At 51.5% G+C, this 270413-nt stretch overlaps 1 protein-coding gene across 1 annotated transcript; it reads left to right on the top strand.

The window, feature by feature from the left end:
• The first annotated feature begins 51778 nt into the window (after positions 1-51778).
• On the top strand, positions 51779-260820 carry LOC119956633 (protein shisa-9-like). The gene is made up of 3 exons (XM_038783973.1): positions 51779-52674; positions 158365-158495; positions 260638-260820. The coding sequence occupies exons 1-3, from the start codon at positions 52139-52141 to the stop codon at positions 260793-260795; spliced, it is 825 nt and encodes a 274-aa protein (XP_038639901.1). The 5' UTR covers positions 51779-52138; the 3' UTR covers positions 260796-260820.
• Positions 260821-270413: the final 9593 nt, after the last annotated feature.

Below are 270413 nucleotides of genomic sequence, written 5' to 3'. Positions count from 1 at the left end.
TGTGTTAACTATGGGGATAATGGGGTAACTATGGGGACAATGGGTTAACTATAGGACTAACGGGGCAGCACGGTAGCATGGTGGTTAGCATAAATGCTTCACAGCTCCAGCGTCCCAGGTTCGATTCCGCCTTGGGTCACTGTCTGTGCGCAGCCTGCACGTCCTCCCCGTGTGTGTGTGGGTTTCCTCCGGGTGCTCCGGTTTCCTCCCACAGTCCAAAGATGTGCGGGTTAGGTGGATTGGCCATGCTAAATTGTCCGTAGTGTCCTAAAAAGTAAGGTTAAGGGGGGGTTGTTTGGGTTACGGGTTTAGGGTGGATACGTGGGTTTGAGTAGGGTGATCATTGCTCGGCACAACATAGAGGGCCGAAGGGCCTGTTCTGTGCTGTACTTTTCTGTTCTATGTTCTAATGGGTTAACCCATAGAACATAGTTAACCCATTATCCCGATAGTTATTCAATTACCCCGATAGTTAACCCATTACCCCCATAGTTAACCCATTATCCCCATATTTAACCCATTACCCCCATAGTTAACCCATTATCCTCATAGTTAACCCATGTTCCCCATAGTTAACCCATTATCCACATAGTTAACCCATTATCCCCATAGTTAACCCAATATCCACATAGTTAACCCATTTTTCCCATGGTTACCCAATTATCCCCATAGTTAACCCATTATCCCCATAGTTAACTCATTATCCACATAGTTAACCCAATATCCCCATAGTTAACCCATTATCCCCATAGTTAACCTTTTATCCACATAGTTAACCGGTTATCCCCATAGTTAACCCATTAGTCCCATAGTTAACCCATTACCACATAGTTAACCCATTATCCCCATAGTTAACCCATTATCACCACAGTTACCCCATTATCCACATAGTAAACCCATTATCCCCATAGTTAACCCATTATCCCCATGGTTACCCCATTATCCTCATGGTTAACCCCTTACCCCCATAGTTAACCCATTACCCCAATAGTTAACCCATTACCGCATAGTTAACCCATTAATCCATAGGTAACCCATTACCCCATAGTTAACCCATTACCCCAATAGTTAACCCATTATCCCCATGTTAACATTATCCCCATGGTTAACCATTATCCCCATAGTTAACCCATTACCCCATAGTTAACCCATTACCCCATAGTTAACCCATTACCCCATAGTTAACCCATTACCCATAGTTAACCATTATCCCATAGTTAACCCATTACCCCATAGTTAACCCATTATCCGCATAGTTAACTTATTATTCCCAAGTTAACACATTATCACCATAGTTAACCCATTATCTCTGTAGTTAACCCATTACCCCGCATAGTTAACGCGTTACCCCCGTAGTTAACCCGTTACCCCCATAGTTAACCCATTACCCCCATAGTTAACCCATTTCCCCATAGTAAAACCATTATCCCCACAGTTAACCCAATATCCACATAGTTAACTCATTATCTCCATAGTTAACCCATAATCCACATAGTTAACCATTAGTCACATAGATAACCCATTACCCCCATACTTAAGAACATAAGAACATAAGAACTAGGAGCAGGAGTAGGCCATCTGGCCCGTCGAGCCTGCTCCGCCATTCAATTAGATCATGGCTGATCTTTTGTGGACTTAGCTCCACTTTCCGGCCCGAACACCATAACCCTTAATCCCTTTATTCTTCAAAAAACTATCTATCTTTACCTTAAAAACATGTAATGAAGGAGCCTCAACTGCTTCACTGGGCAAGGAATTCCATAGATTCACAACCCTTTGGGTGAAGAAGTTCCTCCTAAACTCAGTCCTAAATCTACTTCCCCTTATTTTGAGGCTATGCCCCCTAGTTCTGCTGTCACCCGCCAGTGGAAACAACCTGCCCGCATCTATCCTATCTATTCCCTTCATAATTTTAAATGTTTCTATAAGATCCCCCCTCATCCTTCTAAATTCCAACGAGTACAGTCCCAGTCTACTCAACCTCTCCTCATAATCCAACCCCTTCAACTCTGGGATTAACCTAGTGAATCTCCTCTGCACACCCTCCAGTGCCAGTACGTCCTTTCTCAAGTAAGGAGACCAAAACTGAACACAATACTCCAGGTGTGGCCGCACTAACACCTTATACAATTGCAACATAACCTCCCTAGTCTTAAACTCCATCCCTCTAGCAATGAAGGACAAAATTCAATTTGCCTTCTTAATCACCTGTTGCACTTGTAAACCAACCTTCTCTGACTCATGCACTAGCACACCCAAGTCTCTCTGAACAGCGGCATGCTTTAATATTTTATCGTTTAAATAATAATCCCGTTTGCTGTTATTCCTACCAAAATGGATAACCTCACATTTGTCAACATTGTATTCCATCTGCCAGACCCGAGCCCATTCACTTAACCTATCCAAATCCCTCTGCAGACTTCCAGTATCCTCTGCACTTTTCACTTTACCACTCATCTTAGTGTCATCTGCAAACTTGGACACATTGCCCTTGGTCCCCAACTCCAAATCATCAATGTAAATTGTGAACAATTCAATGTAAATTGAATTGAATTAATACTTAACCCATTAACCAATAGTTAACCAATTGGGGACTCAATAGTCAGGGGCACAGATAGGAGATTTTGTGGGAGCGAGAGAGACTCACGTTTGGTATGTTGCCTCCCAGGTGCAAGGGTACGTGATGTCTCGGATCGTGTTTTCCGGATCCTTAAGGGGGAGGGGGAGCAGCCCCAAGTCGTAGTCCACATTGGCACTAACGACATAGGTAGGAAAGGGGACAAGGATGTCAGGCAGGCCTTTAGGGAGCTAGGATGGAAGCTCAGAGCGAGAACAAACAGAGTTGTTATCTCTGGGTTGTTGCCCGTGCCACGTGATAGTGAGATGAGGAATAGGGAGAGAGAGCAATTAAACACGTGGCTACAGGGATGGTGCAGGCGGAGGGATTCAGATTTCTGGATAACTGGGGCTCTTTCTGGGGAAGGTGGGACCTCTATAGACAGGATGGTCTACATCTGAACCTGAGGGGCACCAATATCCTGGGGGGGAGATTTGTTAGTACTCTTTGGGGGGGTTTAAAACTAATTCAGCAGGGGCATGGGAACCTGGATTGTAGTTTTGGGGTGCGAGAGATTGAGAGTAGAGAGGTCAGGAGCACAGTTTTGACTTCGCAGGAGGGCGGCAGTGTTCAGGTCTGTGGTTTGAAGTGTGTCTATTTCAATGCCAGGAGTATACGAAATAAGGTAGGGGAACTGGCAGCATGGGTTGGTACCTGGGACTTCGATGTTGTGGCCATTTCAGAGACATGGATAGAGCAGGGACAGGAATGGGTTTTGCAGGTTCCGGGGTTTAGGTGCTTTAGTAAGGTCAGAGAAGGGGGCAAAAGAGGGGGAGGTGTGGCGCTGCTAGTCAAGGACAGTATTACGGTGGTAGAAAGGATGCAAGATGGGGACTCTTCTTCCGAGGTAGTATGGGCTGAGGTTAGAAACAGGAAAGGAGAGGTCACCCTGTTGGGAGTTTTCTATAGGCCACCTAATAGTTCTAGAGATGTAGAGGAAAGGATGGCGAAGATGATTCTGGAAAAGAGCGAAAGTAACAGGGTAGTTGTTATGGGAGACTTTAACTTTCCTAATATTGACTGGAAAAGATATAGTTTCGAGTACATTGGATGGGTCGTTCTTTGTACAATGTGTGCAGGAGGGTTTTCTGACACAATATGTTGACAGGCCAACAAGAGGTGAGGCCACTTTGGATTTGGTTTTGGGTAATGAACCAGGCCAGGTGTTAGATCTGGAGGTAGGTGAACACTTTGGAGACAGTGACCACAATTCGGTGACCTTTACGTTAGTGATGGAAAGGGATAAGTATACCCCGCAGAGCAAGAGTTATAGCTGGGGGAAGGGCAATTATGATGCCATTAGACATGACTTAGGATGTGTTGGTTGGAGAAGTAGGCTGCAAGGGTTGGGCACACTGGATATGTGGAGCTTGTTCAAGGAACAGCTATTGCATGTTCTTGAAAAGTACGTACCAGTCAGGCAGGGAGGAAGGGGTCGAGCGAGGGAACCGTGGTTTACCAAAGAAGTGGAATCTCTTGTTAAGAGGAAGAAGGAGGCCTATGTGAAGATGAGGCGTGAAGTTTCAGTTGGGGCGCTTGATAGTTACAAGGAAGCGAGGAAGGATCTAAAGAGAGAGCTGAGACGAGCAAGGAGGGGACATGAGAAGTCTTTGGCAGGTAGGATCAAGGAAAACCCAAAAGCTTTCTATAGGTATGTCAGGAATAAAAGAATGACTAGGGTAAGAGTAGGGCCAGTCAAGGACAGTGGTGGGAAGTTGTGTGTGGAGGCTGAGGAGATAAGCGAGATACTAAATGAATACTTTTCGTCAGTATTCACTCAAGAAAAGATAATATTGAGGAGGAGAATGCTGAGACCCAGGCTATTAGAATAGATGGCATTGAGGTGCGTAGGGAAGAAGTGTTGGCAATTCTGGACAAGGTGAAAATAGATAAGTCCCTGGGGCCGGATGGGATTTATCCTAGGATTCTCTGGGAAGCCAGGGAAGAGATTGCTGAGCCTTTGGCTTTGATTTTTAGGTCATCATTGGCTACAGGAATAGTGCCAGAGGACTGGAGGATAGCAAATGTGGTCCCTTTGTTCAAGAAGGGGAGTAGAGATAACCCCGGTAACTATAGGCCGGTGAGCCTCACGTCTGTGGTGGGTAAAGTCTTGGAGAGGATTATAAAAGATACGATTTATAATCATCTAGATAGGAATAATATGATTAGGGATAGTCAGCATGGTTTTGTGAAGGGTAGGTCATGCCTCACAAACCTTATCGAGTTCTTTGAGAAGGTGACTGAACAGGTAGACGAGGGTAGAGCAGTTGACGTGGTGTATATGGATTTCAGTAAAGCGTTTGATAAGGTTCCCCACGGTCGGCTATTGCAGAAAATACGGAGGCTGGGGATTGAGGGTGATTTAGAGATGTGGATCAGAAATTGGCTAGTTGAAAGAAGACAGAGAGTGGTAGTTGATGGGAAATGTTCAGAATGGAGTTCAGTTACGAGTGGTGTACCACAAGGATCTGTTCTGGGGCCGTTGCTGTTTGTCATTTTTATAAATGACCTAGAGGAGGGCGCAGAAGGATGGGTGAGTAAATTTGCAGACGACACTAAAGTCGGTGGAGTTGTAGACAGTGCGGAAGGATGTTGCAGGTTACAGAGGGACATAGATAAGCTGCAGAGCTGGGCTGAGAGGTGGCAAATGGAGTTTAATGTGGAGAAGTGTGAGGTGATTCACTTTGGAAAGAATAACAGGAATGCGGAATATTTGGCTAATGGTAAAATTCTTGGTAGTGTGGATGAGCAGAGGGATCTCGGTGTCCATGTACATAGATCCCTGAAAGTTGCCACCCAGGTTGATAGGGTTGTGAAGAAGGCCTATGGTGTGTTGGCCTTTATTGGTAGAGGGATTGAGTTCCGGAGCCATGAGGTCATGATGCAGCTGTACCAAACTCTGGTACGGCCGCATTTGGAGTATTGCGTACAGTTCTGGTCGCCTCATTATAGGAAGGACGTGGAAGCTTTGGAACGGGTGCAGAGGAGATTTACCAGGATGTCGCCTGGTATGGAGGGAAAATCTTATGAGGAAAGGCTGATGGACTTGAGGTTGTTTTCGTTAGAGAGAAGAAGGTTAAGAGGTGACTTAATAGAGGCATACAAAATGATCAGAGGGTTAGATAGGGTGGACAGCGAGAGCCTTCTCCCGCGGATGGAGGTGGCTAGCACGAGGGGACATAGCCTTAAATTGAGGGGTAATAGATATAGGACAGAGGTCAGAGGTGGGTTTTTTACGCAAAGAGTGGTGAGGCCGTGGAATGCCCTACCTGCAACAGTAGTGAACTCGCCAACATTGAGGGCATTTAAAAATTTATTGGATAAGCATATGGATGATAAGGGCATAGTGTAGGTTAGATGGCCTTTAGTTTTTTTTTCTCCATGTCGGTGCAACATCGAGGGCCGAAGGGCCTGTACTGCGCTGTATCGTTCTATGTTCTATGTTAACCCATTATACCCATGGTTACTCCATTATTCCCATGGTTAACCCATTACACCCATAGTTAACACATTATCCCCATAGTTAATCCATTCGTCCAAAAGTTAATATTACCCCCATGGTGAACCCATTATCCCAATGGATAACCCATTATCCCATAGTTGACCCATTATCCCCTTTGTTAACCTTTTATCCCCAAAGTTACCCCATTATCCCCATAGTTAACCCATTACTCCCATAGTTAACCCATTATCCCCATAGTAAACCCATCATCCCCATAGTTAACCCATTATCCCCATAGTTAACCCATTAACAGCAAACGGGATTATTATTTAAACGATAAAATACTAAAGCATGCCCCTGTGCAGAGAGACTTGGGTGTGCTAGTGCATGAGTCACAGAAGGTTGGTTTACAGGTGCAACAGGTGATTAAGAAGGCAAATGGAATTTTGTCCTTCATTGCTAGAGGGATGGAGTTTAAGACTAGGGAGGTTATGTTGCAATTGTATAAGGTGTTAGTGAGGCCACACCTGGAGTATTGTGTTCAGTTTTGGTCTCCTTACTTGAGAAAGGACGTACTGGCACTGGAGGGTGTGCAGAGGAGATTCACTAGGTTAATCCCAGAGCTGAAGGGGTTGGATTATGAGGAGAGGTTGAGTAGACTGGGACTGTACTCGTTGGAATTTAGAAGAATGAGGGGGGATCTTATAGAAACATTTAAAATTATGAAGGGAATAGATAGGATAGATGCGGGCAGGTTGTTTCCACTGGCGGGTGAAAGCAGAACTAGGGGGCATAGCCTCAAAATAAGGGGAAGTAGATTTAGGACTGAGTTTAGGAGGAACTTCTTCACCCAAAGGGTTGTGAATCTATGGAATTCCTTGCCCAGTGAAGCAGTTGAGGTTCCTTCATTACATGTTTTTAAGATAAAGATAGATAGTTTTTTGAAGAATAAAGGGATTAAGGGTTATGGTGTTCGAGCCGGAAAGTGGAGCTGAGTCTACAAAAGATCAGCCATGATCTCATTGAATGGCGGAGCAGGCTCGAGGGGCCAGATGGCCTACTCCTGCTCCTAGTTCTTATGTTCATATGTTCTTACCCCATAGTTAACCCATTACCCCCATAGTTAACCCATTTCCCTATAGTTAACCCATTATCCCCATAGTTAACCCATTATCCCCATAGTTAACCCATTACCCCCATAGTTAACCCATTATCCCCATAGTTAACCCATTAGTCCCATAGTTAACACATTATCCGCATAGTTAATTAAGTATCCCATAGTTAACCCATTACACCCATAATTAACCCATTACCCCCATAGTTAACCCATTATCCCCATAGTTAACCCATTATTCCCATAGTTAACCCATTATCCCCATGGTTAACCCATTACCCCCATGGTTAACCCATTACCCCCATAGTTGACCCATTGCCCCATAGTTAACCCATTACCCCATAGTTAACCATTTAACCCCATAGTTAACCCATTACCCACATAGTTAACCCATCACCCCCATAGTTCACCCATTATCCGCATAGTTAATCGAGTATCCCATAGTTAACCCATTACACCCATAGTTAACCCATTACCCCCATAGTTAACCCATTACCCCATAGTTAACGCATTACCCCCATAGTGAACCCATTATTCCCATTGTTAACCCATTATCCACGTAGTTAACCCATTACCCCCATGGTTAACTCATTATCCCATAGTTAACCCAATATACCCATAGTTAACCCATTATCCCAATAGTTATTATTATTATTTAAACGATAAAATATTAAAGCATGCCGCTGTTCAGAGAGACTTGGGTGTGCTAGTGCATGAGTCACAGAAGGTTGGTTTACAAGTGCAACAGGTGATTAAGAAGGCAAATGGAATTTTGTCCTTCATTGCTAGTGGGATGGAGTTTAAGACTAGGGAGGTTATGTTGCAATTGTATAAGGTGTTAGTGTGGCCACACCTGGAGTATTGTGTTCAGTTTTGGTCTCCTTACTTGAGAAAGTACTGGCACTGGAGGGTGTGCAGAGGAGATTCACTAGGTTAATCCCAGAGCTGAAGGGGTTGGATTATGAGGAGAGGTTGAGTAGACTGGGACTGTACTCATTGGAATTTAGAAGGATGAGGGGGGATCTTATAGAAACATTTAAAATTATGAAGGGAATAGATAGGATAGATGCGGGCAGGTTGTTTCCACTGGCGGGTGACAGCAGAACTAGGGGGCATAGCCTCAAAATAAGGGGAAGTAGATTTAGGACTGAGTTTAGGAGGAACTTCTTCACCCAAAGGGTTGTGAATCTATGGAATTCCTTGCCCAGTGAAGCAGATGAGGCTCCTTCATTACATGTTTTTAAGGTAAAGATAGATAGTTTTTTGAAGAATAAAGGGATTAAGGGTTATGGTGTTCGGGCCGGAACGTGGAGCTGAGTCCACAAAAGATCAGCCATGATCTAATTGAATGGCGGAGCAGGCTCGAGGGGCCAGATGGCCTACTCCTGCTCCTAGTTCTTATGTTCTTATGTTAACCCATTATTCCCATGTTAACTCATTATCCACATAGTTAACGCATTACCCACATAGGTAACCCATTATCCACATAGCTGACCCATTATTCCCATAGTTAACCCATTATCCCCATAGTTAACCCATTACCCCCATAGTTAACCCATTATTCCCATAGTTAACCCATTATTCCCATAGTTAACCCATTATCCCCATAGTTAACCTTTTATCCCCATAGTTAACCCATTATCCCCACAGTTAACCCATTATCCCCATAGTTAATCCATTACCCCATAGTTAACCCATTACCCCCATAGTTAACCCATTATCCCCATAGTTAACCCATTACCCCATAGTTAACCCATTATCCCCATAGTTAACCCATTATCCCCATAGTTAACCCATTACCCCCACAGTTAACCCATTATCCCCATAGTTAACCCATTACCCCATAGGTAACCTATTACCCCCATAGTTAACCCCTTACCCCCATAGTTAACCCATTATTCCCTTAGTTAACCCATTATCTCCATAGTTAATCCATTATCCGCATAGTTAACCCATTATCCCCATAGTTACCTCACTATCCCCATAGTTAACCCTTTACCCCATAGTTAACCCATTATTCCCATAGTTAACCCATTGTCCACATAATTAACCCATTAACCCCATAGTTAACCCTTTACCCCATAGTTAACCCCTTACCCCATAGTTAACCTATTATTCCCATAGTTAACCCATTGTCCCCATTTTTATCCCATTATCCCCATAGTTAACCCATTACATCCCATAGTTAACCCATTACTCCCATAGTTAACCCATTATCCCCATAGTTAACCTATTATTCCCATAGTTAACCCATTATCCCCATAGTTAACCTATTATTCCCATAGTTATCTTTTGTGAGGGCCGTGAAGGGTCCGGCACGAGTTTTCAGGATACGAAGAAATAACATTTATTTACAAATGAACATAGAACATAGAACAGTACAGCACAGAACAGGCCCTTCGGCCCTCAATGTTGTGCCGAGCAATGATCACCCTACTCAAACCCACGTTTCCACCCTATACCCGTAACGCAACTCCCCCCTTAACCTTACTTTTTAGGACACTACGGGCAATTTAGCATGGCCAATCCACCTAACCCGCACATCTTTGTACTGTGGGAGGAAACCGGAGCACCCGGAGGAAACCCACGCACACACGGGGAAGACATGCAGACTCCGCACAGACAGTGACCCAGCCGGGAATCGAACCTGGGACCCTGGAGCTGTGAAGCATTTATGCTAACCACCATGCTACCGTGCTGCCCAAACGGCATATGTATATACAACAGCAGCAACAACTTCTCTTGCTGCCAAACTCCTCTCTTTCTGGTTCCAACCTGGCCAGCTCTATTTATGCAGGGAGTCTGCTAATGATTTCTCCGATCCCCTCATTGGGGAAGCTCATACTCCCACAGGATTGTGGGATTGTCATTAGTCTCCAGCCAATGGTAAGCAGGCAGGTTATAACATTAACCCATTGTTAACCCATTATCCTTTAATTATCATAGATTATTATAGAATTTACAGTGCAGACGGAGGCCATTCGGCCCAGCGAGTCTGCACCGGCTCTTGGAAAGAGCACCCTACCCAAGGTCAACACCTCCACCCTATCCCCATAACCCAGTAACCCCACCCAACACTAAGGGCAATTTTGGACACTAAGGGCAATTTAGCATGGCCAATCCACCTAACCTGCACATCTTCGGACTGTGGAAGGAAACCAGAGCACCCGGAGGAAACCCACGCACACATGGGGAGGATGTGCAGACTCCGCACAGATAGTGGCCCAAGCCAGAATCGAACCTGGGACCCTGGACCTGTGAAGCAATTGTGCTATCCACAATGCCACCGTGCTGCCGTGTTAAATTAACACATTGTCCCCAAAATTAATGCATTATCCCTCAAAGCTGTTTAGCGAAGTTGCTAACATCGCACTTTTTTCAAAGGGAAACCCATACCATCAGGAGATAGAAGTCCAGATGGTTATGTCCCACATCCCTACTCTCTCCAGTACCTTTCCAACAAAGGAAATGCTGAGACAACTATCTTTAGGCAGTGAGGAAAACAGTTGGGTTGCCAAGCCTGGAGGTGACTCCAAAAACAAAGGATTAATTTCCTGGACAATTAACACTAACTGAGAAAATCGTTAGCTAAAATAAACAAAATATTGTGTGTGCGTGCTCGTGTGTGAGTGTGTGTGTATACCTGAGTGTGTGTGCATATAAGTGTGTGTGTGTATGTGTGCATGTGTGTGAGTGTGTGTGTGTGTCTGTGCATGTGTGTGTGTATGTGTATTCATGAGTGTGTGCGTATAAGTGTGTGTGTGTGTATGTATGAGTGAGTGTGTATGTGTATGCATGAGTGTGTGTGCGAATAAGTGTGTGTGTGCGCATGTGTCTGTGCATGTGTGTGAGTGCGTGTGTATGTGTATAAGTGTGTGTGTATGTTCATATGTGTGTGAGTGAGTGTGTGTGTATGCATCAGTGTGTGTGCATATATGTGTGTGTGTATGTGCATGTGAGTGAGTGTGTGTGTGCATATAGGTTTGTGAATGTGTATGTGAGTGTGTGTGCGTGCATCTGTGTGTGATGTTTGTATGTGTGAGTGTGGTGGTGACCTTGTGTGTGTCTGTGTGTCTGTGCGTGTGCACACATGTGCGTTTTACATGTGTGAGTGTGCGATGTTTGTATTTGTGAGTGTGTGATATTTGGATGTGTGCACGTGCAGCACACGTGTGTGTGCATGCATGTGCATTTGTGCATGCGTGAGTGTGTCTAGTGTCTGTATGTGTGTGTGTCTTTATGTGTGTCTTTATACATGTGTGTGTTTATGCATGAATGAGCGTGCATGTGTGTGTGTCTTTTTAAAAATTCTGTTGTACAGGATGTGGCCGTCGCTGGCCGGGCCCAGCATTTATTGCCCATCCCTAGCTGCCCTTGAGAAGATGGTGGTGAGCTGCCTTCTTGAACCACTGCATTCCCTGAGGTGTATGTACACCCACTGTGCTGTTAGCGAGGGAGTTCCAGGATGTTGCCCCAGCGACAGTGAAGGAACGGCCGATATATTTCCAAGTCAGGATGGTGAGTGACTTGGAGGGGAACCTCCAGGTGGTGGGGTTCCCAGGTATCTGCTGCTCTTGTCCTTCTAGATGGTAGTGGTTGTGGGTTTGGAAGGTGCTGCCTGAGGTACCTTGGTGAGTTACTGCAGTGCATCTTGTAGATGGTACACACGGCTGCCACTGTTCGTCGGTGGTGGGGGGAGTGAATGTTTGTGGAAGGGGTGCCAATCAAGCGGGGCTGCTTTGTCCTGGATGGTGTTGAGTTTCTTGAGTGTTGTTGAAGCTGCACTCATCCAGGCAAGTGGAGAATATTCCATCACACTCCTGACTTGTGCCTTGTAGATGGTGGACAGGTTTTGGGGGGTCAGAAGGTGAGTTACTTGCCGTAGGATTCCTAGCCTTGCCTTTCATCTGCCCTGGTAGCCACAGTATTAATGTGCCTGGGTCCATTTCAGTTTCTGATCAATGGTAACCCCCAGGATGTTGATAGTGGAAGATTCAGCGATGGTGTGTGTGTGTGTGTTTGTATTTGGGTGTGGTGTTTGTGTGTATGAGTGAGTGTGTAAACAAGTGTGTATGAGTGTGTGTGTGTTACTGTGTAAGTGCATGTGAGTGCATATGTTTGTCCGCATGTGTGTGAGTGTGCCTGTGGGTGTGTTTGTGTGTGTGACTGTGTGTCCGTATATTTGTGAGAGTGTGCACATGTGGATGTGCAATTGTGCATGTGTGCTTGTGTGCAAGTGTGCGTGTGCAGATGCACGTTTTTGTGAGTGGGTGCATGTGCATAGATGTGTCTGTATGCATGTGTGTGTCTGTGCGTGTGGATGTTTATGTGTGCATGTGTGAATATGTGTGAATATGTGTGTGCACATGTGTATGTGCACTTGACTGTGCGCACATGTGTGTGTATATGAGTGAGTGTGCATGAGTGTGTCTGTGAGCGTGCATGTGTGCGGGTGTATGTGTGTGTGTGCATGTGTGTGTGCATGTGTGTGCGTGCACGTGGGTATGTGCTGTTGTTTGTGGACGTGTGTGTGAGTGGCGTGACTGTGTGTGTTGTGTGTGCGTATGCTTGGTGTGGTAATCTAACCAATGTGTGCTTGCAGTAGGGGGATGTATGGCCGTACCTGTATTACAGGTTTCTCCGGTAAGCTGCTGCCGGCTAGCTCCGCCCACAGGAAGCTGTATAAATATTCGTAAGTTTCACTGAGATGCCATTCTACAGCTGCCGCCAGAGGAATAGCATCTCACTGTAATAAAGCCTCTCTTGTACTTCACTCGAGTCTTTGTGTACAATTGTTAGCGCCACAATTTATTACAGTGAGATTTTCCTTACACCATGGACATAGAACATAGAACAGTACAGCACAGAACAGGCCCTTCGGCCCTCGATGTTGTGCCGAGCCATGATCACCCTACTCAAACCCACGTATCCACATCAGGATTAAACCTGACTGCCTGCAGCTGGATCCGCAGTCGCCCCACGCCAGGAAAGACTTTGTTCACTGGCTGGCAGTTTTCGAGGCCTACATCTCTTCAGCGGACCCTCCACCTTCAGACGCTCAAAAACGACAGCTTCTTCACTCAAGACTCAGCTCCAGCGTCTTTCCGCTAATTCGAGACGCGCTTGACTACGCCCGGGCCATGGAACTGCTCAAAGAGAATAACGCACGGTCGACGAACACCCTGTTTGGGAGACATCTACTCTCTACTCACGTCCAACAGCCGGGTGAGGCGATTGAGGACTTTTGGAGGGCCCTTATACCTCTAGTACGAAACTGCGACTGCCAGGCCCTCACGGCCACAGAACATTCCGACTTACTCATGCGGGATGCCTTTGTTACAGGCATTGCATCGGACCCCACCCGGCAACGACTGCTGGAAGGGGCCGCCCTCGATCTCGCGGCTACAAAGACTCTGGTGCTTTCAATGACGGCCGCCTCCCGTAGTGCGCGATCCTACCCCGCGAGCCACTCGGCCCACCCGTCCTACCCCTCATGGACCCCGCGAACGGCCCCCTTGGCCCACCCGTCCTACCCCTCATGGACCCCGCAACCGGCCCCCCCCAGGAGCCGCCCCCGCGCACTACGCCAGGGCTGCCCCACCTGCACCGCGACCTGCAAAGCTTGTGGCAAGAAAGGCCACTTTGCAGCGGTGTGTCAGTCCCGGACGGTTGCCGCTATCGCACCCAAATCCCCCCCCTCGCCTCAGCCGATCGCACAATGGGCCCTGCCGTCCGCTGCCCCCGATCCCACGTGCGATCAGTGGGCGCCGCCATCTTTCGCCGCCCCCGCCATGTGCGCACCATGGGCACCGCCATCTTCACCCTCCGCCTCCATGTGCGTTCCATGGGCGCCGCCATCTTGTCCACCGCCATCTTCTTCCTCACAGGTACTCCAGACGCCGCCATTTTGTCCTCCCCTCGGGACGGGACCTCGGGACCCGGGTCGCTGCCGCTACTCATCGGACTCGTCAGACTCGGCGGCCGATCGCCCGCTACTCGCCTCCGTGACGCTGGACCAGTCCTGTCCTCGCAATCTGGCATCCTCTTCCACGACGGTGCTCGTCAACGGCCACATGACCTCCTGCCTCATCGACTCCGGGAGCACCGAGAGCTTCATTCACCCGGATACAGTAAGGCGCTATTCCCTTGCGATCCATCCCGTCAACCGGCAGATCTCCCTAGCCTCCAGTTCCCACTCTGTCCCGATCCGGGGTTTCTGCCTGGTTAAACTTACTGTACATGGCGTGGAATTCGACCGTTTCCATCTGTACATTCTCCCCAACCTCTGCGTGTCACTCTTACTAAACCTGGATTTCCAGTGCAATCTCCAGAGCCTCACCCTCAAATTCGGCGGACCCCGACCTCCCCTCACCGTTTGCGGCCTCGCGACCCCCAAGGTTGAGCCTCCCTCACTCTTTGCCAATCTGACCACAGATTGCAAGCCCGTCGCCACCAGGAGCAGACGGTACAGCACCCAGGACAAGGCCTTCATCAGGTCCGAAGTCCAGCGGCTGCTTCGGGAGGGTATCATCGAGGCCAGCAACAGCCCTTGGAGAGCCCAGGTGGTAGTGGTTAAGACCGGGGAGAAACACAGGATGGTCGTGGACTACAGCCAGACCATCAACCGGTACACGCAGCTCGACGCGTACCCCTCCCCCGCATTTCTGATATGGTCAATCAGATTGCACAGTACCGGGTCTTCTCTACTATTGACCTGAAATCCGCCTACCACCAGCTCCCCATCCGTAAATCGGACCGTCTCTACACTGCCTTCGAGGCGGACGGTCGCCTGTATCAATTCCTAGGGTTCCCTTCGGCGTCACTAACGGGATATCGGTATTTCAACGAGAAACGGACCGAATGGTTGACCGGTACGAACTGCAGGCCACGTTTCCGTACTTAGACAATGTCACCATCTGTGGCCATGACCAGCAGGACCATGACGCCAACCTTGCTAAATTTCTCCACACCGCATCTCTCCTTAATCTTACGTAAACAAGGAGAAGTGTGTGCTCCGCACAGACCGCTTAGCCATCCTCGGCTACGTAGTCCAAAACGGACTACTGGGGCCCGATCCTGACCGCATGCACCCCCTCATGGAGCTCCCAATTCCCCACTGCCCCAAGGCTCTCAAACGCTGCCTGGGGTTCTTTTCTTACTACGCCCAGTGGGTCCCACAATACGCGGACAAGGCCCGCCCACTTATCCAGTCTACACAATTTCCCATCACGGCCGAGGCACAACAGGCCTTCGCCCGTATCCGCTCAGACATAGCCAAGGCCGGGATGCACGCAGTAGATGAGACACTGCCCTTCCAAGTAGAGAGCGATGTCGCACTTGCCGCCACGCTGAATCAGGCCGGCAGACCCGTGGCATTCTTTTCCTGCACCCTCCATGCCTCCGAAATTCGGCATTCCTCTGTTGAAAAGGAGGCCCAGGCAATCGTTGAAGCGGTGCGGCACTGGAGGCATTACCTGGCCGGTAATGGAGATTCACTCTCCTCACTGACCAACGGTCGGTAGCCTTCATGTTCAACAACACGCAGCGGAGCAAGATCAAGAATGACAAAATCTTGCGGTGGAGAATCGAGCTCTCCACCTATAATTACGAGACCTTGTATCGCCCCGGCAACCTCAACGAGCCCCCAGACGCCCTCTCCCGAGGTACATGTGCCAGCGCACAAGTGAACCAGCTCCGTGCCTTGCACGAGAGCCTTTGCCATCCGGGGGTCACTCGCTTGTACCATCTAATCAAAGGCCGCAATCTGCCCTACTCCGTCGAGGAAGTATGGACAGTCACCAGAGACTGCCAGGTCTGTGCGGAGTGCAAGCCGCACTTCTACCGGCCAGATCGCGCGTGCCTGGTGAAAGCGTCCCGCCCCTTTGAACGCCTCAGCGTGGATTTCAAAGGGCCCCTTCCCTCCACCGACCGCAACACCTACATCCTTAGTGTGGTCGATGAATTTTCTAGGTTCCCCTTCGCCATCCCATGCCCGGATATGACGTCTGCCACCGTCATCAAGGCCCTGGATTCCATTTTCGCCCTGTTCGGTTTCCCCGACTACATCCACAGTGACAGTGGATCCTCGTTCATGAGCGATGAGCTGCGTCATTTCCTGCTGAGCAGGGGTATCGCCTCCAGCAGGACGACCAGCTACAACCCCCGGGGAAACGGGTAGGTAGAGAGGGAGAACGGGACGGTATGGAGGGCCGTCCAGCTGGCCCTACGGTCCAGGAACCTCCCAGCCGCTCGCTGGCAGCAGGTCCTCCCTGACGCGCTCCATTCCATTCGGTCGCTACTGTGCACCGCAACTAACCACACACCCCATGAACGTGTTTTTGCCTTCCCTCGGAAGTCTACATCCGGAGTGTCTCTCTCGACGTGGCTCAAGACTCTGGGCCCAGTTCTTCTCCGTAGGCATGTCCGGCACCACAAGGCAGAACCCCTGGTGGACAAAGTACGCCTTCTCCACGCCAACCCTCAGTATGCCGACGTGGAGTTCCCTGACGGCCGCCAGGACACAGTCTCGCTCCAGGGCCTGGCTCCCTCAGGTGCCGATCCCATGCCCATGCCCCCTTTTCCCCCCGTGCCACCCTCCTTTTCCCCGGTGCCCCAGTATTCGTCCCCACCAGGTCCATCCCTGTCTCCCTGCCCACACTGAAGGACAGGGAAGATTGCGGCTCGCTCGCGGAGTCATCCCGCCAGCAGCCAGCACCAACACCGCCAGCACCTGTACCATCGTTGCCATCACCGCCTGTGCCGACGTCGCCACCACAGCTACGTCGCTCGCAGCGGAACGTTCGACCGCCGATTCGGCTCATCCTGTGACCGGATTGCCTGATGGACTTTGTAAATAGGTCACCTGATGTATCATAGTTCCACGTCACCCCCGGGGGTGAATGTGGTGATCTAACCACTGTAGTTATGTGTGCTTGCAGTAGGGGGATGTATGGCTGTACCTGTAATACAGGTTTCTCCGGTAAGCCCCTGCCGGCTAGCTCCGCCCACAGGGAGCTGTATAAATATTTGTAAGTTTCACTGAGATGCCATTCTACAGCTGCCGCCAGAGGAATAGCATCTCACTGTAATAAAGCCTCTCTTGTACTTCACTCGAGTCTTTGTGTACAATTGTTAGCGCCATACTTGGCTGTATGTTTGTGTATGTGTGCGTGTGTGTGTTTGTGTGTGTGAGTGCATGTATATGTGCGTGAATGTATGCAATGTGGGGATTAGATTGTGTGGGTGATGGGAATTCGCAATGTGGGGACTGTGGGGTTATGGAGTTTGCAATGTGTGTGTGCGCTTATGCATGGCTGTGTGTTTGTGTGTGTGAGTGCAAGTGTGTGCACATGTGCATGTGTGAGAGCATACGTGTGTGCATATTGAAATGACAATTGAAAATCGCTTATTGTCACGAGTAGGCTTCAATGAAGTTACTGTGAAAAGCCCCTAGTCGCCACATTCCGGCGCCTGTCCGGGGAGGCTGGTACGGGAATCGAACCGTGCTGCTGGCCTGCTTGGTCTGCTTTCAAAGCCAGCGATTTAGCCTGGTGAGCTAAACCAGCCCCTCTTGCATGTGTGTATGTGTGTGTTTGTACGAGCATGCATGTGTGTATGTGTGATAGCACGTGTGTGTTTATGCTTGTGTGGGTGTGTGTGGTAGGATGCGGGAGTGTGTGAGTGCATGTGGGAGGGAGTAGGAGTGTGTGGGAGTGTGGGAGGGAGTGTGTGGGAGTGTGTGAGTGCGTGTGTGAATGTGTGGGAGGGAGTGGGAATGTGTGAGTGCGTGTGTGAATGCGTGTGGAAGTGTGTGAGTGCGTGTGTGGGAGGGAGTGGGTGTTTCGGAGGGAGTGAGAGTGTGTGGGAGTGTGTGAGTGCGTGAGGTAGTGTGTGGGAGTGTGTGAGTGCGTGTGGGAGGGAGTGAGAGTGTGTGGGAGTGTGTGAGTACGTGTGGGAGTGTGTGGGAGTGTATGAATGCGTGTGGGCGTGTGTGAGTGCGTGTGTGGGAGGGAGTGGGTGTCTCAGAGGGAGTGAGAGTGTGTGGGAGTGTGTGAGTGCGTGAGGGAGTGTGTGGGAGTGTGTGAGTGCGTGTGGGAGGGAGTGAGAGTGTGTGGGAGTGATTGAGTGCGTGTGGGAGTGTGTGGGAGTGTATGAATGCGTGTGGGAGTGTGTGAGTGCGTGTGTGAGAGGGAGTGGGTGTCTCGGAGGGAGTGAGAGTGTGTGGGAGTGTGTGAGTGCGTGTGGGAGGGAGTGAGAGTGTGTGGGAGTGTGTGAGTGCATGTGGGAGTGTGTGAGTGCGTGTGGGAGTGTGTAGGAGCGTGTGAATGCGTGTGGGAGTGTGTGAGTGCGTGTGTGGGAGGGAGTGGGTGTGTCGGAGGGAGTGAGAGTGTGTGGGAGTGTGTGAGTGCGTGAGGAAGTGTGTGGGAGTGTGTGAGTGCGTGTGGGAGGGAGTGAGAGTGTGTGGGAGTGTGTGAGTGCATGTGGGAGTGTGTGGGTGCGTGTGGGAGTGTGTGAGTGCGTGTGGGAGTGTGTGCGAGTGTGGGAGTGCGTGTGGGAGGGAGTGAGAGTGTGAGGGAGTGTGTGAGTGCATGTAGGAGTGTGTGGGAGTGTGTGAGTGCGTGTGGGAGTGTGTGGGAGTGTGGGAGGGAGTATGAGGGTGTGTGTGGGAGGGAGTGTGTGGGAGTGTGTGGGAGTGTGTGTGGGAGTGTGGGAGGGAGTGTGAGGGTGTGTGTGGGAGGGAGTGTGTGGGAGTGTGTGGGAGTGTGGGAGGGAGTGTGTGGGAGTGTGTGGGAATGTGGGAGGGAGTGTGTGGGAGTGTGGGAGTGCGTGTGGGAGTGTGGGAGTGCGTGTGGGAGTGTGGGAGTGTGTGGGAGTGTGGGAGTGTGTGGGAGTGTGAGAGTGCGTGTGGGAGTGTGTGGGAGTGTGTGGGAGTGTGGGAGGGAGTGTGGGAGGGAGTGTGTGGGAGTGTGGGAGGGAGTGTGTGGGAGTGTGGGAGGGAGTGTGAGGGTGTGTGTGGGAGTGTGGGAGGGAGTGTGTGGGAGGGAGTGTGTGGGAGTGTGGGAGGGAGTGTGAGGGTGTGTGTAGGAGGGAGTGTGTCGGAGTTTTTGGGAGTGTGGGAGGGAGTGTGTGGAAGAACATAGAACAGTACAGCACAGAACAGGCCCTTCGGCCCTCGATGTTGTGCCGAGCAATGATCACCCCACTTAAACCCACATCCCAACAATCCCCCCATTAACCTTACACTACGGGCAATTTAGCATAGCCAATCCACCTAACCCGCACATCTTTGGACTGTGGGAGGAAACCGGAGCACCCGGAGGAAACCCACGCACACACAGGGAGGACGTGCAGACTCCACACAGACAGTGACCCAGCCGGGAATCGAACCTGGGACCCTGGAGCTGTGAAGCATTGATGCTAACCACCATGCTACCGTGAGGCCCCTAAGAGAGTGTGTGGAAGTGTGGGAGCGAGTGTGAGGGTGTGTGTGGGAGTGTGGGAGCGAGTGCGAGGGAGTGTGGGAGGGAGTGTGAGGGAGTGTGGGAGGGAGTGTGGGAGGGAGTGTGTGGGAGTGTGGGAGGGAGTGTGGGAGGGAGTGTGTGGGAGTGTGGGAGGGAGTGAGGGTGTGTGTGGGAGTGTGGGAGGGAGTGTGTGGGAGGGAGTGTGAGGGAGTGTGGGAGGGAGTGTGAGGGTGTGTGTAGGAGGGAGTGTGTCGGTGTTTTTGGGAGTGTGGGAGGGAGTGTGTGGAAGAGAGTGTGTGGGAGTGTGGGAACGAGTGTGAGGGTGTGTGTGGGAGTGTGGGAGCGAGTGTGAGGGAGTGTGGGAGGGAGTGTGTGGGAGTGAGGGAGCGAGTGTGAGGGTGTGTGTGGGAGTGTGGGAGCGAGTGTGAGGGAGTGTGTGGGAGTGTGGAGGGAGTGTGTGGGAGTGTGGGAGGGAGTGTGTGGGAGTGTGGGAGGGAGTGTGTGGGAGTGTGGGAGGGAGTGTGAGGGTGTGTGTGGGAGTGTGGGAGGGAGTGTGTGGGTGTGGGAGGGAGTGTGTGGGAGTGTGGGAGGGAGTGTGTGGGAGTGTGGGAGGGAGTGTGAGGATGTGTGTGGGAGTGTGGGAGCGAGTGTGAGGGAGTGTGGGAGGGAGTGTGTGGGAGTGTGGGAGGGAGTGTGAGGGAGTGTGTGGGAGTGTGGGAGGGAGTGTGTGGGAGTGTGGGAGCGAGTGTGAGGGTGTGTGTGGGACTGAGTGTGAGGGAGTGTGTGGGAGTGAGTGTGGGAGGGAGTGTGGGAGTGTGGGAGGGAGTGTGGGAGTGTGGGAGGGAGTGTGTGGGAGTGTGTGGGAGGGAGTGTGGGAGGAAGTGTGTGGGAGTGTGGGAGGGAGTGTGAGGGTATGTGTGGGAGTGTGGGAGGGAGTGTGTGGGAGTGTGGAAGGGTGTGTGGGAGTGTGGGAGGGAGTGTGTGGAAGTGTGGGAGCGAGTGTGAGGGTGTGTGTGGGAGTGTGGGAGCGAGTGCGAGGGAGTGTGGGAGGGAGTGTGAGGGTGTGTGTGGGAGTGTGGGAGGGAGTGTGGGAGGGAGTGTGTGGGAGTGTGGGAGGGAGTGTGGGAGGAGTGTGTGGGAGTGTGGGAGGGAGTGAGGGTGTGTGTGGGAGTGTGGGAGGGAGTGTGTGGGAGGGAGTGTGAGGGAGTGTGGGAGGGAGTGTGAGGGTGTGTGTAGGAGGGAGTGTGTCGGAGTTTTGGGAGTGTGGGAGGGAGTGTGTGGAAGAGAGTGTGTGGGAGTGTGGGAGCGAGTGTGAGGGTGTGTGTGGGAGTGTGGGAGCGAGTGTGAGGGAGTGTGTGGGAGTGTGGGAGGGAGTGTGTGGGAGTGTGGGAGGGAGTGTGTGGGAGTGTGGGAGGGAGTGTGTGGGAGTGAGGGAGCGAGTGTGAGGGTGTGTGTGGGAGTGTGGGAGCGAGTGTGAGGGAGTGTGTGGGAGTGTGGGAGGGAGTGTGTGGGAGTGTGGGAGGGAGTGTGTGGGAGTGTGGGAGGGAGTGTGTGGGAGTGTGGGAGGGAGTGTGAGGGTGTGTGTGGGAGTGTGGGAGGGAGTGTGTGGGTGTGGGAGGGAGTGTGTGGGAGTGTGGGAGGGAGTGTGTGGGAGTGTGGGAGGGAGTGTGAGGATGTGTGTGGGAGTGTGGGAGCGAGTGTGAGGGAGTGTGGGAGGGAGTGTGTGGGAGTGTGGGAGGGAGTGTGTGGGAGTGTGGGAGCGAGTGTGAGGGGTGTGTGTGGGAGTGAGTGTGAGGGAGTGTGTGGGAGTGAGTGTGGGAGGGAGTGTGGGAGTGTGGGAGGGAGTGTGGGAGTGTGGGAGGGAGTGTGTGGGAGTGTGTGGGAGGGAGTGTGGGAGGAAGTGTGTGGGAGTGTGGGAGGGAGTGTGAGGGTATGTGTGGGAGTGTGGAGGGAGTGTGTGGGAGTGTGGAAGGGTGTGTGGGAGTGTGGGAGGGAGTGTGGGAGTGTGGGAGGGAGTGTGGGAGTGTGGGAGGGAGTGTGTGGGAGTGTGTGGGAGGGAGTGTGGGAGGGAGTGTGTGGGAGTGTGGGAGGGAGTGTGTGGGAGTGTGTGGGAGGGAGTGTGGGAGGGAGTGTGTGGGAGTGTGGGAGGGAGTGTGGGAGGGAGTGTGTGGGAGGGAGTGTGAGGGTATGTGTGGGAGTGTGGGAGGGAGTGTGTGGGAGTGTGTGGGAGGGAGCGGGAGTGTGTGGGAAGGTTTGGGAGTGTGGGAGGGAGTGTGAGGTTGTGTGTGGGTGTGTGGGAGGGAGTGTGTGGGTGTGTGTGGGTGTGTGGGAGGGAGTGTGTGGGTGTGTGGGAGGGAGTGTGTGGGTGTGTGGGAGGTGATGCGACCATCAATTCACTCGGAGACTCGAGTCGAAGTAAACAGTGGTTTTAATCAGCTTACAACTTTGCCTGCCTGCGACTGGTGCCTTACTGAAGGCAGTCCCGCAGGTCACCTACTCTTATACTTCCTATAAGGGGCAGAGCCATGAGCGGAGCCCATATATGCTCCACATGTCCCCCTGTGGGTGAAGCCACACAGTGGCCCATAGATGGAGCCCACAGGGTTAATGGCATGGCAGAATGCAACACAGTATACTGGTGAATTACTAGTGTTTATACATTCACCACATTCACCCCCTGTAAAAAATTAAGTCCGGCCCTGTCCTGCAGACTCTACCTCCTGCTTCGAGTGGCTACTGGCTTGCAGTCTGCGGACAGGTTAGCAAAGAGGGGAGGGGGTTCGATTCTTAGTGTTGCGAAGCTGCATATAGTGAGCGGGGGCAGGGGTCCGCCAAAAAGTTAGGCTCCTGAGAATCAAGTCCTGAGAGGAGAGGGGCGCAGAGGTCTGGGAGCACATACAATTGAAAATGAAGAACATAGAACATTACAGCGCAGTACATGCCCTTCGGCCCTCGATGTTGCACCGATCTGTGAAACCACTCTAAAGTCCCTCTACACTATTCGCTTATTGTCCATATGCCTGATACTCGGCGCCCTGTATCGTTAAGGTTGCAGTAGTACGCCCTTGGAGTGCGACCCAGAGGCGAGGGAGATTGTTTACTGCGTTGAGAATATTGGGAGTGAACAGCGTCTTACCAGATCCGGGTGGACAAAGCTCCCGGAGTCGAACAGGCAAGGTGTCTCGTATCCGTTCACCCGGACGGCCATCATGGAGCTCTTGCGGTGCTTGGGTCTTGACTGGTCCAAGGTGACTGCACTGAGTTGGGGATAGTCAGCGGCGTGGTCGGAGGTGCTGGGGCGGCCCCGCGATTACTGTCCGTGCAGATCGTATGCACCGAGCAGCGTAGCGGGAGATGACCAAGATGGCCGTCCCCATGGGTCGCACGTGGCTGGCCACGTGGGGGAGGATTGCCAAGATGGCGGCCTCCGTGAGTCGCATGTTTGTGCAGAGTCGGGGTCGGCAGACACGCTGCCACATTACGGGGTCTGCGGGCCTGTGAGTCGGTGGATCGAGTCTGCGAGTTTGGCCAGGCAGACCTTTGCGAAATGTCCTTTTCACCCGCAGCTGCTGCAGTTCGCGTTGCGGGCCGGGCATTGATGCCTGGGGTAGTCTCTGGTCGGGGGCCCACGAGGGGGTCGCGTGATTGGCTGGGAACGCAGCGAGACTCTGAAAAGCGACCTCCAGTGAGGTTGGCAGTTTGACCGTGTCCCCGCAGGTCCTGGGTTCCTTTTTCGAGCAGGCGCTGCCTCACATAGTTCGATCGGACCCCCGCAACGTAAACGTCTCGGACGGCGAGTTCCATGTGCTGAGTGGCTGTATCGGCCTGATAGTTACAGTCACGCGCGAGGGCTTTGAGGTCGCGCAGATAGTCATCTAGCGACTCCCGGGGCGCTGGCAGCGAGTGGTGAAGATATGTCGCCCGTAGACTTCATTCACAGGTCGCACGTAGATGCGTTCGAGTGTCGCGAGGGCCTCAGTATAGGAGGTGGCTTCGTCGAGTTGGGCAGAAATGCGATGGCTCACCCGCACGTGGAGAAGTCTCAATTTTTGTTCGTCCGTGACGGATGATGTCGAGGACGTGGCCAGGTAGGCCTTGAAACACCGAAGCCAATGTGAAAAAATTTATTTCGCCTCCGCGCCCTGTGGATCGAGTTCCAGTCTGTCAGGTTTGAGGGCTGACTCCATAGTAGTTCTCTAAGCTGATTAAATTGATGCGACCATCAATTCACTCGGAGACTCGAGTCGAAGTAAACAGTGGTTTTAATCAGCTTACAACTTTGCCTGCCTGTGACTGATACATTGCTGAAGGCGGTCCCGCAGGTCAGCTGTTCTTATACTTCCTATAAGGGGCGGAGCCATGGGCGGAGCCTGTACATGCTCCACATCTCCCCCTGTGGGTGAAGCCACATAGTGGGCCATAGATGGAGTCCACAGGGTTAATGGCATGGCAGAATGCAACACAGTATAGTGGTGAATTACTAGTGTTTATACATTCACCACAGGAGGGAGCGGTCCCACCACAGGAGGGAGCGGTCCCACCACAGGAGGGAGCGGTCCCACCACAGGAGGGAGCGGTCCCACCACAGGAGGGAGCGGTCCCACCACAGGAGGGAGTGGTCCCACCACAGGAGGGAGTGGTCCCACCACAGCGGGAGGGCGGCGGGAGGTGGTCCCACCTGAGCTACCTTGGTAAATGGAACCTTGGGCAGCTGCTGCCCCCTCCCAGGCTCTGGGGAAACACCGTCTGTGTTCAATTGAATAACTGTTGGCTTGAGTTGGCCCAACAGAGGAAATAAAGGATTTGTGTAAACTGTCAGGAACAGCACAGGGGCTGAAGCTGGATTTATATTTCTTTAATTGTTCAGTTTTATTTGCCCTTTTCAGCAGCTGGGTCACCCTCGATGGCGAACGGTTAATCAGCTGGAATGAGTGCTTTAGAACATAGAACATAGAACAGTACAGCACAGAACAGGCCCTTCGGCCCTCAATGTTGTGCCGAGCCATGATCACCCTACTCAAACCCACGTATCCACCCTATACCCGTAACCCAACAACCCCCCCCCCCTTAACCTTACTTTTATTAGGACACTACGGGCAATTTAGCATGACCAATCCACCTAACCCGCACATCTTTGGACTGTGGGAGGAAACCGGAGCACCCGGAGGAAACCCACGCACACAGGGGGAGGACGTGCAGACTCCACACAGACAGTGACCCAGCCGGGAATCGAACCTGGGACCCTGGAGCTGTGAAGCATTTATGCTAACCACCATGCTACCCTGCTGCCCCATCACCATGCTTTAATTCACCTTAAACTTTCCCCTCTTTTCATAGTCTTTCCCCGGGGCCCTGGCCCATCACCTTGGTTTGGTGACTATCTCAGATACCCCTGCCCAGCCCTCAGCCTCCTGTCAATCTGTTTAAACCCCAACAGCAAAGCAAATATCCATCACTTCACATTCCATCTTTCAGGCTCACATTCTGTGAAAAAGAATGATTCACTTCTTTAAATATAGCTGGAGTTAACCCTTTGCAAAACCTACACGTCTCTCTCTCTCTCTCTCTCCAAATTCCAACTTCCCTCACCTGCCAAAATCCTGCATTGAGGTTTGCGTGTCCCCAGCAGCCTTTCAGGTACCGACCGCATCTGCTTTGTAGTTGACAGCTATTCAACTGCAAAGGGCATCACAGGCTGACCAAATCACTGTTCCTGTCCCTCGTGCAGCCACCTTCCAGCAGCAACATTGATGGAGGCTGGGAGCCCGAGGCTGAGGAGGCTCAACCCCCGACAGCACAGTTCAGAGTGATGCTGGGATCCAGGGTCTGAAAGAGCACAGTGGATAGGGTGATGGGGCCCTGCATGTCAGGGAAGCTGATACAGCTCAATCACAGTCTTTCCCTGTCAGGATGTGGGCAATGAGTGAGCAAGTAGCTGGCTGGGTGATGGGGATTTGTAATGTGAGGATTTGGAGGTGATGGGGATTTGCAATGTGAGGATTTGGGGGCGATGGGGATTTGTAAGGTGGAGATCGTGAGGGTGATGGGGATTTGTAATGTGAGGATTGTGGGGGTGATGGGGATTTGCAATGTGAGGATTGTGGGGGTGATGGGGATTTGCAATGTGAGGATTGTGGGGGTGATGGGGATTTGCAATGTGAGGATTGTGGGGGTGATGGGGATTTGCAATGTGAGGATTTGGGGGCGATGGGGATTTGCAATGTGAGGATTGTGGGGGTGATGGGGATTTGCAATGTGAGGATTGTGGGGGTGATGGGGATTTGCAATGTGAGGATTGTGGGGGTGATGGGGATTTTCAATGTGAGGATTTGGGGGTGATGGGGATTTGCAATGTGAGGATTTGGGGGTGATGGGGATTTGCAATGTGAGGTTTCGATTGTCGAAAGCGTTGTGTTCCTGTCTGTCATCAAGAATTGGCTTTGTCATTTAGACAAGTTACCTTCAATGAATCTTTCATTGACTGAATAAACCTTTCAGCCCAATTGTGACCTGGTGATGAGGGATCGGATGTGTTGGAATCCGTTCTCCCGTAGATAATTTATGAATTCTAGCGAAATGGACTGTGGCCCATTGTCGCTAACAAGTTGTTCAGGGTTACTGAATCTTGCAAAAATCTCACCCAGTCTCTCTGTTGTTCTCTCCTTCACAATGGCTTCTCCAGGCTATTTCCAGTGCGCGACTACCTCAATAACAATCAATCGTTCTTTCAATAACCCGGCATAATGGACATGAACACTCTGCCAGGGCCCCCTGGCCCATGGGTTCAATAGCACGGTGGTGACGGCTTCCAAACTTCTGCACAAGCCAAACACATCCCCACCTTCTCCTCAATTTCACTCCTCCTGGCCACCAAACATACATTCTGTCCATCTCCATCGTCCTTTACTCTGCCACAATCACCTTCAGCAAATTGTTTTCAGCCACTTTACCTTAACAATGAGAGAATGACGACCCTCATTCCTCGAGGTGACTACCAGTCTGTAGGGAGCCTGGATTTTCGGGTAGCGAGGGATTTGTTCCTGTGGCCATGTCACTGCCCATCTCCCTCACTGCCTCCCTCATGTCCCTCGCTGCCTCCCTCATCTCCCTCGCTGCCTCCACCATGTCCCTCGCTGCCTCCATCATCTCACTCGCTGCCTCAGTCAAGTCCCTCGCTGCCTCCATCATCTCCCTCGCTGCCTCCCTCATGTCCCTCGCTGTCTCAGTCATGTCCCTCACTGCCTCCACCATGTCCCTCGCTGCCTCCACCATGTCCCTCGCTGCCTCCATCATCTCCCTCGCTGCCTCCCTCATGTCCCTCGCTGCCTCCATCATATGAACATAAGAACATAAGAACTAGGAGCAGGAGTAGGCCATCTGGCCCCTCGAGCCTGCTCCGCCATTCAATTAGATCATGACTGATCTTTTGTGGACTCAGCTCCACTTTCCGGCCCGAACACCATGACCCTTAATCCCTTTATTCTTCAAAAAACTATCTATCTCTACCTTAAAAACATGTAATGAAGGAGCCTCAACTGCTTCACTGGGCAAGGAATTCCATCGATTCACAACCCTTTGGGTGAAGAAGTTCCTCCTAAACTCAGTCCTAAATCTACTTCCCCTTATTTTGAGGCTATGTCCCCTAGTTCTGCTGTCACCCGCCAGTGGAAACAACCTGCCCGCATCTATCCTATCTATTCCCTTCATAATTTTAAATGTTTCTATAAGATCCCCCCTCATCCTTCTAAATTCCAGCGAGTACAGTCCCAGTCAACTCACCCTCTCCTCATAATCCAACCCCTTCAGCTCTGGGATTAACCTAGTGAATCTCCTCTGCACACCCTCCAGCGCCAGTACGTCCTTTCTCAAGTAAGGAGACCAAAACTGAACACAATACTCCAGGTGTGGCCGCACTAACACCTTATACAATTGCAACATAACCTCCCTAGTCTTAAACTCCATCCCTCTAGCAATGAAGGACAAAATTCCATTTGCCTTCTTAATCACCTGTTGCACTTGTAAACCAACCTTCTGTGACTCATGCACTAGTACAGCCAAGTCTCTCTGAACAGCGGCATGCTTTAATATTTTATCGTTTAAATAATTATCCCGTTTGCTGTTATTCCTACCAAAATGGATAACCTCACATTTGTCAACATTGTATTCCATCTGCCAGACCCTAGCCCATTCACTTAACCTATCCACATCCCTCTGCAGACTTCCAGTATCCTCTGCACTTTTTGCTTTACCACTCATCTTAGTGTCATCTGCAAACTTGGACACATTGCCCTTGGTCCCCCACTCCAAATCATCTATGTAAATTGTGAACAATTGTGGGCCCAACACGGATCCCTGAGGGACACCACTAGCTACTGATTGCCAACCAGAGAAACACCCATTTATCCCAACTCTTTGCTTTCTATTAATTAACCAATCCTCTATCCATGCTACTACTTTACCCTTAATGCCATGCATCTTTATCTTATGCAGCAACCTTTTGTGTGGCACCTTGTCAAAGGCTTTCTGGAAATCCAGATATACCACATCCATCGGCTCCCCGTTATCTACTACACTGGTAATGTCCTCAAAAAATTCCACTAAATTAGTTAGGCATGACCTGCCCTTTACGAACCCATGCTGCGTCTGCCCAATGGGACAATTTCTATCCAGATGCCTGGCAATTTCTTCCTTGATGATAGATTCCAGCATCTTCCCTACTACCGAAGTTAAGCTCACTGGCCTATAATTTCCTGCTTTCTGTCTACCTCCTTTTTTAAACAGTGGAATCACGTTTGCTAATTTCCAATCCATCCGGACCACCCCAGATTCTAGTGAATTTCGGTAAATTATCACTAGTGCATCTGCAATTTCCCTAGCCATCTCTTTTAGCACTCTGTGATGCATTCCATCAGGGCCAGGAGACTTGTCTACCTTTAGCCCCATTAGCTTGCCCATCACTCCCTCCTTAGTGATAACAATCCTCTCAAGGTCCTCACCTGTCATAGCCTCATTTCTATCAGTCGCTGGCATGTTATTTGTGTCTTCCACTGTGAAGACCGACCCAAAAAACCTGTTCAGTTCCTCAGCCATTTCCTCATTTCCCATTATTAAAACTCCCTTCTCATCCTCTAAAGGACCAATATTTACCTTAGCCACTCTTTTTTGCCTTATATATTTGTAAAAACCTTTACTGTCTGTTTTTATATTCTGAGCAAGTTTACTCTCATACTCTATCTTACTCTTCTTTATAGCTTTTTAAGTAGCTTTCTGTTGCCCCCTAAAGATTTCCCAGTCCTCTAATCTCCCAGCAATCTTTGCCACTTTATATGCTTTTTCCTTCAATTTGATACTCTCCCTTATTTCCTTAGATATCCACGGTCGATTTTCCCTCTTTCTTCCGTCCTTCCTTTTTGTTGGTATAAACCTTTGCTGAGCACTGTGAAAAATCGCTTGGAAGGTTCTCCACTGTTCCTCAACTGTTCCACCATAAAGTCTTAGCTCCCAGTCTACCTTAGCTAGTTCTTCTCTCATCCCATTGTAATCTCCTTTGTTTAACACAAAACACTAGTATTTGATTTTTCTTTCTCACCCTCCATCTGTATTTTAAATTCCACCATATTGTGATCGTGTCCCTCACTGCCTCAGTCATGTCCCTCGCTGCCTCCATCATCTCCCTCACTGCCTCCCTCATGTCCCTCGCTGCCTCGCTCATGTCCCTCGCTGCCTCCATCATCTCCCTCGCTGCTTCAGTCATGTCCCTCGCTGCCTCCATTATGTCCCTCGCTGCCTCCCTCATGTCCCTCGCTGCCTCAGTCATGTCCCTCACTGCCTCCCTCATGTCCCTCGCTGCCTCAGTCATGTCCCTCACTGCCACCCTCATGTCCCTCACTGCCTCAGGCATGTCCCTTTGCGCCTCCCTCATGTCCCTCGCTGCCTCCCTCATGTCCCTCGCTGCCTCCCTCATGTCCCTCGCTGCCTCCCTCATGTCCCTCGCTGCCTCCCTCATGTCCCTCGCTGCCTCAGGCATGTCCCTCGCTGCCTCCCTCATCTCCCTCGCTGCCTCAGTCATGTCCCTCGCTGCCTCCCTCATGTCCCTCGCTGCCTCAGTCATGTCCCTCGCTGCCTCAGTCATGTCCCTCGCTGCCTCCCTCATGTCCCTCTCTGCCTCAGTCATGTCCCTCGCTGCCTCCCTCATGTCCCTCGCTGCCTCAGTCATGTCCCTCGCTGCCTCCCTCATGTCCCTCGCTGCCTCCCTCATGTCCCTCGCTGCCTCCCTCATGTCCCTCGCTGCCTCAGTCATGTCCCTCGCTGCCTCCCTCATCTCCCTCGCTGCCTCAGTCATGTCCCTCGCTGCCTCCCCCATGTCCCTCGCTGCCTCCATCATGTCCCTCGCTGCCTCAGTCATCTCCCTCGCTGCCTCCCTCATGTCCCTCTCTGCCTCAGTCATGTCCCTCGCTGCCTCCCTCATGTCCCTCGCTGCCTCAGTCATGTCCCTCGCTGCCTCAGTCATGTCCCTCGCTGCCTCAGTCATGTCCCTCGCTGCCTCCCTCATGTCCCTCGCTGCCTCCCTCATGTCCCTCGCTGCCTCCCTCATGTCCCTCGCTGCCTCCCTCATGTCCCTCGCTGCCTCAGTCATGTCCCTCGCTGCCTCCCTCATGTCCCTCGCTGCCTCAGTCATGTCCCTCGCTGCCTCCATCATGTCCCTCGCTGCCTCAGTCATCTCCCTCCCTGCCTCCCTCATGTCCCTCGCTGCTCCCTCATGTCCCTCGCTGCCTCAGTCATCTCCCTCGCTGCCTCCCTCATGTCCCTCACTCCCTCCCTCATGTCCCTCGCTGCCTCCCTCATGTCCCTCGCTGCCTCAGTCATGTCCCTCGCTGCCTCAGTCATGTCCCTCGCTGCCTCCGTCATGTCCCTCGCTGCCTCCCTCATGTCTCTCGCTGCCTCAGTCATGTCCCTCGCTGCCTCCCTCATGTCCCTCGCTGCCTCAGTCATGTCCCTCACAGCCTCCCTCATGTCCCTTGCTGCCTCAGTCATGTCCCTCGCTGCCTCAGTCATGTCCCTCGCTGCCTCCCTCATGTCCCTCGCTGCCTCCCTCATGTCCCTCGCTGCCTCCCCCATGTCCCTCGCTGCCTCCATCATGTCCCTCGCTGCCTCAGTCATGTCCCTCGCTGCCTCCCTCATGTCCCTCGCTGCCTCCGTCATGTCCCTCGCTGCCTCCCTCATGTCCCTCGCTGCCTCCCTCATGTCCCTCTCTGCCTCAGTCATGTCCCTCGCTGCCTCCGTCATGTCCCTCGCTGCCTCCCTCATGTCTCTCGCTGCCTCCCTCATCTCCCTCGCTGCCTCCCCCATGTCCCTCGCTGCCTCCATCATGTCCCTCGCTGCCTCAGTCATGTCCCTCGCTGCCTCCCTCATGTCCCTCGCTGCCTCCGTCATGTCCCTCGCTGCCTCCCTCATGTCCCTCGCTGCCTCCCTCATGTCCCTCTCTGCCTCAGTCATGTCCCTCGCTGCCTCCGTCATGTCCCTCGCTGCCTCCCTCATGTCCCTCGCTGCCTCCCTCATGTCCCTCTCTGCCTCAGTCATGTCCCTCGCTGCCTCACTCATCTCCCTCGCTGCCTCCCTCATGTCCCTCGCTGCCTCCCTCATGTCCCTCGCTGCCTCAGTCATGTCCCTCGCTGCCTCAGTCATGTCCCTCACTGCCTCCATTATGTCCCTCGCTGCCTCCCTCATGCTCTCGCTGCCTCAGTCATGTCCCTCTGTGATTGGCTAAGGTCAGTCAGCGCCTGACCAATACTCTCAATGTCATCAGCTATGACCCTTTGTGACTGGGTCACGCTGTGGAGCGCTGCAGCAATGTCTATGTGGGCCCGCGATGTGTCTGTCTGTGACTGGGTTGCCCTGTCCTGAACCTCAGCCATTGAATCCGCACAGTGTGACCTGAACCTTGACCCTTTGGATGTATTGAGCCACGGCTCTGATGCCGTTTCCCAGGCCTTCCACTGCAGACAGCACCGAGTCAGTGCAGGCCGGAGTGCCAAATACTGTCGGCACATCCCCTGTGATGGGACTGCTCCGGCTGCACCTGCAGACGATGGAATATTGCTGACAGCCCCTCCTGTAAATCCAAACTCTGTGTCTGCATCTCGACCTTTCCTGGGAGTCCCTCGGGAGTCCCGGCCTCCGCCTGATGTGCTACAGCAGAGGGTGACCTCTCCCAGCGAGGTGATAGTCTCCGCGATGGGGGTGGAGGTCGGTTTCTACCCCAGGCTGGTGCTCCACGTTGTGTTGGGGATGTGGCTGGGGGTCAGCGACGCCGAACGGCCCGGCCTGGTCTGATCGTTATCCTGCCTCGGGAAGGTGGCCTGTGGGAGGGGGGTGACTCACTAACGATAGAGACATCGCCGTTTGCCGCATGCCGACCTCCATGGTCGCCATTGCCCTCTGGTTAGCCTCACTGACCAGCAGCATAGCCCTCTCCCCAGCTGCGGTCAGGAACGTCCCCTCCAGGTTGCTGCCTGTCACGCCTGTTATTGGGCATCTTATTGAAGGGGAAACAGAAAGGACAGAGTGAGATGCAGGGCGGTGGGTTCTATGGGGTTTGGAGCTGCTGGTGTGTGAGTGAAAGCTTCCTGGCCAAAGAGGACATTCCAGGTGTTGGGGTTTGGTGGAGGGCGGGCTGCAAGGGAGATGCAGGCAGGTGGGTTTTGGTGGACCTCGAGGGGAGGGGGAGTAAAGTGAGGAGTGAGGGAAGGGAGTGAGGGACGGGGTGAGGGATGGGAGTGAGGGACGGGAATGAGGGATGGTAGTGAGGAATGGGAGTGAGGGATGGGAGTGAGGGATGGGAGTGGGGGATGGGAGTGAAGGATGGGAGTGAGGGACGGGGTGAGGGATGGGAGTAAAGGATGGGAGTGAGGGACGGGAGTGAGGGACGGGAGTGAGGGATGGGAGTGGGGGATGGGAGTGAGGGATGGGAGTGAGGGATGTGAGTGAAGGATGGGAGTGAGGGACGGGAGTGAGGGACGGGAGTGAGGGATGGGGCTGAGGGATGGGAGAGGGACGGGAGTGAGGGATGGGAGTGGGGGACGGGGGTGAGGGACGGGAGTGATGGACGGGAGTGAGGGATGGGAGTGAGGGATGGGAGTGAGGGATGGGAGTGAGGGATGGGAGTGAGGGACGGGAGTGAGGGATGGGGCTGAAGGGATGGGAATGAGGGACGGGAGTGAGGGACGGGAGTGAGGGACGGGAGTGAGGGATGGGAGTTAAGGACGGGAGTGAGGGACAAGTGTGAGGGACGGGAGTGAGGGACGGGAGTGAGGGACAGGAGTGAGGGATGGGAGTGATGGATGGGAGTGAGGGACGGGAGTGAGGGACGGGAGTGAGGGACGGGAGTGAGGGACGGAGTGAGGGATGGAAGAGGGACGGGAGTGAGGGATGGGTGTGAGGGACAGGAGTGAGGGATGGGAGTGAAGGACGGGAGTGAGGGACGAGTGTGAGGGACGGGAGTGAGGGACGGGAGTGAGGGACGGGAGTGAGGGATGGGAGTGAGGGATGGGAGTGAGGGATGGGAGTGGGGGACGGGAGTGAGGGATGGGAGTGAGGGATGGGAATGAGGGATGGGGTGAGGGATGGGTGAGGGATGGGAATGAGGGATGGGAGTGAGGGGATGGGAGTGAGGGATGGGAGTGAGGGATGGGAGTGAGGGATGGGTGTGAGGGATGGGAGTGAGGGGTGGGAGTGAGGGATGGGAGTGAGGGACGGGTGTGAGGGATGGGAGTGAGGGATGGGAGTGAGGGATGGGAAAGAGGGATGGGAGTGAGGGATGGGAGTGAGGAACGGGTGTGAGGGATGGGTGTGAGGGATGGGAATGAGGGATGGGAGTGAGGGATGGGAGTGAGGGACGGGAGTGAGGGATGGGGCTGAGGGATGGGAATGAGGGATGGGAGTGAGGGACGGGAGTGAGGGACGGGAGTGAGGGATGGGAGTGAAGGACGGGAGTGAGGTACGAGTGTGAGGGACGGGAGTGAGGGACGGGAGTGAGGGGACAGGAGTGAGGGATGGGAGTGATGGATGGGAGTGAGGGACGGGAGTGAGGGACGGGAGTGAGGGACGGGAGTGAGGGACGGGAGTGAGGGATGGAAGAGGGACGGGAGTGAGGGATGGGTGTGAGGGACAGGAGTGAGGGATGGGAGTGAAGGACGGGAGTGAGGGACGAGTGTGAGGGACGGGAGTGAGGGCCGGGAGTGAGGGACGGGAGTGAGGGATGGGAGTGAGGGATGGGAGTGAGGGATGGGAGTGGGGGACGGGATTGAGGGATGGGAGTGAGGGATGGGGATGAGGGATGGGGTGAGGGATGGGTGAGGGATGGGAATGAGGGATGGGATTGAGGGATGGGAGTGAGGGATGGGAGTGAGGGATGGGAGTGAGGGACGGGTGTGAGGGATGGGAGTGAGGGATGGGAGTGAGGGATGGGAGTGAGGGACGGGTGTGAGGGATGGGAGTGAGGGATGGGAGTGAGGGATGGGAGTGAGGGATGGGAGTGAGGGATGGGAGTGAGGGACGGGTGTGAGGGATGGGAGTGAGGGATGGGAATGAGGGATGGGAGTGAGGGATGGGAGTGAGGGATGGGAGTGAGGGATGGGAGTGAGGGATGGGAGTGAGGGATGGGAGTGGGGGACGGGTGTGAGGGATGGGAGTGAGGGACGGGTGTGAGGGATGGGAGTGAGGGACGGGAGTGAGGGATGGGTGTGAGGGATGGGAGTGAGGGATGGGAATGAGGGATGGGAGTGAGGGATGGGAGTGAGGGATGGGAGTGAGGGATGGGAGTGAGGGATGGGAATGAGGGATGGGAGTGAGGGATGGGAGTGAGGGATGGGTGAGGGATGGGTGTGAGGGATGGGAGTGAGGGATGGAGTGAGGGAGGGGTGAGGGATGGGAGTGGAGGGGATGGGAGTGAGGGAGGGGATGAGGGATGGGGAGTGAGGGATGGGAGTGAGGGACTGGTGTGAGGTGATGGGATTGAGGGATGGGACTGAGGGATGGGAGTGAGGGATGGGAGTGGATTGAGGGATGGGTGAGGGATGGAGCTGAGGATGGGGGTGGGGGACGGGTGTGAGGGATGGGAGTGGGGGACGGGTGTGAGGGATGGAAGTGAGGGATGGGAGTGAGGGACGGGTGTGAGGGATGGGAGTGAGGGACGGGAGTGAGGGATGGGTGTGAGGGAGGGAGTGAGGGATGGGAATGAGGGATGGGAGTGAGGGATGGGAGTGAGGGATGGGAGTGAGGGATGGGGGTGAGGGATGGGGGTGAGGGATGGGGTGAGGGATGAGTGTGAGGGACGGGAATGAGGGACGGGTGTGAGGGATGGGAGTGAGGGACGGGAGTGAGGAACGGGTGTGAGGGATGGGAGTGAGGGACGGGAGTGAGGGACGGGGGTGCGATGGGGGAGGGATGGGGTTGAGGGACGGGAGTGAGGGACGGGGGTGAGGGATGGGGGGAGGGATGGGAGGGACGGAAGTGAGGGATGGGAGTGAGGGATGGAAATGAGGGATGGGATTGAGGGGTGGGAGTGAGGGATGGGAGTGAGGAATGGGGGAGGGACGGGAGTGAGGGACGGGTGTGAAGGATGGGGGAGGGATGGGAGTAAGGGATAGGATTGAAGGACGGGAGTGAGGGACAAGAGTGAGGGACAGGAGTGAGGGACGGGAGTGCGGTACGGGAGTGACATTTCCAAAGGAAGGGGGATGTGGTGATATGCCTGTGTCAGTTCTGGATATAGTTAGCGATGTGACCTCCAACCAGCTGGTGGTGTCAGACATCCTTTACATGACTTGAGATACCTGTCAGTTGGCCGTAAGATGTACGAGAGGATAGTTGCATTTCGAGTGCTTCCAGGAGAATTCACTGAATTAATTTCAGTAAGAAGTCTTACAACACCAGGTTAAAGTCCAACAGGTTTGTTTCAAACACGAGCTTTCGGAGCACGGCTCCTTCTTCAGGTGAATGGAAAGGCTTGTTCCAGAAATGTTTATATAGACACAGTCAGAGATGCCCCGGAATGCGAGCACCTGCAGGCAATCAAATCATCAAAGATGCAGAGAGAGAGGTAACTCCAGGTTAAAGAGGTGTGAATTGTCCCAAGCCAGTTCAGTCGGTAGGCCTCTGCAAGTCCAGGCTTGTTGGTGGGGGCCGAATGTAATGCGACATGAATCCCAGATCCCGGTTGAGTCCGCATTCATGCGTGCGGAACTTAGCTATAAGTTTTTGCTCAGCAATTTTGCGTTGTCGCGTCTCCTGAAGGCCTCCTTGTAGAATGCTGACCCGGAGATCAGAGGCTGAATGTCCTTGACTGCTGAAGTGTTCCCCAACTGGAAGGGAACAGTCCTGCCTGTTGATAGTCGCACGATGCCCGTTTATTCGTTGTCGCAGTGTCTGCATGGTCTCGCCAATGTACCACGCTTCGGGACATCCTTTCCTGCAGCGTATGAGGTAGACTACATTGGTCGAGTCGCACGAGTATGCGCCGCGTACCTGGTGGGTGGTGTTTCCACGTGTAATGGTGGTGTCCATGTCGATGATCTGGCATGTCTTGCAGAGATTACCCTGGCAGGGTTTTGTGGTGTTGTGGTTGCTGTTCTGAAGGCTGGGTAATTTGCTGCAAACAATGGTTTGTTTGAGGTTGCGCGGTTGTTTGAAGGCCAGTAGTGGGGGTGTGGGGATGACCTTGGCAAGATGTCCATCCTCGCTGATGATGTGTTGGAGGCTGCGAAGAAGATGTCGTAGTTTCTCCGCCCCAGGAAAGTACTGGACGACGAAGGGTACTCTGTCAGTGGTGTCCCGTGTTTGTCTTCTGAGGAGGTCGGTGCGGTTTTTTGCTGTGGCGCGGTGGAACTGTCGATCAATGAGTCGAGCGCCATATCCCGTTCGTACGAGGGCATCTTTCAGCATCTGTAGGTGTCTGTTGCGCTCCTCCTTGTCTGAGCAGATCCTGTGTATACGGAGGGCTTGTCCATAGGGGATGGCTTCTTTAATGTGTTTCGGGTGAAAGCTGGAGAAGTGGAGCATCGTGAGATTATCTGTGGGCTTGCGGTAAAGCGAGGTGCTGAGGTGACCGTCCTTGATGGAGACGAGTGTGTCCAAGAATGGAACTGAATTTGGAGAATAGTCCATGGTGAGTTTGATGGTGGGATGGAACTTATTGATGTCATCGTGTAGTCGTTTCAGTGATGTCTCGCCGTGGGTCCAAAGGAAAAAAATGTCATCGATGTATCTGGTGTATAGCATCGGTTGAAAGTCCTGTGTGGTGAGGAAGTCCTGTTCAAACTTGTGCATGAAGATGTTGGCATATTGAGGTGCAAATTTGGTCCCCATGGCTGTTCCGTGCGTCTGGATGAAGAATTTGTTGTCGAAGGTGAAGACGTTGTGGTCTAGAATGAAACGGATGAGTTGCAGAATTGCGTCTGGAGATTGGCAGTTGTCGGTGTTGAGGACTGAGGCTGTTGCAGCAATGCCGTCGTCATGGGGGATGCTGGTGTAGAGTGCCGAGACATCCATTGTGACGAGGAATGTTCCTGGTTCAACTGGTCCATGGGTGCTGAGTTTCTGTAGGAAGTCCGTCGTGTCGCGACAGAAGCTGGGTGTACCTTGTACGATGGGTTTCAAGATGCCCTCGATGTGGCCAGAGAGGTTCTCACACAGGGTCCCATTGCCTGAAACGATAGGACGGCCTGGTGTGTTGGCCTTGTGTATTTTCGGGAGGCAGTAGAGATCTCCAATGCGGGGATTACGTGGTATGAGAGCACGTAGGGTGTTCTGAAGGTCTGGATCTAAGGTCTTGATCAGTCTGCTGAGTTGGCGGATGTGTTCCTTGGTTGGATCTGCGGGTAACTGCCTGTAGTGTTCCTGGTTGTCGAGTTGTCGGTATACTTCTTTGCAGTAGTCTGTTCTGTTCAGTATGACGGTGGCCCCTCCTTTGTCTGCTGGTTTGATGACGATGTTGCGGTTGGTCTTGAGAGTGCGGATGGCGTTGCGTTGTGCTTGGGTGACGTTTGAGGCTGCCTTGTGATTGCGAGTGATGAATCTGGCATTGACACGACTTCTGACGGCTTGAGCATACATGTCGAGTCTAGGGCAGCGGCCTTCCGGAGGGGTCCAATTTGACTCTTTCCTTTTCGGTTGCTGCACTGCAGATCTCGCGGTCTGCTGTTCCGGTTCATTGGTCGTGTCCCTGGGTTCGCTGTCGGCCTCTTGGGGTCTGTGGAAGAATTCCCGGAGCCTCATTCGCCTGATGAATTCCTCCGTATCTGCCGCGAGACTGATGGGGTCCATTTTGGTGGTGGTGCAGAAATTGAGCCCTCTGCTGAGGACTTCGATTTCGTCTGGTTGAAGGGTGTAGTCTGACAACACCCTTCAACCAGACGAAGTCCTCAGCAGAGGGCTCAATTTCTGCACCACCACCAAAATGGACCCCATCAGTCTCGCGGCAGATACGGAGGAATTCATCAGGCGAATGAGGCTCCGGGAATTCTTCCACAGACCCCAAGAGGCCGACAGCGAACCCAGGGACACGACCAATGAACCGGAACAGCAGACCGCGAGATCTGCAGTGCAGCAACCGAAAAGGAAAGAGTCAAATTGGACCCCTCCGGAAGGCCGCTGCCCTAGACTCGACATGTATGCTCAAGCCGTCAGAAGTCGTGTCAATGCCAGATTCATCACTCGCAATCACAAGGCAGCCTCAAACGTCACCCAAGCACAACGCAACGCCATCCGCACCCTCAAGACCAACCGCAACATCGTCATCAAACCAGCAGACAAAGGAGGGGCCACCGTCATACTGAACAGAACAGACTACTGCAAAGAAGTATACCGACAACTCGACAACCAGGAACACTACAGGCAGTTACCCGCAGATCCAACCAAGGAACACATCCGCCAACTCAGCAGACTGATCAAGACCTTAGATCCAGACCTTCAGAACACCCTACGTGCTCTCATACCACGTAATCCCCGCATTGGAGATCTCTACTGCCTCCCGAAAATACACAAGGCCAACACACCAGGCCGTCCTATCGTTTCAGGCAATGGGACCCTGTGTGAGAACCTCTCTGGCCACATCGAGGGCATCTTGAAACCCATCGTACAAGGTACACCCAGCTTCTGTCGCGACACGACGGACTTCCTACAGAAACTCAGCACCCATGGACCAGTTGAACCAGGAACATTCCTCGTCACAATGGATGTCTCGGCACTCTACACCAGCATCCCCCATGACGACGGCATTGCTGCAACAGCCTCAGTCCTCAACACCGACAACTGCCAATCTCCAGACGCAATTCTGCAACTCATCCGTTTCATTCTAGACCACAACGTCTTCACCTTCGACAACAAATTCTTCATCCAGACGCACGGAACAGCCATGGGGACCAAATTTGCACCTCAATATGCCAACATCTTCATGCACAAGTTTGAACAGGACTTCCTCACCACACAGGACTTTCAACCGATGCTATACACCAGATACATCGATGACATTTTTTTCCTTTGGACCCACGGCGAGACATCACTGAAACGACTACACGATGACATCAATAAGTTCCATCCCACCATCAAACTCACCATGGACTATTCTCCAAATTCAGTTCCATTCTTGGACACACTCGTCTCCATCAAGGACGGTCACCTCAGCACCTCGCTTTACCGCAAGCCCACAGATAATCTCACGATGCTCCACTTCTCCAGCTTTCACCCGAAACACATTAAAGAAGCCATCCCCTATGGACAAGCCCTCCGTATACACAGGATCTGCTCAGACAAGGAGGAGCGCAACAGACACCTACAGATGCTGAAAGATGCCCTCGTACGAACGGGATATGGCGCTCGACTCATTGATCGACAGTTCCACCGCGCCACAGCAAAAAACCGCACCGACCTCCTCAGAAGACAAACACGGGACACCACTGACAGAGTACCCTTCGTCGTCCAGTACTTTCCTGGGGCGGAGAAACTACGACATCTTCTTCGCAGCCTCCAACACATCATCAGCGAGGATGGACATCTTGCCAAGGTCATCCCCACACCCCCACTACTGGCCTTCAAACAACCGCGCAACCTCAAACAAACCATTGTTTGCAGCAAATTACCCAGCCTTCAGAACAGCAACCACAACACCACAAAACCCTGCCAGGGTAATCTCTGCAAGACATGCCAGATCATCGACATGGACACCACCATTACACGTGGAAACACCACCCACCAGGTACGCGGCGCATACTCGTGCGACTCGACCAATGTAGTCTACCTCATACGCTGCAGGAAAGGATGTCCCGAAGCGTGGTACATTGGCGAGACCATGCAGACACTGCGACAACGAATAAACGGGCATCGTGCGACTATCAACAGGCAGGACTGTTCCCTTCCAGTTGGGGAACACTTCAGCAGTCAAGGACATTCAGCCTCTGATCTCCGGGTCAGCATTCTACAAGGAGGCCTTCAGGAGACGCGACAACGCAAAATTGCTGAGCAAAAACTTATAGCTAAGTTCCGCACGCATGAATGCGGACTCAACCGGGATCTGGGATTCATGTCGCATTACATTCGGCCCCCACCAACAAGCCTGGACTTGCAGAGGCCTACCGACTGAACTGGCTTGGGACAATTCACACCTCTTTAACCTGGAGTTACCTCTCTCTCTGCATCTTTGATGATTTGATTGCCTGCAGGTGCTCGCATTCCGGGGCATCTCTGACTGTGTCTATATAAACATTTCTGGAACAAGCCTTTCCATTCACCTGAAGAAGGAGCCGTGCTCCGAAAGCTCGTGTTTGAAACAAACCTGTTGGACTTTAACCTGGTGTTGTAAGACTTCTTACTGTGCTCACCCCAGTCCAACGCCGGCATCTCCACATTCTGAATTAATTTAGTCACCTTTGCCCTGTGTTATTTTTCCACGTCTGTTAATAAATCATCTTTCTCGTTAAACATCATTATACTGGCCTTATCACAGAACACAGCACAGAGAAAGAGCAAAAATTACCCAAACTCATTGCTCAGATAACAAAGCCTGTTCCTGTACTGTAATTTTCTTTGTTCTTTGTTCTCTTTGTTCCTCAGACACAGGGTCCAAAACTGCTCACAATACTCCAAATGGGGTCTGACCAGAGCCTTATACAGCCTCAGAAGTACATCCCTGGTCTTCTATTCTAGCCCTCTTGACATGAATGCTAACATTGCATTTGTCTTCTTAACTGCCAACTGAACCTGCACGTTAACCTTAAGAGAATCATGAACAAGGACTCCCAAGTCCCTTTGTGCTTCTGCTTTCCGAAGCATTTCCCCATTTAGAAAATAGTCTATGCCTAGATTCCTCCTTCTAAACTTTTCCACATTGTCTTCCATTTGCCACTTCATTGCCCACTCTCCTACCTTGTCCAAGTCCTTCTGCAGCCCCCTTGCTTCCTCAATACTACCTGTCCCTCTACAGATCTTTGTATCATCTGCAAACTTAGCAACAGTGCCTTCAGTTCCTTCTTCCAGATCATTAATGTATATTGTAAAAAGTTGTGGTCCCAGCACAGACCCCTGAGGCACACCACTAGTCACCGGCTGCCATCCTGAAAAAGTCCCCTTTATCCCCACTCTCTGCCTTCTGCCAGTCAGCCAATCCTCTATCCATGCCAGGATCTTACCCTGAACACCATGGGCTCTTAACATATTTAACAGTCTCCTATGCGGCACCTTGTCAAAGGCCTTCTGGAAATCTAAATAAATCACGTCCTGGTTCTCCTTTGTCTAACTTCCTTGTTACCTCCTCAAAGAAATCTAACAGATTTGTCAGACACAACCTCCCTTTGACAAAGCCGTGCTGACTCAGTCCTATTTTTCCATGCACTTCCAAGTGCTTCGTGATCTCATATTTAATAATAGACTCTAAAATCTTACCAATGACTGAAGTCAGGCTAATCGGCCTATAAACATACAGTGCAGAAGGAGGCCATTCAGCCCATCGAGTTTGCACCGACCCACTTGAGCCCTATCCCTGAAACTCAATAACCCCTCCTAACCTTTTTGATCACTAAGGGCAATTTAGCATGGCCAATCCACCTAACCTGCCCAACTTTGGGCTGTGGGAGGAAACCGGAGCACCTGGAGGAAACCCACGCAGACACGGGGAGAACGTGCAAACGCCACACAGACAGTGACCCAGCGGGGAATCGAACCTGGGACCCTGGAGCTGTGAAGCCACAGTGTGAATCACTTGTGCTACCGTGCTGCCCCAAAATTAATAAGAAAATTAACAAGAAATATAAAAACAGGCAATACAACATCTATTAGAATATATAAAGGGGAAGAGCATCTCCAGTGAGCATTAGGCCCTCAGAGGGTGAGAATTGGGAATTAATAAAGGAAAATAACGAAATGACAGACTTTGAACTGTTATTTTGCATCTGTCTTCACAGTAGGAGGCACAAGAAGCATCTCAAGAACACGAGAAAACCAAGAGGGAAAAGTTTGAGGTGTTGCAATATGGGAGGACCAACAAGACAAGGGGATACGTGGGATGTATGGAAGCTCAGGTGTCCAGAGGGACCTTGAGAATGTGTTCATAGATCTCTGAAGACAGCAGGACAGATAGAGTAGGTGGTTAAGAAGGCAAATGGATACCTGTGTTTATTAGCCGAGGTACAGAATATTAGAGCAAGGAGGTGGTGATGGAGCTGGATAAAATGCTCATTCAGTCCCAGCTGGAGTACTGTGTGCAGTTCTGGTCACCACACTATGGAAAGGATGTGATTGCACTGGAGGGGGTGCAGGGGAGATTCACCAGGGATGGTATGGAGGTAAAATCTTATGAGGAAAGGCTGATGGACTTGAGGTTGTTCTCGTTAGAGAGAAGGAGGTTAAGAGGTGACTTAATAGAGGCATACAAAATGATCAGAGGGTTAGATAGGGTGGACAGTGAGAGCCTTCTCCCGCGGATGGAGGTGGCTAGCACGAGGGGACATAGCCTTAAATTGAGGGGTAATAGATATAGGACAGAGGTCAGAGGTGGGTTTTTTACGCAAAGAGTGGTGAGGCCGTGGAATGCCCTACCTGCAACAGTAGTGAACTCGCCAACATTGAGGGCATTTAAAAGTTTATTGGATAAGCATATGGATGATAATGGCATAGTGTAGGTTAGATGGCCTTTAGTTTTGACTTCCCATGTCGGTATAACATCGTGGGCCGAAGGGCCTGTACTGCGCTGTATCGTTCTATGTTCTATGTTCTATGGCTGGGATGGAGCGTTACAGCTGTGGAGAGAGGCTGGTTAGGCCGTGGTGGTTTTCCCTGGGGCAGAGAGGACTGAGGGGGGGGTCCTGATTGAGGTATATAAAATTATGAGGGACATTGATAGGGTGGAAGGTACTTTTCCCCTGAGTAGAGGAGGCAATAACCAGGGGGCATGGATTTAAGGTGAGGGGAAGGAGGTTTAGAGGGGATGTGAGGGAAAACCTATTCACCCAGAGGGTGGTGGGAGTCTGGAACTCGCTGCCTGAAAGATGGAGGCAGGAATCCTCACAACATTTAAGCAGCATTTCGATGAGTACTTGACAAAGTTACAGATCAAGCGCTGGGAAATGGGGTTAGAATAGTTTGGTGCTTGATGATCCCACAGGCACGACAGGCTGAATGGACTCTTGCTGTGCAGGAGAAGTCTTTGAGTCAAGAGGGAGGAACCTCAAACAATCGCCATCACCAGAGAAAAAAACACAAGGAAATGAATGAGAGCAATGTCTACCTGAGGATCTGCCGTGCTTAGATACTGACAGGGAAGACTGCAGAGATCGTGCATACACTGGATCTCAACGTCCAACATTCCTGAGATTTTGGAAAGGTGGCAGCAAATTGGAAAACCACAAATGTAGCACCTCTGTTCCAGAAAGTAGGGAGACAGAAAGCAGGAAGCTATAACCCGGTTAGTCTTACAGTTATCATTGGGGAAATGCTGGCATCCATTACTAATGAGGTCAGTGCAGGACATTGAGGCAACCACAATGCAGCCCAGCAGAGCCAGTGTGGTTTTGAGAAAGGAAATTCCTGTTTGACAATCTTGCCAGAGTTTCCTTTGAGGATACAGAGCTGGACTACAGGTTTAAAGACAGGATTCTTGGAAGTGTGGAGGAACAGAGGGATCTTGGGGTCCATGTACATAGATCCCTCAAAGTTGCCACCCAGGTTAATAGGGTTGTTAAGAAGGCGTATGGTGTGTTGGCTTTCATTAACAGGGGGATTGAGTTTAAGAGCCGCGAGGTTTTGCTGCAGCTTTATAAAACTCTAGTTAGACCACACTTGGAATATTGTGTCCAGTTCTGGTTGCCTCATTATAGGAAGGATGTGGATGCTTTGGAGAGGGTACAGAGGAGATTTACCAGGATGCTGCCTGCACTGGAGGGCATGTCTTATGAAGAAAGGTTGAGGGAGCTAGGGCTTTTCTCACTGGAGCGAAGAAGGCAGAGAGGTGACTTGATAGAGGTGTACAAGGTGATGACAGGCTGGATAGAGTGGATAGAGTGGATAGCCAGAGACATTCCCCCAGGGTGGAAATGGCTGTCATGAGGGGACATAATTTTAAGGTGATTAGAGGAAGGTATTGGGGAGATGTCAGGGGTAGGTTCTGTCATGATCTGCAGACATGCACATAATGAGATACAAACAGGCAGCTAATGAACACAGAGAACAGGACATAACCAATCAGCAGGCAGAACACGGGGTGGTTTCCCCACTATAAAAGGCACGAGGAACTCACTCTGCCTCTTTCCACTGGTGACATCTACAGAGTGAGTCAGGGTGTGCGTGTCATATAACCCCTACAGCACGTGGCTAAGAGCTAGTCTGGTTCAGTCAGACAGATTAATCACACTAGGTTAGCAGAGAGTCGAACTCACAGAGGATTGAGCTAACCGTGTGACAGGTTCAATAAATCAAACTGAACTAACTTCAAGGTGCGAAGTATGTTTCAGATAAAGCTGCATCCAGTTGCAGCCCGTGTTGTTTTACTGTGCTTCACACGACAGGTTCTTTACACAGAGAGTGGTGGGTGTGTGGAATGCACTGCCAGCAGAGTTGGTGGAGTCAGAGTCATTAGGGACATTTAAGCGACTCTTGGACAGGCACATGGACAGCAGTAAATTGAAGGTTAGGTTGATCTTAGATTAGGATAAATGGTCGGCAGAACATCGTGGGCTGAAGGGCCTGTACTGTGCTGCACTGTTCTATGTTCTATGATGTAATGAGCAGAGTGAATAGAAGTAGATGTAACGTACTTGGGCGACACGACTGGCACAGTGGTTATCACTGTTGCTTCACATAGCAAGGGACCTGGGTTTGATTCCCGACTTGGGTCACTGTCTGTGTGGAGTCTGCACGTTCTCCCCGTGTCTGCGTGAGTTTCCTCCGGGTGCTCCGGTTTCCTCCCACAAGTCCCGAAAGACGTGCTGTTAGGTGAATTGGACATTCTGAATTCTCCCTCTGTGTAACCGAACAGGCGCCGGAGTGTGGCGACTAGGGGATTTTCACAGTAACTCCATTGCAATGTTAATGTAAGCCTACTTGTGAAAGTAATAAAGAATATCTCACACCACCCCTCACAAAGCTCTTTGGCCTCCCTCTGGGGGATCTCGGGGGTCCCTGCGTTGCTTCAATTACCATCCCATGCCCATCTCTGATTTTCACTGCACACTGGCATTCACCCCGTCAGCTTCCCAGGGCATGAATTTGTATTATCATTTCCGGGTCATAGGTCACCGCAATATCCAGACAGTTCATACGTAGGTGAATACATTCACTACAATAACCTCATTCCTTGACTAAGTCTTTGATCAACCGCCCCAGTGTAAATGAAAGTACAATGACACTGTCATGATGGTGTTTCATTCAAGGTGATTTCCAGAAAGTAGAAAAGACTAAGAGGGGATTGGATGGAAGTTGTTAAAATTATGAAGCGTTTAGACAGATCTAGCACGGACTCAATGGGCTGAATGGCTTATCGTACTGCACTAGACTACAAATCTATTAAATAAACGCAAGCTGCTCTTGTGGCTAAACAGATTCAGTCAGCTCTCCCGTCAGCTCTAGTGATATCACATTGGACGGAACCAGTTTGAAAGCTTGTCACAGCTGAGCTGAGCAACAGCTGAACTATTGAACAGGCAGGGAGTCCCTGGTCAGAGGAGATCAGAGTCAAATCTAATTCTTCCTCAGGATCGCTCCATCCGCTTTCCTGCATTATTCAGAGGAGCCTGTGATCCGTTCTTCAAATAGTCAAAGGTTCGGGAGAAGATCCAGGCAAAGATTGACAAGGATAATGTCAGAACTGAGAGCGTCTTGTTACCAGGAAAGACTGAACAAACTGGCAAACATTCTTTCATGAAAAGCGAAGCCTGGGGGGTGGGCCTAATGGATGTTTTTTGTTATAATTGTAAAACAGGGAGAATATTAAAAAAACTCCAAGTTTATAGATGAATTAAAAATTGATCATGGAAATATGAATGGTTACAGTACCATTGGCCCCTAAAGACTGTACTGGGGTTTCTGGAAACTGCTGCTTCATTAGTCCCATTTGCCTTCCCCCCCCCCCAAATGGTTTCTGTTGAGACAATGATCCAATTCTCTTTGAGAGCCACAACTGACCCTTCCTCCTCCTCCACATAAGAACATAAGAACATAAGAACTAGGAGCAGGAGTAGGCCATCTGGCCCCTCGAGCCTGCTCCGCCATTCAATGAGATCATGGCTGATCTTTTGTGGACTCAGCTCCACTTTCCGGCCCGAACACCATAACCCTTAATCCCTTTATTCTTCAAAAAACTATCTATCTTTACCTTAAAAACATGTAATGAAGGAGCCTCAACTGCTTCACTGGGCAAGGAATTCCATAGATTCACAACCCTTTGGGTGAAGAAGTTCCTCCTAAACTCAGTCCTAAATCTATTTCCCCTTATTTTGAGGCTATGCCCCCTAGTTCTGCTGTCACCCGCCAGTGGAAACAACCTGCCCGTATCTATCCTATCTATTCCCTTCATAATTTTAAATGTTTCTATAAGATCCCCCCTCATCCTTCTAAATTCCGAGTACAGTCCCAGTCTACTCAACCTCTCCTCATAATCCAACCCCTTCAGCTCTGGGATTAACCTAGTGAATCTCCTCTGCACACCCTCCAGCGCCAGTACGTCCTTTCTCAAGTAAGGAGACCAAAACTGAACACAATACTCCAGGTGTGGCCGCACTAACACCTTATACAATTGCCCTAGTCTTAAACTCCATCCCTCTAGCAATGAAGGACAAAATTCCATTTGCCTTCTTAATCACCTGTTGCACTTGTAAACCAACCTTCTGTGACTCATGCACTAGCACACCCAAGTCTCTCTGAACAGCGGCATGCCTTAATATTTTATCGTTTAAATAATGATCCCGTTTGCTGTTATTCCTACCAAAATGGATAACCTCACATTTGTCAACATTGTATTCCATCTGCCAGACCCGAGCCCATTCACTTAACCTATCCAAATCCCTCTGCAGACTTCCAGTATCCTCTGCACTTTTCGCTTTACCACTCATCTTAGTGTCATCTGCAAACATCTCCAGATCCCAACCACTCTCTGTGTACAAACAATTTTGTTTGTGCCACCTCTGACCTTTTTGCCTCCGCTCTGTGCTTCTGTTTCTGGGTCATTCCACCAATGGGACGAGTCTCTCTCCCGCTCCACTCTGTCCAGGCCGCCCGTGATTTTCGACGGCGATATCGAATCCCCCTCTCTACCTTCACCTGCTTTATGGAGAACAGACCCAACTTCTCCAATCTTATCCACAAAAATGAAGCTCCTGCCATTCTCATGAATCTTTTCTGAAATATCTCTGATGCTGTTCCATCCTCCCTAAAGTGCGGTGCACAGAATTGGACCAAATAGTCCAGTTGAGGCTGGATGCAGGGTTTATGTCGGGGCTCTTGCTGTTTGTGGTTTATATAAATGATTTAGATTTTGGGGGATTGATCAGTAAGTTTGCGCTGACAATTGGTGGGGTGGTAAATAGTGAGGAGGATGGCCTTCGATAACAGGAGGATATGGACGGGCTGGCCAGATGGGCTGATCAGTGGCAAATGCAGTTCAATCCGGATAAGTGTGAGGTGATGCACTTGGGCAGGACAAACAAGGCAAAGGAATACAGGATAAACGGCAGGACCCTGGGAAGCACCGAGGATCAGAGGGCCCTTGATGTGCATGTACACAGGTCCCTGAAGGTAGCAGAGCCGGTGGGTACAGTGGTTAAGAAGGCAGAGAGTTTAAGAGAAGGAGGGCAGCACGGTAGCATGGTGGTTAGCATAAATGCTTCACAGCTCCAGGGTCCCAGGTTCAGTTCCCGGCTGGGTCACTGTCTGTGCGGAGTCTGCACGTCCTCCCCGTGTGTGCATGGGTTTCCTCCGAGTGCTCCGGTTTCCTCCCACAGTCCAAAGATGTGCGGGTTAGGTGGATTGGCCATGCTAAATTGCCCATAGTGTCCTAAAAAGTAAGGTTAAGAGGGGGGGGGGTTGTTGGGTTACGGGTATAGGGTGGATACGTGGGTTTGAGTAGGGTGATCATTGCTCGGCACAACATCGAGGGCCGAAGGGCCTGTTCTGTGCTGTACTTCTATGTTCTATGTTCTATGAGGTTAGGCTGTAACTGTATAAAACACTGGTTAGGCCACATCTAGAGTATTGTGGGCAGTTCTGGAATCCACATTATAGAAGGGATGTCATTTCATTGGAAAGGGAGCAGAGGAGATTCACCAGGATGTTGTCTGGAGAGTTTTAGCGATGAAGAGAGATTGAATAGACTGGGATTGTTTTCCTTGGAGCAGAGGAGACTGAGGGGGGAACGTGAGTGAGGTGTATAAAATTATGAGAGGCATAGATCGAGTAGACAGGAAGAAACTTTTCCCTTGGTGGACGGATCAATGACCAGGGGGCTGAGATTTAAGGTAAGGGACGAGAGGTTTAAAGAACAAAGAAAAGTACAGCACAGGAACAGGCCCTTTGGCTCTCCAAGCCTGTGCAGACCATGCTGCCCATCTAAACTAAAATCTTCTACACTTCCTGGGTCCGTATCCCTCTATTCCAATCCTATTCATGTATTTGTCAAGATGTCCCTTAAATGTCACTATCATCCCTGCTTCCACCACCTCCTCCAGCAGCGAGTTCCAGGCACCCACTACCCTCTGTGTAAAAAACTTACCTCGTACATCTCCTCTAAACCTTGCCCCTCGCACCTTAAACCTATGCCCCCTGGTAATTGATTCTTACACTCTGGGAAAAAGCTTCTAACTATCCACTCTGTCTATGCCCCTCACAATTCAGCAAACTTCGATCAGGTCGCCCCACAACCTCCGTCGTTCCAGTGAGAACAATCCGAGTTTATCCAACCGCTCCTCATAGCTAATACCCTCCATACCAGGCAACATCCTGGTAAATCTCTTCTGCACCCGCTCTAAAGCCTCCACATCCTTCTGGTAGTGTGGAGACCAGAATTGAACACTATACTCCCAAGTGTGGCCTAACTAAGGTTCTATGCAGCTGCAACATGACTTGCCAATTCTTATACTCAATGCTCTGGCCGTATGCCTTTTTGACTACCTTCTCCACCTGAGTTGCCCATTTCAGTCACCTGTGGACTTGTACACCTAGATCCTGCTGCCTGTCAATACTCTTAAGGGTTCTGACATTTACTGTGTATTTCCAATCTATATCAGACCTTCCAGAATGCATCACCTCACATTTGTCCGGATTAAACTCCATCTGCCATCTCTCCGCCCAAGTCTCCAAATGATCTAAATCCTGCTGTATCCTCTGACAGTCCTCATCGCTATCAGCACTTCCACCTACCTTTGTGTCGTCTGCAAACTTACTAATCAGACCAGTTACATTTTCCTCCAAATCATTTATATATACTACGAACAGCACTGATCCCTGCGGAACACCACTAGTCACAGCCCTCCAATTAGAAGCACTCCCTTCCACTGCTACTCTCTGCCTTCTATGATCGAACCAGTTCTGTCTCCAACTTCGAGGGGATGTGAGGAAAACCTTTTAACCCAGAGGGTGGTGGGAGTCTGGAACTCGCTGCCTGAAAGGGTGGTGGAGGCAGAGACCCTCATAACATTTCAGAAATATTTAGATGTGCACTTGCGATCCTAGGGCAGACACGGCTGTGGGACAAGTGCTGGAAGATGGGATTAGAATGGTTAGGTGGTTGTTTTTGACCCATGCAAACGAGATGGGCCGAAGGGCCATTTCTGTGCTGTCGACCTCGATGACTGTATGAACCAGTGTTCTCTCAGGGTCCGCTGTGCTTTACTTGTTATTGTCTGCGTCCATTTGTGAAGCCAGGATCCTGTGTCTGCTTTTTGAAGCAAGCTTTCCTTTCAAACTGATTTGTCACCTTTAGCGATGTGCACACATTTACCCCCCCAGGCCCCTTTGCTCCTGGACCTTTCGACTGTGCCGTGTGTTTTATTGTGTCGCTCCTGATTCTTCTGAAAACATTTCTTCTTTCACTGCAATAACATTTCTCATGATCTTATGAGGAAAGGCTGAAGGACTTGAGGCTGTTTTCATTAGAGAGAAGAAGGTTAAGAGGTGACTTAATTGAGGCATACAAGATGATCAGAGGATTAGATAGGGTGGAGAGTGAGAGCCTTTTTCCTCGGATGGTGATGTCCAGCACGAGGGGACTTGGCTTTAAATTGAGGAGATAGATATAGGACAGATGTCAGAGGTAGGTTCTTTACTCAGAGAGTAGTAAGGGCGTGGAATGCCCTGCCTGCAACAGTAGTGAACTCGCCAACACTAAACGCATTCAAATGGTCATTGGATAGGCATATGGACGATAAGGGAATAGTGTAGATGGGCTTCAGAGGGGTTTCACAGAACGGCGCAACATCGAGGGCCAAAGGGCCTGTACTGCACTGTAATGTTCTATGTTCTATGTATGTGATGAGCGGTATTAATAACTGCCGTAAGCGGTACCTGACCTTTAATACCTTGCCCCTTTAAGAGGCTTGGAACCCTGGGGGACTCCGCCTCTGGCTACGCCCCCAGGAAATGGTATATATGATAAGGCTCCATGTGGTGAGCACACTTCTCTCGGATGCTGTTCAGTTCTCTGTAGATTAAAGTCTTTTGATTACCGACCTCGCTCTCGCGTCGTAATTGAGGGCGCCTCAATGTCTTTGCCCATTCCACCAACCTGTCTATATCCTCCTGAAGTCCATCTTTATCCCACTGGCAGGTCACAGTACTGAGTGCGGGGGGATGGGGGGGGGGGGGGAATAGCCAGGGGCATGAGTACAGGGCAACTAATAAATCCAATGGAAAACTATGGTAAGCACGGTAGCACAGTGGATAGCACTGTGGCTTCACAGTGCCAGGGTCCCAGGTTCGATTCCCTGCTGGGTCACTGTTTGTGCGGAGTTTGCACGTTCTCCCCGTGTCTGCGTGGGCTTCCTCCGGGTGCTCTGGTTTCCTCCCACAAAGATGTGCAGATTACGTGGATTGGCCATGAAAAATTTCCCTTAGTGACCAGGGATGTGCAGGTTAGCTGGGGCTTCGTGGAGAGGGCAGGGGGCTGGGCCTTGGTTGGGTGCTCTTTCAGAGGATCGGTGTAGACTCAATGGGCAGAATGGCCTCCTTCTGTACTGACGAGAATCTCTGTTCCAATAGAAAAGATGCATTTGGGGGAAACAGAAGGATATTCTGACAGGGTGAGATGAAAAGGAGTGGGAGGAGGCATGTGTGGGCTAGCATGGACCAGATGGACCAAATGGCCTGTTTCTGACCATTCTATGTGTTTTCATGTGTGCTCACTGACTGTAACCGAGGAGGAAATGACGGGGGGGGGGGGGGGGGGTGGGGGGGATGTCCGCCAGGGGCATTCACCCTGAAGGATAACAGTTAATAAGGAGAGGAGACAGGAGAGATTGAAAGTGTAGAACACAATAAACACATGAAAAATATAAATCTGATTGTATGACAGGAATAGCTTTTAACAGAATAATGGATCATGGGTGCGGGAGATAAAGCTGGAGTGCTGTTTGTCATGAGTAATGCTGTGTTAATGGCATTGTGTTTATTGAATATGACGGTGAATTGTTACAGATCTCTGTCCTGACTCCTGCTGGGTTCGGCCAATGATGTGATTTTACTGCCTCTCCCTCAAGCTCATGGCAACGACAGATCTGGATTACTGGCTCATGTCCAAGGGTCCTCACACACGCACGTCTCGAGAAAACAGACTCAAAGGCTGCTGGGTTTAAGTGTCCGACTGTTTTTCGGAGCTGTATGTCGCTGACTCTGCCCTCGCCTTCCAAGCTTGGCCGAACACATTCAGCACGAACCTTCAAAAAGTGTCTCTCCGATTGGCCAAAAGCCTTCAAACGTTTCCATCGCGTCGATGCCCTGAGGTTTGATTGACCTCCCGGATTTGGATACAGGTCCGAATGGAGTTCCACTTAATGGTTGGCCTGTGGGGTTACTTCCTGACGGGGCAGGTGTTGATCTGGGCTCGGGCGCACAGTGACAAGGTGCAGAAGTTGGAAGGTGGTGCCGTGCAATCCGACAATGGCACCAAACTATCCCCTTCGGAGGACTCACCGTGGTCAATGACGACCCCTCTGAACTCAGACAGGTGTCGTGGCTACTATGATGTGATGGGGCAGTGGGACCCCCCGTTTAACTGCAACGCGGGCACCTACCTGTACTGCTGTGGCACCTGTGGATACCGGTTCTGTTGTGAGTTTAAGCATGACCTCCTGGACCAGAGCACCTGTACCAACTATGACACACCAAACTGGGCAAACACTGGAAAGCCCCCGGTGAAAGTAGAAGACACCATCGAAGACCCAGAAAAGGACCAAACCAACATGATTGTCTACATTATCTGTGGGGTGGTAGCCATTATGGTTCTGGTTGGGATCTTCACCAAACTGGGTTTGGAGAAGGCCCGAAGGCCTCAAACCGAGATGAACATGTCCAGGTAAGGCTGCGCCCTATTTATCTTTTTAACGGAAAGTTATTTTTAAATTCCTGACAAGTGAAAATAAACTTTAGCGAAGGGTTCAGGAGAGCAACAGGAGAGAGAAGCAGCCGTCGCTGTACATGGATGAGCACCTGACAAAGTTGCTTCTCGTTTCCTGTTCACCAATCTGAGCTTTTCAACAGTTAGACGAGATTTGCGTTTTCAACTGGACCTGAGTGACAGCCTGAGGCCCAGGGATAGATAGATAGAGATAGAGAAATACAGCACAGAACAGGCCCTTCGGCCCACGATGTTGCGCCGAACTTTTGTCCTAGGTTAATCATAGAATTTTGGACAATTTGTCATGGCCAATCCACCCAACCTGCACATCTTTGGACTGTGGGAGGAAACCGGAGTACCCGGAGGAAACCCACGCAGCCACGGGGAGGATGTGCAGACTCCACACAGACAGTGACCCAAGTCGAAATCGAACTTGGGACCCTGGAGCTGTGAAGCAATTGTGCTATCCACAATGCTACCGTGCTGCCCTTAAGAAGTTAACCTACACTCCCTTATTCTACCCTAATCCAAGTACCTATCCAATAGCCGTTTGAAGGTCCATAAATTTTCCGACTCAACTACTACCACAGGCAGTGCATTCCATGCCCCCACTACTCTCTGGGTAAAGAACCTACCTCTGACATCCCCTCTATATCTTCCACCATTTATCTTAAATTTATGTCCCCTTGTAATGGTGTGTTCCACCCGGGGAAAAAGTCTCTGACTATCTACTCTATCTATTCCCCTGATCATCTTATAAACCTCTATCAAGTCGCCCCTCATCCTTCTCTGTTCCAATGAGAAAAGGCCCAGCACCCTCAATCTTTCCTCGTATGACCTACTCTCCATTCCAGGCAACATCCTGGTAAATCTCCTCTGCACCTTTTCCAAAGCTTCCACATCCTTCCTAAAATGAGGTGACCAGAACTGCACACAGTACTCCAAATGTGGCCTGACCAAGGTTTTGTACAGCTGCATCATCACCTCACGGCTCTTAAATTCAATCCCTCTGCTAATGAACGCTAGCACACCATAGGCCTTCTTCACAGCTCTATCCACTTGAGTGGCAACTTTCAAAGAACAATGAACATAGACCCCAAGATCTCTCTGCTCCTCCACATTGCCAAGAACCCTACCATTAACCCTGTATTCCGCATTCAGATTTGTCCTTCCAAAATGGACAACCTCACACTTGTCAGGGTTAAACTCCATCTGCCACTTCTCAGCCCAGCTCTGCATTCTATCTATGTCTCTTTGAAGCCGACAACAGCCCTCCTCACTATCCACAACTCCACCAATCTTCGTATCATCTGCAAATTTACTGACCCACCCTTCCACTCCCTCATCCAAGTCGTTAATGAAAATCACAAACAGCAGAGGACCCAGAACTGATCCCTGCGGTACGCCACTGATAACTGGGCTCCAGGCTGAATATTTGCCATCCACCACAACTCTCTGTCTTCTATCGGTTAGCCAGTTTGTTATCCAACTGGCCAAATTTCCCACTATCCCATGCCTCCTTACTTTCTGCATAAGCCTACCATGGGGAACCTTATCAAATGCCTTACTAAAATCCATGTACACTACATCCACTGCTTTACCTTCATCCACATGCTTGGTCACCTCCTCAAAGAATTCAATAAGACTTGTAAGGCAAGACCTACCCCTCACAAATCCGTGCTGACTATCCCTAATCAAGCAATGCCTTTCCAGATGCTCAGAAATCCTATCCCTCAGTACCCTTTCCATTACTTTGCCTACCACCGAAGTAAGACTAACTGGCCTGTAATTCCCAGGGTTATCCCTATTCCCTTTTTTGAACAGGGGCACGACATTCGCCACTCTCCAATCCTCTGGTACCACACCTGTTGACAGCGAGGACGAAAAGATCATTGCCAACGGCTCTGCAATTTCATTTCTTGCTTCCCATAGAATCCTTGGATATATCCCGTCAGGCCCGGGGGACTTGTCTATCCTCAAGTTTTTCAAAACGCGCAACACATCTTCCTTCCTGACAAGTATCTCCTCAAGCTTATCAGTCTGCTTCACGCTGTCCTCTCCAACAATATGGCCCCTCTCATTTGTAAATACTGAAGAAAAATACTTGTTCAAGACCTCTCCTATCTCTTCAGACTCAATACACAATCTCCCGCTACTGTCCTTAATCGGACCTACTCTCACTCTAGTCATTCTCATATTTCTCACGTATGTGTAAAAGGCCTTGGGGTTTTCCTTGATCCTACCCGCCAAAGATTTTTCATGCCCTCTCTTAGCTCTCCTAATCCCTTTCTTCAGTTCCCTCCTGGCTATCTTGTATCCCTCCAGCGCCCTGTCTGAACCTTGTTTCTTCAGCCTTACATAAGTCTCCTTCTTCCTCTTAACAAGACATTCAACCTCTCTTGTCAACCATGGTTCCCTCACTCGACCATCTCTTCCCTGCCTGACAGGGACATACATATCAAAGACACGCAGTACCTGATCCTTGAACAAGTTCCACATTTCACTTGTGTCCTTCCCTGACAGCCTATGTTCCCAACTTCTGCACTTCAATTCTTGTCTGACAGCATTGTATTTACCCTTCCCCCAATTATAAACCTTGCCCTGTTGCTCGCACCTATCCCTCTCCATTACTAAAGTGAAAGTCACAGAATTGTGGTCACTACCTCCAAAATGCTCCCCCACTAACAAATCTATCACCTGCCCTGGTTCATTACCAAGTACTAAATCCAATATGGCCTCCCCTCTGGTCGGACAATCTACATACTGTGTTAGAAAAGCTTCCTGGACACACTGCACAAACACTACCCCATCCAAACTATTTGATCTAAAGAGTTTCCACTCAATGTTTGGGAAGTTGAAGTCGCCCATGACTACTACCCTGTGACTTCTGCACCTTTCCAGAATCTGTTTCCCAATCTGTTCCTCCACATCTCTGCTGCTATTGGGGGGCCTATAGAACACTCCCAACAAGGTGACTGCTCCTTTCCTATTTCTAACTTCAACCCATATTACCTCAGTAGGCAGATCCCCCTCGAACTGCCTTTCTGCAGCTGTTATACTATCTCTAATTAACAATGCCACCCCCCCACCTCTTTTACCATCCTCCCTAATCTTGTTGAAACATCTATAACCAGGGACCTCCAACAACCATTTCTGCCCTTCTTCTATCCAAGTTTCCGTGATGGCCACCACATCGTAGTCCCAAGTACCGATCCATGCATTAAGTTCACCCACCTTATTCCTGATGCTTCTTGCATTAAAGTATACACACTTCAACCCATCTCCTTGCCTGCAAGTACTCTCCTTTGTCATTGTTACCTTCCCCACTGCATCACTACGTGCTTTGGCGTCCTGACTATCGTCTACCTTAGTTGCTGGACTACAGATCCGGTTCCCATTCCCCTGCCAAATTAGTTTAAACCCTCCCGAAGAGTACTAGAAAACCTCCCCCCCAGGATATTGGTGCCCCTCTGGTTCAGATGCAACCCGTCCTGCTTGTACAGGTCCCACCTTCCCCAGAATGCGCTCCAATTATCCAAATACCTGAAGCCCTCCCTCCTACACCATTCCTGCAGCCACGTGTTCAACTGCACTCTCTCCCTATTCCTAGCCTCGCTATCACGTGGCACCGGCAACAAACCAGAGATGACAACTCTGTCTGTCCTGGCCCTTAACTTCCAGCCTAACTCCCTAAACTTGTTTATTACCTCCACACCCTTTTTCCTACCTACATCGTTGGTACCAATGTGCACCACGACTTCTGGCTGCTCACCCTCCCCCTTCAGGATCCTGAAGACACGATCAGAGACATCCCTGGCCCTGGCACCCGGGAGGCAACATACCTTTCGGGAGTCTCGCTCGCGACCACAGAATCTCCTATCTATTCCCCTAACCATTGAATCTCCTATTACTATTGCTTTTCTATGCTCCCCCCTTCCCTTCTGAGCCCCAGAGCCAGACTCAGTGCCAGAGACCTGGCCGCTGGGGCCTTCCCCCGGTAGGTCATCCCCTCCAACAGCATCCAAAACGGTATACTTGTTTTGAAGGGGAATGGCCACGAGGGATCCCTGCACTGTCTGCCTGTTAGTTTTCTTTCCCCTGACTGTAACCCAGCTACTCTTGTCCAGTACCTTTGGTGTGGCTACCTCCCTGTAACTCTTCTCTATGACCCCCTCTGCCTCCCGGATGATCCGAAGTTCATCCAGCTCCAGCTCCAGTACCTTAACACGGTCTCTGAGGAGCTGGAGTTGGGTGCACTTCCCGCAGGTATAGTCAGCGGGGACACCAGTGGTATCCCTCACCACCCACATCCTACAGGAGGAGCATGCAACTGCCCTAGCCTCCATCCCCTCTTACTTTACAGAATTAGCTGCCCTGTGGACCAACTGGACCTCCGCCCTCCGACTCTGCTCCCAGTCAGCTGTACTCTAAACTCCTGGTTCCCTTCACGCTCTTTGATAAATATAGGAAATTAAATGAAAGGAGTACCTTACTCCCTCCTCACCTAACTCCCTCAGTCACCAAACTCTCACTGTAGCACTCAAATGCCACAAGCTCAGCACTCAGTGCAAACAAAGTCTGCACTGTATCTAGCCCCTATTTATACTGTGACTCTAGCTTCTAAAAACTGGCCTAATGCAATTAACTAATTAACAAGCTCCAGCTGCAAGTAAGTCCAAGTAGAACCTTGTTTAAAGCTGATTCAAAATTCACCTTCTTATAGACCAAACAGCAACTTTTAAGTTAATTAACTAAATAAAAGAAATACTAGACTTTAAATAACCCTTATACTCCCTCAGTCACCAAACTCTCACTGTAGCACTCAAATGCCACAAGCTCAGCACTCAGTGCAAACAAAGTCTGCACTGTATCTAGCCCCTATTTATACTGTGACTCTAGCTTCTAAAAACTGGCCTAATGCAATTAACTAATTAACAAGCTCCAGCTGCAAGTAAGTCCAAGTAGAACCTTGTTTAAAGCTGATTCAAAATTCACCTTCTTATAGACCAAACAGCAACTTTTAAGTTAATTAACTAAATAAAAGAAATACTAGACTTTAAATAACCCTTATACTCCCTCAGTCACCAAACTCTCACTGTAGCACTCAAATGCCACAAGCTCAGCACTCAGTGCAAACAAAGTCTGCACTGTATCTAGCCCCTATTTATACTGTGACTCTAGCTTCTAAAAACTGGCCTAATGCAATTAACTAATTAACAAGCTCCAGCTGCAAGTAAGTCCAAGTAGAACCTTGTTTAAAGCTGATTCAAATTCACCTTCTTATAGACCAAACAGCAACTTTTAAGTTAATTAACTAAATAAAAGAAATACTAGACTTTAAATAACCCTTATACTCCCTCAGTCACCAAACTCTCACTGTAGCACTCAAATGCCACAAGCTCAGCACTCAGTGCAAACAAAGTCTGCACTGTATCTAGCCCCTATTTATACTGTGACTCTAGCTTCTAAAACTGGCCTAATGCAATTAACTAATTAACAAGCTCCAGCTGCAAGTAAGTCCAAGTAGAACCTTGTTTAAAGCTGATTCAAAATTCACCTTCTTATAGACCAAACAGCAACTTTTAAGTTAATTAACTAAATAAAAGAAATACTAGACTTTAAATAACCCTTATACTCCCTCAGTCACCAAACTCTCACTGTAGCACTCAAATGCCACAAGCTCAGCACTCAGTGCAAAAAAAAAAAAAAAAAAAAAAAAAAAAAAAAAAAAAAAAAAAAAACAAAAAAAAAACAAAAAAAAAAAAAAACAAAAAAAAAAAAAAAAAACAAAAAAAAAACAAAAAAAAAAAAAAAAAAAAAAAAAAAAAAAAAAAAAAATTGTGACTTATTGAATTATTATTGAAGCTGCATTAATCATTCACGGCTTGGCGCACATCGGCCCACGTTCAATGTGGCGGGAAGCGTCTGGCCGTACCGTAACGCCATTTTATGAAAGGACAGAAGGAACTCACATTTATATAGTGTCCTCACCTAACCACAGGTTGTCTCAGGCCCTGCGTTTCTCTGAATGAGAAGCATGAAGTGGGGCCAGGGGGCGGCTGGTATCAATGACAGTGGGAGAGGCCTGATGTCGGCTAGAAGGGGTGTGAAAGTCCAAAGACGTGCAGGTTTGGCCATGCTAAATTACCCTTAGTGTCCAAAGAAATTATGTGGGGGGTTACTGGGTTACGGGGATAGGTTGGAGGCTTGGGTTTAAGTAGGGTGCTCTTTCCAAGGGCCGGTGCAGACTTGATGGGCCGAATGGCCTCCTTCTGCACTGTAAATTCTATGATTCTCTGAAAGGGCCTTTGGGAACGCCGTGATGCCAGCAATCCCTGTGGGAGTGGCCTACTCTGTCACTTTGAGATCAGGGCAGCCCTTTCCCTGTCAGGTGGTGTCTTCGGCATCCACATAGAACATAGAACATAGAACAGTACAGCACAGAACAGGCCCTTCGGCCCTCGATGTTGTGCCGAGCCATGATCACCCTACTCAAACCCACGTATCCACCCTATACCCGTAACCCAACAACGCTCCCCCTTAACCTTACTTTTTAGGACACTACGGGCAATTTAGCATGGCCAATCCACCTAACCCGCACATCTTTGGACTGTGGGAGGAAACCAGAGCACCCGGAGGAAACCCACGCACACACGGGGAGGACGTGCAGACTCCGCACAGACAGTGACCCAGCCGGGAATCGAACCTGGGACCCTGGAGCTGTGAAGCATTTATGCTAACCACCATGCTACCGTGCTGCCCTAATGTCACCATTTTCACCCAGTTTCACCTCGGCTCCGTAGGTGTGGGAGAATTTCAATGACAATCGTGCCGGAGTAGCCGGTGCGCTTCACAGTTTTCCTGGCTGGAATGGTCGGGATTCTCCGTTTCCCAGTGCTAAGATTGGGAATCCCGACTGGGCGGAGAGTCCCGCATTGGCCCCACAATGGGATCAGTTCTGCTCCGACAGCGGGAACTCCACTGGGCAAACTTTCCTGGAATTATTGGCGAGCTGTCCCGGCGTTCCAGACCCCGAGGTGGGTTAAGGGGATCAGCCCATGGCTCACGTGCCCCCTGCCACTGCCTGGCTGCAGACGGAGGGGTCCCCCCCGGGACCTGGGGCATTGGCTGGTCTCAGCCTGTGGAGAAAGGATTGACCCCAGGATCCTCTCCCGGGATGGGGGTACTGTGCCTGGATTGTCCCTTCCAGCCCTGGGAAACCTGAAGACCGCTGTTGGCATGGTGACCTCAGGAAGCCTCCTGTTCAAGGTCGGACCTGTTTAAACTCCAAAGTGGCCTCCTCACTCTGAACTGCTGTCTGACAGCTGATGAGCAGATCAGACAGTTCATTGAAGATCCAGCCCAGGGAGAGTTTCCCTTTCCGCACGTCTGTTCCGTCACACCTCTGCTTTTAAAACAACTGCTTGTTGAAGTGTCTGAGTCTTTCGAAATCCTCAACAATTGAAAAATCTTGCAATTCACTAAGATCCTTGGAAATGCGAAGCATTCATTCAATTTCTCAGTGCAGTAACTTTATCTAACCTTTGATTGACAGCTTAATGGTTAAACACAGCATGCTGGGGGATTTTTTATTTATCTTTATTGATCTTCACGCTTGAATGTATCTGAGGTACCCTCCATTGGCTCCAACTGCAATGTTCATAACGAAGCTTGTTTTTGTTGACAGCTGCTGACCACTTCAGCAACCCTAAGTGCTTTCTGTGGTTAGAAAAGGGGAAGGGACAGCACTTAGATGCTTTGGTGGCCAGAAGCTGGCAGCGGCAAAGGGGAACTTGAGCAATGGGCTAACCCCCTTGACCCCCATTCAGGGTTCAGCGCAACAGGCTAGGGTGTCACTACCATCGCACCAGGAGACAATGCACCGTTAGCAATGCCAGGAGTGGAGAGTGAAAGGCGGGGGGGTGGGGGGTGCTGGGTGAGAGTGTTATTGGGAGGAGGTGGGCCTGTCTCTGAACACTGGGGTTGGGGCACCCATGCAAATTGACCGGCAGACACCAATAAATGCCAGCAACCCGGCATGTTCTCTGTTCTCTGCTGTGCATATTTCTGCATCGTCAAGTTATGAGAACAGCACCTCGGCATTGCTCCCAGCCCCAGCGGAACACAGTCCTAATTCTCCACCAGGGGAGCACTTTGACTCTGGGATGGAGAATCCTGGCCTTGGTCATTCCTTTGGGAGAATTCCGGCGCAATGGGATGTCTCGGAGCGGCTGCAGGACATTCTGGGGGTGAGGGTGAACAGCCAGCTGTCGTGGTGCACATAGGCACCAACGGTATAGGTAAAAAACGGGACGAGGTCCTACAAGCTGAATTCAGGGAGTTAGGAGTTAAACTAAAACGTAGGACTTCAAACGTAGTAATCTCAGGATTGGTACCTGTGCCACGAGCTAGTCAGAGTAGGAATGTCAGAATAGATAGGATGAATGCGTGGCTCGAGAGATGGTGCAAGAGGGAGGGATTCAAATTCCTGGGGCATTGGAACCAGTTCTGGGGGAGGTGGGACCAGTACAAACTGGACGGTCTGCACCTGGGCAGGACTGGAATCGATGTCCTATGGGGTGTTTGCTAGAGCTGTTGGGGAGGGTTTAAACTAATGTGGCAGAGGGATGGGAACCAATGCAGGAAGTCGGAAGGTAGTAAAATAGGGACAGAAACAAAAGGCAGTAAGGGGGAAAGTGTAAGGCAGAGGAGCCATAGTCAAAAATCAAAAAGGGCGACAGTATAAGGTACAGTGATTGAAGGGAGCTCACTGAATAGGCCCAGTAATACTAAAAGGAATAAAACGGGAAGTCAAAACATAAATGGTAAGCGATGCAGCAGGTTGTTACAAGAAGATATGGGTTCAACGACAAGGAAAATTAGGAGAAAAGTTCAGAGGAAATATAACTTAGGCGAGGTTACTGATCGAGGTGTTACGATTCAAAACAGAGGTATAAAAGCCAACGTAAGTGTACTTTACCTGAATGTTTGTAGTCGGAATAAGGTAAATGAGTTGATGGCGCGTATCATCGTGAATGACTATGATTGAGTGGCTATGATTGAAACATGGTTCAAGGACGCTCATGACAATATGCATTGTTAAATATGTTAAATATCCGAGGGTATCAAACTATTCGGAAGGACAGAGTGGATGGTAAGGGAGGTGGTGTAGCTCTGTTACTTCAGGATGACATCCGGGCAATAGTAAGGGATGACATCGGTGCTATGGAGGATAAGGTTGAATCCATTTTGGTGGAAATCAGGAATAGTAAGGCGAAAAAGTCACTGATAGGAGTAGTCTATCGGCCACCAAATAGTAACATTTTGGTGGGGCAGGCAATAAACAAAGAAATAACTGATGCATGTGGAAATGGTACAGTAGTTATCATGGGGAATTTTAATCTACATGTCGATTGGTTTAATCAGATCGGTCAAGGCAGCCTTGAAGAGGAGTTAATAGAATGTATCTGCGATAGTTTCCTAGAACAGTATGTAATGGAACCTACGAGGGAACAAGCGGTCCTAGATCTTGTCCTGTGTAATGAGACAGGATTGATGAATGATCTGATAGTTAGCGATCCTCTCGGAAGGAGTGACCACAATATGGTGGAATTTAAAATACAGATGGAGGGTGATTACAATGGGATGAGAGAAGAGCTAAGGTAGACTGGGAGCAAAGACTTTATGGTGAAACAGTTGAGGAACAGTGGAGAACCTTCCAAGCGATTTTTCACAGTACTCAGCAAAGGAAGGACGGTAGAAAGAGGTAAAATCGACCATGGATGTCTAAGGAAATAAGGGAGAGTATCAAATTGAAGGAAAAAGCATATAAAGTGGCAAAGATTGCGGGGAGATTAGAGGACTGGAAAATCTTTAGGGGGCAACAGAAAACTACTAAAAATGATATAAAGAAGAGTAAGATAGATTATGAGAGTAAACTTGCTCAGAATATAAAAACAGATAGTAAAAGTTTTGACAAATATATAAAACAAAAAGGGTGGCTCAGGTAAATATTGGTCCTTTAGAGGATGAGAAGGGAGATTTAATAATAGGAGATGAGGAAATGGCTGAGGAACTGAACAGGTTTATTGGGTCGGTCTTCACAGTGGAAGACACAAATAACATGCCAGCGACTGATAGAAATGAGGCTATGACAGGTGAGGACCTTGAGAGGATTGTTATCACTAAGGAGGGAGTGATGGGCAAGCTAATGGGGCTAAAGGTAGACAAGTCTCCTGGCCCTGATGGAATGCATCCCAGATTGCTAAAGGAGATGGCTAGGGAAATTGCAAATGCACTAGTGATAATTTACCAAAATTCACTAGACTCTGGGGTGGTCCCGGCAGTTTTAAATTGGCAAACGTGACACCTCTGCTTAAAAAAGGCGGTAGGCCGAGAGCAGAAAATTATAGGCCAGTGAGCTTAACGTCGGTAGTAGGGAAGATGCTGGAATCTATCATCAATGAAGAAAAAGCGAGGCATCTGGATGGAAATTGTCCCATTGGGCAGACGCAGCATGGGTTCATAAAGGGCAGGTCGTGCCTAACTAATTTAGTGGAATTTTTTGAGGACATTACCAGTGCAGTAGATAATGGGGAGCCAATGGATGTGGTATATCTGGATTTTCAGAAAGCCTTTTACAAGGTGCCACACAAAAGGTTGGTGCATTAGATAAAGATGCATGGCATTAAGAGTAAAGTAGTAGCATGGATAGAGGATTGGTTAATTAATAGAAAGCAAAGAGTGGGGATTAATGGGTGTTTCTCTGGTTGGAGATCAGTAGCTAGTGTTGTCCCTCCGGGATCCGTGTTGGGCCCACAATTTACATAGATGATTTGGAGTTGGGGACCAAGGGCAATGTGTCGAAGTTTGCAGATGACACTAAGGTGAGTGGTAAAGCAACAAGTGCAGAGGATACTGGAAGTCTGCAGAGGGATTTGGATAGGTTAAGTGAATGGGCTTGGGTCTGGCAGATGGAATATATTGTTGACAAATGTGAGGTTATCCATTTTGGTAGGAATAACAGCAAACGGGATTATTATTTAAACGATAAAATATTAAAGCATGCCGCTGTTCAGAGAGACTTGGGTGTGCTCGTGCATGAGTCACAGAAGGTTGGTTTACAAGTGCAACAGGTGATTAAGAAGGCAAATGGAATTTTGTCCTTCATTGCTAGAGGGATGGAGTTTAAGACTAGGGAGGTTATCTTGCAATTGTATAAGGTGTTAGTGAGGCCACACCTGGAGTATTGTGTTCAGTTTTGGTCTCCTTACCTGAGAAAGGACGCACTGGCACTGGAGGGTGTGCAGAGGAGATTCACTAGGTTAATCTCAGAGTTTAAGGGGTTGGATTACGAGGAGAGGTTGAATATCCTGGGACTGTACTCGTTGGAATTTGGAAGGATGAGAGGGGATCTTATAGAAACATATAAAATTATGAAGGGAATAGATAGGATAGATGCGGGCAGATTGTTTCCACTGGTGGGTGAAAGCAGAACATAGAACATAGAACATAGAACAGTACAGCACAGAACAGGCCCTTCGGCCCTCGATGTTGTGCCGAGCAATGATCACCCTACTCAAACCCACGTATCAATCCTATACCCGTAACCCAACTACCCCCCCCTTAACCTTACTTTTTAGGACACTACGGGCAATTTAGCATGGCCAATCCACCTAACCCGCACATCTTTGGACTGTGGGAGGAAACCGGAGCACCCGGAGGAAACCCACGCACACACGGGGAGGACGTGCAAACTCCGCACAGACAGTGACCCAGCCGGGAATCGAACCTGGGACCCTGGAGCTGTGAAGCATTTATGCTAACCACCATGCTACCGTGTTCCCCCAGAACTAGGGGCATAGCCTCAAAATAAGGGGAAGTAGATTTAGGACTGAGTTTAGGAAGAACTTCTTCACCCAAAGGGTTGTGAATCTGTGGAATTCCTTGCCCAGTGAAGCAGTAGAGGCTCCTTCATTACATGTTTTTAAGGTAAAGATAGATAGTTTTTTGAAGAAAAAAGGGATTAAGGGTTATGGTGTTCGGGCCGGAAAGTGGAGCTGAGTCCACAAAAGATCAGCCATGATCTCATTGAATGGCGGAGCAGGCTCGAGGGGCTAGATGGCCGACTCCTGCTCCAGTTCTTATGAATTGCCACCACGGCAACTGGTGGAATTAAATTCAATTAATTAATTGTCTCAGTGTTGGTGATGGTGAAACTATCATCGCTTATTCTCCACCACCTGGCCTCTTTCCTTCAGGTAGGGGAATCTACCGTCCTTACCCGGTCTGGCCTACGTGTGACTCCAGACCCACAGCCATGTGGGTTTTTTAAATTCATGCTTGTGGGTGTCAGGGCCCATCCGTAGTTGCCCTTCAGAAGGTGGGGGTGAGCTGCCTTCTTGAACCCGCTGCAGTCCGTGCAGTGTAGCTACACCCACAGTGCTGTTAGGGAGGGAGTTCCAGGATTTTGACCCAGCGATGGTGAAGGAACGGCCAATATATTGCCCAGTCAGGATGGTTATCATGCACCGGCTCCCCTTCCCTTCGAGAATGTTCAAAAAAAAACAAAGAACAAAAAAAGTAATGCACAGGAACAGGTCCTTCGGCCCTCCCAGCCTGTGCCAACCATGTTGCCCGTCTAAACTAAAACTTTCGAGATAGCCTGGGTCACATTGAGATCCAAAAAGATGAGGTGTTGGCCGTCTTGAAAAATATTCAGGTAGATAAGTCCCCAGAGCCGCATGGGATCTACCCCAGAATACTGAAGTAGGCTAGAGAGGAAATTGCTGAGGCCTTGACAGAAATCTTTGGATCCTCACCATCTTCAGGTGATGTCCCGGAGGACTGGAGAATAGCCAATGTTGTTCCTTTGTTTAAGAAGTGTAGCAAGGATAATCTAGGGAACTACAGGCCGGTGAGCCTTACGTCAGTGGTAGGGAAATTACTGCAGAAAATTCTTCGAGACAGGATCTACTCCCATTTGGAAGCAAATGGACGTATTAGTGAGAGGCAGCATTGTTTTGTTAAGGGAATGTCGTGTCTCACTAACTTGATCGAGTTTTTCGAAGAGGTCACAAAGGTGATTGATGCAGGTAGGGCAGTGGATGTTGTCTGTAAGGACTTCAGTAAGGCCTTTGACAAGGTCCCTCATGGTAGACTGGTACAAAAGGTGAAGTCACACGGGATCAGGGGTGAGCTGGCAAGGTGGATACAGAACTGGCTAGGTCATAGAAGGCAGAGAGTAGCAATGGAAGGGTGCTTGTCTAATTGGAGGGCTGTGACTAGTGGTGTTCCACAGGGATCAGTGCGAGGACCTTTGCTGTTCGTAGTCTATATAAATGATTTGGAGGAAAATGTAACTGGTCTGATTAGTAAGTTTGCAGACGACACAAAGGTTGGTGGAATTGCGGATAGCGATGATGACTGTCAGAGGATACAGCAGGGTTTAGATTGTTTGGAGACTTGGGCGGAGAGATGGCAGATGGAGTTTAATCCGGACAAATGTGAGGCAATGCATTTTGGAAGGTCTAATGCCGGTAGGGAATATACAGTGAATGGTAGAACCCTCAAGAGTATTGAAAATCAGAGAGATCTAGGTGTACAGGTCCACAGGTCACTGAAGGGGGCAACACAGGTGGAGAAGGTACTCAAGAAGGCATACGGCATGCTTGCATTCATTGGCTGGGGCATTGAGTATAAGAATTAGCGAGTCATGTTGCAGCTGTATAGAACCTTAGTTAGGCCACACTTGGAGTATAGTGTTCAATTCTGGTCGCCACACTATCAGAAGAATGTGGAGGCTGTAGAGAGGGTGCACACGACATTTAAGGGGAATCTTGACAATACATGAATAGGATGGGAATAGAGGGATACGGACCCAGAAAGTGTAGAAGATTTTAGTTTAGACGGGCAGCATGGTCGGCACGGGCTTGGAGGGCCGAAGGGCCTGTTCCTGTGCTGTACTTTTCTTTGTTCTTTGTTCTTGTTCTTTGTTCTAAACTTCCGGGGTCCGTATCCCTCTATTCCCATCCTCTTCATGTATTTGTCAAGATGCCCCTTAAACGTCACTATCGTCCCTGCTTCCACCACCTCCTCCGGCAGCGAGTTCCAGGCACCCACTACCCTCTGTGTAAAAAACTTACCTCGTACATCTCCTCTAAACCTTGCCCCTCGCACCTTAAACCTATGCCCCCTGGTAATTGACCCTTCTACCCTGGGAAAAAGCCTCTGACTGTCCACTCTGTCTATGCCCCTCATAATTTTGTAGACCTCTATCAGGTCGCCCCTCAACCTCCGTCGTTCCAGTGAGAACAAACTGAGTTTATTCTCTTTTCTGAACTCCCACCTGTCTCTCCGCTCCTTAATGTTCGCAAGGCGCAAAGCGAGCATCGCTGGGTCTGTGCGCCCCCGGCGTGTCATGGGCCCCGGCCATGGTGCATCCGGGAGCGAAAACCAAGAAAACAAACGTTTGACGGGAAGCTGAATTATCTCAAAAATAAAATCAAAACACAGCGGATGCCGTAAGTTGGAATAAACTCACAACCTTTCACTTGTTTCGCAAGAATTTCCATTTAAAACTCGCCCATGAGCGAACTCTGTCACTAGTAATTATTGTGAGGTGGGTGGATACAGCTGGGGGGGGGGGGGGGGGGGGGGGGGGGGGGTTAGTCAAAACTGCCGTGGTCATTTTCCAGACTTGTTCCTGTCACCGACTGACACTGTCAGATCCCACGAATGCATCATTACTCCAGGACACAAAAGCTCTCCCGTGGTGATGCATCGCACCCAGACTCTTAATGGATTGTAACCTGATGCTGCTTCTCCTCCCCCAGATCGCCCTTTGACCTCAGTCAAAATCAGCTGTAACTGGGATTGAATAATGTTTGAGATCATTCCTCCTGGTCTCAACAACACCATTTTCTTTTGTTGCTGAGGAGTTTAGTACAGCTCCTTCATCGAGTTTGATGGCAATTCTGTTTAATAACTTCCTTACAGCACTTTCGCTCGTGAGTCAGAGGCTGTGGGTTGAATTGCCACTTCAGAGACTCAAGGACGCGAATCGGAGCTGACACTCTGTGCAGTTACTCTCCTCCCTCCTCCAGCTGGCTGGGACCTTTCCTCAGCCACTTCCATTCACATCCATCTACTCACCACCAGTGAATCTCTGGCTGTTCCTACTCTTCCTGCACCATTGGCATCCCCCGAGAAATCCATCCGCTCCGCTCCACCTCTGGAACATCGAACCATAGAGCCATAGAATTCCGACAGTGCAGAAAGAGTGGCGGGAATCACGTGATTAATCGCGCTCGCTTGGGACTCTGTTCCCATTCAGAGAAAATAGCAGCAGGAGGAGGCCATTCGGCCCTTCGAGCCTGCTCCGCCATTCATTCTGATCATGGCTGTTCCTCGAACCCAATGGCACATTCCTGCTTTCTCTCCATCCCCACTGAACATAGAACATAGAACAGCACAGCACAGAACAGGCCCTTCGGCCCTCGATGTTGTGCCGAGCAATGATCACCCTACTCAAACCCACGTATCTACCCTATACCCGTAACCCAACAACCCCCCCTTAACCTTACTTTTTAGGACACTACGGGCAATTTATCATGGCCAATCCACCTAACCCGCACATCTTTGGACTGTGGAAGGAAACCGGAGCACCCGGAGGAAACCCACGCACACACGGGGAGGACGTGCAGACTCCGCACAGACAGTGACCCAGCCGAGAACCGAACCTGGGACCCTGGAGCTGTGAAGCATTTATGCTAACCACCATGCTACCGTGCTGCCCCTCAAATGATGCCAGTAAAATCTAAACCATTGTCCATCACTTTCTCGGACACACTGAGGGACTCGGATTCCACAGTGCAGGGAATTCCACAGGTTCAGGGCCCTCTGAGTGAAGAAATCTTTCCTCATCTCAGTCCAAGTGGTCGATCCCGAATCGGGAGACTGTGATCCCTGGTTCCAGATTCCTCCAACCCAGGAAACCATCCTCCTGAATCTGGCCCATCCAGCACTGGTACAATTTATACCTTTCAATCAGATCTCCTCTCATCTTCCTAAACTCCACTGAATACAGGTCCAGTCGAACCAATCTCTCCTCATAGGACAGTCCCCGATATCAGGGTGGTGAATGTCCGCTACACTCTCACTATGGCAAGTAAATCCTTTCTTAGGTAGGGAGACCAAAACTGCTCACAATTCTCCAGGTGCGGTGTCACCAAGGCCCAGTATCACTGCAGTAAGACATCCCTACTCCTGAACTCAAATCCCACGCAATGAAGGCCAACAAACCATTCGCCTTCCTCATTGCTTGCTGCACCTGCCTCTCCACTTTCATTGGCTGGTGTACAAGGTCACCCAGATCCCTTTGCACATCCACACTTCCCAATATATCATCATTGCTTGGCCTTTTCTCATTAGAACAGCTGTACAAAACCTTGGTAAGGCCACATTTGGAGTACTGTGTGCAGTTCTGGTCGCCTCATTTTAGGAAGGATGTGGAAGCTTTGGAAAAGGTGCACAGGAGATTTACCAGGATGTTGCCTGGAATGGAGAGTAGGTCATACGAGGAAAGGTTGAGGGTGCGAGGCCTTTTCTCATTAGTACGGAGAAGGATGAGGGGCGACTTAATAGAGGTTTATAAGATGATCAGGGGAATAGACAGAGTAGACAGTCAGAGACTTTTTCCCCGGGTGGAACACACCATTACAAGGGGACATAAATTTAAGGTGAATGGTGGAAGATATAGGGGGGATGTCAGAGGTAGGTTCTTTACCCAGAGAGTAGTGGGGGCATGGAATGCACTGCCTGTGGAAGTAGTTAAGTTGGAAACATTCGGGACCTTCAAGCGGCTATTGGATAGGTAGATTAGGATCTACCTAGGATTACGATAGAATGATGGAGTGTAGATTAATTTGTTCTTAATCTAGGACAAAAGTTCGGCACAACATCGTGGGCTGAAGGGCCTGTTCTGTGCTGTATTTTCGATGTTCTATTTAAATAATACTCTTCCTTTCCGTTTTTCAAGCCGCAGTCAATATCTTCACATTTAGCCACATTGTCTTGAGTCTGCGCCATGTGTTTACCCACTCACTCAATTTGTCTAAATCATAGAACATAGAACATACAGTGCAGAAGGAGTCCATTCGGCCCATCAAGTCTGCACCAACCCACTTAAACCCTCATTTCCACCCTATCCCCATAACCTAATAACCCCTCCCAACCTTTTTTGTTACTAAGGGCAATTTATCATGGCCAATCCACCTAACCTGCACATCTTTGGAGTGTGGGAGGAAACCGGAGCACCCGGGGGAAACCCACGCAGACATGGGGAGAGCGTGCAGACTCCGCACAGACAGTGACCCAGCCGGGAATCGAACCTGGGACCCTGGTGCTGTGAAACAACAGTGCTAGCCACTGTGCTACCGTGCAAATCACCTTGTAGCTTCCTCCAGCCTCCTCACAACTCACAATTCACCCAGTTTTGTGTCATCAGCAAACTTAGAAATGTTCCATTTGGTTCTCTCATCCAGATTATTTATATATGTCGTGAACAGCTGGGATCTAAACATTGATCCCTGTGGTACCCCTACTCATGTGTTCATAAGGTTAATCTGCTCATGTGATTTGATGGCCGATTGGCTGGGAATCCCAAAGTTCAGAAACCCGGCAGCTGAAGGGAGTCGGTGGTGACCAAATACAGCAGGTAAAACCTTTCCAGCACAGCTTGTGGGTCCTCCACAGACACTAACCATCTTCTGTGAGGTCTCCCTCTTTATCTCCATCTTCCGGAGCCCACACTCCAGTCCTCTCTAAATTGCCAAGGACAATCTCAGCAGCAAATCCCGCTTTTAAAATTTACACCATGGGTTCAGAGTGTGGTAGCGGTACAGAGGAGGAGATTTGATTCATTGTGTCAATGTCAACTGTCTCATCGAGCAACCCAATCCATCCCATTTTCCTGCTCTATCCCCACATTCCTGCATGTTTCTGATCATTACCCTCAGTACTGGGCAGCATGATAGCTTCACAGCGCCAGGGTCCCAGGTTCGATTCCCGGCTGGGTCACCGTCTGTGTGGAGTCTGCACGTTATCCCTGTGTCTGCGTGAGTTTCCTCCGGGTGCTCCGGTTTCCTCCCACAGTCCAAAGATGTGCAGGTTAGGTAGATTGGCCACCCTGGGAAAGAGTGCCTGCCTATCCACTCTATCCATGCCCCTCATAATCTTGTAGACCTCTATCAGGTCGCCCCTCAACCTCCGTCTTTCTAATGAAAACAGTCTGAGTCTATTCAGCCTCTCCGCAAACACCCTCCAGACCAGGTAACATCCTGATAAACCTCCTCTGCACCCTCTCCAAAGCCTCCACATCCTTCTGGTAGTGTGGCGACCAGAATTGTGCGCAATATTCCAAGTGCGGCCTAACCAAGGTTCGATACAACTGTAGCATGACTTGCCAGTTTTTATACTCGATGCCCTGTCCAATGAAGGCAAGCATTCCATATGCTTTCTTGACTACCTTGTCCACTTGTGTTTCCGCTTTCAAAGATCTGTGGACCTGTACACCCAAGATCTCTCTGACTTTCTATATTCCTCAGAGTTTTGCCATTTACGATGTATTTCCCCTCTATGTTAGATCTACCAAAATGCATTACCTCACATTTGTCCGGATTAAACTCCATTTGCCATTTCTCTGCCCAAGTCTCCAACCTATCTATGTTCCGCTGTATCTTCTGACAATCCTCAACACTATCTGCCACTCCACCAACCTTGGTGTCATCCACGAACTCACTAATCAGACCAGCTACATTTTCATAGAACATAGAACGTGGAACATAGAACATACAGTGCAGAAGGAGCACATTTGACCCATCCAGTCTGCACCGACCCACTTAAGCCCTCACTACCACCCTATCCCCACAACCCAATAACCGTTCCTAATCTTTTTGGACACTAAGGGCAATTTAGCATAGCCAATCCACTTAAGCTGCACGTCTTAGAAGTTTCAGTTGGGGAGCATTTCGGGAGCAGTGACCACAATTCAGTAAGTTTTAAAGTGTTGGTGGACAAGGATAAGAGTGGCCCTCGGGTGAATGTGCTAAATTGGGGGAAGGCTATAACAATATTAGGCGGGAACTGAAGAACCTAGATTGGGGGCGGATGTTTGAGGGTAAATCAACATCTGACATGTGGGAGGCTCTCAAATGTCAGTTGAAAGGAATTCAGGACTGGCATGTTCCTGTGAGGAAGAAGGATAAATACTGTAAATTTCGGGAACCTTGGATAACGAGAGATATTGTAGGCCTCGTCAAAAAGAAAAAGGAGGCATCTGTCAGGGCTAGAAGGCTGGGAACAGACGAAGCCTGTGTGGAATATAAGGAAAGTAGGAAGGAACTTAAGCAAGGAGTCAGGAGGGCTAGAAAGGGTGACGAAAAGTCATTGGCAAATAGGGTTAAGGAAAATCCCAAGGCTTTTTACACGTACATAAAAAGCAAGAGGGTAGCCAGGGAAAGGGTTGGCCCACTGAAAGATAGGCAAGGGAATCTATGTGTGGAGCCAGAGGAAATGGGCGAGGTACTAAATGAATACTTTGCATCAGTATTCACCAAAGAGAAGGAATTGATGGATGTTGAGTCTGGAGAAGGGTGTGTAGATAGCCTGGGTCACATTGAGACCAGAAAGATGAGATGTTGGGCGTCTTGAAAAGCATTACGGTAGATAAGTCCCCAGGGCCAGATGGGTGGGGGTGAGCTGCCTTCTTGAACCCGCTGCAGTCCGTGTAGTGTAGGTACACCCACATTGCTGTTAGGGAGGGAGTTCCAGGACTTTGACCCAGCGACAGTGAAGGAACGGCCAATATGTTGCCCAGTCAGGATGGTTATCACGCACCGGCTCCCCTTCCCTTCGAGAATGTTCAAAAAAAGAACAAAGAAAAGTAATGCACAGGAACAGGCCCTTCTGTACTCCCAGACTGTGCCGACCATGTTGCCCGTCCAAACTAAAGCCTTCGAGATAGCCTGGGTCACATTGAGATCCAAAAAGACGAGGTGTTGGGCTTCTTGAAAAATATTCAGGTAGATAAGTCCCCAGGGACTGATGGGATTACCCCAGAATACTGCAGGAGGCTAGAACTGGAAATTGCTGAGGCCTTGACAGAAATCTTTGGATCCTCACTGTCTTCAGGTGATGTCCCGGAGGACTGGAGAATAGCCAATGTTGTTCCTTTATTTAAGAAGGGTAGCAAGGATAATCCAGGGAACTACAGGCCGGTGAGCCTTACGTCAGTGGTAGGGAAATTACTGGAGAGAATTCATTGAGACATTCCCCATTCCCCTGTGGAATGCCGCAAGTCACAGCGTTCCAATTGAGAAAATATTCTTCTATAACCTAGCCAGTTCTGTATCCACCTTGCCAGCTCACCCCTGATCCCATGTGACTTCACCTTTTGTACCAGTCTGCCATGAGGGACCTTGTCCGACCCAGGAGGCGTATTTACCTTAATGTTTTTCAAAACACCTCCTCCTTTTTGATGTTGTTATGGGACAGGGTTTAAGAACATAAAAACATAAGAACTAGGAGCAGGAGTCGGCCATCTGGCCCCTCGAGCCTGCTCCGCCATTCAATTAGATCATGGCTGATCTTTTGTGGACTCAGCTCCACTTTCCGGCCCGAACACCATAACCCTTAATCCCTTTTTTCTTCAAAAAACTATCTATCTTTACCTTAAAAACATTTAATGAAGGAGCCTCAACTGCTTCACTGGGCAAGGAATTCCATAGATTCACAACCCTTTGGGTGAAGAAGTTCCTCCTAAACTCAGTCCTAAATCTACTTCCCCTTATTTTGAGGCTATGTCCCCTAGTTCTGCTGTCACCCGCCAGTGGAAACAACCTGCCCGCATCTATCCTATCTATTCCCTTCATAATTTTAAAAGTTTCTATAAGATCCCCCCTCATCCTTCTAAATTCCAACGAGTACAGTCCCAGTCTACTCAAACTCTTCTCATAATCCAACCCCTTCAGCTCTGGGATTAACCTAGTGAATCTCCTCTGCACACCCTCCAGCGCCAGTACGTCCTTTCTCAAGTAAGGAGACCAAAACTGAACACAATTAATCTTAGCAACCATTACTTCAAATACAACCCCCAAAGAATATAACACTAAGTAATCCTTACTAACTTTCCAAACAACATCCAGAAGACAAAAGAAACACCTTTTAACAGAAACACATTAGGTTTACATTCACTACTGAGAACATTTATAATTATGAATTCACCAACTGATCAAGAGATGGTCTTTTGATGGCAGAGGGAACGGCGGTACAACTGCTCTGTCTGGCTTCAGCTCCAACATTGAAAACGAAACTAAAGCACACCCTGCAGCAAACAGCCTAAAACAAAAGTAAAAAGCTGACAGACAGCCCAGCTCCACCCACTCTCTGACATCACTGCAGTAATATGAGCAGCCAAACATTTCTTAAAGCGACATTCTCATGACAATGTTAACATGACCCAGAATATCCACACACCCTACCCAAGAATCATCTTCCACAAAGTCCTTTCCTTTGGTGAACACTGATGCAAAGTACTCATTTATTCCTCAAATCAGAACTTACAGTGCAGAAGGAGGTCATTCAGCCCTTCAAGTCTGCACCCGGCCCTTGGAAAGAACACTTTACCTAAGCCCACACCCACCACCCTATCCCTGTAATCCCACCCAACCTTTCTTTGGACACTAAGGTCAATTTATCACGGCCAATCCACCTAACATGCACATCTTTGGACTGTGGGAGGAAACCAGAGCACCCGGAGGAAACCCACGCAGACGCGGGGAGAAAGTGCAGACTCCACACAGACAGTGACCCAAGCCGGGAATCGAACCTCGAACCCTGGAGCTGTGAATCAACTGTGCTAACCACTGTGCTACTGTGCTACCGTGCTCGCCCATTTACTCTGGTTCAACACAGATTCGCCCCACTGTCCTTAAGTGGTTCAATCCTTTCCCTAGCCACCCTCTTGCTTTTTATATATGAATAAAAAGCTTTGGGATTCACCTTCATCCTACTTGCCAAGGACTTTTCATGACCCCTCTTAACCCTCCTAATTCCCCGCTTCAGTACCTTCTGACTTTCTTTATACGCTTCAAGGGTTTTACTGTCCCCATCCTTCTAGACCGTACAAAAGTCTCCTTTTTCTTTTTGACGAGGTTCATAATATCCTTTGTTACCCAAGGCTCCCTAAACGTCCCATACTTATCCTTAATTTTATCAGGCACATGACTTTCTTGAATCCTAATAAACTGTCACTTGAAAGACTCCCACATGTCCGATGTTGATTTATCCTCCGACAGCCGCACCCAATCCATATTCTTCAATTCCTATCTTATAGAACATAGCACATAGAATATAGAACAGTACAGCACAGTACAGAGGATACTGGAAGTCTGCAGAGGGATTTGGATAGGTTAAGTGAATGGGCTCGGGTCTGGCAGATGGAATACAATGTTGACAAATGTGAGGTTATCCATTTTGGTAGGAATAACAGCAAACGGGATTATTATTTAAACGATAAAATATTAAAGCATGCCGCTGTTCAGAGAGACTTGGGTGTGCTAGTGCATGAGTCACAGAAGGTTGGTTTACAAGTGCAACAGGTGATTAAGAAGGCAAATGGAATTTTGTCCTTCATTGCTAGAGGGATGGAGTTTAAGACTAGGGAGGTTATGTTGCAATTGTATAAGGTGTTAGTGCGGCCACACCTGGAGTATTGTGTTCAGTTTTGGTCTCCTTACTTGAGAAAGGACGTACTGGCACTGGAGGGTGTGCAGAGGAGATTCACTAGGTTAATCCCAGAGCTGAAGGGGTTGGATTATGAGGAGAGGTTGAGTAGACTGGGACTGTACTCGTTGGAATTTAGAAGGATGAGGGGGGATCTTATAGAAACATTTAAAATTATGAAGGGAATAGATAGGATAGATGCGGGCAGGTTGTTTCCACTGGCGGGTGACAGCAGAACTAGGGGGCATAGCCTCAAAATAAGGGGAAGTAGATTTAGGACTGAGTTTAGGAGGAACTTCTTCACCCAAAGGGTTGTGAATCTATGGAATTCCTTGCCCAGTGAAGCAGTTGAGGCTCCTTCATTACATGTTTTTAAGGTAAAGATAGATAGTTTCTTGAAGAATAAAGGGATTAAGGGTTATGGTGTTCGGGCCGGAAAGTGGAGCTGAGTCCACAAAAGATCAGCCATGATCTAATTGAATGGCGGAGCAGGCTCGAGGGGCCAGATGGCCTACTCCTGCTCCTAGTTCTTATGTTCTTATGTTCTTATGTACAGGCCCTTCGGCCCACGATGTTTTGCCGACCATTTATCCGAATCTAAGATCAACCTAACCTACACCCCTTCAATTTACTGCTGTCCATGTGCCTGTCCAAGAGTCGCTTAAATATCCCTAATGACTCTGACTGGCAGTGCTGGCAGTGCATTCCACACACCCACCACTCTCTATGTTCCTCTGACATCTCCCCTATACCTTCCTCCAATCACCTTAAAACTATGTCCCTTCATGACAGCCATGTCCACCCTGGGGAAAAGTCTCTGGCTATCCACTCTATCCATGCCTCTCATCACCTTGTACACCTCTATCAAGTCACCTCTGCCTTTTTCGCTCCAGTGAGAAAAGCTCCCTCAACCTTTCTTCATAAGACATGCCCTCCAGTCCAGGCAGCATCCTGGAAAATCTCCTCTGTACCCTCTCCAAAGCATCCACATCCTTACTATAATGAGGCAACCAGAACTGGACACAATATTCCAAATGTGGTCTAACTAGAGTTTTATAAAGCTGCAGCAAAACCTCGCGGCTCTTAAACTCAATCCCATTGTTAATGAAAGCCAACTCACCATACGCCTTCTTAACAACCATATCAACCTGGGTGGCAACTTTGAGGGATCTATGTACGTGGATCCCGAGATCCCTCTGTTCCTCCACACTTCCAAGAATCCTGCCTTTAATCTTGTATTCAGCATTCAAATTCGACCTTCAAAATGAATCACTTCACATTTATCAAGGTTGAACTCCATCTGCCACTTCTCAGCCCAGCTCTGCATCCTGTCAATGTCCTGTTGTAACCTGCAGCAACCCTCAACACTATCTACAACTCCACCAACCTTCGTGTCATCGGCAAACTTACTAACTCACCCTTCCACTTCCTCATCCAAGTCATTTATAAAAACCACAAAGAGCAGAGGTTCCAGAACAGATCCTTGCGGGACACCACTGGTCACCGACCTCCAGGCGGAATACTTTCCATCCACTACCACTCACTGTCTTCTTTCAGCCAGCCAATTCTGTATCCAGACAGCCAAATTCCCCTGTATCCCATTCCCCCTAACTTTCTGAATGGGAACCTTATCAAATGCCTTACTGAAATCCATGTACACCACATCCACTGCCCGACCTTCATCAATGTGTCTCGTCACATCCTCAAAGAATTCAATGAGGCTTGTGAGGCATGACCTGCCCTTCACAAAACCAAGCTGACTATCTTTAATCAAACTATGTTTTTCTAAATAATCATAAAACCTATCTCTCAGAATCCTTTCCAATATTTTGCTCACCACAGGCTGATGGGTCTGTGATTCCAAGGGATTTCCCCATTCCCTTTCTTGAATAGGGGAACAACATTCGCCTTCCTCCAATCATCCGGTACTACTCCAGTGGAGAGTGAGGATGCAAAGATTATCGCCAACGGCGCAGCAATCTCCTCCCTCGCTTCCCGTAGTAACTTGGGTATATCCCGTCATGCCCAGGAGACTTATCTATTGTGATGCTTTTCAAAATTTCCAGCACATCCTTTTTCTTAATATCAACTTGTTCGAGTCTATTAACCTGGTTCGCGCTATTCTCATGGGCAACAAGGTCCCTCTCTCTAGTGAATACTGAAGCAAAATATTCATTTAAGACCTCCCCCATCTCCTCAGACTCTAGGCACAAGTTCCCTCCACTATCCCTGATTGGCCCTACTCTCACTCTGATCATCCTCTTATTTCTCACATAAGTGTAGAACGCCTTGGGGGTTTCCCTAATCCTTCCCGCCAGGGCTTTTTCATGCCCCCTTCTAGCTCTCCTAAGTCCATGTTTGAGTTCCTTCCTGGCTAGCTTGTAACCCTCTAGAGCCGAGTCAGATCCTTGCTTCCTCAAACTTATGTAACCTTCCTTCTTCCACTTGACGAGAAGCTCCACTTCTCTTGTCATCCAAGGCTCCTTCACCTTACCTCAGACACTCCCCAGGAACACACTGTAAATATTGACAATCTCCCCAGGAACACCCTGTAAATACTGCCACTCTCCCTGTTGGACACCCTGTAAGTAGCGACACACAGGGCAGCACGGTGGTGCAGTGGGTTAGCCCTGCTGTCTCACGGCGCCGAGGTCCCACGTTCGATCCCGGCTCTGGGTCACTGTCCCTGTGGAGTTTACACATTGTCCCCGTGTCTGCGTGGGTTTCGCCCCCACAACCCAAAGATATAGAGGGTAGGTGGATTGGCCACGCTAAATTGCCCTGAATTGGAAAAGAAAAATGAACTGTGTACTCTAAATTTAAAAACAATAGTGACGCACTCCCTGGGGACCCGCTGCAAATACTGACACATCCCCGGGGACCCCCTGTAAATACTGACACACTCCCCGGGGACCCCCTGTAAACACTGACACACTCCCCGGGGACCCCTGTAAATACTGACACACTCCCCGGGAACCCACTGTAAACACTGACATAGTCCCCGGGGAGCCCCTGTAAATACTGACACACTCCCCGGGGACCCGCCTGTAAATACTGACACACTCCCCAGGGACCCCTGTAAATACTGACATACTCCCCGGGAACCCCCTGTAAATACAGACACACTCCCGGGGACCCTCTGTAAATACTGACACACTCCCAGGGGACCCCCTGTAAATACAGACGCACTCGCCGGTCACCCCCTGTAAATACTGACACACTCCCCGGGGACCCCCTGTAAATACTGACGCACTCCCCGGTCACCCCCTGTAAATACTGACACACTCCCCGGGGACCCACTGTAAATACTGACACACCCCCCGGGGACTCCCTGTAAATACTGACGCACTCCCCGGTCACCCCCTGTAAATACTGACACACTCCCCGGTCACCCCCTGTAAATACAGACACACTCCCCGGGGACCCCCTGTAAATTCTGACACATTCCCCGGGGACCCCTGTAAATACTGACACACTCCCCGGGGACCCCCTGTAAATACTGACACACTCCCCGGGGACCCCCTGTAAATACTGACACACTCCCCGGGGACCCTATGTAAATTCTGACAAACTCCCCGGAGACCCGCTGTAAATGCTGACACACTCCCCGGGGACCCTCTGTAAATACTGACACACTCCCCGGGGGCCCCCTGTAAATACTGACACACTCCCCGGGGACCCTCCTGTAAATACTGACACACTCCCCGGGGACCCCCTATAAATACTGACACACTCCCCGGGGACCCCCTGTAAATACTGACACACTCCCCGGGGACCCCCTATAAATACTGACACACTCCCCGGGGACTCCCTGTAAATACTGACACACTCCCCGGGGACCCCCAGTAAATACTGACACACTCCCCGGGGCCCCCTGTAAATACTGACACACTCCACGGGACAAAGTAAATACTGACACACTCCCCGGGAACCCCCTGTAAATATTGACACACTCCCCGGGAACCCCCTGTAAATTCAAACACATTCCCCGGGGACCCTCCTGTAAATACTGACACATTCCCCGTCGATCCCCTGTAAATACTGAGACAGTCCCAGGGGACCCCCTGTAAATACGGACACACTCCCCGGGGGGGGCCCTGGAAATTCTGACACACTCCCCGGGGACCCCCCCGTAAATACTGACACATTCCCCAGGGACCCTCTGTAAATACTGAGACACTCCCTGGGGGCCCCCTGTAAATTCTGACACATTCCCCGGGGACCCCCTGTAAATACTGACACACTCCCCGGGGACCCTATGTAAATTCTGACAAACTCCCCGGGTACCCCCTGTAAATACTGACACACTCCCCGGGGGACCCACCTGTGAATACTGACACACTCCCTGGGGACCCCCTGTAAATACTGACACACTCCCGGGGACCCCTGTAAATACTGACACACTCCCGGGGTACCCCACTGTAAATACTGACACACTCCCCGGGGACCCCCTGTAAATACTGACACACTCCCTGGGGACCCCCTGTAAATACTGACACACTTCCCGGGGAACCCCTGTAAATACTGACACACTCCCGGGGGACCCCACTGTAAATACTGACACACTCCCCGGGGACCCCCTGTAAATACTGACACACTCCCTGGGGACCCCCTGTAAATACTGACACACTCCCCGGGGACCCCCTGTAAATACTGACACACTCCCCGGGGACCCCCTGTAAATTCTGACACACTCCCCCAGGGACTCCCTGTAAATACTGACACACTCCCCGGGGCTTCCTCTAAATACTGACACACTCCCCGGGAACCCCCTGTAAATACTGACACACTCAACGGGGACCCCCTGTAAATTCAAACACATTCCCCGGGGACCCTCCTGTAAATACTGACACATTCCCCGTCGATCCCCTGTAAATACTGACACACTCCCCAGGGGACCCCCTGTAAATACTGACACACTCCCGGGGACCCCCTGTAAATACTGACACACTCCCCGGGTCCCCCTGTAAATACTGACACACTCCCCGGGGACCCCCTGTAAATACTGACACACTCCCCGGGGACCCTCCTGTAAATACTGACACACTCCCCGGGGAGCCCCTGTAAATACTGACACACTCCCCGGGGACCCCCTGTAAATACTGACACACTCCCCGGGGACCCCTGTAATACTGACACACTCCCGGGGACCCCCTGTAAATACTGACACACTCCCCGGGGACCTCCCTGTAAATACTGACACACTCCCGGGGACCCCCTGTAAATACTGACACACTCCCCGGGGACTCCCTGTAAATACTGACACACACTCCCGGGGACCCCCTGTAAATACTGACACACTCCCCGGGGACCCCCTGTAAATACTGACACACTCCCCGGGGACCCCCTGTAAATACTGACACACTCCCGGGGACCCCCTGTAAATTCTGACACATTCCCCGGGACCCTGTAAATACTGACACACTCCCCGGGGACCCCCTGTAAATACTGACACACTCCCCGGGGACCCCTGTAAATACTGACACACTCACCGGCGACCCTCTGTAAATTCTGACACACTCCCCGGAGACCCGCTGTAAATACTGACACACACCCGGGGACCCTCTGTAAATTCTGACAAACTCCCCGGAGACCCCCTGTAAATACTGACACACTCTCCGGGGACCCTCCTGTAAACACTGACACACTCCCCGGGGACCCTCCTGTAAATACTGACTCACTCCCCGGGGACCCCCTGTAAATACTGACACACTACCTGGGACTCCCTGTAAATACTGACACATTCCCCGGGGACCCCCTGTAAATACTGACACTCTCCCCGGGACCCCCCTGTAAATACTGACACATTCCCCGGGGACCCTCTGTAAATACTGTCACACTCCCCGGGGACCCCTATAAATACTGACACACTCCCCGGGGAATCCCTGTAAACACTGACACACTCCCCGTGGACTACCTGTAAATACTGACACACTCCCTGGGGACCCGCCTGTAATACTGACAAACTCCCCGGGGCCCCCTGTAAATACTGACACACTCTCCGGGGATCCCCTGTAAATACTGACAAACTCCCCAGGGACCCTCTGTAAATACTGAGACACTCCCTGAAGACCCCCTGTAAATACTGACACATTCCCCGTCGATCCCCTGTAAATGCTGATACATTCCCCGGGGATCCCCTGTAAATACTGACACACTTGCCGGGGACCCCCTGTAAATACTGACACACTCCCCGGGAACCCCCTGTAAATACTGACACACTCCCCGGCGACCCCCTGTAAATACTGACACACTCCCCGGGACCCCCTGTAAATACTGACACACTCCCCGGGGACCCCCTGTAAATACTGAGACAGTCCCCGGGGACAACCTGTAAATACTGACACACTCCCCGAGGACCCCCTGTAAATACTGACACACTCCCTGGGGAACCCCTGTAAATACTGACACACTCCCCGGGGACCCGCCTGTAAATACTGACACACTCCCCGGTGACCCCCTGTAAATACTGACACACTCCCCGGGACCCCCTGTAAATACTGACACACTCCCCGGGGACCCCCTGTAAATACTGACACACTCCCTGGGACCCCTTGTAAATACTGACTAACTCCCCGGGGACCCCCTGTAAATACTGACCCACTCCCCGGGGACCCCCTGTAAATACTGACATACTCCCCGGGGACCCCCTGTAAATACTGACACACTCCCCGGGGACGCCCTGTAAATACTGACACACTCCCCGGGGACCCCCTGTAAATACGGACACTCTCCGGGGACCCCCTGTAAATACTGCCACACTCCCCGGGACCCCCCTGTAAATACTGACACACTCCCCGGGGACGCCCTGTAAATACTGACACACTCCACGGGACCCAGTAAATAGTGACACACTCCCCGGGGACCCCCTGTCAATACTGACACACTCCTCGGGGACTCCCTGTAAATACTGACACACTCCCCAGGGACTCTCTGTAAATACTGACGGACTCCCCGGGGCCCCCTGTAAATACTGACACACTCCCCGGGACCCTCCTGTAAATACTGACACATTCCCCGGGGATCCCCTGTTAATACTGACACACTCCCCGGGGACCCCCTGTAAATACTGACACACTCCCCGGGGACCCTCTGTAAATACTGACACACTCCCCGGGGACCCCCTGTAAATACTGACACATTCCCCGGGGACCCCTGTAAATACTGACACACTCCCCGGGGACCCCCTGTAAATACTGACACACTCCCCGGGGACCCCTGTAAATACTGACACACTCACCGGGACCCTCTGTAAATACTGACACACTCCCCGGAGACCCCCTGTAAATACTGACACACTCTCCGGGGACCCTCCTGTAAACACTGACACACTCCCCGGGGACCCTCCTGTAAATACTGACTCACTCCCCGGGGACCCCCTGTAAATACTGACACACTATCTGGGAACCCCCTGTAAATACTGACACACTCCCCGGGACCCCCAGTAAATACTGACTCACTCCCCGGGGACACCCTGTAAATACTGACACACTCCCCGGGACCCCCCTGTAAATACTGACACATTCCCCGGGGACCCCCTGGAAATACTGCCACACTCCCCGGGACCCCCCTGTAAATACTGACACATTCCCCGGGGACCCTCTGTAAATACTGACACACTCCCCAGGGACGCCCTGTAAATACTGACACACTCCCCGGGGACCCCCTATAAATACTGACACACTCCCCTGGGACTCCCTGTAAATACTGACACACTCCCCGGGGACCCCCTATAAATACTGACACACTCCCCGGGGAATCCCTGTAAACACTGACACACTCCCCGTGGACTCCCTGTAAATACTGACACACTCCCTGGGGACCCCCTGTAAATACTGACACATTCCCCCGGGGACCCGCCTGAAAATACTGACACACTCCCCGGGGACCCCCTGTAAATACTGACACACTCCCCGGGGACCCCTGTAATACTGACACACTCCCCGGGGACCCCCTGTAAATACTGACACACTCCCCGGGACCCCCTGTAAATACTGACACACTCCCCGGGGACCCCCTGTAAATACTGACACACTCCCCGGGGACCCCCTGTAAATACTGACACACTCCCCGGGACCCCCTGTAAATACTGACACACTCCCCGGGGACCCCCTGTAAATACTGACACACTCCCCGGGACCCCCCTGTAAATACTGACACACTCCCCGGGGACCCCCTGTAAATACTGACACACTCCCCGGGGACCCCTGTAAATACTGACACACTCCCCGGGGACTCCCTGTAAATACTGACACACTCCCCGGGGACCCCCTGTAAATACTGACACACTCCCGGGGACCTCCCTGTAAATACTGACACACTCCCCGGGGACCCCCTGTAAATACTGACACACTCCCCGGGGACCCCCTGTAAATACTGACACTCTCCCGGGGACCCCTGTAAATACTGCCACACTCCCCGGGACCCCCTGTAAATACTGACACACTCCCCGGGGACCCCCTGTAAATACTGACACACTCCCCGGGGACCCCCTGTAAATACTGACACACTCCCCGGGGACACTCCCTGTAAATACTGACACATTCCCCGGGGATCCCCTGTTAAATACTGACACACTCCCCGGGGACCCCATGTAAATACTGACACACTCCCCGGTCACCCCCTGTAAATACTTACACACTCCCCGGGGACCCTCTGTAAATACTGACACACTCCCCGGGGAACCCCTGTAAATTCTGACACATTCCCCGGGGACCCCTGTAAATTCTGACACACTCCCCGGGGACCCTCCTGTAAATACTGACACATTCCCCGGGGACCCCCTTTAAATACTGACACACTCCCCGGGGACCCCCTGTAAATACTGACACACTCCCCGGGGACCCCCTGTAAATACTGACTACACTCCCCGGGGACCCCCTGTAAATACTGACACACTCCCCGGGGACCCCCTGTAAATACTGACACACTCCCCGGGGACCCCCTGTAAATACTGACACACTCCCCGGGGACTCCCTGTAAATACTGACACACTCCCCGGGGACCCCCTGTAAATACTGACACACTCCCCGGGGACCCCCTGTAAATACTGACACACTCCCCGGGACCCCCTGTAAATACTGACACACTCCCCGGGACCCCCTGTAAATACTGACACACTCCCCGGGGACCCCCTGTAAATACTGACACACTCCCCGGGGACCCCCTGTAAATACTGACACACTCCCCGGGGACCCCCTGTAAATACTGACACACTCCCCGGGACCCCCTGTAAATACTGACACACTCCCCGGGGACCCCCTGTAAATACTGACACACTCCCCGGGACCCCCTGTAAATACTGACGCAGTCCCCGGGGACCCCCTGTAAATACTGACACAGTCCAAGGGGACCCCCTGTAAATACTGACCCACTCCCCGGGGGGGGCCCTGGAAATTCTGACACACTCCCCGGGGACCCCTGTAAATACTGACACACTCCCCGGGGACCCCCTGTGAATACTGACACATTCCCCGGGACCCACTGTAAATTATGACACACTCCCCGTGGAACCCCTGTAAATACTGACACACTCCCTGGGGACCCCTGTAAATACTGACACACTCCCCGGGGACCCCCTGTAAATACTGACACACTCCCTGGGGACTCCCTGTAAATACTGACACACACCCCGGGGACCCCTGTAAATACTGACACACTCCCCGGGGACCCCCTGTAAATACTGACACACTCCCCGGGGTACCCCCTGTAAATACTGACACACTACCCGGGACCCCCCTGTAAATACTGACACACTTCCCCGGGGACCCCCCTGTAAATACTGACACACTCCCCGGGACCCCCTGTAAATACTGACACACTCCCTGGGGACCCTCTGTAAATACTGACACACTCCCAGGGGACGCCCTGTAAATACTGACACACTCCCCGGGGACCCCCTGTAAATACTGACACACTCCCCTGGGACCCCCTGTAAATACTGACACACTCCCCGGGGACCCCCTATAAATACTGACACACTCCCCGGGGAATCCCCTGTAAATACAGACACACTCCCCGTGGACTCCCTGTAAATACTGACACACTCCCTGGGGACCCCCTGTAAATACTGACACACTCCCCCGGGGACCCGCCTGTAAATACTGACACACTCCCCGGGGACCCCCTGTAAATACTGACACACTCTCCGGGGATCCCCTGTAAATACTGACACACTCCCCAGGGACCCTCTGTAAATACTGACACACTCCCTGAAGACCCCCTGTAAATACTGACACACTCCCCGGGGACCCCCTGTAAATACTGACACACTCCCCGGGGAATCCCCTGTAAATACTGACACACTCCCTGGGGATCCCCCTGTAAATACTGACACACTCCCCGGGGACCCCCTGTAAATACTGACACACTCCCCGGGACCCCCTGTAAATACTGACACACTCCCCGGGGACCCCCTGTAAATACTGACACACTCCCCGGGACCCCCCTGTAAATACTGACACACTCCCCGGGGACCCCCCTGTAAATACTGACACACTCCCCGGGGACCCCCTGTAAATACTGACACACTCCCCGGGACTCCCCTGTAAATACTGACACACTCCCCGGGGACCCCCTGTAAATACTGACACACTCCCCGGGACCCCCTGTAAATACTGACACACTCCCCGGGGACCCCCTGTAAATACTGCACACTCCCCGGGGACCTCCCTGTAAATACTGACACACTCCCCGGGACCCCTGTAAATACTGACACACTCCCCGGGGACCCCCCTGTAAATACTGACACACTCCCCGGGGACCTCCCTGTAAATACTGACACACTCCCCGGGGACCCCTGTAAATACTGACACACTCCCCGGGGACCCCCTGTAAATACTGACACACTCCCCGGGGACCCCCTGTAAATACTGACACACTCCCCGGGGACCCCCTGTAAATACTGACACACTCCCGGGGACCCCCTGTAAATTACTGACACACTCCCCGGGGACCCCTGTAAATACTGACACACTCCCCGGGGACCCTCTGTAAATACTGACACACTCCCCGGGACCCCCCTGTAAATACTGACACACTCCCCGGGGACCCCCTGTAAATACTGACACACTCCCCGGGACCCCCTGTAAATACTGACACACTCCCCGGGGACCCCCTGTAATACTGACACACTCCCCGGGGACCCCCGTAAATACTGACACACTCCCCGGGGACCCCCTGTAAATACTGACACACTCCCCGGGACACCCTGTAAATACTGACACACTCCCCGGGTGACCCCCTGTACATACTGACACACTCCCCGGGGACCCCTGTAAATACTGACACACTCCCCGGGGACCCCCTGTAAATACTGACACACTCCCCGGGACCCCCCTGGTAAATACTGACACACTCCCCGGGACCCCCTGTAAATACTGACACACTCCCCGGGACCCCCTGTAAATACTGACACACTCCCGGGGACCCCCTGTAAATACTGACACACTCCCCGGGGAACCCCTGTAAATACTGACACACTCCCCGGGGACCCCCTGTAAATACTGACACACTCCCCGGGGACCCCCTGTAAATACTGACCACACTCCCCGGGGACCCCCTGTAAATACTGACACACTCCCCGGGGACCCCCTGTAAATACTGACACACTCCCCGGGGACCCCCTGTAAATACTGACACACTCCCCGGGACCCCCTGTAAATACTGACACACTCCCCGGGACCCCCTGTAAATACTGACACACTCCCGGGGACCCCCTGTAAATACTGACACACTCCCCGGGGACCCCTGTAAATACTGACACACTCCCCGGGGACCCCCTGTAAATACTGACACACTCCCCGGGGACTCCCCTGTAAATACTGACACACTCCCCGGGGACCCCCTGTAAACACTGACACACTCCCCGGGGACCCCCAGTAAATACTGACACACTCCCCGTGGACTCCCTGTAAATACTGACATACTCCCTGGGGTCCCCCTGTAAATAATGACACACTCCCCGGGGACCCCCAGTAAATACTGACACACTCCCCGGGGACCCCTGTAAATACTGACACACTCCCCGTGGACTCCCTGTAAATACTGACATACTCCCTGGGGACCCCCTGTAAATACTGACACACTCCCCGGGGACCCCCTGTAAATACTGACACACTCCCCCGGGGACCCGCCTGTAAATACTGACAAACTCCCCGGGGCCCCCTGTAAATACTGACAAACTCCCCGGGGCCCCCTGTAAATACTGACACACTCCCCGGGGACCCCCTGTAAATTCTGACACTCTCTCCGGGGATCCCCTGTAAATACTGACAAACTCCCCAGGGACCCTCTGTAAATACTGAGACACTCCCTGGGGACCCCCTGTAAATTCTGACACATTCCCCGGGGACCCTCCTGTAAATACTGACACACTCCCCGGGAATCCCCTGTAAATACTGACACACCTCCGGGGACCCTCCTGTAAATACTGACAAACTCCCCGGGGACCCCCTGTAAATACTGACACACTCCCTGGTGACCCCCTGTAAATACTGACACACTCCCCGGGGACCCAGTGTAAATACTGACACACTCCCTGGTGACCCAGTGTAAATACTGACACACTCCCTGGTGACCCAGTGTGAATACTGACACACTCCCCGGGGACCCCCCTGTAATACTGACTCACTCCCCGGGACCCCTGTAAATACTGACCCACTCCCGGGGACCCCCTGTAAATACTGACACACTCCCCGGGGACCCCTGTAAATACTGACACACTCCCGGGTACCCCCTGTAATACTGACACACTCACCGGGGACCCCTGTAAATACTGACACACTCCCCGGGGACCCCTGTAAATACTGACACACTCCCGGAGACCCCCTGTAAATACTGACACACTCCCCGGGGACCCCCTGTATATACTGACACTCTCTCCGGGGATCCCCTGTAAATACTGACAAACTCCCTGGGGACCCCCTGTAAATTCTGACACACTCCCCGGGGACCCTCTGTAAATACTGAGACACTCCCTGGGGACCCCCTGTAAATTCTGACACATTCCCCGGGGACCCTCCTGTAAATACTGACACATTCCCCGGGGATCGACTGTTAATACTGACACACTTGCCGGGGACCCCCTGTAAACCCTGATACACTCCCCGGGGACCCCCTGTAAATACTGACACACTCCCCAGGGACCCCCTGTAAATACTGACACACTCCCCGGGGACCCCCTGTAAATACTGACACACTCCCCGGGGACACCCCTGTAAATACTGACACACTCCCCGGGGAGCCCCTGTAAATACTGACACACTCCCTGGGGACCCCCTGTAAATACTGACACACTCACCCGGGGACAACCTGTAAATGCTGACACATTCCCCGGGACCCCCTGTAAATACTGACACACTCCCCGGGGAACCCCCTGTAAATACTGACACACTCCCCGGGACCCCCTGTAAATACTGACACACTCCCCGGGGACCCCCTGTAAATACTGACACACTCCCTGGGACCCCTTGTAAATTCTGACTAACTCCCCGGGGACCCCCTGTAAATACTGACCCACTCCCCGGGGACCCCCTGTAAATACTGACACACTCCCCGGGGACCCCCTGTAAATACTGACACACTCCCCGGGGGACCCCTGTAAATACTGACACCACTCCCCGGGGACCCCCTGTAATACTGACACACTTCCCGGGGACCCCCTGTAAATACTGACACACTCCCCGGGGACCCCCTGTAAATACGACACATCTCCCCGGGACCCCCTGTAAATACTGCCACCACTCCCCGGGACCCTCCTGTAAATACTGACACACTCCCCGGGGACCGCCTGTAAATACTGACACACTCCCCGGGGACCCCCTGTAAATACTGACACACTCCCCAGGGGACCCCCTGTAAATACTGACACACTCCCCGGGGACCCCCTGTAAACACTGACACACTCCCCGGGGACCCCCTGTAAATACTGACACACTCCCCGGGGAACGGCGTGTAAATACTGACACACTCCCCGGGAACCCCTGGAAATACTGACACACTCCCCGGGGACCTCCTGTAAATACTGACACACTCCCCGGGGACCCCCTGTATATACTGACACACTCCCCTGGGACCCCCTGTCAATACTGACACTCTCCCCGGGACACCCCTGTAAATACTGACACACTCCCCAGGGACCCCCTGTAAATACTGACACACTCCCCGGGGACCCCCTGTAAATACTGACACACTCCCGGGGACCCCCTGTAAATACTGACACACTCCCCGGGACCCCCTGTAAATACTGACACACTCCCCGGGCACCCCCTGTAAATACTGACACACTCTCCAGGGACCCCTGTAAATACTGACACACTCCCCGGGGACTCCCTGTAAATACTGACACACTCCCCGGGGACCCCCTGTAAATACTGACACACTCCACGGGGACCCCTGTAAATACTGACACACTCCCCGGGGACCCCTGTAAATACTGACACACTCCCCGGGGACTCCCTGTAAATACTGACACACTCCCCGGGGACTCCCTGTAAATACTGACACACTCCCCGGGGACCCCCTGTAAATACTGACACACTCCCCCGGGGACTCCCTGTAAATACTGACACACTCCCCGGGGACCCCCTGTAAATACTGACACACTCCCCGGGGACCCCCTGTAAATACTGACACACTCCCCGGGACCCCCTGTAAATACTGACACACTCCCCGGGGACCCCCTGTAAATACTGACACACTCCCCGGGGACTCCCTGTAAATACTGACACACTCCCGGGGACACCCTGTAAATACTGACACACTCCCCGGGGACCCCCCTGTAAATACTGACACACTCCCCGGGGACCCCCTGTAAATACTGACACACTCCCGGGGACCCCCTGTAAATACTGACACACTCCCCGGGGACTCCCTGTAAATACTGACACACTCCCCGGGGACCCCCTATAAATACTGACACACTTCCCGGGGACTCCCTGTAAATACTGACACACTCCCCGGGGACAACCTTTAAATACAGACACACTCCCCGGGGACCCCCAGTAAATACTGACACACTCCCCGTGGACTCCCTGTAAATACTGACATACTCCCTGGGGTCCCCCTGTAAATAATGACACACTCCCCGGGGACCCCCTGTAAATACTGACACACTCTCTGGGGACCCCCTGTAAATACTGACACACTCCCCGGGGCCCCCTGTAAATACTGACACACTCCCTGGGGACCCGCCTGTAAATACTGACAAACTCCTCGGGGCCCCCTGTAAATACTGACACACTCCCCGGGGCCCCCTGTAAATACTGACACACTCCCCGGGGACCCCCTGTAAATACTGACACACTCCACGGGGACCCGCCTGTAAATACTGACACACTCCCCGGGGACCCCCTGTAAATACTGACACACTCCCCGGGGACCCCCTGTAAATACTGACACACTCCCCGGGGACCCCCTGTAAACACTGACACACTCTCCTGGAGGCCTCTGGAAATACTGACACACTCCCCGGGGACCCACCTGTAAATACTGACACACTCCCCGGGGAACGCCGTGTAAATACTGACACACTCCCCGGGAAACGCCCTGTAAATACTGACACACTCCCCGGGAACCTCCTGTAAATACTGACACACTCCCCGGGGACCCCCTGTAAATACTGACACACTCCCCTGGGACCCCCTGTCAATACTGACACTCTCCCCGGGGACCCCCCTGTAAATACTGACACACTCCCCAGGGACCCCCTGTAAATACTGACACACTCCCCGGGGACCCCCTGTAAATACTGACACACTCCCCAGGGGACCCCCTGTAAATACTGACACACTCCCGGGGACCCCCTGTAAATACTGACACATGCCTCGGGGACCCCCTGTAAATACTGACACACACCCAGCAACCCCCTGTAAATACTGACACACTCTCCAGGACCCAGAAAATACTGACACACTCCCCCGGGGACTCCCTGTAAATACTGACACACTCCCCCAGGGACCCCTGTAAATTCTGACACACTCCCCGGGGACCCCCTGTAAATACTGACACACTCCACGGGACCCGGTAAATACTGAAACACTCCCCGGGGACTCCCTGTAAATACTGACACACACCCCGGGGACCCTCTGTAAATACTGACACACTCCCCGGGGACCTCCTGTAAATTCTGACACATTCCCCGGGGACCCCCTGTAAATACTGACACATTCCCCGGGGACTCCCTGAAAATACTGACACCCCGGGGACCCTCTGTAAATTCTGACACACTCCCCGGAGACCCGCTGTAAATACTGACACACTCCCCGGGGACCCCCTGTAAATACTGACCCACTCGCTTGGGACCCCCTGTAAATACTGACACACTCCTCGGGACCCCTGTAAATCCTGACAAATTCCCCGGGGACCCCCTGTAAATACTGACGCACTCCCCGGGGACCCCCTGTAAATACAGACACGCTCCCCGGGGACCCCCTGTAAATTCTGACATATTCCCCATGGACCCCCTGAAAATACTGACACCCCGGGGACCCTCTGTAAATTCTGACACACTCCCCGGAGACCCCCTGTGAATACTGACACACTCCCTGGGCACCCCCTGTAAATACAGACACACTCCCCGGGGACCCCCTGTAAATACTGACCCACTCGCCGGGGCCCCCCTGTAAATACTGACACTCTCCCCGGGGACCCCCTGTAAATACTGACACACTCCCCGGGTACCCCCTGTAAATACTGACACACTCCCCGGCGACCACCTGTAAATACTGACACACTCCCCGGGGACCCCCTGTAAATACTGATATACTCCCGGGGACCCCCTGTAAATACTGACACACTCCCCGGGGACCCCCCTGTAAATAGTGACACACACCCCGGGGACCCCCTGTAAATACTGACGCACTCCCCGGGGACCCGCCTGTAAATACTGACAACCTCCCCGGGGCCCCCTGTAAATACTGACACTCTCCCCGGGGACCCCCTTTATATACTGACACACTCCCCGGGGACCCCCTGTAAATTCTGTCACACTCCCCGGGGACCCCCTGTAAATACTGACACACTCCCCGGGGACCCCCTGTAAATACTGACACACTCCCCGGGGATCCCCCTGTAAATACTGACACACTCCCCAGGGACCCTCTGTAAATACTGACACTCTCCCCGGGTACCCCCTGTATATACTGACACACTCCCCGGGGACCCCCTGTAAATTACTGACACATCTCCCCGGGGACCCTCCTGTAAATACTGACACATTCCCCGGGGATCCCTTGTTAATACTGACACACACTCTCCTGGGACCCCGTGTAAATACTGACACACTCCCCGGGGACCCTTTGTAATTACTGACACACTCCCCAGGGGCCCCCTGTAAATACTGACACACTCCCCGGGGACCCCTGTAAATACTGACACACTCCCTGGGACTCCTTGTAAATACTGACACACTCCCTGGGGACCCCCTGTTTATACTGACACACTCCCCGGGGACCCCCTGTAAATACTGACACACTCCCCGGGAACCCCCTTTAAATACTGACACACTCTCCTGGGAGCCCCTGGAAATACTGACATACTCCCCGGGGACCCACCTGTAAATACTGACACTCTCCCCCCGGGGACCCCCTGTAAATACTGACACACTCCCCGGGGACCCCCTGTAAATACTGACACACTCCCCAGGGGACCCCCCTGTAAATACTGACACACTCCCCAGGGACCCCCTGTAAATACTGACAAACTCCCCGGCGACCACCTGTAAATACTGACACACTCCCCGGGGACCCCCTGTAAATACTGATATACTCCCGGGGACCCCCTGTAAATACTGACACACTCCCCGGGGACCCCCCTGTAAATAGTGACACACACCCCGGGGACCCCCTGTAAATACTGACGCACTCCCCGGGGACCCGCCTGTAAATGCTGACAAACTCCCCGGGGCCCCCTGTAAAACTGACACACTCCCCCGGGGACCCCCTGTAAATACTGACGCACTCCCCGGGGACCCGCCTGTAAATACTGACAAACTCCCCGGGGCCCCCTGTAAATACTGACACTCTCCCCGGGGACCCCCTTTATATACTGACACACTCCCCGGGGACCCCCTGTAAATTCTGTCACACTCCCCGGGGACCCCCTGTAAATACTGACACACTCCCCGGGGACAACCTGCAAATACTTACACACTCCCCGGGGACCCCCTGTAAATACTGACACACTCCCCGGGGATCCCCTGTAAATACTGACACACTCCCCAGGGACCCTCTGTAAATACTGACACTCTCCCCGGGTACCCCCTGTATATACTGACACACTCCCCGGGGACCCCCCTGTAAATTCTGACACATTCCCCGGGGACCCTCCTGTAAATACTGACACATTCCCCGGGGCTCCCCTGTTAATACTGACACACTTGCCGGGACCCCCTGTAAATACTGACACACTCCCCGGGGACCCCTTGTAAATACTGACACACTCCCCGGGGACCCCCTGTAAATACTGACACACTCCCCGGGACCCCTGTAAATACTGACACACTCCCGGGGACCCCCTTGTAAATACTGACACACTCCCCGGGGACCCCCTGTAAATACTGACACACTCCCGGGGACCCCCTGTAAATACTGACACACTCCCCTGGGGACCCCCTGTATAATACTGACACACTCCCCGGGGACCCCCTGTAAATACTGACACACTCCCCGGGGAACCCCCTGTAAATACTGACACACTCCCCGGGGACCCCTGTAAATACTGACACACTCCCCGGGGACCCCCTGTAATACTGACACACTCCCCCGGGGACCCCCTGTAAATACTGACACACTCCCCGGGGACCCCCTGTAAATACTGACACACTCCCCAGGGGACCCCCTGTAAATACTGACACACTCCCCAGGGACCCCCTGTAAATACTGACACACTCCCCGGGGACCCCCTGTAAATACTGCACACACTCCCCGGGGACCCCCCTGTAAATACTGACACACTCCCCGGGGACCCCCTGTAAATACTGACACACTCCCCGGGGACCCCCTGTAAATACTGACACACTCCCCGGGGACCCCCTGTAAATACTGACACACTCGCCGGGGACCCCCTGTAAATACTGACACACTCCCCGGGGACCCCCTGTAAATACTGACACACTCCCCGGGGACCCCTGTAAATACTGACACACTCCCCGGGGACCCCCTGTAAATACTGACACACTCCCCGGGGACCCCCTGTAAATACTGACACACTCCCCGGGGACCCCCTGTAAATACTGACACATCTCCCCGGGGACCCCCTGTAATACTGACACACTCCCCGGGGACCCCCTGTAAATTACTGACACACTCCCCGGGGACCCCCTGTAAATACTGACACACTCCCCGGGGACCCCCCTGTAAATACTGACACACTCCCCGGGGACCCCCTGTAAACACTGACACACTCTCCTGGAGGCCTCTGGAAATACTGACACACTCCCCGGGGACCCACCTGTAAATACTGACACACTCCCCGGGGAACGCCGTGTAAATACTGACACACTCCCCGGGAAACGCCCTGGAAATACTGACACACTCCCCGGGAACCTCCTGTAAATACTGACACACTCCCCGGGGACCCCCGGTAAATACTGACACACTCCCCTGGGACCCCCTGTCAATACTGACACTCTCCCCGGGGACCCCCTGTAAATACTGACACACTCCCCAGGGACCCCCTATAAATACTGACACACTCCCCGGGGACCCCCTGTAAATACTGACACACTCCCCAGGGACCCCCTGTAAATACTGACACACTCCCGGGGACCCCCTGTAAATACTGACACACGCCTCGGGACCCCCTGTAAATACTGACACACACCCGGCACCCCCTGTAAATACTGACACACTCCCCGGGGACCCCCTGTAAATACTGACACACTCCCCGGGGACCCCCTGTAAATACTGACACACTCCCCGGGGACCCCCCTGTAAATAGTGACACACACCCCGGGGACCCCCTGTAAATACTGACGCACTCCCCGGGGACCCGCCTGTAAATACTGACAAACTCCCCGGGGCCCCCTGTAAAACTGACACACTCCCCCGGGGACCCCCTGTAAATACTGACGCACTCCCCGGGGACCCGCCTGTAAATACTGACAAACTCCCCGGGGCCCCCTGTAAATACTGACACTCTCCCCGGGGACCCCCTTTATATACTGACACACTCCCCGGGGACCCCCTGTAAATTCTGTCACACTCCCCGGGGACCCCCTGTAAATACTGACACACTCCCCGGGGACAACCTGCAAATACTTACACACTCCCCGGGGACCCCCTGTAAATACTGACACACTCCCTGTGGACCCCCTGTAAATACTGACACACTCCCCGGGGATCCCCTGTAAATACTGACACACTCCCTGGGACTCCTTGTAAATACTGACACACTCCCCGGGGACCCCCTGTAAATACTGACACACTCACCGGGGACCCCTGTAAATACTGACACACTCCCTGCGGACCCCCTGTTTATACTGACACACTCCCCGGGGACCCCCTGTAAATACTGACACACTCCCCGGGAACCCCCTTTAAATACTGACACACTCTCCTGGGAGCCCCTGGAAATACTGACATACTCCCCGGGGACCCACCTGTAAATACTGACACTCTCCCCCCGGGGACCCCCTGTAAATACTGACACACTCCCCGGGGACCCCCTGTAAATACTGACACACTCCCCAGGGGACCCCCCTGTAAATACTGACACACTCCCCAGGGACCCCCTGTAAATACTGACACACTCCCCGGGGACCCCCTGTAAATACTCACACACTCCCCGGGGACCCCCCTGTAAATACTCACACACTCCCCGGGGACCCCCCTGTAAATACGGACACACTCCCCGGGGACCCCCTGTAAATACTGACACACTCCCCGGGGACCCCCTGTAAATAGTGACACACACCCCGGGGACCCCCTGTAAATACTGACGCACTCGCCGGGGACCCGCCTGTAAATACTGACACACTCCCCGGGGACCCCCTGTAAAACTGACACACTCCCCCGGGGACCCCCTGTAAATACTGACGCACTCCCCGGGGACCCGCCTGTAAATACTGACAAACTCCCCGGGGCCCCCTGTAAATACTGACACTCTCCCCGGGGACCCCCTTTATATACTGACACACTCCCCGGGGACCCCCTGTAAATTCTGTCACACTCCCCGGGGACCCCCTGTAAATACTGACACACTCCCCGGGGACAACCTGCAAATACTTACACACTCCCCGGGGACCCCCTGTAAATACTGACACACTCCCTGTGGACCCCCTGTTTATACTGACACACTCCCCGGGGATCCCCTGTAAATACTGACACACTCCCCAGGGACCCTCTGTAAATACTGACACTCTCCCCGGGTACCCCCTGTATATACTGACACACTCCCCGGGGACCCCCTGTAAATTCTGACACATTCCCCGGGGACCCTCCTGTAAATACTGACACATTCCCCGGGGATCCCTTGTTAATACTGACACACACTCTCCTGGGACCCCGTGTAAATACTGACACACTCCCCGGGGACCCTTTGTAATTACTGACACACTCCCCAGGGGCCCCCTGTAAATACTGACACACTCCCTGGGACTCCTTGTAAATACTGACACACTCCCCGGGGACCCCCTGTAAATACTGACTCACTCCCCGGGAACCCCCTTTAAATACTGACACACTCTCCTGGGAGCCCCTGGAAATACTGACATACTCCCCGGGGACCCACCTGTAAATACTGACACACTCCCCGTGGACGCCCCTGTAAATACTGACACTCTCCCCCCGGGGACCCCCTGTAAATACTGACACACTCCCCGGGGACCCCCTGTAAATACTGACACACTCCCCAGGGGACCCCCCTGTAAATACTGACACACTCCCCGGGGACCCCCTGTAAATACTGACACACTCCCCGGGGACCCCCTGTAAATACTCACACACTCCCCGGGGACCCCCCTGTAAATACTGACACAGTCCCCGGGGACCCCCTGTAAATACTGACACACTCCCCGGGGACCCCCTGTAAATACTCACACACTCCCCGGGGACCCTGCTGTAAATACTGACACACTCCCCGGGGACCCCCTGTAAATACTGACACACTCCCTGGGGACGCCCTGTAAATACTGACACGTCTCCCTCACTATTCTTATCTCTCTCTCCAATCTCTCCGCGGAGCGTCCTCATGACCTCCTCTGTGCCTCGCAATTGTGCCAAGCAGGACACCATTGCCATCGGCTTGCGAGCTTTACCTCAGCTCTTCCTATGGATCTCTGACAGGTTCTCCCACCAACTATGCCCTATACTTCCGGGACCTGTTTCATCATTCGTGCAGAATTCACTCCAAAGGAGCCATCCTTTCCCTTTCAGATATTTTCTAACCTCCTCTTCCCATACGGGACACTGTCCTACTCTACTGTTCACTGCGACCTCGAATTCCTGGGGGTTCATAAGGCGTTCCATTGCCCTCATTGCCATTTCTACTGTTATCTATGGGCTTCTACCGAATTTGGTGCGGGGGGTGATAAAGCGGTGATGTAAACACGGGTATGGCTTACGCTATTTTCCAGCCTACAAAACTCCCGACAGTTTTACGCAACAAAATCTCTCAGGCTTAGCATATATCCCTGTTAGTACGCATGCAAATAACACACTTCCCAATTTTGGTGGGTTGATCAGTCTGACGCTTGTTGTTTTTCCATTTCCAATTGGGTTTCTAATTCAAATTTGGGTTCTCTCGGAGTGACAAAGCCACTTCTTGGTCGAGTCCCATCAGGAGTCGCCAGTAACGTTGCTCTGTTTCCTTGCTATAAATATAGCAGTCAATACGGTCGCCTTTCTTAATCCTGATTATGAGTATACTTTCAGAGTCGCCAAGTATCTCTCGATACCGCCACGAGGTTCAAACCAAATACCGATCAAGGAGCCAATACAATAGTTAGTTAGTTCAAGGGGCAGCACGGTAGCATTGTGGATAGCACAATCGCTTCACAGCTCCAGGGTCCCAGGTTCGATTCCAGCTTGGGTCACTGTCTGTGCGGAGTCTGCATATCCTCCCCGTGTGTGCGTGGGCTTCCTCCGGGTGCTCCGGTTTCCTCCCACAGTCCAAAGATGTGCGGGTTAGGTGAATTGGCCATGCTAAAATGCCCTTAGTGTCCAAAATTGCCCTTAGTGTTGGGTGGGGTTACTGGGTTATCAGGGTAGGGTGGAGGTGTGACCTTGGGTAGGGTGCTCTTCCCAAGAGCCGCTGCAGACTCGATGGGCCGAATGGCCTCCTTCTGCACTGTAAATTCTATGATGATAACTATTTATTTACACACACAGTAAGATCTACTCATGCCCATAGATTCTCATCGTCTGTAACGTCTGCTCCGTCCCTTTAATCCTATTAAATATTTCAATAACAATGAAAATGAAGGCAGTTTGCCTCAGGCAGTGAACTCCTCGCTTCCCTCAGTAACATCTCTCCGAACACATCGTGCCCTCGCTTCATTACTGAATTTGGATGATTGAATTAATTCTGATTGAAGTTGCTGCACAGGGCGCTCAGAGTTTGGCATCGGGGAGATTCAGGTTGCTTGAAGCAATGTTGAGGAATGTTTGTGATTGTAATCACCGTGACCCACTGTCAGCTCGGCCTAAAGCGGCGAGGCGAAAGAATCACCTCGACAAAGCGTTGGCACGTGTTTGTGCGCAGAGAGGCAGTGGCGAGGAAATCTGTCACTCGCTAATACGAGTGGCATTAAACCTGCCGTCTCGCACAAACAACTTTTCTGCAAGTCCTGGACAGGCAGAGGTTTGTTGTGAGGATGTGTTTGAAAGGCCTGGGAATATCTCATCGGGATTAATCCGGGAGATATTTGGCATCAGCTTCTTTCTCGATGCACGTGCTGTGACATCCCTGGAGATCTCTGACAGGCCCACCCTCGTTCCTCACCCAATCAAATAAACACAACACTGGGGAGAATGGGATAAGAAACTTGCATTTCTATAGCACCTTTCCCCACCCCAGATCACTTTCCAGTATCTCTCAAATGCAGCCACCATTACAATCCAGGAAACACAGCCAAGCTCCCACAATTGACACGTGAAATTGAGCTGATACTCCGTTTATTTGGGTTTTGTTTGTGTATACTCACTTGTTTAATTGCTCTGTGAATCTGGTACCATGATGTGTTGAGTAAGCTGGGTCTGCGAGGACTGCGTTTACTGCAGTAGTGAGAGAGACAGGCTTCCAACACTTGAAATGCAACTCGATTTTATTGAACTCTTAACTATTATACATACTTTAACTGTGGGTTGACACTATGCTGACTTGACTGGAGACCTGAGGCTAACCTGACCAGACTATCTGACTACCACATGGTGTTTGTTCTAGTTGCTGACGAGCTCTGACTGTCTCAGAGGCTGGATCCCGAGAGAGCAGGAAAACTGGTGCCCTCTGGCTTTATAGTGGCCGTGACCTGTCTAGTGATTGGCTGCTGTGTTCTGTGTGCTCATTGGTCATCCTGTGTGTCAATCACTGCCTGTCTGCACTCCATTATATACCTGTATATTATGACATCCCCCCCCTTGTTGTTTTAAAAAAAAAATGTGTTCAGGTCAATAAATAGTGAGTATGTGTACAGGAGCCTGACTATATACAAAATATGCTAACGTATTTACATGGGAAGGTGTCTAGTGCAGATAGAGAGCAAAGGTGAGGGAGTTGAAGATGTGGATAGCGTGGTCCCCGGCTGTAGAGAGGAAGAGAGCGATCTTCCTGGCATCCGATGCAGCTTCGAGATCGGTGGCTTCAAGATAGCGCTGGAACTTCTGCTTGAAAACCTTCCAGTTGGCACCGAGGTTGCCGGCGATGCGGAGCGGCGGGGGGGAGGGCGGACGCTGTCCGTGTTACCGGATGGCTGATCGCTGGTCAAAGGCAGATTATCTCAAGGTAGGTCTGTCAAACTTGAGCATGACTCACTGGTACCATGATGTGTTGGGTAAGCTGGGTCTGCGAGGACTGCGTTTGCTGCAGTAGTGAGAGAGACAGGCTTCCAACACTTGAACAAATGCAACTCGATTTTATTGAACACTTAACTATTATACATACTTTAACTGTGTGTTGACACTATGCTCAGGTGACTGGAGACCTGAGGCTAACCTGACCAGACTATCTGACTACCACATGGTGTTTGTTCTAGTTGCTGCTCACGGGCTCTGACTGTCTCAGAGGCTGGATCCCGAGAGAGCGGGAAAATTGGTGCCCTCTGGCTTTATAGTGGTCGTGTCCTGTCTGGTGATTGGCTGCTGTGTTCTGTGCGTTCATTGGTCATCCTGTGTGTCAATCAATGCCTGTCTGCACTCCATTATATAACTGTGTGTATATTATGACAGTAACTTATCTATGCTCGTTGTGCTTGATTGGTTCAGTCTGGGTGTTGACTCCGAGATAAGTGAGCTCACGCACCCACATAAGCTGAGTTGGAAGATATTTTAAGCATTGTCTGAAACTCTGTCAATGAGATTTCTGCGCATTTAGAAACTAGTGCCATCTCTGAATAGCCTGAGATGTAAAATAATCAACTGTTGGTCAGGACTCTCCTTCAGAATTGAGTCTTGAGATTTTCTGTGTCCAGCTGAGAGATGATCGGCCTGGCCTTGGGTTCACATCCCATCCGTCCAACTCTACTGCAGTCCCTCTGAAACATGCAGGGTTGTCAGCCTGCGTTATGTGCTCCAACCCCCAGAATGACAACTGAACCCATGCCCGTTAAGAACAAAGAACAAAGAACAAAGAAAATTACAGCACAGGAACACGCCCTTCGGCCCTCCCAGCCTGCGCCGGTCCAGATCCTTTATCTAAACCTGTCTCCTATTTTCCAAGGTCTACTTCCCTCTGCTCCCCGCCAGCTCATATATCTACCACCTCCGCTGGCAAAGCGTTCCAGGCACCCACCACCCTCTGCGTAAAAAGCTTTCTACGCACATCTCCCTTAAACTTTCCCCCTCTCACCTTGAAATCGTGACCCCTTGTAACTGACACCCCCGCTCTTGGGAAAAGCTTGTTGCTATCCACCTTGTCCATACCTCTCATAATTTTGTAGATTCAGCCCTGACCTTCCCAAGCCTCGCCTGACAGGTCTCACTCCTTCCACCCTGCTTAAGCGTTGCTCATTGCGTCCCCTCCATCCATCAGCTCTGTGTTCACTGACCCACACTGGCGTCCAGTTTGGTAACGCTGAAGTTTAAATTCTCGCGCACGGAGCTGAGGACTTGCCGATAGAGCGGCTGTGTGCTGACAGAGAGAGCCGGCAGGGTAAGGAGGTTGTCAGGGCAAATCACCAAAAGCTTTGGCAAAGAGGCAGGTTTTAAGGAGAACTTTAAATGGGCAGAGAGAAGCGTAAAGATTTAAAAAGGGGATTCCCGAGCTGATCCCAGGTGACTGTCGGTGCGGGAATCACTGCTGGAGTGAATTGTATCAGGGGGGAGCAAGAGGTCGGAAATGGAGGTGCTCAGGAACCCTGAAGGGTTATCGGGGCTGAAGGTGGGAGAGATAGAGTCAAGTCAAGCCACGCTAGGTATATTTTTGAACTTGTGAGCATACATATCGCAAGCACTGTGTCTCCCGGAGATTGGGGAGAGGCTAAGGAACCATGAGGAGAGAGTTCACAATCCACCAACTATCATTCATAGATCATAGATTATCATAGAATTTACAGTGCAGAAGGAGGCCATTCGGCCCATTGAGTCTGCAGCGGCTCTTGGAAAGAGCACCCTACCCAAGGTCAACACCTCCACCCTATCCCCGTAACCCAGTAACCCCACCCAACACTAAGAGCAATTTGGGACACTGAGGGCAATTTATCACGGCCAATCCACCTAACCTGCACATCTTTGGACTGTGGGAGGAAACCGGAGCACCCGGAGGAAACCCACGCAGACCCGGGGAGGATGTACAGACTCCACACAGACAGTGACCCAGCGGGGAATCGAACCTGGGACCCTGGAGCTGTGAAGCAATTGTGCTATCCACAATGCTACCGTGCTGCCTCATATTGGCATATCTTCTGATAAGCAAATTTACATATAATTTCTTTGACATTAGCCAAAACAATGATATTGGTACTAATTAGACAATAATCACTGTCTGAATTTCAGGAGGGTAAGATTCTATTTAAGTTATTGGGGAAAGTATAGTTTCCAAGTAACTAAATTTGCATATTCACTGAATCTAATTTAAATAATTAGATCAGTATTTTAAGCCCTATTGGATTAAGCAGAAGCCTCAGATTCCTTTTTATTTATTAATACATTTTGTAAAATATTTACTTCATCCATCAGCACCACCTAATTATTGCTTCTTTATAGAATCTTACAGCATGGACGAGGCCATTCAGTCCAGTGTGTGTGCTAGCTTTTTGAAAGAACCATAATTCTGTGCATTCTTCAGTGCAGAAGGAGGCCGTTCGGCCCATCGAGTCTGCACCGGCCTTCCGAAAGGGCACCCCACCTAGGCCCACACCCCCATAACCCAACCTAACCTGACTGTGGGAGGAAACCGGAGCACCCGGAGGAAACCCACGCAGACACGGGGAGAAAGTGCAGAGTCAGCACAGACAGTGACCCGAGGTCGGAATTGAACCCGGAATCCTGGCGCTGTGAGGCAGCAGTGCTAACCACTGTGCCACCGTGTCGCTATCCAATTAGACTCACTTCCCTGCTCTTTCCCCATCGCCCTGTATTTTCTTTTCTTTTCAAATATTTATTCAATTCCCTTTTGAGATGTATTATTGAATATGCTTTCAGGCAGTGCATTTCAAATCAGAATTCGCTGAGTTAAAAGCTGATCTCCTCACCCTATCTCTTACTCTTTTACCAATTTACTCTCACTCTAGGCCACTGATTATTGGCTGTCTGCCAGTGGAAACTGTCCCTTCTTATTTTCGTTTTGTTTTCTGCATGAACTTTGTGTGAGTTAATGAAGTGACTGTTAGATGGTGAAGAGCGGCTCGTCGCGGAGTGGGTTCAGAGCTCAGCCACCGCTGCTCGATCCGACCAGGAAAGCTGGGCCGGGATTCCCCCTCATCCCCCCGCCGCTGCGATCGGGCAGAGGATGCAGCGTCCCCTGGAAAATCAATTTGGCGCCGGGCGGCAGTCCCATTGCCATCCTCCGCTGCCCTGACACCGGCCGTAGTCCGTTACCCAGCCCCGTGCCAGTGGGAAAATGCGCCCTGGTGCTTGCAACCGACCGGCTGGAAGCCCGATTCTTCTTTACCCCCTGATCTGTGATACTCGGATGCCCACTGGGCCAAGTATCGCCAAGCTCAGCTCTGGTGATGTGGAGCCCGAGGGGGTCCACATGAGGCTGCAGGTCCCCCCAAGGCTCCTGGGGGTTGGGTGGGTTCGGTTTGTGGGTTCGGTCTGTGGGTGAGGGATGGACCTCAACAGCAGAAAGCAGTTACCTGCCTCATGTGGCGAGGAGCTGTCAGTGTTTATAAACATTGTGGTTAGCATGAAAGCAGAGTACTTGAAATGCATTCAAGCGTGAAGGGAAAGATAATTAAACAATCCACCAAGCTGCTGTGTCTGAACCATTAAACTGTCAATCACAGGCTAGTGAAAGGTATATCTGAGATTGAATGGCTGTTTTGCATTTCAAAGGATCCCAGGGGATTTGAAGTGTGGGATTTTCAAGTTGTGTCACCTTTCCAGGAAGCTCTGACACTTGTAGCAGCTGCTGTTTGAAAGGCTTTTGTCTGAGGGAGCAGATGTTCGGAGAGGGAAAGTGTTTCTGCTTTTGTTCTTCACTGAACTGCCTGGCCTGCTCATCAGTTGCTAGGCGGAGTAGTTCAGACTGAGGAGGCCAGCTGAGAATGAACAAGCCTCAGACCAGGAGGGTGTTGTTGAGCAGAGCGCTACCTGTGATCACCGTACCAAGGGTGGGCTTCAGGTTTCCCAGGACTGGCGGGGGAGACAGGCCCACCATCCCGGGGGAAGTGGGGGGTGAAGGGGGGGGGGGGGGCAGGATTTGCGTTGTGGGGAGGGGCAAGCCCTGCTGCCAGACTTTGGGATTGGACCGCCCACTCAATGTGGTGGGCCAATACGGGAATTTTGAGGGAATCCAGGTTGTTCTCCACCATGCTCCCACTGGCGGGAGTACTCGGAATCCGGAGCGGAAAATCCCTCTCCTGGTCCACTCTGAGAAAGTATTGGAATTGGCATCAGTGCCCTGGGTGAACCAATCAGGCTTCCCTGGTCTTTTGGCAAATATTTATTTCTTAGCCCAACAACTACCTGCGACTGAGAGTTGAGGACTCACTGAGACATTGTAAACCCCTCCAGGTGAATGGAGAGAGGGGATTCGCCCAGCCGGGTGGTGAGCCAGTCACTGAGATGGCGAGAGATTTGCTCACTCCGAGGGTTGGGATCTGTTGGGATTCTCAATCTGGATTGAGTAGATTCAAGGATGGAATAGATGGAGTTTTGGGATGTGGGGGTAGTGCGGGTGTTGGGACGAATGTGAAATATCTGCTCTGATCTTATAGAATGGCGGAGCTGGCTTGTTAGAACCACCCCCCCCCCCCCCCCCCACCCACCCCCCTCCCCGCCCACCCCACCCTCCCCGATTCCCCTCCCCCCACCAACAGCCCCTTTTTCTGGCCTCTATTCTTGCTATCAATCGTGTACAACAACTTGGATCCAGTCTCAGTAAATGTGAATCACCTCTGGGTAATTATACTAACTCACAATGGCCCTGCTTGTTTAGCTCTGTCTCTGTCTGGGCCGGTCAGATCTCCCAGGGTGAACCAGACTGATCGACTGCTAACCACAACAAAATCCTTCAGGACTGTGTCTTTATACCTGACCCTGCCTCACCATACAAGACAATATCTTAAATCAAATTGTCTAATTGGATTATTAACATAACTTCCCCTTAACAAAAAAATGCTGCCTGTTCCTGATTAATCCAGGCCTCTCCAAATGTAGATTAATTCTGTCTCTCAGAATTGCTTCCAATAGTTTCCCTACCACTGAGGTTAGACTGTAGTTTCCAGGCCTATCCCCTCCTACCTTCTTGAATAATGGAACCACATTGACTATCCTCCACTCCTCCGGCATCTCTCCTGTGGCCAGAGAGGAATTGAAAATTATTGCCAGCCCCCCTGCTATTTCCTCCCTTGTCTCACTCAGCAGCCTGGGATACATCCCATCCGGCCCAGGATATTTATCCACTGTTAAGCCTGCCAGACTTCTCAGAACCTCCTCTCTGTCTGTGTTCATCCCTTTCATTTTATTACAGTCCTTCTCCCTGATTTCTACACCCACACCGACCCTCTCACAAGTGAACACTGACACAAAGTATTCATTTAGAATCCGACCTACATCCTCCAGCTCCGCACTAATTAGTGTGGTCCGTAATCGGCACGACTCTTTCCCAAGATATCCTTTTACCCTTAAAGCACTTCTGAAACAATTTAGGATTTTTCCATATTTTAACGGCCAGAATCCTTTCATGCCCCCTTTTTGCTCCCCAAATTTCCATTTTAAGTTCCCTCTTGCACATTCTATATCCCTCACGGGGTTCTGCTGTTTATACCCTCGGTATCCGCCATAATCCTCCCTTTATCTACTCATCCAATGCTGTACCTTATCCAATGCTGTACCTCATCCAATGCTGTATATCCTTATCCAACGCTGTATATCCTTATCCAATGCTGCATATCCTTATCCAATGCTGTACCTTATCCAATGCTGTATATCCTTATCCAACGCAGTATATCCTTATCCAATGCTGCATATCCTTATCCAATGCTGTACCTTATCCAATGCTGTACCTTATCCAATGCTGTATATCCTTATCCAACGCTGTATATCCTTATCCAATGCTGTACTTTATCCAATGCTGTACTTTATCCAATGCTGTACCTTATCCAATGCTGTACCTTATCCAATTCTGTATATCCTTATCCAATGCTGTACCTTATCCAATGCTGTACTTTATCCAATGCTGTACCTTATCCAATACTGTACCTTATCCAATGCTGTACTTTATCCAATGCTGTACCTTATCCAATACTGTACCTTATCCAATGCTCTACCTTATCCAATGCTGTATATCCTTATCCAATGCTGTACCTTATCCAATACTGTACCTTATACAATGCTGTACCTTATCCAATGCTGTATATCCTTATCCAATGCTGTACCTTATCCAATGCTGTATATCCTTATCCAAAGCTGTACCTTATCCAATGCTGTATATCCTTATCCAATGTTGTACCTTATCCAATGCTGTACCTTATCCAATGCTGTACCTTATCCAATGCTGTACCTTATCCAATGCTGTATATCCTTATCCAATGCAGCATATCCTTATCCAATGCTATCCTTATCCAATGCTGTACCTTATCCAAGCTGTACCTTATCCAATGCTGTACCTTATCCAATGCTGTACCTTATCCAATGCTGTACCTTATCCAATGCTGTATATCGTTATCCAATGCTGTACCTTATCCAATGCTGTACCTTATCCAATGCTGTATATCCTTATCCAATGCTGTATATCCTTATCCAATGCTGTATATCCTTATCCAATGCTGTACCTTATCCAACGCTGTACCTTATCCAATGCTGTACGTTATCCAATGCTGTACCTTATCCAATGCTGTACCTTATCCAATGCTGTATATCCTTATCCAATGTTGTACCTTATCCAATGCTGTACCTTATCCAATGCTGTACTTTATCCAATGCTGTACCTTATCCAATGCTGTATACCTTTATCCAATGCTGTACGTTATCCAATGCTGTACCTTATCCAATGCTGTACCTTATCCAACACTGTACCTTATCCAATGCTGTATATCCTTATCCAATGCTGTACCTTATCCAATGCTGTATATCCTTATCCAATGCTGTACCTTATCCAATGCTGTATATCCTTATCCAATGCTGTATATCCTTATCCAATGCTGTATATCCTTATTCAACGCTGTATATCCTTATCCAAAGCTGTATATCCTTATCCAATGCTGTACCTTATCCAATGCTGTATATCCTTATCCAATGCTGTATATCCTTATCCAACGCTGTATATCCTTATCCAATGCTGTATAATCCTTATCCAATGCTGTACCTTATCCAATGTACCTTATCCAACGCTTTATATCCTTATCCAATGCTGTATATCCTTATCCAATGCTGTATATCCTTATCCAAAGCTGTACCTTATCCAATGCTGTATATCCTTATCCAATGTTGTACCTTATCCAATGCTGTACCTTATCCAATGCTATACCTTATCCAATGCTGTACCTTATCCAATGCTGTATATCCTTATCCAATGCTGCATATCCTTATCCAATGGTATCCTTATCCAATGTTGTACCTTATCCAAGCTGTACCTTATCCAATGCTGTACCTTATCCAATGCTGTACCTTATCCAATGCTGTACCTTATCCAATGCTGTATATCGTTATCCAATGCTGTACCTTATCCAATGCTGTACCTTATCCAATGCTGTATATCCTTATCCAATGCTGTATATCCTTATCCAATGCTGTATATCCTTATCCAATGCTGTACCTTATCCAACGCTGTACCTTATCCAATGCTGTACGTTATCCAATGCTGTACCTTATCCAATGCTGTACCTTATCCAATGCTGTATATCCTTATCCAATGTTGTACCTTATCCAATGCTGTACCTTATCCAATGCTGTACTTTATCCAATGCTGTACCTTATCCAATGCTGTATACCTTTATCCAATGCTGTACGTTATCCAATGCTGTACCTTATCCAATGCTGTACCTTATCCAACGCTGTACCTTATCCAATGCTGTATATCCTTATCCAATGCTGTACCTTATCCAATGCTGTATATCCTTATCCAATGCTGTACCTTATCCAATGCTGTATATCCTTATCCAATGCTGTATATCCTTATCCAATGCTGTATATCCTTATCCAACGCTGTATATCCTTATCCAAAGCTGTATATCCTTATCCAATGCTGTACCTTATCCAATGCTGTATATCCTTATCCAATGCTGTATATCCTTATCCAACGCTGTATATCCTTATCCAATGCTGTATAATCCTTATCCAATGCTGTACCTTATCCAATGTTGTACCTTATCCAACGCTGTATATCCTTTTCCAATGCTGTATATCCTTATCCAATGCTGTATACCCTTATCCAAAGCTGTACCTTATCAAATGCTGTATATCCTTATCCAATGCTGTACCTTAGCCAATGCTGTATATCCTTATCCAATGCTGTACCTTATCCAATGCTGTATATCCTTATCCAATGCTGTACTTTATCCAATGCTGTATATCCTTATCCAATGCTGTATACCCTTATCCAAAGCTGTACCTTATCCAATGCTGTATATCCTTATCCAATGCTGTACATTATCCAATGCTGTATATCCTTATCCAATGTGTATATCCTTATCCAATGCTGTATACCCTTATCCAAAGATGTACCTTATCAAATGCTGTATATCCTTATCCAATGCTGTACCTTATCCAATGCTGTATATCCTTATCCAATGCTGTACCTTATCCAATGCTGTACTTTATCCAATGCTGTATATCCTTATCCAATGCTGTATACCCTTATCCAAAGCTGTACCTTATCCAATGCTGTATATCCTTATCCAATGCTGTACATTATCCAATGCTGTATATCCTTATCCAATGCTGTACCTTATCCAATGCTGTATATCCTTATCCAATGCTGTACCTTATCCAATGCTGTATATCCTTATCCAATGCTGTACCTTATCCAATGCTGTATATCCTTATCCAATGCTGTACCTTATCCAATGCTGTATATCCTTATCCAATGCTGTACCTTATCCAATGCTGTATATCCTTATCCAATGCTGTATATCCTTATCCAATGCTGTATATCCTTATCCAACGCTGTATATCCTTATCCAAAGCTGTATATCCTTATCCAATGCTGTACCTTATCCAATGCTGTATATCCTTATCCAATGCTGTATATCCTTATCCAACGCTGTATATCCTTATCCAATGCTGTATAATCCTTATCCAATGCTGTACCTTATCCAATGTACCTTATCCAACGCTTTATATCCTTATCCAATGCTGTATATCCTTATCCAATGCTGTATATCCTTATCCAAAGCTGTACCTTATCCAATGCTGTATATCCTTATCCAATGTTGTACCTTATCCAATGCTGTACCTTATCCAATGCTGTACCTTATCCAATGCTGTATATCCTTATCCAATGCTGCATATCCTTATCCAATGGTATCCTTATCCAATGTTGTACCTTATCCAAGCTGTACCTTATCCAATGCTGTACCTTATCCAATGCTGTACCTTATCCAATGCTGTACCTTATCCAATGCTGTATATCGTTATCCAATGCTGTACCTTATCCAATGCTGTACCTTATCCAATGCTGTATATCCTTATCCAATGCTGTATATCCTTATCCAATGCTGTATATCCTTATCCAATGCTGTACCTTATCCAACGCTGTACCTTATCCAATGCTGTACGTTATCCAATGCTGTACCTTATCCAATGCTGTACCTTATCCAATGCTGTATATCCTTATCCAATGTTGTACCTTATCCAATGCTGTACCTTATCCAATGCTGTACTTTATCCAATGCTGTACCTTATCCAATGCTGTATACCTTTATCCAATGCTGTACGTTATCCAATGCTGTACCTTATCCAATGCTGTACCTTATCCAACGCTGTACCTTATCCAATGCTGTATATCCTTATCCAATGCTGTACCTTATCCAATGCTGTATATCCTTATCCAATGCTGTACCTTATCCAATGCTGTATATCCTTATCCAATGCTGTATATCCTTATCCAATGCTGTATATCCTTATCCAACGCTGTATATCCTTATCCAAAGCTGTATATCCTTATCCAATGCTGTACCTTATCCAATGCTGTATATCCTTATCCAATGCTGTATATCCTTATCCAACGCTGTATATCCTTATCCAATGCTGTATAATCCTTATCCAATGCTGTACCTTATCCAATGTTGTATATCCTTATCCAATGCTGTATATCCTTATCCAATGCTGTATATCCTTATCCAATGCTGTACCTTATCCAACGCTGTACCTTATCCAATGCTGTACGTTATCCAATGCTGTACCTTATCCAATGCTGTACCTTATCCAATGCTGTATATCCTTATCCAATGTTGTACCTTATCCAATGCTGTACCTTATCCAATGCTGTACTTTATCCAATGCTGTACCTTATCCAATGCTGTATACCTTTATCCAATGCTGTACGTTATCCAATGCTGTACCTTATCCAATGCTGTACCTTATCCAATGCTGTACCTTATCCAATGCTGTATATCCTTATCCAATGCTGTACCTTATCCAATGCTGTATATCCTTATCCAATGCTGTACCTTATCCAATGCTGTATATCCTTATCCAATGCTGTATATCCTTATCCAATGCTGTATATCCTTATCCAATGCTGTATATCCTTATCCAACGCTGTATATCCTTATCCAAAGCTGTATATCCTTATCCAATGCTGTACCTTATCCAATGCTGTATATCCTTATCCAATGCTGTATATCCTTATCCAACGCTGTATATCCTTATCCAATGCTGTATAATCCTTATCCAATGCTGTACCTTATCCAATGTTGTACCTTATCCAACGCTGTATATCCTTTTCCAATGCTGTATATCCTTATCCAATGCTGTATACCCTTATCCAAAGCTGTACCTTATCAAATGCTGTATATCCTTATCCAATGCTGTACCTTATCCAATGCTGTATATCCTTATCCAATGCTGTACCTTATCCAATGCTGTATATCCTTATCCAATGCTGTACTTTATCCAATGCTGTATATCCTTATCCAATGCTGTATACCCTTATCCAAAGCTGTACCTTATCCAATGCTGTATATCCTTATCCAATGCTGTACATTATCCAATGCTGTATATCCTTATCCAATGTGTATATCCTTATCCAATGCTGTATACCCTTATCCAAAGATGTACCTTATCAAATGCTGTATATCCTTATCCAATGCTGTACCTTATCCAATGCTGTATATCCTTATCCAATGCTGTACCTTATCCAATGCTGTACTTTATCCAATGCTGTATATCCTTATCCAATGCTGTATACCCTTATCCAAAGCTGTACCTTATCCAATGCTGTATATCCTTATCCAATGCTGTACATTATCCAATGCTGTATATCCTTATCCAATGCTGTACCTTATCCAATGCTGTATATCCTTATCCAATGCTGTACCTTATCCAATGCTGTATATCCTTATCCAATGCTGTACCTTATCCAATGCTGTATATCCTTATCCAATGCTGTACCTTATCCAATGCTGTATATCCTTATCCAATGCTGTACCTTATCCAATGCTGTATATCCTTATCCAATGCTGTATATCCTTATCCAATGCTGTATATCCTTATCCAACGCTGTATATCCTTATCCAAAGCTGTATATCCTTATCCAATGCTGTACCTTATCCAATGCTGTATATCCTTATCCAATGCTGTATATCCTTATCCAACGCTGTATATCCTTATCCAATGCTGTATAATCCTTATCCAATGCTGTACCTTATCCAATGTACCTTATCCAACGCTTTATATCCTTATCCAATGCTGTATATCCTTATCCAATGCTGTATATCCTTATCCAAAGCTGTACCTTATCCAATGCTGTATATCCTTATCCAATGTTGTACCTTATCCAATGCTGTACCTTATCCAATGCTGTACCTTATCAAATGCTGTATATCCTTATCCAATGCTTCCTTCTCCAATGCTGTATATCCTTATCCAATGCTGTACCTTATCCAAGTGCTGTTATCCTTATCCAATGCTGTACTTTATCCAATGCTGTATCCTTATCCAATGCTGTTACCCTTATCCAAAGCTGTACCTTATCCAATGCTGTATATCTTATCCAATGCTGTACCTTATCCAATGCTGTATATCCTTATCCAATGCTGTTACCTTATCCAATGCTGTATATCCTTATCCAATGCTGTACCTTATCCACTGCTGTATAGCCTTATCCAATGCTGTATATCCTTATCCAATGCTGTATATCCTGATCCAACGCTGTATACCTTATCCAAGCTGTATATCCTTATCCAATGCTGTACCTACCAATGCTGTATATCCTTATCCAATGCTGTATAATCCTTAGCCAACCGCTGTATATCCTTATCCAATGCTGTATAATCCTTATCCAATGCTGTACCTTATCCAATGCTGTACCTTATCCAACGCTGTATATCCTTATCCAATGCTGTATATCCTTATCCAGTGCTGTATATCCTTATCCAATGCTGTATACCCTTATCCAAAGCTGTACCTTATCCAATGCTGTATATCCTTATCCAATGCTGTACCTTATCCAATGCTGTATATCCTTATCCAATGCTGTACCTTATCCAATGCTGTATATCCTTATCCAATGCTGAACTTTATCCAATGCTGTATATCCTTATCCAATGCTGTATACCCTTATCCAAAGCTGTACCTTATCCAATGCTGTATATCCTTATCCAATGCTGTACCTTATCCAATGCTGTATATCCTTATCCAATGCTGTATATCCTTATCCAACGCTGTATATCCTTATCCAATGCTGTATATCCTTATCCAATGCTGTACCTTATCCAATGCTGTACCTTATCCAATGCTGTACCTTATCCAATGCTGTACCTTATCCAATGCTGTATATCCTTATCCAATGCTGTATATCCTTATCCAATGCTGTATATCCTTATCCAATGTTGTACCTTATCCAATGCTGTACCTTATCCAATGCTGTACCTTATCCAATGCTGTACCTTATCCAATGCTGTATATCGTTATCCAATGCTGTACCTTATCCAATGCTGTACCTTATCCAATGCTGTATATCCTTATCCAATGCTGTATATCCTTATCCAATGCTGTATATCCTTATCCAATGCTGTACCTGATCGAACGCTGTACCTTATCCAATGCTGTACGTTATCCAATGCTGTACCTTATCCAATGCTGTACCTTATCCAATGCTGTATATCCTTATCCAATGTTGTACCTTATCCAATGCTGTACCTTATCCAATGCTGTACTTTATCCAATGCTGTACCTTATCCAATGCTGTATATCTTTATCCAATGCTGTACGTTATCCAATGCTGTACCTTATCCAATGCTGTACCTTATCCAATGCTGTACCTTATCCAATGCTGTATATCCTTATCCAATGCTGTATATCCTTATCCAATGCTGTACCTTATCAAATGCTGTATATCCTTATCCAATGCTGTACCTTATCCAATGCTGTATATCCTTATAGAGAAATACAGCACAGAACAGGCCCTTCGGCCCACGATGTTGCGCCGAACTTTTGTCCTAGGTTAATCATAGAATTTTGGACAATTTGTCATAGCCAATCCACCCAACCTGCACATCTTTGGACTGTGGGAGGAAACCGGTGTACCCGGAGGAAACCCACGCAGTCACGGGGAGGATGTGCAGACTCCACACAGACAGTGACCCAAGTCGAAATCGAACCTGGGACCCTGGAGCTGTGAAGCAATTGTGCTATCCACAATGCTACCGTGCTGCCCTTAAGAAGTTAACCTACACTCCCTTATTCTACCCTAATCCAAGTACCTATCCAATAGCCGCTTGAAGGTCCATAAATTTTCCGACTCAACTACTGCCACAGGCAGTGCATTCCATGCCCCCACTACTCTCTGGGTAAAGAACCTACCTCTGACATCCCCTCTATATCTTCCACCATTTATCTTAAATTTATGTCCCCTTGTAATGGTGTGTTCCACCCGGGGAAAAAGTCTCTGACTGTCTACTCTATCTATTCCCCTGATCATCTTATAAACCTCTATCAAGTCGCCCCTCATCCTTCTCCGTTCTAATGAGAAAAGGCCTAGCACCCTCAATCTTTCCTCGTATGACCTACTCTCCATTCCAGGCAACTTCCTGGTAAATCTCCTTTGCACCTTTTCCAAAGCTTCCACATCCTTCCTAAAATGAGGTGACCAGAACTGCACACAGTACTCCAAATGTGGCCTGACCAAGGTTTTGTACAGCTGCATCATCACCTCACGGCTCTTAAATTCAATCCCTCTGCTAATGAACGCTAGCACACCATAGGCCTTCTTCACAGCTCTATCCACTTGAGTGGCAACTTTCAAAGAACAATGAACATAGACCCCAAGATCTCTCTGCTCCTCCACATTGCCAAGAACCCTACCATTAACCCTGTATTCCGCATTCAGATTTGTCCTTCCAAAATGGACAACCTCACACTTGTCAGGGTTAAACTCCATCTGCCACTTCTCAGCCCAGCTCTGCATTCTATCTATGTCTCTTTGAAGCCGACAACAGCCCTCCTCACTATCCACAACTCCACCAATCTTCGTATCATCTGCAAATTTACTGACCCACCCTTCAACTCCCTCATCCAAGTCGTTAATGAAAATCACAAACAGCAGAGGACCCAGAACTGATCCCTGCGGTACGCCACTGATAACTGGGCTCCAGGCTGAATATTTGCCATCCACCACAACTCTCTGTCTTCTATCGGTTAGCCAGTTTGTTATCCAACTGGCCAAATTTCCCACTATCCCATGCCTCCTTACTTTCTGCATAAGCCTACCATGGGGAACCTTATCAAATGCCTTACTAAAATCCATGTACACTACATCCACTGCTTTACCTTCATCCACATGCTTGGTCACCTCCTCAAAGAATTCAATAAGACTTGTAAGGCAAGACCTACCCCTCACAAATCCGTGCTGACTATCCCTAATCAAGCAATGCCTTTCCAGATGCTCAGAAATCCTATCCCTCAGTACCCTTTCCATTACGTTGCCTACCACCGAAGTAAGACTAACTGGCCTGTAATTCCCAGGGTTATCCCTATTTCCTTTTTTGAACAGGGGCACGACATTCGCCACTCTCCAATCCTCTGGTACCACCCCTGTTGACAGCGAGGACGAAAAGATCATTGCCAACGGCTCTGCAATTTCATTTCTTGCTTCCCATAGAATCCTTGGATATATCCTGTCAGGCCCGGGGGAGTTGTCTATCCTCAAGTTTTTCAAAACGCGCAACACATCTTCCTTCCTGACAAGTATCTCCTCAAGCTTATCAGTCTGCTTCACGCTGTCCTCTCCAACAATATGGCCCCTCTCATTTGTAAATACTGAAGAAAAATACTTGTTCAAGACCTCTCCTATCTCTTCAGACTCAATACACAATCTCCCGTTACTGTCCTTAATCGGACCTACTCTCACTCTAGTCATTCTCAATGCTGTATATCTTATCCAATGCTGTATATCCTTATCCAATGCTGTATATCCTTATCCAACGCTGTATATCCTTATCCAATGCTGTTTATCCTTATCCAATGCTGTACCTTATCCAATGCTGTATATCCTTATCCAATGCTGTATATCCTTATCCAACGCTGTATATCCTTATCCAATGCTGTATAATCCTTATCCAATGCTGTACCTTATCCAATGCTGTACCTTATCCAACGCTGTATATCCTTATCCAATGCTGTATATCCTTATCCAATGCTGTACCTTATCCAATGCTGTATATCCTTATCCAATGCTGTATACCCTTATCCAAAGCTGTACCTTATCCAATGCTGTATATCCTTATCCAATGCTGTACCTTATCCAATGCTGTATTCCTTATCCAATGCTGTACCTTATCCAATGCTGTATATCCTTATCCAATGCTGTACCTTATCCAATGCTGTATATCCTTATCCAATGCTGTATACCCTTATCCAAAGCTGTACCTTATCCAATGCTGTATATCCTTATCCAATGCTGTACCTTATCCAATGCTGCATATCCTTATCCAATGCTGTACCTTATCCAATGCTGTACCTTATCCAATGCTGTACCTTATCCAACGCTGTACCTTATCCAATGCTGTACGTTATCCAATGCTGTACATTATCCAATGCTGTACCTTATCCAATGCTGTATATCCTTATCCAATGTTGTACCTTATCCAATGCTGTACCTTATCCAATGCTGTACTTTATCCAATGCTGTACGTTATCCAATGCTGTATACCTTTATCCAATGCTGTACCTTATCCAATGCTGTACCTTATCCAATGCTGTATTTTATCCAATGCTGTACCTTATCCAATGCTGTACCTTATCCAATATCCAATGCTGTATATCCTTATCCAATGCTGTACCTTATCCAATGCTGTATATCCTTATCCAATGCTGTATACCCTTATCCAAAGCTGTACCTTATCCAATGCTGTATATCCTTATCCAATGCTGTACCTTATCCAATGCTGCATATCCTTATCCAATGCTGTACCTTATCCAATGCTGTACCTTATCCAATGCTGTACCTTATCCAACGCTGTACCTTATCCAATGCTGTACGTTATCCAATGCTGTACCTTATCCAATGCTGTACCTTATCCAATGCTGTATATCCTTATCCAATGTTGTACCTTATCCAATGCTGTACCTTATCCAATGCTGTACTTTATCCAATGCTGTACGTTATCCAATGCTGTATACCTTTATCCAATGCTGTACGTTATCCAATGCTGTACCTTATCCAATGCTGTACCTTATCCAATGCTGTACCTTATCCAATGCTGTATATCCTTATCCAATGCTGTACCTTATCCAATGCTGTATATCCTTATCCAATGCTGTACCTTATCCAATGCTGTATATCCTTATCCAATGCTGTATATCCTTATCCAATGCCGTATATCCTTATCCAACGCTGTATATCCTTATCCAAAGCTGTATATCCTTATCCAATGCTGTACCTTATCCAATGCTGTATATCCTTATCCAATGCTGTATATCCTTATCCAATGCTGTATATCCTTATCCAATGCTGTATAATCCTTATCCAATGCTGTACCTTATCCAATGCTGTACCTTATCCAACGCTGTATATCCTTATCCAATGCTGTATATCCTTATCCAATGCTGTACCTTATCCAGTGCTGTATATCCTTATCCAATGCTGGATACCCTTATCCAAAGCTGTACCTTATCAAATGCTGTATATCCTTATCCAATGCTGTACCTTATCCAATGATGTATATCCTTATCCAATGCTGTACCTTATCCAATGCTGTATATCCTTATCCAATGCTGTACTTTATCCAATGCTGTATATCCTTATCCAATGCTGTATACCCTTATCCAAAGCTGTACCTTATCCAATGCTGTATATCCTTATCCAATGCTGTATATCCTTATCCAACGCTGTATATCCTTATCCAATGCTGTATATCCTTATCCAATGCTGTACCTTATCCAATGCTGTAACTTATCAAATGCTGTACCTTATCCAATGCTGTACCTTATCCAATGCTGTATATCCTTATCCAATGCTGTATATCCTTATCCAATGCTGTATATCCTTATCCAATGTTGTACCTTATCCAATGCTGTACCTTATCCAATGCTGTACCTTATCCAATGCTGTACCTTATCCAATGCTGTATATCGTTATCCAATGCTGTACCTTATCCAATGCTGTACCTTATCCAATGCTGTATATCCTTATCCAATGCTGTATATCCTTATCCAATGCTGTATATCCTTATACAATGCTGTACCTGATCCAACGCTGTACCTTATCCAATGCTGTACGTTATCCAATGCTGTACCTTATCCAATGCTGTATATCCTTATCCAATGTTGTACCTTATCCAATGCTGTACCTTATCCAATGCTGTACTTTATCCAATGCTGTACCTTATCCAATGCTGTATATCTTTATCCAATGCTGTACGTTATCCAATGCTGTACCTTATCCAATGCTGTAACTTATCCAATGCTGTACCTTATCCAATGCTGTATATCCTTATCCAATGCTGTATATCCTTATCTAATGCTGTACCTTATCAAATGCTGTATATCCTTATCCAATGCTGTACCTTATCCAATGCTGTATATCCTTATCCAATGCTGTATATCCTTATCCAATGCTGTATATCCTTATCCAACGCTGTATATCCTTATCCAATGCTGTATATCCTTATCCAATGCTGTACCTTATCCAATGCTGTATATCCTTATCCAATGCTATATATTCTTATCCAATGCTGTATATCCTTATCCAATGCTGTATAATCCTTATCCAATGCTGTACCTTATCCAATGCTGTACCTTATCCAACGCTGTATATCCTTATCCAATGCTGTATATCCTTATCCAATGCTGTACCTTATCCAATGCTGTATATCCTTATCCAATGCTGTATACCCTTATCCAAAGCTGTACCTTATCCAATGCTGTATATCCTTATCCAATGCTGTACCTTATCCAATGCTGTATATCCTTATCCAATGCTGTACCTTATCCAATGCTGTATATCCTTATCCAATGCTGTACCTTATCCAATGCTGTATATCCTTATCCAATGCTGTATACCTTTATCCAAAGCTGTACCTTATCCAATGCTGTATATCCTTATCCAATGCTGTACCTTATCCAATGCTGCATATCATTATCCAATGCTGTATATCCTTATCCAATGCTGTACCTTATCCAATGCTGTACCTTATCCAATGCTGTACCTTATCCAATGCTGTACCTTATCCAATGCTGTATATCCTTATCCAATGCTGTATATCCTTATCCAATGCTGTATATCCTTATCCAATGCTGTACCTTATCCAATGCTGTATATCCTTATCCAATGCTGTATATCCTTATCCAATGCTGTACTTTATCCAATGCTGTACGTTATCCAATGCTGTACCTTATCCAATGCTGTACCTTATCCAATGCTGTATATCCTTATCCAATGCTGTATATCCTTATCCAATGCTGTACCTTATCCAATGCTGTATATCCTTATCCAATGCTGTATAATCCTTATCCAGTGCTGTACCTTATCCAATGCTGTACCTTATCCAATGCTGTATATCCTTATCCAATGCTGTATATCCTTATCCAATGCTGTACCTTATCCAATGCTGTATATCCTTATCCAATGCTGTATACCCTTATCCAATGCTGTACCTTATCCAATGCTGTATATCCTTATCCAATGCTGTACCTTATCCAATGCTGTATATCCTTATCCAACGCTGTATATCCTTATCCAATGCTGTACCTTATGCAATGCTCTACCTTAACCAATGCTGTATATCCTTATCCAATGCTGTATATCCTTATCCAACGCTGTATATCCTTATCCAACGCTGTATATCCTTATCCAATGCTGTATATCCTTATCCAATGCTGTACTTTATCCAATGCTGTACCTTATCCAATGCTGTATATCCTTATCCAATGCTGTACCTAATCCAATGCTGTACCTTATCCAATGCTGTACCTTATCCAATACTCTATATTCTTATCCAATGCTGTATATCCTTATCCAATGCTGTATATCCTTAACCAATGCTGTACCTTATCCAATGCTGTATATCCTTATCCAATGCTGTATATCCTTATCCAATGCTGTACTTTATCCAATGCTGTACCTTATCCAATGCTGTACCTTATCCAATGCTGTATATCCTTATCCAACGCTGTATATCCTTATCCAATGCTGTACCTTATCCAATGCTGTACCTTATCCAATGCTGTATATCCTTATCCAATGCTGTACCTTATCCAATGCTGTATATCCTTATCCAATGCTGTACCTTATCCAATGCTGTACCTTATCCAATGCTGTATATCCTTATCCAATGCTGTATATCCTTATCCAACGCTGTATATCCTTATCCAACGCTGTATATCCTTATCCAATGCTGTACCATATCCAATGCTGTACCTTATCCAATGCTGTATATCCTTATCCAATGCTGTATATCCTTATCCAATGCTGTATATCCTTATCCAATGCTGTACTTTATCCAATGCTGTACCTTATCCAACGCTGTATATCCTTATCCAATGCTGTATATCCTTATCCAATGCTGTACTTTATCCAATGCTGTACCTTATCCAATGCTGTATATCCTTATCCAATGCTGTATATCCTTATCCAATGCTGTATATCCTTATCCAATGTTGTACCTTATCCAATGCTGTATATCCTTATCCAATGCTGTACCTTATCCAATGCTGTATATCCTTATCTAATGTTGTACCTTATCCAATGCTGTACCTTATCCAATGCTGTATATCCTTATCCAATGCTGTACATTATCCAATGCTGTACCTTATCCAATTCTGTATATCCTTATCCAATGCTGTATATCCTTATCCAATGCTGTACCTTATCCAATGCTGTACCTTATCCAATTCTGTACCTTATCCAATGCGGTACCTTATCCAATGCTGTATATCCTTATCCAATGCTGTATTATTCTTATCCAATGCTGTACCTTATCCAATGCTGTATATCCTTATCCAATGCTGTATATCCTTATCAGCATGGCAGCATGGTGGTTAGCATCAATGCTTCACAGCTCCAGGGTCCCCGGTTCAATTCCCGGCTGGGTCACTGTCTGTGTGGAGTCTGCACGTCCTCCCCGTGTGTGCGTGGGTTTCCTCCGGGTGCTCCGGTTTCCTCCCACAGTCCAAAGATGTGCAGGTTAGGTGGATTGGCCAGGCTAAATTGCCCTTAGTGTCCTAAAAAAAATAATGTTAATGGGGGTTGTTGGGTTACTGGTATAGGGTGGATACGTGGGCTTGAGTAGGGTGATCATTGCTCGGCACAACATTGAGGGCTGAAGGGCCTATTCTGTGCTGTACTGTTCTAATTCAATGCTGCATATCCTTATCCGATGCTGTATAATCCTTATCCAATGCTCTACCTTATCCAAAGCTGTATATCCTTATCCAATGCTGTACCTTATCCAATGCTGTATATTATCCAATGCTGTACCTTATCCAATGCTGTACCTTATCCAATGCTGTATATCCTTATGCAATGCTGTACCTTATCCATTGCTGTACCTGATCCAATGCTGTACCTTATCCAATTCTGTACCTTATCCAATGCTGTATATCCCTAACAGCCCTTGACCTGAGTGACTTTCTCGGCCATTTCCTAGTGAACCACCTCACTGTGGTGGGTGCACTGATCAGATAGGACAGAGCCGCGGATTATCGGTGAATTAACTGGGTTTATTTCCACAATTGCTGGCAGCTTTATATATTCCAAATTTTATTCCACCAGCTGTGCTGGTTGGGGTTTGACCACACACCCCGGGCTATTCGCCTGGGTATCTGGGTTACTAGTCCAGTGCCATTACCACAGCACCACTATCTGCCTGTGCTCCTCTACAACGACATCAGAGGTCCCGCTGCATTTTTTCAATAATACTCATGAATCTCTGAAGTCAACCCCCGGACGTAATGGCCGTGGTTCTCTGAAGCAGCGTTTCTGTCAGGGGCAGACACAGGAGATTTAGTCCCCGTGTGTGTGACTGACGCTCCTGCTGGAATGGTCGGGAATTTAACATCCCATCCGAAACAAAGCAAAAATCGAGGCCGGTATTCTCCAAAATCGTGGCAAAGTGTTGACGCCGGAGTGTTTCATGCCGGCGTCAACGGGTCTCTTGTCCCAGTGATTCTGTAGCCCACAGGGGGGCCGCACGGCACCGGAGTGTTTAACGTAGCTCCGGCTGCCGATACGGGCCCCAGCTCTTCCGGCTGCGGTTCCGAGCATGCGCACGGCGGCCGTTTTCGTGTCGGCCCGCGCAACATGGCGTAGCGACACAGCAGCCCGTCGCGGAAGAAGATAGCCCCCCTCCGGAATGTGCAATCCGGGTTGCCCCCGATCGCAGGCCTGGCCATCTGATCCCCCCGGCCCCCACCCCCCACCAGGATGGCCGCGCAGCCGCGATGCCGAGCTCCCGCCGGGTGAATCCGTACGGGAACCACTCCGGCAGGACTCGGTGGTACTCGACGGGAACTCGGGCTGTCGACTACGGAGAATCGCCGTGGGGCAGCCTTCAGCCCTCGAGCAGCAGCTTGTCGACCGCTTGCCCGCGACTGCTGCTGATTCTCCGGTCGCCGCAGAGTCGCGTCTCGGCGTCGGACCCGATCGCGGGCATTCTCTGTCTCTGCTCCGATCAGGATTTCTGCACGGAGGCTCGGAAAATCCTGTCCCTAGAGTCTGTTCCACGAGCACTAACGTCGGGGACACACCGAGCACCTCGACATCCTTTCGTGGACAGAGGAAACAAAACCCACTCTCATTTTATGCCACTCCCAGTGTAGCTCAGATACAAGACCGAGAGAGGAATCCATTTATAGATTCAAGACCGTTCAATCTGAGCAGCATGGATATAAATCACTGTCCTGGAAATGGGGACATCAGAGGGAAAGGATTAGAGCAGATAACAAAGAACAAGTTCAACCAACCTCTCCCTTTAATGTATTGTTGCTTTTGAAGCTCACGGCTTGGTCTCCAGGTATGGCATTACAATTATGGACACGTGGGTTTTTAAACACAAAACAATGTTTATTCCATGAATTCAACTTAACCTTTTTAAATAAACATTGGATCCCTTAACACCCCTTACTTCAAAGATAACCCCGAAAATAATACAACACTAAATAATCCTTCAAAATGTTCCTTCAAACCTCCAATAGACTTAACACCCTTAAACAGAAACACATCAGGTTAAAGACATTACTATTATGAGTTTAAATCACCCAAATGATTCAGAGATAGTCTTTCCTGGCAGAGATCACAGCAGATCCAGCTCACTGCAAACACAGACACACCCAAGCTCTTTTCCTCAAAACTGAAACCAAAACACTGCAAAATGGCTGAGCTAAAAAGCCAGCTCCACCCACACTCTGACATCACCAGTAATATGAACTGCTTCATTTCTTAAAGGTACATTGCTTAAACATCCATTTCTTCAAGGTACTCTCACATGACACCACATCCAAGGGGTAAAATCGAGAGAGAGTTAGAGAAGGGCGAGTGGGAAATAATGAGACATCCTGGATGATTTTGGGGCAGCACGGTAGCATTGTGGATAGCACAATTGCTTCACAGCTCCAGGGTCGCAGGTTCGATTCCGGCTTGGGTCACTGTCTGTGCGGAGTCTGCACGTCCTCTCTGTGTGTACGTGGGTTTCCTCCGGGTGCTCCGGTTTCCTCCCACAGTCCAAAGATGTGCAGGTTAGGTGGATTGGCCATGATAAATTGTCCTTCATGTCCAAAATTGCCCTTAGTGTTGGGTGGGGTTCTGGGTTATGGGGATAAGGTGGAGATTTGGGCTTGGGAAGGGTGCTCTTTCCAAGAGCCGGTGCAGACTCGATGGGCCGAATGGCCTCCTTCTGCACTGTAAATTCTATGATAATCTATGATGATAAAACGTGGAGTAAACGATAAACAGAAATTAAAAGATAACGGCTGAGGGAAAGTTCAACATAAAGGGAAAAGAACTGGACATTAACAAAATATTTTCAGCTCCGAGACAGCCAGAATGAATGAGTTCCATAGAGACAGGCTACCAGCCTTCCTTCCGTGTTTAGGATTTCAAAGCGTGTGTATACTTCAACCCAAGAAGTTTCAGGAATAAGGTGGGTGAACTTAAGGCATGGATCGGTACTTGGGACTACGATATGGTGGCCATCACAGAAACTTGGATAGAAGAGGGGCAGAATTGTTTGTTGGGGGTTCCTGATTATAGATGTTTCAATAAGGTTAGGGAGGGTGGTAAAAGAGGTGGTGGCATTGCATTATTAATTAGAGATAGTATTGCAGCTGCAGAAAGTCAGTTTGAGAAGGATCTGAAACTGAGGTAGTATGGGTTGAAGTCAGAAGTAGGAAAGGAGCAGTCACCTTGTTGGGAGTTTTCTATAGGCCCCCCAATAGCAGCAGAGATGTGGAGGAACAGATTGGGAAACAGTTTTTGGAAAGGTGCTGAAGTCACAGGGTAGTAGTCATGGGTGACTTCAACTTTCCAAATATTGAGTGGAAACTCATTAGATCAAATAGTTTGGATGGGGTGGTGTTTGTGCAGTGTGTCCAGGAAGCTTTTCTAACACAGTATGTAGATTGTCCGACCAGAGGGGAGGCCATATTGGATTTGGTGCTTGGTAATGAACCAGGGCAGGTGATAGATTTGTTAGTGGGGGAGCATTTTGGAGATAGTGACCACAATTCTGTGACTTTCACTTTAGTAATGGAGAGGGATAGGTGTGTGCAACAGGGCAAGGTTTATAATTGGGGGAAGGGTAAATACAATGCTGTCAGACAAGAATTGAAGTGCATAAGTTGGTAACATAGACTGTCAGGGAAGGACACAAGTGAAATGTGGAACTTGTTCAAGGAACAGGTACTACGTGTCCTTGATATGTATGTCCCTGTCAGGCAGGGAAGATATGGTCGAGTGAGGGAACTATGGTTGACAAGAGACGTTGAATGTCTTGTTAAGAGGAAGAAGGAGACTTATGTAAGGCTGAGGAAACAAGGTCCAGACAGGGCGCTGGAGGGATACAAGATAGCCAGGAGAGAACTGAAGAAAGGGATTAGGAGAGCTAAGAGAGGGCGTGAAAAATCTTTGGTGGGTAGAATCAAGGAAAACCCCAAGGCCTTTTACACATATGTGAGAAATATGAGAATGACTAGAGCAAGGGTGGGTCCGATCAAGGACAGTAGCGGGAGGTTGTGTATTGAGTCTGAGGAGATAGGAGAGGTCTTGAACGAGTACTTTTCTTCAGTATTTACAAATGAGAGGGGCCATATTGTTGGGGAGGACAGTGTGAAACAGACTGGTGAGCTCGAAGAGATACTTGTTAGGAAGGAAGATGTGTTGGGCATTTTGAAAAACTTGAGGATAGACAAGTCCCCCGGGCCTGACGGGATATATCCAAGGATTCTATGGGAAGCAAGAGATGAAATTGCAGAGCCGTTGGCAATGATCTTTTCGTCCTCACTGTCAACAGGGGTGGTACCAGAAGATTGGAGAGTGGCGTACGTCGTGCCCCTGTTCAAAAAAGGGAATAGGGATAACCCTGGGAATTACAGGTCAGTTAGTCTTACTTCGGTGGTAGGCAAAGTAATGGAAAGGGAACTGAGGGATAGGATTGCTGAGCATCTGGAAAGACACTGCTTGATTAGGGATAGTCAGCACGGATTTGTGAGGGGTAGGTCTTGCCTTACAAGTCTTATTGACTTATTTGCGGAGGTGACCAAGCAGGTAGATGAAGGTAAAGCAGTGGATGTAGTGTCCATGGATTTTAGTAAGGCATTTGATAAGGTTCCCCATGGTAGGCTTATGCAGAAAGTAAGGAGGCATGGGATAATGGGAAATTTGGCCAGTTGGATAACGAACTGGCTAACCGATAGAAGTCAGAGAGTGATGGTGGATGGCAAATATTCAGCCTGGAGCCCAGTTACCAGTGGCGTACCGCAGGGATCAGTTCTGGTTCCTCTGCTGTTTGTGATTTTCATTAACGACTTGGATGAGGGAGTTGAAGGGTGGGTCAGTAAATTTGCAGACGATACGAAGGTTGGTGGAGTTGTGGATAGTGAGGAGGGCTGTTGTCGGCTGCAAAGAAAGATAGGATGCAGAGCTGGGCTGAGAAGTGGCAGAAGGAGTTTAACCCTGAAAAGTGTGAGGTTGTCCCTTTTGGAAGGACAAATATGAATGCAGAATACATTGTTAACGGTAGTGTTCTTGGCAATGTGGAGGAGCAGAGAGATCTTGGAGTCTATGTTCATAGATCTTTGAAAGTTGCCACTCAAGTGGATAGAGCTGTGAAGAAGGCCTATGGTGTGCTAGCGTTCATTAGCAGAGGGATTGAATTTAAGAGCCATGAGGTGATGATGCAGCTGTACAAAACCTTGGTAAGGCCACATTTGGAGTACTGTGTGCAGTTCAGGTCGCCTCATTTTAAGAAGGATGTGGAAGCTTTGGAAAAGGCGCAAAGGAGATTTACCAGGATGTTGCCTGGAATGGAGAGTAGGTCATACGAGGAAAGGTTGAGGGTGCTAGGCCTTTTCTCATTAGAACGGAGAAGGATGAGGGGCGACTTGATAGAGGTATATAAGATGATTAGGGGAATAGATAGAGCAGACAGTCAGAGACTTTTTCCCCGGGTGGAACAAACCATTACAAGGGGACATAAATTTAAGGTGAATGGTGGAAGATATAGGGGGGATGTCATAGGTAGGTTCTTTACCCAGAGAGTAGTGGGGGCATGGAATGCACTGCCTGTGGAAGTAGTTGAGTCGGAAACATTAGGGACCTTCAAGCGGCTATTGGATAGGTACATGGATTACGGTAGAATGATGGGGTGTAGATTAATTTATTCTTAATCTCGGATAAAAGTTTGGCACAACACCGTGGGCTGAAGGGCCTGTCTGTGCTGTATTTTTCTATGTTCTATGTTCTGTAAACACAGCATCTTCCGACTGCAGTTCATCATCACATTCCAGGCTTCTGGATTTAACACTGATTCAGTTTATTTTTGTTGTGATCCCAAGATTGAGCCTCGAGGTGACTTGGGATCCCTGTCACCTGGAGACAAGGTTCCAGGCTGGGGGTAGAGCTGAGGGCTTGGCATTCCCTCGCTGTTGGGGATTCGCGATGATAGCCCGGAGGGAGAGGCGGTGTGGGTGTTGACCGATTGTATTGGGACCTGACCTGTGAAACAGCAGGTGGGGAGAGGCTGAGTAATGGAAGGGCAGTGGGACAAATCTCGGAGATTGGGAAAGTTACGGGAAGGTTATTAGGGTAGCACGGTGGCACAGTGCTTAGCAGTGCTGTCTCACAGCTCCAGGGTCCCAGGTTCGATTCCCAGCTGTGTCACTGTCTATGCAGAGTTTGCACGTTCTCCCTGTGTCTGCGTGGGTTTCCTCCGGGTGCTCCGGCTTCCTCCCACAGTCCAAAGATGTGCAGGTTAGTGGATTGACCGTGTTGAGTTGCCCCTTAGCGTCTAGGGATGTACAGGTTAGGTTACGGGGATGGAGCGGGTTGGATGGAGGGGGGTGGTCATACGGAGAGTGCGCTTTTGGACGGACGTCTTAGACTTGATGGGCCAAATGGCCTCCCCTTGCACTGCAGGGATAACTTCTAATCCTGAGGGACAGGGTGAATCCTCAATTAGAAAAACAGACTAATCAAAGACATGCAGCAGGGAATTGTTAAGGGAAGATCGGGAATTGTTAAGGGAAGACCAGGAATGACAAACGTGATTGAATTTTTTTGAGGTGGTAACGGGAAGGGTCGATGAGGTTCCATGTCGTCTGGGTGGAGTCTGAGCACAGCCTGAGATAAGGTCCCACGTGACAGTCTGGCCATGAAGGTAAAGGACGGTGGGATCCAATATTAGCTCAACGGCAGGAAGCAAAAGAGAATGGGGGGGAGAGGGAGTTGTGACTCTTTCCAGTGAGGCTTTTACAGTGCTGAAGGAGGCCATTCAGCCCATCAACCCTCTCAAACAGCTCCCTACCTGGGCCCACTCCCCCACCGCACCTAACCTGTACATCTTTGGATTTTGGGAGGAAACCGGAGCACCCGGAGGAAACCCATGCAGACACGGGGAGAACGTGCAGACTCCGCACAGTGACCTGAGGTCATTATTGAGCCCGGATCTCTGGCGTGTGAGGCAGCAGTGCTAACCACTGTGCCGCCACGCTGCTCACTGTCTTCAGTAATGCAGCTCTTGTTGCAATGGGAGTCGATTGGCAAGTCATGTTGCAACTGTCTAGAACCTTAGTTAGGCCACACTTGGAGTACAGTGTTCAATTCTGGTCACCACACTACCAGAAGGATGTGGAGGCTTTAGAGAGGGTGCAGAAGAGATTTACCAGGATGTTGCCTGGTATGGAGGGCATTCGCTATGAGGAGAGGTTGAATAAACTCGGTTTGTTCTCACTGGAACGACGGAGGTTGAGGGACGGCCTGATAGATGTCTACAGAATTATGAGGGGCAGAGACAGAGTGGATAGTCAGAGACTTATTCCCAGGGTAGAGGGGTCAATTACTCGGGGACATAGGTTTAAGGAGCGAGGGGCAAAGTTTAGAGGAGATGTGTGAGCAAAGTTTTTTTACACAGAGGGTAGTGGGTGCCTGAAACTCGCTGCTGGAGGAGGTGGTGGAAGCAGGGACGATAGTGACGTTTAAGGGGCATCTTGACAAATACATGAATAGGATGGGAATAGAGGGATACGGACCCCGGAAGTGTAGAAGGTTTTAGTTTAGACGGGCAGCATGGTCAGTGCAGGCTTGGAGGGCCGAAGGGCCTGTTCCTGTGCTGTACTTTTCTTTGTTCTTTGTTCTTGAACGGTGATATATTTCCAAGTCGGGGTGGTGAGTGAGTTGGAGCGGAACGTCCAGGCGGTGGGGTTCCTGGGTATCTGCTGCTCTTGTCCTTCGCGATGATAGTGGTTGTGGGTTTGGAAGGTGCTGCCTGAGGAACCTTGGGAATCTTCAGGACTACAAAGAGTACAGATTGTGCTGCACATTCTGGTGGAACAGGAGCCTATTAAAATCAAACCTATTTGCAGTTAATTATCACTTAAAAGTCACAGCCAAAGACAAACATTTGTTCATTAATGAAACATGCAGATGAATGTGGCAGCTGGTTTGAAAACGGTATAAATTCAATCTCCAGATTCAGACATTTGTTGCCCATCCCGTTTTCCCTGAGAAGGTGACGTCAGGGAGGTGGAATTTGACCGGATGGGGCATGAAGGAGCCTTTGGAAAACTGAAATCAATGATAATAGGGGAGGGGGGGTTTGGGCCGGGGCTTGGGGGTAACTGGTTGAAGTCACAGTTGCCACAAAACAAGATGGTTGTGTTCAGGTGGCACAGTAGCACAGTGGTTAGCACTGTCCAAGAGCTGGTGATGGGCCAAATGGCCTCCGGTTACAGTGTAGATTCTATGATTCTATGTTGCTTCACAGCACCAGGGTCCCAGGTTTGATTCCCCGCTGGGTCACTGTCTGTCTGGAATCTGCACGTTCTCCTCGTGTCTGCGTGGGTTTCCTCCGGGTGCTCCGGTTTCCTCCCACTAGTCCCAAAAGAAGTGCTGTTAGGTCATTTGAACATTCTGAATTCTCCCTCTGTGTATCCGAACAGGCGCTGGAATGTGGCGACTGGGAGCTTTTCACAGTAACTTCATTGCAGTGTAAAGATTATTATTATTGTTGGACGTCAATCACCTCAGTCCCGGGACATCACTGTAGGAGTTCCTCAGGGTGGGGACCTCAGCCCAACCACCTTCTGCTGCTTCCTCAATCACCTTGCACAAGGTCGGCCTGGTTTAATTCCGTTCCATTTGGGAGCTCGGCTGGTCATAGCTCTATTGGGCTGTAATCAGGTGCCGGAGAGGGAGAAGCTGTCAACTCGCTCCAAGATAAATCGGAGCAGCTTCCGCAGTCAGTGTCTGAAACCTGTAATTGAAACCTCTCAGACTGGGGAGGTGTCAGTGTGAGTTCAGAGGGAGGCGTGTGTGATAGAGGAACGCCGTTAACTCAGAGAGCACTCAGCCATACAATACTGAACAGAGACAGGGGAGCGAGCCGCCAGCATACCTGTTTATATCAAAGAGCCTGGAGGATAATGCTGGGGAACACAGAGGGCTGCTGATCTGGAGATCTCGCTCTGCCCCCACTCACACCATCTCACTCCAGGCTGCCAAAATGTTAACTCTTCCAATGGGGCATCTACTTTGAAACTAATCTTTGCTTTAAGTGACAGAATAAACCACGACAAGTGGGCTGTAATCCACTGTGGGAGGACGCAGCGCCTCAAAGATGGCAGGAGGCACCTGAGTGTACCAGCCTCACGTTCACCAGTCTAACTGTGGCCCAGAATGGTCACCCTGCCCCTCCCCCCCTCCCTGTGGTGAGGCCAGGTCCCTTTGTACTGTCTAAATAAGGTGAAGATTCCAAATTGCTGGCCTCCCTGTGATAGCCAGTTGCCGCATTCACCGGACACTTATTATGGCCATTCAGGGGTCAAAGACCAAACCCCACCTGACCTTCTAACACAACATTTTGAATGACATTGGGTCAGTTTTGTACATCCCTGTGTTGGCTTCATTAGAACTGAAAATGGAGAGGGGCATAACGGCTGTTTGATTGAAACGCAAGAAAAGTACAAATTGCTGTCCGCCGTGGCTCAGTGGCTGTCTCGCTCTGGGGCGGATGATTACGGGCCCAAATGGCTTTCCCTGCAATATGTAAGCCAGGCAGACACGCTGTGCTGAAGGAGTGAAGCAGTGTTTGGAGGGGCTGCTTCTACAGCGACAGGCTAACCTGTCTGCCCCAACAGACAGATGTGAAAGATTCCTCAGCACAATCGCAAACATTCTTGCCTCGCCCTCACCATTATCTGGCCATTCTGTCTTATTTTCCACAATCGACCCGTGGCACTTAACATGTGTACAGTTCTGGTCACCCTATTATACATAGAACATAGAACATAGAACAGTACAGCACAGAACAGGCCCTTCGGCCCTCGATGTTGTGCCGAGCAATGATCACCCTACTCAAACCCACGTGTCCACCCTATACCCGTAACCCAACAACCCCCCCCCTTTAATCTTAATTTTTAGGACACTACGGACAATTTAGCATGGCCAATCCACCTAACCCGCACATCTTTGGACTGTGGGAGGAAACCGGAGCACCCGGAGGAAACCCACGCACACACGGGGAGGACGTGCAGACTCCGCACAGACAGTGACCCAGCCGGGAATCAAACCTGGGACCCTGGATCCGATATAGAAAGGATATTACCAAACAAGAAAGAGTGCAGAAGAGATTTCCGAGGATGCTCCCAGGACTTGATGGTCTGAGTTAAGGAGAGGCTGGACAGACTGGGACTTTTTCCCTGGAGAGCTGGAGGCTCAGGGGTGATTTTATAGAGGTCTTTAAAATAATGAGGGGCAAAGATAAGGTAGATAGTCAACATCTTTCCCAAAGGTAGGAGAGTCAAAAACTAGAAGGCATAGTTTTAAAGAACAAAGAAAATTACAGCACAGGAACAGGCCCTTCGGCCCTCCCAGCCTGCGCCGATCCAGCTCCTTTATCTAAACCTGTCGCCTATTTTCCAAGGTCTACATCCCTCTGTTCCCGCCCGTTCATATACCTGTCTAGATGCCTCTTAAATGATGCTATCGTGCCCGCCTCTACCACCTCTGCTGGTAAAGCGTTCCAGGCACCCACCACCCTCTGCGTAAAAAACTTTCCACGCACATCTCCCTTAAACTTTCCCCCTCTCACCTTGAAATTGTGACCCCTTGTAACTGACACCCCCACTCTTGGAAAAAGCTTGTTGCTATCCATGACCTGCCAACTCTTGTACTCAATACCCCGTCCGATGAAGGCAAGCATGATGTATGCCTTCTTGACCACTCTATCAACCTGCGTTGCCACCTTCAGGGTACAATGGACCTGAACTCCCAGATCTCTCTGTACATCAATTTTCCCAGCACCCTTCCATTGACCATATAGTCCGCTCTTGAATTTGATCTTCCAAAATGCATCACCTCGCATTTTCCTGGATTGAACTCCATCTGCCATTTCTCTGCCCAACTCTCCAATCTATCTATATTTTGTTGTATTCTCTGACAGTCCTCCTCGCTATCTGCAACTCCACCAATCTTGTATCATCTGCAAACTTGCTAATCAGACCACCTATACCTTCCTCCAGGTCATTTATGTATATCACAAACAACAGTTGTCCGAGCACGGATCCCTGTGGAACACCACTAGTCACCTTTCTCCATTTTGAAACACTCCCTTCCACCACTACTCTCTGTCTCCTGTTGCCCAGCCAGTTCTTTATCCATCTAGCTAGTACACCCTGAACCCCATACGACTTCACTTTTTCCATCAACCTGCCATGGGAAACCTTATCAAATGCCTTTCTGAAGTCCATGTATATGACATCTACAGCCCTTCCCTCATCAATTAACTTTGTCACTTCCTCAAAGAATTCTATTAGGTTTGTAAGACATGACCTTCCCTGCACAAAACCATGCTGCCTAACACTGATAAGTCTATTTTCTTCCAAATGTGAACAGATCCTGTCCCTCAGTATCTTCTCCAACAGTTTGCCTACCACTGACGTCAAGCTCACAGGTCTATAATTCCCTGGATTATCCCTGCTACCCTTCTTAAACAAAGGGACAACATTAACAATTCTCCAGTCCTCCGGGACCTCACCCGTGCTCAAGGATGCTGCAAAGATATCTGTTAAGGCCCCAGCTATTTCAACCCTCGCTTCCCTCAGTAACCTGGGATAGATCCCATCCGGTCCTGGGGACTTGTTCACCTTTATGTCTTTTAGAATACCCAAAACCTCCCCCTTCCTTATGCCGACATGACCGAGAGTATTCAAACATCCATCCCTAGCCTCAACATCCGTCTGTGAATACCGATGCAAAGTACTCATTAAGAATCTCACCCATTTCCTCTGAATCCACGCATTAATTCCCTCTTTTGTCTTTGAGTGGGTCAATCCTTTCTCTAGTTACCCTCTTGCTCCTTACATACGAATAAAAGGCTTTGGGATTTTCCTTAACCCTGTTAGCCAAAGATATTTCATGACCCCTTTTAGCCCTCTTTATTGCACGTTTGAGATTTGTCCTACTTTCCCGATATTCCTCCAAAGCTTCATCAGTTTTGAGTTGCCTCGATCCTATGTATGCTTCCTTTTTCATCTTAGCTAGTCTCACAATTTCACCCATCATCCATGGTTCCCTAATCTTGCCATTTCTATCTCTCATTTTCACAGGGACATGTCTGTCCTGCACTCAAATCAACCTTTCCTTAAAAGACTCCCACATTTCAAATGTGGATTTATCCTTAAACAGCTGCTTCCAATCCACATTCCCTATCTCCTGCCGAATTTTGTTATACTTGGCCTTTCCCCAATTTAGCACTCTTCCTTTCGGACCCCTCTTGTCCTTGTCCATGAGTATTCTAAAACTTACGGAATTGTGATCGCTATTCCCAAAGTAATCACTGACTGAAACTTCAACCACCTGGCCGGGATCATTCACCAATACCAGGTCCAGTATGGCCCCTTCCCGAGTTGGACTATTTACATGCTGCTCTAAAAAACTCTCCTGGATGCTCCTTACAAACTCTGCTCCATCTACGTCTCCAACACTACACAAATCCCATTCAATGTTGGGGAAGTTAAAATCTCCCATCACAACCACCCTATTGCTCCGACATTTTTCTATAATCTGTCTGCATATTTGTACCTCTACTTCATGCTCGCTTTTGGGAGGCCTATAGTAAAGTCCCAACAATTTTACTGCACCCTTCCTATTTCTTAGCTCCACCCATATTGCCTCAGTGCTCAATCCTCCATCGTGCCCTCCTTAATCACAGCTGTGATATCCTCTCTGACTAGTAATGTAACTCCTCCCCCCCTTCTACCTCCCTCTCTATCCCTCCTGAAGCATCTATACCCTGGGATATTCAGTTGCCAGTCCTGCCCTTCCCTCAACCAAGTCTCAGTAATACCAATAACATCATATTCCCAGGTACTGATCCAAGCCCTAAGTTCATCTGCCTTACCTGCTACACTTCTCGCATTAAAACAAATGCACCTCAGACCACCTGTCCCTTTGCGTTCATCAACTCTTCCCTGTCTACTCTTCCCCTTAGTCACATTGAGTTTATTATCTCGTACCTTACCGGCTTTAGTTGCTGCTTAGATACAGAGGGGAAATTTCTTCACACAGAAGGTGGGGAGCATCTGAAAATGAAATGAAATGAAAATCGCTTATTGTCACAAGTAGGCATCAATGAAGTTACTATGAAAAGCCCCTAGTCACCACATTCCGGCGCCTGTCCGGGGAGGCTGGTACGGGAATCGAGCTGTGCTACTGGCCTGCTTGGTCTGCTTTAAAAGCCAGCGATTTAGCCTGGTGAGCTAAACCAGCTAAACTGGAACGGGCTGCCAGAGGCTGTGGTCAAGGCGGGTACGCTTTTGTCTTTTAAACAAGCATTTTGACAGTTATACGGAAAGGCTGGGTGCAGAGGGATATTGGCCAATTGCTGGCAATTGGGACTAGCTCAATGGTAAAAACTGGGCGACATGGACAAGCTGGGCTGAAGGGTCTGCTTCCTTGCTGTAAACCTCACTGACTCTAAAGGTGTGAACCTAGTCTGTAAAGGGAGCTTTTTACAAAGGTGCTATCTGATACGCCTTCAATAAGCACACGACTAGTGATGAATGTGACTGAGGCTTCAATACACTAAATAGCAAGCCTCCTGCCTCTGGACTCGAACTGGGTTGGGGGCGGAGACTTGCCACCTTTATACATAAGCCCGAGGGGAGGAGCCACAGGCGGAGCCAGCCTGGACAATCCCAGGCATGTACAACACACACAATGCAATACAATGCAATATCGTGGTTTACCACATTCACCCCCTGTTTAAAAAGAGTCCGCCGGGGGTGAAGTGGTCTTAAAGGTCAAGTCTGTCGGGGGCCTTGACCTTCCGCCTCAGTCCTGGCTGTGGTGTGGGCACCGGTGTCGAGACCTGCACATCTGGGAGCCTGTTGTCCTCTTCTTCACCCAGATGTTGAGTCGGTGGAGGGGCAGGGGTGGTGGTGATGGTCGCCGGTGGGCCTGCTGGTGCCAGTTATTGAGGTAGGCGGGTAGAGGTGGAGGGAGATGGTGTGGGGTCGAGGGTGGTGGTGGTGGTAGCTGGGGAACCTGCAGATGCCAAATCCCGGAGGGAGGCTGTCCCGTCGCCCGTCCTGGTGTGCCACGTAGGAATATTGTGGGTTTTCACAGAGGAGCAGGACCTTCTCGATGAGGGGGTCAGTTTTATGGCTTCTCGCATGCGTCCAGAGGAGGACGGGCCCTGGGACTGTCAGCCAGGATGGGAGTGAGACCCCGGAGGTGCACCTCCTGGGGAAGGCAAACATACGTTCATGAGGGCTCTCGTTGGTGACTGTACACAGGAGCGACAGGATGGAGTGGAGCGTGTCGGGGAGGACCTCCTGCCAGCGGAAGACTGGGAGACTTCTAGACCGTAGAGCCAGAAGTATGGCCTTCCAGACCATCGCGTTCTCCCTCTCCACCTGTCCGTTTCCCCGGGGGTTATAGCTGGTCGTCCTGCTGGAGGCGATGCCCTTGCTAAGCAGGAAATGATGCAACTCGTCGCTCATAAAAGAGGAACCCCGGTCACTGTGTATATAGGTGGTGTCATGTGAGAGTACCTTTAAGAAATGAATTTTTAAGCAATGTACCTTTAAGAAATGAAGCAGCATATATTACTGAAATGATGTCAGAGGGTGGGTGGAGCTGGGTTTTTAGCTCAGCCATTTTGCAGTGTTTAGTTTCAGTTTGAGAGAGAGTAGCTGAAAAGTGCCTGGCTGGTTTGCTGTGAGCTGTTTAAAAGGAAAAGCCAGTTTTGAGGAAATGAGCTTGGGTGTGTCTGTGTTTGCAGTGAGCTGGATCTGCTGTGATCTCTGCCAGGAAAGACTATCTCTGAATCATTTGGGTGATTTAAACTCATAATAGCAATGTCTTTAACCTGATGTGTTTCTTGGAGGTTTGAAGGAACATTTTGAGGGATTATTTAGTGTTGTATTATTTTCAGGGTTATCTTTGAAGTAAGGGGTGTTAAGAGATCCAATGTTTATTTTAAAAGGTTAAGTTGAATTCATGGAATAAACATTGTTTTGTGTTTAAAAACCCACATGTCCATAATTGTAATACCACACCTGGAGACCAAGCCGTGAGCTTCAAAAGCAACAATACATTAAAGGGAGAGGTTGGTTGAACTCCATGATACATTTTGGGGTTCTGAAAACGCCGCTCCCATAACAGTGGGGAACCCGAACAGGGTGAAAAGACTGTGCAGGGCCTTGATGATGGAGGCAGAGGTCATGTCAGGGCACGAGATGGTGAAGGGGAATCTTGAGTACTCGTCAATTATATTGAGAAAGTACACGTTACGGTCAGTGGAGGGGAGGGGCCCTTTGAAGACGGTGCTGAGGCGCTCAAAGCGGCGGGAGGCCTTCACCAGGTGCGCCCTGTCTGGCCGTTAGAAGTGCAGCTTGCACTCCGCGCAGACCTGGCAGTCCCTTGATGGAGTAAGGCAGGGAGTGAGCCTTAATGAAGTGAAAACAACGGGTGACCCCCGGGTGACAGGTCACTGTGGAGGGCCTGAGGTCGGTCTACCTGTGCCCTGGCACATGTACCACAAGATAGGGCACCTGGGGCTCATTGAGCTTCCCGGGTCGATACAAGATATCATAATTATAGGTGGAGAGTTCGATCCTCCGCCTCAGAATCTTGTCGTTCTTAATCTTGCCCCGCTGTGTGTTATTAAACATGAAGGCAACCATCCGTTGGTCAGTGAGGAGAGTGAATCTCCTGCCGGCCAGGTAATGCCTCCAACGTCGCACAGCTTCTACGATGGCTTGGGCTTCATTTTCGACAGAGGAGTGTCGAATTTCGGAGACATGGAGGGTACGGGAGAAGAAAGCCACGGGCCTGCCCACCTGGTTGAGGGTAGGGGCCAGAGCAAAGTCCGACGCATCGCTTGCCACCTGGACTCATCCACCGCGTGCATCGCGGTTTTGGCAATATCTGCCTTGATGCGGTTGATGGCCAGTCAGGCCTTGGCCGTCAGGGGAAAAAGGATGGATTTAATAAGTGGGCGGGCCTTGTCCGCATAATTGTGGACCCATTGGGCATAGTTAGAGAAGAACCCCAAGCATCTCTTCAGGGTCTTGGGGCAGTGGGGGAGGGGGAGTTCCAGGAGGGGGCACATGCGGTTGGGGTTGGGCCCCAGGACTCCATGTTCCACGACATGGCCGAGGATGGCCAGGCGGGTTGTGTGGAAGACGCATTTTTCTTTATTATAGGTGAGATTCAGGAGTTTAGAGGTGTGGAGGAAGTGCCGGAGGTTTTTGTAATGGTCCTGCTGGTCATGGCCGCAGATGGTGACATTATCTAAGTATGGGAAAGTGGCCCGCAGCCCGTATTGGTCAACCATTTGGTCCACTTCTCGTTTGAAGACCAAGACCCCATTGGTGACGCCGAAGGGGACCCTGAGGAAGTGGTAGAGGCGGCCATCTGCCTCGAAGGCAGTGCATTGGGGGTCCTCCGGATGGATAGGGAGCTGGTGGTACGTGGACCTCAAGTCAACTGTGGAGAAGACTCGGTACTGCGCAATCTGATTGATCATGTCAGATATGCGGGGGATGGGGGTACGCATCGAGCTGCGTGTACCGGTTGATGGTCTGACTGTAGTCGATGACCATCTGGTGCTTCTCCCCAGTCTTGACGACCACCACTTGGGCTCTTCAGGGGCTGTTAAGAGCCTCAATGATCGCCTCTCGCAGGAGTCGTTGCTCCTCCAACATGATAAAGGTCCTGCCCCGAGCACTGTGGCGTCTGCTCCTCATGGCGACGCGCTCCGGGGTGAGATTCGTGAAGAGCGAGGGTGGGGCGATCTGAAGGGTTGCAAGCCTACAGACGGTGAGGGGGGGCAGGGGTGCGCCGAACTTTGAAGTAAGGCTCTGGAGGTGACACTGGAAGTCGAGCCCCAGTAATAGGGACGCACAGAGATGGTGCAGGACGTAGAGTTTGAAGTTAGCGTTGTACGGTAAGGGTCGCAACACAGTACCCCCCGGATTTCTACTGCGTGGGATCCGGAAGCCAGGGAGATTTTCTGGGACGCAGGTTGGATTGGGAGAGAGCAGTGCCTTACTGTATCTGGGTGGATGAAGCTGTCTGATCCCGGAGTCGAAAAGGCAGGCCATCTCGTGGCCGTTGATCCAGACGGTCATCGTAGACTTCGCTAGGTGGTGCGGCCGGGACTGGCCAAGCGTGATGGAGGCAAGCTTCGGAAGGCGGTTGGTAGGCTGGTCGGAGGTAACGGCGGCCAGCGACTAGTCAGGTGAGCCAGGCTCCCGGGAGGCTGTGGAGTTGTCCCAAGATGGTGGTCCCCATGAGTCATGCGTGGCAGGTGGCATCGGCGATGACGTCCAAGATGGCGGACCCCGTGGGTCACACATGGTGGTTGGAGGATGCGTTAAAGATGGTGGTGCCACAGGTCACATGTGGCGGGTGGCACAGCAGCTGGGGGTGGCCCTGACAGGCAGCAGGCAGCGCTGCTGGGCCTAGAAGTTGTAGAAGGAGATCGGGCCTGGCAGGCTTTTGCAAATTGACCCTTCTACCCACAGCCGTTGCAAGTTGCGTTCCGTGCCGGGCAGCATTGCCTGGGGTGATTACTTTGGCCGGCGAGTTGGAGAGTTGCACTGTCTCTGGGAGGCCGCGTGTTCCCTCCTTCCAGTAATCGCTGGCGGATGTAGTTCGAGTTCATGCCCGCGACATAACTGTCCCTGATCAGCAGCTCCACGTGCTGGGTAGACGATATCGCCAAGGCAATCACAGTTCCGGCAGAGTACACGGAGAGCATGCAGGAATCCTGCGAGTGATTCTCCAGGGAATTGCCGTGTTGTGGCAAGGAGGTGCCTACCATACACCTTGTTAACAGACTTCACGTATTGTCGCTTCAGCAGCATTATTGCGTCTACATCCTCCAATGAGAGGAAAGACTCTTGGGCTCATCCGTGTGAGGAGGATCTGCTTCTTCTGGAGATCTGTGAAGTCTTCCGTGAAGGATCCGAGGCACACTTCGAAGCAGCTTAGCCAGTGCTCAAAAGTTTCTGTGGCGTCGGCTGCTTGTGGGTCCAGCTCCAGTCGATCAGGCTTGAGTGTTGAGTTCATCGTAAAGTTTAGTGTATTAAATTGATACGCCTTCAACAAGCACACGACTAGTGATGAATGTGACTGAGGCTTCAATACACTAAACAGCAAGCCTCCTGCCTCTGGACCTGAACTGGATCAGGGGCGGAGACTTTATAATTAAGCCTGAAGGGAGGAGCCACAGGCGGAGCCAGCCTGGACAAGCCCAGGCGTGTCCAACACACACAATGCATGACAATGAAATACCGTGGTTTACCACACTATCTGAATGTAAGTCTTCGTTATTAATCGCCGTGGCGATATTATTTTCACCTCATCTCAGTGACTGGTCCTGTCGGACCACGCAAGGGTGGGTTCGATGGGAGGAGGGGTGTGGGGAGTGGACGCTGTTCTGGAATCTTCCCCAGGCACATTACTCAAGTGCTGAGGGATGAATGCGTTTCACCAGCTGCTAAATCCTGTTTTTCACACAGGCAATAGTGAGTGCGAGGTGACAGGCCAATGAATTATTGACAATTGCACTAAATTGAAAATGGTACTTCAGTTGTGGGAATGCCAAGGTCCTGTTCAGCCGACAATCCTGCAGCGCAGAGAAACCATGACACAATTAACAATGTTCTGACTGAGCCCTGGCAATGACGCTTGACTAATTTATCAAATAACTCCCTCATGCTTGCAAGCGAGAGATATGCATGTCCACTTAAATATTTATCTTGCCTGGTAATCTCACCCGATTGGAAAGGAACTAGTTCAGTTTTGATTTTAAAAAGTTCGAGCTCATGTCGGGGGACCTGACCAGTTCACTTGTTTGGTGGTTGAGGGTTGAGAAGGGAATATTGAGGGCAGCACGGTGGCACAGTGGTTAGCCCTGCCGCCTCACGGCGCTGAGGTCGCAGGTTCGATCCCGGCTCTGGGTCACTGTCCGTGTGTTTGCACATTCTCCCCGTGTTTGCGTGGGTTTCGCCCCCACAACCCAAAAGATGTGCAGGCTAGGTGGATTGGCCACGCTAAATTGCCCCTTAATTGGAAAAATGAATTGAGTACCCTAAATTTATTTATTTTTTAAAAAGAGAAGGGAATATTGGCCGGGACATCTACCTCCTTCTCAAATCATGCACTGTCTGCTCTAATGTCCAACATAAGCTTCACTTGATTTTAATCAAACTGTGAAACAATTATGCAGCACTCCCGAGAGCTGTCACCATCAAACTAGTGTATGTCAGGGTGACATCATTTCATAATAACTTCCTATGGTCTCCAGCAGAAGGGTTCGAAAGGAGAGATTAGCATTTATGCCACAATTTAAGTGTCAAAGCTCTTCAGTGAGCGACAGTGAGTTATTTTTGAGCCCAGCAACATAAATATAATTCAGGCGAGCAACGCAGCTGGTTCTTTTGTGAGCGGCCAATTTGTGAGCGGCCATTTTGTGAGCGGCCAATTTGTGAGCGGCCGTTTTGTGAGCGGCCATTTTATGAGCCGCTATTTTTGGCCAATTTGTGAGTGACTGGTTGTGGCAATTTCTATTTTTAAAAAATCAATTCAATTGGCCGAGAATTTCTGTGGAGTGGTGGTGACCATCAGATTTCCAGCCTGTTCCATTTTACTTGTCCGGGGAAGGAGATGCATGTTTCCTGCCCCATCTTCCGACCTGGACCCAGAGAGAAATGTGCATCTTACCTGATTCCTGAGTCCCTCCGCCCACCACCTCGCCCCCTCTACACTGCAGGCCATCTGCTTGGAGGAAGTTAAAACACGTATGCTACCCCCCCACCCCCGCCCCCTGCATTTTCACACCACCAGCAGACATAAAGTAGCTCAACGTTTAAACATCCTGACCACTTTGTGAAGCTAGGGATATGTTAAGTTAAGTATTTGAGGGGGGGGGGGGGGGGGCTGGATGGTCATGGTTGAGGGAGGGGCTAGTGGTCAGGGGTTTTGAGGGAGGGCGCCGAGTTGTCAGGGAGATTGGGAGATAGTCTAAGGGTCAGGGGGGTAGTTGGGGAGCGAGGGGAGCAGCTCAGAAGGGCAGTCAGTACCACAGTTACCCAGGAGTAGGAAGTGGTTTTAGTCCTTCTGAAGCTCCCTGGGTAACTATTCTGCTGAGAGAGTCGGAACCATCCAAAGTCTCCAATATAAATGGGAGTTTTGTACGGTTCCCACAACAGAGAAATGGCTGTTTAAACACTCATTTCCATGCTGTCCTTGTGTGCCGATTACTCAGGGCCAGATCCCATTGCCCAGTGAACTCTTGGCTTATACGCAATGCAATGACGTAAACTCATCTTTAATTTTGGATTTCAGACCATTAACTTGAGTTTTTCTCTTTAATGGGATTTGGGCTGTGCCAGAATTTATTGTCCATCCCTAATTGCCCTTGAGAAGGTGGGGGTGAGCTGCCTTATTGAACCGCTGCAGTCCCCGAGGTGTATGTACACCCACTGTGCTGTTAGGGAGGGAGTCCCAGGATGTTGTACCGGCGACAGTGAAGGAACGGCCGATATATTTCCAAGTCGGGGTGGGGAGTGACTTGGAGGGGAACTTCCAGGTGGTAGGGTTCCCAGGTATTTGCTACTCTTGTAAGGGCAGCACGGTAGTATTGTGGATAGCACAATCGCTTCACAGCTCCAGGGTCCCAGGTTCGATTCCGGCTTGGGTCACTGTCTGTGCGGAGTCTGCACATCCTCCCCGTGTGTGCGTGGGTTTCCTCCGGGTGTTCCAGTTTCCTCCCACAGTCCAAAGATTTGCAGGTTAGGTGGATTGGCCACGATAAATTACCCTTAGTGTCCCTTAGTGTTGGGTGGGGTTACTGGGTTATGGGGATAGGGTGGAGGTGTTAACCTTGGGTAGGGTGCTCTTTCCAGGAGCCGGTGCAGACTCGATGGGCCGAATGGCCTCCTTCTGCACTGTAAATTCTATGATCTTCTATGATCTTGTCCTTTTAGATGGTAGAGGTCATGGGTTTGGAAGGTGCTGTCGAAGGAACTTGCTTTCATAAGTACAAATAGTACAGTCTGGTGGAGCAGGAGCATATTAAAATTAAATCTACTTGCAGTTTAATTTAATTTCCCTGCACGCTGAAATGGATCTCAATTGTGTCTGAATCGTGGATTATCACTGTCAATGTCAGTGATTTTACCTCTTCAGTTGATTCCTCATTCCCTTCTTCAAGCTCTCGTTCTCTCGTTTCAATTCTTCACTGGACTTGTTCTTATTTTCTCGATGCCTTTTCATGGAGTTCAGCTAATTCTCGATTGCTTCAGTAATTTCTCCTTAGCTTCATTTTGTAAATTTTAGCCCTTTTTTTTAGGTTTTCTGTCAGTCATTTCATCGTGTTGTTTCAATGTGTTCTCCAGAGCGTTCATTCTTTTTGCTGGTGCCTCCTAATGTTCAATAGTTCCTAGATCCTTTTAAAGTCTTAAATTTCGATCTTGTTCCATTATGTTCTCACCGGACTCACACATTTCAATGGAATCATTATTTCTACTTCTCTTAATTTCAACCAAACCCTTTTGGTTAAACTGTAGGGAGTGTTTCCATTCTGCAATTCTCACATTGTCCTCCCTCCGGTATCTTTCACTGCCCTCCTTCCCGGGTATCCCTCGCCCTCCCGCTCGGGTATCCGTCTCCCTCCTTCCTGGGTATCCGTCTCCCTCCCGCTCGGGTATCCATCTCCCTCCTTCCCGGGTATCCGTCTCCATCCTTCCCGGGTATCCGTCTCCCTCCTTCCCGGGTATCCGTCTCCATCCTTCCCGGGTATCCGTCTCCCTCCTTCCCGGGTATCCGTCTCCCTCCTTCCCGGGTATCCGTCTCCCTCCTGCTCGGGTATCCGTCTCCCTCCTTCCAGGGTATCCGTCGCCCTCCTGCTCGGGTATCCGTCTCCCTCCTGCTCGGATATCCGTCTCCCTCCTTCCCGGGTATCCCTCGCCCTCCCGCTCGGGTATCCGTCTCCCTCCTTCCCGGGTATCCGTCGCCCTCCTTCCCGGGTATCCGTCTCCCTCCCGCTCGGGTATCCGTCTCCATCCTTCCCGGGTATCCGTCTCCCTCCTTCCCGGTAATCCGTCTCCCACCTTCCCGGGTATCCGTCTCCCTCCTGCTCGGGTATCCGTCTCCCTCCTTCCCGGGTATCAGTCTCCCTCCTTCCCGGGTATCCCTCGCCCTCCTGCTCGGGTATCCGTCTCCCTCCTTCCCGGGTATCCGTCTCCCTCCTTCCCGGGTATCCGTCTCCCTCCCTGCTCGGGTATCCGTCTCCATCCTTCCCGGGTATCCCTCGCCCTCCTGCTCGGGTGTCCGTCTCCCTCCTTCCCGGGTATCCGTCTCCATCCTTCCCGGGTATCCGTCTCCCTCTTTCCCGGGTATCCGTCTCCATCCTTCCCGGGTATCCGTCTCCCTCCTTCCCGGGTATCCGTCTCCCTCCTTCCCGGGTATCCGTCTCCATCCTTCCCGGGTATCCGTCTCACTCCCGCTCGGGTATCCGTCTCCCTCCTTCCCGGGTATCCCTCGCCCTCCTGCTCGGGTATCCGTCTCCCTCCTTCCCGGGTATCCGTCTCCCTCCTTCCCGTGTATCCGTCTCCCTCCTTCCCGGGTATCCGTCTCCCTCCTTCCCGGGTATCCGTCTCCCTCCCGCTCGGGTATCCGTCTCCCTCCTTCCCGGGTATCCGTCTCCCTCCTTCCCGGGTATCCGTCTCCCTCCCGCTCGGGTATCCGTCTCCCTCCTTCCCGGGTATCCGTCTCCCTCCTTCCCGGGTATCCGTCTCCCTCCCGCTCGGGTATCCGTCTCCCTCCTTCCCGGGTATCCGTCTCCCTCCCGCTCGGGTATCCGTCTCCCTCCTTCCCGGGTATCCGTCTCCCTCCCGCTCGGGTATCCGTCTCCCTCCTTCCCGGGTATCCGTCTCCCTCCTTCCCGGGTATCCGTCTCCCTCCCGCTCGGGTATCCGTCTCCCTCCTTCCCGGGTATCCGTCACCCCCCTTCCCGGGTATCCGTCTCCCTCCTTCCCGGGTATCCGTCTCCCTCCTGCTCGGGTATCCGTCTCCCTCCGGCTCGGGTATCCGTCTCCCTCCTTCCCGGGTATCCGTCTCCCTCCTTCCCGGGTATCCGTCTCCCTCCGGCTCGGGTATCCGTCTCCCTCCTGCTCGGGTATCCGTCTCCCTCCTTCCCGGTTATCCGTCACCCTCCTTCCCGGGTATCCCTCGCCCTCCCGCTCGGGTATCCGTCTCCCTCCTTCCCGGGTATCCGTCTCCCTCCTTCCCGGGTATCCGTCTCCCTCCGGCTCGGGTATCCGTCTCCCTCCTTCCCGGGTATCCGTCACCCTCCTTCCCGGGTATCCCTCGCCCTCCCGCTCGGGTATCCGTCTCCCTCCTTCCCGGGTATCCATCTCCCTCCCGCTCGGGTATCCGTCTCCCTCCGGCTCGGGTATCCGTCTCCCTCCTTCCCAGGTATCCGTCTCCCTCCTTCCCGGGTATCCGTCTCCCTCCTTCCCGGGTATCCGTCTCCTTCCTTCCCGGGTATCCGTCTCCCTCCTGGTCGGGTATCCGTCTCCCTCCTTCCCGGGTATCCGTCTCCCTCATTCCCGGGTATCCGTCTCCCTCCTTCCCGGGTATCCGTCTCCCTCCTTCCCGGGTATCCGTCTCCCTCCTTCCCGGTTATCCGTCTCCCTCCAGCTCGGGTATCCGTCTCCCTCCTTCCCGGGTATCCGTCTCCCTCCTTCCCGGGTATCCGTCTCCCCCCTTCCCGGGTATCCGTCTCCCTCCTTCCCGGGTATCCGTCTCCCTCCTTCCCGGGTATCCGTCTCCCTCCTTCCCGGGTATCCGTCTCCCTCCTTCCCGGGTATCCGTCTCCCTCCTTCCCGGGTATCCGTCTCCCTCCTGCTCGGGTATCCGTCTCCCTCCTGGTTGGGTATTCCTCTGTGCTCTCTCTCTGTGCTCTCTCTCTGTGCTCTCTCTCTGTGCTCTCTCTCTGTGCTATCTCTCTCTGCACTCTCTCTCTCTGCACTCTCTCTCTGCAATCTGTGCGCTCTCTCTCTCTGCTCTCTCTGGGCTCGCTCTCTGTGCTCTCTCTCTGCTCTCTCTGCGCTCTCTCTCTGCTCTCCCTGTGCCCCCTCTGTGCTCTCTGTGCTCCCTGTGCTCTCTCTGTGCTCTCTCTGTGCTCTCTCTGTGCTCCCTGTGCTCTCTCCGTACTCTCTCTGTGCTCTCTCTGTGCTCCCTGTGCTCTCTGTGCTCTCTCTCTGTGCTCTCTCTGTGCTCTCTCTGTGCTCTCTGTACTCTCTGTGCTCTCTGTGCTCTCTGTGCTCTCTCTGTGCTCTCTCTGCTCTCTCTGCTCTCTGTGCTCTCTGTGCTCTCTGTGCTCTCTCTGTGCTCTCTGTGCTCTCTCTGTGCTCTCTCTGTGCTCCCTGTGCTCTCTGTGCTCTCTATGCTCTCTCTGTGCTCTCTGTGCTCTCTGTGCTCTCTCTGTGCTCTCTCTGTGCTCTCTGTGCTCTCTGTGCTCTCTATGCTCTCTCTGTGCTCTCTGTGCTCTCTGTGCTCTTTCTGTGCTCTCTCTGTGCTCTCTCTGTGTCTCTGTGCTCTCTCTGTGCTCTCTCTGCTCTCTGTGCTCTCTGTGCTCTCTGTGCTCTCTCTGTGCTCCCTGTGCTCTCTGTGCTCTCTCTGTGCTCTCTCTGTGCTCTCTCTGTGCTCTCTCTGCTCTCTGTGCTCTCTGTGCTCCCTGTGCTCTCTGTGCTCTCTCTGTGCTCTCTGTGCTCTCTCTGTGCTCTCTGTACTCTCTGTGCTCTCTCTGTGCTCTCTCTGTGCTCTCTGTGCTCACTGTGCTCTCTGTGCTCTCTCTGTGCTCTCTCTGTGCTCTCTGTGCTCTCTCTGCTCTCTGTGCTCTCTGTGCTCTCTGTGCTCTCTATGCTCTCTGTGCTCTCTGTGATCTCTCTGTGGTCTCTGTGCTCTCTGTGCTCCCTGTGCTCTCTCTGTGCTCTCTGTGCTCTCTCTGTGCTCTCTCTGTGCTCTCTGTGCTCTCTCTGTGCTCTCTGTGCTCTCTGTGCTCTCTCTGTGCTCTCTCTGTGCGCTCTCTGTGCTCTCCCTGTGCTCTCTGTGCTCTCTCTGTGCTCCCTGTGCTCTCTGTGCTCTCTCTGTGCTCTCTCTGTGCTCCCTGTGCTCTCTCTGTGCTCTCTGTGCTCTCTCTGTGCTCTCTCTGTGCTCTCTCTGTGCTCTCTCTGTGCTCCCTGTGCTCTCTGTGCTCTCTCTGTGCTCTCTCTGTGCTCTCTCTGTGCTCTCTCTGTGCTCTCTCTGTGCTCTCTCTGTGCTCCCTGTGCTCTCTGTGCTCTCTCTGTGCACTCTCTGTGCTCTCTGTACTCCCTGTGCTCTCTGTGCTCTCTCTGTGCTCTCTGTGCTCCCTGTGCTCTCTGTGCTCCCTGTCCTCTCTCTGTGCTCTCTCTGTGCTCTCTCTGTGCTCTCTGTGCTCTCTCTGTGCTCCCTGTGCTCTCTCTGTGCTCTCTGTGCTCTCTCTGTGCTCCCTGTGCTCTCTCTGTGCTCTCTGTGCTCCCTGTGCTCTCTCTGTGCTCTCTGTGCTCTCTGTGCTCTCTCTGTGCTCTCTCTGTGCTCTGTGCTCTCTCTGTGCTCTTTCTGTGCTCTCTCTGTGCTCTCTCTGCTCTCTCTGCTCTCTGTGCTCACTGTGCTCTCTCTGTGCTCTCTGTGTGCTCTCTGTGCTCTCTCTGTGCTCTCTCTGTGCTCTCTGTGCTCTCTCTGTGCTCTCTGTGTGCTCTCTGTGCTCTCTCTGTGCTCTCTCTGTGCTCTCTCTGTGCTCTCTATGTGCTCTCTGTGCTCCCTGTGCTCTCTGTGCTCCCTGTCCTCTCTCTGTGCTTTCTCTGTGCTCTCTCTGTGCTCTTTCTGTGCTCTCTCTGTGCTCCCTGTGCTCTCTGTGCTCTCTCTGTGCTCTCTCTGTGCCCTCTCTGTGCTCCCTGTGCTCTCTGTGCTCTCTCTGTGCTCTCTGTGCTCTCTCTGTGCTCTCTCTGTGCTCTCTGTGCTCTCTCTGTGCTCTCTGTGCTCTCTCTGTGCTCTCTCTGTGCTCTCTGTGCTCTCTCTGTGCTCTCTGTGCTCTCTCTGTGCTCTCTGTGCTCTCTCTGTGCTCTCTCTGTGCTCTCTGTGCTCTCTCTGTGCTCTCTGTGCTCTCTCTGTGCTCTCTGTGCTCTCTGTGCTCTCTCTGTGCTCTCTGTGCTCTCTCTGTGCTCTCTCTGTGCTCTCTGTGCTCTCTGTGCTCTCTCTGTGCTCTCTGTGCTCTCTGTGCTCTCTCTGTGCTCCCTGTGCTCTCTGTGCTCTCTCTGTGCTCTCTCTGTGCTCTCTCTGTGCTCTCTCTGTGCTCTCTGTGCTCTCTCTGTGCTCCCTGTGCTCTCTGTGCTCTCTCTGTGCTCTCTCTGTGCTCTCTCTGTGCTCTCTCTGTGCTCTCTGTGCTCTCTGTGCTCTCTCTGTGCTCTCTGTTCTCTCTGTGCTCTCTGTGCTCTCTCTGTGCTCTCTGTGCTCTCTCTGTGCTCTCTGTGCTCTCTGTGCTCTCTCTGTGCTCTCTGTGCTCTCTCTGTGCTCTCTGTGCTCTCTCTGTGCTCTCTGTGCTCTCTGTGCTCTCTGTGCTCTCTGTGCTCTCTCTGTGCTCTCTGTGCTCCCTGTGCTCTCTGTGCTCCCTGCCCTCTCTCTGTGCTCTCTCTGTGCTCTCTGTGCTCTCTGTGCTCTCTGTGCTCTCTGTGCTCTCTGTGCTCTCTGTACTCTCTGTGCTCTCTGTGCTCCCTGTGCTCTCTGTGCTCTCTGTGCTCTCTGTGCTCCCTGTGCTCTCTGTGCTCTCTGTGCTCTCTGTGCTCTCTCTGTGCTCTCTCTGTGCTCTCTGTGCTCTCTTTGTGCTCTCTGTGCTCTCTCTGTGCTCTCTGTGCTCTCTCTGTGCTCTCTGTGCTCTCTCTGTGCTCTCTCTGTGCTCTCTGTGCTCTCTCTGTGCTCTCTGTGCTCTCTCTGTGCTCTCTCTGTGCTCCCTGCCCTCTCTCTGTGCTCTCTGTGCTCTCTGTGCTCTCTGTACTCTCTGTGCTCTCTGTGCTCCCTGTGCTCTCTGTGCTCTCTGTGCTCTCTGTGCTCTCTCTGTGCTCTCTCTGTGCTCTCTGTGCTCTCTCTGTGCTCTCTGTGCTCTCTCTGTGCTCTCTGTGCTCTCTCTGTGCTCTCTGTGCTCTCTCTGTGCTCTCTCTGTGCTCTCTGTGCTCTCTCTGTGCTCTCTGTGCTCTCTCTGTGCTCTCTCTGTGCTCCCTGTGCTCTCTGTGCTCTTTCTGTGCTCTCTGTGCTCTCTCTGTGCTCTCTGTGCTCTCTGTGCTCTCTGTGCTCTCTCTGTGCTCCCTGTGCTCTCTCTGTGCTCTCTCTGTGCTCTCTGTGCTCTCTGTGCTCTCTCTGTGCTCTCTGTGCTCCCTGTGCTCTCTCTGTGCTCTCTCTGTGCTCTCTCTGTGCTCTCTCTGTGCTCTCTGTGCTCTCTGTGCTCTCTGTGCTCTTTCTGTGCTCTCTGTGCTCTCTCTGTGCTCTTTCTGTGCTCTCTGTGCTCCCTGTGCTCTCTGTGCTCTCTCTGTGCTCTCTCTGTGCTCTCTGTGCTCTCTCTGTGCTCTCTGTGCTCTCTCTGTGCTCTCTCTGTGCTCTCTGTGCTCTCTGTGCTCTCTGTGCTCCCTGTGCTCTCTGTGCTCTCTGTGCTCTCTGTGCTCTCCCTGTGCTCTCTGTGCTCCCTGTGTGCTCTCTGTGCTCTCTCTGTGCTCTCTGTGCTCTCTCTGTGCTCTCTGTGCTCTCTCTGTGCTCTCTCTGTGCTCTCTCTGTGCTCTCTCTGTGCTCTCTGTGCTCTCTCTGTGCTCTCTGTGCTCTCTCTGTGCTCTCTCTGTACTCTCTGTGCTCTCTGTGCTCTCTCGGTGCTCTCTGTGCTCTCTACGTGCTCTGTGCTCTCTCTGTGCTCTCTCTGTGCTCTGTGCTCTCTCTGTGCTCTCTCTGTGCTCTCTGTGCTCTCCCAGTGCTCTCTGTGCTCCCTGTGCTCTCTCTGTGCTCTCGGTGCTCTCTCTGTGCTCTCTCTGTGCTCCCTGTGCTCTCTCTGTGCTCTCTGTGCTCCCTGTGCTCTCTGTGCTCTCTGTGCTCTCTCTGTGCTCCCTGTGCTCTCTGTGCTCTCTCTGTGCTCTCTCTGTGCTCCCTGTGCTCTCTGTGCTCTCTCTGTGCTCTCTCTGTGCTCTCTCTGTGCTCCCTGTGCTCCCTGTGCTCTCTCTGTGCTCCCTGTGCTCTCTGTGCTCTCTGTGCTCTCTGTGCTCTCTCTGTGCTCCCTGTGCTCTCTGTGCTCTCTCTGTGCTCTCTCTGTGCTCCCTGTGCTCTCTGTGCTCTCTCTGTGCTCTCTCTGTGCTCCCTGTGCTCTCTCTGTGCTCTCTGTGCTCCCTGTGCTCTCTGTGCTCTCTGTGCTCTCTCTGTGCTCCCTGTGCTCTCTGTGCTCTCTCTGTGCTCTCTCTGTGCTCCCTGTGCTCTCTGTGCTCTCTCTGTGCTCTCTCTGTGCTCTCTCTGTGCTCTCTGTGCTCCCTGTGCTCTCTCTGTGCTCTCGGTGCTCTCTCTGTGCTCTCTCTGTGCTCTCTGTGCTCTCTGTGCTCCCTGTGCTCTCTCTGTGCTCTCTGTGCTCCCTGTGCTCTCTGTGCTCTCTGTGCTCTCTCTGTGCTCTCTCTGTGCTCTCTGTGCTCTCTCTGTGCTCTCTGTGCTCTCTGTGCTCTCTCTGTGCTCTCTGTGCTCTCTGTGCTCCCTGTGCTCTCGGTGCTCTCTCTGTGCTCTCTGTGCTCTCGGTGCTCTCGGTGCTCCCTGTGCTCTCTGTGCTCTCTGTGCTCTCTCTGTGCTCTCTCTGTGCTCTCTGTGCTCTCTCTGTGCTCTCTGTGCTCTCTCTGTGCTCTCTCTGTGCTCTCTCTGTGCTCTCTCTGTGCTCTCTGTGCTCTCTGTGCTCTCTGTGCTCCCTGTGCTCTCTGTGCTCTCTCTGTGCTCCCTGTGCTCTCGGTGCTCTCTCTGTGCTCCCTCTGCTCTCTGTGCTCTCTCTGTACTCTCTGTGCTCTCTGTGCTCTCTCTGTGCTCTCTGTGCTCTCTCTGTGCTCTCTCTGTGCTCTCTGTGCTCTCTGTGCTCCCTCTGCTCTCTGTGCTCTCTCTGTACTCTCTGTGCTCTCTGTGCTCTCTCTGTGCTCTCTGTGCTCTCTCTGTGCTCTCTGTGCTCTCTCTGTGCTCTCTCTGTGCTCTCTCTGTGCTCTCTCTGTGCTCCCTGTGCTCTCGGTGCTCTCTCTGTGCTCTCTCTGTGCTCTCTCTGTGCTCTCTCTGTGCTCTCTCTGTGCTCTCTCTGTGCTCTCTCTGTGCTCTCTCTGTGCTCTCTCTGTGCTCCCTGTGCTCTCTGTGCTCTCCCTGTGCTCTCTGTGCTCTCTCTGTGCTCTCTGTGCTCCCTGTGCTCTCTGTGCTCCCTGTGCTCTCGGTGCTCTCTCTGTGCTCTCTGTGCTCTCTCTGTGCTCTCTGTGCTCTCTCTGTGCTCTCTGTGCTCTCTCTGTGCTCTCTGTGCTCTCTCTGTGCTCTCTGTGCTCTCTCTGTGCTCTCTGTGCTCTCTGTGCTCTCTCTGTGCTCTCTGTGCTCTCTCTGTGCTCTCTGTGCTCTCTGTGCTCTCTCTGTGCTCTCTGTGCTCTCTCTGTGCTCTCCCTGTGCTCTCTGTGCTCTCCCTGTGCTCTCTGTGCTCTCTCTGTGCTCTCTGTGCTCTCTCTGTGCTCTCTGTGCTCTCTCTGTGCTCTCTGTGCTCTCTGTGCTCTCTCTGTGCTCTCTGTGCTCTCTCTGTGCTCTCTGTGCTCTCTGTGCTCTCTCTGTGCTCTCTGTGCTCTCTCTGTGCTCCCTGTGCTCTCTGTGCTCTCTCTGTGCTCTCTGCGCTCTCTGTGCTCTCTCTGCTCTCTCTGTGCTCCCTGTGCTCTCTCTGTGCTCTCTCTGTGCTCTCTCTGTGCTCCCTGTGCTCTCGGTGCTCTCTCTGTGCTCTCTGTGCTCTCCCTGTGCTCTCTGTGCTCTCTCTGTGCTCTCTGTGCTCTCTCTGTGCTCTCTGTGCTCTCTGTGCTCTCTCTGTGCTCTCTGTGCTCTCTCTGTGCTCTCTGTGCTCTCTGTGCTCTCTCTGTGCTCTCTGTGCTCTCTCTGTGCTCTCTGTGCTCTCTCTGTGCTCTCTGTGCTCTCTCTGTGCTCTCTGTGCTCTCTGTGCTCTCTCTGTGCTCTCTGTGCTCTCTGTGCTCTCTCTGTGCTCTCTCTGTGCTCTCTCTGTGCTCTCTGTGCTCTCTCTGTGCTCTCTGTGCTCTCTGTGCTCTCTCTGTGCTCTCTGTGCTCTCTGTGCTCTCTCTGTGCTCTCTGTGCTCTCTCTGTGCTCTCTGTGCTCTCCCTGTGCTCTCTGTGCTCTCTCTGTGCTCTCTGTGCTCTCTCTGTACTCTCTGTGCTCTCTGTGCTCTCTCTGTGCTCCCTGTGCTCTCTGTGCTCCCTGTGCTCTCTGTGCTCTCTCTGTGCTCTCTCTGTGCTCTCTCTGTGCTCTCTGCTCTCTCTGTGCTCTCTGTGCTCTCTCTGTGCTCTCTGTGCTCCCTGTGCTCTCTGTGCTCTCTCTGTGCTCCCTGTGCTCTCTGTGCTCTCTGTGCTCCCTGTGCTCTCTCTGTGCTCTCTGTGCTCTCTGTGCTCTCTCTGTGCTCCCTGTGCTCTCTGTGCTCTCTCTGTGCTCTCTGTGCTCTCTCTGTGCTCCCTGTGCTCTCTGTGCTCTCCCTGTGCTCTCTGTGCTCTCTCTGTGCTCTCTCTGTGCTCTCTCTGTGCTCTCTGTGCTCTCTGTGCTCTCTCTGTGCTCTCTCTGTGCTCTCTGTGCTCTCTGTGCTCTCTGTGCTCTCTGTGCTCTCTCTGTGCTCCCTGTGCTCTCTGTGCTCCCTGTGCTCTCTCTGTGCTCTCTCTGTGCTCTCTGTGCTCTCTCTGTGCTCTCTGTGCTCTCTGTGCTCTCTGTGCTCTCTCTGTGCTCTCTGTGCTCTCTGTGCTCCCTGTGCTCTCTCTGTGCTCTCTCTGTGCTCTCTGTGCTCTCTCTGTGCTCCCTGTGCTCTCTCTGTGCTCTCTGTGCTCTCTGTGCTCTCTGTGCTCTCTCTGTGCTCTCTGTGCTCTCTGTGCTCTCTGTGCTCCCTGTGCTCTCTCTGTGCTCTCTGTGCTCTCTGTGCTCTCTGTGCTCTCTCTGTGCTCTCTCTGTGCTCTCTGTGCTCTCTCTGTGCTCTCTCTGTGCTCTCTCTGTGCTCTCTGTGTGCTCTCTGTGCTCTTTCTGTGCTCTCTCTGCTCTCTGTGCTCTCTGATCTCTCTGTGCTCTCTGTGCTCTCTCTGTGCTCTCTGTGCTCTCTCTGTGCTCTCTCTGTGCTCTCTGTGTGCTCTCTGTGCTCTTTCTGTGCTCTCTCTGCTCTCTGTGCTCTCTGATCTCTCTGTGCTCTCTGTGCGCTCTCTGTGCTCTCTCTGTGCTCTCTGTGCTCTCTCTGTGCTCTCTGTGCTCTCTGTGCTCTCTCTGTGCTCCCTGTGCTCTCTGTGCTCTCTGTGCTCTCTGTGCTCTCTCTGTGCTCCCTGTGCTCTCTGTGCTCTCTGTGCTCCCTGTGCTCTCTGTGCTCTCTGTGCTCTCTGTGCTCTCTGTGCTCTCTGTGCTCTCTGTGCTCTCTGTGCTCTCTCTGTGCTCTCTCTGTGCTCTCTGTGCTCTCTCTGTGCTCTCTGTGCTCTCTGTGCTCTCTGTGCTCTCTGTGCTCCCTGTGCTCTCTCTGTGCTCTCTCGGTGCTCTCTCTGTGCTCTCTGTACTCTCTGTGCTCTCTCTGTGCTCTCTGTGCTCTCTCTGTGCTCTCTGTGCTCTCTCTGTGCTCTCTGTGCTCTCTGTGCTCCCTGTGCTCTCTGTGCTCTCTGTGCTCTCTCTGTGCTCTCTGTACTCTCTGTGCTCTCTCTGTGCTCTCTGTGCTCTCTCTGTGCTCTCTGTGCTCTCTGTGCTCTCTCTGTGCTCTCTGTGCTCTCTGTTCTCTCTGTGGTCTCTGTGCTCTCTCTGTGCTCTCTCTGTGCTCTCGGTGCTCTCTCTGTGCGCTCTCTGTGCTCTCTCTGTGCTCTCTACGTGCTCTCTCTGTTCTCTCTGTGCTCTCTCTGTGCTCTCTCTGTGCTCTCTGTGCTCTCCCAGTGCTCTCTGTGCTCCCTGTGCTCTCTCTGTGCTCTCTCTGTGCTCTCGGTGCTCTCTCTGTGCTCTCTCTGTGCTCTCTCTGTGCTCTCTCTGTGATCTGTCTGTGCTCTCTGTGCTCTCTCTGTGCTCTCTGTGCTCTCTCTGTGCTCTCTCTGTGCTCTCTCTGTGCTCTCTCTGTGCTCTCTCTGTGATCTCTGTGCTGGACCGTGGAGCCCCTGAATGGAGCTGCACCATGGAGCCATCGCATGATCTGTATTTTGGTCGTCTGCCCCAATTCTTGGCCATTGGAGCAGCAGCTTGAGGAGAGATCGGGAGTGAAGTGAAGGAAAACAAACAGAAATCTTTGTTGTTGCTGCAATGTTGTTTTTTTGTGTTTTGTTGGGAAGGTCGCACAGCTGGAAGCTCCACATGAGGAGACAATCCGTAAAACCAAAGGCAGCTGGGGCCACGGGCGCCTGAATGTAAATCTAAATCACTGCTGATACTGCAATGCTTCCTGTGCCGAGGACAGACAAGACTTTCCAGCAAAATTCAGCTCTTGGAATATGAAGTGGACAATTCTTTCACCCACAGCAGAATCACCACCGTGCGGCCCCACGATGCAGCTCCACCGTGCGGCCCCACGATGCAGCTCCACCGTGCGGCCCCACGATGCAGCTCCACCGTGCGGCCCCACGATGCAGCTCCACCGTGCGGCCCAACGATGCAGCTCCACCGTGCGGCCCCACGGTGCAGGTCCACCATGCGGCCCCACGATGCAGCTCCACCGTGCGGCCCAACGATGCAGCTCCACCATGCGGCCCCACGATGCAGCTCCACCGTGCGGCCCCACGATGCAGCTCCACCGTGCGGCCCAACGATGCAGCTCCACCGTGCGGCCCCATGATGCAGCTCCACCATGCGGCCCCACGATGCAGCTCTACCGTGCGGCCCCACGATGCAGCTGCAGGTCCAGCCCCACGGTGCAATCTCCCGGTCTGGTCCTACGGTCATCCCCACTGTGCGGCCCCACGATGTAGCTCCACCGTGCGGCCCCACGATGCAGCTCTACCGTGCGGCCCCACAATGCAGCTCCACTGTGCGGCCCCACAATGCAGCTCCACTGTGCGTCCACACGATGGAGCTCCACCGTGCGGCCCCACGATGCTGCTCCACGGTGCGGCCCCATGATGCAGCTCCACGGTGCGGCCCCACGATGCAGCTCCACGGTGCGGCCCCACGCTGCAGCTCCACGGTGCAGCTCCACGATGCAGCTCCACGGTGCGGCCCCACGATGCAGCTCCACGGTGCGGCCCCACGATACAGCTCCACGGTGCGGCCCCACGATACAGCTCCACGGTGCGGCCCCACGGTGCAGCTCCACTCTGCACCAGCAGTGTCCATCTCCATGGTGTGGTATTATCAGAAATGTAAGATCTGCACAGGTTAATGAAGTGTTGAGAATAGCGACTAGAGGGAGCTAAGTTACAACTACATAAGGCATTGATGCTAAGCCTTGTGTGGGCGATGTACAGGAGTTAGCTAGTGAGAGTCAGAAGTACAGATAGTGTAAGTAAGAGCAGATCATTGTTTATATCAGAATAAAGAGCATAGAATATAGAACATTACAGCGCAGTACGGGCCCTTCGGCCCTCGATGTTGCGCCGACCTTGAAACCATCTGAAGCCTATCTGACCTACACTATTCCATTTTCATCCATATGTCTATCCAGTGACCACTTAAATGCCCTTAAAGTTGGCGAGCCTACTACTGTTGCAGGCAGGGCGTTCCGCACCCCTACTATCTGAGTAAAGAAACTGCCTCTGACATCTGTCCTATATCTACCACCCCTCAATTTAAAGCTATGTCCCCTCGTGTTGGTCATCACCATCCGAGGAAAAAGACTCTCACTGTCCACCCTATCTAACCCTCTGCCTATCTTATATGTCTCTATTAAGTCACCTCTCAGCCTTCTCCTCTCTAACGGAAACAACCTCATGTCCCTGAGCCTTTCCTCGTAAGACCTTCCCTCCATACCAGGCAACATCCTAGTAAATCTCCTCTGAACCCTTTCCAAAGCTTCCACATCCTTCCTGCAATGTGGTGACCAGAACTGCACGCAGTACTCCAGGAGCGGCCGCATCAGAGTTATGTACAGCTGCAGCATGACCTTGTGGTTCCGAAACTCAATTCCCCTACTGATAAAGGCTAGCACACCATATGCCTTCTTAACAGCCCTATTAACCTGGGTGGCAACTTTCAGGGATTTATGTACCTGGATGCCGAGATCTCTCTGTTCATATACACTACCAAAAATCTTGCCATTAGCCCATTCTGCATTCCTGTTACTCCTTCCAAAGTGAACAACCTCACACTTTTCCGCATTAAACTCCATCTGCCACCTCTCAGCCCAGCTCTGCAACTTATCTATGTCCCTCTGTATCCTATAACATCCTTCAGCACTATCCACAACTCCACCGACCTTCGTGTCATCTGCAAATTTACTAACCCATCCTTCTACACCCTCTTCCAGGTCATTTATATAAATGACAAACAGCAGTGGCCCCAAAACAGATCATTGCCGTACACCACTAGTAACTGAACTCCAGGATGAACATTTGCCATCAACCACCACCCTCTGTCTTCTTTCAGCTAGCCAATTACTGATCCAAACCGCTAAATCACCTTCAATCCCATACTTCCGTATTTTCTGCAATAGCCTACCGTGGGGAACCTTATCAAACGCCTTACTGAAATCCATATACACCACATCAACCGCTTTACCCTCATCCACCTGTTTGGTCACCTTCTCAAAAAACTCAATAAGGTTTGTGAGACATGACCTACCCTTCACAAAACCGTGTTGACTATCACTAATCAACTTGTTCTTTTCAAGATGATTATAAACCCTGGGGCGAGATTCTCCCATATGGGGAGAAATCGTAAGGCTGGCGTCAAACCCGGGCGGGTTTGACGCCAGCCCCCCCCTTCCCGACCGGGAACCGATTCTGGTCCCCGGTCGGGGCTAGCAGCCCGACGCCGTAACCTCCGGCATCACGGGCTTAACGAATTTCGTTAAGCCCGCTTGCCGGAGTTAGCGCCGGCTGACGCGTCATATGACGTCAGCCGCGCATGCGCGGATTGGAAGACTCCAACCCGTGCATGTGCGGATGACGTCATCGCGCATTCGCGCGAAACCCGTGCATGCGAGGGCCAGGTTGCCCCTCAGCCGCCCCGCGAATGGATACTGCGGGGCGGCGGAAGGAGAAATAGTGCGCGGGCATCGGGCCCGCTGCCCGCGATCGGTGCCCACCGATCGCGGGCCCATGGCACCCTTGGCACGGCCGTGGTACTGCCGTGCCAATCGGTGCCATGGTTATAAAATGCGAGTGTTTACGGCCGTTTTTACGAACGGCCAGACCAGGAGTGTTTGCCGTTCGTAAAAACAGCCGTAAAGGGCTGGGAACTCGGCCCATCTATCAGCTGTGAATCGCTGCCGGCCGTAAAAAAACGGCGGCAGCGATTCGTGTCGGGAGTTGGGCGTGGGGGGGGGGGGGAATAGCGGGAGGGCGTCGGAACAGCGTGGCCGTAAAATTTTACGAGCCACGCTATTCTCCGCACCGTCGGGAGTGCGGAGAATCTCGCCCCCTATCTCTTATAACCTTTTCCAACATTTTACCCACAACCGAAGTAAGGCTCACAGGTCTATAATTACCAGGGTTGTCTCTACTCCCCTTCTTGAACAAAGGGACAGCATTTGCTATCCTCACAACATTTGCAATGAGTTGAAGATAAGTGTAGTTTAACTGTGTATTCTTTAGGAGTACGTGTCAAATACAAATTAGTAGTGTTAATAATTTATAACTTTGTTCAAGTTCCAGCTATTTTATGATCTTTGTGAACACTACACCAACCATCCTGAATTTAACACCACAAAGAACATCACACATGGTGCAGCTGCCGGTCCGGCCCCACGGTGCAGCTGCCGGTCCGGCCCCACGGTGCAGCTGCAGGGCCGGCCCCACGGTGCAGCTGCTGGGCTGGCCCCACGGTGCAGCTGCAGGACTGCCCCCATGGTGCAGCTGCCAGGCTGGCTCCACGGTGCAGCTGCAGGACTGGCCCCACGGTGCAGCTGCCGGTCCGGCCCCACGGTGCAGCTGCTGGGCTGGCCCCACGGTGCAGCTGCATGTCCAGCCCCACGTTGTAGCTGCATGTCCAGCACCACGGTGCAGCTGCTGGGCTGGCCCCACGGTGCAGCTGCATGTCCAGCCCCACGGTGCAGCTGCAGGTCTGGCCCCACGGTGCAGCTGCATGTCCAGCCCCACAGTGCAGCTGCATGTCCAGCCCCACGGTGCAGCTGCATGTCCAGCCCCACGTTGTAACTGCATGTCCAGCCCCACAGTGCAGCTGCATGTCCAGCCCCACGGTGCAGCTGCAGATCCGGCCCCACGGTGCCGCTGGCAGGCCAGCCCCACGGTGCAGCTGCCGGTCCAGCCCCATGGTGCCGCTGCCGGGCCGGCCCCACGGTGCAGCTGCAGGTCTGGCCCCACGGTGCAGCTGCATGTCCAGCCCCACGGTGCAGCTGCATGTCCAGCCCCACGGTGCAGCTGCAGATCCGGCCCCACGGTGTGGGCTTCATTGAAATTCCACAGCTGAGGTAGGGGTGTCAAACTGCATTAACGTCATCAGAGTTATGCTAGTTATACTAGTTATACTCATTGACTAGTGGTGAAGCAATTTCACCCACGTTGCTGTGGCAATATGAGTCGTTAAGAATGTAAAGGTGGGTTTGTGAGCCAGGGTGAAGACACTGGCCACAGTGCGATCTTGGAGTTGGATTTAGTTGGATAGGGATGGCTTCCTGCTCGAATGGCTTTTCCATGACCCTTTCACCGGAAGTGGGTGGAGTTCCAGTGGAGTCGTTTCCTTGGGGGCCCTTCGGTGGGGGGGGGGCGGAATAGAACAAGGTTGCCAAAGTTAAAGATCTCTTCAAATGGGAGCATGCTGCCAAACATCCTCTCTTTCCTTTCCAGAGCTCTGACAGACATCCTGAAGCAACAGGAGGGCAGTGCTATGGATTACATCGAGCGTGGTGCGACCTTCGGAGCGGGTCAGGTGCCCATCACTGACAGCCTGACTCCCAGGACGTCGAGGAGCAGTGTAGGTAGGTAACCCCCCCTCACCGTGCGGCCAGCTTTGTCCAAGAGATGCCACACGTTAAGGTTCAGAGGTCGAACGTGAGGGGACTCCTGTATCGAGGTGAGCTTCCTGACCCCACGGAGAAAGGATCTTCAGCTGTGTTGTGAAACTCGATTCCATGGATTCAAATCGGTCCCCCAGCCGATCGGTCAGGTGTGTCCTCGGACAATGACGATTGTTTTCAGCGCATTCAGTTATTGGCAGGAAATCCATCACCAACTAAGGAAAATAGTAGATTCCCTTGGGACCATTTTGTGTCATTATGTGGAACGGTGTAATTGTTTCGGGCTTTTGGGTAACGCTGGCAGGGACAACGTTTGTTGCCCATCCCTAATTGTCCCTTGAACCGAGTGTCTCGCTCGGCCATTCCAGAGGGGGGCAGTTACGAGTCAACCCCATTGCTGTGGGTCTGGAGTCAGATGTTGGCCAGACATGGTGAGGACGGCAGATTTCCTTCCCGATAGGATGTTACTGAACCAGATGGGTTTTTGTTACTGAGACTAGCTTAATATTCCAGATTTATTCGTGAATTTAAAATCCACTAGTTGCCGTGCTGGGATTTAAACCCATGTCCCCAGAGCAGTTAGCAGTTTACATGGATCATAGAATCATAGAATTTACACTGCAGAAGGAGGCTATTCGGCCCATCGAGTCTGCACCGGCCTTTGGAAAGAGCACCCTACCCAAGGTCAACACCTCCACCCCATCCCCATAACCCCGTAACCCCACCTAACCATTTTTGGACACTAAGAGCAATTTAGCATGGCCAATCCACCTAACCCGCACAACTTTGGACTGTGGGAGGAAACCGGAGCACCCGGAGGAAACCCACGCAGACACGGGGAGAACGTGCAGACTGCACAGACATTGAGTACATGATCATTAAGTACATGAAAAGAAAAGGAAATAAAACAAAATACATAATAGGGCAACACAAGATATACAATGTAACTACATAAGCACCAGCATCGGATGAAGCATACAGGGGTGTTAATGAGGTCAGTCCATAAGAGGGTCATTTAGGAGTCTGGTGACAGTGGGGAAGAAGCTGTTTTTTGAGTCTGTTCCTGCGTGTTCTCAGACTTCTGTATCTCCTGCCCGATGGAAGAAGTTGGAAGAGTGAGTAAGCCGGGTGGGAGGGATCCTTGATTATGCTGCCTGCTTTCCCCAGGCAGCGGGAGGTGTAGATGGAGTCACTGGATGGGAGGCAGGTTCGTGTGATGGACTGGGCAGTATTCACGACTCTCTGAAGTTTCTTGCGGTCCTGGGCCGAGCAGTTGCCATACCAGGCTGTGATGCAGCCCGATAGGATACTTTCTATAGTGCATCTATAAAAGTTGGTAAGGGTTAATGTGGACATACCGAATTTCCTTAGTTTCCTGAGGAAGTAAAGGCGCTGTTGTGCTTTCTTGGTGGTAGCGTCGACATGAATGGACCAGGACAGATTTTTGGTGATGTGCACCCTTAGGAATTTGAAACTGCTAACCATCTCCACCTCGGCTCCGTTGATGCTGACAGGGGTGTGTACAGTACTATGCTTCCTGAAGTCGATGACCAGCTCTTTAGTTTTGCTGGCATTAAGGGAGAGATTGTTGTCGTTACACCACTCCACTAGGTTCTCTATCTCCCTCCTGTATTCTGACTCGTCGTTATTCGAGATCCAGCCCACTATGGTCGGATCGTCAGCAAACTTGTAGATGGAGTTGGAACCAAGTTTTGCCACGCAGTCGTGTGTGTACAGGGAGTAGAGTAGGGGGCTAAGTACATAGCCTTGCGGGGCCCCAGTATTGAGGACTATTGTGGAGGAGGTGTTGTGTTCATTCTTACTGATTGTGGGTCTGTTGGTCAGAAAATCGAGGATCCAGTTGCAGAGTGGAGAGCCAAGTCCTAGGTTTTGGTGCTTTGATATGAGCTTGGCTGGGATTATGGTGTTGAAGGCAGAGCTGTTGTCAATAGGGGAGAGCGAGGTGGGGGAGAAGAGGGGGAGAGCGAGGTGGGGCGAGCGAGGGGGCGAGGGGCAGAGTGAGGGGGGACCGAGGTGGAGAGCGAGGTGGGAGAGAGCGAGGTGGGGGAGAGCGAGGTGATGGGGAGGGCGAGGTGGTGGGGGAGGAGTGAGGGGGAGAGCGAGGGGGAGAGCGAGGTGGAGGGGGAGAGTCAGGTGGGGAGGAGCGAGGGAGTGGGGGAGCGAGGGGGGGTGAGTGGTGGGGAGGAGCGAGGGGGAGAGTGAGGGTGAGAGTGAGGGTGAGGGTGAGGGGGAGAGTGAGGGCGAGGTGGGGGAGGAGCGAGGTGGGTGACTGAGGTGGAGGGGGGGCGAGGTGGGGGGAGCAAAGGTGGGGGAGCGAGGTGGGGGGAGCGAGGGGGAGGGGGAGCGAGGTGGAGGGGGAGCGAGGTGGGGGGAGCAAAGGAGAGGTCGAGGTGGAGGGGGCGAGGTGGATGGGGGCGAGGTGGAGGGGGTGAGGTGGAGGGGGGTGAGGGGGAGAGCGAGGTGGAGGGGGGGCGAAGTGGTGGGGAGAGCGAGGTGGGGGAAGTGAGGGGGAGGTCGAGGTGGAGGGGGGTGGGGTGGGGGAAGTGAGGGGGAGGTCGAGGTAGAGGGGGCGAGGTGGAGGGGGAGAGAGGTGGAGGGGGAGCGAGGTGGAGGGGGAGCGAGGTGGAGGGGGAGCGAGGTGGAGGGGGAGCGAGGTGGAGGGGGAGCGAGGTGGAGGGGGGCGAGGTGGAGGGGGAGCGAGGTGGGGGGAGCAAGGTGGAGGGCGAGCGAAGGGATGGGGGAGCGAGGTGGAGGGGGAGAGTCAGGTGGGTTAGCGAGGTGGTGGGGGGTGAGGGGGTGAGGGGGTGGGGAGAGCGAGGTTGGGGAGCGAAGGGTAGGTCGAGGTGGAGGTGGGGCGAGGTGGGTGGGGTGAGGTGGAGGTGGGGCGAGGTGGGGGGAGTGAGGGGGAGGACGAAGTGGAGGTGGGGCGAGGTGGGGGGGCGAGGTGGAGGGGGAGCGAGGGTGAGGGGGGCGAGGTGGAGGTGAGGGGCAGTGAGGGGGAGGTCGAGGTGGAGGTGGGGCGAGGTGGAGGTGGGGGGGAGTGAGGGGGAGGTCGAGGTGGAGGTGGGGCGAGGTGGAGGTGGGGCGAGGTGGGGGGGGGGAGTGAGGGGGAGGTCGAGGTGGAGGTGGGGCGAGGTGGAGGTGGGGGGAGTGAGGGAGAGGTCGAGGTGGAGGTGGGGCGAGGTGGAGGTGGGGCAAGGTGGGAGGAGTGAGGGGGAGGTCGAGGTGGAGGTGGGGCGAGGTGGGGGGGAGTGAGCGGGAGGTCGAGGTGGAGGTGGGGCGAGGTGGAGGTGGGGCAAGGTGGGGGAGTGAGGGGGAGGTCAAGGTGGAGGTGGGGCAAGGTGGGGGGGAGCGAGAAGGAGGGGGAGCAAGGTGGGGGGGGCGAGGTGGGGGGGGGAGCGAGGGGGAGGTCGAGGTGGAGGGGGGAGCGAGGTGGGGGGAGTGAGGGGGAGGGGGGAGCGAGGGGGAGGGGGAGCAAGGTGGGGGGAGTGAGGGGGAGGGGGAGGTGGAGGTGGGGCGAGGTGGGGGGTGCGAGGTGGAGGGGGAGCGAGGATACACGGCTTTTGGGATCATTCAGTTGTCCCTGGCTAACTTCTTCCTCGGTGACTGTCCACTTTCCCTCCCTGCCGACTAGGTTCAGCCCCTCTGTTCCTCGACGCTGAGGGGCCACAGGTCCGATGCTCCCTCTCCGGGCCCCTGCCCCAGGGGTTGTGAGGTGCCTCCTGGGGGACAGACAATGGACATTGTGGGACACTCTGATACAGGCAGCACTGAGGGTCCCCAGCTGGGGGCCTATGTGTGTGTGGGTGGGGTGGCAGGGGGCTGCGGCTGGGTGGGGGGGCCTGTGTGTGCAGGGTGGGGGGGTCAGGGGGCTGCGGCTGGGTGGGGGGCCTGGGGGCTGCTGCTGGGTGGGGGGCCTGGGGGCTGCTGCTGGGTGGGGGGGCCTGTATGTGCAGGGTGGGAGGGGCCAGGGGGCTGCCGCTGTGTGGGGCCAGGGTGGGGTGGCAGGGGGCAGCCTCTGGGTGGGGGGGCCTGGGTGGGGTGGCAGGGGGCTGCCGCTGTGTGAGGGGCCTGTGTGTGCAGGGTGGGGGGGCCAGGGGGCTGCCGCTGGGTGGGGGGCCTGTGTGTGTAGGGTGGGGGGGCCAGGGGGCTGCCGCTGGGTGGGGGGCCTGGGTGGGGTGTTAGGGGGCAGCCGCTGGGTGGGGGTCCTGGGTGAGGGTCCTGGGTGTAGGGCACTTGGCACCAAGGTTCGGCAGCTTGTTCCAGCACTGCTGCCTGGTACTGACGGTGGGCCCACAGGCTCTGCCATCTTTCTCTCGGCCCCGATTAACCTTGGCGGGTGGCAGCCTCCATCCCACTCGGGGAACTGGCGATCCCACCAGCAGTCCCTCTCTGGGTCCCTCACACTGACCCAGTGGCCCTGCTGTGGGTCCCTCGCACTGACCCAGTGGCCCTGCTGTGGGTCCCTCGCACTGACCCAGTGGCCCTGCTCTGGGTCCCTCGCACCGACCCAGTGGCCCTGCTGTGGGTCCCTCGCACTGAGCCAGTGGCCAGTGGCCCTGCTCTGGCTCCCTCACACCGACCCAGTGGCCAGTGGCCCTGCTCTGGCTCCCTCGCACCGAGTCAGTTGCCAGTCGCCCTGCTCTGGCTCCCTCGCCCCGAGCCAGTGGCCAGTGGCCCTGCTCTGGCTCCCTCACACCGAGCGTGGCCCTAATCTGGGTCCCTCACACCGACCCAGTGGCCAGTAGCCCTGCTCTGGGTCCCTCGCACTGACCCAGTGGCCAGTGGCCCTGCCCTGGCTCCCTTGCCCCGAGCCAGTGGCCAGTGGCCCTGCTCTGGCTCCCTCACACCGAGCCAGTGGCCCTGCTCTGGCTCCCTCACACCGACCCAGTGGCCAGTGGCCCTGCTCTGGCTCCCTCGCCCCGAGCCAGTGGCCAGTGGCCCTGCTCTGGCTCCCTCACACCGAGCGTGGCCCTAATCTGGGTCCCTCACACCGACCCAGTGGCCAGTAGCCCTGCTCTGGGTCCCTCGCACTGACCCAGTGGCCCTGCTCTGGCTCCCTCACACCGACCCAGTGGCCAATGGCCCTGCTCTGGCTCCCTCACACCGACCCAGTGGCCAGTAGCCCTGCTCTGGGTCCCTCGCACTGACCCAGTGGCCAGTAGCCCTGCTCTGGGTCCCTCGCACTGACCCAGTGGCCCTGCTCTGGCTCCCTCACACCGACCCAGTGGCCAGTGGCCCTGCTCTGGCTCCCTCACACCGACCCAGTGGCCAGTGGCCCTGCTCTGGCTCCCTCACCCCGAGCCAGTGGCCAGTGGCCCTGTTCTGGCTCCCTCGCCCCGAGCCAGTGGCCAGTGGCCCTGTTCTGGCTCCCTCACACCGAGCCAGTGGCCAGTGGCCCTGTTCTGGCTCCCTCACACCGAGCCAGTGGCCAGTGGCCCTGCTCTGGCTCCCTCACCCCGAGCCAGTGGCCAGTGGCCCTGTTCTGGCTCCCTCACACCGAGCCAGTGGCCCTGATCTGGGTCCCTCACACCGACCCAGTGGCCAGTAGCCCTGCTCTGGGTCCCTCACACCGACCCAGTGGCCAGTGACCCTGCTCTGGCTCCCTCACACCGACCCAGTGGCCAGTGGCCCTGCTCTGGGTCCCTCACACCGAGCCAGTGGCCCTGCTCTGGGTCCCTCACACCGACCCAGTGGCCAGTGGCCCTGCTCTGGCTCCCTCGCACCGTGCCAGTGGCCAGTGGCCCTTCTCTGGCTCCCTCGCACCGAGCCAGTGGCCAGTGACCCTGCTCTGGCTCCCTCGCTGGTGGCGATAGTGAGGGTTGCGCCCACGTGGATAGCAGCGGAATGCAAAGCCGGTATTTGCAGGAGTTTGAATGTGATTGGTGTGTTGGAGGCAGTAAGCTCCGCCCTTCCGCGATGCTCCGCCCCTCTCAGGCTGACGTCTTGATGGTGTGAATTACTGCGGACTGGGTGCCATAGCTACTGAGGGGGAGGTGGAGGCTCAAAATCATTGAAAAACCGTTAGGGGTGGGAATGGTGGCTGCACGGGCTGGGGGCAGTCACTTGGTACCAAGTCTGTGGATTCAGAGTGTCCCCCTCGGGATCGGGGTCTCCTGGCTCAGACCCCCCTTGCTGCCGTCTGTCTATTAAACGCACCCACTTTGCTGCAGCTTACAGGCTACAGGCTGCTCACACTGCTGAGTGCTACCTGTCCTTTAAATGTAGTGTGGATGAGCAGAGAGATCTCGGTGTCCATGTCCATAGATCCCTGAAAGTTGCCACCCAGGTTGATAGGGTTGTTAAGAAGGCGTACGGTGTGTTAGCTTTCATTGGTAGAGGGATTGAGTTTCGGAGCCATGAGGTCATGCTGCAGTTGTATAAAACTCTGGTGCGGCCGCATTTGGAGTATTGTGTGCAGTTCTGGTCGCCACATTATAGGAAGGATGTGGAAGCTTTGGAAAGAGTACAGAGGAGATTTACAAGGATGTTGCCTGGTATGGAGGGAAGATCTTATGAGGAAAGGCTGAAGGACTTGAGGCTGTTTTCGTTAGAGAGAAGAAGGTTAAGAGGTGATTTAATTGAGGCATAAAAGATGATCAGAGGATTAAATAGGGTGGACATTGAGAGCCTTTTTCCTCGGATGGTGATGTCCAACACGAGGGGACATAGCTTTAAATTGAGGGGAGATAGGACAGATGTCAGAGGTAGGTTCTTTACTCAGAGAGTAGTAAGGGCGTGGAATGCCCTGCCTGCAACAGTAGTGGACTCGCCAACACTAAACGCATTTAAATGGTCATTGGATAGACATATGGACGATAAGGGAATAGTGTAGAGGGACTTTAGAGGGGTTTCACAGGACGGTGCAACATCGAGGGCCGAAGGGCCTATACTGCGCTGTAATGTTCTATGTTCTATGTTCAGAGAGACTCTGGCCATCTGGGAGCCCTCCCAGGCTGCCCCCCTCTCGATACCCTCAAACCGCAGCTGTGCCAAGCTCAATCAGCGGCCCACCAGGTGTTGCAGCTCCTCAGAAGCCCCATTGCAGAGGAAGCAGGGGATTGGCAGAGCTCACCCCAGCCAGGGGACACCTGCCCCTCGGCGTTTGGAACTCTCCCTGGTGCTCTGCCCCACTCAGGGCAGAGGCCTCGCCAGTGGCCCCCACTCCTCCGCATCACCAGCTGTCTCCTCCTGGTGAGATTGGCAGCGCTGAACTGCCTCTGCCACCACCTCCTGGGCAGTGTGGAGGAGGGCAAGCTGGAGTCTGCAGCCCAGCTTGGGTGCCGCTCTGCTCCTCACTGGCATGGAGCTGTGGGTCCACCTCTGACCTCGGAGGAAGGTCGTCTCTAAGGCACATTGGCTGCTGCAGTGTGTCTGGTAAATGGAGCTCCAGCTCCAGGGCCAGGTGGTTTTCCAGTAGAATTCTATAAAACGGTTTTGGCAATTAGCATGTCCTGAATTCCTCCACAAATAGCGCCCCCAACAGGAAAGCGAACCACACGCAATCCTGTCCTGAAGTTAATTCTCATTATCCCAAATGGAGAATTTCACCCAATGTTTCGATATTGTCCCATCCATGTGGATCACTCAACTTTGATCTGATTCTCTGACATTTCAGCTCACAGATCAGACTCTTCTGAACTTAACTCCGACTGTGATCTTTCTGGGATTGTTACATTCCCGGAACAGGGGAACCATCAGAATGAGGGAAGCAAAAGGCCAGACTTCCAAAACCCCCAGTGTGATTCCGCGATTGGGCAGCACATGCTGAACACTCCTCAGTGAGCGAATGGCCTACACTGAGAACCAATTGAAGATTATTATTCGAGCTCGTAATGTGGCTCATGTGCACTTTCTGGAAGCGACAGAGGGAGCAAGGAGAGCGATGGCTGCTGGCACGGGGTGAGTTCTGGGCCTTTAGGGCAGGCTGGTATCCACGGCTCCAAGGAGTGCGGGAGGAGTGGTGGTGGGGAGGCCGGAGGGCAGGGAGCGAGGAAGGGGGGTTGGGACGGATTCAGTGGGAAAGCTCATTGATAACCGAGCAGAGGGCCCCATCGTCGCGTGCCGCCTCCCGCAGCCGACTGGAGGAACACAGGATACAGCCCAGAGTTAACGTTCCAAATCCATCTGACCCTCCTTTGGAGGCTTGTTAACAGGTTGACAGTTAATTATTTATTCACATAGGGTGGGGCTTGCTGCTGGTTTTGGGGTCTGCCCACTGTATTCTGAGGGGGGAGGGGAGAGGTGGGAGGGTGTCAGCTTGGGGGTGGGCAAGGGAATGGTCAAGCCCAGCACATTTTACCTGCACCGGCTGCTGACAGCACGCCCGGCAAAGGCAGGTACGAAGCAGCACTCCAGATCCTTCAATGTGTCACTCTGATAATCGCAATAACGTGAAGCAGGTCAGCACGTTTCGCAAAGGCTCCATTATAAACACACAACGTTCTTCTCCCACCCTGTCCCTAACCCTCCCTCCAAGCTGAAAATGTCCGTCAGCCCAACACGGTGGGTTCGCTGTCTCAAAGGCGTCAAGATGTGAAACTTCCTGTCAGTGGAATGGAGACCAGTTGATCTGGACAGCTGCCCTTCCCAATGGCTATGAGCCACCGAAGGAGGACTGAACGATCATCACAGCAGCAGCTGCCACTGAGGATTATCCAACAGTTTAACAGGAAATAGCAAACTCTTCCTCACCAGAAACTTTTATATATTCATCAATTACAGTCCAGACATTGGGATTTTTTTCCTGAGTAGCCAATGACAGGGTCTCACTCGAGGCCGGAGGGTGTCCCAGTTGCGAATTTACTGTGGGATATTCAGGCCTTTCACACAGAGAGTTTAGAATTCAACTTCGACAAGGATAAACCTTCAGAGCAGAGCGGCCGTGCTGTACATCACCGTGCACAAATCAAGAGGAGATCATCAAATATTTACATGGGGGTCCTGGGGAGAACAAGGAACAAAGAAAATTACAGCACAGGAACAGGCCCTTCGGCCCTCCCAGCCTGCGCCAATCCAGATCCTTTAAACCTGTTGCATATTTTCCAAGGATCTACTTCCCTCTGTTCCCCGCCCGTTCATATATCTGTCTAGATGCCTCTTAAATGATGCTATCGTGCCCGCCTCTACCACCTCCGCTGGTAAAGCGTTCCAGGCACCCACCACCCTCTGCGTAAAAAACTTTCCACGCACATCTCCCTTAAACCTTCCCCCTCTCACCTTGAAATCGTGACCCCTTGTAACTGACACCCCCACTCTTGGAAAAAGCTCTGGGGGAGGTGGGACCAGTACAAACCGGACAGTCTGCACCTGGGCAGGACTGGAACCGATGTCCTCGGGGGGGGGGGGGGGGGGGGGGGGGGTTTGCTAGAGCTGTTGGGGAGGGTTTAAACTAATGTGGCAGGGGGATGGGAACCGATGCAGGAAGTTGGAAGGTAGTAAAACAGGGACAGAAGCAAAAGGGCGACAGTACAAGGTACAGTGACTGAGGGGAGCTCAGTGAATAGGCTCAGTAATACTAAAAGGAATAAAACTGGAGATGTTAAGATTCAAAACAGAGGTAAAAAAAAACCAGCATAAGTGTACTTTACCTGAATGCTCGTAGTATTCGGAATAAAGTAAATAGAACATAGAACGATAGAGCGCAGTACAGGCCCTTCGGCCCTCGATGTTGCACCGACATGGAAAAAAAACTAAAGGCCATCTAACCTACACTATGCCCTTATCATCCATATGCTTATCCAATAAATTTTTAAATGCCCTCAATGTTGGCGAGTTCACTACTGTTGCAGGTATGAGTTGATACTCAGGATAAAATCCCAATGTCTGGACTGTAATTGATGAATATATAAATGAGTTGATCGCACAAATCATCGTGAATGACTATGATTTAGTGGCCATTACTGAAACTTGGTTAAAGGATGGTCACGACTGGGAGTTAAATGAGTTAAATAACCGAGCTTGAACAAAGCTAGTCCCTCTGGATTCAACCATGTTATTTGTTGCTAGTTGACGCTCTATAAATGATACCAAAATTGCCGTAATAAAATGCTTCCTGAGCTTCAGTAATGGAGCTATTACTGAACAATTGGACTTAAATTCCTCAGCCGGTCACCTGAAACACAATTTTATATTCAGACTAATTGTCATCTTTGCTGGGGCCTGGTAGCCAAGTGGTTCTACTTTTTTAAAAACTCATTCACAGGATGTGGGATTCGCTGGTTAGACCTACATTTATTGCCCATCCCTGGTTCCCATCAGAAGGTGGGGGTGAGTTACCTTCTTGAACCGCTGCAGTCCCTGGGGTGTAGATACACCCACTGTGCTGTTAGGGAGGGAGTCCCAGGATGTTGCCCCGGCGACAGTGAAGGAACTGCCGATATATTTCCAAGTCAGGATGGTGAGTGAGTTGGAGGGGAACCTCCAGGTGGTGGGGTTCCCAGGTATCTGCTGCTCTTGTCCTTCTAGATGGTAGAGGTTGTGGGTTTGGAAGATGCTGCCTAAGGAACATTGGATAAAAGAAAATTACTGCGGATGCTGGAATCTGAAACAAAAGAGAAAATGTTGGAAAATCTCAGCAGGTCTGTCAGCATCTGTAGGGAGAGAAGAGAACCAACATTTTGAGTCCGATGACTCGAAAAGACAAAGACCTTTGACAAAGAGTCATCTAGACTCGAAACGTTAGCTCTTCTCTCCCTACAGAAGCTGCCAGACCTGCTGAGATTTTCCACCATTTTCTCTTATGCCAAAGGAACCTTGGTGAGTCCCTGCAGTGCATCTTGTAGATGGTACACACGGCTGCCACTGTGTGTCGGTGGTGGAGGGTTTGAATGTTAGTGGAAGGGGAGCAATCAAGCGGGGCTGCTTTGTCCTGGATGGTGTTGAGCTTCTTGAGTGTTGTTGGAGCTGCACTCATCCAGGCAAGTGGAGAGTATTCCCTCAAACTCCTAACTTGTCCCTTGTAGATGGTGGACAGGCTTTGCGGGGGTCAGGAGGTGAGTTACTCTCCGCAGGATTCCCAGCCTCTGACCTGCCCTGGTAGCCACAGTATTAATGTGGCTGGGTCCAGTTCAGTTTCTGATCAATGGTAACCGCCAGGATATTGATTACGGAGGATTCAACAATGGTAATGCCATTAAGTGTCAAGGGGCGGTGGTTCTATTCCATAAACAACCTCTATCAGCTCCGTAAGGTCCAGTCCTCACATATTTTTTAATATAGCAATAAGAGATGGCAAGTTGGCAAATAATTTCAAATAACTGCAAGTAAGTGAGACTTAATACAATTAAGGGTCATTATTCGGAAGGACAGAGTAGATGGTAAGGGAGGTGGTGTAGCTCTGTTATTTAAGGATGACATCAGGGCAATAGTAAGGGATGATATCGGTGCTATGGAGGATAAGGTTGAATCCATTTGGGTGGAAATCAGGAATAGTAAGGCGAAAAAGTCACTGATAGGAGTAGTCTATCGGCCACCAAATAGTAACGTTATGGTGGGGCAGGCAATAAACAAAGAAATAACTGATGCATGTAGAAATCTACATGTTGATTGGTTTAACCAGGTCGGTCAAGGCAACCTTGAGGAGGAGTTTATAGAATGTATCCGCGATAGTTTCCTGGAACAGTATGTAATGGAAACTTCGAGGGAATAAGCGGTCCTAGATCTTGTCATTTGTAATGAGACAGGATTGATTCATGATCTCATAGTTAGGGATTCTCTCGGAAGGAGCAATCACAATATGGTGGAATTTAAAATACAGATGGAGGGTGAGAAGTTAAAATCAAATACTAGTGTTTTGTGTTCAAAGAAAGGAGATTACAATGGGATGAGAGAAGAACTAGCTAAGGTAGACGGAGAGCAAAGACTTTATGGTGGAACAGTTGAGGAATAGTGGAGAACCTTCCAAGCGATTTTTCACACTGCTCAGCAAAGGTTTATACCAACAAAAAGGAAGGACGGTAGAAAGAGGGAAAATCGACCGTGGATATCTAAGGAAATAAGGGAGAGTATCAAATTGAAGGAAAAAGCATATAAAGTGGCAAAGATTGGTGGGAGACTAGAAGACTGGGAAATCTTTAGGGGGCAACAGAAAGCTACTAAAAAAGCAATAAAGAAGAGTATGAGAGTAAACTTGCTCAGAATATAAAAACAGACAGTAAAAGTTTTTACAAATATATAAAACAAAAAAGAGTGGCTAAGGTAAATACTGGTCCTTTAGAGGATGAGAAGGGAGTTTTAATAATGGGAGATGAGGAAATGGCTGAGGAACTGAACAGGTTTTTTTGGGTCGGTCTTCACAGTGGAAGACACAAATAACATGCCAGCGACTGATAGAAATGAGGCTATGACAGGTGAGGACCATGGGAGGATTGTTATCACTCAGGAGGTAGTGATGGGCAAGCTAATGGGGCTAAAGATAGACAAGTCTCCTGGCCCTGATGGAATGCATCCCAGAGTGCTAAAAGAGATGGCCAAGGAAATTGCAGATGCTCTAATGATGATTTACCAAAATTCACTAGACTCTGGGGTGGTCCCGGTGGATTGGAAATTAGCAAACGTGACACCACTGTTTAAAAAAGGAGGTAGGCAGAGAGCAGGAAACTATAGGCCAGTGAGCTTAACTTCGGTAGTAGGGAAGATGCTGGAATCTATCATCAATGAAGAAATAGCAAGGCATCTGGATAGAAATTGTCCCATTGGGCAGACGCAGCATGGGTTCATAAAGGGGAGGTCGTGCCTAACTAATTTAGTGGAATCTTTTGAGGACATTACCAGTGCAGTAGATAACGGGGAGCCAATGGATGTGGTATATCTGGATTTCGAGAAAGCCTTTGACAAGGTGCCACACAAAAGGTTGCTGCATTAGATAAAGATGCATGGCATTAAGGGTAAAGTAATAGCATGGATAGAGGATTGGTTATTTAATAGAAAGCAAAGAGTGGGGATTAATGGGTGCTTCTCTGGTTGGCAATCAGTAGCTAGTGGTGTCCCTCAGGGATCCGTGTTGGGCCCACAATTGTTCACAATTTACATAGATGATTTAGAGTTGGGTACCAAGGGCAATGTGTCCAAGTTTGCAGATGACACTAAGAGGAGTGGTAAAGTGAAAAGTGCAGAGGATACTGGAAATCTGCAGAGGGATTTGGATAGGTTAAGTGAATGGGCTAGGGTCTGGCAGATGGAATACAATGTTGACAAATGTGAGGTTATCCATTTTGGTAGGAATAACAGCAAACGGGATTATTATTTAAACGATAAAATATTAAAGCATGCCGCTGTACAGAGAGACCTGGGTGTGCTAGTGCATGAGTCACAGAAAGTTGGTTTACAGGTGCAACAGGTGATTAAGAAGGCAAATGGAATTTTGTCCTTCATTGCTAGAGGGATAGAGTTTAAGACTAGAGAGGTTATGTTGCAATTGTATAAGGTGTTAGTGAGGCCACACCTGGAGTATTGTGTTCAGTTTTGGTCTCCTTACTTGAGAAAGGACATACTGGCACTGGAGGGTGTACAGAGGAGATTCACTAGGTTAATCCCAGATCTGAAGGGGTTGGATTATGAGGAAAGGTTGAGTAGACTGTACTCTGTTGGAATTTAGAAGGATGAGGGGGGAGTCTTATAGAAATATTTAAAATTATGAAGGGAATAAATAGGATAGATGCGGGCAGGTTGTTTCCACTGGCAGAACTAGGGGACATAGCCTCAAAACAAGGGGAAGTAGATTTAGGACTGAGTTTAGGAGGAACTTCTTCACCCAAAGTGGAATTCCTTGCCCAGTGAAGCAGTTGAGGCTCCTTCATTAAATGTTTTTAAGATAGATAGTTTTTTGAAGAATAAAGGGAATAAAGATTATGGTGTACGGGCCGGAAAGTGGAACTGAGTCCACAAAAGATCAGCCATGAATGGCGGAGCAGACTCGAGGGGCCAGGTGGCCTACTCCTGCTCCTAGTTCTTATTTTCTTATGTTCACCCTGTCCATACCTCTCATAATTTGGTCGACCTCAATCAGGTCCCCCCTCAACCTCCGTCTTTCCAACGAAAACAATCCTGATCAACTCAACCTTTCTTCATAGCTAGCACCCTCCATACCAGGCAACATCCTGGTGAACCTCCTCTGCACCCTCCCTAAAGCATCCACATCCTTCTGGTAATGTGGCGACCAGAACTGCACGCAGTATTCCAAATGTGGCCTAACCAAAGTCCAATACAACTGTAACATGACCTGCCGACTCTTGTACTCAATACCCCGTCCGATGCAGGCAAGCATGCTGTATGCCTTCTTGACCACTCTGTCCACCTGCGTTGCCACCTTCAGGGTACAATAGACCTGAACTCCCAGATCTCTCTGTACATCAATTTTCCCCAGGACTCTTCCATTGACCATATAGTCCGCTCTTGAATTAGTTCTTCCTAAATGCATCACCTCGCATTTGCCTGGATTGAACTCCATCTGCCATTTCTCTGCCCAACTCCCCAATCTACCTATATTTTGCTGTATTCTCTGACAGTCCTCCTCGCAATCTGCAACTCGACCAATCTTAGTATTATCTGCAAACATGCAAATTAGACCACCTATACCTTCGTCCAGATCATTTATGTATATCATGTATTTGAGTTTGCACTGGAGTGCTGAGCTTGTTGCATTTGAGTGCTACAGTGAGAGTTTGGTGACTGAGGGAGTATAAGGGTTCATTTTTATTTAAAGTCTAGTATTTCTTTTATTTAGTTAATTAACTTAAAAGTTGCTGTTTGGTCTGTAAGAAGGTGAATTTTGAATCAGCTTTAAACAAGGTTCTATTTGTAGGTACTTGCAGCTGGAGTTTGTTAATTAGATTAGGCCAGTTTTCAGAGGCTAGAGTCACAGTATAAATCTGAGCTAGTTACAGTGCAGACTTTGTTTGCACAGAGTGCTGAACTGGTTGCATTTGAGTGCAACAGTGAGAGTTTGGTGACTGAGGGAGTGCTGAATTTGGGTGCATTTGAGTGCTACAGTGAGAGTTTGGTGACTGAGGGAGTGCTGAATTTGGGTGCATTTGAGTGCTACAGTGAGAGTTTGGTGACTGAGGGAATGCTGAATTTGGGTGCATTTGAGTGCTACAGTGAGAGTTTGGTGACTGAGGGAGTTAGGTGAGGAGGGAGTAAGGTGCTCCTTACATTTCATTTCCTATATTTATCAAAGAGCGTGAAGGGAGCCAGGAGTTTAGAGTACAGCTGACTGGAAGCAGAGTCGGAGGGCTGAGGTCCAGTTTGTCTACGGGGCAGCTAATTCTGTAAAGTAAGAGGGGATAGAGGCTAGGGCAGTTGCATGCTCCTCCTGTAGGATGTGGATGGTGAGGGATACCACTGGTGTCCCCGCTGACTATACCTGCGGGAAGTGCACCCAACTCCAGCTCCTCAGAGACTGTTAGGGAACTGGAGCTGGAGCTGGATGAACTTAGGATCATCCAGGAGGCAGAGGGGGTTATAGAGAAAAGTTACAGGGAGGTAGCCACACCCAAGGTACTGGACAAGAGTAGCTGGGTTACAGTCAGGGGAAATAAAACTAACAGGCAGACAGTGCAGGGATCCCTTGTGGCCGTTCCCCTTCAAAACAAGTATACCGTTTTGGATACTGTTGGGGGGGATGACCTACCAGGGGAAGGCCCAAGCGGCCAGGTTGCTGGCACTGAGTCTGGCACTGGGGCTCAGAAGGGAAGGGGGGAGCATAGAAAAGCAATAGTGATAGGAGATTCAATGGTTAGGGGAATAGATAGGAGATTCTGTGGTCGCGAGCGAGACTCCCGAAAGGTATGTTGCCTCCCGGGTGCCAGGGCCAGGGATGTCTCGGATTGTGTCTTCAGGATCCTGAAGGGGGAGGGTGAGCAGCCAGAAGTCGTGGTGCACATTCGTACCAATGACGTAGGTAGGACAAGGGGTGTGGAGGTAATAAACAAGTTTCGGGAGTTAGGCTGGAAGTTAAAGGCTAGGACAGACAGTTGTCATCTCTGGTTTGTTGCCTGTGCCACGTGATAGCGAGGCTAGGAATAGGGAGAGAGTGCAGTTGAACACGTGGCTGCAGGAATGGTGTAGGAGGGAGGGCTTCAGGTATTTGGATAATTGGAGCGCATTCTGGGGAAGGTGGGACCTGTACAAGCAGGACGGGTTGTATCTGAACCGGAGGGGCACCAACATCCTGGGAGGGAGGTTTTCTAGTACTCTTCGGGAGGGTTTAAACTAATTTGGCAGGGGAATGAGAACCAGATTTGTAGTCCAGCAACTATTCAGGATGCCAAAGCACGTAGTGATGCAGTGGGGAAGGTAACACTGACAAAGGAGAGTACTTGCAGGCGAGGAGATGGGTTGATGTGTGTATACTTTAATGCAAGAAGCATCAGAAATAAGGTGGGTGAACTTAAGGCATGGATCAGTACTTGGGACTACGATGTGGTGGCCATCACAAGATTAGGGAGGATGGTAAAAGAGGTGGGGGGGGGTGGCATTGTTAATTAGAGATAGTATAACAGCTGCAGAAAGGCAGTTCGAGGGGGATCTGCCTACTGAGGTAATATGGGTTGAAGTCAGAAATAGGAAAGGAGCAGTCACCTTGTTGGGAGTTTTCTATAGGCCCCCCAATAGCAGCAGAGATGTGGAGGAACAGATTGGGAAACAGTTTTTGGAAAGGTGCAGAAGTCACAGGGTAGTAGTCATGGGTGACTTCAACTTCCCAAACATTGAGTGGAAACTCTTTAGATCAAATAGTTTGGATGGGGTGGTGTTTGTGCAGTGTGTCCAGGAAGCTTTTCTAACACAGTATGTAGATTGTCCGACCAGAGGGGAAGCCATATTGGATTTGGTACTTGGTAATGAACCAAGGCAGGTAATAGATTTGTTAGTGGGGCAGCATTTTGGAGGTAGTGACCACAATTCTGTGACTTTCACTTTAGTAATGGAGAGGGATAGGTGTGTGCAACAGGGCAAGGTTTACAATTGGGGGCGGGGTAAATACAATGCTGTCAGACAAGAACTGAAGTGCATAAGTTGGGAACATAGGCTGTCAGGAAAGGACACAAGTGAAATGTGGAACTTGTTCAAGGAACAGGTACTGCGTGTCTTTGATATGTATGTCCCTGTCAGGCAGGGAAGAGATGGTCGAGTGAGGGAACCATGGTTGACAAGAGAGGTTGAATGTCTTGTTAAGAGGAAGAAGGAGACATATATAAGGCTGAGGAAACAAGGTTCAGACAGGGCACTGGAGGGGTACTACGCGTCTTCCTGAACAGAACAGAAAACAGTTCTCAGTAATTCTAGAACCGGGGCAGAGATTAAAGGTTAGAGGCAGAAGGTGTCGATGGGCCGTGAGGGAAAACTTTTTTACGCAGAGGGTGGTGGGAGTCTGGAATTCGCTGCCCAAGTTGGTGGTGGAGGCAGAGACCCTAAACTCTTTGAAAAGTACCTTTATCTGCACCTTAAGTGCTGTCAGCTACAGGGATATGGACCTGTTACCGGAAGGTGGGATTAGAAAGGGGACCTGGGTGTGCCCGGGCTGGCATGGACAAGATTGGCTGAATGGCCTCCCCTCTGTGCTGTCACTTTTATGTTCTAATGGTTATTTTCCAGGTAATTCGCTCACACTAAACAGCATGGATTCTTGTCTCTAATGATCTTCCAGGAACATTAACGCACTCAATGTAACACATACACAGTTTATATTTTTAGTGGGGCTTTATTACAGAGACTACAAAATGTGAGTCTATCAACAGCTTTTCATTAATGTAAGCCTGCCAACAGTCTGTCATTACTAAAGGAGAAAAATACTTAAAGACAATTCTCCAAAAGCGATGTCTGCTTCAAAACTTTGAGGAAGGAGCAACGCTCCGAAAGCTAGTGTCTGAAGCAAGCCTGTTGGACTGGAACCTGTTGTTGGAAGACTTCTTACTGTGCTCACCCCATTCCAATGCCGGTATCTCCACATCAAAACTTTTAACAGAGTGATAAAGCCATATTTACAAAGTCGAGAATGACTTGTTTGATGAGGCAGGCAGGAACAGAACCTTGACCACCCTCTTGCAGGAGAGTGAGCGTTAGTTCGGTCGAATCTGTGTCTTTTTCTCAATTTCTCTTCCCTTTCTCTAAAATAGCCCGATATTCCTTCCCCCTGTATTAAGCAGCCTGTCTTAGAGAAGGCTTGCCTCATTTGGAAATGTATATATTTTTTAAGGACGGTGATAGCACGGTACCTTTTTAAATCAATGGAACTAGTCTGCAATAGGCCATTTTAAAACCAGCAATTAATAGTTAGAAGCTTTTTTTTAAGAATGGTGGCCCTCACAGGAGTTATTAGTGTTTAAGTGCAACGTTGGTGTCAATACATCCTGAAATATGGCCACTAATAGTTGTTCCAGAGCCATGTTATCTCTGTGTGCCTCTTGCAAAGTGTTTACCAATCATGTTCAGTGCAGAAGAATTCATGTTTATCAATTGAAGCACCTGGAATACAATTTATTATCTTTGTGTTCAATTCATTATGTAGCGTAGTTTGAAATATTTAAATCTTATTCATAATTCTATTTGTTTCCATTCCAATGGAGATTCGGGATTCTGAATGATAATTACGTGTTTCATTTGTATTATTTAAACTTCACCTGGTTCTGTGGTTAGTGCGATATTTAGCACAATATTTACAGAAGGTTTATGGGGAGTATGTCAATATATACAGGGAGAGTGTCACTATTTACAGGGGGTCCCCGGGGTGTGTGTCAGTATTTACAGGGTGTTCCCGGGGAGAGTGTCAGTATTTACAGGGGGTCCCCGGGGAGTGTGTCAGTATTTACAGGGGGGTCCCCGGGGAGTGTGTGAGTATTTACAGGGGGTCCATGGGGAGTGTGTCAGTATTTACAGGGGGTCCCCAGGGAGTGTGTCAGTATTTACAGGGGGTCCCCGGGGAGAGTGTCAGTATTTACAGGGGATCCCGGGGAGTGTGTCAGTATTTACAGGGGATCCCAGGGAGTGTGTCAGTATTTACAGGGGGTCCCCGGGGAGAGTGTCAGTATTAACAGGGGGTCCCGGGGAGTGTGTCAGTATTTACAGGGGGTCCCGGGGAGTGTGTCAGTATTAACAGGGGGTCTCAAGGGAGTGTGTCAGTATTAACAGGGGGTCCCCGGGGACTATGTCAGTATTTACAGGAGGGTCCCCGGGGAGTGTGTCAGTATTTACAGGGGGTCCCGGGTAGTGTGTCAGTATTTACAGGGGGTCTCCGGGGAATGAGTCAGTATTTACAGGGGGTCCCCGGGGAGTGTGTCAGTATTTACAGGGGATCCCGGGGAGTGTGTCAGTATTTACAGGGGGTCCCGGGGAGTGTGTCAGTATTTACAGGAGGGGTTCCGGGGAGTGTGTCAGTATTTACAGGGGGTCCCGGGGAGTGTCAGTATTTACAGGGGGTCCCGGGGAATGTGTCAGTATTTATACGGGGGGGGGGGGAGGGGTCTGTGTCAGTATTTACAGGGTATTTCCTGCGGATCCCCTTTCCAATCCCACCTCCCTGTACCCGGTCCATATCCCTGTAGCTGACAGCTCTTAAGGTGCAGATCCAGGTCCTTTTTAAAAGAGTTTAGGGTCTCTGCCTCCCCCACGAACTCGGGCAGTGAATTCCGGACTCCCACTACGCTCTGCGTAAAAAAGTTCTTCCTCATGTCCCCTCTCCACCTTCTGTCTCTTATCTTGAACCTATGCTCCCTGGTTCCAGAATTCTCCACCAAGGGAACCATTTTATCCTGTCCACTCTGTCTCTTCCCCTCATTATTTTGTTCACCTCAATTAGTCACCCTTCAGCTTTCTCTGTTCCAAAGAAAATAACCCCAATCTGTCCAATCTCTCCTCCTGGCTACACTATTCCAGCCCTGGCAACATTCTTGTGAACCTCCTCTGCTCTCTCTCCAGAGCAATAACGTCCTTCCTGTAATGTGGTGACCAGATCTGTGCACAAGTTGATGCGACAGGTGATTAAGAAGTCAAATGGAATTTTGTCCTTCATTGCTGGAGGGATGGAGTTTAAGACTGGGGAGGTTATGTTGCAAATATATAGGGTGTTAGTGAGGCCACACCTGGCGTATTGTGTTCAGTTTTGGTCTCCTTACCTGAGAAAGGACGTACTGGCGCTGGAGGGTGTGCAGATGAGATTCACTAGGTTAATCCCAGAGCTGAAGGGGTTGGATTACAAGGAGAGGTTGAGTAGACTGGGACTGTACTCATTGGAATTTAGAAGGATGAGGGGTTATCTTATAGAAACATATAAAATTATGAAGGGAATAGATAGGACAGATGCGGGCAGGTTGTTTCCACTGGCGGGTGAAAGCAGAACGAGGGGGCATAGCCTCAAAATAAGGGGAAGTAGATTTCGGACTGAGTTTAGGAGGAACTTCTTCACCCAAAGGGTTGTGAATGTATGGAATTCCTTACCCAGTGAAGCAGTTGAGGCTCCTTCATTACATGTTTTTAAGGTAAAGATAGATAGTTTTTTGAAGAATAAAGGGATTAAGGGTTATGGTGTTCGGGCCGGAAAGTGGAGCTGAGTCCACAAAAGATCTGACATGATCTCATTGAATGGCGGAGCAGGATCGAGGGGCCAGATGGCCGACTCCTGGTGCTTATGTTCTTATGTTCAATACTCCAGTTGTGGCCTCACCAGTGTTTTACATAATGAACGGCGGAGCAGGATCGAGGGGCTGAATGGCCTATTCTCGATTTTCTTGTCAGAATCAATAGAAATTACACATGAATTCACAGGCAAATGATGCATCAAGTCAGAAGGTCAATTTCACTTTTAGAAGCCGATACAACAAAGATAGTTCTTACACAACGTCAAGCACCGTATTTCTCCCAGCATCCCCTGTTCAGCAATATGCTGTTCTTTATCCACTCAGGATAGGACAGGAACACAATGTGTCAGCAACTTCCACTCCAGGATTCCCTGGAAGGCACATGTCTACAAACCCTCACTCCTGCGGCTCACAACAAAGAACAAAAAAAAACAAAGAAAAGTACAGCACAGGAACAGGTCCTTCGGCCCTCCAAGCCTGTGCAGACCATGCTGCCCGTTGAACCTAAAACCTCCCCCCACATGGGATCCCTCTATTCCCATCCTATTCACGTATTTGTCAAGATGCCCCTTAAACGTCACTATCGTCCCTACTTCCACCACCTCCTCCGGCAGCGAGGTCCAGGCACCCACTACCCTCCGTGTAAAAAACTTCCCTCACCAACCCTAACCCTGATAGTCACATCTCCTCTAAACCTTGCCCGTAGCACCTTAAACCTATGCCCCCTAGTAATTGACCCCGCTACCCTGGGGAAAAGCCTCTGGCTATCCACTCTGTCCATGGCCCTCATAATTTTGTAGACCTCTATCAGGTCGCCCCTCAACCTCGTTGTTCCAGTGAGAACAGATCGAGTTTATCCCTCCAGACCAGGCAACATCCTGGTAAATCTCCTCTGCGCCCTCTGCAAAGATTCCACATTCTTCTGGGAATGTGGCGACCAGAATTGAACACTATACTCCAAGTGTGGCCTAACTAATGTTTGATACAGTCCTGGTGGTGTAGCTTTCCCAAGTTCCTTTTCAAATCAGCAACCATCAACATGTAGGCAGCACTGTAGCACACTGGTTAGCACAGTTACTTCAGGCTCCCAGGTTCGATTCCCGGCTTGGGTCACAGTCGGTGTGGAGTCTGTACGCTCTCCCCGTGTGTGTGTGGGTTTCCTCCTGGTGCTCCGGTTTCCTCCCACAGTCCAAAGATGTGCAGGTTAGGTGGATTGGCCGGGATAAATTGCCATTAGTGTCTAAAATTGCCCTTAGTGTTGGCTGGGGTTACTGGGATAAAGGGAGAGTATGGTGTGGGCTTGGGGAGGGTGCTCTTTCCAAGGGCTGGTGCAGACTCAATGGGCCGAATAGCCTCCTTAGAACATAGAACATAGAAAAATACAGCACAGAACAGGCCCTTCGGCCCACAATGATGTGCCGAAATTTTGTCCTGGATTAAGAACAAATTAATCTACACTCCATTATTCTACCCTAATCCATCTACCTATCCAATAGCCGCTTGAAGGTCCCTAATGTTTCCGACTCAACTACTTCCACAGGCAGTGCATTCCATGCCCCCACTACTCTCTGGGTAAAGAACCTACCTCTTACATCCCCCCTATATCTTCCACCATTCACATTAAATTTATGTCCCCTTGTAATGGTTTGTTCCACCCGGGGAAAAAGTCTCTGACTGTCTACTCTATCTATTCCCCTGATCATCTTATAAACCTCTATCAAGTCGCCCCTCATCCTTCTCCGTTCTAATGAGAAAAGGCCTAGCACACTCAACCTTTCCTCGTAAGACCTACTCTCCATTCCAGGCAACATCCTGGTAAATCTCCTTTGCACCTTTTCCAAAGCTTCCACATCGTTCCTAAAATGAGGCGTCCAGAACTGCACACAGTACTCCAAATGTGGCCTGACCAAGGTTTTGCACAGCTGCATCACCACATCACGGCTCTTAAATTCAATCCCTCTGCTAATGAACGCTCGCACACCATAGGCCTTCTTCACAGCTCTATCCACTTAAGTGGCAACTTTCAAAGATCTATGAACATAGACCCCAAGATCTCTCTGCTCCTCCACATTGCCAAGAACCCTACCGTTAACTCTGTATTCCGCATTCATATTTGTCCTTCCAAAATGGACAACCTCACACTTTTCATGGTTAAACTCCATCTATCACTTTTCAGCCCAACTCTGCATCCTATCTATGTCTCTTTGCAGCCGACAACAGCCCTCCTCACCATCCACAACTCCACCAATCTTCGTATCGTCTGCAAATTTACTGACCCACCCTTCAACTCCCTCATCCAAGTCATTATTGAAAATCACAAACAGCAGAGGACCCAGAACTGATCCCTGCGGTACGCCACTGGTAACTGGGCTTCAGGCTGAATATTTGCCATCCACCACCACTCTCTGACTTCTATCGGTGAGCCAGTTTGTTATCCAACTGGCCAAATTTCCCACCATCCCATGCCTCCTTACTTTCTGCATAAGCCTACCATGGGAACCTTATCAAATGCCTTACTAAAATCCATGTACACCACATCGACTGCTTTACCTTCATCCACATGCTTGGTCACCTCCTCAAATAATTCAATAAGACTTGTGAAGCAAGACCTACCCCTCACAAATCCGTGCTGACTATCCCTAATCAAGCAGTGTATTTCCAGATGCTCAGAAATCCTACCCCTCAGTACCCTTTCCATTACTTTGCCTACCACCGAAGTAAGTCTAACTGGCCTGTAATTCCCAGGGTTATCTCTATTCCCTTTTTTGAACAGGGGCACAACATTCGCCACTCTCCAATCCCCTGGTACCACCCCTGTTGGTAGTGAGGACGAAAAGATCATTGCCAACGGCTCTGCAATTTCATGTCTTGCTTCCCATAGAATCTTTGGATATATCCCATCAGGCCCGGGACTTGTCTTGATTTGTAGACTTGACTTGTCTATCCTCAAATTTTTAAAAACGCCCAACACATCTTCCTTCCTAACAAGTATCTCCTCGAGTTTACCAATCTGTTTCACACTGTCCTCTCCAACAATATGGCCCCTCTCATTCATAAATACTGAAGAAAAGTACTCGTTCAAGACCTCTCCTATCTCTTCAGACTCAATACACAATCTCCCGCTACTGTCTTTGATCGGACCTACCCTGGCTCTAGTCATTCTTATATTTCTCACATATGTGCTAAAGGCCTTGGGGTTTTCCTTGATCATACCCGCCAAAGATTCAGCTCTCCTAATCCCTTTCTTCAGTTCCCTCCTGGCTATCTTGTATCCCTCCAGCGCCCTGTCTGAACTTTGTTTCCTCAGCCTTATATATGTCTCCTTCTTCCTCTTAACAAGACATTCAACCTCTCTTGTCAACCATGGTTCCCTCACTCGACCATCTCTTCCCTGCCTGACAGGGACATACATTCCTTGAACAAGTCCCACATTTCACTTGTGTCCTTCCCTGAGAGCCTATGTTCCCCACTTATGCTCTTCAATTCTTGTCTGACAGCATCGTATTTACCCTTCCCCCAATTGTAAACCTTGCCCTATTGCACGCACCTATCCCTCTCCATTACTAAAGTGAAAGTCACAGAATTGTGGTCACTATCTACAAAATGTTCCCCCACTAACAAATCTATCACTTGCCCTGGTTCATTACTAAAACACTCCCAATCCTTAGACTTGACCTGATTAGTAAGTTTGTGGATGGCACCAAGGTTGGTGGAGTGGCAGATAGTGTTGAGGATTGTCAGAGGCCACAGCAGGGCATAGATAGGTTGGAGATTTGGGCAGAGAAATGGCAAATGGAGATGAATCCAAACTAATGTGAGGTAATGCATATTGCTCGGTCTAACATAGGGTGGAAATATACAGTAAATAACAAAAGTCTTAGGAATATAGAAAGTCAGAGAAATCAGCGTCCAGGTCCACAAATCTTTTAAAGTGGCAACACAAGTGGAAAGGCAGTCCAGAAAGCGAATAGAATGCTTGACTTCATTGGACGGGGAATCGAGTATCAAAACTGGCAAGTCATGCTGCAGTTGTATAGAACCTTGGTAAGGCCGCACTTGGAATATTGCAATTCTGGTTGCCACACTACCAGAAGGATGTGGAGGCTTTGGAGAGGGTGCAGAGGAGGTTTACCAGGATGTTGCCTGGTCTGGAGGGTGTTTGCGGAGAGGCTGAATAGACTCGGACTGTTTTCATTAGAAAGACGGAGGTTGAGGGGCGACCTGATAGAGGTCTACAAGATTATGAGGGGCATGGATAGAGTGGATGGGCAGTGACTCTTTCCCAGGGTGGAGGGGTCAGTCACCAGGGGGCATAGGTTTAAGGTCCGTGGGCCAAAGTTTAGAGGAGATGTGTGAGGCAGGTTTTTTACACAGAGGGTGGTGAGTGCCTGGATCGCGTTGCCAGGGGGGTTGTGGAAGCAGATACATTAACGGCGTTCAAAAGGCATCTTGACAAACACATGGATAGGATGGGTATAGAGGGATACGGCACAAGGAAGTGCTGAGGGGTTTGGCCAAGGGTGCTATCATGACCGTTACGGGCTTGGAGGGCCGAAGGGCCTGTTCCTGTGCTGTATTGTTGTTTGTTCTTTGTTCTTTTATTACCAAGTACTAAATCCAACATGGCCTCCCCTCTGGTCGGACAATCTACATACTGTGTTAGAAAAGCTTCCTGGACACACTGCACAAACACCACTCCATCCAAACTATTTGATCTAAAGAGTTCCCACTCAATGTTTGGGAAGTTGAAGTCACCCATGACTACTACCCTGTGACTTCTGCACCTTTCCAAAATCTGTTTCCCAATCTGTTCCTCCACATCTCTGCTGCTATTGGGGGGCCTATAGAAAACTCCCAACAAGGTGACTGCTCCTTTCCTATTTCTGACTTCAACCCATACTACCTCAGTCGGCAGATCCTCCTCGAACTGCCTTTCAGCAGCTGTTATACAATTTCTAATTAACAATGCCACCCCCCCCCCCCCCACCTCTTTTACCATCCCGGAGTCTGGGTTAGTGCGCGGTCAATCCCAGCCGCACATCCCGGAGTCTGGGTTAGTGCACGGTCAATCCCAGCCCCACGGGCCCCGGAGTCTGGGTTAGTGCGCGGCCAATCCCAGCCTCACATCCCGGAGTCTGGGTTAGTGCGCGGTCAATCCCAGCCTCACATCCCGGAGTCTGGGTTAGTGCGCGGTCAATCCCAGCCTCACATCCCGGAGTCTGGGTTAGTGCGCGGTCAATCCCAGCCTCACATCCCGGAGTCTGGGTTAGTGGGCGGTCAATCCCAGCCCCACATCCCGCAGACTGGGTTAGTGTGCGGTCAATCCCAGCCCCACATCCCGGAGTCTGGGTTAGTGCGCGGTCAATCCCAGGCCCACATCCCGGAGTCTGGGTTAGTGCGCGGTCAACCCCAGCCCCACATCCCGGAGTCTGGGGAAGTGCGCGGTCAATCCCAGCCTCACATCCCGGAGTCTGGGGAAGTGCGCGGTCAATCCCAGCCCCACATCCCGGACCACCCACATCCTGCAGGAGGAGCATGCAACTGCCCGAGCCTCCATCCCCTCTTACCTTACAGAATACAGCTGCACTGTGGACCAACAGGAACTCCGCCCTCCGACTCTGCTCCCAGTCAGCTGCACGCTCTGTAAACACCTGGCTCCCTTCTCGCTCATTGAGGAAATGAAATTAAAGGAGCACCTTCCTCCCTCCTCACCGAACTCCCTCAGTCACCAAACTCTCACTATAGCACTCAAATTCACCCAAATTCAGCACTCAGTGCAAACAGAAATTCTATAACTCACCCTGGCTCACAGTTGGCCACTTCTGGGAAAATGCACAACTCTTTCGCACCTCAAGGCCAATTGGCACAGCTTTCCAGGTGTTACACCTTCTGAGCCAGTGCGCACAGTACCTCCAAGATCTGCTGTCTCCTTTGCTGCCAAACACAATAGATTAACTTCTCTTGAAGGTGATCTTCTTCCTCTCTTCGTAAAAATTCTATGATTTCTGCTTTCTGTTTGCATCCGGTCTGTGACGACACCCTGAGTTACTGCGCGGTCACTCCCAGCCCCACGGGCCCCGGAGTCTGGGTTAGTGCGCGGTCAATCCCAGCCCCACATCCTGGAGTCTGGGTTAGTGCGCGGTCAATCCCAGCCTCACATCCCGGAGTCTGGGTTAGTGCGCGGTCAATCCCAGCCCCACATCCCGGAGTCTGGGTTAGTGCGCGGTCAATCCCAGCCCCACATCCCGGAGTCTGGGTTAGTGCGCGGTCAACCCCAGCCCCACATCCCGGAGTCTGGGTTAGTGCGCGGCCAATCCCAGCCTCACATCCCGGAGTCTGGGTTAATGCGCGGTCAATCCCAGCCTCACATCCCGGAGTCTGGGTTAATGCGCGGTCAATCCCAGCCTCACATCCCGGAGTCTGGGTTAATGCGCGGTCAATCCCAGCCTCACATCCCGGAGTCTGGGTTAGTGCGCGGTCAATCCCAGCTCCACATCCCGGAGTCTGGGTTAATGCGCGGTCAATCCCAGCCCCACATCCCGGAGTCTGGGTTAGTGCACCGTCAATCCCAGCCTCACATCCCGGAGTCTGGGTTAGTGCGCGGTCAATCCCAGCCCCACATCCCGGAGTCTGGGTCAGTGCGCGGTCAATCCCAGCCCCACATCCCGGAGTCTGGGTTAGTGCGCAGTCAATCCCAGCCCCACATCCCGGAGTCTGGGTTAGTGTGCGGTCAATCCCAGCCCTACGGGCCCAGGAGTCTGGGTTCGTTCGCGGTCAATCCCAGCCCCACATCCCGGAGTCTGGGTTCGTTCGCGGTCAATCCCAGTCACATGGTCCCTGGTGTCACAATACAAGTGTATTTACCAATAATTCTTATAAAAATGCCCAAGTCTTTGGCCCTTTGCCGGCCCAATAGTCACCAGGTTTGTAAATGTAAACACAATTTTTGCTTATTTATGACAAGGACTATCATGAAATACGCAGTAAATACAACTGGTTTACGAAGAGCTAATTGCAGCTACTCGCTTTAACTGTACCACCTCTACCCTCACACACACGTCAGATATACACAGAGGGCAGACGGGCAAATGTAATCAAAATGATGATCAAAAGAGTGTTTGCTTCAGATGGTGTTTAGAACATAGAACATAGAACAGTACAGCACAGAACAGGCCCTTCGGCTCTCGATGTTGTGCCGAGCAATGATCACCCTACTTAAACCCACGTAACCCGTATACCCGTAACCCAACAATCCCCCCCATTAACCTTACACTACGGGCAATTTAGCATGGCCAATCCACCTAACCCGCACATCTTTGGACTGTGGGAGGAAACCGGAGAAGAAACCGGAGGGTTTTCTTGAGTACACTTGCTTCACAGCACGTTTGCAGATTACATTCTCTGGTTTGCAGCTGGGAATGGGTTTCCTGTTGAGCCAGTCATTCGGGGTCCTTGTGGTTTGGAAATACAATGCAGCACTCACAGGCAGCAAGCTTTCTGGAGACAGCTGCTCTGATCAAACTGGGCCTTCAGTTCGAGGCTCATATTCAGGCTGGCAACTTTCCTGAGAGACACCGAGCTGGATTTTCCGATGCTGGATTCTCCGAGGACGGCATTCTCCGCTTGGCCGGCACAACACCCACGCCTGGGTAATTCCCGGTAGCGTGAGGGTGCCCACAATGGGAAACCCCAGTGGCCGGCTGGCGAGACGGACAATCCCATTGCAGGCTGGGGGGGGGGGGGGCGTCACACCAGAAAATGGGTGCAGCGGGACGGAGAATCTCGCCCACTTTATTTCACATAAACCTTGCTTCCGCTCATGGTTTGACTGTAGGCCTGTGCAGTCTCGCGAGAATGACACCCAGACCTGCTGGAGCTGTCAGATCCCACAGAGGATTAGTTTAATATTTGTGGAGAGAGTTATTCATATCCCTTGATCCAGGCTCCCAGAATCAAAACTGGAACCAAACTGGAACCCTCGTGACTCTGAAAATATTCCACTGTGATCAGATCCAATCCTCACCCATTACTGGGCAGAGTACAACCTTTTCAGCCAATTCAATTGCCATCAGCCAAACAATGAAACCGAGTCCCAGCCAATTGCTGCCATTGGTTTCAGGCAGTCCACAGCTCTGGTTTGAACCAGCACAGACTAACACAGCACTGCTCAAAATTTCCTTCCTGCTGCTCCTGTTACAGGTTGAGTGTCATCGGGTCCGAAGGACCATTGCGACTTCTTATTCAAGAAAGTTACAATTGATTGCTTTTCAATTGATGCAATCCCTCAATGGATCCACTTCAAACAGTCTTTAAAACAGTTCCAGATTACACAGGCATTTTATAGAAATTACAGATTTTCCTTGCTGCACTATCCTGGACAGATATTGTCACATGATAGTCTGTTTTTGTGATGTGGATTGTGGGATAAATATTGGCCAGGACACTGGAGAGATCGCCCAGCATTTTTCAAAAATAGTTCAGTGAGAACTTTGACCACGACCAGAGAGAGTGGAAGGGCCTCAATTTAACATGTTTTCTAAAAGGCAGCACCTCTAATAGTGCGGCACTCCCTCAGGACTGACCCTCTGACAGTGCAGCACTCCCTCAGTACTGCCCCTCTGACAATGCGGCATTCCCTCAGTACTAACCCTCTAACAGTGCAGCACTCACTCAGTACTGACCCTCTGACAGTGCGGCACTCCCTCAGTACTGACACTCTGACAGTGCGGTGCTCCCTCATTACTGACCCTCTGACAGTGCAGCACTCCTTCAGTACTGACCCTTTGATGGTGCAGTGCTCCCTCAGTACTGACCCTCTGACAGTGCGGCGCTCCCTCAGTACTGACCCTCTGACAGTGCGGCACTCCCTCTGTACTGACCCTCTGACAGTGCGGCCCTTCCTCAGTACTGACCCTCTGACAGTGCGGCACTCCCTCAGCACTGACTCTCTGACAGTGCAGCACTCCCTAGTACTGACCCTCTGACAGTGCGGCGCTCCCTCAGTACTGACCCTCTGACAGCGCAGCACCCTCAGCACTGACCCTCTGACAGTGCAGCACTCCCTCAGTACTGTCCCTCTGACAGAGCGGCACTCCCTCAGTACTGACCCTCTGACAGAGCGGCACTCCCTCAGCACTGACCCTCTGACAGTGCGGCACTCCCTCAGTACTGACCCTCTGACAGAGCGGCGCTCCCTCAGTACTGACCCTCTGACAGTGCAGCACTCCCTCAGTACTGACCCTCTGACAGTGCAGCACTCCCTCAGTACTGACCCTCTGACAGTGCAGCACTCCCTCAGTACTGACCCTCTGACAGTGCAGCACTCCCTCAGTACTGACCCTCCCACAGTGAGGCACTCCCTCAGCACTGACCCTCTGACAGAGCGGCGCTCCCTCAGTACTGACCCTCCCACAGTGCGGCACTCCCTCAGTACTGACCCTCCCACAGTGAGGCACTCCCTCAGCACTGACCCTCTGACAGAGCGGCGCTCCCTCAGTACTGACCCTCTGACAGTGCGGCACTCCCTCAGTACTGACCCTCTGACTGACCCAGCACTCACTCAGCATTCCGAATGTGCCGTCCATCTGCTCCCCACTCCCTCCCCTCCCTGAACTCATTGTATTTAATTCAACCGGCATTCTGCTCTGAAATCAGCCTCCCTGTGAGAATGGAAAGTCAGTGAGGATAACCGTTGTAAATGTAGACGGAAAAGAGGGTCTCCCTGGAGATGCACAAACACTGAACCGTGTAGTAAAGGCTCCTGTTACTCTCCCAACAGTTAAATGGGTGCTAATTATATTTCTTTAATAGCTGTCTCCTCGAACCAGGCAGCCCTCCTTTGATGTCTTTGATGCACATGAGACACTGAATAATCACGACAAGGAGTTGACAAAATGCCAACTTCCTTCAACTTACTGTGTGTAATGAGCTGATCATTACACAGCAGCATTGGGTCCCTGACCATTACCCATTACACAGCAGCATTGTGTCCCTGACCATTACCCATTACACAGCAGCATTGTGTCCCTGACCATTACCCATTACACAGCAGCATTGTGTCCCTGACCATTACCCATTACACAGCAGCATTGCGGCCCTGATCATGACACATTACACAGCAGCATTGGGTCCGTCCCCATTACCCATTACACAGCAACATTGGGTCCCTGACCATTACCCATTACACAGCAGCATTGTGTCCCTGACCATTACCCATTACACAGCAGCATTGGGTCCGTCCCCATTACCCATTACACAGCAACATTGTGTCCCTGACCATTACCCATTACACAGCAGCATTGGGGCCCTGACCATTACCCATTACACAGCAGCATTGTGTCCCTGACCATTACCCATTACACAGCAGCATTGGGGCCCTGACCATTACCCATTACACAGCAGCATTGGGGCCCTGACCATTACCCATTACACAGCAGCATTGGGGCCCTGACCATTACCCATTACACAGCAGCATTGGGTCCCTGACCATTACCCATTACACAGCAGCATTGTGTCCCTGACCATTACCCATTACACAGCAGCATTGGGTCCCTGACCATTACCCATTACACAGCAGCATTGGGTCCATCCCCATTACCCATTACACAGCAGCATTGCCTCCCTGACCATTACCCATTACACAGCAGCATTGTGTCCCTGACCATTACCCATTACACAGCAGCATTGGGGCCCTGACCATTACCCATTACACAGCAGCATTGGGTCCATCCCCATTACCCATTACACAGCAGCATTGGGGCCCTGACCATTGCCCATTACACAGCAGCATTGTGTCCCTGACCATTACCCATTACACAGCAGCATTGTGTCCCTGACCATTACCCATTACACAGCAGCATTGGGGCCCTGACCATTACCCATTACACAGCAGCATTGGGGCCCTGACCATTCCCCATTACACAGCAGCATTGGGTCCGTCCCCATTACCCATTACACAGCAGCATTGGGTCCCTGACCATTACCCATTACACAGCAGCATTGTGTCCCTGACCATTCCCCATTACACAGCAGCATTGCGTCCATCCCCATTACCCATTACACAGCAGCATTGGGTCCGTCCCCATTACCCATTACACAGCAGCATTGGGTCCCTGACCATTACCCATTACACAGCAGCATTGGGTCTGTCACCATTACCCATTACACAGCAGCATTGCCTCCCTGACCATTACCCATTACACAGCAGCATTGGGTCCATACCCATTACCCATTACACAGCAGCATTGGGTCCCTGACCATTACCCATTACACAGCAGCATTGTGTCCCTGACCATTACCCATTACATAAGAACATAAGAACTAGGAGCAGGAGTAGGCCATCTGGCCCCTCGAGCCTGCTCCGCCATTCAATTAGATCATGGCTGATCTTTTGTGGACTCAGCTCCACTTTCCGGCCCGAACACCATAACCCTTAATCCCTTTATTCTTCAAAAAACTATCTATCTTTACCTTAAAAACATGTAATGAAGGAGCCTCAACTGCTTCACTGGGCAAGGAATTCCATAGATTCACAACCCTTTGGGTGAAGAAGTTCCTCCTAAACTCAGTCCTAAATCTACTTCCCCTTATTTTGAGGCTATGCCCCCTAGTTCTGCTGTCACCCGCCAGTGGAAACAACCTGCCCGCATCTATCCTATCTATTCCCTCATAATTTTAAATGTTTCTATAAGATCCCCCCTCATCCTTCTAAATTCCAACGAGGACAGTCCCAGTCTACTCAACCTCTCCTCATAATCCAACCCCTTCAGCTCTGGGATTAACCTAGTGAATCTCCTCTGCACACCCTCCAGCGCCAGTACGTCCTTTCTCAAGTAAGGAGACCAAAACTGAACACAATATTCCAGGTGTGGCTGCACTAACACCTTATACAATTGCAACATAACCTCCCTAGTCTTAAACTCCATCCCTCTAGCAATGAAGGACAAAATTCCATTTGCCTTCTTAATCACCTGTTGCACTTGTAAACCAACCTTCTGTGACTCATGCACTAGCACACCCAAGTCTCTCTGAACAGCGGCATGCTTTAATATTTTATCGTTTAAATAATAATCCCGCTTGCTGTTATTCCTACCAAAATGGATAACCTCACATTTGTCAACATTGTATTCCATCTGCCAGACCCGAGCCCATTCACTTAACCTATCCAAATCCCTCTGCAGACTTCCAGTATCCTCTGCACTTTTCGCTTTACCACTCATCTTAGTGTCATCTGCAAACTTGGACACATTGCCCTTGGTCCCCAACTCCAAATCATCAATGTAAATTGTGAACAATTGTGGGCCCAACACGGATCCCTGAGGGACACCACTAGCTACTGATTGCCAACCAGAGAAACACCCATTTATCCCAACTCTTTGCTTTCTATTAATTAACCAATCCTCTATCCATGCTACTACTTTACCCTTAATGCCATGCATCTTTATCTTATGTAGCAACCTTTTGTGTGGCACCTTGTCAAAGGCTTTCTGGAAATCCAGATATACCACATCCATCGGCTCCCCGTTATCTACTGCACTGGTAATGTCCTCAAAAAATTCCACTAAATTAGTTAGGCATGACCTGCCTTTTACGAACCCATGCTGCGTCTGCCCAATGGGACAATTTCTATCCAGATGCCTCGCAATTTCTTCCTTGATGATAGATTCCAGCATCTTCCCTATTACCGAAGTTAAACTCACTGGCCTATAATTTCCTGCTTTCTGCCTACCTCCTTTTTTAAACAGTGGCGTCACGTTTGCTAATTTCCAATCCACCGGGACCACCCCAGAGTCTAGTGAATTTCGGTAAATTATCACTAGTGCATCTGCAATTTCCCTAGCCATCTCTTTTAGCACTCTGGGATGCATTCCATCAGTGCCAGGAGACTTGTCTACCTTTAGCCCCATTAGCTTGCCCATCACTCCCTCCTTAGTGATAACAATCCTCTCAAGGTCCTCACCTGTCATAGCCTCATTTCTATCAGTCGCTGGCATGTTATTTGTGTCTTCCACTGTGAAGACCGACCCAAAAACCTGTTCAGTTCCTCAGCCATTTCCTCATTTCCCATTATTAAAACTCCCTTCTCATCCTCTAACGGACCAATATTTACCTTAGCCACTCTTTTTTGTCTTATATATTTGTAAAAACTTTTACTGTCTGTTTTTATATTCTGAGCAAGTTTACTCTCATACTCTATATTACTCTTCTTTATAGCTTTTTTAGTAGCTTTCTGTTGCCCCCTAAAGATTTCCCAGTCCTCTAATCTCCCAGCAATCTTTGCCACTTTATATGCTTTTTCCTTCAATTTGATACTCTCCCTTATTTCCTTAGATATCCACGGTCGATTTTCCCTCTTTCTTCCGTCCTTCCTTTGTCTTGGTATAAACCTTTGCTGAGCACTGTGAAAAATCGCTTGGAAGGTTCTCCACTGTTCCTCAACTGTTCCACCATAAAGTCTTAGCTCCCAGGCTACCTTAGCTAGTTCTTCTCTCATCCCCTTGTAATCTCCTTTGTTTAAACACAAAACACTAGTATTACACAGCAGCATTGGGGCCCTGACCATTACCCATTACACAGCAGCATTATGTCCCTGACCATTACCCATTACACAGCAGCATTGTGTCCCTGACCATTACCCATTACACAGCAGCATTGGGTCCATCCCCATTACCCATTACACAGCAGCATTGGGTCCGTCCCCATTACCCATTACACAGCAGTATTGTCTCCCTGACCATTACCCATTACACAGCAACATTGGGTCCCTGACCATTACCCATTACACGGCAGCATTGTGTCCCTGACCATTACCCATTACACAGCAGCATTGTGTCCCTGACCATTACCCATTACACAGCAGCATTGGGTCCCTGACCATTACGCATTAACAGCACATTGGGTCCTACCATTACCCATTACACAGCAGCATTGGGTCCCTGACCATTACCCATTACACAGCAACATTGGGTCCCTGACCATTACCCATTACACAGCAGCATTGTGTCCGTCACCATTACCCATTACACAGCAGCATTGTGTCCCTGACCATTACCCATTACACAGCAGCATTGTGTCCCTGACCATTACCCATTACACAGCAGCATTGTGTCCCTGACCATTACCCATTACACAGCAGCATTGTGTCCCTAACCATTACCCATTACACAGCAGCATTGGGTCCTTCCCCATTACCCGTTACACAGCAGCATTGGGTCCGTCCCCATTACCCATTACACAGCAGCATTGTGTCCCTGACCATTACCCATTACACAGCAGCATTGGGTCCATCCCCATTACCCATTACACAGCAGCATTGTGTCCCTGACCATTACCCATTACACAGCAGCATTGGGTCCGTTCCCATTACCCATTACACAGCAGCATTGTGTCCCTGACCATTACCCATTACACAGTAGCATTGGGTCCCTGACCATTACCCATTACACAGCAGCATTGGGGCCCTGACCATTACCCATTACACAGCAGCATTGGGGCCCTGACCATTACCCATTACACAGCAGCATTGGGTCCGTCCCCATTACCCATTACACAGCAGCATTGGGTCCATCCCCATTACCCATTACACAGCAGCATTGTGTCCCTGACCATTACCCATTACACAGCAGCATTGGGTCTGTCCCATTACCCATTACACAGCAGCATTGTGTCCCTGACCATTACCCATTACACAGCAGCATTGGGTCCCTGACCATTACCCATTACACAGCAGCATTGGGTCTGTCACCATTACCCATTACACAGCAGCATTGGGTCCATCCCCATTACCCATTACACAGCAGCATTGTGTTCCTCACCATTACCCATTACACAGCAGCATTCCCTCCCTGACCATTACCCATTACACAGCAGCATTGTGTCCCTGACCATTACCCATTACACAGCAGCATTGGGTCCGTCCCATTACCCATTACACAGCAGCATTGTGTCCCTGACCATTACCCATTACACAGCAGCATTGTGTCCCTGACCATTACCCATTACACAGCAGCATTGGGTCTGTCACCATTACCCATTACACAGCAGCATTGGGGCCCTGACCATTACCCATTACACAGCAGCATTGGGTCCGTACCCATTACCCATTACACAGCAGCATTGGGTCCCTGACCATTGCCCATTACACAGCAGCATTGTGTCCCTGACCATTACCCATTACACAGCAGCATTGTGTCCCTGACCATTACCCATTACACAGCAGCATTGGGTCCCTGACCATTACCCATTACACAGCAATATTGGGGCCCTCACCTCTCCCAGCTCCTCCTCCGTAACTGGGGGTGTTTGCGTGGGGTGGGTTTGGGTTCGGCGGGAGACAGTGAGTGATGTCAATCTACGGCAGGGAGACAGATTGGCGAGATGGGCTTTTTGGATGGCATGGGCCCTTCACCCCAAACAGGCCCATGCCATCAAAAAAGCCCATCTGGCCCATATCCCTCTGAACCACTTCCTCCGGCAGCTCATTCCACACACATACCATCCTCGGTGTTAAAAAGTTGTTCCTAGGCCAGCAGGGTGGCGCAGTGGTTAGCACTGCAGCCTCACGGCGCCGTGTTCCCAGGTTCGATCTCGGCTCTGGGTCACTGTCCGTGTGGAGTTTGCACATTCTCCCCTTGTCTGCGTGGGGTTCACCCCCACAACCCAAAGGTGTGGGAGGGTGGGTGGGTGGGGGGGGGTGTTGTTCTGTGGGGGGGGGGGTGTTGTGCTGTGTGGGAGGGTGGGGTGCGTTGTGCTGTGTGGGGGGGGGGGGGGGGTTTACGTGCTGTGTGGGAGGGTGGGGGCGTTGTGCTGTGTGGGGGGGTTTACGTGCTGTGTGGGAGGGTGGGGGGTGTTGTGCTGTGTGGGGGGGGTTACGTGCTGTATGGGAGGGTGGGGGGTGTTGTGCTGTGTGGGGGGGTTACGTGCTGTGTGGGAGGGTAGGGGGGGTGCTGTGCTGTGTGAGGGAGTTTGGGGGGTGTTGTGCTGTGTGGGAGGGTGGGGGGGTGTTGTGTTGTGTGGGAGGGTGGGGGGCGTGTTGTGCTGTGTGGGAGCGTGGGGGGGTGTTGTGCTGTGTGGGAGGGTGGGGGGCGTTGTGCTGTGTGGGGGGTTTAACGTGCTGTGTGGGAGTGTGGGGGGTGTTGTGCTGTGTGGGGGGTGGTTACGTGCTGTGTGGGAGGGTGGGGGGGGGGGTGTTGTGCTGTGGGGGGGGGTGTTGTGCTGTGTGGGGGGCTGGGGGGTGTTGTGCTGTGTGGGAGGGTGGGGGGGTGCTGTGCTGTGTGTGAGGGTGGGGAGGGTGTTGTGCTGTGGGGGGGTGTTGTGCTGTGTGGGAGGGTGGGGGTGGTGTTGTGCTGTGTGGGGGGGCTGGGGGGCTGAGTGGGGGTGCTGGGGGGTGTTGTGCTGTGTGGGGGGGGTTACGTGCTGTGTGGGAGGGTGGGGGGTGCTGTGCTGTGTGAGGGAGTTTGGGGGGCGTTGTGCTGTGTGGGAGGGTGGGGGGGGGTATTGTGCTGTGTGGGGGGTGGGGGGCTGTGTGTGGGGGGTGGGGGCTGTGTGGGGGGGTGATGTGCTGTGTGTGGCAGGTGGGGGGTGTTGTTCTGTGTGGAGGGGGTTACGTGCTGTGTGGGAGGGTGGGGGGGGTGGGGGGCTGTGTGTGGGGGGTGGGGGCTGTGTGGGGGGGTGATGTGCTGTGTGGGGCGGGAGGCGATGTGTGGGGTTGAGGAACATCTGTGTTAGTTTCTGTACAACATCTTAAATATTTCACTGTCGCTCTCTCAGTTTTCTCCCACTCCCTCTCTCTTTCTGCCTCAGTCCCTCGTTCCCCTCTGCCCTCTATCTCCCTTTCGCTCTCGCCCATTCTCTCTCCCTGTCTCTCTATCCCCTTCTCTCCCACTCTTTTGCGCATGTAATTGTGCCTGTTTCTCTCTCCCCTCTCTCTCTGTTACTTTCTCTGTCTCACTGTCTGTCTTTCTCTCTCTCACCCCCTCTCTCTGACCCTCTCTCTCTCGCTTTGTCTCTGTCTGTCGCTCTGTGTGTCTCTCTATCTCCCTCTCACCCTTCTCTCTCACTAACGCTCCCTCTCTCCCTTTTCCTCTCTCTTTCTCCCCTCTCTCCCTCTATCTCTCTCACTCTGTCTCTCTCTCTCCATCTGTATTTCTCTTTGTCCCTCTTCCCACCCTCCCTCCTGTCATAATATACATCCAGGTATATGATGGTGCGCAGACAGGTAGTGATTGACACACAGGATGACCAGTGAACACACAGAACACAGCAGCCAATCACCAGACAGGACACGGCTACTATAAAGCCAGAGGGCACTAGTTTTCCCGCTCTCTCGGGATGCAGCCTCTGAGACAGTCAGAGCTCGTGAGCAGCAACTGGAACACACACCATGTGGTAGTCAGTTAGTCTGGTCAGGTTAGCCTCAGGTCTCCAGTCAAGTCAGCATAGTGTCAACCCACAGTTAAAGAATGTATAATAGTTAAGAGTTCAATAAAATCGAGTTGCATTTCTCCAAGTGTTGGAAGCCTGTCTCTCTCACTACTGCAGCAAACGCAGTCCTCGTAGACCCAGCTTACCCAACACATCATGGTACCAGTGAGTCATGCTCGAGTTTGACAGACCTACCTTGAGATACTCTGCCTTTGACCAGCGATCAGCCATCCGGTAACACGGACAGCGTCCGCCCTCCCCCCGCCGCTCCGAATCGCCGGCAACCTCGGTGCCAACTGGAAGGTTTTCAAGCAGAAGTTCCAGCGCTATCTTGAAGCCACCGACCTCGAAGCTGCATCGGATGCCAGGAAGATCGCTCTCTTCCTCTCTACAGCCGGGGACCACGCTATCCACTTCTACAACTCTCTCACATTCGCTGAAGGCGAAGACAAAACAAAGTTTAAAACAATCCTGCTGAAGTCCGACAGCCACTGTGACATCGAGGTGAATGAGAGCTTTGAACGGTATGTTTTCCAGCAGAGGCTTCAGGGTAAGGATGAACCTTTTCAGTCCTTTTTAACCCATCTCCGCATCCTCGCGCAGTCCTGCAACTACGGCTCCACTTCCGATTCCATGATCCGGAATCAGATTGTTTTCGGGGTTCACTCCGATTCCCTTCGCCAGCAGCTCCTTAAAGTTAAGCAGCTCACCCTCACCCTCGCCATCGGGACCTGCGTCCTACATGAGCACGCTAATAACCGGTACTCCCATATTAAGGTGGCAGAGACGGCGCGACAAGGCCCCCACGATGCGGAGCGGGTGCAGGCTGTCAAACAAATGCAGGGCCTGAGTCTGGAAGCGAGTGGCCATTGCGCGTGCTTTACCCAGGCTCCAGCGCATTCGTGTCACGACCGAGGGGACGGCGAGACCGACGACCAGCCTGCGCAAATGCGCACGTCATTCGACTGCACTGTGCATGCACGGTGGCGCATGGACTGACGTCGGCGTCACGACGTGTTCCAACTGTGGCTCCGCCCATTTAAAGCGGCAATGTCCCGCGAAATCTCGATGCTGTCTCCAGTGTGGCAAGCTTGGCCACTACGCAGCCCTGTGCAGATCTGCTCCACTGCCCAGCAGCCAGCGATCCCAGCCGCAGTGCAGGAATGTCCGGTCAGTACAACAGCCTGTGACAGACTCCGACCCCGACACGCTTCCAGATCCCGACACCGAGGGCCTCACATCCCCATTCCGGGTGGGCATCATCACTAAGCAAACGCTGCCTTTCTCAACGCTGGTGAAACAACTCCCAATTCTGAGCATTGATCCGGACGATGAGTGGTGTGCCACCCTTACGGTTAACAAGGCTGGCATACGCTTCACGCTGGACACCGGCACTTCAGCAAACCTCATTTCAAAGTCTGAACTCGACACCATCCGTGTCAGACCAAGCATTCTTCCAGCGGCCTGCCAGCTCCTCGACTACAATGGCAATGCCATTGCTGCCAGTGGCTCATGCCAGCTTGCAATGTCCAACAGGTCATTAAAAGCGACGCTGCGTTTTGAAATTGTAGGAACCAACAGAGCTTCCCTGCTCAATGCTCGGGCCTGACAGAGCTTCCCTGTTCGGTGCTCGGGCCTGACAGAGCTTCCCTGCTCGGTGCTCGGGCCTGACAGAGCTTCCCTGCTCGGTGCTCGGGCCTGACAGAGCTTCCCTGCTCGGGCCTGACAGAGCTTCCCTGCTCGGTGCTCAGGCCTGACAGAGCTTCCCTGCTCAATGCTCGGGCCTGACAGAGCTTCCCTGCTCGGTGCTCAGGCCTGACAGAGCTTCCCTGCTCGGGCCTGACAGAGCTTCCCTGCTCGGTGCTCAGGCCTGACAGAGCTTCCCTGCTCGGTGCTCGGGCCTGACAGAGCTTCCCTGCTCGGGCCTGACAGAGCTTCCCTGCTCGGGCCTGACAGAGCTTCCCTGCTCGGTGCTCGGGCCTGACAGAGCTTCCCTGCTCGGTGCTCGGGCCTGACAGAGCTTCCCTGCTCGGTGCTCGGGCCTGACAGAGCTTCCCTGCTCGGTGCTCGGGCCTGACAGAGCTTCCCTGCTCGGTGCTCGGGCCTGACAGAGCTTCCCTGCTCGGTGCTCGGGCCTGACAGAGCTTCCCTGCTCGGTGCTCGGGCCTGACAGAGCTTCCCTGCTCGGTGCTCAGGCCTGACAGAGCTTCCCTGCTCGGTGCTCGGGCCGGCAAACTCCTGAACCTTGTGCAGCGGGTTCACACCAGGTTGTCCACAGAGGCAACAGCCTCGCCAGATGATAACTTCCAGGCTCAACTCGGTGACATCATAGCGCAGTACCACAGCGTGTTCGAAGGTATGGGCACACTCCCTTACTGATACAAAATCCTATTGAAGCCAAATGCCACCCCTGTGGTTCATGCACCGTGTCGGGTGCCGGCACCCCTTAAGGGCCGCCTCAAGCAGCAAGACCTCCAGGGCCAGGGCGTCATTTCAAAGGTCACGGAACCAACGGACTAGGTTAGCTCCATGGTTTGCGTCAAGAAGCCATCAGGGGAACTTCGAATCTGTATCGACCCCAAAGACTTGAACAGTAACATCATGAGGGAACACTACCCAATACCTAAACAAGAAGAGCTAACCAGCGAGATGGCTCAATGCCAAATTCTTCACCAAGATGGACGCCTCCAAGGGGTTTTGGCAAATATAGCTGGACGCGTCCAGTCGAAAGCTGTGCACATTCAATACCCCGTTCGGTCGCTACTGTTCCAACCGAATGCCCTTTGGCATCATCTCTGCCTCAGAGGTGTTTCACCGCATAATGGAACAAATGATGGAGGGCATCGAGGGGGTGTAAGTGTACGTCCACGATGTCGTTATCTTGTCCACAACTCCTCAGGAGCACATCGATCGCCTCAAGCGGGTGTTCCACAGGATCCACTAGCGTGGCCTCCGACTCAACAGAGCCAAATGCTCATTCGGCCAATCAGAAATCAAATTCCTTGGCGACCACATTTTGAAGCACGGCGTGCAGCCAGATGCGGACAAGGTGTCGCCGATTAACGCCATGAAGACCCCGGAGGACAAAAAAGTGGTCCTCCGCTTTCTCGGGATGGTCAACTTCCTTGAGAAGTTTATCCCCAACCTTGCATCACACACACCACAGCTCTCCGCCATCTCATTGAAAAACCAACGGACTTCCAGGGGCTCCCCACTCACGAGCAAGAGTGGCATGAACTTAGGGTGAAACTCACCAAGGCCCCGGTGCTGACGTTTTTCGACCCCGCCAAGGAGACGAAGATCTCCACCGATGCGAGCCAGGCTGGCATTGGGGCTGTGCTCCTCCAACGGGACAACTCCTCCTCCTGGGCTCCATTTGCATTTGCCTCTCGAGCCATGACACCTACTGAGCAACAATACGCTCAGATTGAAAAAGAATGCCTGGGCCTCCTCACAGGGATCGACAAATTCCATGATTATGTGTATGGACTCCCCAAATTCATGGTCGAGACGGACCACAGGCCATTGGTTCACCATCCAAAAAGACCTCAATGACATGACGCCGCGCCTACAACGTATCCTCCTCAAACTCCGCCGCTACGACCTGGTGTACACCCCGGGCAAAGAGCTCATTGTGGCTGACGCACTCTCCAGATCCATCACCGCGCCGTGTGAGCAGACTGGCTTTGTCTGTCAGATAGACGCTCAGGTGAAGTTTTGTGCCTCCAACTTTCCGCCACTGATGAAAGGTTCGTGCAAATTCGTCAGGAGACGGTCAGAGATCCTTTACTCCAGCGGGTCATGTGACATCTCACGGATGGTTGGCAAAAGGGGCAGTGCCCCCAGTTTTATAATGTCAAAGACGATCTAACGGTGGTAGACGACATCCTGATTCCTGATTAACCCCTGCCTCTCCAAATGTAGATTAATTCTGTCTCTCAGAATTTCTTCCAATAGGTTCCCTACCACTGAGGTTAGACTTGATGTGTTGGGCAGGTTGGGTCGATGTGGACTGCGCTTATGCAGTGTATCGAGAGACAGACTCCCAACATTTGATGAGATGCAACACGATTATATTTAACGTCTTAACTATTATACATGTTCAACTGTGGGTTGACACTATGCTGACTTGACTGGAGACCTAATCCTAGCCTGACCAGACTTACTAGCTACCACATGGTGTATGTTCTAGTTGCTGCTCACGCTCTGCCTGTCTCAGAGGCTGGGTCCCAAGAGAGCGGGAAACCTAGTGCCCTCTGGCTTTATAGTAGTCGTGTCCTGTCTGGTGATTGGCTGCACTGTGTTGTGTGTGCTCACTGGTCATCCTGTGTGTCAATCACTGCCTGTCTGCGCTCCATTATATACATAGATCTATATTATGGCAAGACTGACTGGCCTGTAGTTTCCAGGCCTATCCCTTCCTCCCTTCTTGAATAATGGAACCACATTGACTATCCTCCAGTCCTCCGGCATCTCTCCTGTGGCCAGAGAGGAATTGAAAATTATTGCCAGCCCCCCTGCTATTTCCTCCCTTGTCTCACTCAGCAGCCTGGGATACATCCCATCCGGCCCAGGATATTTATCCACTGTTAAGCCTGCTAGACCTCTCAGAACCTCCTCTGTCTGTGTTCATCTCTTGCATTTTGGTAAAACGTCTTCCAACACCAGTTTAAAGTCCAACAGGTTTGTTACAAACACTAACTTTTGGAGCGCAGCTCCTTCCTCAGGTGAATGAAGAGGTCTGTTCCAGAAACATAGATATAGACAAAGTCAAAGATACAAGACAACGCTTTGAATGCGAGTCTTTGCAGGTAATTAAATCTTTACAGGTCCAAATGAAGCAACTGGAGAGAGGGGTAACCCCCAGGTTAAAGAGGTGTGAATTGTCTCCAGCCAGGACAGTCGGTAGGATTTTGCAAGTCCAGGCCAGATGGTGGGGGGTGAATGTAATGCGACATGAATCCCAGGTCCCTGTTGAGGCCGCACTCATGTGTGCGGAACTTGGCTATAAGTTTCTGCTCGGCGATTCTGTGTTGTCGCGCGTCCTGAAGGCCGCCTTGGAGAGCACTTACCCGGAGATCAGAGGCTGAATGCCCTTGACTGCTGAAGTGTTCCCCGACTGGAAGGGAACATTCTGCCTGGTGATTGTCGCACGATGTCCGTTCATTCGTTGTCGCAGCGTCTGCATGGTCTCGACAACGTTGGCCGAGTCGCACGAGTGGGTGGTGTCCTCGCGTGTAATGGTGGTATCCATGTCAATGATCTGGCACTTCTTGCAGAGGTTGCCATGGCAGGGTTGTGTGGTGTCGTGGTTGCTGTTCTGAAGGCTGGGTAGTTTGCTACAAACAATAGTTTGAGGTTGTGCGGTTGTTTGAAGGCAAGTAGTTGGGGTGTGGGGATGACCTTGGCAAGAGGGTCGCCTTCATCAATGTCGTGTTGAAGGCTGCGAAGAGGATATTCTCCGTTTCGGGAAAGTACTGGACGATGAAGGGGACGCTGTCGGTTGTGTCCCGTGTTTGTCTTCTGAGGAGGTCGGTGCGTTTTTTTGCTGTGGCACGTTGGAACTGTCGATCGATGAGTCGAGCGCCATATCCCGTTTGTACGAGGCCATCATTCAGGGTCTGTAGTTGTCAGTTCCGTCCCTCCTCGTCTGAGCAGATCCTGTGTATACGGAGAGCTTGCCCATAGGGGATGGCTTCTTTAATGTGTTTAGGGTGAAACCTGGAGAAGTGGAGCATCGTGAGGTTATCCGTGGGCTTGCGGTAAAGCGAAGTGCTAAGGTGACCGTCCTTGATGGAGATGAGTGTGTCCAAGAATGTCACTGAATTTGGAGAATAGTCCATGGTGAGTCTGATGGTGGGATGGAACTTATTGATGTCATTGTGTAGTCGTTTCAGTGATTCTTCGCTGTGGGTCCAAAGGAAAAAAATGTCATCGATGTATGACATGGGGCAGCACGGTAGCATGGTGGTTAGCATAAATGCTTCACAGCTCCAGGGTCCCAGGTTCGATTCCCGGCTGGGTCACTGTCTGTGTGGAGCCTGCACGTCCTCCCCGTGTGTGCGTGGGTTTCCTCCGGGTGCTCCGGTTTCCTCCCACAGTCCAAAGATGTGCGGGTTAGGTGGATTGGCCATGCTAAATTGCCCATAGTGTCCTAAAATGTAAGGTTAAGGGGGGGTTGTTGGGTTACGGGTATAGGGTGGATACGTGGGTTTGAGTACGGTGATCATTGCTCGGCACAACATCGAGGGCCGAAGGGCCTGTTCTGTGCTGTACTGTTCTGTGTTCTGTGTTCTGTATCTGGTGTATAACGTCGGTTGAAGGTCCTGTGCGGTGAGGAGGTCTTGTTCAAACTTGTGCATGAAGATGTTGGCATAGTGAGGTGCGAATTTGGTCCCCATGGCTGTTCCGTGCGTCTGGATAAAGAACTTATTGTCGAAGGTGAAGACGTTGTGATCTAGAATGAAGCGGATGAGTTGCAGAATTGCGTCAGGAGATTGGCAGTTGTCGGTGTTGAGAACTGAGGCTGTTGCAGCAATGAGTCGGAGTGAGTGCGCTGCCAGTGGGTCGATGATCCCGTTGATGAAGAATCCCACTACTTGGCTGCTTTCCTATTTTTTTGAAGTTTCAGTCAGTTATAAAACCAGCCAAAAATTCAGTGTGACTGAATCGTCCAATCAGGGCAATGCAAAGAATGTTTGTTTGGCAGTTGGTTTGTTAAGGGCTGAAATTGGACAAGTCAGCTGACCAATGGTAGGGTGAGGGAAATGTCAGCTGACCAATGGTATGGTGAGGGGAATGTCAGCTGACCAATGGTACGGTGAGGGGAATGTCAGCTGACCAATGACATGGTGAGGGGAATGTCAGCTGACTAATGGCATGGTGAGGATGTCAGCTGACCAATGGCATGGTGAGGATGTCAGCTGACCAATGGCATGGTGAGGGGAATGTCAGCTGACCAATGGTATGGTGAGGATGTCAGCTGACCAATGGCATGGTGAGGATGTCAGCTGACCAATGGCATGGTGAGGATGTCAGCTGACCAATGGCATGGTGAGGATGTCAGCTGACCAATGGCATGGTGAGGGGAATGTCAGCTGACCAATGGTATGGTGAGGGGAATGTCAGCTGACCAATGGTATGGTGAGGGGAATGTCAGCTGACCAATGGTATGGTGAGGGGAATGTCAGCTGACCAATGGCATGGTGAGGGGAATGTCAGCTGACCAATGGTACGGTGAGGATGTCAGCTGATCAATGGTACAGTGAGGGGAATGTCAGCTGACCAATGGTACGGTGAGGGGAATGTCAGCTGACCAATGGCATGGTGAGGATGTCAGCTGACCAATGACATGGTGAGGGGAATGTCAGCTGACCAATGGTATGGTGAGGGGAATGTCAGCTGACCAATGGTACGGTGAGGGGAATGTCAGCTGACCAATGACATGGTGAGGGGAATGTCAGCTGACTAATGGCATGGTGAGGATGTCAGCTGACCAATGGCATGGTGAGGATGTCAGCTGACCAATGGCATGGTGAGGGGAATGTCAGCTGACCAATGGTATGGTGAGGATGTCAGCTGACCAATGGCATGGTGAGGATGTCAGCTGACCAATGGCATGGTGAGGATGTCAGCTGACCAATGGCATGGTGAGGATGTCAGCTGACCAATGGCATGGTGAGGGGAATGTCAGCTGACCAATGGTATGGTGAGGGGAATGTCAGCTGACCAATGGTATGGTGAGGGGAATGTCAGCTGACCAATGGTATGGTGAGGGGAATGTCAGCTGACCAATGGCATGGTGAGGGGAATGTCAGCTGACCAATGGTACGGTGAGGATGTCAGCTGATCAATGGTACAGTGAGGGGAATGTCAGCTGACCAATGGTACGGTGAGGGGAATGTCAGCTGACCAATGGCATGGTGAGGATGTCAGCTGACCAATGAAATGTTGAGGAGAATGTCAGCTGACCACTGAAACGGTGAGGGTACTGTGGGTAGGGCAGTAGAGAGTCATGTGATGAAATCTCCAGGAATACACACAAGCAGAATTGGCAACACTGGACGCAGGAGAATATGTTGATGTCAAAGGGAACTGAGCCCTCAGGAGGTGGCACGGTGGTACAGCATTTAGCACTGCTGCCTCCCAGTGCCAAGGACCCGGGTTCAATTCCGGCATTGCGTGACTGTGTGGCATTTTCATGATCTCCCTGTATTGCCCCTTAGTGTCCAAAGATGTGTATGTTAGGTAAGGTTGTGGGGATAGGGAGGGACAGTGGGCTCGTACAGAGGGTCAGTGCAGATTCAATTGGCCGAATGGCCTCCTTCTGCTGTGTAAGGATACTGACAGAGTCAGGTCAAAGGTGCACAAGCTAAAACCACAGAAAGGTAGACCTCGTGCTTGTAGCGATGTGAGTTTGGCATTGTGAAAATGACCCAGTTTGTAGTGAGCACTCCCACACTACCAACGTGTCTACCTGACCTGCAATTATAATTAACTGAATGACCCTTAATTGTCTTAAGTCTCACTTGCTTGCAGTTATTTGAAATTATTTGCCAACTTGCCATCTCTTATTGCTATATTAAAAAATATGTGAGGACTGGACCTTACGGAGCTGATTGAAGTTGTTTATGGAATAGAACCACCGCACCTTGACACTTAATGGCATTACCATTGTTGAATCCTCCGTAATGAATATCCTGGGGGTTACCATTGATCAGAAACTGAACTGGACCCAGCCACATTAATACTGTGGCTACCAGGGCAGGTCAGAGGCTGGGAATCCTGCGGAGAGTAACTCACCTCCTGACCCCCGCAAAGCCTGTCCACCATCTACAAGGGACAAGTTAGGAGTGTGATGGAATACTCTCCACTTGCCTGGATGAGCGCAGCTCCAACAACACTCAAGAAGCTCGACACCATCCAGGACAAAACAGCCCCGCTTGATTGCTCCCCTTCCACTAACATTCAAACCCTCCACCACCGACACACAGTGGCAGCCGTGTGTACCATCTACAAGATGCACTGCAGTAACTCACCAAGGTTCCTTTGGCGTAAGAGAAAATGGTGGAAAATCTCAGCAGGTCTGGCAGCTTCTGTAGGGAGAGAAGAGAGCTAAAGTTTCAAGTCCGATGACTCTTTGTCAAAGCTCTTTGTCTTTTCGAGTCATCGGACTCAAAATGTTGGTTCTCTTCTCTCCCTACAGATGCTGCCAGACCTGCTGAGATTTTCCAGCATTTTCTCTTTCCTTTCAGATTCCAGCATCCGCAGTAACTTGCTTTTATCCAATGTTCATAGAACATAGAACATTACAGCGCAGTACGGGCCCTTCGGCCCTCGATGTTGCGCCGACCTGTGAAACCATCTGAAGCCTATCTGACCTACACTATTCCATTTTCATCCATATGTCTATCCAGTGACCACTTAAATGCCCTTAAAGTTGGCGAGTCTACTACTGTTGCAGGCAGGGCGTTCCACACCCCTACTACTCTCTGAGTAAAGAAACTGCCTCTGACATCTGTCCTATATCTACCACCCCTCAATTTAAAGCTATGTCCCCTCGTGTTGGTCATCACCATCTGAGGAAAAAGACTCTCACTGTCCACCCTATCTAACCCTCTGACTATGTTATATGTCTCTATTAAGTCACCTCTCAGCCTTCTCCTCTCTAACGAAAACAACCTCAAGTTCCTGAGCCTTTCCTCGTAAGACCTTCCCTCCATACCAGGCAAAATCCTAGTAAATCTCCTCTGAACCTTTTCCAAAGCTTCCACATCCTTCCTATAATGTGGTGGCCAGAACTGCATGCAGTACTCCAGGTGCGGCCGCACCAGAGTTATGTACAGCTGCAGCATGACCTTGTGGCTCCGAAACTCAATCCCCCTACTGATAAAGGCTAGCACACCATATGCCTTCTTAACAGCCCTATTAACCTGGGTGGCAACTTTCAGGGATTTATGTACCTGGATGCCGAGATCTCTCTGTTCATCTACACTACCAAGAATCTTGCCATTAGCCCAGTACTCTGCATTCCTGTTACTCCTTCCAAAGTGAACCACCTCACACTTTTCCGCATTAAACTCCATCTGCCACCCCTCAGCCCAGCTCTGCAGCTTATCTATGTCCCTCTGTATCCTATAACATCCTTCAGCACTATCCACAACTCCACCGACCTTCGTGTCATCTGCAAATTTACTAACCCATCCTTCTTCCCTCTTCCTCTTCCAGGTCATTTATAAAAATGACAAACAACAGTGGCCCCAAAACAGATCATTGCCGTACACCACTAGTAACTGAACTCCAGGATGAACATTTGCCATCAACCACCACCCTCTGTCTTCTTTCAGCTAGCCAATTACTGATCCAAACCGCTAAATCACCTTCAATCCCATACTTCCTTATTTTCTGCAATAGCCTACCGTGGGGAACCTTATCAAACGCCTTACTGAAATCCATATACACCACATCAACCGCTTTACCCTGATCCACCTGTTTGGTCACCTTCTCAAAAAACTAAAGGTTTGTGAGGCATGACCTACCCTTCACAAAACCGTGTTGACTATCGCTAATCAACTTGTTCTTTTCAAGATGATTATAAACCCTATCTCTTATAACCTTTTCCAACATTTTACCCACAACAGAAGTAAGGCTCACAGGTCTATAATTACCAGGGTTGTCTCTACTCCCCTTCTTGAACAAGGGGACAACATTTGCTATCCTCCAGTCTTCCGGCACTATTCCTGTCAACAAAGACGACAGAAAGATCAGGGACAAAGGCTCTGCAATCTCCTCCCTGGCTTCCCAGAGAATCCTAGGATAAATCCCATCTGGCCCAGGGGACATCTATTTTGACATTTTCCAAAATTGCTAACACCTCCTCCTTTTGAACCTCAATTCCATCTAGCCTGGTCGACTGAACCTGAGTGTTCTCCTCGACAACATTGTCTTTCTCCAGTGTAAACACTGATGAAAAATATCCATTTAACGCTTCCCCTATCTCCTCTGATTCCACACACAACTTTCTACTACTATCCTTGATTGGCCCTAATCCTACTCTAGTCATTCTTTTGTTCCTGCTATACCTATAGAAAGCCTTAGGGTTTTCCTTGATCCTATCCGCCAACGACTTTTCGTGTCCTCTCCTCGCTCTTCTTAACTCTCCCTTTAGGTCCTTCCTGGCTAACTTGTAACTCTCAAGTGCCTAACTGAGCCTTCATGTCTCATCCTAACATAAGCCTTCTTCTTCCTCTTGACAAGTGCTTCAACTTCCTTAGTAAACCACGGTTCCCTTGCTTGACAACTTCCTCCCTGTCTGACAGGTACATACTTATCAAGGACACGCAGTAGCTGTTCCTTGAAAAAGCTCCACATTTCGATTGTACCCATCCCCTGCAGTTTCCTTCCCCATCCTATACATCCTAAATCTTGCCGAATAGCATCATAATTGCCTTTCCCCCAGCTATAATTCTTGCCTTGCGGTATATACCTATCCCTGCCCATTGCTAAAGTAAACATAACCGAGTTGTGATCACTATCACCAAAGTGCTCACCTACATCTAAATCTAACACCTGGCCGGGTTCATTACCCAGTACCAAATCCAATGTGGCCTCGCCCCTTGTTGGCCTGTCTACATACTGTGTCAGAAAACCCTCCTGCACACACTGTACAAAAACTGACCCATCTATAGTACTCGAACTATAGTATTTCCAGTCAATATTTGGAAAGTTAAAGTCCCCCATAACAACTACCCTGTTACTCTCGCTCCTGTCGAGAATCATCTTTGCAATCCTTTCCTCTACATCTCTGGAACTATTCGGAGGTCTATAGACAACTCCCAACAGGGTGACCTCTCCTCTCCTGTTCCTAACCTCGGCCCATACTACCTCAGTAGACGAGTCCTCAAACGTCCTTTCTACCGCCGTAATACTTTCATTGATTAACAATGCCACACACACCCCTCTTTTACCATCTTCTCTGTTCTTACAGAAACATCTAAATCTTGGAACCTGCAACAACCATTCCTGTCCCTGCTCTACCCATGTCTCTGAAATCGCCACATCGAGATCCCAGGTACCAACCCATGCTGCAAGCTCACCCACCTTATTCCGGATGCTCCTGGCGTTGAAGTAGACACACTTCAAACCAGCGTCTTGCTTGCCGGTGCCCTCTTTCGAACTTTTAACCCTATCCCTGACCTCACTACTCTCAACATCCTGTACACTGGGACTACAATTTAGGTTCCCATCCCCCTGCTGAATTTGTTTAAACCCCCCCGAAGAGCACTAGCAAATCTCCCCCCTAGGATATTGGTACCCCTCTGGTTCAGGTGAAGACCATCCTGTTTGTAGAGGTCCCACCTACCCCAGAATGAGCCCCAATTATCCAGGAAACCAAAACCCTCCCTCCTGCACCATCCCTGTAGCCACGTGTTCAACTCCTCTCTCTACTTATTTCTCACTTCGCTAGCACGTGGCATGGGTAACAACCCAGAGATAACAACTCTGTTTGTTCTAGCTCTCAGCTTCCACCCTAGCTCCCTGAATTTCTGTCTCAAATCCCCATCTCTCTTCCTACCTATGTCATTGGTACCTATGTGGACCATGACTTGGGGCTGCTCCCCCTCCCCCTTAAGGATCCCAAAAACACGATCAGAGACATCACGAACCCTGGCACCTGGGAGGCAACACACCAACCGTGAGTCTCTTTCGTTCCCACAGAACCTCCTGTCTGTTCCTCTAACTATGGAGTCCCCAATGACAAGTGCTCTGTTCCTCTTCTCCCTTACCTTCTGAGCAACAGGGACAGACTCTGTGCCAGAGACCTGTGCCCTATTGCTTACCCCTGGTAAGTTGTCTCCCGCAACAGTATCCAAAATGGTATACTTGTTATAGAGGGGAACGACCACAGGGGATCCCTGCACTGCCTGCCAGTTCCCTCTCCCCTGACGGTAACCCATCTACCTTCTTCTTTTACCTGAGGTGTGACTACCTCCCTATAACTCCTCTCAATAACCTCCTCCGTCTCCCGAAAGATCGGAAGTTCATCCAGCTCCAGCTCCAGGTTCCTAACGCGGCTCTCGAGGAGCTGGAGTTGGGTGCACTTCCCGCAGATGTAGTCAGAAGGGACACTAGAGGTGACCCTTTCCTCCCACATTCTGCAGGAGGAACATTCAACTGCCCTAGCCTCCATTCCCACTGAACTAACTTCCCAACTACTGAAAAGTAAAAATAAAAAACTTGTTAGTTTAGCAATCCAACGGACAGAACTTTTTTTTGGTTAGAGGATGAGGATGGGTGGGACACACTACGTAAGTAGTGTTTCGGGTAAAGCTGTCACTCGAGAACAGCCCCTTCACAAACCACCTTCAACTTACGCTGACCGCACTGCACGTATGCAAATCTCCCAGGAACAGCCAATCAGAAGCTCTGCTCTGCTGCCCTCTGCTGGATGCTTGCCTTCCGTCGAACTCCTCGGGTCACTTGTGCAGGTGCACCTTCAACTTACGCTGACCGCACTGCACGTATGCAAATCTCCCCGGAACAGCCAATCAGAAGCTCTGCTCTGCTGCCCTCTGCTGGATCCTTAGGCAGTATCTTCCAAACCAACAACCTCTACCATCTAGAAGGACAAGAGCAGCAGATACCTGGGAACCCCACCACCTGGAGGTTCCCCTCCGAGTCACTCAACACCCTGACTTGGAAATATATCGCCATTCCTTCACTGTCGCTGGGTCAACATTCTGGAACTCCCTCCCTAACAGCACAGTGGGTGTATCTACACCCCAGGGACTGCAGCGGTTCAAGAAGGTAACTCACCCCCACCTTCTGATGGGGACCAGGGATGGGCAATAAATGTAGGTCTAACCAGAGAATCCCACATCCTGTGAATGAGTTTTTTAAAAAGTAGAACCACTTTGCTACCAGGCCCCAGCAAAGATGACAATTAGTCTGAATATAAAATTGTGTTTCAGGTGACCGGCTGAGGAATTTAAGTCCAATTACGGGGCCTCACGGTAGCATGGTGGTTAGCATCAATGCTTCACAGCTCCAGTGGTCCCAGGTTCGATTCCTGGCTGGGTCACTGTCTGTGTGGAGTCTGCACGTCCTCCCCGTGTGTGCGTGGGTTTCCTCCGGGTGCTCCGGTTTCCTCCCACAGTCCAAAGATGTGCGGGTTAGGTGGATTGGTCATGCTAAATTGCCCGTAGTGTAAGGTTAATGGGGGGATTGTTGGGTTACCGGGTATACGGGTTACGTGGGTTTAAGTGGGGTGATCATTGCTCGGCACAACATCGAGGGCCGAAGGGCCTGTGCTGTACTGTTCTATGTTCTATGTTCTAATTGTTCAGTAATAGCTCCATTACTAAAGCTCAGGAAGCATTTTATTACGGCAATTTTGGTATCATTTACAGAGCGTCAACTAGCAACAAATAAGATGGTTGAATCCAGAGGGACTAGCTTTGTTCAAGCTGTAGGCAGTCTCAGAACTGACAGAAGGAACAGGAACTCAAAACATTTCTAGCCCACAATCAGATTTTAAGGATATTTAATTCATAGACAAAGAACAAAGAACTAAAGTACAGCACAGGAACAGACCCTTCGCCCCCTCCAAGCCTGCGCCGACCATACAGCCCGTCTAAACTAAAACTCAAGAAAGAAAAATAAATGTTTGCAATTATAGAGCACCAGTCACTTGCTCAGAATGTCCTGAGGCATTTGATGAGCAATGAAATATTTTTGAAGTGTGGCTATATTGTAAGGGTACCATGGTGGTGATGTTACTGGGCCTGGAATCCAGCGGCTCAGGGTTCAAACATTGCCATGGCAGCTGTTAAATTCAATTAATTTTAACAAAAATATGGAATGCAAAGCCAGTGTCTCTCAGTAATGGTGCTTAAAACCCATCAGGTTCACTAATACCCCTGTGGGGAAGGAAATCTGCCGTCCTTACCCGGTCTGGCCTACATGTGACTCCAGACCCACAGCCATGTGGTTCACTCTTAACTGTCCCCGAAATGGCCGAGGAAGACTAACAGTTCAAGGGTAACTTGGGGTGGCAACAAATGCCTGCTCGGTCAGCGACACCCACATCCCGTGTGAACATTTAAAAAGTTGCAAGAAATATCACAGCCAAATTGTGCACAGCAGGATGGTACAAACCACAAGGTGATAATAACCAGATCATCTGGGCTTTTTGCATTGAAGGGTAAGTGTTGATCAGGATGTTGATGGTATTATTATTTATTGACAGGCAGAGGGATCTTGGTGTACAGGTCCACAGGTCACTGAAAGGGGCAACACAGGTGGAGAAGGTAGTCAAGAAGACATACGGCATGCTTGCCTTCATTGGCCGGGGCATTGAATATAAGAATTGGGAAGATATGTTGCAGCTGTATAGAACCTTAGTTAGGCCACACTTGGAGTATAGTGTTCAATTCTGGTCGCCACACTACCAGAAGGATGTGGAGGCTTTAGAGAGGGTGCAGAAGAGATTTACCAGGACGTTGCCTGGTATGGAGGGCATTAGCTGTGAGAAGCGGTTGAATAAACTCGGTTTGTTCTCACTGGAACGAAGAAAATTCAGGGGTGACCTGATAGAGGTCTACAAAATTATGAGGGCATAGACAGTGGATAGTCAGAGACTTTTCCCCAGGGTAGAGGGGTCAATTACTAGGGGGCATAGGTTTAAGGTGCGAGGGGCAAGGTTTAGAGGAGATGTTTGAGGGAAGGTTTTAACACAGAGGGTAGTGGGTGCCTGGAACTCGCTGCCGGAGGAGGTGGTGGAAGCAGGGACGATAGTGACGTTTAAGGGGCATCTTGACAAATACCTGAATGGAACAAAGAACAAAGAAAATTACAGCACAGGAACAGGCCCTTCGGCCCTCCCAGCCTGCGCCGATCCAGATCCTTTATCTAAACCTGTCGCCTATTTTCCAAGGATCTACTTCCCTCTGTTCCCACCCGTTCATATACCTGTCTAGATGCCTCTTAAATTATGCTATCGTGCCCGCCTCTACCACCTCCGCTGGCAAAGCGTTCCAAGCACCCACCACCCTCTGCGTAAAAAACTTCCCACGCACATCTCCCTTAAACTTTCCCCCTCTCACCTTGAAATCGTGACCCCTTGTAACTGACACCCCCACTCTTGGAAAAAGCTTGTTGCTATCCACCCTGTCCATACCTCTCATCATTTTGTAGACCTCAATTAGGTCTCTCCTCAACCTCCGTCTTTCCAGCGAAGACAATCCTAATCTACTCAACCTTTCTTCATAGTTAGCACCCTCCATACCAGGCAACATCCTGGTGAACCTCCTCTGCACCCTCTCTAAAGCATCCATGTCCTGTATATAGGATGGGAATAGAGGGATACGGACCCCTGAAGTGTAGGTTTTAGGTTAGACGGGCAGCAAGGTCGGCACGGTTTTGGAGGGCTGAAGGGCCTGTTCCTGTGCTGTACTTTTCTTTGTTCGTACAAGTGGAGGGCATGAGTGATCGATTATGCAGATATAAAAAAACACTTACTGACATATGAGTAGAGCAGTGTCAGGAGATGTAATGTTTCACTGGATCAATAAACCTGTCCCAGGCAGCACCGTGAAATCAGGAAGAAATCTCCTGTCCTTTCCAAAATAGTGGGATTGTTTATGTTCTCCTGAGAAGGCAGACAGGTGCCCGCCTCTACCACCTCCGCTGGCAAAGCGTTCCAGGCACCCACCACCCTCTGCGTAAAAAGCTTTTCACGCACATCTCCCTTAAACTTTCACAGAAGCCTCAAATCAGGGAGGGGACAGGACCTCCATAGAATCCCTACAGTGCAGAAGGAGGCCATTCAGCCCATCGAGTCTGCACCCACCCTCCAAAAGGGCACCCTACCTCGGCCCGCTCTCCCGCCGTAACCCCACCTAACCTGTGGTGTGACTGTGGGAGGAAACCGGAGCACCCAGGAGGAAACCCACGCAGACACGGGGAGCACGTGCAGACTCCACACAGTCACCCAAGGCAGGAATCAAACCTGGGACCCTGGTGTTGTGAGGCAGCAGTGCTAACCACTGCGCCGCCACCTGAGCCCTCACGGTCTGGCTTCCTCTGCTGAGGCAGAAATTAGGGTTAAAGCTTCAGGTCAATGACCTTTCTTCCGAATCCCTTTCTCCGCTGTTCCTACCTCTCCCGCTGAGCATTCCCAGCATTTCCGTGTTTCTGGAATTCCAGCTCTGCAGTAATTTAAACTGAGCCACCGACACAAGGGGTCATAGTTCAGACTTCGGCCACCCAGATTGGGAACCAAAACCAGAGGCAGTTCAGAAGCAAAATACCGCAGGCACCGTCACGGGAGAAATTCTCCGACCCCCCCTCCGCAGGGTCAGAGAATCGGCCGGGGCCGCCGAAAATCCCGCCCCCGCCGTGGCCACCTGGGAATTGGCGGGGGGTGGGAAACACCACCCGGCCGATCGGCGAGCCCCCTGCGGCGATTCACCGGCCCGCGATGGGCCGAAGTCCCGCGGCGGGATCGGCGGGGCGAGTGGGTCCTGGGGGGGCGCGAGGTGATCGGACCCCGGGGGTTGCCCCCATGGTGGTCAGGCCCGCGATCAGGGCCCACCGATCGGCGGGCGGGCCAGTGCTATGAGGGCGCTCTTTTTCTTCCGCCGCCGCCACGGCCTCCACCATGGCGGAGGAGGAAGAGAATCCCCCAGCGCGCATGCGCGAATCGGCGAAGGCCTTTCGGCCAGCCCGGGCAGCGGGCAGCGGGCGTCAAAGGCCGCTGGAGCCGGTTTGGGCGCCAGTCGGCGTGGTGCCAACCTCTCCGGCGCGGGCCTAGCCCCTCAATATGAGGGCTTGGCCCCTAAAGGTTGAGGAGAATTCCGCACCTTTGGGGAGGCCCGATGCCGGAGTGGTTGGCGCCACTCCGCTACGCCGGGACCCCCCGCCCCGCCGGGGAGAATCCCGCAGGAATCTGAAATAAAAACAGAGAACTCTGGAAAGGGTCAGTAGGTCAGACAGCGGCTGCAGAGCGAGGTGGCGAATTCATGTCACAGCTCGATGTCCATTCACCAGAACTGAAGGAGTTTGGAAATGTGACCAGGAGTTAGGGCAAAGAAGGAAGGCCTGTGATTGGTGCGGGGCGGGGGAAGGGTTTGGCAGAGATTAAACAACAGATGTTTTTTGTGACACAAAGCAGGAGAAAGAGGTGATGGAACAAACAAAAGGTGTACCTGGACAAGGGTGGCACGTGGTGCAGTGGTTAGCACTGGGACTACAGCGCTGAGGTCCCAGGTTCAATCCCGGCTCTGGGTCACTGTCCATGTGGAGTTTCCACATTCCCCCCATGTCTGCGTGGGTTTCACCCCCACAACCCAAAGATGTGCAGGTTACGTGGTTTGGCCACACTAAATTGCCCCTTCATTGAAAAAAAGATGTGCCTAGACGAGGTGTGAATGGCGTGATCGTGAGTAGCTGCCGTCCAAAAATAAAGGGATTACTGAAGAAACGAGAGGTTAAAAAAAAACCCCAAAAAAGCTTAAAAAAAACAAAGTGGGGGCAAGGGTTAGGGACTAAAATTGTCAAACTCGATCTTGAGTCCAGAGGCTGTAAAGCACCTGTTTGAAAGGTAAGGCCCTGTTCCCCAAGCTTGTGTCGAGCTTCATTGGGATACGGCGCCAGATCAAGGACAGAAAGGTCAGCGTGAGAGCCAGGCCAAGGCTGGATCAATCCACTTAGCATCAATGGATCAAGGACAGTAAGGTTAGCGTGAGAGCCAGTACCAAGGCTGGATCAATCCGCTTAGCATCAATGAGTGGGCGGCATGAAACTTGGGCTCTTGGAGCAGAACAGAAGGGATAGAAAGTGATTTGATTGGAGGGCTGAAAGGAGTGGGGGGCAGGAAGAACATTTCAAACTAATCCTCTCACAGGACAGAGTCTTTCTGCAGCCTGTCTGTCCTAATATCCACTCACAGGACAGAGCCACTCTGCAGCCTGTCTGTCCTAATATCCACACACAGGACAGAGCCACTCTACAGCCTGTCTGTCCTGAAACTCTGTCACAGGACAGAGCCATTCTGCAGCCTGTCTGTCCTAATGTCCACTCACAGGACGGAGCCATTCTGCAGCCTGTCTGTCCTAATATCCATTCACAGGACAGAGCCATTCTGCAGCCTGTCTGTCCTGAAACCCACTCACAGGACTGAGCCTTTCTGCAGCCTGTCTGTCCTAATATCCACTCACAGGACAGAGCCATTCTGCAGCCTGTCTGTCCTGAAACTCTGTCACAGGACAGAGCCATTCTTCAGCCTGTCTGTCCTAATGTCCACTCACAGGACAGAGCCATTCTGCAGCCTGTCTGTCCTAATATCCATTCACAGGACAGAGCCATTCTGCAGCCTGTCTGTCCTGATATCCATTCACAGGACAGAGCCATTCTGCAGCCTGTCTGTCCTGATATCCATTCACAGGACAGAGCCATTCTGCAGCCTGTCTGTCCTAATATCCACACAGGACAGAGCCATTCTGCAGCCTGTCTGTCCTGAAACCCTCCCACAGGACAGAGCCATTCTGCAGCCTGTCTGTCCTAATATCCACTCACAGGACAGAGCCATTCTGCAGCCTGTCTGTCCTAATATCCACTCACAGGACAGAGCCACTCTGCAGCCTGTCTGTCCTAATATCCACTCACAGGACAGAGCCACTCTACAGCCTGTCTGTCCTGAAACCCTGTCGCCATTCTGCAGCCTGTCTGTCCTGAAACCCTGTCACAGGACAGAGCCATTCTGCAGCCTGTCTGTCCTGAAACCCTGTCACAGGACAGAGCCATTCTGCAGCCTGTCTGTCCTGAAACCCTGTCACAGGACAGAGCCATTCTGCAGCCTGTCTGTCCTAATATCCACTCACAGGACAGAGCCATTCTGCAGCCTGTCTCCCGGAGAAGCATTTCACTCCCTTTGATGTTCTAATAGGTCCTGTGGTTTCAATGTTGCAATATGCCTGCTTTTATCCATTTATACTTGCTTGATTACATTCATGCCACATTGACCTTTAGGAGCCTCTGTGGTTTAGTGAACTGATGCCTGATTGATAGGACCGATACCGATTGTTCACATTGAACTTTGTGTCCCATTAACTCTGAGGAGCTTCCTGGATTGCAGATCTAGGACTCACTGTGGGAGGGTTCAGAGGCCATTGTGGCTTTCTGGTGGTTGGATACAAGGCTGGCACTCTGGAAGAGCCGAAGGGAGACACATTGGGAGGGTCCCAACGCTGGTGGGACCCGCCCCTTAACCTTCCCAGATAGAAGGCAAACGATCCCAGCTTCTCTGAATCCCAGAACTGAAGTTTTTCACCATTCCAGCAAATATCTCCGACATCCTGTCTACGTCCATGTGAGGGGAAAAAAGGATAAGGGACATGGACAGGGTGGATAGGGAGCAGCTGTTCCCCAAGGTGAAAGGTCAGTTACGAGGGGGACACACGTTCAAGGTGAGGGGCAGGGGGTTTAGGGGGGATTTGAGGAAAAACCTTTATACCCAGAGGGTGGTGATGGTCTGGAACGCACAGCCTGGGAGGGGGGTAGAGGCGGGTTACCTCACATCCTTTAAAAAGTACCTGGATGGGCACTTGGCCCGTCCCAACATTCAAAGCTGCGGGCCAAGTTTCTCATGCATCAGTGCAGACTTGATGGGCCGAAGGGTGCTGTATTATTCTGCGAATCTGATTCTGTAGTAGGGCGAGATGATGTAAACTGGGAAGAGACTAAGGTGGACAATAAACCCCAACACGGACCAGATGGGCCAAATGGCCTGTTGCTTTGCTGTCAGTCCTATTCAACTGTCTGTCCCTTGAAACTGCGCCGTGGGATCTGTTGCATCAACCTCAGCAACACCATTGATTTAAACACAGTGAGGGGGCAATAAGAAGACCCCCTTGATGGGGTCGGGATGCACCTTCATACCGTCGAGATACTGGCTGAAGTTAAAGGACTGGCTCTGATTAATATTTCAAAGAGGGCAGCACGGTAGCGCAGTGGTTAGCACTGCTGCCTCACGGCGCTGAGGTCCCAGGTTCGATCCCGGCTCTGGGTCACTGTCTGTGTGGAGTTCGCAAATTCTCCCCATGTTTGCGTGGGTTTTACCCCCACAACCCAAAGCTGTGCAGGTTAGGTGGATTGGCCACGCTAAATTGCCCCTTAATTGGGAAAAATGAATTGGGTACTCTAAATTTATAAAAAAATATATTTCAAAGGCTCCAGGCGTATATTTTTCCGTGAAGGAAAATGGTTCAATTAAAAATCCTCATCATTATCAAAGAGTGGTCGAGCACAGGACGGGGAATTGAAGCACAGTTAGCGGAATTGGTAGATGGGATTCCTTGATGAGATTTTCACAAGAGCTTTGATTAGTCAGAATCCGCAGCGGGAGGTCGATGTCATTTTCCTCGCGGTTTGCCCCGGGATGGTGGATATTTTTGTCAAGAACGATACAGCACGGGAACAGGCCCTTCGGCCCTCCAAGCCTGCGCCGATCACTTATCCTATCTATACCAACCGCCTTCTACACCCCGTCTGTTCATGTGCCTATCCAGATAAGTCTTAAAGGTCTAACGTACCTGCCTCAACCTCCTCACTTGGCAGTGCATTCCAGGCCACCATCACCCTCTGTGTAAATCTTCTCCCGCACATCTCCACTGAACCTATCCCCCCTCACCTTGAACCTGTGCCCCCTTGTAATTGTCATTTCCACCCTATCCATACCCCTAGTAATTTTATAAACTTCTATCTGGTCGCCCCTCAGCCTCCGTTTCTCTAGGGAGAACAATCCCAGTTCATTCAATCTCTCCTCATAGCTAATACCCTCCATAGGGCAGCACGGTAGCATGGTGGTTAGCATAAATGCTTCACAGCTCCAGGGTCCCAGGTTCGATTCCCGGCTGGGTCACTGTCTGTGTGGAGTCTGCACGTCCTCCCCCTGTGTGCGTGGGTTTCCTCCGGGTGCTCCGGTTTCCTCCCACAGTCCAAAGATGTGCGGGTTAGGTGGATTGGCCATGCTAAATTGCCCGTAGTGTCCTAATAAAAGTAAGGTTAAGGGGGGGTTGTTGGGTTACGGGTATAGGGTGGATACGTGGGTTTGAGTAGGGTGATCATGGCTCGGCACAACATTGAGGGCCGAAAGGCCTATTCTGTGCTGTACTGTTCTATGTTCTATACCAGGCAACATCCTGGTAAACCTTTTCTGTACTCTCTCTCCAAAGCCTCCACGTCCTTCTGGTAGTGTGGTGACCAGAATTGGACACAATTTCCAAATGTGGCCTAACCAACGTGCTATATAACTGCCACATATTTTTCGATCTTTTATATTCAATACCCCGTCCTATGAAGCCAAGCATGCCATATGCTTTCTTTACCACTATGTCCACCTGTGCTGCCACTATTAAGGATCTGTGGACCTGCACGCCCAGATCTCTCTGTGTCTCTATGCTCCTGATGGTTCTGCCATTTATTGTATAGCTCCCACCTGAATTGGATCATGTGAGAGTACCTTTAAGAAATTGGTGTTTACTACTGCAGTGATATTAGAATGTGGATGGAGTTGGGCTGTCTATCGGCTTTTTACTTTTGTTTTAGGCTGTTTGCTGTAGGGTGTGTTTTAGTTTCGTTTTCAGTGTTGAAGCTGAAGCCAGACAGAGCAGTTGTACTGTTGATCTCTCTGCCATGAAAAGACTATCTCTTGATCATTTGGGTGAATTCAGAATTATAAATGTTCTCAGTAGTGACTTTAACCTGATGTGCTTCTGTGAAAAGGCGTTTCTTGGGTCTTCTGGATGTTGTTTGGGAAGCTATTAAGGATTACTAAGTGTTGTATTCTTTGGGGGTTCTAAGATGTTCACTGTATGTTTTAAAAAGGTTAACTTGAGTTCATAGAGTAAACATTGTTTTGCTTTAAAAAATACTTTTTCATTTCTGCTGTACCACACCTGTAGAGTGGGCCGTGTGCTCCCCATACCACAATCTAGTAAAAGTTGTGGGTCAGGTGAACTCCATGATGCACTTTGGGGTTCTCTAATCCCTGGCCCACAACAATTGGATCTACCAAAATGCATCACCTTGCATTTGTCCAGGTTAAGTTCCATCTGGCATTTTTCTGCCCAATTTTGCAGCCTATCTATATCCTGTTGTATTCTCTGATTGCTATCCACAACTCCTGAAATCTTAGTATCATCCGCAAACTTGCTAATCAGACCCGCTATGTTTTCTTCCAAGTCATTTATATATATTATAAAGAGCAGAGATCTCAGTAATGATCCCTGCGGAACACCATTAGTTACAGACCTCCATTCAGAAAAACACCCATCCACTGCTACCCTCTGCCTTCTATGGCCAAGCCAGTTCTGGATCCATCCAGCTAGTTCACCCCTGACCCTATGCGATCTAATCTTTTGTACCAGCCTGCCACGAGGGACCTTATCAAATGCTTCACTTATCAACCTGCACAGCCCTTCCCTCGTCAATCATTTATGTCACCTCCTCAAAACATTCAATTAAATTAGTGAGACATGACCTTCCTCGTACAAAACCATGCTGCCTGTCGCTAGTAAAACCTTCACTTCCAAAGTTGCGTTGAGCAGCCTCCCAATTTGCCTGGGGAGTTTTGCTGCTGGTCCTTCCCCCTCTGTGGTTCTGGAGGTGATAGTGCTCCCAAAATGTAACATTGACAACTCCAGAACATCAAACTTGTGCTGCTAGAAGGTGGTGTTGGGAGCTGGAGTGACTCAATCAGTAGAACTGCTGCCTCTTAGCCAGAAGTCCCTGTGTCCCCATCCCACCTCAAAGACCCCAGCCGCTGGTGCAGGCTACCCTGTGTGTATAGGTGCTGGTGCCTTGCCTGGACTGATGGGGAGAGGTGAGCAGCAGGAACAGCAATAGGTTGTAAAACCACCCAGTAAATGCAAAAGACAATGGTATTGATTTGAAAGTCGCCAGGGCCAGATGGATTGCTTCCGAGGCTACTGAAGGAGGGGAGGGAGGAGATAGCAGATGCTATGCGGGTGATTTTCCAATCCTGACTAGATATAATGATAATAATAATCTTTATTATTGTCATAAGTAGGCTTACATTAACACTGCAATGAAGTTACTGTGAAAAGCCCCTAGTCTCCACATTCCGGCGCATGTTCGGGTACACTGAAGGAGAATTCAGAACGTCCAATTCAACTAACAAGGATGCTTTTTGGGACTTATGGGAGGAAACCGGAGCACCCGGAGGAAACCCACGCAGACACGGGGAGAACGTGCAGACTCCACACAGACAGTAACCGAAGCCGGGAATGCAGCCTGGGGCCCTGGTGCTGTTATGCAACAGTGCTAACCACTGTGCAACTGTGATAGAGGAGGTACCAGAGGACTGGAGAAATGCAAACGTGGTTCCATTGTTTAAAAAGGGATTGAAGGAATTGCCGAACAATTATAGGCCAGTTATCTTTATGTCAGTGGTGGGCAAATAGTGGAATTAATCCTGAGAGATATGATTAACTGTCACAGAGAAAGGCATGGACTAGTTAGGGATAGTCAGAATGGATTTGTTAAAGGAAGGACTTGCCTCACAAATTTGATTGAATTCTTTGAGGAAGTGACAAGAAGGATTGATGAAGGTAGATAGAGATAGAGAAATACAGCACAGAACAGGCCCTTCGGCCCACGATGTTGCGCCGAACTTTTGTCCTAGGTTAATCATAGAATTTTGGACAATTTGTCATGGCCAATCCACCCAACCTGCACATCTTTGGACTGTGGGAGGAAACCGGAGTACCCGGAGGAAACCCACGCAGTCACGGGGAGGATGTGCAGACTCCACACAGACAGTGACCCAAGTCGAAATCGAACTTGGGACCCTGGAGCTGTGAAGCAATTGTGCTATCCACAATGCTACCGTGCTGCCCTTAAGAAGTTAACCTACACTCCCTTATTCTACCCTAATCCAAGTACCTATCCAATAGCCGTTTGAAGGTCCATAAATTTTCCGACTCAACTACTACCACAGGCAGTGCATTCCATGCCCCCACTACTCTCTGGGTAAAGAACCTACCTCTGACATCCCCTCTATATCTTCCACCATTTATCTTAAATTTATGTCCCCTTGTAATGGTGTGTTCCACCCGGGGAAAAGTCTCTGACTGTCTACTCTATCTATTCCCCTGATCATCTTATAAACCTCTATCAAGTCGCCCCTCATCCTTCTCCGTTCCAATGAGAAAAGGCCCAGCACCCTCAACCTTTCCTCGTATGACCTACTCTCCATTCCAGGCAACATCCTGGTAAATCTCCTCTGCACCTTTTCCAAAGCTTCCACATCCTTCCTAAAATGAGGTGACCAGAACTGCACACAGTACTCCAAATGTGGCCTGACCAAGGTTTTGTACAGCTGCATCATCACCTCACGGCTCTTAAATTCAATCCCTCTGCTAATGAACGCTAGCACACCATAGGCCTTCTTCACAGCTCTATCCACTTGAGTGGCAACTTTCAAAGAACAATGAACATAGACCCCAAGATCTCTCTGCTCCTCCACATTGCCAAGAACCCTACCATTAACCCTGTATTCCGCATTCAGATTTGTCCTTCCAAAATGGACAACCTCACACTTGTCAGGGTTAAACTCCATCTGCCACTTCTCAGCCCAGCTCTGCATTCTATCTATGTCTCTTTGAAGCCGACAACAGCCCTCCTCACTATCCACAACTCCACCAATCTTCGTATCATCTGCAAATTTACTGACCCACCCTTCAACTCCCTCATCCAAGTCGTTAATGAAAATCACAAACAGCAGAGGACCCAGAACTGATCCCTGCGGTACGCCACTGATAACTGGGCTCCAGGCTGAATATTTGCCATCCACCACAACTCTCTGTCTTCTATCGGTTAGCCAGTTTGTTATCCAACTGGCCAAATTTCCCACTATCCCATGCCTCCTTACTTTCTGCATAAGCCTACCATGGGGAACCTTATCAAATGCCTTACTAAAATCCATGTACACTACATCCACTGCTTTACCTTCATCCACATGCTTGGTCACCTCCTCAAAGAATTCAATAAGACTTGTAAGGCAAGACCTACCCCTCACAAATCCGTGCTGACTATCCCTAATCAAGCAATGCCTTTCCAGATGCTCAGAAATCCTATCCCTCAGTACCCTTTCCATTACTTTGCCTACCACCGAAGTAAGACTAACTGGCCTGTAATTCCCAGGGTTATCCCTGTTCCCTTTTTTGAACAGGGGCACGACATTCGCCACTCTCCAATCCTCTGGTACCACCCCTGTTGACAGCGAGGACGAAAAGATCATTGCCAACGGCTCTGCAATTTCATTTCTTGCTTCCCATAGAATCCTTGGATATATCCCGTCAGGCCCGGGGGACTTGTCTATCCTCAAGTTTTTCAAAACGCGCAACACATCTTCCTTCCTGACAAGTATCTCCTCGAGCTTATCAGTCTGCTTCACGCTGTCCTCTCCAACAATATGGCCCCTCTCATTTGTAAATACTGAAGAAAAATACTTGTTCAAGACCTCTCCTATCTCTTCAGACTCAATACACAATCTCCCGCTACTGTCCTTAATCGGACCTACTCTCACTCTAGTCATTCTCATATTTCTCACGTAGGTGTAAAAGGCCTTGGGGTTTTCCTTGATCCTACCCGCCAAAGATTTTTCATGCCCTCTCTTAGCTCTCCTAATCCCTTTCTTCAGTTCCCTCCTGGCTATCTTGTATAATTCACCATCTTGTAGTGCAGTGGATGTGGTGTACATGGATTTTAGCGACGTGTTTGACAAAGTCCCACATGGCAGATTGGTCAAGACGTGAAATCCCATGGGATGCAGGGCAATGTGGCAAACTGGATAAAATGTTGGCTTAGCAACAGGAAACAAAGAGTGATGGCCTATGGCTGTCCTTGCAAATGGAAAGTTGTTTCAAGTGGTGTTCCACAGGGCTCAGTGTTGGGACCCTGACTGTGTGTGTTATATCTTAACGATTTGGACCAGAACGTGGGCAACATGATTGGGAACTTTGCAGATGACACAAGATTGGCCGAGTGGTGGACAGTGTAGAGGATAGCTATAATCTCCAGAGTGATATCGATGGGTCGGTAGAGTAGGCGATAAAGAGGTAGATGAATCGCGGGCCTGGCTACCATGGAGGCGCCCCCAGAGTCCGATCTCCCCACCGCCCCACCAGGACAGCGTCCGCAGCCAGAACGCCGAGTCAGGGCGCGATTGGCACCGAATCTCCGGTCACTGGAGTATCGGTGGCCCGGCGTCGGAGCAGCGTGGTGGGATTCTCACACCCCCCCCCCCCCTGCAATTCTCCGACCCGGCCCGGGCTCGGACAATCCCGGCCTTCCTTTTATTTCAGCTGCGATAGGTACGTGAAAAGGAACATTTGGTGAAGGCAAATCTGAGTCCATTAGTCTCATAGAATCAGTGCCCAAGGAGGTCATTTAGTCCATCGAGTTTGCTCCCTCCCTAGGCACACTCCCCCGCCTTATCCCTGCATCTAAGGGGCACTTGATCGAGAACCATCTCTGCCTGGGTTTCCTCAGGGTGCCCCAGTCTCTTCCCACAATCCAAAGATATGCAGTTTCGGTGAATTGGCCAATGGTCAATTCTCCCTTAGTGTCCAGGGATGTACAAGTTAGGTGTGGTTACGCGGTTAGAGGGTAGTGGGCCTAGGTAGCGGGCTCTCTTTCAAAGGGTCGGTGCAGACACGATTAGCCGAATGGCCGCTTTCTGCACTGTAGGAATTCTAATCCACCCTCGCCTGCACATCTCCGGACTGTGGGGGGAAACCGGAGCACCTACAAAATGATGAGGGGCACGGACAGAGTAGATAGTCAGAGGCTTTTCCCCACGGTAGCATTGTGGATAGCACAATCGCTTCACAGCTCCAGGGTCCCAGGTTCGATTCCCGGCTTGGGTCACTGCCTGTGCGGAGTCTGCACATCCTCCCCGTATGTGCGTGGGTTTCCTCCGGGTACTCCGGTTTCCTCCCACAGTCCAAAGATAGAACATAGAACGATACAGCGCAGTACAGGCCCTTCGGCCCTCGATGTTGCACCGACATGGAAAAAAACTAAAGGCCATCTAACCTACACTATGCCCTTATCATCCATATGCTTATCCAATAAACTTTTAAATGCCCTCAATGTTGGCGAGTTCACTACTGTTGCAGGTAGGGCATTCCACGGCCTCACCACTCTTTGCGTAAAAAACCCACCTCTGACCTCTGTCCTATATCTATTACCCCTCAATTTAAGGCTATGTCCCCTCGTGCTAGCCACCTCCATCCGCGGGAGAAGGCTCTCGCTGTCCACCCTATCTAACCCTCTTATCATTTTGTATGCCTCTATTAAGTCACCTCTTAACCTTCTTCTCTCTAACGAAAACAACCTCAAGTCCATCAGCCTTTCCTCATAAGATTTTCCCTCCATACCAGGCAACATCCTGGTAAATCTCCTCTGCACCCGTTCCAAAGCTTCCACGTCCTTCCTATAATGAGGCGACCAGAACTGTACGCAATACTCCAAATGCGGCCGTACTAGAGTTTTGTACAACTGCAACATGACCTCATGGCTCCGGAACTCAATCCCTCTACCAATAAAGGCCAACACACCATAGGCCTTCTTCACAACCCTATCAACCTGGGTGGCAACTTTCAGGGATCTATGTACATGGACACCGAGATCCCTCTGCTCATCCACACTACCAAGAATTTTACCATTAGCCAAATATTCCGCATTCCTGTTATTCTTTCCAAAGTGAATCACCTCACACTTCTCCACATTAAACTCCATTTGCCACCTCTCAGCCCAGCTCTGCAGCTTATCTATGTCCCTCTGTAACCTGCAACATCCTTCCGCACTGTCTACAACTCCACCGACTTTAGTGTCGTCTGCAAATTTACTCACCCATCCTTCTGCGGCCTCCTCTAGGTCATTTATAAAAATGACAAACAGCAACGGCCCCAGAACAGATCCTTGTGGTACGCCACTCGTAACTGAACTCCATTGTGAACATTTCCCATCAACTACCACTCTCTGTCTTCTTTCAACTAGCCAATTTCTGATCCACATCTCTAAATCACCCTCAATCCCCAGCCTCCGTATTTTCTGCAATAGCCGACCGTGGGGAACCTTATCAAATGCTTTACTGAAATCCATATACACCACATCAACTGCTCTACCCTCGTCTACCTGTTCAGTCACCTTCTCAAAGAACTCGATAAGGTTTGTGAGGCAGGACCTACCCTTCACAAAACCATGCTGACTATCCCTAATCATATTATTCCTATCTAGATGATTATAAATCGTATCTTTTATAATCCTCTCCAAGACCTTACCCACCACAGACGTTAGGCTCACCGGCCTATAGTTACCGGGGTTATCTCTACTCCCCTTCTTGAACAAAGGGACCACATTTGCTATCCTCCAGTCCTCTGGCACTATTCCTGTAGCCAATGATGACCTAAAAATCAAAGCCAAAGGCTCAGCAATCTCTTCCCTGGCTTCCCAGAGAATCCTAGGATAAATCCCATCCGGCCCCGGGGACTTATCTATTTTCACCTTGTCCAGAATTGCCAACACTTCTTCCCTACGCACCTCAATGCCATCTATTCTAATAGCCTGGGTCTCAGCATTCTCCTCCACAATATTATCTTTTTCTTGAGTGAATACTGACGAAAAGTATTCATTTAGTATCTCGCTTATCTCCTCAGCCTCCACACACAACTTCCCACCACTGTCCTTGACTGGCCCTACTCTTACCCTAGTCATTCTTTTATTCCTGACATACCTATAGAAAGCTTTTGGGTTTTCCTTGATCCTACCTGCCAAAGACTTCTCATGTCCCCTCCTTGCTCGTCTCAGCTCTCTCTTTAGATCCTTCCTCGCTTCCTTGTAACTATCAAGCGCCCCAACTGAAACTTCACGCCTCATCTTCACATAGGCCTCCTTCTTCCTCTTAACAAGAGATTCCACTTCTTTGGTAAACCATGGTTCCCTGGCTCGGCCCCTTCCTCCCTGCCTGACTGGTACGTACTTATCAAGAACATGCAATAGCTGTTCCTTGAACAAGCTCCACATATCCAGTGTGCCCAACCCTTGCAGCCTCCTTCTCCAACCAACACATCCTAAGTCATGTCTAATGGCATCATAATTGCCCTTCCCCCAGCTATAACTCTTGCCCTGCGGGGTATACTTATCCCTTTCCATCACTAACGTAAAGGTCACCGAATTGTGGTCACTGTTTCCAAAGTGCTCACCTACCTCCAGATCAAACACCTGGCCTGGTTCATTACCCAAAACCAAATCCAATGTGGCCTCGCCTCTTGTTGGCCTGTCAACATATTGTGTCAGGAAACCCTCCTGCACACATTGTACAAAGAATGACCCATCTAATGTACTCGAACTATATCTTTTCCAGTCAATATTTGGAAAGTTAAAGTCTCCCATAACAACTACCCTGTTACTTTCGCTCTTTTCCAGAATCATCTTCGCCATCCTTTCCTCTACATCCCTAGAACTATTAGGTGGCCTATAGAAAACTCCCAACAGGGTGACCTCTCCTTTCCTGTTTCTAACCTCAGCCCATACTACCTCAGAAGAAGAGTCCCCATCTAGCATCCTTTCCGCCACCGTAATACTGTCCTTGACTAGCAGCGCCACACCTCCCCCTCTTTTGCCCCCTTCTCTGAGCTTACTAAAACACCTAAACCCCGGAACCTGCAACAACCATTCCTGTCCCTGCTCTATCCATGTCTCTGAAATGGCCACAACATCGAAGTCCCAGGTACCAACCCATGCTGCCAGTTCCCCTACCTTATTTCGTATACTCCTGGCATTGAAGTAGACACACTTCAAACCACCTACCTGAACACTGGCACCCTCTTGCGAAGTCAAATCTGTGCTCCTGACCTCTATACTCTCAATCTCCCGTACCCCAAAACTACAATCCAGGTTCCCATGCCCCTGCTGAATTAGTTTAAACCCCCCCAAAGAGCACTAACAAATCTCCCCCCCAGGATATTGGTGCCCCTCAGGTTCAGATGTAGACCATCCTGTCTATAGAGGTCCCACCTTCCCCAGAAAGAGCCCCAGTTATCCAGAAATCTGAATCCCTCCCGCCTGCACCATCCCTGTAGCCACGTGTTTAATTGCTCTCTCTCCCTATTCCTCATCTCACTATCACGTGGCACGGGCAACAACCCAGAGATAACAACTCTGTTTGTTCTCGCTCTGAGCTTCCATCCTAGCTCCCTAAAGGCCTGCCTGACATCCTTGTCCCCTTTCCTACCTATGTCGTTAGTGCCAATGTGGACTACGACTTGGGGCTGCTCCCCCTCCCCCTTAAGGACCCGGAAAACACGATCCGAGACATCACTTACCCTTGCACCTGGGAGGCAACATACCAAACGTGAGTCTCTCTCGCTCCCACAAAATCTCCTATCTGTGCCCCTGACTATTGAGTCCCCAATTACTAGTGTTCTACTCCTTTCCCCCCTTCCCTTCTGAGCAACAGGGACAGACTCCGTGCCAGAGGCCCGTACCCCATGGCTTACCCCTGGTAAGTCGTCCCCCCCACAAGTATCCAAAACGGTATACTTGTTACTCAGGGGAACGACCGCAGGGGGTCCCTGCACTGACTGCTTCTTCCCAGCCCCTCTTACAGTTACCCATCTATCTCCAGTCTTTGGTGTAACTACTTCCCTGAAGCTCCTATCTATGACCCCCTCTGCCTCCCGAATGATCCGAAGTTCATCCAGCTCAAGCTCCAGGTCCCTAACACGGTTTTTGAGGAGCTGGAGTTGGGTGCACTTCCCACAGATGAAATCAGCAGGGACACTGACGGCGTCCCTCACCTCAAACATTCTGCAGGAGGAGCATTGTACTGCCTTCCCTGACATCACCTCTAGATTTAAAAAAAAACAAGAAAAAGAAAAAGAAAGGAAGAGCTTACCTGATATTACCTCAAACCCTGCTCCCGCTGAAAGCTAAGCAAATTTAAAGGCACTCACTCACCTTCACGACAGGTCCCTGCTCCCGCTTCCCAACCACCGTGGGGTGGGGGGGTTGGTTAGAGGAGGAGGTAGGGTGGGAAACACTCACGAAGTGTTTCGGGTTTAACTGTCAGTTGCCAACAGCCCTTCCACAAACCACCTTCAACTTAGGCTGACCGCACTGCACGTATGCAAATTCCCCAGAACAGCTGATCAGTAGCTCTGCTCTGCTGCCCTCTGCTGGATGCTTGTCTTCACTCAAACTCCTTGGGTCTCCTTCGCCAGTTCACCTTCAACTTAGGCTGACCGCACTGCACCTATGCAAATTTCCCCAGAACAGCTGATCAGTAGCTCTGCTCTGCTGCCCTCTGCTGGATGCTTGTCTTCACTCAAACTCCTTGGGTCTCCTTCGCCAGTTCACCTTCAACTTAGGCTGACCGCACTGCACCTATGCAAATTTCCCCAGAACAGCTGATCAGTAGCTCTGCTCTGCTGCCCTCTGCTGGATCCAGCAGAGGGCAGGTTAGGTGGATTGGCCATGATAAATTGCCCTGTGTCCAAAATTGCCCTTAGTGTTGGGTGGGGTTACTGGGTTATGGGGATAGGGTGGAGGTGTTGACCTTGGGTAGGGTGCTCTTTCCATGAGCCGGCGCAGACTCGATGGGCCGAATGGCCTCCTTCTGCACTGTAAATTCTATGTAAAAAAAGGTAGAGGGGTCAATTTCTAGGGGGCATAGGTTTAAGGTGCGGGGGGGGGGGGGGCAAGGTTTAGAGGAGATGCGCGAGGGAAGTTTTTTTACACAGAGGGTAGTGGGTGCCTGGAACTCGCTGCCGGAGGAGGTGGTGGAAGCCGGGACAATAGTGACGTTTAAGGGGCATCTTGACAAATACATGAATAGGATGGGAATAGAGGGATACGGACCCAGGAAGTGCAGAAGACTTTATTTTAGACGGGCAGCACGGTCGGCACAGACATGGAGGGCCGAAGGGCCTGTTCCTGTGCTGTACTTTTTTTTGTTCTTTGTCTGTCTTCACTGGGGAAGATACAAAAATCTCCCAGAACTAGCGATCGAAAGGAGCAGCGGTAATGAGGAATTGATGGAAATTATTTTTGATAAGAAGGTTGTATTGGAGGACGTAAAGGCATTGAACGAAGTCCTTGGGGCCTGATCACCTACTTCCCAGTGTGTTGAAAGAGGTTACAGAGTTATGGAGGGGCTACACCATGGTTAGCACTGCTGCCTCACAGCTCCAGGGACCTCGGGTGGAGTCTGCACGTTCCCCCTGTGTTTGCGTTTCCTCCGGGTGCTCCGGTTTCCTCCCACAGTCCAGGGATGTGCCGGTTTGATTGTGGGTTACAGGGATAGGATGGGTGGATGAGAGGGGGGGGGGGGGGGGGGGTGGCAGTGTAAATGGGTAGTGTGCTCATTTGAAGGGTCAGTGTAGACTGGAAGGGCCGAATGGCCTCCTTGTGCGCTGTCGGGTTTCTGTGATTCTAGCACGGTTCATGCAGATTGGAAAGTAGCAAATATCACCCCGCTATTTAAGAAGGGAAAGGGTGAAAAAAACGTTAAACTGCAGCCCTCTTAGCCTCACGTGAGGGAGAGGGAAAATGCTGGAATCTTTAAGAAAGGATGTGAGAACTGGGCACTTGAAAATGAATGATCTGATTGGGCATTGGATTTAGCAATGGGAAATTCTGTTTGAGAAACCTGTTTGGAGCTTTTTGAGGACCTTCCAAACTGAATTGACAAAGGGGAGTCGGTGGACACAGAGGGTGAGATTCTCCGTTCTGTCATTTCCCACAGCTGACCCTCCATCACTGGCGACCCTCCACATTTCCCAAAGTGCGTTGCCCAGAATTGGACACAGCCTGACAGCTGAAGCCTAACCATCGAGGGTGCCTCTGTGAGCAGTGATCTGCAGTTAGTCTGTGCTGAAGGGCGCAATAATCATTGACAAACACTGTCCGTCCTGCCCCAGGATATTTGAGCCAATGGTTTTTCCGATCACATTGGGTGGCGGAGCAGGCTCCACTGGGCTGCCGGGCCCGCTCCTTGTGTTCTTAGGTTAACAGTTAAGACTCCACTGGGCCACATTCCAAAACAACAGCAATAAGCTCTGCCCTCGAACTGGAAGCCTTTTCAGGGACGTTGAGATCAAATTGTTTCCTCACTCGAAAACACATGGTAACTCGGCAGGCATTAGTCCCAACCGCTCGGCAGGTGAGACACCTTGTGCGCAGAACGACACCTGTCTGGCACCGTGCAGCCCTCCATTCTCAGCACTGGGCTTGCCAATAGACAGACAGCCCCCCCCCCTTCCGCCCCCAGCCCCCACTGACTCCTGGCCTGAGTTCCTCTCCATCCTGCTGTCACAATGCTGTGCGAGCGCTCAAGTGCCAAGAGGGCGGACGTGCAAAGTCACAACGTTTTAAGTCCTTCTGTCTGCCAGCAGGAGAATGTCAGAAGTCAGAGCTGGTAGGGTTGAAGAGAGATGAGTGTGTGTTGGACGTACAGACCCTCGAACCTGCACCGCAAGCTTTGGCAAACGACCTTCCCCCATCTGTACGCACACCCACTGCATCTCTGATCATTTCACCAGGCTTCCCAGGTGAAAAATGCAGGCCCTTCTAAAGAAAAAGCAATTAACACCAAAGAAGAGATATCTTTGCTGATTACTAGCATATTCTCAACGGCAAAATTGCTCTGGAGTCTTTAGGAATTGTAAATTAATCTTCAGGATATCAGAGAGAAATCACCAGGTCATTTCTAATCATGAATTCATTCTCTTCCATCGCTTTAAGCTTCTGAGTTATAAATATTCTGGCAGGGACGGGGTGGGGGTGGGACAGGGGGGGGAGGGGGGGAAGTATTCTGGAATATTTTGGCAGGGACGGGGTGGGGGGGGGGGGTCGGGGGGGCAAGTATTCTGGAATATTCTGGCAGGGACAGGGTGGGGCGGGTCGGGGGTGGGGGGTGGGTCGGGGGGGGGGAGTATTCTGGAATATTCTGGCAGGGACAGGGTGGGGCGGGTCGGGGGGGGAGTATTCTGGAATATTCTGGCAGGGACAGGGTGGGGGCGGGTCGGGACGGGGGGGGACCAAGACCCCCTTCCCGGGCCTCACCTTCCCTTCCTGCCATGAAATCCCCACATTTACTGGGTCCTGGACCTCGGGTTCTCCTGTCCTGTCTCCTGTGCCCTCTGCTGGGCTGGGGGAGCTGCCAGCAGTTCCCTGACGTTGGACTTCCTCTTGACTGGCAAGCAGAGATCCCACCTCCGGAGAATTCTAACCCATTTGTGGAGATGTGTCGCTCGCTGACACTTTGGGTTTCAGGAAGTGAAAGCCGCCATCTGGACAATCCTGGCCCACACTTTTTAATCCTATTTTAACTCTATCGTCAGGCTCTGAAGTGAAAAAGAAGCTTTTAGTTTCACACATTTGAGGAAAAAGCCTGAGGGAGAGAGGAATGGAACAATATTGGACAAAGAGATTGGACAGAATTGAGGTTATTTTCCTTGGAACTAAGAAGGCTGAGTGGTGACTTAATTCAGGTGTTCAAAATTATGAGGGGAGCATTTTGGTGACAGCGACCGCAACATAGCAAATTTAAGTTTGTTGTGGACAAAAAATGGACAAGTTGCAAAAAAAGTTTGTGGATTGGCGAAGAGCAGATTTTAGTTAAAAAAAAAGGGCAGGACCTGGCCAAGCTAGACTGGATAGAGTTCATGTGGGAAAATCTACAGAAGAGCAGGGCGGAGTGTTCAAAAAGGAACAGGCCCAACATAGGAAGGATCAACAAGCCCAGGGAACCAAGGATGACCAGAGACATTCAGGATATGATTAGAAGGATCCCAGGTTCGATTCCCGGCTGGGTCACTGTCTGTGTGGAGTCTGCATGTCCTCCCCCTGTGTGCGTGGGTTTCCTCCGGGTGCTCCGGTTTCCTCCCACAGTCCAAAGATGTGCGGGTTAGGTGGATTGGCCATGCTAAATTGCCCGTAGTGTCCTAATAAAAGTAAGGTTAAGGGGGGGGGGGGTTGTTGGGTTACGGGTATAAGGTGGATACGTGGGTTTGAGTAGGGTGATCATGGCTCGGCACAACATTGAGGGCCGAAGGGCCTGTTCTGTGCTGTACTGTACTGTTCTAAGGAAAAGACGTGCTGTTCAATAATTTGGACATTCAGAATTCTCCCTCTGTGTACACGAACAGGAGCCGGAGTGTGGCGACTAGGGGCTTTTCACAGTAACTTCATTGCGGTGTTAATGTAAGCCTACTTGTGACAATAAAGATTATTTTTTTAAAAGTGAGGCTTTCAGCGAGTAGAAGGGGAGCAAATCACCGGAGGTATTGATGGAGTTCAGCAAGTGCAGGACGGTGCTTCAGAAAGCAATGAGCAGAGCAAAGAGGGGATATGAGAAAGCTCTGGCTGGTAAAAGCAGGGAAAATCCCACAATATTCTATATCAATGGGAAGAGGAGAAGCAGGAAAAGAGTAGGGTCTGACAGGGAATCTGTGGGTGGAGCCAGGGGACATGGGTATGGTGTTCAACGAATACTTTATATCCGTCTTCAGCCAAGACGATGAGGAGGCGGGGATGGAACTCGGGGAGAGAGACTGTGAGGTTCTTGAGCAAATTGTCAAAGGGAGGGACCTGGGGCGGGATTCTCCCCTTCCCGGCTGGGCGGGGGGGTCCAGGCGCCGAGGAGTGGCGTGCACCACTCTGGCGTCGGGCCGCTCCAAAGGTGCGGAATCCTCCCCACCTTCAGGGGCTAGGCCGGCGCTGTAGTTGTTTGCGCCGTGCCAGCTGGCGTGGAAGGGGCTTGACGCCATGCCAACAGGCGCCGAAGGGCCTCCGCCTTCTGGCACGAGTTGGCGCATGCATGGGAGCGCCAGCGTGTGCTGGCGTCATCCCAGCACATGCGCAGGGGGGTCTTCTCCACATCGGCCATGGTGGAGGACCACAGCAGCCGACACGGAGGAAGAGAGTGACCCCATGGAACAGGCCCGCCCATGGATCGGTGGGCCCCGATTGCGGGCCAGACCACCGTGGGGGCACCTCCCGGGGCCAGATCCCCCTGCGGGGCGCTGGGACTCCAGAGGACCCCGGAGGCCGCCCACGCAGCCAGGTCCCCCTGGTAAGGACCTACTCTAATTTATGCCGGAGGTCCGCAAAAAACGGGCGGCCACTTTGGCCATTGCGGGCTGTAGAATCGCCGGGGGGGGGGGCCGTTACCAGCGGCCGCCGACTGGTACAGTGCGATTCCCATCCCCAAATTTGCACCTCAATATGCCAACATCTTCATGCACAAGTTTGAACAGGACTTCCTCACCACACAGGACTTTCAACCGATGCTATACACCAGATACATCGATGACATTTTTTTCCTTTGGACCCACGGCGAGACATCACTGAAACGACTACACGATGACATCAATAAGTTCCATCCCACCATCAAACTCACCATGGACTATTCTCCAAATTCAGTTCCATTCTTGGACACACTCGTCTCCATCAAGGACGGTCACCTCAGCACCTCGCTTTACCGCAAGCCCACAGATAATCTCACGATGCTCCACTTCTCCACTTCTCCAGCTTTCACCCGAAACACATTAAAGAAGCCATCCCCTATGGACAAGCCCTCCGTATACACAGGATCTGCTCAGACAAGGAGGAGCGCAACAGACACCTACAGATGCTGAAAGATGCCCTCGTACGAACGGGATATGGCGCTCGACTCATTGATCGACAGTTCCACCGCGCCACAGCAAAAAACCGCACCGACCTCCTCAGAAGACAAACACGGGACACCACTGACAGAGTACCCTTCGTCGTCCAGTACTTTCCTGGGGCGGAGAAACTACGACATCTTCTTCGCAGCCTCCAACACATCATCAGCGAGGATGGACATCTTGCCAAGGTCATCCCCACACCCCCACTACTGGCCTTCAAACAACCGCGCAACCTCAAACAAACCATTGTTTGCAGCAAATTACCCAGCCTTCAGAACAGCAACCACAACACCACAAAACCCTGCCAGGGTAATCTCTGCAAGACATGCCAGATCATCGACATGGACACCACCATTACACGTGGAAACACCACCCACCAGGTACGCGGCGCATACTTGTGCGACTCGACCAATGTAGTCTACCTCATACGCTGCAGGAAAGGATGTCCCGAAGCGTGGTACATTGGCGAGACCATGCAGACACTGCGACAACGAATAAACGGGCATCGTGCGACTATCAACAGGCAGGACTGTTCCCTTCCAGTTGGGGAACACTTCAGCAGTCAAGGACATTCAGCCTCTGATCTCCGGGTCAGCATTCTACAAGGAGGCCTTCAGGAGACGCGACAACGCAAAATTGCTGAGCAAAAACTTATAGCTAAGTTCCGCACGCATGAATGCGGACTCAACCGGGATCTGGGATTCATGTCGCATTACATTCGGCCCCCACCAACAAGCCTGGACTTGCAGAGTCCTACCGACTGAACTGGCTTGGGACAATTCACACCTCTTTAACCTGGAGTTACCTCTCTCTCTGCATCTTTGATGATTTGATTGCCTGCAGGTGCTCGCATTCCGGGGCATCTCTGACTGTGTCTATATAAACATTTCTGGAACAAGCCTTTCCATTCACCTGAAGAAGGAGCCGTGCTCCGAAAGCTCGTGTTTGAAACAAACCTGTTGGACTTTAACCTGGTGTTGTAAGACTTCTTACTGTGCTGTTCAGAGAGACTTGGGTGTGCTAGTGCATGAGTCACAGAAGGTTGGTTTACAAGTGCAACAGGTGATTAAGAAGGCAAATGGAATTTTGTCCTTCATTGCTAGAGGGATGGAGTTTAAGACTAGGGAGGTTATGTTGCAATTGTATAAGGTGTTAGTGCGGCCACACCTGGAGTATTGTGTTCAGTTTTGGTCTCCTTACTTGAGAAAGGACGTACTGGCACTGGAGGGTGTGCAGAGGAGATTCACTAGGTTAATCCTAGATCTGAAGGGGTTGGATTATGAGGAGAGGTTGAGTAGAGTGGGACTGTACTCGTTGGAATTTAGAAGGATGAGGGGGGATCTTATAGAAACATTTAAAATTATGAAGGGAATAGATAGGATAGATGCGGGCAGGTTGTTTCCACTGGCGGGTGACAGCAGAACTAGGGGGCATAGCCTCAAAATAAGGGGAAGTAGATTTAGGACTGAGTTTAGGAGGAACTTCTTCACCCAAAGGGTTGTGAATCTATGGAATTCCTTGCCCAGTGAAGCAGTTGAGGCTCCTTCATTACATGTTTTTAAGGTAAAGATAGATAGTTTTTTGAAGAATAAAGGGATTAAGGGTTATGGTGTTCGGGCCGGAAAGTGGAGCTGAGTCCACAAAAGATCAGCCATGATCTAATTGAATGGCGGAGCAGGCTCGAGGGGCCAGATGGCCTACTCCTGCTCCTAGTTCTTATGTTCTTATGTTCTAAATCCCCGGCGCTGGAGAATTCGGCAGCCGGAGGGAGTGAGATTCACGCCCCCCCCCCCCCCCCCCCCCCGGGCGATTCTCCAACCCAGCGGGGGGTCGGAGATTCCCGCCCAAGGTATTGGAGGTATTGGCAGGCTTACAAGTGGAGAAATCTCCAGGTCCGGATGAATTGTGTCCCAGGCGGCTGTGAGAGGCGAGGGAGGAGATTGCAGGGGTTCTGATCCAAATTTTAATTCCTCTCTGGCCTCGAGGGGGCGGTGCCAGACAATTGGTTACATCGCATCCTTTAAAAAGTACCTGGATGAGCACCTGACACGTCTTAACATTCAAGGCACGGGCCAAGTGCTGGCAAATGGGATTAGGTAGGCAGGTCATAGAATTTACAGTGCTGAAGGAAGCCATTCGGCCCATCAAGTCTGCACCGGCTCTTGGAAAGAGCACCCTACCCAAGCCCACACCTCCACCCTATCCCCATAACCCAGTAAACCCACCTCAGATTTCGGCACTTTATCGCAGCCAATCCACCTAACCTGCAAATCTTTGGTCTGTGGGAGGAAACCGGAGCACCCAGAGGAAACCCACGCACACACGGGGAGGACGTGGAGACTCCGCACAGACAGTGACCCGAGGCCAGATTGAACCCAGTTCCCTCGTGCTGTGAGGCAGCAGTGCTAATTATTGTGCCACCGTGCTGCCCCAGGTGTTTTTCATGCTGTGTTGAGACCCGATGGGCCGAAGGGCCTCTTCTGTGCTGTATTATTTTGTGATTCTGTGAAGAGAAAGAGAGGACGGGGGGGAGGGGGGGGGGGGGAGGGGGGGGGTGCTGCTGTGAGGGGGAGGAGGGTGGAAGGAGGAAGCTGAACACTTTGCAGCATTTCTGTCTCCTCCAAGGCCCTGCGTTCCCCCCCCCCCCACCCCCCGCACCCCCCCCCCCCCCCCCCCACCCTGGCCACCAACGCTCCCCCACAGAGCCGGCAGCTGGAGCCGCTGGCTGTAAGCGGGCAGCCTGCAGATGTGTGGAGCTGTCAGGTAACCAGGCTGAGCTTCAGTTTGAGTGTGTGGTTGTTGGCAAACTCCCTAACGTCCCCTGTATAAATAGAACAGCCCATCGTCTGTGACAGCGTGAATGTCTGCGAGCTCCTTCCAGTTGTCAATGTGGCTGAATGCCATCCAGATAGAATATCTGCTCCAGAAATTCCCTGCGGCATTCCTGTGACCCTCATATTATAGACAGATCGGATGTGACAATGGGAAAGGAGAACAATGCTCTCGACTTCAGGTCATTGATTGCAGCTCACAGTCCGGGTGGGAATTTAATGGGAGAATTCCTGGTTTGAGGATGTGTGCGATGAAACTGAGGGCCCAGAGTGAGAGCCAGGCCCCGCCACCTGTGGAGTGAATGCACGTTCCTGAGGGATTTTCACACAGATCAGACAATCTTACAACTCACATGGCACAGAACTAGGATTGGCTGCACCCCAATGCCAGGAATATTCATAAAAGAGGTGAAAGAGCTGGGGAATCATAGAATTATAGAATTTACAGTGTAGAAATAGGCCATTCGGCCCATTGAGTCTGCACCGGCCCTTGGAAAGAGCATCCTACCCAAGACCACACCATCACTCTATCCCCATAACTCCACCAAATCTTTTTGGACACTAAGAGCAATTTATCCTGGCCAATCCACCTAACCTGCAAATCTTTGGACTGTGGGAGGAAACCGGAGCACCCGGAGGAAACCCACACACACACGGGGAGGACGTGCAGACTCCACACAGACAGTGACGCAAGCTGGGAATCGAACCTTGGACCCTGGAGCTGTGAAGCCACAGTGCTAGCCACTATGCCACAGTGCCGCCCATAATAAATTGGCAGGGAGGTGGAGGCAGGGGTCCAAAAGACATAGGAGAGAATTAGGCCACTCGGCCCATCGAGTCTGCTCCGCCATTCAATCATGGCTGATATTTTCTCATCCCCATTCTCTCTGTCCGAATCTCAGGTTCCCAGGATATTCGGGAATGGAGTCGGGAAGCAGTGCTTCACACGATTCAGAAGTGAAATTGATTGTTTTTTGTTTGGTGAAGATTTGAATGGATATTTGACCGGTTGTATCAACACTGAGCCTTTTCCCAAACTATCCAATCGGTTCCACTCCTCGGCACATTCACCCGAGACCCTCAAACTGAATTTATACCCAGTTCCCCTTTGTGAAGTTCCGATTGAATCTGCTTCCACCGCAGTACCTTCCAGATCACAACCCGCTGTGTCAAAAACCCCCCTCAGAGATATCTGAAATCCATGTTGTCAGGGTCTCGGTTCTTCCGCCACCGGACACAGCTTCTCCCATCACCCTGGTCAAAACACCTCACAATTTTAAACTGTACTGTACTGTTCTCAATTCTCAATTCTCAATATATTAAATCTCCCTTTAACCAGAATTGGACACAGTCAGCCGGGGTTTGGAGAGCCAACAAGAACAGCCCCGCCGGTCAAACACCGGCCAATGTGGATCTCACCTGGGTTCTGGGGCCCCGCAATGGAAGCACCTCTCCCCCCCGCCCACCTTCCAACTACAGCCAGTCCATTACAGACAGCGCCAGCAGGGGCGGTGGTAGCTGCCGGTAATGCACCTTCCAGGGGCCCAGGATCCGGGAGGGCATCAGGCCCCAGGTCAGCCAGGGTGAGGTTGATGTTGCAGGGATGGAAGAGGTTGTTGGAAGAGGACAGGCAGGGGTAGTAGAAGAATGGTCAGGGAGTAATTCTCAGCAGTCCCCCCCCCCCCCCCCCCCCACCTGTCTCCCACCCACAACCCATATCTGTATGTTGGCTCCCTCGATCAGGCACTGGGGGTTCAATAATCAAAGAATGATTATTGAGCATGGCCGGGAATCTGCCAGCAATCGGCGGGGTGGCCGTACCGGCAACAAAGAATGGTGTGAACCACTCCGGCATCAGGCCGCCCAGAAGGGGCGGAATCCTCCGCACTTCCGGGGGCGAGGCTGGCGCTGGAGGGGTTGGCACCACGGCAAACGGCACCGAAGGGACTCCCCCGGCCAACGTGAGTTGGCGCATGCGCAGGATGCCAGCGTGTTCTGGCACATGTGCAGAACTGCTGGTGTGTTTCCTGCGCACGCTCAGGGGGGTTCTTCTCCACGCTGGCCATGGTGGAGCCTTACACAGGCCGGCGCGGAGGGACAGAGAGCCCCCACGGTACAGGCCGCCAGCAGATCGGTGGGCCCCGATCGCAGGCTAGGCCACCGTGGGGGCACCCCCCGGGAGGATCCCCCCGTGCTCCCCCCCCCCGAGGACTCCGCAGGAGGCCCCCCAAGCCAGGTCAGGTCCCACCGGTACGGACCTGGTCTAATCCACGCCGGCGGGACTGGCGAAAACAGGCGGCCGCTCGGCCCATCAGTGCCTGGAGAATCGCCGGGGGGGGGCCGGGGGGGGGGGGGGGGGGGGGGGGGCTGCCAACGGCGCGATCCTCGCACCCGCCCAAACCGGCGTGGGGGAATTCGGCAGCCGGCGTCGGAATGACGGGGCGGGATTCATGCTGACCCCCGGCGATTCTCCGACCCGGCATGGCATCAGAGAATACCACCCCACAGATTTAGAACAAAGAAAAGTACAGCACAGCAACAGGCCCTTCGGCCCTCCAAGCCTGCGCCGACCATGCTGCCCGTCTAAACTAAAACTGCCTGGGTCCGTTTCCCTCTATTCCCATCCTATTCATGTATTTGTCAACATGCCCCTTAAACATCACTGAAGGATCAAGGTTACCGGCCGGACTTGTGCATTGCTGAAACTCAGTAGAAATTCAAGTTCAAACTTGTCAGGTGCAAATAAGAATTGTTTTATTTGTCTTCATTTGAAACAACTTGAAAGTCACTTAAAAGGCAGTTTGTAGACAATTTGAAGCTTTCAAAGAATTACAGGAATTATCTTCCTAGGCAAACAGCTCGAACACAACTTTAAAAGTCAAAGTCTGAAGTCAAAGTCTGAAAATGAAACAGAGAGACAGTGAATAGTTCAGATCAAAGTATAAATGCATAAAACTCTCTCTCTCTCTCTCTTGACACTCTCTTCCTAACTCTCTCTGACTCTTCCTACCCTAACTCTCTCTGACTCTTCCTACCCTAACTACATCCAAAATGGCGGCAAAAATCCCTAATGGTTATACTATTATATATCTGTCTTAAGCGATCTGATCACACCCCAATATAATCCTAATTGGTTTGTGTTAGACTCAAACACATTTGATTTGATGGCAAGCTGTCCATCTTCAATATGTAACATTACTTCTTATTGTTGCCTGTCTGCCGACTTGTGCATGTTAAAGGATGCGATATTGTGCTTTATCAAAGCCAGCAAAAACTGGTCTAATGCTGACCTACCTACTGCCACAATAGAGACCTCATGCTGACCTCACTACTGCAACAATGGAGACCTCATGCTATCTCGTCATGCCATGCTGGACATAACTCCAAAAATATAATTAAAACAGTCTATTTCAATCTAGTAAAGCAAATTATGCTTGATTCGATGTTCTAATTGTCCCTTTATTAAAAACAAGGCAACGCAGTCTAAAATGTTTCAGCTTGTATAAATCATGGGATATAATTCACCCTAATCTCGAACGGCGTGAGAACCGTAGAATCCTTCACTCCTACCGCCTCATTGCCATGGATTCAGCCCTTGTCCTTGGAGAAATGTAATGAGAACTGCCTGTCTAATCAGACTTCTGTGTTACTTTTTAAATTATGACAATGAGTTTGCAAAATATGCGTTTTCTTTCATTTTAAAACTGGGAATTAATATTTATGCTTAAACTGCTATCTTTGATCTATATTAGGTGTATTATAAATACCTGGCTTCTACAGTCACTATCGTCCCTGCTTCCACCACCTCCTCCAGCAGCGAGTTCCAGGCACCCACTACCCTCTGTGTAAAAAACTTGCCTCACACATCTTCCCTAAACCTTGCCTCTCGCACCTTAAACCTATGTTCCCGAGTAATTGACTCCTCCACCCTGGAAAAAAGCTTCTGACTATAGATGCATTGATACATAGAAGATAGGGGCAGGAGGAGGCCTTTTGGCCCTTCGAGCCTGCTCCACCATTCATCACAATCATGGCTGATCATCCAACTCAATGGCCTAATCCTGCTTTCCCCCCATAGCCTTTGATCCCATTCTCCCCGTGCTATATCCAGCCGCCTCTTTAATATAATCAATGTTTTAACATCAAACTTCCTGTGGTAATGAATTCCACAGGCTCAACACTCTTTGTGTGAAGAAATATCTCCTTATCTCTGTCCGAAATGACGGGCAGTACGGTAGCATTGTGGATAGCACAATTGCTTCACAGCTCCAGGGTCCCAGGTTCGATTCCGGCTCGGGACACTGTCTGTGCGGAGTCTGCACGTTCTCCCCGTGTCTGTGTGAGTTTCCTTCGGGTGCTCCGGTTTCCTCCCACAGTCCAAAGATCTGCAGGTTAGGTGGATTGGCCATGATAAATTGCCCTTAGTGTTGGGTAGGGTTACTGGGTTATGGGGATAGGGTGGAGGTGTTGACCTTGGGTAGGGTGCTCTTTCCAAGAGCCGGTGCAGACTGGATGGGCCAAATGGCCTCCTTCTGCAGTGTAAATTCTATGAAAAATGGTTTACACTGAATCCTCAGACTGTGACCCCTGGTTCTGGACACACTTATCATTGGTAACATCTTCCCTGTATCTGCCCTGTCGAGTCTTGATGGAATTTTTAAGTCTTGATGAGATCCCCCCTTTCTTCTGAACTCCAGCGAGAACAATCCCAACCTAGTCAATCTCTCCTCATATGACAGTCCCGCCATCCCTGGAATCAGTCTGGTAAACCTTCGCTGCTCTCCCTCGGAGCAAGAACATCCTTCCTCAGAGAAGGAGACCAAAACTGCCCACAATACTCCAATACAGTCCCAGAGGACTGGAGAATTGCTAATGTTGTCCCTTTGTTTAAGAAGGGTAGCAGGGATAATGCAGGGAATTATAGGCCTGTGAGCTTGACGTCAGTGGTAGGCAAACTGTTGGAGAAGATTCTGAGGGATAGGATCTATTCACATTTGGAAGAAAACAGTGATAGGCAGCATGGTTTTGTGCAGGGAAGGTCATGTCTTACAAACCTAATAGAATTCTTTGAGGAAGTGACAAAGTTAATTGATGAGGGAAGGGCTGTAGATGTCATATACATGGGCTTCTGTAAGGCGTTTGATAAGGTTTCCCATGGCAGGTTGATGGAAAAAGTGAAGTCATATGGAGTTTAGGGTGTTTACATAGAATTTACAGTGCAGAAGGAGGACATTCAGCCCATCGAGTCTGCACTGGCTTTTGGAAAGAGCACCCCACCCAAGGTCAACACCTCCACCCTATCCCAATAACCCAGTAACCCCACCCAACGCTAAGGGCAATTTTGGACACTAAGGGCAATTTAGCATGGCCAATCCACCTAACCTGCACATCTTTGGACTGTGGGAGGAAACCGGAGCACCCGGAGGAAACCCACGCACACACAGGGAGGATTTTCAGACTCCGCACAGACAGTGACCCAAGCCGGAATCGAACCTGGGACCCTGGGGCTGTAAAGCGATTGTGCTATCCACAATTATACCGTGCTGTTCTAGCTAGATGGATAAAGAACTGGCTGGGTAGCAGAGAACAGAGAGTAGTGGTGGAAGGGAGTTTCTCAAAATGGAGAAAGGTGACTAGTGGTGTTCCACAGCGATCCGTGCTCGGACCACTGTTGTTTGTGATCTACATAAATGACCTGGAGGAAGGTATAGGTGGTCTGATTAGCAAGTTTGCAGATGATACTAAGATTGGTGGACTTGCAGATAGCGAGGGAGACTGTCAGAGAATACAGCAAATTGGAGAGTTGGGCAGAGAAATGGCAGATGGAGTTCAATCCAGACAAATGCGAGGTGATAGATTTTGGACGATCTAATTCAAGAGCGGACAATATGGCCAATGGAAGAGTCCTGGGGAAAATTGATGGACAGAGAGATCTGGGAGTTCAGGTCCATTGTACCCTGAAGGTGGCAACGCAGGTTGATAGAGTGGTCAAGAAGGCATACAGCATGCTTGCCTTCATCGGACGGGGTATTGAGTACAAGAGTCGGCAGGTCATATTACAGTTGTATAGGACTTTGGTTAGGCCACATTTGGAATACTGCGTGCAGTTCTGGTCACCACATTACCAGAAGGATGTGGATGCCTTGGAGAGGGTGCAGAGGAGGTTCACCAGGATGTTGCCTGGTATGGAGGGTGCTAGCTATGAAGAAAGGTTGAGTCAATTAGGATTGTTTTTGTTGGAAAGACGGAGGTTGGGGGGGACCTGATTGAGATCTGTAAAATTATGAGAGGAATGGACAGGGTGGATAGCAACAAGCTTTTTCCAAGAGTGGGGGTGTCAATTACAAGGGGTCACGATTTCAAGGTGAGAGGGGGAAAGTTTAAGGGAGATGTGCGTTGAAAGTGTTTTACGCAGAGGGTGGTGAGTGCCTGGAACGCTTTGCCAGCGGAGGTGTTAGAGGCGAGCATGATAGCATCATCAATTCCCGCTCTGCACTGTGTCCCCGCTCTGCCCCGAGTCCCCGCTCTGCACAGAGTCCCCTCTCTGCAACGAGTCCCCACTCTGCCCCGAGTCCCCGCTCTGCACCGAGTTCCCGCTCTGCCCCGAGTCCCCGCTCTGCCCCGAGTCCCCGCCCCGAGTCCCCGCTCTGCCCCGAGTCCCTGGTCTGCACCGAGCCCCCGCTCTGCCCCGAGTCCCCGCTCTGCCCCGAGTCCCCGCTCTGCACCGAGCCCCCGCTCTGCACCGAGTTCCTGCTCTGCCCCGAGCCCCCGCTCTGCACCGAGTTCCCGCTCTCCACCGAGCCCCCGCTCTGCACCGAGTCCCCGCTCTGCCCCGAGTCCCCGCTCTGCACCGAGCCCCCGCTCTGCCCCGAGTCCCCTCTCTGCCCCGAGTCCCCGCTCTGCACCGGGCCCCCGCTCTGCACCGAGTCCCCTCTCTGCACCGAGTCCCCGCTCTGCCCCGTCCCCGCTCTGCCCCGAGTCCCCGCTCTGCACCGAGTCCCCGCTCTGCCCCGTCCCCGCTCTGCCCTGAGTCCCCGCTCTGCACCGAGTCCCCGCTCTGCCCCGAGTCCCCGCTCTGCACCGAGTCCCCGCTCTGCCCCGAGTCCCCGCTCTGCCCCGAGTCCCCACTCTGCACCGAGCCCCCGCTCTGCCCCGGGTCCCCGCTCTGCACCGAGTCCCCGCTCTGCACCGAGTCCCCGCTCTGCCCCGAGTCCCCGCTCTGCCCCGAGTTCCCACTGCACCGAGCCCCCGCTCTGCCCCGAGTTCCCGCTCTGCCCCTAGTCCCTGCTCTGCCCCGAGTCTCCGCTCTGCACCGAGCCCCCGCTCTGCCCCGAGTCCCCGCTCTGCCCCGAGTACCCGCTCTGCCCCGAGTCCCCGCTCTGCCCCGAGTCCCCGCTCTTCCCCGAGTCCCCGCTCTGCCCCGAGCCCCCGCTCTGCACCGAGTCCCCGCTCTGCCCCGAGTCCCCGCTCTGCACCGAGCCCCCGCTCTGCACCGAGTCCCCTCTCTGCCCCGAGTCCCCGCTCTGCACCGGGCCCCCGCTCTGCACCGAGTCCCCTCTCTGCACCGAGTCCCCGCTCTGCCCCGTCCCCGCTCTGCCCCGAGTCCCCGCTCTGCACCGAGTCCCCGCTCTGCCCCGTCCCCGCTCTGCCCTGAGTCCCGCTCTGCACCGAGTCCCGCTCTGCCCCGAGTCCCCGCTCTGCACCGAGTCCCCGCTCTGCCCCGAGTCCCCGCTCTGCCCCGAGTCCCCACTCTGCACCGAGCCCCCGCTCTGCCCCGGGTCCCCGCTCTGCCCCGAGTCCCCGCTCTGCACCGAGTCCCCGCTCTGCCCTGAGTCCCCGCTCTGCCCCGAGTCCCCACTCTGCACCGAGCCCCCGCTCTGCCCCGGGTCCCCGCTCTGCACCGAGTCCCCGCTCTGCACCGAGTCCCCGCTCTGCCCCGAGTCCCCACTGCACCGAGCCCCGCTCTGCCCCGAGTTACCGCTCTGCCCCTAGTCCCTGCTCTGCCCCGAGTCTCCGCTCTGCACCGAGCCCCCGCTCTGCCCCGAGTCCCCGCTCTGCCCGAGTACCCGCTCTGCCCCGAGTCCCCGCTCTGCACCGAGTCCCCGCTCTGCACCGAGTCCCCGCTCTGCCCGAGTTCCCACTCTGCACCGAGTCCCCGCTCTGCCCCGAGTCCCCGCTCTGCACCGAGCCCCCGCTCTGCCCCGAGTCCCCGCTCTGCCCCGAGTCCCCGCTCTGCACCGAGTCCCCGCTCTGCCCCGAGTCCCCGCTCTGCACCGAGTCCACTCTCTGCACCGAGTCCCCGCTCTGCCCCGAGTCCCCGCTCTGCCCCGAGCCCCCGCTCTGCACCGAGTCCCCGCTCTGCACTGAGTCCCCGCTCTGCACTGTCCCCGCTCTGCACCGAGTCCCCGCTCTGCCCCGGGCCCCCGCTCTGCACCGAGTCACCGCTCTGCACCGAGTCCCCGCTCTGCCCCGGGCCCCCGCTCTGCACTGAGTCCCCGCTCTGCACTGAGTCCCCGCTCTGCACCGAGTCCCCGCTCTGCCCCGGGCCCCCGCTCTGCACCGAGTCCCCGCTCTGCACTGAGTCCCCGCTCTGCCCCGAGTTCCCGCTCTGCACCGAGTCCCCGCTCTGCCCCGGGCCCTCCGCTCTGCACCAAGTCCCCGCTCTGCCCCGAGTCCCCGCTCTGCACCGAGTCCCCGCTCTGCACTGAGTCCCCGCTCTGCACTGAGTCCCCGCTCTGCCCCGAGTCCCCGCTCTGCCCCGAGTCCCCGCTCTGTCCCGAGTCCCCGCTCTGCACCGAATTCCTGCTCTGCCCCGAGTCCCCGCTCTGCACCGAATCCCCGCTCTGCCCCGAGTCCCCGCTCTGCCCCGAGTCCCCGCTCTGCACCGAGTTCCCGCTCTGCCCCGAGTCCCCGCTCTGCCCCGAGGTCCCATTCTGCACTGAGTCCCCGCTCTGCACCGAGTTCCTGCTCTGCCCCGAGTCCCCGCTCTGCACCGAGTCCCCGCTCTGCCCTGGGCCCCCGCTCTGCACCGAGTTCCTGCTCTGCCCCGAGCCCCCGCTCTGCACCGAGTTCCCGCTCTGCACCGAGTTCCCGCTCTGCCCCGAGTCCCCGCTCTGCACCGAGTCCCCGCTCTGCCCCGAGTTCCCGCTCTGCCCCTAGTCCCTGCTCTGCCCCGAGTCTCCGCTCTGCACCGAGCCCCCGCTCTGCCCCGAGTCCCCGCTCTGCCCCTAGTCCCCGCTCTGCCCCGAGTCCCCGCTCTGCACTGAGTCCCCGCTCTTCCCCGAGTCCCCGCTCTGCCCCGAGCCCCCGCTCTGCACCGAGTCCCCGCTCTGCCCCGAGTCCCCGCTCTGCACCGAGCCCCCGCTCTGCCCCGAGTCCCCTCTCTGCCCCGAGTCCCCGCTCTGCCCCGGGCCCCCGCTCTGCACCGAGTCCCCGCTCTGCACTGAGTCCCCGCTCTGCCCCGAGTTCCCGCTCTGCACCAAGTCCCCGCTCTGCCCCGAGTCCCCGCTCTGCACCGAGTTCCCGCTCTGCACCAAGTCCCCGCTCTGCCCCGAGTCCCCGCTCTGCACCGAGTTCCCGCTCTGCACTGAGTCCCTGCTCTGCACTGAGTCCCCGCTCTGCCCCGAGTCCCCGCTCTGCCCCGAGTCCCCGCTCTGCACCGAGTTCCCGCTCTGCACCGAGTCCCCGCTCTGCACCGAGTTCCTGCTCTGCCCCGAGTCCCCGCTCTGCACCGAATCCCCGCTCTGCCCCGAGTCCCCGCTCTGCACTGAGTCCCCGCTCTGCACCGAGTCCCCGCTCTGCCCCGAGTCCCCGCTCTGCCCCGAGTCCCCACTCTGCACCGAGCCCCCGCTCTGCCCCGGGTCCCCGCTCTGCACCGAGTCCCCGCTCTGCACCGAGTCCCCGCTCTGCCCCGAGTCCCCACTGCACCGAGCCCCCGCTCTGCCCCGAGTTCCCGCTCTGCCCCTAGTCCCTGCTCTGCCCCGAGTCTCCGCTCTGCACCGAGCCCCCGCTCTGCCCCGAGTCCCCGCTCTGCCCCGAGTACCCGCTCTGCCCCGAGTCCCCGCTCTGCACCGAGTCCCCGCTCTGCCCCGAGTCCCCGCTCTGCCCCGAGTTCCCACTCTGCACCGAGTCCCCGCTCTGCCCCGAGTCTCCGCTCTGCACCGAGCCCCCGCTCTGCCCCGAGTCCCCGCTCTGCCCCGAGTCCCCGCTCTGCACCGAGTCCCCGCTCTGCCCCGAGTCCCCGCTCTGCACCGAGTCCACTCTCTGCCCCGAGTCCCCGCTCTGCCCCGAGTCCCCGCTCTGCCCCGAGCCCCCGCTCTGCACCGAGTCCCCGCTCTGCACTGAGTCCCCGCTCTGCACTGTCCCCGCTCTGCACCGAGTCCCCGCTCTGCCCCGGGCCCCCGCTCTGCACCGAGTCACCGCTCTGCACCGAGTCCCCGCTCTGCCCCGGGCCCCCGCTCTGCACTGAGTCCCCGCTCTGCACTGAGTCCCCGCTCTGCACCGAGTCCCCGCTCTGCCCCGGGCCCCCGCTCTGCACCGAGTCCCCGCTCTGCACTGAGTCCCCGCTCTGCCCCGAGTTCCCGCTCTGCCCCGAGTCCCCGCTCTGCCCCGGGCCCTCCGCTCTGCACCAAGTCCCCGCTCTGCCCCGAGTCCCCGCTCTGCACCGAGTTCCCGCTCTGCACTGAGTCCCCGCTCTGCACTGAGTCCCCGCTCTGCCCCGAGTCCCCGCTCTGCACCGAGTTCCCGCTCTGCACCGAGTCCCCGCTCTGCACCGAATTCCTGCTCTGCCCCGAGTCCCCGCTCTGTACCGAATCCCCGCTCTGCCCCGAGTCCCCGCTCTGCCCCGAGTCCCCGCTCTGCCCCGAGTCCCCGCTCTGCCCCGAGTCCCCGCTCTGCCCCGAGTCCCCGCTCTGCACCGAGTTCCCGCTCTGCCCCGAGTCCCCGCTCTGCCCCGAGGTCCCATTCTGCACTGAGTCCCCGCTCTGCACCGAGTTCCTGCTCTGCCCCGAGTCCCCGCTCTGCACCGAGTCCCCGCTCTGCCCTGGGCCCCCGCTCTGCACCGAGTTCCTGCTCTGCCCCGAGCCCCCGCTCTGCACCGAGTTCCCGCTCTGCACCGAGCCCCCGCTCTGCACCGAGTCCCCGCTCTGCCCCGAGTCCCCGCTCTGCACCGAGTCCCCGCTCTGCACCGAGTCCCCGCTCTGCCCCTAGTCCCTGCTCTGCACCGAGTTCCCGCTCTGCCCCGAGTCCCCGCTCTGCCCCGAGTTCCCGCTCTGCCCCTAGTCCCCGCTCTGCACCGAGTCCCCGCTCTGCACTGAGTCCCCGCTCTGCACTGAGTCCCCGCTCTGCACTGAGTCCCCGCTCTGCACTGAGTCCCCGCTCTGCACTGAGTCCCCGCTCTGCACTGAGTCCCCGCTCTGCACTGTCCCCGCTCTGCACCGAGTCCTCGCTCTGCCCCGGGCCCCCGCTCTGCACCGAGTCCCCGCTCTGCACCGAGTCCCCGCTCTGCCCCGGGCCCCCGCTCTGCACCGAGTCCCCGCTCTGCACTGAGTCCCCGCTCTGCCCCGAGTTCCCGCTCTGCACCAAGTCCCCGCTCTGCCCCGAGTCCCCGCTCTGCACCGAGTTCCCGCTCTGCACCAAGTCCCCGCTCTGCCCCGAGTCCCCGCTCTGCACCGAGTTCCCGCTCTGCACTGAGTCCCTGCTCTGCACTGAGTCCCCGCTCTGCCCCGAGTCCCCGCTCTGCACCGAGTTCCCGCTCTGCACCGAGTCCCCGCTCTGCACCGAGTTCCTGCTCTGCCCCGAGTCCCCGCTCTGCACCGAATCCCCGCTCTGCCCCGAGTCCCCGCTCTGCACTGAGTCCCCGCTCTGCACCGAGTTCCCGCTCTGCCCCGAGTCCCCGCTCTGCCCCGAGTCCCCACTCTGCACCGAGTTCCCACTCTGCCCCGAGTCCCCGCTCTGCACCGAGTCCCCGCTCTGCACCGAGTCCCCGCTCTGCACCGAGTCCCCGCTCTGCCCCTAGTCCCCGCTCTGCCCCGAGTCCCCGCTCTGCACCGAGTTCCCGCTCTGCACCGAGTCCCCGCTCTGCACCGAATTCCTGCTCTGCCCCGAGTCCCCGCTCTGCACCGAATCCCCGCTCTGCCCCGAGTCCCCGCTCTGCCCCGAGTCCCCGCTCTGCCCCGAGTCCCCGCTCTGCCCCGAGTCCCCGCTCTGCCCCGAGTCCCCGCTCTGCACCGAGTTCCCGCTCTGCCCCGAGTCCCCGCTCTGCCCCGAGGTCCCATTCTGCACTGAGTCCCCGCTCTGCACCGAGTTCCTGCTCTGCCCGAGTCCCCGCTCTGCACCGAGTCCCCGCTCTGCCCTGGGCCCCCGCTCTGCACCGAGTTCCTGCTCTGCCCCGAGCCCCCGCTCTGCACCGAGTTCCCGCTCTGCACCGAGCCCCCGCTCTGCACCGAGTCCCCGCTCTGCCCCGAGTCCCCGCTCTGCACCGAGTCCCCGCTCTGCACCGAGTCCCCGCTCTGCCCCTAGTCCCTGCTCTGCACCGAGTTCCCGCTCTGCCCCGAGTCCCCGCTCTGCCCCGAGTTCCCGCTCTGCCCCTAGTCCCCGCTCTGCACCGAGTCCCCGCTCTGCACTGAGTCCCCGCTCTGCACTGAGTCCCCGCTCTGCACTGAGTCCCCGCTCTGCACTGTCCCCGCTCTGCACCGAGTCCCCGCTCTGCCCCGGGCCCCCGCTCTGCACCGAGTCCCCGCTCTGCACCGAGTCCCCGCTCTGCCCCGGGCCCCCGCTCTGCACCGAGTCCCCGCTCTGCACTGAGTCCCCGCTCTGCCCCGAGTTCCCGCTCTGCACCAAGTCCCCGCTCTGCCCCGAGTCCCCGCTCTGCACCGAGTTCCCGCTCTGCACCAAGTCCCCGCTCTGCCCCGAGTCCCCGCTCTGCACCGAGTTCCCGCTCTGCACCGAGTTCCCGCTCTGCCCCGAGTCCCCGCTCTGCACCGAGTTCCCGCTCTGCACCGAGTCCCCGCTCTGCACCGAGTTCCTGCTCTGCCCCGAGTCCCCGCTCTGCACCGAATCCCCGCTCTGCCCCGAGTCCCCGCTCTGCACTGAGTCCCCGCTCTGCACCGAGTTCCCGCTCTGCCCCGAGTCCCCGCTCTGCCCCGAGTCCCCACTCTGCACCGAGTTCCCACTCTGCCCCGAGTCCCCGCTCTGCACCGAGTCCCCGCTCTGCACCGAGTCCCCGCTCTGCCCCTAGTCCCTGCTCTGCACCGAGTTCCCGCTCTGCCCCGAGTCCCCGCTCTGCCCCGAGTTCCCGCTCTGCCCCTAGTCCCCGCTCTGCACCGAGTTCCTGCTCTGCCCCGAATTCCCACTCTGCACCGAGTCCCCGCTCTGCACCGAGTCCCCGCTCTGCCCCGAGTCCCCGCTCTGCACCGGGTTCCTGCTCTACACCGAGTCCCCGCCATGGATTTAGTAATGGGAGGTCGTGCCTGACGAACCTGTTAGAATTCTTTGAGGAGGTGACAAGTAGGTTAGACCAGGGAAACCCAGTGGATGTGGTCTTTCTGGATTTCCAAAAGGTGCCACACAGGATGCTGCTGAGTAAGGTGAGGGCCCATGGTGTTCGAGGTGAGCTACTGGCATGGGTTGAGGATTGGCTGTCTGACAGAAGGCAGAGAGTTGGGATAAAAGGTTCTTTTTCGGAATGGCAGCCGGTGACCAGCGGTGTCCCACAGGGTTCAGTGTTGGGGCCGCAGCTGTTCACCATATATATTAATGATCTGGATGAAGGGACTGGGGGCATTCTAGCAAAGTTTGCCGATGATACGAAGTTAGGTGGTCAGGCAGGTAGTGCTGAGGAAGTGGGGAGGCTGCAGAAGGATCTAGACAGTTTGGGAGAGTGGTGCAGGAAATGGCTGATGCATTTCAACGTGAGAAAATGTGAGGTCTTGCACTTTGGAAAAAATAATCCAAGCATAGACTACTTTCTAAACGGTGAGAAAATTCATAATGCCAAAGTACAAAGGGATCTGGGAGTGCTAGTCGAGGATTCCCTAAAGGTAAACATGCAGGTTGAATCTGTGATTAAGAAAGCGAATGCAATGTTGTCATTTATCTCAAGAGGGTTGGAATATAAAAGCAGCGATGTGCTACTGAGCCTTTATAAGGCTCTGGTTAGGCCCCATTTGGAGTACTGTGTCCAGTTTTGGGCCCCACATCTCAGGAAGGACATACTGGCACTGGAGCGTGTCCAGCGGAGATTCACACGGATGATCCCTGGAATGGCGGGTCTAACATATGATGAACGGCTGAGGATCCTGGGATTGTATTCATTGGAGTTTAGAAGGTTAAGGGGATCTAATAGAAACTTACAAGATAATACATGGCTTAGAAAGGGTGGACGCAAAGAAACTGTTTCCGTTAGGCGAGGAGACGAGGACCCGTGGGCACAGCCTTAGAATTAGAGGGGTAAATTCAGAACAGAAATGCGGAGACATTTCTTCAGCCAGAGAGTGGTGGGCCTGTGGAATTCATTGCCGCAGAGTGCAGTGGAGGCCGGGACGCTAAATGGCTTCAAGGCAGAGATAGATAAATTCTTGATGTCGCGAGGAATTAAGGGCTACGGGGAGAATGCTGGTAGGTGGAGTTGAAATGCCCATCAGCCATGATTGAATGGCGGAGTGGACTCGATGGGCCGAATGGCCTTACTTCCACTCCTATGTCTTATGGTCTTATGGTCTTATGCCCCGAGTCCCCGCCATGCCCCGAGTCCCCGCTCTGCCCCGAGTCCCCGCTCTGTCCCGAGTCCCCGCTCTGCCCCGAGCCCCCGCTCTGCCCCGAGTCCCCGCTCTGCCCCGAGTCCCCGCTCTGCACCGAGTCCCCGCTCTGCACCGAGCCCCCGCTCTGCCCCGAGTCCCCGCCCCGAGTCCCCACTCTGTCCCGAGTCCCCGCCCTGCCCTGAGTCCCCACTCTGCACCGAGTTCCCGCTCTGCCCCGAGTCCCCGCTCTGCACCGAGTCCCCACTCTGCACCGAGTTCCCGCTCTGCCCCGAGTCCCCGCTCTGCACCGAGTTCCTGCTCTGCACCGAGTCCCCACTCTGCACCGAGTTCCCGCTCTGCACCGAGTTCCCGCTCTGCCCCGAGTCCCCGCTCTGCACCGAGTCCCCACTCTGCACCGAGTTCCTGCTCTGTCCCGAGTCCCCGCTCTGCACCGAGTTCCCACTCTGCACCGAGTCCCCGCTCTGCCCCGAGTCCCCGCTCTGCACCGAGTTCCTACTCTGCACTGAGTTCCTGCTCTGCACCGAGTTCCTGCTCTGCCCCGAATTCCCACTCTGCCCCTAGTCCCCGCTCTGCACCGATTCCCCACTCTGCACCGAGTTCCCGCTCTGCACCGAGTTCCTGCTCTGCCCCGAGTTCCCGCTCTGCCCCGAGTCCCCACTCTGCACCGAGTCCCCGCTCTGCACCGAGTCCCCGCTCTGCCCTGAGTCCCCGCTCTGCACCGAGTCCCCGCTCTGCCCCGAGTTCCCGCTCTGCACCGAGTTCCTGCTCTGCTCCGAATTCCTGCTCTGCACCGAGTCCCCGCTCTGCACCGAGTCCCCGCTCTGCCCCGAGTTCCCGGTCTGCCCCTAGTCCCCGCTCTGCCCCTAGTCCCCGCTCTGCCCCGAGTCCCCGCTTTGCCCCGAGTCCCAGCTCTGCCCCGGGTTCCCGCTCTGCCCCTAGTCCCTGCTCTGCACCGAGTTCCCGCTCTGCCCCGAGTCCCCGCTCTGCCCCGAGTTCCCGCTCTGCCCCTAGTCCCCGCTCTGCACCGAGTTCCTGCTCTGCCCCGAATTCCCACTCTGCACCGAGTCCCCGCTCTGCACCGAGTCCCCGCTCTGCCCCGAGTCCCCGCTCTGCACCGGGTTCCTGCTCTACACCGAGTCCCCGCCATGGATTTAGTAATGGGAGGTCGTGCCTGACGAACCTGTTAGAATTCTTTGAGGAGGTGACAAGTAGGTTAGACCAGGGAAACCCAGTGGATGTGGTCTTTCTGGATTTCCAAAAGGTGCCACACAGGAGGCTGCTGAGTAAGGTGAGGGCCCATGGTGTTCGAGGTGAGCTACTGGCATGGGTTGAGGATTGGCTGTCTGACAGAAGGCAGAGAGTTGGGATAAAAGGTTCTTTTTCGGAATGGCAGCCGGTGACCAGCGGTGTCCCACAGGGTTCAGTGTTGGGGCCGCAGCTGTTCACCATATATATTAATGATCTGGATGAAGGGACTGGGGGCATTCTAGCAAAGTTTGCCGATGATACGAAGTTAGGTGGTCAGGCAGGTAGTGCTGAGGAAGTGGGGAGGCTGCAGAAGGATCTAGACAGTTTGGGAGAGTGGTGCAGGAAATGGCTGATGCAATTCAACGTGAGAAAATGTGAGGTCTTGCACTTTGGAAAAAATAATCCAAGCATAGACTACTTTCTAAACGGTGAGAAAATTCATAATGCCAAAGTACAAAGGGATCTGGGAGTGCTAGTCGAGGATTCCCTAAAGGTAAACATGCAGGTTGAATCTGTGATTAAGAAAGCGAATGCAATGTTGTCATTTATCTCAAGAGGGTTGGAATATAAAAGCAGCGATGTGCTACTGAGCCTTTATAAGGCTCTGGTTAGGCCCCATTTGGAGTACTGTGTCCAGTTTTGGGCCCCACATCTCAGGAAGGACATACTGGCACTGGAGCGTGTCCAGCGGAGATTCACACGGATGATCCCTGGAATGGCGGGTCTAACATATGATGAACGGCTGAGGATCCTGGGATTGTATTCATTGGAGTTTAGAAGGTTAAGGGGAGATCTAATAGAAACTTACAAGATAATACATGGCTTAGAAAGGGTGGGCGCAAAGAAACTGTTTCCGTTAGGCGAGGAGACGAGGACCCGTGGGCACAGCCTTAGAATTAGAGGGGGTAAATTCAGAACAGAAATGCGGAGACATTTCTTCAGCCAGAGAGTGGTGGGCCTGTGGAATTCATTGCCGCGGAGTGCAGTGGAGGCCGGGACGCTAAATGGCTTCAAGGCAGAGATAGATAAATTCTTGATGTCGCGAGGAATTAAGGGCTACGGGGAGAATGCTGGTAGGTGGAGTTGAAATGCCCATCAGCCATGATTGAATGGCGGAGTGGACTCGATGGGCCGAATGGCCTTACTTCCACTCCTATGTCTTATGGTCTTATGCCCCGAGTCCCCGCCATGCCCCGAGTCCCCGCTCTGCCCCGAGTCCCCGCTCTGTCCCGAGTCCCCGCTCTGCCCCGAGCCCCCGCTCTGCCCCGAGTCCCCGCTCTGCCCCGAGTCCCCGCTCTGTCCCGAGTCCCCGCTCTGTCCCGAGTCCCCGCTCTGCCCCGAGTCCCCGCCCCGAGTCCCCACTCTGTCCCGAGTCCCCGCCCTGCCCTGAGTCCCCACTCTGCACCGAGTCCCCGCTCTGTCCCGAGTCCCCGCTCTGTCCCGAGTCCCCGCTCTGCACCGAGCCCCCGCTCTGCCCCGAGTCCCCGCCCCGAGTCCCCACTCTGTCCCGAGTCCCCGCCCTGCCCTGAGTCCCCACTCTGCACCGAGTTCCCGCTCTGCCCCGAGTCCCCGCTCTGCACCGAGTCCCCACTCTGCACCGAGTTCCCGCTCTGCCCCGAGTCCCCGCCATGCCCCGAGTCCCCGCTCTGCCCCGAGTCCCCGCTCTGTCCCGAGTCCCCGCTCTGCACCGAGCCCCCGCTCTGCCCCGAGTCCCCGCCCCGAATCCCCACTCTGTCCCGAGTCCCCGCCCTGCCCTGAGTCACCACTCTGCCCCGTGTCCCCACTCTGTCCCGAGCCCCCGCTCTGCACCGAGCCCCCGCTCTGCCCCGAGTTCCCGCTCTGCCCCGAGTCCCCGCTCTGCACCGAGTCCCCACTCTGCACCGAGTTCCCGCTCTGCCCCGAGTCCCCGCCATGCCCCGAGTCCCCGCTCTGCCCCGAGTCCCCGCTCTGTCCCGAGTCCCCGCTCTGCACCGAGCCCCCGCTCTGCCCCGAGTCCCCGCCCCGAATCCCCACTCTGTCCCGAGTCCCCGCCCTGCCCTGAGTCCCCACTCTGCCCCGTGTCCCCACTCTGCCCCGTGTCCCCACTCTGTCCCGAGCCCCCGCTCTGCACCGAGCCCCCGCTCTGCCCCGAGTCCCCGCCCCGAGTCCCCACTCTGTCCCGAGTCCCCGCCCTGCCCTGAGTCCCCACTCTGCCCCGTGTCCCCGCTCTGTCCCGAGTCCCCGCTCTGCACCGAGCCCCCGCTCTGCCCCGAGTCCCCGCCCCGAGTCCCCACTCTGTCCCGAGTCCCCGCCCTGCCCTGAGTCCCCACTCTGCCCCGTGTCCCCGCTCTGTCCCGAGTCCCCTCTCTGCACCGAGTTCCCGCTCTGCACCGAGTTCCCGCTCTGCCCCGAGTCCCTGCTCTGCACCGAGTCCCCGCTCTGCACCGAGTCCCCGCTCTGCACCGAGTCCCCGCCATGCCCCGAGTCCCCGCTCTGCCCCGAGTCCCCGCTCTGTCCTGAGTCCCCGCTCTGCACCGAGCCCCCGCTCTGCCCCGAGTCCCCGCCCCGAATCCCCACTCTGTCCCGAGTCCCCGCCCTGCCCTGAGTCCCCACTCTGCCCCGTGTCCCCGCTCTGTCCCGAGTCCCCACTCTGTCCCGAGTCCCCGCCCTGCCCTGAGTCCCCACTCTGCCCCGTGTCCCCGCTCTGTCCCGAGTCCCCTCTCTGCACCGAGTTCCCGCTCTGCCCCGAGTCCCTGCTCTGCACCGAGTCCCCGCTCTGCACCGAGTCCCCGCTCTGCACCGAGTTCCCACTCTGCACCGAGTTCCCGCTCTGCACCGAGTTCCCGCTCGGCACCGAGTTCCCGTGCTGCTCCGAATTCCCACTCTGCACCGAATTCCCACTCTGCACCGAATTCCCACTCTGCACCGAATTCCCACTCTGCACCGTGTCCCCGCTCTGCCCCGAGTCCCCACTCTGCACCGAATTCCCACTCTGCACCGAATTCCCACTCTGCACCGTGTCCCCGCTCTGCACCGAGTCCCCACTCTGTCCTGAGTCCCCGCGCTGCTCCGAGTTCCTGCTCTGCTCCGAATTCCCGCTCGGCACCGAGTTCCTGCTCTGCACCGAGTCCCAGCTCTGCACCGAGTCCCCGCTCTGCACCGAGTTCCTGCTCTGCTCCGAATTACCACGCTGTTTCAAGTTCCCCAATTTAAAGCTCATTCTGCCTGTGCCTCACTCGGAATGCAGCTTGTCCCACGGTTCGTGTGCAATGCAGATCGGGAGCTTTTGTTTCCGCTCGCAAAAGGATCAAGAAATAGAGGGCAGAGATTTCAAGTGATTTGCAAAAGTAGTAAATGTGATGGGAGAAAAACCTTTTACACACAATGAGCGGCTCAGGTCTTGAATGCATGGACAAAAAGTGTGGTGGAGGCAGGTTCAATTGAGGTAGTCAAGAGGACGTTGGGTGATTATGGGCAGGGGTTCGGTGAAAAGGCAGAAGAACGGCACTAAGTCACGTTGCTCGTTTGTGGAGAGCCAGTGCAGACTCGATGGGCCGAATGGACTCCTTCAGGATTGGATTTGTTTATTGTCACGTGTACCGAGGTATAGTGAAAAGTATTTTTCTGCGAGCAGCTCAACAGATCATTCAGTACATGGGGAGAAAAGGGAATGAAACAAAATTCAAGAAAATACAAGAAAATACATAATAGGGCAACACAAGATATTCAATGTTCTGCACTGTAACCATTCTGTGATTCAATGAAAACTATACAATATTTCATTAGGAAGATTTAATCTGGAGCCTGGAGTTACAAGAATATAGGAAACAATATTGGAAAGCTCCTCCTCAGTGACCCACCCTCTGCCACCAATTATCCTCACCCCTCTCTAAATGTGCGTCAATCCGCAACCCCCTCGACCAGTTGCCCCTCACTCTCCCAATCACCCTCACACCTGATTGTCCTTGAGGCCACTCCCAACCATACACCTCTCCCTCAATCACCCCTCCCTCTCTGAATTAATTCCCCCCCCCCCCCCCCCCCCCCGCCGATTCCTCCACGCCCAGCCCACTCCACTGCGAGCTTCCCGGAGGAAGGCTGGATTATTCATTCCGGATCACCAAACAAATACCTGCAATTGGCCGGACCTGGGTCAATGGGTTCTAATACGGGGTGTGTCAGGGCCAGGGATCGATCCAGCCCCCTGGCAGAGAAAACAGCGCCTATACCTCCTCAGCAAAGTTAGAAAATTCGGATGTCCACATTAACCCTCACCAACTTTTACAGATGCACCATAGAAAGCATCCTATCGGGCTGCATCACAGCCTGGTATGGCAACTGCTCGGCCCAGGACCGAAAGAAACTTCAGAGAGTCATGAACACCACCCAGTCCATCACACGAACCTGCCTCCCATCCATTGACTCCATCTACACCTCCCGCTGCCGGGGGAAAGCGGGCAGCATAATCAAAGACCCCTCCCACCCGGCTTACTCACTCTTCCAACTTCTTCCATCGGGCAGGAGATACACGCACCAACAGATTCAAAAAAAGCTTCTTACCCGCTGTTAGCAGACTCCTGAATGATCCTTTTCTGGACTGAACTGATCTCTTCACACATCTTCTCTACTGAGTAGTACTACACTCTTCACCCAATGTCTGTGTCTATGTATTTACATTGTGTGTTTATGTGTATCCTGAAAGTTGCCATCCAGGTTGATGGGGTTGTGAAGAAGGCCTATGGTGTGTTGGCCTTTATTGGTAGAGGGATTGAGTTCCGGAGCCATGAGGTCATGTTGCAGTTGTACAAAACTCTGGTACGGCCGCATTTGGAGTATTGCGTACAGTTCTGGTCGCCTCATTATAGGAAGGACGTGGAAGCTTTGGAACGGGTGCAGAGGAGATTTACCAGGATGTTGCCTGGTATGGAGGGAAAATATTATGAGGAAAGGCTGATGGACTTGAGGTTGTTTTCGTTAGAGAGAAGGTTAAGAGGTGACTTAATAGAGGCATACAAAATGATCAGAGGGTTAGATAGGGTGGACAGTGAGAGCCTTCTCCCGCGGATGGAGGTGGCTAGCACGAGGGGACATAGCCTTAAATTGAGGGGTAATAGATATAGGACAGAGGTCAGAGGTAGTTTTTTTACGCAAAGAGTGGTGAGGCCGTGGAATGCCCTACCTGCAACAGTAGTGAACTCGCCAACATTGAGGGCATTTAAAAGTTTATCGGATAAGCATATGGATGATAATGGCATAGTGTAGGTTAGATGGCCTTTAGGTTTTGACTTCCCATGTCGGTGCAACATCGTGGGCCGCAGGGCCTGTACTGCGCTGTATCGTTCTATGTTCTATGTTCTATGTTTTCATGTGTGGAACGATCTGCCTGGACTGTACATGGAACAATAGGGCAAGCAAGGTAGCACAGTTGTTAGCATTGTGGCTTCACAGTGCCAGGGTCCTAGGTTCGATTCCCCACTGGGACCCTGTCTGTGTGGATTCTGCACGTTCTCCCCGTGTGTGCGTGGGTTTCCTCAGGCTGCTCCGGTTTCCTCGCACAATCCAAAGATGTGCAGGTTAGGTGGATTGGCCATGATAAATTGCCTTTAGTGTCCAAAAAGGTTAGGAGGGGTTATTGAGTTACGGGGATAGGGTGGAGGTGAGGGCTTAAGTGGGTCGGTGCAGACTTGATGGGCCGAACGGCCTCCTTCTGCACTGTATGTTCTATGTTTTAATATTTTTCACTGTACCTCGATACACGTGACAATAAATCTAAATGTAATCTAAATCTATCTAACCCACCCGGAATGCAGTGCTCGATGCTGAGGGTGGAAGTGGGTTGAATTAGGTTTTGCCCAGGGGGCTTGGGAGGGGGGCAAGGATTTTGCAGCATCGGAACTTTAGTAGACGTCCCAATGAGCAGGCCCGCCAGTGAATGGGAGCCAGGTCAAAGATCTCCTAATTCCTGTGGTTGGTCTGTGCAGCTGAGTTGATCACTTTCCCAGTGGGAGATGATTCATCTGTAATCGATTGGACATTGACACATCTGATGAGGCTTTGAATGCAGATGTGCACTCCGCCTCGCTGCTGCTTGCTACTGACTCGCCTCCAGCTCTTTCCTTTTATTGCTCCTTTTATCTTGCTATAAATAAACTTTAGTTTAACCCTTCACGTTTCGAAACATTTCTTTCGTCTCAGAGTTTGCAGCTTGATCAGGTTTGTGACCGTTTTTGCGTTTTGTGCAGAAGTACGTTCGGCCCAATTGGTCCTTCCTGGTATTTGAGCTCCACATGAATCACCTGCCGCCACATTTCACCTCACTTCATCAACCTCTCCTTCTTTACCTCTCTCCATCACACTTAACCGTGAGGTCATCTCATGTCGCAATGGCTTAGTGACCCTGCCTCTGAGCCAGAAGTAGCAGGTCCGAGTCTCGCCCCAGGAGTTGATGTCCAAGGAAGGTGGGTTCATAAAGTTTCGAGGAGATGTGTGAGGGAGTGGAACACAGGGTAATGGGTGCCTGGAACTCGCTGCCGGAGGAGGTGGTGGAAGCAGGGACGATAGTTACATTTAGGAAGCGTTTTGACAAATACATCAATAGGATGGGAGTAGACGGATACGGACCCTGGCGAAACAGGTTGAGAATCAACCTGCAAAATCCCCCCAACACACGCCAGAGTGGTAGAAATGCCTCGTCAGGAATGGGCTGGAAAGAATATTGGAGCCGCTGCTAACACCTTCCATAGCTCTAGGCAGCACAGTGGTTAGCACTACTGCCTCACAGTGCCAGGGACCCGGGTTCGATTCCCCGCTGGGTCACTGTCTGTGCGGAGTCTGCACGGTCTCCCGTGTCTGCGTGGATTTCCTCCGGGTGCTCCGGTTTCCTCCCACAGTCCAAAGACGTGCAGGTTAGGGGGATTGGCCGTGCTAAATTGCCTCTTAATGTCTGCAAGATTAGGTAGGGTTAAGGGGATAGGATGGAGACATGGGCTTAAGTTTCAGACACGATGGGCTGAATGGCCTTTAAGGATTCTATGATTCTATAAATTCACAGACTGTAGAATGTGGGAGACCCACTCAAAACGGAACGAGGGGAACTCTGGCGGAATTTGTCCTTTGCTGACTCAGGAATGTGGAGGCCCTCACTCTCCACGTTAGGATCTGCTGCCTCATCGGGAATCGAACCAGTGCCTCTAATCTGTTTGGGTTTGTGTGGAGGAATTGAGGATATAATACTGGCCCATTGAAATGAAAAAAAAATGAAAATCGCTTATTGTCACGAGTAGGCTTCAATGAAGTTACTGTGAAAAGCACCTAGTCACCACATTCCGGTGCCTGTTCAGGGAGGCTTGTACGGGAATTGAACCGTGCTGCTGGCCTGCCTTGGTCTGCTTTCAAAGCCAGCGATTTAGCCCAGTGTGCTAAACCAGCCCCACCAAACTGAGGTCTGTGTAAATGGCCAGCAAGCTGTGATTGCTTCATCCAGCCGATGATTGCTGTTTTCTTTCCCTCCACAGATCAACTTCACTTGAATAACGCCGCCGTCACATCACCAAATATCTCCCAGCTGGGACCACCTCATCCCCATAGCAACATCCTGCAGCGAATGGCCTCTGCTCCCCAGCAAGGCCAGGACTACAATAAATACGCCACCCTCAAGGCAGTGGGTAAGTAGGAATCAAGAAGCACCAACCCATAATAATCTGTCTAAACTCCCACAGCTGGGGCCTGGATTTTCACTCCTCCCGAGCAGGCGCGCAGTGGTGGGTAATCCCCCGGATCGTCACCCCCCCCCCCCCCCCCCACCTCGGGTTAGAGTGGCTCGGGGGTGGGATCTTTATTTTGGGGGAGGGGCGGGTTGTGGGTGAGGAATGGACTCCGCACCCCCCCTGCCCCTCTGCTAGATGCAGATTGGAGACGAGTGGAGGGTGGGTTGAGTGGCGAGTTGGGTTATTTTAAAGGTCTGCATTGGTTCATTGGGACTTTATCCCGATATAAAATATTTGGTTCACAAGACTTCACATCCCCAACCGCTCCCCATGCCTGTACGTGACAACACGTGCCCTCACGCAGTCCTGTGGCCCCTTATATCCCCTGTGCCAACTTTGTGCCAACCCTACCCACCGTCCTGCACCCTCACACCGTCCATGGCAACTTCCACAATTCATGACTGGCAGACCTCAGGAGCCATGCTGATATGAAATAAAATAAAGTTCTAAATATCTCTTATGGACTTCACTGTATAGAGGAACACTCGTTCATGAGAGACCATTAAATACAATTTAATTCCTTCAAGTATTTGAGGGCAGCACGGTGGCACAGTGGTTAGCACAGTTGCTTCACAGCACCAGGGTCCCAGGTTTGATACCCAGCTTGGGTCACTGTGCAGAGTCTGCATGTTCTCCCCGTGTCTGCGTGGGTTTCCTCCGGGTGCTCCGGTTTCCTCCCACAGTCCAAAGATGTGCGGGTTAGGCGAATTGGCCATGTTAAAATTACCCTGAGTGTCCAAAAAGGCTGGGGGGGGGGGGGTGTGGGCTTGGGTACGGTGCTCTTTCCAAGGGCTGGTGCAGACTCGATGAGCTAATGGCCTCCTTCTGCACTGAAAATTCTATGATTCTATGAAGTACTTAATCCTCCATAAAAACAAGCATTTACATTCATAACACAATAATTCATAATAACTCAATGGCAGATAATCCTTTAATAACCACATTAATCTGTCAATCAATCTGAAAAGTTACAACGCCACCCGCTCCCCACTGTGATAATGATGTGGAAGCAATCAAGCAGTAATAATTCTGCAACAATAGCACTTACGTCATCAAAAAGTTATTGGCACTCAAAGCACCTTTTTTCAACTCACCGAAACAGGTTAACTGTTTTATTTATCAATTTTTAAAGGGCAGGGGATTTAAATAACTTGACAGTTCCAACAACTTTATCCGGCCCTTGTGAGTATTTATGTGTACCCCAAAAAGTTCTAACTCATGCACTGTGGGATAAAACCCTAATCCCAGTGAAAATGGGGGCTGTTTAAACTCAGCACTGAGTTCAAATGGCTCTCCTAAACTCAGGTTTCCCCATGTGTGAGTCATGTCCCGCCCCTATCCCCACCCCCAGAGAAAATAGGATCTATTGGAAATGGGGACAGGACGTCCAGATCAATGTTCCCAGCACAATGCAGACACACAGTGCAGTCTCCATGGAAACCTAGCGATGGTGGATTGCAGCAACATAGGAAGAGGAGAAGGCCAATCAGCCCATCGAGCCTGTTCAATGAGATAATGACCGACCTGCACCTCAATTCCATTTATGTACACTTTCTCTGATTCCCGACCCAATAAACATGTGACAATCTCAGTCTTGAAACCTTCGCGCCTGCAGCCTTCCGTGAGGGTGGTGGACAGAGTTGCAGATTCCTCCCATCCCCCCACCCCCCAGGGAAATAACTTCTCTGTATTTACTTGGAAAGTATGCTGGTACAGCAGGCTGTAAAGAAGGCTAATGGTTGGCCTTCAATGCGAGAGGTTTTGAGTATAGAAGCAGGGATTTGTTGCTGCAATTGTACAGGGCCTTGGTGAGGCCACACCTGGAGTATTGTGTGCAGTTTTGGTCTCCTTCTCTGAGGAAGGATTTTCTTGCTCCGAGGGAGAGCAGCTAAGGTTTACCAGACTGATTCCAAGGATGGCGGGACTGTCATATGAGGAGAGATTGACTAGGTTAGGATTGTTCTCGCTGGAGTTCAGAAGAATGAGGGGGGATCTCATAGAGACTATAAAATTCTAAATAGACCAGACAGGGTAGATGCAGGAAGAATTCGCGATGGTGGGTGTGTCCAGAACCAGGGGTCACAGTCTGAGGATACGGCGTTGACCATTTAGGTCAGAGATTAGGAGTAATTTTGTCACCCAGAGAGTGGGCAGCCTATGGAATTCATTACCACAGGAAGTAGTTGAAGCTAAAACGTTGTTGGCAAAATTCTCGGTGCCAGAACCCAGGTGTCTGGGATTGAATCGGAGATGGTCTACGACGGCAAAATCGGCGCCGTTCTAAGATCAATCCACCAACTGTTAATGGGCCCGCACCGGCGCCACGTGGAACACAACCGATTCCAATTAAAAATTAAACACGGTGTCCGATTCGCTGGAGTCGGGTTGGCCACTCTGGAAGCTGACACGTTGCAGTCGCGTATCAGCGATTCCACTCCCCACACACACCGTGCCAGCAACACGGAGAGCGGCACTACACACACGGAACCCCGAGACCCTGTTGGATGCCGTGGAGGAGAGGCGGGCCTCTCTCTACCCCGGGGCGGACCTGGGGTCAGGTGGCAGAGATGGTGAGCATTGTGGACATCACCGCCAGGACCGGCCTGCAGTACCGTAAGAAGCTGCACGATCTCCTCGGGGCGGCCAGGGTGAGTAAGCAGCACAGTGCCCCTGGCACTAACTCCCGGCCCACACATCTGTACCCCTCCCCACACCTGGGGAGCAACAGAAACCCCCACCCTGCACCACCTTCCGGCACCCATACCGGTGCCAAGGCTGAGTGCCCTGGATCTGTGCCACCAGCTACCCACCCCCGTGTGTCGGACTGTCTAACACTGTCTAACACTGGGTACTTCCCACCTCACCCCCCTCCCCCTCCTCCCCACCTAGCCGGGCACAGGCTTTGAGGGCCGAAGGGCCTGTTCCTGTGCTGGACTTTTCATTGTTCTTCTTTGTTCTAAGACGCCCGCCAACGGAAACCCAGGTCGCAGGGCAGGAATCACAGCAGGCCTCCTCCACTCCTGCTGTACCGCCTGGAGACCCGCCTCCTCCACTCCTGCTGTACCGCCTGGAGACCCGCCTCCACTCCTGCTGTACCGCCTGGAGACCCGCCTCCTCCACTCCTGCTGTACCGCCTGGAGACCCGCCTCCTCCACTCCTGCTGTACCGCCTGGAGACCCGCCTCCTCCACTCCTGCTGTACCGCCTGGAGACCCGCCTCCTCCACTCCTGCTGTACCGCCTGGAGACCCGCCTCCTCCACTCCTGCTGTACCGCCTGGAGACCCGCCTCCTCCACTCCTGCTGTACCGCCTGGAGACCCGCCTCCTCCACTCCTGCTGTACCGCCTGGAGACCCGCCTCCTCCACTCCTGCTGTACCGCCTGGAGACCCGCCTCCTCCACTCCTGCTGTACCGCCTGGAGACCCGCCTCCTCCACTCCTGCTGTACCGCCTGGAGACCCGCCTCCTCCACTCCTGCTGTACCGCCTGGAGACCCGCCTCCTCCACTCCTGCTGTACCGCCTGGAGACCCGCCTCCTCCACTCCTGCTGTACCGCCTGGAGACCCGCCTCCTCCACTCCTGCTGTACCGCCTGGAGACCCGCCTCCTCCACTCCTGCTGTACCGCCTGGAGACCCGCCTCCTCCACTCCTGCTGTACCGCCTGGAGACCCGCCTCCTCCACTCCTGCTGTACCGCCTGGAGACCCGCCTCCTCCACTCCTGCTGTACCGCCTGGAGACCCGCCTCCTCCACTCCTGCTGTACCGCCTGGAGACCCGCCTCCTCCACTCCTGCTGTACCGCCTGGAGACCCGCCTCCTCCACTCCTGCTGTACCGCCTGGAGACCCGCCTCCTCCACTCCTGCTGTACCGCCTGGAGACCCGCCTCCTCCACTCCTGCTGTACCGCCTGGAGACCCGCCTCCTCCACTCCTGCTGTCCCGCCTGGAGACCCGCCTCCTCCACTCCTGCTGTCCCGCCTGGAGACCCGCCTCCTCCACTCCTGCTGTACCGCCTGGAGACCCGCCTCCTCCACTCCTGCTGTACTGCCTGGAGACCCGCCTCCACTCCTGCTGTACCGCCTGGAGACCCGCCTCCTCCACTCCTGCTGTACTGCCTGGAGACCCGCCTAAACTCCTGCCGTACTGCCTGGAGACCCGCCTCCTCCACTCCTGCTGTACCGCCTGGAGACCCGCCTCCTCCACTCCTGCTGTACCGCCTGGAGACCCGCCTCCTCCACTCCTGCTGTACCGCCTGGAGACCCGCCTCCTCCACTCCTGCTGTACCGCCTGGAGACCCGCCTCCTCCACTCCTGCTGTCCCGCCTGGAGACCCGCCTCCACTCCTGCTGTACTGCCTGGAGACCCGCCTCCTCCACTCCTGCTGTACCGCCTGGAGACCCGCCTCCTCCACTCCTGCTGTACCGCCTGGAGACCCGCCTCCTCCACTCCTGCTGTACTGCCTGGAGACCCGCCTCCTCCACTCCTGCTGTACCGCCTGGAGACCCGCCTCCTCCACTCCTGCTGTCCCGCCTGGAGACCCGCCTCCTCCACTCCTGCTGTACCGCCTGGAGACCCGCCTCCTCCACTCCTGCTGTACCGCCTGGAGACCCGCCTCCTCCACTCCTGCTGTCCCGCCTGGAGACCCGCCTAGATGGAGCGTTAGGGCCCGTAAGGCCCAGAAAGGTGGATACCAGTTTGGTTGGCGAAGGTGCAGGGGCACAGTTTAGCGTTATGGGCTGGGGCACAAAGCTGTATATATATTGTCACAACGTTACCACCTGCCTCAGGGCTCTGTCCGATGGGTGTGAGGGATGGGCTGGTCTGGGCTGGGCACAGAGGGGACACTCTGGAGGTGTGAGGCTGGAGATGGGGAGTGCTGGGTGGGAGTTGTGGGTTGGCTTGGCCCAGGGACCGCAGTTCAAGCAGCACTCACCCCCGCTCCTCCCCCCTCCTCCCCCCTGCCCATCTCACGGGTTCGATAGCACCGGGTGATGGAATGGTCAGCGTTGGGCAGGGATCACCCAGGTGGACGGTGGGAAGGGGCTACCCTGGGCAGGAGTCAGACATTGTCAAATGATGCGGAGCATTGGTGCTGATCACAGAGCGGGCTGTCATCATCCTCCATCCCATAGACCAGACCCCCTGTTACTGCCAACCCAGGGCCCCCCACCCCGTCGTGCGGCAGGTATGTATCACAGAGGTGTTGGGGGATGGGTATAGCACAGGGAGGATGTTGATGGGAGGGGGTGGCCAGTCGGGTGTGGGTGGGGGGGGGGGGGGGGTGAGATGTCCATGCTGCTGGCCAGTCCCCTCCCCCACATCCCGATTGTCAGACTCGGCCTGACATTGCTCCCCCTCCTCCAGCACGTCGCCCCTCCGCTGCGCGATGTTGTGGAGGATGCAGCAGACCGCCACCATGCGGGCGGCCGTCCCAGCGCTGTGCTGGAGGGCCCCTCCAGAGTGATCCAGGCACCTAAGAGGATAGATGCGGGCAGGTTGTTTCCACTGGTGGGTGACAGCAGAACTAGGGGCCATAGTCTCAAAATAAGGGGAAGTAGATTTAGGACTGAGTTTAGGAGGAACCTCTTCACCCAAAGGGTTGTGAATCTATGGAATTCCTTGCCCAGTGAAGCAGTTGAGGCTTCTTCATTAAATGTTTTTAAGGTAAAGATAGATAGTTTTTCGAAGAATAAAGGGATTAAGGGTTATGGTGTTCGGGCCGGAAAGTGTAGCTGAGTCCACAAAAGATCAGCCATGATCTCATTGAATGGCAGAGCAGGCTCGAGGGGCCAGATGGCCGACTCCTGCTCCTAGTTCTTATGTTCTAAACCGCAACATCAGGAGGCCGAAGCACTACTCGATCACACTCCTGGTTGCTGAATGGGCGTCGTTGTAACAGTCTCCATGTCGGTCTGTGGCCTCCGTGTCGGCCTGTGGTCTTCGTGTTGGTCATTGCAGAGGTCGGGAACTGTCAAGTGTGCCAGGAGGAAAGCGTCGTGCACCCCCCCCCCCCCCCCCCCCCCGCAGCCCCCCCCCCCCCCCCTCCCCCTCCCCCGGATACCGGGCGCAGACGATGCAGGCAAACCCTGCTGCCCGGGCATCCTGGTGGGCTCGGTCCACATTGAGCTGCTTCCGTGACGGAGCGGATGCACCTGTGCACCGAGGTCTGTGAGGTCCCGGACAGGTTCCCACCTGGCACCAGGCGACCCGGTTGCGTAAATGTTCAGGGCGACCGTCACCTTCATGATGACCGGAGCAGGTGACCTCCCCCATTCCCCCACGGTGCCAGGTGTGCCATGGTCTGGCAGATATGTCGTACTGTCTCTCTGGTCAGCCGGAGTCTCCGACGCCATGCCCACTCCGACAGGTCCTCGAACGACAGGCGCTGCCGGTACACCCGAGGCCTCATGCAGGGCCTCCTTCCCACCTCCTCCTCGGCCTGTTGGCCGGCTCTCCATCCTCACCGGCTGCCTCCTGTTGCTCTGAGGCAGGCTCCACTGCTACAGGGTCCTCCTCCAGCAGGGGGGAAGTGGGAGTAGGTTGTTGAGTTGGATGATGAGTCATGATCGTGATGAATGGCGGAGCGAGCTCAAATAGCTTCCTCCTGCTTCTACCTTCTATGTTTCTATGAACACTTTGTTTGAATCATTTCAAACATCTCGATGAAGTCACTCCTCAACTATCTAAATGTCAGGGAATACAACTAAAGTTTAGACCCCACAGCCTCCCTCATAGTTTAACCCTTCAACCCCCAGCCAGTCCAACATTCTCAACAAATACCCCTCAGCCTCCCTCATGGTTTAACCCTTCAACCCCCAGCCAGTCCAACATTCTCAACAAATACCCCTCAGCCTCCCTCATGGTTTAACCCTTCAACCCCCAGCCAGTCCAACATTCCCAACAAATACCCCTCAGCCTCCCTCATGGTTTAACCCTTCAACCCCCAGCCAGTCCAACATTCTCAACAAATACCCCTCAGCCTCCCTCATGGTTTAACCCTTCAAACCCCAGCCAGTCCAGCATTTCCGTACCAGCCTCCCCGGACAGGCGCCGGAATGTGGCGACTAGGGGCTTTTCACAGTAACTTGATTGAAGCCTACTCGTGACAATAAACGATTTTCATTTTCAAATACCCCTCAGCCTCCCTCATGGTTTAACCCTTCAAACCCCAGCCAGTCCAGCATTCCCAACAAATACCCCTCAGCCTCCCTCATGGTTTAACCCTTCAAACCCCAGCCAGTCCAGCATTCCCGACAAATACCCCACAGCCTCCCTCATGGTTTAACCCTTCAACCCCCAGCCAGTCCAGCATTCCCAACAAATACCCCTCAGCCTCCCTCATGGTTTAACCCTTCAAACCCCAGCCAGTCCAGCATTCCCAACAAATAGGAATGCAAATGGCATCTGAATAGGCAGCTTCCCTTTTACAGGTAAATTTTATGTTGGTCCCACAATTTCTGTTGAATTCTTTCCTTCCCCGAAACTCTCTTCAGTTCAATAGCTTTTCTCAATGTGTCTGCCAGAGGAGTGTATGTTTGGAAGGTTATTCGCCTGTAGAGTGCATCATTCCAGCCTCTGAGGCAAAAGGTTCGGGATTCGAGACCCAATCAAGGGGCAGAAAACAGAGACCAAAGCTGACACTTCAGTGCAACACAGTGGGAGTGCCCGAGAAGCGGCCCCATCTTCGAAGGGGGCGCTCGTCCCGTGTCCCTTTGAGGTCAATGTCAATGATTCGCTGAACTTATTTCAAAGAGAGCCTGGCACTACCTGATGTCCTGGACAATATTAGCCCTTAGCTACCATCACAAAATCAGATTATCTGGTGCATGATTGCTCTGGCCTCCCAGCGGTCTTTACATCCGTGAATTATAGCCTTCCAAACAGTTACCATAGAAACGGGTGGGACATGGCACGCTATCGAATCACTTGCCCTGTCAGTGGTTGGCCTCCTGTCCATGGAATGAGCTGGTTTCTAATATTCCGCTTGCGTTTCTCGATCAGACCGGGACAGATTGGTATCAAGAAAGGACACAGACATCACAAACATACCAAATTCAAGTTAAGGCTCAAAATTCATTCCTGCTAGCGGGATCTTCCATTCCCCCTTGGCAACTTCTATCAGGCTGCCCCTCAACCTCCATCATTCCAGTGGGAACAAACCGAGTTTCTCCAACCGCTCCGCATAGCTAATGCCCTCCATACCAGGCAACATCCTGGTAAATCCCTTCTGCTCCCGCTCTAAAGCCTCCACATCCTTCTGGTAGTGTGGTGACCAGTATTGAACACTATACTCCTAAGTCTGGCCTAACTAAGGTTCTATACAGCTGCAATATGACTTGCCAATTTTTATACTCAATGCCCCGGCCAATGAAGGCAAGCATGCCGTATGCCTTCTTGACTACCTTCTCCACCTGTGTTGCCCCTTTCTTTGACCTGTGGACCTGTACATCCAGATCCCTCTGCCTGTCAATACTCTTCAGGGTTCTACCATTCACTATATATTCCCTACCTGCATTAGATCTTTCCAAAATGCATTACCTCACATTTGTCCGGATTAAACTCCATCTGCCATCTCTCCGCCCAAGTCTCCAAACGATCTAAATCGTGCTGTAACCTCTGACAGTCCTCATCGCTATCCGCAATTCCACCAACCTTTGTGTCGTCTGTAAACTTACTAATCAGACCAGTTACAATTTCCTCCAAATCATTTATATATACTACGAACAGCAAAGGTCCCAGCACTGATCCCTGCGGAACACCACTAGTCACAGCCCTCCAATTAGAAAAGCACCCTTCCATTGCTAATCTCTGCCTTCTATGACCTAGCCAGTTCTGTATCCAGCTCACATATTTGCAATCTACATTCATGTCTGAGAAGGAATGGCTGAGTGTCTGGTTACTGAGGATACAAAGGTAGGGAGGAGAGTAAGTTGTGAAGGGGACATAAAGAAGTCGGCAAACAGATATAGCTCATTAAGTGAGTGGGCAAAGATTTTGCAGGTGGAGTGTAAGGTGGGTCATTGTGGACATGTCCACGGGCACGAAGAATAGAAAAGCAGAAAATGATTTGAAGGTGAGTGAAAGATCACAGAGCTGAGAGACACAGATAGGATCTGGGTGTCCTAGTTCAGAAATGAGAAGACGTTGGTAAGTTGCAGGAGGTCAGCAAGGCAAACGGAATGTTGACATTTATTGCAGGCGGAATGGAATATAAAATTCGAGATGTTTTGTTCCAGTTGGTGGGACTGCGTCTCCTCATTGAAGAAAGGATATGGATGTGTTCAGAGGAGTTCATGCGACTGATACATGTGGGGCGATTATTTTACATGAAGAGGTTGGGTTGTACCATTGGAGGTTAGAAGATTGAGAGGGGATCTTATTGAAACAGGGGACTCGCCGGCGGTGGGCGGGGGCGGGGGGGGGGGGGGGGGGGGGGGGGGGGGGGGGGGGGGAGGGGGGGGGGGAGGGGGGGGGAGAAGGTGAGGGCTCGCCGGTATATTGTTTAAAATAAGTTACAAATCTGGGGTCC

The sequence above is a fragment of the Scyliorhinus canicula genome, chromosome 23 (assembly GCF_902713615.1).
Source record: "Scyliorhinus canicula chromosome 23, sScyCan1.1, whole genome shotgun sequence".
NCBI lineage: Eukaryota > Metazoa > Chordata > Chondrichthyes > Carcharhiniformes > Scyliorhinidae > Scyliorhinus > Scyliorhinus canicula.
Note: the sequence above shows the minus strand (reverse complement) of the source record. Positions and strands in the feature narration are given on the sequence as shown.

Bases quoted from the DNA above. Each gene is read 5' to 3' on its own strand.
- LOC119956633 (XM_038783973.1), top strand. From the start codon at position 52,139: ATGGAGTTCCACTTAATGGTTGGCCTGTGGGGTTACTTCCTGACGGGG. The intron at 52,675-158,364 runs GTAAGGCTGCGC...TTTCCTTTCCAG, and splicing joins ACCGAGATGAACATGTCCAG to AGCTCTGACAGACATCCTGA. The intron at 158,496-260,637 runs GTAGGTAACCCC...TTCCCTCCACAG, and splicing joins GACGTCGAGGAGCAGTGTAG to ATCAACTTCACTTGAATAAC.